A 288,358-nucleotide genomic window follows, 5' to 3' on the forward strand; every position below is an offset into this window, starting at 1 on the left:
GGACGTTTGACCATAAGCAAGAATACACGTATGGACTTTTTTCAGTGGTGGTTAAACTGGTAATTAATTTGGAAAAAGGTTTTTCGCACCATAATCAGGCAGGACGCGTGTAAAGGGGAATCTGATTAACACGCTTCTGTGGAAGACAATTGTCTTGCTCTGTCAGGTAAGGTAACTTATGTTCAACATCATACATTGGCATTACATAAAACATAATAAAAAAATCCCAAATCGTGCTTCGCGCGAGACGTGCCTGTCCCCCTCCCCCCCCCCGTCGCGGAGTATTCAATGGCGTTTGGCGCGTGCATCGCGTGTACTCTTCAAGTCCACCGCTTGTGTCTTTTCTGCGCATGCGCACACGCGCCTCCACATCCCGAGAGCCTTCAGTCCGGGGTTTGTGTGTTGTGCAAAAGTAAATAAGTAAATACCGCCTTCAACACCAACGTAACGGAAATATGGCTTTTCATCGAAATGGGACATGAAATACGGCTTACAGGGGAGATAGGGATTCGTGAGACAAACGCCCGACCGCTTATTTCTTGGTCTTTGTGTGGTGGTGGTGGTAGATGGTATCCAGTGAGCGATATCTGGCAGAGGAAGACGACGACTCGGCGAGTAATATGAAGGAGATGATCGGCGGCTGCTGTGTCTGCTCCGATGAGAGAGGCTGGGCCGAAAACCCTCTAGTCTACTGCGACGGTCATGGCTGTAACGTAGCCGTCCACCAAGGTAAATATGTAAATTGCAGCCAATGTTGATAAGTGACAGTTTTGTCATGCAGGGAGGGTATTTGATGCGGATGTTTTGATATGTTTCCTGCTGTTGAGGTGAGAGGATTATCTTAGCATAGCCTAGCTTAGCTAAACTGACCCGTCCGTTTAAAAAGTTTAACGTGTCGCCCAACCGCTGGTGCTTATTTGTGTCATTGAGATTTTCTGTAGACATTTTGGTCGTTTGAGCCGACAGTTCGCGGTATTTTGGAAGTGTACCGTTCTTGTTTAACAACTGTTTCATGGAGGCCCGTCTAAGTGCTAATGCTATGTGTTTAGCTCGAGCGCTACACGGCTAACAGCATGTCGCTCATGGCTGTTTATTATCTTCAACGTTTCAGTCAAAGAAACAGAGGTGAGTCAGATGCTCAGACAAACTCTCTAGGTCATTACTGTTAAACACTTTTCTGATATTTATGACCAGTCAGCAAAGCTGTCAACCATTGGCATTAAGCTGACTCTTGTCAGGTTCATGCTCATTTTTTTAATTTTTTTTACCACGTGCAGTCACCTGACTTTTATGTGGTATGTGATTTTATGTGATTTTAGTTTGTATAATGCGACCAATGACACAGTTAATTAAATATCTTGGTTTCAGAAAATCGGACAAGAAGGAAGCCTTTTTGTTCTTCATGGGGACAGTCATTTGTGGAAGAGCAAAAGTGAGCAAACAAGTGTAAAGTCGAGTTTTACCTCTGTGGATATGAAGTAGAGAAGTGATCTTTTAACAAAGTTACCACCCCTGGTGGTATTAAAAGCAATTGTGTAACTGTTTTTTGTACAGGTGCTCAAATTTGTTCTGCGTCTATGAGACTGACATTGAAGATTTTGTTTTGACATTAAGGCGTTTAAAGCATGAATTCCTAAAAAATCCTATATCACGGTTATTCCAATTGTAAAAAAATGTGATGTTTGGAAGGAGCAAACTGGGCTCTTCTTGCTTTGGATTGCAAATGTTGAATAGGGTGATCGTTTCTGTATTGGATTCACACAAAAATATCCAGATCCTCTTTCTGAAATATTTTTGAAGGGCCAGATTGCCTAAAAAAAAACAAAAAAAAAACGAAACACTAACTTAATTACAGTTTGGTATGTATTACTAAATTATATTGTTGCATTACCCATCCCCCATGACATGATCCTTGAAAATATCACTTGCATGGTCCTCTACAGTACTGACAGGTCAAGTTGTCAGACTGAGTATATGGAAGCAATCTCTTCAACTCGTCTTTCTTACATTCCTGTTGTTTCAGCCTGCTATGGAATTGTCCAGGTCCCCACTGGCCCCTGGTTCTGCAGGAAATGTGAATCACAGGAACGAGCTGCCAGGGTGGTGAGTTTCCTCATCTTCATAGTAATCTTGCAGGCTATCTGTTTTGCTGAAGTCCAGACCTCCTATCTCTTTTTGTATATTTTGGGTTTGTTTGCAGTTTTCATTTAATAGATTATATTCACTATTTATATGTTGAACTGGTAATTATAACCTGTCTTGCAGTTAAGTCACTAAAGCATCCTAAAAGCTTTGGTAGCTGGAGTGAGGGACATAATAAACATTGTTGATGGACAGGCATAGGATGTTTAGCTGTTGAGTGTAATCCTCTGAGCAGACAGTTTTATTAAATCAGGTTAGAATACACAGTATTTAAAGGGATTGTTCACCCACAAATGAAAATTCTTATCATTTACTCACCCTCATGCCATCCCAGATGTGTATGACATTCTTTCTTCTGTAGAACACAAATGAAGATTTGATTATTTCAGCTCTGTAGGTCCATATAATGCAAGTGAATTGTTACCAGAAATCTGAAGGTCCAAAAAGCACATTAAGGCAGCATAAAAGTAATCCATACGACTCCAGTGATTTAACCCATGTCTGTAGAAACAGATCATTATTTAAGTCTTCTTTTACTATAAATCTCCACTTTGTCTTCCACATTTGTTTTTTGGCAGTTCACATACTTTGTGCATAATGCCACCTACTAGTTGAGGCTGGAAAAAGGTGTAGATTTATAGTTTAAAAAAAGGACTTAAATATTGATCTGTTTTTCACCCACACCTATTATATTGCTTCTGAGGATATGGATTAAACCACTTAAATGATAAGAGAATTTTCAGTTTTGGGTTAACCATCATTTTAATGTCCATTCGGGGGATTTTCCTGCATTGAAAATTTGCAGAAGCAAATTTTATTATATTCATCTTGCATTTGCCGCTTTATAAGCACCAAATATGCTTCTCATGTGGAACGCGAATGCATGCGGGGTGATTGAAGACTGGTTTCACGTGCCTGTTTGTGCGATTCCCAGAGAATCACTTGATATGTGAGCTCCAGTGACAGGATAGTGCGAAGCGGATCACACGCTTGATTAAACTGGGCTTCCCTCGATATCGTGACGCAGACAACAAAACTTATGCGACCCATTTTAATTTTACTTGAGAATTCTCCATTTTAAAGCGCTATGGAGCAATTCAACCATGATCAAAGACATGCAATAGCATCAATTACAAAACTGCATCTACACATCAGCACTAACATCACCGTAAATTGTAACTGAACTTTTCGTACAACTGTTCTGTGGCAGTTGTACTAGAAAAAATAAGTTTTTAAATGTGTTTAGGTTATTATTTTACATAAACTGTTTATTTTTAAGAGACTACCTAACCACTGTAATGTGTGATTATGACATTCAGATGCAACTGTTAAACAATGAAAGAACAATGGTAAACATAAGGGCAAGTACAATGTAGAATAAAAGTCTGGACCTTTATACATTTTGAAGTCATGTGTAATATTGTAAAATTTTTCCTGATGATGTTTGAGATTGGGAAACAAACTGCCCGTTTCTTTTATTTTAGTGCTGTTAGTGGTACACTAATGCTTCAGTCAGATGGAATTTTATTGACAGAAAATTCTTTACTATTTGCAATTGCTGTTAAATGACAAACTATTTATTATCTTGCAGTTTTGTGCAAGTGAATATTTTCAATGTTGTGTGTTGTTGGCTGTTGTGGAGAAACCCAGTAAAAAGACAAGAAATGGGCAAGAACGTTGTGGAGAAGGCCAGTAAAAAGACAAGAAACAGAGTTGTCAATCTTAATTGAAAAATAAATAATCTGTGAAAAGTTCTAAAAATTATATCTGAGTCTGTATGCAGTTTTATGCTAGTTATCAGATTTTTTTTTTTAGGACAGAGCAAGTGAACTGGCCAATCCAGTACAGGAATCAGGCATGTCAGTCTTCACTATGCTAAAAAGGCACAGTTGCATACTGGGATAGTGCTGAATGTGTTATTTGTTTACTCAAGAGGACTTGTTACATGCTGGCTCATATTTTACAGTTCAGCACTCGCAGAGCAAATGTCTGGTCTGCCTATTTTTTTATGTTTTAATTTTTAGTATTTAGTGTCTCCACCGTGTATTTCGCCCTGGTATTTCTCATCTACTATTTTATAAATACTGAGGATTCGGACATTCTACCTACTACTGTTGTCAAAAGTACCAGTACCAAGTCGATACTAAAAAAAGATGTAACAATACCAGTGTTTCTGCACAACCGGTAGTACCGAGCACTGACTCCAGCTTGCAGTATGACTGACACACGACTGCTTTAATATGCTCACAGGCTTATTTTGAACATGTGCTCTGTTACTCCTTTTACACTGAAATGGACAATTAATCAGATAAAATCGTGACATGTCCTAGTGTGATTTATTAAACCGCTAAATGCTGCAATCTTACTGTGGATGAGCTGCGTACTTTAAGTAAATTTAACTCCACAGACATTGAGAATCATTCACGTTGTATCAGATGACAGAGCAGTCTGAAAGTACAGCTCCTATCTACTTGAATGGGGAAAGACCGAAATCTCCAAAACTGTTGGCCAAGATTACAATCAAATAACATTTTAAATCAGTAGTTAAATCTGACAACGATGGTATTAAAATCCATATTCAGATCGGGGTAATCTTTTTTGCAATTCCGTATGGTTTCGCTAATGGTGCTATGGTGGTATATTATTATTATTAGTGGTGCACCGATCAGGAATTTTGAGGCTGATAACGATCTCTGATTTTTTTTAACACTAAGATCGGCCGAGACAGATTTTTTCTTAAAGTGCATTTTGCCACACTAATGTTATATGTTTATGCACCACACAGTAAAATTACGGGAACCCTTTACAAAAAGGTTCCATTTGTTAACAATATTTAACAACATTACTGTAGTTAACATGAATTAACGAACTTAATGTTAGTTACAACATACAGTTGAAGTCAGAAGTTTACATACACTTAGGTTGAAGTCATTAAAACTCATTTTTTAACCACTCCGCAGATTCAGTATTAGCAAACTATAGTTTTGGCAAGTCGTTTAGGACAGCTACTTTGTGCATGACACGAGTGATTTTTCCAACAATTCTTTACAGACAGGTTGTTTAACTTTTAATTGACTATGTCACAAATCCAGTGGGTCAGAAGTTAAGTTAACTGTGCCTTTTAAGCAGCTTGAAAAATTCCAGAAAACGATGTCAAGCCTTTAGACAGTTAGCCAATTAGCTTCTGATAGGAGGTGTACTGAATTGGATGTGTACCTGTGGATGTATTTTAAGGCCTACCTTCAAACTCAGTGCGTCTTTGATTGACATCATGGGAAAATCAAAAGAAATCAGCCAAGACCTCAAAAACAAAACAAAAAACAGTTGTGGACCTCAACAAGTCTGGTTCATCATTGGGAGCAATTTCCAAATGCCTGAAGGTACCACGTTTATCTGTACAAACAAGAGTATGCAAGTATAAACCCCATGGGACCACACAGCCATCATACCGCTCAGGAAGGAGACGCATTCTGTCTCCTAGAGATGAATGTAGTTTGGTGCGAAAAGTACAAATCAATCCCAGAACAACAGCAAAGGACCTTGTGAAGATGCTGGAGGAAACAGGTAGACAAGTATCTATATCCACAGTAAAACGAGTCCTATATTGACATAACCTTAAAGGCTGCTCAGCAAGGAAGAAGCCACTGCTCCAAAACCACCATAAAAAAGCCAGACTACAGTTTGCATGTGCACATGGGGACAAATATCTTACTTTTTGGAGAAATATCCTCTGGTGTGATGAAAAAAAATTGAACTGTTTGGCCATAATGACCATCGTTACGTTTGGAGGAAAAAGGGTGAGGCTTGCAAGCTGAAGAACACCATCCCAACCGTTAAGCATGGGGGTGGCAGCATCATGTTGTGGGGGTGCTTTGCTGCAGGAGGTACTGGTGCACTTCACAAAATAGATGGCATTATGAGGAAGGAAAATTATGTGGATATATTGAAGCAACATCAAGACATCAGCCAGGAAGGTAAAGCTTGGTCTCAAATGGGTCTTCCAAATGGACAATGACCCCAAGCATTCCTCCAAAATTGTGGCAAAATGGCTTAAGGACAACAAAGTCAAGGTATTGGAGTGGCCATCTTAAAGCCCTGACCCCAATCTGATAGAAAATGTGTGGGCAGAACTGAAAAAGCGTGTGCGAGCAAGGAGGCCTACAAACCTGACTCCATTACACCAGTTCTGTCTGGAGGAATGGGCCAAAATTCCAGCAACTTATTGTGAGAAGCTTGTGGAAGGCTACCCAAAACGTTTGACCCAAATTCAACAATTTAAAGGCAATGCTACCAAATACTAACAAAGTGTATGTAAAATTCTGACCCACTGGGAATGTGATGAAAGAAATAAAAGCTGAAATAATTCATTCTCACTACCATTATTCTGACATTTCACTTTCTTAAAATAAAGTAGTGATCCTAACTGACCTAAGACAGGGAATGTTTTCTATGATTAAATGTCAGGAATTGTGAAAAACTGAGTTTAAATGTTTTTGGCTAAGATGTATGTAAACCTCTGACTTCAGCTGTATATGTTTATGCCCCGTTAACACGTTAACGTTAACACTTTACAAAAAAGTTCCATTTGTTAACATTATTTAACATTACTGTAGTTAACATGAACTAATGAAGTTAATGTTGTTACAACATATACTATTACATTTTTAAAATTTTAATTTTATTAACTAACATTATAATTAATAAATGTTGTAAAAATGAGTGCCCGGCCGATATATCTGTCCACCGATATTATTGGCCGATATTAGCCTTTCACCGATATATCGGTATCTGCGTATATTTTTACAGATATGTGCATATATGAAAACATATTTTCAGAACATATAATGCAGAAAACAATGCTTTAGAAGTGGTGTCATTACGTAGTTTGTCCAGCAGAGCGTGCTCCGACTCCATTGTTTACAGAGCTGACTCTGAGTTGACGGTGGCTCTGCAGACAGGGCGGAGTTGAGCGGTGTCTTCGCAGTAAGTTGCAAAGTAGTTTGTGAAATACATACTGGAAAGTTAATAAACAATAACCCCATCATTTCCCCTTTTCATTATAACTAATATAATGTTAACCTTGTCCCTGACAACCATGTCACTCATGTCTGTTTGCTGTTAGCCAGCTATAGTTTGTCAGTGCAGTCAGTAAAGTAGCAGATTGAAAGGTAAACATCAGAGCATCTTTTTGCAGCTCAGCAAACAACTATGCGGTGGTGGATTGTGTCTGTTGAGTGTTGATTTCATGCTACGCTGTTACCTAGTTGGTGAAACGCAATGCTGGAAAGTAAATAAAGTCCATCTTTTACTCTCCGTGACAACGAGCTTATAGCTAACTATCTAACCACGTAGCTACTTTCATTGCTTGTTAGCTGAGTGGAAGCTAATGTGAAAACATGTATTCACCAAACTGTTTTATTCAGGATTCACAGTTTGGTACCCCCTTCAACTGAACAATTCCAGTTGTTGCATTTATAAAATGTAATATTTAAAAGTCTGGTTTTCCACCGTTGAAAGTTTCCCCTGAACTTGTGTAGCAGAATACGGTGTAACACCGCTGCCGCTGTTTATGTCTTGACTCGGCAGATGTAAATGCTTTTTGTTTTGCATCCTGCCAGTAATTGATTGGCAGTATTAAAATAGTTAGAATTTGACTGATACTAAACAGTACTATTGATGTTTATTTAGCTATTTATATAATTTTTATTTATTCTTTATTTTAATGGTCAGCATTTGACTGATACTAAACATACAGTACTGATGATTTTTAAGCTATTTATTTTATTTTTATTTATTCTTTATTTTCTCAGTGTTCATTTCTAGAATTTGTTGATAATGTATAATAATAATGTCAAATGTTCTTTGATAAAAAATATTTAAGAAAGCAGCCTTCTGAGTACCTTTACATAGTCATATCGGTGCAAAATTGGTGCACAATCCACATGGAAAAGGTCTGTTTTCATTCCAGCTCAAAAATGAACTATATCGGTAATCGGTGAATTTTCCCCCTCTAAAATCGGCATCGGTCTCAAAAATCCCATATCGGTCGGGCTCTAGTAAAAATATATTGTTCATTGTTTGTTTGTTTTTTGTTTTTTTTGTTAGTTACCAAAATTACATTAAGTGTGAATTGCTAACGTTTATTTGTTTTGAAACTGTTATAAGTAGTTCTGTTGTCAATATCAAAAGATCATTGTGACATACTGGTAAGCAGTAAAAACCATGAGAGCATCACACACAACAGAGATACATTCAAAAATAAGAAAAATATATCCATTACAATCTCTAAAACTGCTCCAGTGAGAAATCATTAATATCTATGATTTGTTTACTGTCTTTGGCATTTTGCTGTAACACAAATCACATAAGCAAATGTGTGAAGACGGTGCCGTTATTGTTAAAATGTAATTGCTGCTATTAGTGGTAATATGACCAACATTAATCTGATTTAAATTGGGATCCTCACAGAATAGCACTGAGATGATTGACTGGTGAGATATTGAGAGCACCTGGGGCCAGTTGCACCAGCTATACGTACGTTACAACTTAGCCTAGTTGTGGCGTAAATGGGCACTAAGTCACAATTTACGCACTACTAAATATTTGAGCGCTGCACCATTAAATTTAGGTAGAATGTAACCCTACATATGAACTAAATATTTACGGAAGCCTCCGACCAGGAGTAATGTATGGAATAAAAAATCAGACTGATATTTTATGACATCAATGAGCTCATGATTTGGTTGACAGGCTTCAGTCCTTTTGACATATATGATGGTGTTGGCATTTACACTCGTTTACATTTACGGGAGAAAACATTGTTAAAAACTTCTTCAGCATGATTCAACCAATCTAACGGTGCACTATCCTGTGTACTCCGCCCAGTGTCAAGTTTCTACATATACGAAATATATAAAATATTAAAATGAATAAATGTCTATTTTTCCAGCCCATTGTATTAGTATTTATTTATTGTCCCTTATTCATTTTAGATAGTTATTGAATATTGTTATTTACATAAGCTAAATAGCCTATATCATTAATGAAATTTTATTACGTATCATATTTTAATGGGGATATAATTTATTACAGCTGACAGTTACGTGAGCAAACAAGGTTTGAACATCAACCGTATCGAGATCAAACTAAAATTCATGGCTTTTTAACACTTCTGTCCACATATTTCAAGGCTGCTTATTGGATAAATACAGGTAAACGTCATATTATGCGACTACGCATTACTTTATGGAGAGCTTATGACCTACTAGTTAAGTCTTGCCTTAAGAACAGGTGGTGCAACCGAATTAAGCACTGACTTAGTTACAAACTAACTAGTAGTTACTAAGCCCTTAGTGTGAAATTTACATCCCAACTTACGTGAGACCTTACGCACAGCTGATGCAACCCTACCCTGGAGAGCGCACTTGTTTGATTGACATCGCAAGTTAGCATTTTGAAGGGAGAGAAGCTGAAAGTGCTCATGATCGCTTAAACCGTTTCTATTGCTCAACACAATGTCTGATTGTCATGACTCACATTACATCATGTTTACTCAGATTTGTATAAGCATGTTTATTTATTATTTGTGTTCAAAAGTTTGCATACCCTGGCAGAAATTGCGAAATTTTGGCATTTATTTTGAAAATATGACTGATCATGCTAAAAAACATGATTTGTTTTTTTAAGTCTTTTATTTAAGGATAGTGATCATATGAAGCCATTTATTATCACATAGTTGTCTGGCTCCTTTTTAAATCATAATGATAACAGAAATCAGCCAAATGGTCCTGATCAAAAGTTTACATACCCTTGAATGTTTGGCCTTGTTACAGACACACAAGGTGACACACACACAGGTTTAAATTGCAATTAAAGTTTAATTTCCCACACCTGTGGCTTTTTAAATTGCAATTACTGTCTGTGTATAAATAGCCAATGAGTTTGTTAGCTCTCACGTGAATGCACTGAGCAGGCTAGATACTGAGCCATGAGGAGCAGAAAAGAACTGTCAAAAGACCTGTGTAACAAGGTAATGGGACTTTATAAAGATGGAAAAGGATATAAAAAGTTATCCAAAGCCTTGAAAATGCCAGTCAGTACTGTTCAATCACTTATTAAGAAGTGGAAAATTCGGGGGATCTCTTGATACCAAGCCAAGGTCAGGTAGACCAAGAAAGATTTCAGCCACAACTGCCAGAAGAAATTGTTCAGGATACAAAGAAAAACCCACAGGTAACCTCAGGAGAAGTACAGGCTGCTCTGGAAAAAGATGGTGCGGTTGTTTCAAGGAGCACAATACGATGATACTTGAACAAAAATGAGCTGTATGGTCGAATTGCCAGAAAGAAGCCTTTACTGCACCAATGCCACAAAAAAGCCCGGTTACAATATGCCCGACAACACCTTGACACGCCTCACAACTTCTGGCACACTGTAATTTGGAGTGACGAGACCAAATAGAGCTTTATGGTCACAGCCATAAGCGCTATGTTTGGAGAGGGGTCAACAAGGCCTATAGTGAAAAGAATACTATCCCCACTGTGAAGCATGGTGGTGGCTCACTGACAATGACCCTAAGCACAAGGCCAGGTTGACCCTCCAGTGGTTACAGGTTCTGGAGTGGCCATCACAGTCTCCTGACCTTAATATCATCTAGCCACTCTGGGGAGCTCCAAATGTGCGGTTCATGCAAGACGACCAATGACTTTGCATGACCTGGAGGCATTTTGCCAAAAAAATGGGCAGCTATACCACCTGCAAGAATTTGGGGCCTCAAAGACAACTATTACAAAAGACTGCACGCTGTCATTGATGCTAAAGGGGGCAATACACAGTATTAAGAACTAAAGGTATGCAGACTTTTGAACAGGGGTCATTTCATTTTTTTCTTTGTTGCCATGTTTTGTTTTATGATTGTGCCATTCTGTTAGACCAACAGTTGAATATGAATCCCATAAGAAATAAAATAAATGTGTTTTGCCTGCTCACTCATGTTTTCTTTAAAAATGGTACATATATTACCAATTCTCCAAGGGTATGCAAACTTTTGAGCACAACTGATATATATATATATATATATATATATATATATATATATATATATATATATATATATATATAAGCAGACATGGTTTTATCATTTAAAACTACAAGTCATAGGCTTAAACAAATAAAATAAAACTGCCCTTTTATATACTATTACATTGAGAGCCGGTCTAAAGGGTTAACAGCAATACCCATATACAGAGTGTTCCCAGATGTAAACAAATGCACACGACAGCACGTGTAGTCGGTAAATTCAGAATTTTCCTCAGTCTTGTTTTGAAAGACACTTGTATTAAAGTGCTCTATTGCAAATATTTATAAGGATGAATTAACAAAGGAAAAAATGTGTGATGCTGTACCTGGCTGTTGGTGAAGATGGTGAGTTAACATATTGGAAGTGCGTCCTTTTTGTGAAGAAAATATTTAACACTTATACGTTTTGGCTGGTGTTTGAACAAAGAGATATTGCTATTCAATGGTTGTGCATAATTACTTTTTTCTGACTATATTATTAAGTGTGATCGAGCCAAACTGTGTGGTCAAACCGTCCTGTTGTGCAAAACAACATTCAGGCTCATCGTCCTCCCCCTCCACTAAATAATGATATTTAAAAATGGCTGTCACTACATTAAATAATTCTACAAGACTGCATTAGATTACACCGGCATCATGTAAATAAGATTTCATGATGATCAGTCTTGTAACACTTATCAATAGCTCACTCCTGAAAACCATTTTATAACTTTATTTTCTGTATAGAGCGCAACAGTTTCTGCAACAGGAACGCTGCTGGTGTAAAAGCACATGTGATGTTTGCTGTGAAATTGAAATGACGCACTGCTTCAATTCGGCTCATGCGCTGCTTCGGCTTGCGATATAAAACAGGCATTAGAATTGCCAACAATTCAACCTCCAGACTGTCATGCATCAAAGGCTGAGAAAGCGCTCATTCATTAGAGTAGCAGTGTATGTGTGATTCCCTGCATGCTGCAAAAAAGATCGGCCCTGATTCTAGGCACGATCGGCCGATCACAGACTTAAGACGAAGATCGGCCGATCGATCGGTGCACCCCTAGACATCACCAGTTTCATTTATATTACTGAATCAGAGTTACAATTAAATGTTTCCTAGCATATTTGTTTGTGTTTTGCAAATTGCTTTTACATTAATGACCTGTATCAAGACATATCTTAAAACATGTTTAAAATAAATGCCATTCAGGTATCTCTTAAAAGAACATTGTGGTTGAGGTAAAGGGAACACGAATGGTTAGGGTAGGCACTGTTATGTTGGCAGTTAAAGCCATTTCCTTTTAGAGCTCAGTGGCCATCAGACCAATGCTGTGCATGTGACTTTTGTGAGCTGTCAGGTGAGCATGAAACGAAAGTGGCAGTTTAGACCAGAAGAATAATGGGTCACACAAAGTGGAAACCTGTTACGCAACCCATTTTGTGTGTATTTTTTTTTTTTTTTTTGTTGAAAGATCTGGATTTATGCCAAAACATGGCATCCCGCATCACCCCTTTTAGAGGTTAGAGATGGGATTCAATGCCACCTGCTCTTGTTCTATAAGGAAACAGGTTTTTCTCCCCTACTTTGTATCCACAGGTGTGTCTCAGTAATATTTTTGTTGCCTTTTTTCCACATATAACCAATTTGTGAAAATCATACCTTGCACTATCAGAAAGGTCTCTTACTGGAGCATTTTTCAATATATACTTATAGATTTTGAAACTGGTTAAGGCTGAAGGCTGTTTTTGTTATTGCCTAAGCAATCATAAATATTAAATCAAATTTCTGCATTTGTCCACATTCCTCCACTCACTAAAAATAAGCCCATTTCTCCCACTTGTGCCCTGCTTTGCCACTTTATTCCCCAAGATTAAAGGGTGGAGGGGGAGAAAGCCGAGCTGGCAGACCCCTGAAGGAGGAGGACTGTCCACCACCTGTAACAAAGAGGAGGAGAACAGCAGACTGAGCAGAAGTTTAAAAACTTTGACCGTAGTGGTATGTGGCACATAATGGCATGGTTCCAAGCATAATGTTTGCCCCAATATCTAACCCTGTTCAAGGCTTTATCAGATATTTATCTTTATTAGGTATCTATTTAGCAGAGTAGATGAGTGAAATGTCACAGTGTTTTTGCATGATATGCTGTGATTTAGGCCACATGTCAGTGCCCGTTTCTTTAGGACTCTTTCCACAATTTCTTTTGTTTTTGTTGTTTTGCCTTCAGCGGGTGTAGTAGCTGTCTTTATTCAATTATTCTGGAGGATCATTCAACAGCTTATTTTAAAGGGTTTCATCTTCTTGTTCTGTTATTTGTCTCAGAAAATGTTAGCAGAACAGGTCTAATTTTATTTTTGTACATGGAAGCAGCTCTTCTGGGTTGCAGCAGTGGATGTTTTCCATCTCCAGTCAGCTATCAAAGGCTCTATCGTTTCATTGATCAGTTTTGCTGGGATACTCTGTTCTCTAGTTTACAGGATGAAAATTATGTCTAACCCTCAAACTTTGCTTTAGCTTGATGCCCATGTCAGAGGTAGAGTTCCTGAAAGCCCCCAGAGCTGTGTCTGGCCTGCAGGTGGTTGAATGGAGTGGGGATTCATGTTATGTCTCTTCTCCTTTCAGAGGTGTGAGCTGTGTCCCCACAAAGACGGAGCCCTGAAGCGAACAGACAATGGAGGTAACACACCTAACTTCACTAGCTTTTACAAATGCGGACTGTTTTTTAGTTTTATACTATGCATTTGCTGAATAAAAAACATCACCAGCATTACTTGAAAGTTTGGTGGCAAATAGACTGCACTAGCTTGTTCAATAGCACAGAGTATGCCTGAAAAAGGAGCCATTGGTAGTATTTATGGCATTTTGCTCTATATTTTGCACTGTTTTTGATTGTGAAATGCATCTGGCAGACAAATCTTTGCAGAAATAAGACAGTTGTTGGATTAGGCTAACAATTAAGATGGATTTTGATCTCCAAAAGAGCATTTTTGTCTTTTAATATGTGAAGAGTCTTTGTGTGTTTTTAAAAAAAAAATTATATATATACACATGGGACGAATCAGCACTGTTTAAGAGGTGTTAAAAATTATGGAAGCTCTTGAGAGGAACATATGCTGTGCTGAAAATAACACTGTTCTAATTATACACCTCTAATGAAAGTCAATGTAAAAAAAAAAAAAACATGCAATGATTTGATTTTCTCTACTCAAGAGTTTTTCAGCTACCCGCTGGCATTTTAATGATTACAGAAATGCTGCTCTCAGATGGGTTGATGTTTAATACAGTATCAAAGAGCGGTCTTGGAAAACCTGGAATTTTGCAATGCAGTTTTCCAGTCATGGAAAATCATAGAAAATTAGAAATACTTAAATGTCCTGGAAAATATAATGAAACAGTTTGTTTTGCTAGCAAGGTTTGCATTACATATACAAAAACATGGTAACGATCGGGACTCAGAATAGGAGTCAAATACACAAAGTTTTGTTTTGTCGCTGCCGGCGACTGCGACTACTCAGTGGTTAAGGGCGCTTACACCTCCATAATTGATTAAAGCAGCGGGCAATCGTGTGCTTGGCAATCGCAGTCCAACCGAGGCAGATTGCTTGATTGGTTACAGCTAATGCCAATCGTGTGCTTGGCTACAGCAGCACGTGCACAGTGAGAAGCGGCACTCGTGAAACTTCTCATTCATAAACAAACTGAATGAACTGGTACATGTACTGACTGACTGAATGAGAGGTGCATGTTTTTTATTTACTTCAGCATCGGCATGTGAGTCTACCTTGTTCATCACAGAGAGATAAGGGCAGAAGAGCTATTAATGCATAAATTGACTGATGTTAATACACATTAAGGGGCTTTCACATGACTCGCGTCAGTGCTGCCGAATACATTGAAGTCTATGAAGTGAAACTTAAGTGCAACCTTGGCTCCAACTTCACACCAAAATGTTTTTCACACACATTTTTGCCTCACAAATAATGTTTTTCAGAGTACAAAGCTACAATCAATATTTTAAAACTGTCCAAATTTATGAAGAGATATTGAATGTCTCATAATTTATTTTAATTAATTATTACCTTATAATTTCAGAGTATCCGGAGACCCCAGTTATTGAACTACAGTAATACATTCGCCTAAAAAGAAATTAAGAAATAAAAACAAACAAACGCTAAGACCTAAATATAAACGAGTCCTCTATTTTCTACATTCCATTTTTTTCTCTTCCAAATATATTTTCAATGTTTATTGTGCACACCTCCCGCTTTCTTGCATGGCAAGCTCGTAAATCCGCCTCTCCGTGACGCTTTTTGCAAAGCTTGTCATGTAGAGGGCAATGTGCTGCTTGACGCTAGCGTTGACTTCTCGACTCAACTCATGTGGAATGCACTTTACAATGATAAAAGGACATTATTGAAACTCAAAATTATTACTATTAGGCCAATGAGAGAGTTCAATAACAGCCTGAAAAGTGGCAAAAGCCGGTGTCCTGAAAATGTGTGCTACCTATTAGGATGAGCTACCAACGCTATAATCTGGTAGTTTTAGGGTTAGGCTTTGTTCTTATAATGGTTATACTATAAAGTCTCTTGGCATATTTAGGTTGTGGAAATCTCAAAATGATTCAGTGACTCACTTATTGCACATAAGATGCTCGTTTGTCACCACCTAGTGGCATCTCCAGAAGTGGTCACTAAACAAGTCAATTAATGAACCTGAACAAATTTGTGATACAGAAGCAAGCCACAACAAAGTAGCCTTCATTTTTGCAGCGAATTCTGCACAATTGTGCTGATAATTTGCTATACTTGAGTCATTAAAATAGCTGTATAAGTTGGTGCTTTTAGCTTATTAAAAAAAAAAATAACCCCAGAAAACATGTTCATTGATCAGTAATTGTCTCACCTTTTTTGTCCCTAATGAGTTTGTATCCCTGTGAGTTATGAACTTCAGACAAGGATGACAGTTGGACCACCGATTTTATTTTATTTATTTATTTTATTTTTTGTATTTTTTTTTTTTTTTTGAAAAATGAATTCATGCTGGGTTTGTAGTGTGGTGATTCGGCCTTAATACCTCAGGATGTGAATTAGTTTTCAATAATTAAATGATCGGTGTCGGCTTATACCGCAGTTACCACATGTATTATGCGGAAAACACGGAATCTAGTCAGAAAAATGGCATTAGCAATAAAACACAATGTCATATTTGGACAAAAATGAATGTTTGAATGTACAATTAATCAAATTAAAATTGTGATATGTCCTAGTGTGATAATTAAACTAAAAAATTCTCTAATTTAATAAAATTATAAATAAATAATCTGCAAGTGATGCGTGCTTCAAAATGAATGTGTAGAGATGGCCGCTCATATACTGAAAACACCTCATCATGATTTTCACACGCACTCTTGTGTGTGTGTGAGATGACAGAGCACTCTGAAGTGCGCAGCACATACAGACTATGTATTTAATTAAATCATAGTTTACGGGGATTAATAATCACACTTGGCCATGTAGCAAACTGCTTATCTGGAGGTGAGAAACTGCCATCAAAAACACACAGAAATGCCAAAATAAAAGCTAAAATAGACACGTTTTTGCTTAAATATTGCCCTTGTTTGGCGCATAAAGTGTCCTGGAAATATCCTGGGAAATTGTGCCTTGAAAAGAATGGTAACCCTGAAGAGGATGTTGCATAAGGCATCATCAATAAGCTGTTGATCAGTCAAAAATCTAAGGCATCTCAAATGATTTTCAATCAATCAGGCGTTTTTGACCTGGTCTTGTTTTATCTCAACATTTCTAAATAATTGAGAAAAGGGGTTAGGAAGTGTGTGTGTTTATCTCTCACCTTGTTTTTATGAGTTGCCGGTGTCAGTAGGGTCATTGTGGGGCTGAGAGGGGACTCCTCTTCTTCATGCTCTGGGTTCACGACAAGGGCAGCTCACAGAGTGTAAACATGGCATGGGACACAGCTGCAGGACCATGCCCCGTCTTTAGGGGCAGTGAACGGTTTAACAGCCATGAGGTTACCCCTGGCTTATGGTTTAGCTATTTCAGACCATGTAATGTCTTTTTGCCTTAATTTACATTTATGCATTTGGCAGCCGCTTTTATCCAAAGCGACTTACAGTGCACTTATTACTGGAGTTAAGTGCCTTGCTCAAGGGCACAATGGTGGTGGCTGTGGGGATTGAACCAGCAATCTTCTGATTATCAGTTATGTGCTTTAGTCCACCACTCCTCAATTTGTAAAGCCATTTGAAATTCTTGGAGAAAAACATTCCACATTTTGAAGTTATTTATGAGTAGGAATAGTAATGATTGACATAAATCATTCATTACAAATCATTAGTTTAGTTCATTTTTAAAAGTGCTTGTTTGAACTAGCAATTGTGACACAAGTGACTTTTTCTGAAGATGGAGGTATGCACAGTTTGCTTTCAAACAATCTGTACAATTCAGCCAACTGAAGATGAGACTCTGTTACTGTACCACACCAGCAGTGACCCCTGTCCTCCCCAGGCCAGCACAAGGGGAGGTTTTTACAGGTGCTGCTGCTGTTAAGTTATGCACAAGTATAATCCCATATAAAACCACTGGAGCAATAACCTGGCCTAATAACATGTACTGAAACATATGCAAGGAAATAGAAAGACCGCTTTTCCCTCTCTGTTCATAGACAAGTTGCCTCGCTGCTAGACCCTTTGTTTTTGTTGTTGCATCAGTTGCAAACATTGTTGGAGTACTTGTAAACTCTGCTAAATGATTTGGCAAATAATTCTTTTTAAAAGTTCCACTCTTCAATGGAGGGGGATGGAAGTTCTTTGGGGTGTGCTTGGTTTTTTTATTGCCTGGTTTTATAGGCTTCTGCTGGATTCTTGGAGGGACTTCAAAACAACAAAACTCACCTCCCTGTCCCTTTAGGCTGGGGTCAAAGACAGTTCATAGGTTCATTTTTAAGTTTAGGCCTGTTATTGTGCCCTTTCACTGAATAAACAGAAAGCTAGTCATTTGCGTATTTCTTGATTAATTGAAACTTAAATTCAGGTCGCATCCACTCTCCTTGCACTCGCTTGAGCATTGCAGAATATAGTCTAGGGGTGCTTCGATACCAACATTTTGGCTTTGGTACGATACCAGCACTGGTACCTCGGTGGCGACACCAACTCAATACTTAGGAAACAAATAAAAAAAACTCAGATTTTTGATGAAATGACACAGATAATTACTTGTCTAAAAGAACTGCATAAAGTCTTATAGATACAAATTATGCCTTAACTGTTTTCTGGATTTCATGTTAAATGTTTTAATGAAATGTTATGATCAAATTGTGTTTAATCAAATACATATTGTACAGCTTTAATCAAATGAAAATATAATACTTTTCAACTATATATATATATATATATATATATATATATATATATATATATATATATATATGATGCACAATAGAGCTTTAAAGTATTAATGAAAACATTAAATTATGAAAACAATCTGATTACCTGAGGCAAAAGGCTGCTAAAAAAATGGCTAAATCACAACATGCTGATATTCAGTACACTTGCTTATGTGATATTGCTTACAGATAATAATCTAATATTATGTTATTGTTACTATGAGTATTATTTTAACTGCTTTGAATATTACACTTTTATACAGTAGTAATATTTTTCTGTCGTAATGTCTTCAATTTCACGCAATCAGTTGAACAGAGTTCTCATTTCAGCTGGACTTTTATTTTGAAAGATCTTTAAAGTTCTTCCTGTTTGTGAAGAGTTTGTTATATCAAGCTTCCCGTGACTCGCAAGCTGAAATCTCTGAACTGCAATGGAGAAAGAGTTCATTTGAGAGTTCATAGCCGGTTATACACTCAACACACTGATCTGTGACTCTGCAGATGGATACTATTGGACACACTGCATGATCATAATCAATTATTAGTAGTGTGTGTGTGTGTGTGTGTGTGTGTGTGTGTGTGTGTGTGTGTGTGAAGATGAGAGGGCAGAGAGGCGCCTCTTATTCATACGGTGGCGCGCAGTGCACGTGACCATATTATTGCATTAAATGACATCCATCTGCAGTTTAAAGGTGCTATATGTAAGATTGACAAGTGTTTGAAATGGGTACTGCAGTCCAAATTCAAAATATTGGAGAGTTGTCTGCCCCACCTCAGACTCAACTTATGTGGGTTGCCAGAATGTTGACACACAAATTAGCCAAATCAGCATCCGTTTTAAAGGATTTCTGGGCTTTAAGCTGTCTCCATCTTCCAAAGGCATCTCCAGTATTTATCCTTGTTTTACTACGCCTCTGGTCATGGTGGTTTTTAGACGGATGGTGAGGCTTTTTAGGTCGGGTGGAATCTGTTACCTCTGATCCAGTTCGTTTGCTGGCTTCCATGGCTGCAGCACGCAGTGTTGTTTGCCTGTAAACTTGTTCAAATCTGGCAACCCGGTGGTGTTGAAATACTATTGGTGAGTGGGCAGTGGGTGGGATCACACAGGCCAAAACATAAACAGAAGGAAACTTCAAAGTAGAATATTCTGGCTGTAGCACTGTTATCTGAGAAGCCAGTATTTCAACTTAGCATGTTTCCTAATTCTCTAATGACATATTATGGTCATTTTATGATTTAGTACAGTAAAAATATTACATATAGCACCTTTAATAATCACACTTGGCCATATAGAGGCTTTTTTATTATTATTTTCAAATAGGGCTGCAACTAACAATTATTTTGATAATCGATTAATCTAACGATTATTGGACTATTTTGTGATTGTTGCAACGATTAATCATTAGCTCTTAACCGATTATTCAGCTTGTGCCCCGACTTATAAGGTTGTATTAAACGTGCTTACTAATGAGGACAAAATCATCTTTTAAAAGTACTTCTAAATGACATTCACTGAATTAAAGGAAAAAATACTTTTAATTCAGTAAAGAATCCAAAAATCTAATTATCAAGTGTTTGTGTCTTGTTTTCCATTTTAAAATGGTCTAAAAATCCTTAAAACAAGATACATTTACTTAAGAAGCAACTTATAATATATTTTTTGTATTAAATACACATATTTTTCACATGGTTATACTTCTGCAATTGCAGACAAAATATACTTATTTCAAGATCTCTTCTCTAAAAGCAAGTCTAAATATCTTATGCTGCTTCCCAGGTGAATGCATCTTTTTAAAGGATTTTTAGATATTTTAAAATATTTGTATTTTATAATATTATATTCAACATTCTCAGATAACAATTTTTTCTTTCTGCAATATAGCTGCTAAAGAAAATGTGTGTTGTTTTATAGGAGTTTTAGATATTTATATTGGAAAACAAACAAATCAGTTTTATTTTGTTGCAGTGTATAATGGGGTGAAGACTACCCTCTCTCACCTTTCTGTTCACTTCAATCCATTTTTAACTCACAAAAAACAAACTCTCTCTTATTAATAAAGCTGCGTATTGCCAGTTTTCCTCACGATAAGAAATGCACAGTGACACATACACTACCGGTCAAAAGTTTTGAAACACTTGACCGAAATGTTTCTCATGATCTTAAAAATCTTTTGATCTGAAGGCGTGTGCTTAAATGTTTGAAATTAGTTTTGTAGACAAAAATATAATTGTGCCATCATATTAATTTATTTCATTATGAAACTCAAATGTAATTTAAAAAAAAGTTTCTGAAATTGATGACGGACCAAATAATAAAGAAAAGCAGCCAATAAGTTCCTAACATAGATGGGAACTCCTTCAATACTGTTTAAAAAGCATCCCAGGGTGATACCTCAAGAAGTTGGTTGAGAAAATGTCAAGAGTACATGTCTGCAAATTCTAGGCAAAGGGTGACTACTTTAAAGATTCTAAAATATAACACAGTTATGATTTATTTTGGATTTTGTTTAGTCACAACATAATTCCCATAGTTCCATTTATGTTATTCCATAGTTTTGATGACTTTACTATTATTCTAAAATGTGAAAAAAACAAAATTATAATAAAATATAATACTTATAAAGAATAAGTGTTTCAAAACTTTTGACCGGTAGTGTATATTATGATTCCGTAAGTCAGCCATCACGTTATAATCTAGCTGCATTAAGCGTGCACGCTCGAGGGATGAGCGTCCCTGCGACAGAGTATGTCTCAGCCGGGTGGAGTTTCAATCTATTCCCCCTTCGATCGGGACATTTGTGCAACTCATAGAAGAGGTGCTGACCGCACAGAGAAATGCCACTTTCAGAGTTTGTAGTTATTTACATGATCTGCTTCCTTATTATTTGAACTTTAATAAAGCTATAACGCATTAAATATAACTGCTATAAAGATGTAACGCCGGGGTGTTTCCTTTAAAGAGCTCCGGCTCCGCTTATTCCACAATGAGAGTGCTTCAGTATTTACTTATTTTGTATTTTTGCAGCTGCAGTGCTACTCTCACTCGTCATCATTAGAGTTTAATGTGATTTCATGTTACGTTAAATGGGATCAAATGACCATTCAACAATGAAAATGTTATTTGTTAACAATCGACTAATTGTTTCAGCCCTATTTCCAAATGGTCTTTGATTTCATCTCAAAACTCTCACATTACATTATATTTTGCTAATGGCAGCATACTTTAATATAGTACTGAAATTAACAACAAGATATCATACCGTTTTACATTTTTTGGTATCACGATATTTTGTTAGTACTGGTATACCGCGCAACCCTAATATAGTCATTAAATCTAAGTCATCTCAGTCTAGTGGTTTTGTGGTTAAAAGACAGCTAATATGGGGGAAAGCTATGATGGTTCTAGCCTGTAATTAGGATATAATATTTATGTAGTATGCTTGTGGTTGACACCCTATGGTTCCACGGTAGGCAGGAGAGAATATGCCTTCTGCCGCTTTCAGTGCTGGGTTTTCCATCTTTATGTGGTCACACTCAGACCAAATGCTTTAATAAGTGTTTTTCACACTGTAGAGGAAGCCAGGCGTGCCCCATAGGTGTGACTGAAAGCAAACAAATGACCATGGTCTCTAATAAATTGACTTATTTTGTAAGACGGAAAGAAAGGAAAGGCTCATGTTACAATCAGCAGACACATGTCACATATTCAATAAAATTGCCTCATTTATGACATCATCCATATGGCCTTCTTTTTATCCATCTTAATTTTAGTAAAATAATTTCTAAATCGTTTCCAATGGTAATATTGATTTGAAGAATGTAACCTAATATGGTCTATTATCCCTCGTTGTTGGTACTATATTGGTCGTTTTAAACTGCCTCTAAGCTTACTTTGGATTAAAACAATAATTCATTTTTTTTTTAATCATACCAGTCTGATTTTTGCAAATTTCTTACTATAAGACCTAAATAAGGCAGTTGTTGCTCGACTTTGTCCAGCAAGTACACATGCAAATCAGACCACAATTGGCCTAGGAGTTGTGTGCATGCTTCAAAAGACAGATGTGATGTGTGTGTGTTCAAACATTCGATTCTGCATTGTGTCATGCATACTTGGACACACAGTTGAAGACTAGCTCGACAATGCAAAAACATACTGTAGCTCGATTATAACTGTGCATGTAAAATGTACTTCAAGACTAGTGTTGTCAAAAGTACCGGTACTTCGGTACCAAGTCGATACTAAAAAAAGATGTACCTATACCAGTGTTTCTGCAGTACCGGTAGTACCGAGCACCAACTCTTATCCGGTACCAGCGCGCAGTATGACTGACACACAACAGCTTTAAAATGCTAATTTTGAGCGCGTGCTCTGTTACTTCTTACAGTGAAATGGACAATTAATCATTAAAATCATGACATGTCCTAGTGTGATTTATTAAACTGCTAAAGGCTGAAATCTTATTGTGGAAGAGCTGCATACTTTGAATGTATAAATCCGACCGCTCATACATATTGAGAATCATTCACGACATGTTGTATCAGATGACAGAGCAGAGCACTAATCTACTGTGAACCCTGCAGCACATGTAAACTATATATTTATATAATTTAATTACAGCATTTGTGCTTTAATCTCAACTCAACTTTACTGATTCACAGTAATACAATTTAAAACATAACATTTATTACCACATACACAAACACCAGTAGTCTAAAATACAAACACTCCAAAACTGTGTCCTACGTTTCATTTGTCAGACTCAAAGGCCAATGTACAGAGATGAGATTTCAGACGTGACTCAAAAGTCTCCATGTCACAAACTGTTCATCCGGAAAGTGAAGATTCAGGCAAAAAATACACGTCAAAATAAAAGCATGTTTCAAAATATAAGCTAGAGCCCTGAAATTGAAGAAATTGTAAAATGTAATATTCACTGTAATAATAATAATGAAGCAATATATCACAAGCAAGACTGCTGTTGAATAAATGTTTGGCAAAAAAAAAAAAAAATGCAATGACGACATGTTGAAAAGTTATATTTTCACATGTTAAAATATTTAAGAATGAAATTTGATGATGAAATTAAATTAAACTAAAACATATAGTTCTGGAAAATAATAATAACAAAAAGGAAAACATGATTTGGTAAAGAATAAAACAGATTTCAGTAGGGTGCTACTTAAAAACAATTAAGCAATGCATCCTTGATTGAGAAACACTTGAAGGAAACATGGATTTCTTTTAATTTATTATTTACATTGAAAAGTAACTTAAAATAGGCTAAAATGTGTGTTCAATAGCACATTGTCATTTTAGCATATTTATGCTGTGGTACCAAAATTAGTATCAAGAACCGTGAAATTCCACTGGTATCGGTACCGATTACTGAAATGTTGGTACTGTGACAACACTATTCAAGACAGGGATGCTTTTCCAACAGTCCTGAAGGAGTTGCTGTTTTCCCTTTACTGTCCAATTTGAGATTTAGATATTTCTACATTTTGTGTAGAAATTCATATGTAGGCACAATTTATATTCTAATTTCACGCATATAAGCTAATAATCTAAATGAGACCTCCATTGAAAAGCTGATCATATATTGTGTTTCTTGTTTAGGTTGGGCCCATGTGGTTTGTGCACTTTACATCCCAGAGGTAGAGTTCGCCAATGTATCCACCATGGAGCCCATCGTGCTTCAGTCTGTCCCCCATGAACGTTATAACAAGGTAACTTTTGTATCATCAGAATGACCACTTTACAAGACAGGCACAAGCCCAATTGTTGTACATGTGTTGCTATTGCACTAAGGTGTTGATGGCTTGGATATCAATTGGAAAGTGAAGACTTAACATAAGGGCCTAAAATCAGTTCAACAATGTAAACACTATGTAAGTAATGTGTTTAGGTCTTTGCTGTGAGCATGTGGTCTTAAGGTAACAAGTGCTACATTTATCAATCTTGCATAAACAGAATGTTGCCATTAATTCTGATCCAAGGCTGAATTAACTGAATTTGTGGTCTATGTTACAGCAAACTTGCCATAGTTATGATTGAATCTCTTTATATAATATACATATACCATAGTAATATGATAACAGCACAAATGTATAATTGTATGTCTGCTGATTTCTGGCCTGGATCTGGGATCTTTGCAAGTGTTGGATTACTGCTCATTGGATTCTTGTGCATCATTGTAACTTAAGAATGGTAAAGTCCAAATGTTTAAATATTGGCTAAATCTTTTTCACTCAACCGCAAGGATAAGGAAAACAATGTTTGCTTGAACTAATAGGATATGCTATCATGACACTGTTCTTTCATATTTCATTTAATAACATAATTATGTTGTGTTTTCTGTGGATGCCCTTCAATGCATTAGAAAACTAAAATATAATCAGTTAGTGTTATATGATTTGGATTCAATACTGTGTCTGATGATTTGCAGGACTAAGGAGCCTAGTTTAATCTCATGCTTGAAATAGTAGGTGTAAAATCTGTGATAAAATAGATTCAGCTCTGTTGGCAATTGAGTCTTCACTGTGTGCCAATTTAAAATGGTATGGTTATCACTTGCCTAATAATTGAGGCGCTTGGAAGGGTGGCTTCTGAGTTAAATCGGTAGAGCCTTCACGCTAAACAAGCTGTGGGTCATGCTGCAATACATTATATACCATAATGACTGCTTTCAAGAACTGGAGATTTCTGTATATGAGGAATCACTTTAGTGACTTTTTTTTATTCTTGTAGACGTGCTACATCTGTGAGGAACAAGGCCGTGAGAGTAAAGCTGCTACTGGAGCCTGCATGACATGCAACAAACATGGCTGCCGACAGGCGTTCCACGTCACATGGTGAGTCATAGAACCCTGATCTTCCATCATTGCGCTAGATGGATGCCTTTGACCTTTATGGCGCATCTCACTATTTTTCTTTTTTTTTTTGGCATCTCACGCAGGAGCACTGTGTTTTTTAGACACTGTGTCAGATGAAAAAAGCATCCGTTTTTAAAACTGCTTGCTTTTAAGAGCATCTCGAGACACCTGCATTCTATTGTATTTGTTGCGCTGCTTTGAGCTTTTCTTTTTTTTTTTTTTTTTTTTTAGCTCAAGAGCACGTTGTGTCTGGACATACCTTTTAAAGGAATATTCCTGGTTCAATACAAGTTAAGCTCAATCGACAGCATTTGTGGCATAATGTTGATTACCACAAAAATGTATTTTGACTCGTCCCTCCTTTTCTTAAAAAAAAAGCACAAATTTAGGTTTCAGTGAGGCACTTACAATGAAAGTGAATGTGGCCAATTTTTGGAGGGCAAAGAATTGTGAAACTAATAATTTTATAAAAGCACTTGCATTAATTCTTCTGTAAAAACTCATGTATTATTTGAGCTGTAAATTTGTTTAAATCGTTGTTTTTACAGTCTTTTTGGGGTTGTAGGGTTTGTAAAATTGTAAAATTGGCAATAACTTTACTCGGAAAAGGTTAGTAAGCAATTTTATCATACTAAAAACATGTTAACAAACTTACTGTTTATGTCTTGTGACTATCATTTTGAAACGGAGTATTTAAACGTTCAGAAATTGGCCCCCATTCACTTCCATTGTGAGTGCCTCACTGGAACCCAGATTTTTGCTGGTTTTTTTTTTTTTTTTTTTTTTTGTGGTAATTAATATTGTGCCACAAATGTTGTCAGTTGAGCTTAATTTGTGTTGAACCCGGAATACTCCTTTAAGGCCAAAGTATACTTTTTTCCGCTGCAAGTTTCATCATCAGCACAGTATGCACGTTCTGTCCACAGCAGCCTGGTTTTTCTAGATACTTGGACATTCGGCATCTTTTGCTCACCTTCGGTGCATGCGTCTGCCATTTGACTGTGCTAGAAGAGTAACAAAGCAGTTACGGAACTACAAGCCCATATGGAATACGTGGTCAAAAGAGTATACTTTGAAAGGCTGAGTGCTCGACCGTGCGTGAGATGGAACAGCACGGAAAAACTATGTGTACCTAAGCCTTTAGGCATGCTAACATCCTTAATCATTCCATGTGTGAAAATATTTGGAATGACCATTTTAAATTCCAAAATATATGCCTCTGTGATCAGTTGAAATCCCTTTAATTGGGTAAAAAATATATAATAATCATAAATATATCTCTATTAATATATAATAATAATTATGGTCGGCATGAGTACTCTAGTCCTCAGACGTGACTGCAGTGATTGATCATGAAAACGATGATCGATAATGATCATGTGAGACATGACTTTTCACTAAATTTGAAATTGAGTGACCACAATACACAGACGTGTCAAAGAGGGGCCTAATTTTTAATTTTGAGATTGATTACATTGTGATTTTCAGCGTTACCTTGATTATCAACAGAGATGTCTCATAGCAACCAAATGGATAAACAATGCTGCATTGCTTTTGTTCAACAGATTTAAGATATTCAAAAGGGAGAATAATTTACCATGTTTTGAACACCTGTCTCTGCAAACGCTTCCCAAAGAATTTATATTATTTTGTAATTTGTGAATATGAAACATGAATATTTTTAATTGACTGTAAATCTCTCTGGGTGCCGTCATTTTTGCGTGATGTTGAAAATCAGAGTTACAGATTTCCGCACGAGTTTCCATGTTAAAAGTCCCTTTTTTTTTTATTTAGTGCTCAGTTTGCTGGGTTGCTGTGCGAAGAACAGGGTTCAGATGCTGATAATGTGAAATACTGTGGATACTGCAAGTACCATTACAGCAAACTGGTAAGATTCTGTTTTTTTCTCTAACTATATAACACATCCTGGCATAAAGCACAGCTGCTGGTGCTCCCACAGAATTTATGCTGTTCATCACTGACAGCACAAAAATTGTAACTTGATTTTAAAGAGATTTGATTGTGAGATTGGCTTTCGTTCTTGTCCAGGCCGAGGATAAATAGCACCAACAGAGTACCAGAAATGTACAATAAAGATTGTTCAGTTGCAAGTAGATATGATTTTACCCACAAATTACTTGTTTTACTTGTTAATTAGTATGTGTGATTATCATGTTTTATGTTTCTCTCAGCAGTGCTCCATATAGGTTTACTTGATGGCTCTTTTTCATCTTGGAGCACTCAAGCTTTTGAGTTTTCCCGAGTTATACATTCAGCTATACGCGAATTATTTTGAGCATAGAGTGACTGTGTCGATATTATTTAAGTTGTTATTGCGCATCCGGAATAGCATGTGAATGCACCATGCTTTTGAAAGACACTCCCTCATCTGGAAAAGCTCTCATTTCTTGAATGTCTAGCACTCCTGGTCCAATTACAGCTGCTGAAAGCAGCTTCCACCCCCAGTGGCCCCTGCCACCTCCACGATCTCCCTCAAACCCTTTAACCCCTTAATCTCATTGACAATCAACAGCAACTCACTGGACCTTTGTCTGTGGCTCTCCTTTCCTCTCCTTCCCATCACCCATAGGGCTAGGGTTTCAGAGAGATACAAGGACAGCCCAGTGGCAGCTCTCAGTGACAGCAAAACGGCCTGTGGTTTTCCGTCTAGCTCTGCGCATGCCTTAGTGTGCACATGGGCTTGTGTGTGTGTGTGTGTGTGTGTGTGTGTGTGTGGCGCGAGGGGTTTTACTCACTCCAACCCTAGAGCTACACTGAGCTTTAGAGCCGCAGCCCCCTGCTGCTTCTCAGATTTGTGCTGTGTGTTTGTGTCTCCAATCCAACAAAGGCTTCTCACATACAGCTAGTCCTCTACAGGTCTTCTGAGCGAGGTGCTAGAGGCGGAGCCAGTGCTTTGTGATGTTCTCGTTTGGGGAATGTAATGAGAGAGGAGGGATAGTGATGTTTGTTTATTTATGTGCGTGTCATTTTATTTCATTCAAGTACTAATACAGGGTTCCCGCGGATCCTTAAGAAGTCTTAAAATGTCTTAAATTCAGTTTTCTGAAGTTTAAGGTCATAAAAAGTCTTAAATTTGGGAGCAGAAAGACAGGAATCGTGATATGACCTAATGTGATTATCAAACTTCAAAAGAATACGATTTAATTAAATAAATGCCTGCGCTGCATCCTTCAGAGTGAAAACGTGGCACTGTTGTATTTTCTCCAAACACGTGGGGGCTTGTGAGTGTTTTCAGCTGTTGCAGAGCAGTTCACAATCATTAGGCTATATCGGAAATGTATGACTAGCTATCACTAATGATCAACTGTTGATGATGTAGTGTTGATGAAATATGACAATGCTTGCTTTTAACTGTTTATATTATAATACTTTGTAGATTATTGTATGAGTGCACATTTTATTTCCCTTATTTGTTTGAATGAGCAGCTGGAAGAAGTGAAGCACAAACATTTCAAAATAAGAGTCCCTGGTGTATTTTAGCCTTTAAAGTTTAAAGTTCTGTGCTGTGAGTCCTTTTTTCCTTTTTTTCTTTTTTCTGGTTAAAAATTGCATCTGGATTTTAATTCAGTTTGGACTCTTGTATCCTCTGTCTGGCCCTCAATATCACAGGAAGACTAAGAACATTTAATATAGACTACCACTTTCAACACATTGTCATATCATCAAAATCCAATATTAGTTGACCTCTAATTTGTATTTATATATTGGTACATAAACCAATTTTAATGTGATATATGTGGAAAACATGTCTTGCATACAGTAGACCCTATTCTGTTTTACTGATACGCAATGTTAAGACCATGTTGAATGTATGCTCCTGCCTGTTTAAGTAAGAGTTAAGTAAGTGTGATCCATGATTTATTTTGAGATTGTTTTGGTATGGGGATATGGTATTAATTTTATTTGTTCGGGTCTTGAAAAAGGTCTTAAAAAGTCTTAAATTTGATTTTAAAAACACTGCAGCAACCCTGTAAAAAAACGTTTTTATTTTTATGGCAAATAGAAGCCAAACTTTTTTATTTTTTTTTTTATTTTTTTTTTTATAAAGATGTGGTTGTGATATTTTTTTATTGTAAGCTATTCATTCACATTTTACAGTTTATTGGTTTTGGTTGAGAATTTTAGCATATCAGTGGTGGCCTGAATTGTTTTTAAATTATTTATTTTTTTTAATTTATTTTTTTAAATTCCTCATTGTCATTTTTGTCAGATTAAAGTGACAAGCTGTTGCTTGATTTGTTTATTGTCATCCTTTGTGGTTTTATCACTATTGTATATCAAGGCGTGATATTTCTGCAGGATGTACCATGTCTCCCTGTCGCAATGTTAATGGATTGATGGCATCAGCACAGTCTTTTGGATTAATAGTTCAATAGCTGGCTACTAACCTCTGACTTTTCCATGTAGGCCTTTGTTTCAGTTGGCTGCTGGTAAATAAAGGCCATTTTGTGTGACCAGCATTTTTTTTTTATGTGGCAGTTGTTAACAACAGCAGCTTTAGAGACTGTTGACTTAAATAGAGAAATAGCAGATTTGATTAATATTTTTGAAAATAAATGCTCTGAAATTGGAGTAAAAATTTACTATTTTAAATTGTGAGTTGTGAGAAAATAAGCATTTGTCAGTTTGGACGTCAAGTTCATGTATTATGTCACTTTTCCGTAAATATAAAATTAGCTGCTGTTGTTGGTACAAAGAGTTGATATGCAATGGTTTCATAGAGGAAACAAATATAGTTAGCACTCTTAAAGTAAAGTTTTGCCTTTCCTGGATACTTTCCCCTTAAGTTGACTTGTTCAGCTCATGCAAGTTACATTTGATAGAGTAGTGTCTCAAAAAATAAAAAGTGATTTGTCATGACAATGTGTCTAATTTTTCTGTAATTGTCCTCTATTTTGTGTCCTTTGTCTCAGTAAGGGCTTTTTTCTTTGTTACGAAAAGATAGAGAAGTAGGTGAAAAAAGGTAAATGGACAGACTAAAAATGGTAACTCGAAATTCCTCTTTCACCTTTTAGAGGAGGAGCAAAGGCTGTGGTAGTAGGGCTCAAAGCTTAAGTGATTCTTCCACTCACTCTTTTGATAAGCACCATGACAAGCAAAAGAAGGTAAGGCAGCCTCTAGATCTACCTCACTTCCTGCCATGTGTGATTGATGCCTCCTCCTCACAGCTTCAGACTATGAGGTAAACATAAAACCAAAACTCTTGTTTGTTGGAAATACACTTCGCTGTGATTAGTTTTGCTTAAATAACATGAGCCTCTGTCACCTTGAGCTACCACCCCAACACACACACTTTTCATATCCCACAAAGCTTTTAGAGCCACGGGAGAGAGAAGAGTGCCTTTTATCGCTCAAAGTGATTAGTATTTTGGTGCTGCCACAAATTATCAACAAAAAGAGTACTGTATTCATAGAAAAGCATCCGTCATGGCCATTAGTTCCACTGAGTATGTTTAATCAGTATTGATAGGTAGTGTAGTAATTTGTTCCACAAATTTTCTACAAGATTTGCAATACGCATCCATACCGAATGAAACATGTAGCATTATTAGCCCTGCTTGCCTGCCCATCTAATTTAATGAAGTATAGGCTCTGTAACATGGCCTCATATCAATAAATGTGTATGCAACAGCAGAATATGATCCGTAGTGCATGCAAAATCAAATCGAAGCCTTACTTTGTGTCTCTGTCTGTATCTTTCTCTACTTACTGTAATAGTGGTGGAAAATATACTAATCCAGCACTAGTGCCAGACCTCATAGTGTGAAATGTGTGGAGGAGTGCATCACATCTATCCATCGTCATTGGCAATTTTCTGCCTGTCCCTAGCAGCTCCCACCAGCCACATATTTCAAACACTCAGCCTTTGTGCAGCCATCTTAATCAGTGATAGCTTGCCTGATTTGTCCTGTTTACACCAGGTCATTAAAATGGCTTTTATTGTTGATTTAATATTTATTTGTTTTTTAATTGTATTTTTCAGTCTATTTGTTGTAAGGATTTGTTGGTACATTTGATTTTTTTTAGTCCTTTTTTATAGTCTGTATTGAAAGTTTTTGTGTTTTAAATACTTGGTTATGTGTAATAATTGTTTTTCAGTCTTTGGTTATATTTATTCTAAATAAATGTAAATTTTTGTAGGTGTCTCAAATTTTTTATTTTACATTTTTAGAGGTCGACCGATATATTGGTTTTACCAGTTAATCGTGCCGATAGTTGCTTTTTGGAACTGTCGGTTATCGGCAAAAATAAGCTGATAGTTGCAGAGTTTTTTAAAATTATTATTATTATTATTATTTATTTTTATTCCTCCGTGTTCCATTGTGACTGGCGCTGGAGGATTCAACAGTATAACAGCGGCCTCTAGAAGTTAAATAAAAACAATCTCATGGGGATTTGCTTTATCTAAATCTTTCATCATTGACAATATTCATCCATATTTTTATCCTCACTTCATTGCATCTTTTGTTATTTTGATTAGATTAGAAGTGTTTAAGTTGAAGGGAGGACATGCAAAGAACAATTAAACTTTACAGAAACATGCTCTGTCAGCACATACATTCTGTCTACAACTTCATATGTTGTGAGTAAAAATAAACCTTATTCCTAGCTTAATCTGGAGAAATATATATACATACGCAAAACCATTCATCTGGTGGATATATATATATATATATATATATTAGGCTTTAAAAAGCTTAATTTTGGTAAATAATTATAAAGCATTGTAATGGAGCCAAGTCTCTGTCATTTCAAAATAAGATTCCCTTGTGTCTTTTGTCCTTGTTTATAGTTAAAAATCCTACACTATGCACCAAATCTTACATTTTTCATTCTGGACTGTTGCTGCCTTTGTTTGTGCCCATCATAGTAAGAAAAGACTAAGAAAATCTTTTAAAATTCAATAAATCGATTAAAAAAACCAATCTGCCCATTAATCAGTTATCGGCCTTTTCCATCACCTTAGTTATCATTACCGGCAAAATCCACTATCGGTCAACCTCTATAAATTTAGTCATAATCCTAAATTCATTAAAATTCTACTGAAAAGAGAGAATTAAACAGATCTATTTATTTATTACATTTTTGCCATTTTGAGAGTGACCACGTATTTTAGTCACATTTTAATTGTAAATGAACGCAAAAACAAATGCAATTCCTCTTTAATTTTTAATTTTTTTGATATTACATTTTGTCAAACGTCATTCAGTCTGGAAACAATTCCATTCATTGTTCTGATCATTCTATATAATTTGACAAATAATGTAAAGAAAGTGTTAGGCTACAATTAAGGAGTTGTATTCCATTAATGCATTTGAAGGAATATGCATTCAAAGTTACAAATATGGATGCAGACAATCATCGGATCTGCACATACAGCAGGGAGTGGAGGTCAGACATTGAGGCTGTTGGTTATTTTACACAAATTCACTAATTATTTGAATTGGTTTGAATGAGTTTGCATTGGAAATGCATACCAAAATGGACTGGATGGTGCTCTGTTAAGCCACTTCAAATACAGGCTGTAATCTAGGTCAATGAAAGATTGAATTTGAGATGCCATTTAAAGTAGTTTTTGCTAGAATTATTCAGATATTTACTACTTTGACTTATTCTACATTTGAGACGGGTTGACATGAACAATGATTCGGGTTGGAGCCGTTTTCTTGATGATCTTGTTGTGAAGTGCTTTGTGCTCTGCCATGGGTATTGTTACAACGCTTGATTTGCATTAGCAAAGGGGGCCCATCCCCCCTACTCCACATTCCCAGGTCAAAGGTCAGGGGGCTCAGATGTATACCTAGCTAATTCCAAACCCCAGGGCCAAACAACAATAGAGACAAAAAGCTTCTCAATTTGCAGCTAGTTCAAATGTGCTCTGAAAGGCTGTGGAGAGTGGCATTTGGGAATAAAATGATGTTTTCAATATCTCTGCTTCGCATCTTAAATTCTGACCTGTTTGGGCTTTTTGCTTTATTTCCTGGGCAATTTGTTTGAGTTATTTTTTTAAATTATTGTTATTGTAATTGTAACTTTTTTTTTCTTTTTCTTTTTTTTTTCTTTTAAGAGTTACTGTATTTTGTTGATTTCATAGTTGAATTTTAATATTTAGCCTGAAGCCTCTGGAGTAATTTCTTTGTTCGTCCTGAAAGAGAATCGCTACATCTGCTAAATGCATTGAATTATGATAAATGCCTTGGCTTTTTGTGCTCTTTCCTTTGCAGTCCATTCTGCCTTAACTTTCCTTCTTTGGATAATTAAGATAGCTGTTGGCCTATGTCAAATACTTGCCAGGTGTTTATGTCAGAATATTAATTAATAAATAAATATAATTTTTCATAGCTGCTTTTTTGCCATTTATAGTTTAAATACCCCTTTTAAATAGGTTTAAATTCAATGAATTGCTAGAATTAATCTTAATTACAGCAATTCATTGAATTTACACATTTAAACGGGATTGAAAGATACATAGCTACTTTTTATTTTATTTATTTTTTATAAACAAAGCCAAGTGACGACATGATTCTCACAGTATCGCCTGCCTTGTCAACACCTTTAGGCACAACATTAAGACAGAGTCTTCTCTTTGTTTCCTTTTAAAATTGGCAGTTTCCTTGAAGAGCAAAGGTGTGTTTAACTTTGCAAGCTTTGGAAATGTTGGAAATGTTATATTTTATGTTGTTGTTAATACATTAATATATTTATATATTAGATTTCATTTTGTAGTTTTAGGTAAAAAATTGTCCGTTTAACTGGATTTAAACTTGATTTGTTTTATGATCTGTATTATATGAAAATAATTTTTAAATGTAATAGGAAAAAAGTCACTCTCTAGATATGTAGGATGCAGATGAAAACCAATAGTATTAAGTTTTCAATACAAATAACATCCTTTTCATGCTTTTCTTTTTTTAATTTACAGAATTCCCAGGGTGCTTATTCAAAACCTTCATTTCAAATGCGTATGATTTTCCTATTCAAAGAAAATGACATTTAAAATTGTATATGCACGTAAATGGCATAGAGGAAGTGGAAGCTCATTTTAATTTTCATTGAAAAACTTAAGCCTGAGGGCCTCTGGAATTGTCACCGCCACTTGCACAGGAAAGTAGCATGAACCATTATGTTCAGAATCATTGTTCAGAGACAATGGCTGGAAGATGACAGAAAGGGGCAAAAAAAAAAAAAAAAAAAAATAGACACATTTTTGTATCACTCCAGTGGGAAATGTGTAAATATTCTGTCAGAATGGTTCAGGATCACTGAATGATTTTATAGCCATGCTCTTAAGAACAGAAACGAAGAGGCTGGAGGTGTTCGATTGGAGTGTGAATTGTAAATTTGTTCACGCTCCCGTTTCGGAGCCGCAAATAGACCTGTGTGGCGCGCCGCACTAGATCGGGGTGTAAATTAAGCTGCAGTAGACTACGGTCGGGCCTGCAATGTGAAACCTTTCACATTCAGAGGAAAACACTTTCTTTTGAATCTTTATTGAAAGATGTTCATGGGGAGCACTAGTGGCCATCTTTCGTCAGGAATAAATGTATGCAAAATCTTGACGTGTTCAAAATGTGTCCTTCATTAGCCTAGTTTTCATCCACTTTTCGCGCTATTTTGTTATCAACAAAGTGAAAATGGGTAAAAAAAATTTTTTTGCGAAATTTGCCGTCTTCTGCCTGTTTCCATTCAAATGACCTTTTATCGATAAAAATGGTGTGCGTGATGACGTCATGCCTAAAAAAAACACTTTGTCGCATAAGTTTTGGTTTATCGCATAAGAAATCTGCCCTTAAGCCGTTTCCATACAAAAATGTGTGTTTATCGCTAATTCGCCTCCCAGATGTCCCTAATTTTTTTCCTCCGAAGTTTTGGTAAAATGGGGAGAGTATTGAGACAATTCATTGAAATTAGCCAGCTTACTGTCATTTCAATTTCACAAATAAAAGCAATCAGAAGAGGAGGAATTGCAATCAAAAGGGAGCAGTTGCCCTTCTGATAGGACTGTAATATTGGTCCTGATGTTGCGCCTATCGCAGATTGCCACCGGTCCCGACCCGAAAGCGAATCATCATGGCCCTGTTCAAGCTGGCAACCTGCACTAAGTAGTGGGGAAACTTTCAGTCTTAGTATAAGGACCATCTATCAATGTGTATATGCTGTGTGCTCAGCTATTAAAGAAAAACTGATGCAGTGTAATATCAGGGTTTACATATGAGACATTCCTGATATTCAATAGGCTATTTTGAACAATCATTTAATCTAAAGCATTGCCATCACAACTGCATTATGTCCCGCATATTTGTCCAGCAACTTTTAATGACCAACTGAACTTAATTGTCATCTCAAATTAATTTAATGTCATAATGCAATTTACATTTCCTGAAGAAGCTCAGCAAATGCAAATCGAGGTAAAGAGGATTAGATTTAAAATATTTAAATGTTCAAAAGCTGGTTTTCTGAAAGGGAACTCATTGGACAAATAGTTCTGATAGTTTATAGTCTTGAAAAAAGTGCAGAATATTCTGAGAATGTCATTCAGCCAACTTTTTTCGCCTACAGAACAGGGTAAGGCTAATTTAAGTTTGCGTAAAGAAAGGGCATTTATAGGTATAAAAATATTATTATTTTAATTTGGTAATTATTTTATTTAATACTTTATTCATTTGGTAGGCTAATTTATTTACTTTAATACAGGGAATTTTGCCGGCATTTTTTCAAAAGTATAAACAATAATTTTATAGAATTGGGCTATATGTTAGTGTTCCAAAAAGCACACCACTGATGCTTTTCTCCTAGTATTGTGTATTTATTTTTAATTTAAAACATATTTGTGCACAGAAATGAATTTTTTTTATTTATTTTTTTTTATATTTTTTTTGTATTATAGGCTAATTCCATGACTGCCATCTGTTATTTTGAATGGTGTGGAAAAGCAACTTTAAATAAACGGATGGCCACTGCAATTAAATTAATCGCAAACAGTGGCCATTCATTTGTTCTCTGTGTACTTGTCGATGTGCATGATACGAGATGTTTGTGTTGGCACTCCTGGAAGTGTCATGTTTGCAGCATCGGATCTGTGCTATGCCGTTAAGATCAATCCATAATCACTTACAATAAATTGGCTTTCAAGGCTGTATACCTTGTCGTCATGATTAACACAGGCTAACGATGGGGGTAAATTCTGTCACGTGACACTACATCGTAGTTTTAAGTCTTGACATAGAGTTTATGCGCTAGAGTTAAAAGGAAAAATATTATGTCGACACTTGTGAAATTTTAGCGATAATTTGCATTTCCATCAGCTTTATTTTGATGCACTAAAACTTTTTTAGCAAAAAATCCTTGGATGGAAACGTAGTTACTGTCTCTGCTTTTGATTTTCCCATCTTTCTGTTTCTTTCTTTGTTTCTGGAAATGGCATTGTAGGCTAAGTCCTCCTTGAGGTGTACTCGAAACCTTTAACCATACCCTCTTCATTAACTTTTTTTTTTTTCATCACAGAAACATAAAGAAAGAGATCGGCATAAGCCAAAGCACAAAAAGCCTTTGGAACTCTCGCCCTCCCTGGTACCAGCTCTAATGGTGACCTCTGAGAAGGTGAGTCCACATTAGACCATGTTAGACCCTCTAGAGATTAATTCTGATATAATTTACACTTGTTTTGGCTTTATGACATGTCATTTATAAAGGCATGTTTGAGTCAATAATGATACAGGAAATAGTTTTGTCACTCAATGCTGACCTGCAAATACAGGGAGGAAGGGAAGATGTCAGTCACACTTGAAAATTCTTTGGAAGTGCTCCAAGATTTCTCAGCAGCCTCTTATGAATGTTATGCTGTAGTAATAACTCAAGTGCATTCCAAGTCTTTTAATCCCATGTCTGTGTTTTCCGCTGTTCCACAGAGCTACAACAGCAGCAGTGGAGGAAGTGTCTCCTCCATCTCCTCTTCTCAGAAGCGGCTGGACGACAGCGGAGGCCGCTTTACCAATGCTAATTTCCAGGAAGTTCCGTCTCACTCCAGTTCTAGTTCCAAGGATGGTGGCTCCTCAGATGGCAAGAGCTCTGAGGGCAAGAGCAAGAAGCCCAGCAGTCACAGCACTGGCTCAAGCTCGAGGTCAAGGGGCCGCAAGTCCATGCTGGGCAAACCCCACGGCCCTGTGGTTACAACGGCGACTTCATCCACGGCCCCCTCCTCATTCAGTCCATTTCAGCAAGGTAGGGCCCTTAAATATGCCCACTTAATTTTACACTAGATCGTCAAAGAACTGAATTGGTAAACACCCTCTCTACCTTCTCCATGTTTCTAAATTGAAACAAACAGCGAGATTCAAGTCTAATGTTGACTTCCTGTGTGTGGCATTAGAGAGAGTGTGTTGTGACAGGGCTGGATGGAAGCCAGAAGCCAGAAGCAGTAAGTATGGCGTGTGTGTACGATAAGGCTGTCGTCTGGCTGGCTGCCGTTGGCGCTGTAATATGGAGCGATGAGTCTCTCTGAGCCGGCTGTTCTGTGGGTGGCGTCTCCTGTGTGTATGTGTGTAAGAGTTTTTGTGTGTGGTTGTGTGAGGGAGGCTTGGGAGTCAGAGGAGAGGCATGTTCACTTCCCTTGTTCTATCAAGCAATGATGGAGGGATTGAAGCAGAGGTCACGTCTGGAAAATTCAGACTAATCATTAATGTGTCAAAGTGCGGTGGGGGCCTCCTTGCTTGAGTTACATGAAAACATCGAGGAACTCCCAAAAGAAGAAACAACACAACGTGTTTTCTTAGAGTGCAAAGAGATCAAAAGATGTAGGACTTTAACTGTGGAATCTAATCTGCTGGATGGAAGTATGTCATATCGCCCGAGGTTTGACAACACCTAACTCAGACCCAGTTGTGAGAAGAATATGAGAAATTTGTTATTAAATTGAGCCCTCTGTGTTTGACAATAAGAGTCGTGGTAATATGTAATATTTTCATTGTGCCGTATATGTGAATTTTCTTGTTGTTGTTGATACAACAACCATGGTTAACCCTTTATAGTTCAGGGTTAAACCTGTAATAGCTGTGTCCACTCTGTCCCTCAGGTGGGTCTGCCAGTTAAGAGGTTAAGGAGGCATGTCAGTAAACAGATAGCAGTGCCCTAATCTTGGCCCTTGAGCCATTTTTAAACTTCTGTCATTCACTGATATGATATAGGAGGAGCCTTCTGTAAGTGTGTTAGAAACAAACAAAAAAAACCCCAACTAATTCCCTTTTTGTCAGGGCAGCGATTTTTGCTACATTCCTTTATCGTTGAGACAAGAAATAGTTCACCTAAAAATGAAAATTAATTTACTCGCCTTCATGTCATTCCAAACCCATAAGAATTTTCTTTCTTCCATGGAACACATGAGTTATTTTGCTATATTAAAATAATTATGTAAGGAATAATTGACGACGGCTCGTTGAATTATTGAAAAATAATGCACACCCCGAGGTGGTAATGCGGAAACGACGCGCAGCGGGTGTGCATTATTTTTCAATAATTCAACGGGCCGGAGTCAATTATTCAGCTTATACCACAGTTTCCACACCTTAAGACATCGTTTGGGGTTTTATCTCAAGACATTTTCCGGTTTTCATCCCTAAAACGCTTTTATTAGTGGAACTACTTTCTTCCGCCACAGATTCAGCGTGTTGTTTTGATACTGCCCAAGGCTTCGTTGCTAGTTATTAGTGATGATAATCTTCACCTACGCCATAGTTTTCAAATCTCATTTACATTTGTGTGTATTCAAACACTGTGTATCGGAGCAAAATGTTCACAGTAAAATTGGAAAGTAAATCTTCAGCCACTTTGCCGCAGCTGTAAAAGCATGCATGTAGGAGCTGTTACTTTGGTAAAAGGACGAGTCCTTGCCTGCGGGGAGGGCCTGAATGAACACCTAGATCTGGGTCACCCTTCTTGGCTGCCTACATACCTGATTTTTTGGCTGCCTGCAAAGCTGACTGTCCCACCTAGGAGTTGGAGAAGGAAGAGATGCATTGCGTTTCCTGATATCAGGTCAAGTAAAAAAAAAAAAAAATATATACAACTCTGAACCTCCAAGTTCAGAGTTCTTCATTGCCATCTAAATCATTTTTGCCAGCCTGTTTCTTTTCACAGGGATTAATTCATACCTATTCCACAATTTAGAGAGGATTTTTGGTAATCCTTTGTGGCTAAATCATAAATTTGTACACTAGCATAGGAACACAATCGCTAAGGATATACAGTACTTGAAACTGGTGTATATATATATATATATATAACATGGCAAAAGTTGCTGAACAAACCTGCACAGCCTTGATAATTTGTTTGAGCTAAAACGCTACAGATCTGGCTCTTTGGTTCAATAAAGATGGTACATAGCTGTTGAGTCTGGGCTATGGTCTAATTTGGTGCTACAGCTATGCTGTGTTTCTGTGTATTAAAAAAGTGTGCCTCCAAAACAGTCCTTAGGTATTATAACCAATTGCCACCTCCCTAAGGTCTTATCTGTCTCCCTTAACAAGGTTGTGATTCTACTGGACTTCATCTTTATCTCTCTCTCTGTTTCAGGTCTTTTATTAGGTAGCAGCAGCAGTAAATCAGCCACTAGTGGATCTGTGGTCCAGCCCACCTCCGAATTACTCAGCTTTTCAGACTCCAGTCTTAGGGCTGGTGACTCGTACACACCTCCTTCCTTTGGTCGCTGTCACGTGAAGGATGGTGCAGAGGGTGGAGCCTCTGAAGGCATGGTGTCCCTCAACACCTTCAGCATGATGTCCCTCCCGCAAAGCTCCAGCTCCAGCAAGCATTACGAAAACTGTCACCCTGCAGGAGAGCTTGGCAGCCTGGCCTCAGCCGCCTACAAACGCCCCCAGCCCTCCTCATCCTCTTCCTCCGCAACATCATCTTCCTCCACTGGTGAAGATGGAGTGAAGAAAAAGAAGCGGGGGAACTGGAGGAATCGGTATGGACCATGCTTCACCTCCCAGGATAGTAAGAACTTGGAGGTGGGAGACCACGGAGCCACACTGCCCTCTTCCGCCTCCCCCTCACAGTCCTCCATGAGCACTATAGCCTGCCGTGGGAACGCCGTCAGTAGTGCTGGAGGTGTGGGAGCAGTGGGAGCTGGTAGCACCAGTATGGGCATTCAAAAGTCCCCGTCTCTCCTCAGGAATGGAAGCTTACAGAATATGACTGTCAGCTCCCCACCTGCTGGACCAGGTGAGCAGAGAGATTTATGCTCAGCAATCAACAATAGATCTTAGTCTGAGTGAATGTTATACTGTATATAATTGGTCGAGAATGAAGAAGCCATGAGGGATAGTGTCCAAATGTAGTGTACTGTCTTTGTTAACATGACATGAAATTTTACCCTATTTACTTTCTTTATAGATGTATCTGGACTTATTGTGAACAATTTATCGGTGCACCTTATTCCATAGGAATTTTTTTGGGAGAATTTTTCATTAAAATGTATCAACTTGCTCTATGGATGAAATGACTTCCCTTTTTGCCAGATGTCACCAAGTTCTTATTTTTAGTCCCTCCCCTCCAACTACGTTATATAGAGACCCCTTTTTATAATCCAATCAATTTCCAGTGAACAAAATCAAATCCTGTTTATAAATTTAGATTGTGTGTGTGTGTGTGTGTGTGTGTGTGTGTGTGTGTGTGAAATATCCTGTTTCGCTTGGAAAGTGTCACAGTATGAAAAAACAATGGGATGCAAACAGCATTTGATGTTGGTCTCGTCTAATTTCCCCAGCCCATGCTTAGTGGAAATTTGTCCTCTCTCAGCCTCATTTTTGTTTGTATCAAATGAAATATAGTGTCCACTTCGATTAAGGTCTATTATGTTTTACTGTTTTTCATACTGTTTCACTATTGTAAATGCTCAGGCACTTCCGATCTCCCAGTTTCTTCCCTCTCTTTCTACAGTAAATCTCACTTTTTTCCTTATTCACTTACACATACACACACACACACACACACACACACTTTTTCATTGACTCTTGCACATAAATACATCTGCATTGTTGCATTAAAAAATTAGTACTAGTATGTTTTGGTAGATCTGAGGCTACTTCTACATTAATCAGGATATATTTAAAAACGTTTTTTTTTTTTTTTTTTTCATTTTGAAATGCTCTGTCCACACTGCCGTTTTCAAGCGTTTTCCAAAGTTGCTCGTCCACACTGAAACTTATGAAAATGTGTATGGTCTGAAACACAATTGTCCTCATGTTCCATGCCGGACACCAATTCCAAGTAAACTTCCCATTGCCTTTGAAGGAATGCAATGTGAACATTGTACAAAGTAACATTTATCTTTAACAAAGCTATCAAAGTGAATATCAGGCACAACAGCGCCGCTATAGCACAGGCCGCCATCTTGATTGTTTTGGTTGAATAGATCACATGATTGCGTCACATGACAACAAATATGTCATCATTTTTAGATATATCTGTTATCCCATTCCACACTATATTGTGAAGATGGCATTTTCTAATTTATCCACTTCAGAGAGCGTTTTTCAAAAAGCTTAGTTTTTGCTGACAAAAATGCCATCTCAGTGTGGAGGGAAGGCTAAAATGTAGAGAAAAAGTGGACATGACCCAAGAACATTTATTTTCATAAGAATCAGTCACTCGAGATTAGCCAAAGGTCACAATTCTTAAATCACTGAAAAACTTAATTTTCAGTATCCCATTCAGTTCAGTTTCAGAGATTTCAAATCACAGGCTAACTCATCTTAATCCTTCCCTGAATAGCAGTTTTTTTTTTTTTTCACATTTCTGTTTATTACCAAAAAAAAGAAAAGAAAAAAGCATTTGAGGTCCCCTTTTCTCAAAGAGAGGCCTGGGACCCAGTGGGATGTTGTTTTGGTCTATACTAAAGCTCAATAGGCTAAAAGTGGATGGAGGTTCTCTCTAAAGTGCTTCCTTATTCCTACCTGATTGAGAGCTCGGAGTGGCCCGCTGAATCTCCATAGAGATGCACATTAACCTGTTGAGCCTGAGGGAGCTGGAGGAGGGAAGGAGGCTGTAACAGGCAATTAGTTAATTTTATTTGTTCCTTCCTGTCGCTCTCTTCGCTCTGGATCCGGATTGAGCCATGATCACTAGCATCTTAAGATAGTGTGTAGAAATGCCCTGACCCCTACTGGCCTTCCCAGTCACTGAGTTGGAGCCAGGGCGACTACAGTTGCGTGCACAGTGCTGGTTATGTCTCTCGCATACGCACTCACGTATAGGTCACATCGTTTTGTCTCACTCATTTGCAGGCACTATCTCACCTGCTACAACTCTCCATTGACATAAGTGCTCCACAAACGCAGGCTAGCTTTAAGGGCCTGATTGGTGGTACTGCCCTGTTGCTTGGCAACCATTGGACCACTTTGGAGTTTCCGTTTTGATTAGAACTAAGAAACTCCAGTGTGTCTTTTGGTCTATGTCACTCCATAGTAGTATGTTTTCTCTATCACACTATCACCCTGTCCCCTCCCTCAAGGCCGTCTGGGCTTTTTTGTTTGTTTGGGGCTCAGTATCCCACCCCTCCCTGCCCTCACCTGGTCCTGGCCTTTGGCAGGACTGTAAATATTTAGCCACGGTTAATGCAGGGCTAGAACGGAGTGCTCCGCCTCATCTATCTGTCTTACCCTCCCTGAACAACTCCCAGCCTTTTTTTTTTTTTTTTTTTTTTTTTTTTTGATGAATGACTGGTTTATAAGGGGGAGCAGTGGGGGCCATTATTAAATGCAAACATCCATCCCGGGCCCAGCCGGGAGTAGGCTTTATGGGGTGCCATTTGGGGAGGGTGGGAAAAGATTCTTGTTAGTAAAACAGTGTTTGTCTGAAATGAGAAGAGGGAAAAGCTGGGCAAGACAGATAGCACAATGTACATTATACAGTTACGATATACACTCGCACAATCACGAGGCTGGATTTATTACACAGTGATTAAACTATGTAGCCATCCTGTCTATTCAAGTAAACAATCGTGAGCAATGCATGCATTTGCTGCATTAACTATAGCCATACGCTGTAACTTATCCACGCTTTCAGTCAGCACACATTTGAAACATCAAGCCAACTCTGCCAAAGTGTGTTTGCATGTGATAGAACATTTAGCATATCTTAAAGCTAGCAGCCCAACTAAAAACATTTCATGACATTGATCACTGCTCACGATACCACATTTAAATTGAAAACATCTGCCACGTCAAAGGCCTAAATCTGTTCTACAGGCCTGCAACAATGCTTTGAATCAGTCCCTCCTTTCTTCATCTGGAGCCTTCCGTAAGGAAAGTGCCGAGGATCCTTATCAGGTCCTGAGCCTTGTCATTAACCTCCTTCTGAACTCGCATGGATTTTCTGCTGAGAGAGGAGACTGGTTTGACTTGAAATTCTGGCTAATCTAATTTGAAGTATCCCCTCTCTCCCCTGATTTGATAAGGGGGGTTTCAGGAGGAGATGTTAAGTCCTGATCGATTGGCCTGTTCGATCACCACCAGATAACAGGATCTTTGTCCTTGCTTTGTTTGGCTGCTCATGTCTTGTAGCCTCTAATCAAATGCTCTGTTGGTTGACCTTTTCTGAAATGTTAATTATTAACCAGATTACTAGATTAACATGATTATTTAAAGATAAATTTAATCATTAATGCATTGAGTAAGCTATTGGTATTCAGCGATCTCCCAAAGGTAAGATGTTGAATTAAAATAGAATTCCATGACACAGACCTTGGACATGATGTCTAAGATTTAACAATCTGGCTTGCTTTCTCTGTTGGATGTGTCCTATGTGTGGAGTTTGGTACTGTACACGGTTCACGTGGTACCTCTCTGCCCAACAATGTTTCCTTGTTTCGACAGTGAATGTGGACTGCCGCAAGCCATTCATTCCTTTGTGTGGCAAGGGGGCCCCTCTTGTTCTTGCAAGGGTCAGCCTGGGCCATCAGCTGGGTTTATTTGAGATGGTGGCTGGGGATGAGGGAGAGAGAAGTGGGGGGAAAAAATCAATAAAACAACAGCAACGGCAACAAACAGCATGCATGTCATGAACCGGCACATAAATATGAATGGGATGTAGTAATCCCCAGCTGCCTAGCCCCACCTGAAAGCCCTCAGTCATTTTTACAGAAGAAATGGTGAGTCGTCAGATTCGAAGAAACCATTTTCTGGGTCATAGGGAGCCCGGTGAAGAGTGCATGTTGAGAGGACTTAGAAATGCTTTGTGCTCTTTCTCGATGTCTGCTGTGATGAAGGTCTGGTCAGACAGGCAATTCAAAGTCCACAAAGTTCATCTCTGGGGCAGAGAGAAAGAGACAAGTGAGATAGATGGATAACCAGTGAAGGGATATTGGAGGAAAGAGGTTGCCCTTTACAACTATTAATACTTTGCCTTTACCACTGGATTACAGGTCATATGCTGCATTGATTTGTTTCAGATTCCCTGGTTGCTGTGCCAGATCTCCTACTGATAAACAAGACAATGAGTGTGCTAATATTATTTATGACATTCTATCCAGTGGAAATCAAAAGATATCCTTGGGCTTGGGAGCGGATTTGTCATGGAACCATTGAAAATTTACTGTTTAACCTAAATGATTTACTCTAAATCCTGTCTTTTTCCTCTCCTGTTCATGCAGGGTCGTACACCAGCAGTAGTGATGTAGCCTGCCCATTGCCAGGTGCGGTCCTTGGAGGGTCTCTATCCGGAACCAACCCAGAGTTACCCACTCATCAGTCTGTGGTTACTTCCATGCCCAACCTTACCTCACTGCCCCCAACTGCCCCTTTCACCAGCACCTCATCCACACATGTGAGTAATTGAACATGGTGTATTACGCAGTCATACACTGTATGTGTTTAATAGATGTTTCAATAGGAGGCCTGGGTAGCTCAACGGGTATTGACGCTGACTACCACCCCTGGAGTCGTGAGTTCGAATCCAGGGTGTGCTGAGTGACTCAAGCCAGGTCTCCTAAGTAATCAAATTGGCCCGGTTGCTAGGGAGGGTAGAGTCACATGGGGTAACCTCTTCGTGGTCACGTGGTAAGTTGTGCGTGGATCGCAGAGAATAGCATGAGCCTCCACATGCGGAGTCTCCACGGTGTCATGCACAGCGAGCCACATGATAAGATGCGCGGATTGACTGTATCAGAAGCGGAGGCAACTGAGACTTGTCCTCCACCACCTGGATTGAGGTGAGTAACCGCGCCACCATGAGGACTTACTAAGTAGTGGGAATTGGGTATTCCAAATTGGGAGAAAAGGGGATAAAAAAAAAAACAAGTTTCAATACAACTTTTTTGGTTGATTTAGTTCTTACATGTGGGTGGAGTAAATGTAAGAAAGAAGGAATTTAGATGAGCATAAAAATGTGACTGCATCACCAGAATAAATTTTTAAGGTATTTTTTTGTTTTGTTTAAAATGTAAGTTTTCATTAAGAGATTGGTGCTATTGTTTGACAGGGTGTAATTAGACTGATTTGTAAATGGGAAGCTGTGAATCCTTTTAAGTAGGGAAACTAATAGCGATTTAGTGACCAACGCATCTGGAAAAATTCCACGAATGTACATTATTTAAAATTGACAATATAAGCCTCAAACAAAAAGAGTATGTCTGCAAAGTGAAGAAGTAGCCTAATGCTGCTAATCGCGCTGAGCTTTCAGCTCACACATATCCTTAATGCTTCATGTCTTACAAAATTAACCAATTAAATCAAATTATACTCATTGTCTTTGTATCGTGTGGTAATTTGTTTCAGTTTTATCAAGATAAATGCTGTTTGTGCACGATTAAGGCACAAATAGTAATTAACTCCTAAAAGGCATGGATGTAAACGTTGGGTGCAGCTATTTATGTATTAATTAACTCACATTCTTGCTGACATGAAAACATTTTTTTTCTTCTGCAGAATAAATGAATTTGGTTGGCAAGAGTCCAGGTTTGTGCTGTGCATTATTTATCTAATAGTAGCTATATATTAACAGTATGAGGGAAGCTGGCTTAGGTGTTCTTTGCTACATAACATGTCAGTGTGAGAACTACATTTTGTGTCATTTCAGACCTAATTTTTCAGCTTATGGAGACAGTGTTTTGAGTCATTTAGGGTACTTATGACTAGGCTGCTTATGTATATGGTCTTTGCGGATGAACGTCTGTGTATATGTGACTGTTTGCATTAGCTTGTCAGAGCAGTACAGCAGACTGAATGTGTAGTCAGATAAACAGAGTGACATTCGTGAGAAAATCGCTATAGTTGGCTCTACTAAATTAATGAAAAATTAACTGAATTCTAGTCTGTTGTCAGAGATCAACAGTAAAAAAACAAAATGGTCCCATCACAAAAAAAATGAAGCATTATTTATATTTTCATGGTTTACTTTAAGTCTTTATTGTGCAATATAACTGGAAATTGTACAGCTATTATGTAACTCCAAGACAGCTAATTCATAAATGCTTTTTTGCCAGACAAAGACAGGGAAAAACATGGTTCCCACGCATCCTGGAAAACCTGGAATTTTGCAATGTAGTTTTCCAGTCATGGAAAGTTAGAAAAATACCTAAATGTCCTGGAAAATAATGATTTATCCTGGAAAATATTTTAGTATAATATAGAACTGTTTGACCATGTTGCTAAAAAGGTTTTTGTTACATGTACGGAAACATGGTACAGAAAGTGGTAAAGATCAGTACTTGGAATAGCCGCCGGCTGCACATTGTGGAACAACATCAACAGTTAATTGTCATGAACGATTCACTGTCACATACTTTCTCTGCTCATCTGCTGTGATCTTTGCTTTGCTCTAACGAAATAGTTTAAGTATTGGTATAGTACAAAATAAAAAATTTCATTCCAACATTGCTGTTATGCTAACCACAAAAACATTTGAGTCATAAACTTTAGAAAGCGATGGCGGTCGAATCACTGATTTAAAAAAAAAAAGAATTCACACCCCGAGTTTGTGATTCGGCCTTCACACCTCAGGATGTGAATTAATTTTCATTAATTCAACGATCAGAGTCCACATATATCGTGGTTACCACATGTAGTATGCAGAATGCATGGACTGAATCATAGAATCTAGTCATAAAAATGACATTAGCTATAAAACGCACAATGGAATATGACATGAACAGCTTTACTGGGAGTAATAATCATACTGGGCAATGTAGTGAACTGCTTATCTGGAGGTGAGAAACTACTGTCAAAAACACACAGAAACGCCAAAATAAAAGCTCGATTTAAATGAACGAATGTATTTTTGCTTGTATTATACTTGCTAGGAACGTAAAATGTCCTGAAAATGTCCTGGAAAATTGTGCCTCAAAGAGAGGGAACCCTGAAAAAAAAATTACTTATTGGTTTGTTATTTTAACTAATTCTTTTTCTTGTCGCCAGTTTTTCCTGCACCTTTTTCAGCAGTGGCACTCTGCTGCTACTGAATCTTTAGCACCACAGCAAAAGAGTGATACCCAGTGATCCCCAAGTTGTAAGCTTTCATTCTGAATTGAATGTGATGAGATAAAAAGAGCACGTGCCCTGAAATAACGCAAAAACAACACTTGCATTGTGTTGGGCTAAACAATCCATCGAAATAAAATCTAAATCAAGATAAGACCTTATACATAGATTAAATTTATCTGGTGATGTATAGATTAAACCGCAGAAGGCTGTGATTTAATCAAACAGTCTGCACGTTCTACACACGACTCATGTACAGCTCTGTTTTGAGTGCACATGAGGTGTTTCTGAGCTCACTTCACGAATTTCATCTCGTGCACAGAATAACATAAGTGTTGCATTCTATTCTGTTTGGTAACGTGTGCTGAGCGTTTTATATTTACAGCTCTCTAAATTCACTTTAAATGGCCACTACAAGTAAATATACAAATCAAAAACAACCCCATGACACCAGGTTTTTGTGGACAGAAGCTGAGATGAGAGCATTTCACTATATTTGGAAATATTCAAAGGCTATCGTTAACACGACTTCAAACAGAAATTTCCTGCAATTTTTAACCACATCCCATAGCAATGCCACGTACAAGTTAAGAAATGATTAGAGAAATATTACTTGTATAATAGTAATAATAATATGTAACTAGTATAATTAGTTGAGAGAAATTGATAATGAGAGAAAAGTGGGACCCATCACATAGTGCACAGTCAAGATGAATCCTTGAGTTAATTAACTCACTGAATCAGTGTTGTTCAAGATTCATATGACAACGTGTAGCTAGCTATAGAAACTTTTTTGCAACACACTGTTTATAAATAAATTAAGAAATTAAAATGTTACTCTTGCAGTATATAATACAACTATAAAAATAATAAACTATATAAAACTATTTAAATAATATAATATGGGAAGGTGGGTGGGGGTGCTGGGGTGTTGTATAGGTATACTTATTCAAAGGCTTTTTTATTATTGTGTACGAGGCAAATTTGTATCTTTGCACTTGCTTTTATTTCCCAAGTTTTTATTTGTATGTCTTTGTATAAGTATTTTAGTTGTCATGGTATGTATTGTGTTTGATGTTGAAATGGGAATCTCTGTACAGCACTTTGGTCCATTCTTGTGGTTTTGAAAGTACTCTATAAATAAAAGTTGAGTATATATTTAGTAGGTATATATTTCTGTCGCAGTTTCCTAAATCTTCCCTTCAAGCTTTTTATTTTGAATCAAACTTTGATTTTGACGTAAAGGCTTTTCTGGTTCTGTGTTTTGGTTTTAGTTTCACACCTCTGGTTAAAACATTAATTAAATGCCCTGTGTGGTAATCAAAGCAGAAAATGCTGCAATTTTATTATATAAATATTTAGTCTGCAGGCGCTGCACACTTTACAGTAAATGTGCGCTCTCTTGTGTCTATTAAAATAAGCACAGCGCGTGATGCTCATAAAATGTGTTTTGATCAGTCTGTTATAGTACCAATTTTTATTAAATTTTAAGATTGATTTGCCACTGAAGTACCAGTACTTTTGACATCACTATCCAGGACGATGACAAGTCATTTGCAATTTCAACAAAACCTTATCTGTGTTAGCCAGCTACATCATGTTAACTTAAAAAGTTTAAATCAGCTGAATTTGCAACAGTGTCCAATACATCACAGAAAACCAAATGTTTACATTTTCTAAGCATAAGTAACATGAGCGATTTAGAATTTAACAAATGTATTGTAGTGACAACACAGCACTGACCCAATAGGGCAAGTGACCATTACTTCAGCTTGCCTGAAACTCTTTTATCCTTGTTGTTGAGCCCTGAATGTATAGATCAGATTTTAGTTTTGACTTCATAAAAAAGAAACTCAAATTTTTCCTCCCCATGGTTGGACTACACCATATGTTCACATCACAATAATAAAGAAAAAACATTCTTTTGGGACCCCAGCACTGTTCCTAATGTGCCCTTTGGAAGCACACTAAAGACTGAGCACAGTCTCTGCTGCTCTCCTGAGCATCTTGTCTTGACTTGCGCTGCTGTAGCAACCGGTCGTCTCCAGGCAACAGGGCTTTGTTTGTGCAGAGCTGCCCTCTCTACAGGCAGGGTGGCCTTACATTAGGAGATGAAGTAGACCCACTGATGGCTTTAATGCTGCAGGGCTGTCTTTGGTTCAGCCCCTCCTTACACATGCTTGCAAATATCCCCCATTAGTCCTAAGCTTTATGGCATAGGAGCCTTAATACGATGGAGTTTTTTTCAAGGTAGGGACTCACTGATCAGTAAACAGGTGATGTTTTTGAAGGTATGTCTAGGGTCATGAAAATAATTAATTCAAATCAGTATTTACATGTAATTATTTAATACATGTATCCAAAGCACAAATGAGGAACATCACAAGCAATTTGTCATACAAAAGCCAAAAATATATCCTGCATTGCACTGCCAAGTTTCTAGAGTAGGCTAGAATAGGACTGAAAGGTATACTATAGAGAATAGTATAGAAGCAATACATTCTGTGCAAACAATCATCCTTTATTCCATAAACATGATGTTTGCAATTTTGTTATTCTCTCTCCTTCCTCTCTATTCCTATATCTCCCTTTGTTGATTGAAGAATGAAGGGGAAAAATAAATTCTGTGGTTGCAAGCAGTGAAGTGTTGAACTTCGACCCTAGCATACACCCCCTAGGCCCACCTCTGTCCCACTCTTCGTTAACCTCCACAATAGTGCTCAGAGCCCTAAGCCTCAAACAATCTGGCTGTCCCTCTTTTCCCTGTGCTGGTGCATTGAGCCCTGCTCGCTGATGGGATGGGAGATGACAGGCTGGACATAGAGCTGTGTAGAGGGATGAGGATTTTTCTTCATACTGGTCATACTCCCTCCTCTCTTCACACGACCTGAAAGAGGAGTCTGAGGAGTGGGGAGGGCCAGCAGGGAAGTGAGGGGCCTGGAGAATACAGGATATTACTTATTATTATTATTATATATATATATATATATATATATATATATATATATATATATATATATATATATATATATATATATTATTATTATTATTTTATTTTTATTTTTTTTATTTTTTTTTTAAAGGTATGGAAAAGACTTCAGACAGAAATGTGAGAGCCATGATTGTCAGCAATAAAAAAAAAATTTATTTATATATATATATAATATTATACATACACACACACGTGTGTATATACAGTGTATGTATATGTAAATGTATACTTATATGTAAATGTATATTTTGATGTAAATGCTTTGAAGGTGTTGGTTCAAATTCTAAGTTAGGTTTATTGTCATACACACTGCAGAGAAATGGAGAGCACATACAATATGCAAAGGCTGTATACAGTATAGCACAATACATTTCACATAATACAGTAAGAATTGACTAAATGGAGTAAACTGAGGGGGGAAAAACTTAATTTTTGTAATGTTGTAATTTTAGAATCTGAAAAAAGGCCACTAAAGGGCATTGCAGGCAGGTAGCTGATTTTAGTTAGGGTTAGAGAATTTGATAGACTTGGCTCCATAAGTTAGGACTGTGATGCTTCGTTTTTTACTACATCCTACAGTTGTTAGTAGAAGATCCATAATAGAAGCCTGTGTTCAAGGTTTGTTTAAATCATGGTGTTTTATAGGATTATTCATGAGCAGTTTATAATGTTTGCAGAATGTGTTTTGGTGAAAGAAATACATTATCCTACAACACAGCAATACAACAAGGAATCCCACGTAATTCCAGCTAGCTTTATTTCCTATCTGTTTAGAGTATTAAATATGTAGATAAAGGGAAGTCAGGAAATGTTGGTTGTATGAAAATATGTTGTGAGAATAAGGACAGAATTAATAGGATGCATTGTCAGAGAGGATTGCAACCATTGATAATAGGCAACATTATTAAAATGATGCACTTCCTACAAAGTATATAGGCTAGTAATTGTCTGTAAATTGTAATTAATATATTAGCAGTCATAAAACTATTCTGCACATTGTTGTATAACAAGAATATAATACTAAATACAAAATGATTAGTTAAAGATGTGTGTGGTTTCTACAGTGAAGTCAAAGTTTGTTCTGGTGCACATATGCTGCTACCTTAGCGGCACCGCAACCAATCCCCCTATTAGGGAAATGGCTTAATTGGATTAAATAATTAGCTGCAGGAACACATGGTCTGTGTATTGTTCAGGGCTGTGGATTTGCTCTTGTGTGCTCCGACAATTCTCCTGGCTCACAGGAAAGACATACTGACTGACATGGTGTTTTGTCATCCAGGTCTTTGGCCAACATTTGCACATACACTTGCATACATGCAGGGACATGCACCCACAATATTAGGAGCATGACATTTTTACCACCTTAATTCTAATGTGTGCCTTTTATGTGTGTTTCGTCCTTAGTCAAACTCACTACCGGGAACCTTTAACCTAGTGCCATCCCATATGTTTGGAAACCGGCTGAACCCGAACTCGGCCATGGCTGCCTTGATCGCCCAGTCTGAAAGCTCCCCAGCAGGTGAGAGACGCACACACATGTTTTGCAACAGAGAGGGAAGCACACTAATCTTTAGCTGGTACCTCCCACCAGCACAGGATTCCCTTCGCAAATCCCTTCCTCCTGCGCTCTTCTCTGCAGTTACTTCTCATCCTACCCTTCTTTCCTCGCTCGCCTGTGCATGTGGAATGTGTGGTCAGCTGTATCCCCCCTTGCCATCTTCAGGTCGCAAGGAGAGGGAGACATGAAGAACAAAACTCCCCGGGACAGAGAGTTGAAAGTGTGCATACCTGTTAAATGAAGCATGCCTCCACTCAAAACATTTCATTAATCTGCACAATGACCACAGTGATGACACTGAGGGGATTGCCCAGGGTTTAAGAGGCAGGCATACCTTACGCACAGCCTCTCCTTCTCACCATCCTGGTCCACTCAACACTTTCCCTGGATCCTGCCTAAGCCCTGGGGTCCCGGTGCTGAGCGAATGGGCTTGCAGGACCCTGTCATGGGGGTAAAAGGGGGGGAGCTGGGACCGGTTGAAAGAGAGAGGGAAAGAGGAGGGCAGGAAAGGAAAAAGAGTAACACAGCCTTTGAGGAATAATGGATCAGTCATGCCCTCCTCCTCATACAAAGGTCAGGGGGTCATTTGACTAACAATGGGAGAAAGAACACCCTTCCTTAAAGAGACCACAACTCGACTGGAACGCTTGTGTGCTCTTAGCACATGCCCAGCTCTTGCCTGCTGCTTATTCTCAACGCAGCACATCCAAAGCTTTAGCGTGGCATCCGTGAAGGTGTGACACTGCTTATTTACTTTGGCAAGGTTCTTGTGCTTTCCTCTCAATGCTTATCGCCTGTTGATTGCAGTTTTCCACCAAGTTCCAATGCTTTTTTTCTTTAGTTCTTTCTGTTTCTCTCTCTCTCTCTCTTCTTTCTTTTTTTTCTTTCTTTTGCAATTTAAAATTTGTAAAGTGATACCCAATGATTTTGGGTCCAGTCTGCCCTGCAGCCCCGAGGCTGATCCAGGGTCAGGCAAGGAGTCGGTGCCATTACAAGTCAGACCAGACCTTGGGCCGATGGGCCCACACCCCCACTGGAGTCAGCCTGCCGCAGCCTGTGCTCGAGGTGGTAGTGGGCTGGAAAGTGTTAAAAAGAGGGGGGAAAGGAAGGGGGTGGCGGGGAAGGAATCGGAGAGGAAGAGAAAAATGGGATTGGTTGACTGTGACTGGAGGGGGGTGGCAAGAATGGAGGGAGGAGGGGGTTGTGCCTGGTGAGGCGCATATGTGATTCATTACTTTCACTGCAGAAAATGAAAAGCAGTGTCTGGCATGGGGCCTGCAGGCAGGGCGATGGGAGCCTCCACAGGGAAGGAAGAACTGGGGTGAGGGAAAGAAAGGAGAGCTAACGAGGGGGGGGTGTATGAGAGAGAGAGAGAGCGAGGTGACTCAGTGACACACTCAGTAGTGTCAGTGTGCAAGCTGAGCTGCCAGAGAGACAACTCTTCAGCCCATAGATGGATTTCTGTGAGGGAGAACTGGCAGCTGCCAGGCTCCGTGTGGATCGAGCCTCCAGTCCCTGCATTTCCCAGGCTCCTCTAGAGCCCACATCTGCACACTGGCTCCTTATCGGCTGCTTTCTTTTTACCTTTCAGATCATGAGCTGGGAGACGGAGCTCTCAGCTTCTCCAGAAGAGGAAACTCACCAAAGGCAAACCTCTCCCCTCGGTAAGTCCTATTTACATTCCTGAGCTAGAGTTCCCCTCCTCCAGGCTCAGATATTTCACTCTTCCTCCCTCCCCCCACCCCATTCGCCAGCCTGCACTCATTCACTCAGTCCGTTCCTCCCTTTTGCACTTACCTTCTGAACAGCAGGCATTTTTTAACACAGCTGTTACCCATGTTGCATTTTCAGATTCTTATGTAGAAGGGATCTCCAAAAAAAAAAAACATTGTGTTCCTTATCTGTAACCTGAAAAATAGATTTTTGGCTTGCTAGCCCCATGACTGAAGATATAAGATGGATTTATAATGACACAAATGCTCCGTGTGATTTGCATACTGTTTATCAAAATGCCTCCGGGATGTAATATTTTAAATTGAAGAGGTATGTTGTTATTCTGCACTATACTTTTGATTGCATCAGTGACTTAAGAATTGTTTGATATTTTTCACTCATTGCTGCTTCAGCATATTTAATAGATGGGATGGTTAGTTTTATCTGTTGTAATTGAATGAATCCGATCCGATTTACGTCAATGCAGTAGAATGCATGTGCAGATCAAGTTGCAATATGTGTTTATGAAGTGCATTTAGCTCCATCACTTTGATCACATTTGATTTTTGATTAGCTTGTCAATTTGTGCATTGGGCAATTTGTGCTGTGGCATTTATGGTACCTGCACAGAAAGTACAAAAGTGTGCGTGTGCATGTACAAAAATCTCATTCTGGTTATGTTGGAATGACAGGAATTTAGAAGTGTTCTGCAGCATGTTCAGATGAACCATGAATATCTTTGTGCTATTTCTGTGATCCACACCGGTGCAGCTATGCAGGGTGTTATGGCTTCTTAGGGCAATACTGGTGGTTGTGGAGATTTATTGCCTTGTGGCGCTGATCTCAGCCCAGCCATAATTACCCCAGAGATAGATTCACGTTCGCATGGCTGCCGCTGATGTAGAGCCCAGAGCTGGATGCATTCATAATAACACAGATCGCTGTCTGTCCAAACAAGAGCGCCCTGAGATTTGTGGTGTCAGAGATACGCACTAGCCCATTTCACAAGAGCTGTGAACTCTGTTTGGCTTTACTGAGCAGCATGTCTGCCTCTGAGGGCATAACACCAGAGCAGGAGTTAAAAAAAATACTGTTGTTGTTGTTGTTAGTACAGCAGTCTAGCGAATGTTTGTTGGCGAACACAGACTATTTACAACTTTCAAAAAACTCTAGCACTATGTGATGCTCGACTAAACAGCTGTGAAATGCATTTTCTTTTAAAGGTGTTATTTCTGCAGCACTAGCGTCATTGAATGGAATCACAAAAATAACTACATAGGCAAAGTTTGTCAAGACATAGCCTTGTCTGAAAGTTTAAAACTGAAAGTTTGATGGTGTACAGACATTACAGTAAGATGGATGTCTGTTTGTTTACATTTGAGTTTTTGGACAGTTTTCCCATTTGAATATTCCATCAATATAGTCTATGGGATTTTTCTGCAATTTGTTCATCCGCTGTGCAAAAACTGTAATTCCAACTCGTTAGAAAATGTACCCTTCCCTAAGCTCTGCCCCCTTGGTTACAGTTGCTTGCTCTAACAAGCTCTGCAGAACTCCTCATTGGAATGAATGGGGGATTGCCGTGAACTACGTGGTTTTTGGCTAAATATTCTCATAAACGGAATGGATAATATTATTACTTGGGCTGGTATGAAGAGTGACATTGTAATGCAGATTTATCTGAAGTTTTTTGTCAAATAAATTGTTAAATTTCACAGTAATTTGTTTAAAAACTGTGGAGACTGTAATAATCATTTGCCTTGATTCTGATTCACAGTCACTTGAAAAGAGGAAAAACTACACATCTAATAACATTAGCATAAGTGAACAGAGCTGTTTGTAACATCTCATAACACTAATTTTGATGCTGTGAACTGATGCTTTTACTGTGACTTGAATCAACACATAAATGAATTAATGTTCAATTATTAGCTTTACCTTTGAGCAAATGTAGGTGTCATTGCAGATGTTATATTTTCATTTGGGAATGAGGGCTAACACAGCATATTCCATAACGAGCTCTTCTCCAGATTTATTTAAAGATTATTTTTTTAAAAGAAAGAAAAAAATCTGCGGGTATCCTCTCTGGGAAACTCTTGTCACTTTTTACAAATGACCCAGCAACAATGTGTTTTAAATTTTTAATGTTAAGATCCAAAAAAATTGCACACATCTCCTTTAAATTTATGAGGTGACAAACTTTTTCTTCAGTGTCTTTCATAAAAAGTTATCAAGTACTCTGTGCAAATATCGGTCTTGTCTCACTTGTTGTCTGTTAATGACCTTAGGTCTCCGTTAAGTGGACTGCACATCCGGTATGACTCGTCAGGACCGTTGCTTCCAGGGCTGGGCTCTGGTACAGATACGCTGCCCCCTGTGGCCACCAGCATTGACCAGCTGCTGGAAAGACAATGGAACGAAGGGCAGCAGTTCCTCCTTCAACAGGGCTCACAGGGAGATGGTGAGAAGAGTTTCTCTTTTACACATACGTGATGTATATTGCCTCTATATGCAATATTATTCCTCAACACTCACAAACAAAGGCATTTGGCCCTCTTTGGTTGTCATTATATCTGTCTTGCTATGGTTGTTGTTGAGCCATGGGGTGGGTCAGTGCTATTGAACTCTAATAGGGCAGCTTACATTTTTTATGATGGCTAATGCTACTGTGTTTCTGAACAAAAGGTTTTTGTGTTGTCATTGTGATAAAATGTCTTTTTTGTCACCATATAATGGGTTGTAGTGGTTGTGCTACTACTGGTGTTTGCTAAAGCAAAAAGTATACTTCGGTCAGACGCGAATGCTGAGCATCCGTGTACAGAACGCATGACGCAAATCTCGTCATCAGCAGAGTGCACTGAACGCGCGCAGCCCGATTTTCGAACTGCATGTCTTGGAACACGCAAACTAAGCATGCGCCTGGAATTATTTACACTAATTAGTAGTCTCACAAGGTGGCAACACTCACATTTGAGCCGTTTCTGTCACGAAGAAGCGCTAGAGGTAATCGCCGGTAAACAACAGGAGGCGAAGGTAGAAACAACAACAGTAGATGTGCACATCAAGAACACGTGTGAGGAAGTCAGGAGATACTTGCTTTTGTATAACTTGAGTCTGAAGGAATATAAAGACATCTTTATGGGTCTAAACTCCTGAAGAGAAATACGGTGTCTCATAGTAGTCGTAGTGCGCATGCGCCAAATGCCTGTGTATGCGCGCACAGTCATATGGAGTATACTTTGACAGGCTTGCGTTCGATTGTACGCAGATGCTGAGCGTTTGTGTCAAAATCGAAGTATACTTTGGGCTTAACACTAGCCATAACACCTTGGCAAAGTGATGTTGCAAAACTTGGCAAGCACCACTTTCTTTTTCTTTTGAAAATGTAATCTTGTATTATATTATTGTATCGTGTAACTGAGCATGTTAATCCACTGGAAACAGTTAAATGCTAAAAGGTTTGATCCACTATGGTCATTTCATTGAAAGTTGGCTCATGTTTGGTCTCCTCAGGGGCCACGAGGACAACCATGGATCCATCGCTTCCTTTCAAAATATTTTATCTAAAGAAAGAATAATTACAAAGTCATAAAATTAAACAATTAAACTGAATATCAATCAAATAGCATGCCCGTTTGAAGTCTGTAATTAATTTATTGGTTAATTGCATTTACCTCAGTAATTATGAGCTTCATTGCCTGTCTGTTTTGTCTCTGTATAGCTCTTGTGTAAAATCTGAACAGCTTCTTCATGATCAACTGTAAGTAATGTTAGCGGGGAGGTAGTAGTGAATTTTGCAGTAGCAGCAGGTTGATTCGTAGTGTCAGGATTGTGTGAATGAGAAGCAGCTGTTTCTGTTATGATAGAAGCTCTTTCAGCAGCGGGGGGAAGTCAGACAAATGCGTGGAGAGGCCTGAACAGGAAGTGGTAGGGCAGTTGTGTTCTGCTGGTGTGGAAAGAGGTTTCTGTTTGTCACTGATAGGAGACCAGTTTTGCGGTTTTGCTGACAGTGCATCTGGTTTGCATTTCAGTAGGGGTTGCTGGCCGCCGATCAGTGCTTAAAGAGTGCTACAAAACTGGCACGGCCCTGTGATCCTCAGACAGGACACGGGAAAGATTGGAAGTCTGTTGTTGTATTTCCTTCTGGAGGTCTTGATCTGCCTGAGTGCACATGTAGATGTAATTTTGCTGTTGTGAGATTGGGTTCACTGTGGCTAAAAGTGCATTTAGTCAAACTTCATTTAAGTTTTTTTTTATTTTTTTTATTTATTTTTTTTTACCAGTTTTATATTAATACCAGATCTTAGAAATATCTGAGAATTTTACATTTGAGAATTCCAGGCATGGACATTTCTATCATTGCAATACATTTGTTTTCTAGTTTTGCTGTGCTCTAAAATATTACATTGGTTAGAGAGTGCTTATGTAGAGTAAAACTTACTCAAAAGCCAGCGTTATGATCAGTCCGTTATATCTGTCCATCAGACATTTTCCCATAGCATATGGAAGATGCTAATAAGTGTCAATCTTTTTAAATCTATTAATGCAAAAGATTGCAATCCAACATACAAAAAGAAATCCGCCTGGCAATATCTGTAAGAGGATAAATCTCATGAAACCTTTCAAGAAAATGTTCTGGTCATATTTAACCCCAAATCAATACAAAACAAATGTAACATTTATATTTTAAAAGTAAAAAAGTAAATAAAAAAAATGAAGCCTACATTTCGGACCATGAAAGGGATAGTTCATCCAAAAACGAACATTCTCTCATCATTTACTTACCCTCATGCCATCCCAGATGTGTATGACTTTCTTTCATCTGCTGAACTCAAATGAAGATTTTTAGAAGAATTTCTCAGCTCTTTCTCAGCCAAATTTTGAAGCTAAAAAAAAAAATCGCATAAGTCAGCATAAAAGTTATCCATAAGACTCCAGTAATTAAATCCATGTCTTCAGAAGTGACATGATAGGAATGGGTGAGAAACAGATAAATATTTAAGTCCTTTTTTACTATAAATTCTCCTCCCTTCTCAGTCAGGCAGCACTTTAACTCTCACTTTCCCATTCTTCTGATTAACATTCATCGTGCATATCGCCACCTACTGGACAGGGAGAAGAATTTCTAGCAAAAAAGGACTAAAATATTGATCTGTTTCTCACCCACACCTATCATATCACTTCTGAAAATATGGATTAAAAGACTGGAGTCGTATGAACTACTTTTATGCTTCCTTAATGTGCTTTTTGGAGGGTCAACATTTTGGCACCCATTCACTTGCATTGTGAGGACCTACAGATCTGAAATATTCTTCTAAAAATCATAATTTGTGTTCAGCAGAAGAACGAAAGTCATACACATCTGGGATGACATGAGGGTGAGTAAATGATGATTTTTGGGTGAACTATCCCTTTTTAAGTTTTTTGAATTGTGAAGTTTTTTTCGTGAAAATTAAGCACATTTTACCCCTCAATTCTCATTACCGTAACAGGCATGGACGTTTGACTTTTTCTTTTGCCATTGTTTACAATGATTTCTTTTTAATAAAAACTGGCTAAAATGAAAGGGAGTACTTCTATCATTTTTGAATACTTTACATTTAAAATGATAAATAATTTTTTCATGTTGTGTAAATGAGTATCATAATGACTACCTTTTTTTCGCAGTACGGTAATGAGAATTGGGAGGTAAAATGTAACTCTCATGAAAATAATGACACTTAATGGCTCTAAAAATGGGCTGCTTCATCTATTTGCAAAATATAATTTCTTGTTTCTTTTGATTTTGGAGTAAAATAAAACACTTTCTTAATAGGTTTTGTGAGAACCACCCAATATGATTTCAAGTAAATCCTTTCTGTAATCATGAACAACTGGAAAGGCAATGGAAACGTCATGGAAATTCATTGGCCAAAAAGTGTGGGAACCTGGTATATATTTGTATGTTGTCTGTTTATGTGTCCAGTGCTGGGAATGCTGAAATCCCTGCACCAGCTTCAAGTGGAGAACCGGCGTCTGGAAGAGCAGATACGAACTCTCACCATGAAAAAGGAACGTCTGCAACTCTTGAGCGCTCAGCTCTCTGTGCCTTTCACCCCTGCAAGCACCACCGCCACCACTGCCTCTTCTCCTATGTACCCCGGCAACACTCACACAGGTTAGACACACATTTGCCTCTGCTGCCTTCTGTCTTTTGTATATCCATACAGTTTTGACACACACAGAGCTCAGTAATGCCCACACACCCTCACCATCTCCATCTGGACCGTCACTGTCTAATCCCAACCCTAAACACCCCTAATCAACATATTCAAACATACACACGCCTCACCAATGAGCCCACCTCTCGCCTCACTCCTTAACACACACACACACACACACACACACACACCCGTCCAACCCCCTCCTCCCCTCTGTTCTGCTCACAGAGCCTCCTCTCCCAGCTCAACTCTAGCTAATTTGGTCTCCAGATTCATGTCAAGTTGCAAAATCTCTCTCTCCTCCAGACATGCTGCACAGCAAGAGCAATCAGCTAGGCATCAGTGTTTTAACAGAGTCCTCTCAACCCTTGCCCACTCAGGTAACTTCCTCTACCCCTGCTCTGCAGATGACATCTGCTGGGACTGAGCACCTCTTTAGTTGAGTCAAGTGCTATATTATGTATATCTGTACATAGTCGAGTGTTCAATGAATGTGTTTTAGTGATGTGTTATCATGTAGTGCGTAGTCATAGTGTTATAATGACATAGATACATGGGATAATTGGTGGCTGTGTAATGTTAAGTGATATGCTGTCTCCTGTAATGGACTAATATAAAATCTTACTTGTGTGATGTAATATTTGCTTTGGTTGGACAGGTAAAGGAGGCTTCACTCTCACGTGATCTCTCTTTTTTTTTTTTTTTTTTTCTATTTTTCTCTTTCTGTCTCTCTGTCTTTCTGTCTCTGTCTTTCTTTCTGTCTCTCTCATGTTCTTGTGCTTTCTCTCTTCTTGTCTCTCTTTCTTGCAGGATCCCCTGTCTGGTGGCCATAGTAGTGGAAGTAGCACCTCGTCTCTCTCCACCCCTCCTTCAGCAGCCCACAGTCCCCCCCAGCAGCAGGTGAATGGAGTCGGCATGGCCGGAGTGGCCATCCAACCTGGCACTGCCAACTCGTCCCTGCCTGGCATATCTGGGGTGACAGGTCTGATGGGCGCTCTGCAGGGGAACCACCTGGCCATGAGTGGTATTGTGGGTGCCCTGAATGGAGTGATCCAGACCTCCCCCAGCCTGGTCCAGAACAGCAGCCCCCTGCCCCATCCCTCCTCAGCTGCCAGCAGTTCTCTGCCCATGTCCAACAGCCTCAATAGCAGGTACAACCACACACACATCTTAGACTTTGCACTTAAATGTTTCAGTCCTTTTTTTTTCCATGTTTGAGGATCATAATTCCATAGTCTGGATTTTTGTTGAACTGCCAGTTAATGGTGATGCAGATATGGATTTGCAGATGAATCTCACAAAACCTTTTTTTTTTTTTTTCACAATTTCTTTTGATTTTGGGGGAAATATAACCTGTACATTATTGCATGAGATTCACCTATGCAGTACTTGGTAATGTGTGATGCTTGCCTATTTCCTTCATTTCTTCTCATCTTCTCTGCTTCCTAATCTCTCTGTCGCTTATGCGTTTCGGAATGCTGCAGTGTGTCCACTGCAAAAACCAGGTGAGGATTTGTGTCTCACTCTGCTCATTTTGTTCCAGTGTTACCTGTGTGCTTGTCTGCTTCTCTATGTCTGTCTCTGAAACACAACTTTTGTAGTCTTAAATAAATGGGTGAAGTTTTTGATGAGTTTCTCCTGCAAGTTGATCTTGAAACACCTTAATTAGGAGCGTTACCATGATTCTGTAGTTTCATTACTGTATCCTTCTGTTTTTCTTTCATTTAAAATGGACAGTTTTTTTGTCTCTTTTCTTTGACTTGGGTCAAAAGGAAAATGCTTTTTCCATTAGTAATGACATGTGGAATTCTTTGCATGTGGTTCACTCATTTGTGTTTGAGCAATGACAGGACATTCACTTCTTATTAATGCAATTTGGTGTACCGGTGCTACTTGATGTGTTTGTTAGGCCATTGGAAATGGTGCTTCTGCGTGAGATGTTTTTGAAATGATGTTTTAAATGTATTTTGCTTATGGGGGCTTATGTTTATGTTTTTGCAGTGCGGCAAGGCTTCTCACTGAACAACACAGGCAGATCCTCCTCCATCAGCATCAACTGCAGCATCTTTTCAACTCCCAGCAGCCCACAACGGTAAGAGGAGCACTTACCACACTTTCCATTACATCCACAGTTTTGAGGCAGTGTGAGCAGTGACTTGGAGTCTTGCAGCAAAGTTCAGTATAACTGTTCTGCAGTCGTGTTTGACATCTCATAGTCTTGCAAAGCCACACCATCAACAGTCTTGTTGATACGGCAGCTTATTCTTGCCAAGAACTGCCTTGCTTTGAAGAGGCCATCTCACCGAAATGTAATGTGGCCACATAATTCTTTTTGCATGGCTTTTAGGAGCAGATAAATCTGAAATCAAAGAGATATTAACAGGCGTGCTCAAGGATACCTCATTTACTTGCTACTTAATGTATCAAACAAAACTCTTGAATGTCTTTAAAAGATTTAATGCCTTGAACCTCACAAGCTTCACAATTAGTTCTTCCTGAGTTGAAACAGCCAAGCAATCTCCAATTTGGAGCTTGCAAATTTGTGAAAACGCTTGCCATTTTTGTGTGCAATATGCATCAGACGGTTTGTGGACAGTCTGTGGGCGTGCCGTCTGAGGCTGAGTCTAGACATCTCATCACACTGTTTGTCTGTCTGTCTGTGTGCAGGAGCAGCAGCAAGTTCTACTCTATCAGTTAATGCAGCACCAACAACAACAACAGCAGCAGCAGAATGACATACAGCTGCAACAGCTGCCAATCAACAGCCTCTTGCCCAGCAACCAACCAGCCATCACCACTAACCCCTTCCTCGCCATGCACAATGACAACAGCACTCCCAAAACTGGAGTTAGTACTGTACATATCACACCAATTCCTAGAGAAAATAAAAATTATTTCATAATTTACTGACTGTCATGTTCCAAACCCATACACATTTCTTTCTTCCATGGAACACAAAAGGAGATCTTTGGCAGAATATAAGCCTCAGTCACCATTCACATTGTATCTTTTTATTTTTTTTTCACACATTGAAAGTGAATGGTGATTTAGACTATTAGTACTTAACATTCTGCCTAACGTCTTTGTGTTTCACAGAAGAAAGAAATGTTCGGAACAACATGAGCATGAGTAAATTGAGTTTTTTTTGTTTGTTTTTTGCTCTTGTTATCCCTTCAACAAAATGTTGAAATGTTTTGTATTTTTGATTTGATCAATTTTAAATAAACACTTTGACCGTATTGTTGTTCAGAATGTGTTTTTAATGAAAGTGTGTGTCTGTGATTATTCAGAGGCTTGGGGAGAAGGCTGTGTCTGTCACAGGACAGGAGAAGACTTGATGCAGAAAACAAGATTTTGGAGGAGGAGTTCTGCCTTATGGAGTTTCTCAAATCTGCCCGTCCCAAGAGGCTGACTATCAGAGCATCGAAACCAGAATATTCCCCCACTGCAAGAAACCCTCACCAGCGCTAGCCTTGATTTGTACACACACACTTGCCAGTTTGATGCCCATCTGGCAAAAAACATGTTGTACTGATTTTGAGTAAATCACTTGCTGTAAACTTCAGGGTCCCAGGGGGGCCAAAAGACAGGCTTACACTCACATGTGCACACACGTTCTCTCTCACCCTGCCAGTGTGCTGAAAATGACACATTGGTGTGAGTCGCTGTGAGAGAAAGGTGTAGACTGAGGTCTTGGATGGGGACTGAAGCTTCTCAAGCTTCTGCAACAGTGTCTGCTCACCACTGTTACCTCTCTGTACCCCTTTAATAGAAACGTGTAACTATAATCTCAATAAACCCTGTCATATTTGTTTGTCTGTGTGTATATAAAGGCGTCAAATGTTTCAAAGCTTAAGTGATCAGACATTTGTGCACCATGAAGGCCTTCTTTGCATCCTGATCTTGAGCTTCCCTGGCGAGGAGGTGTTCCATAGGTCCACAGACTGTCTCATTGACCCTGCTGCACTCTTCGAAGAGAAACTACCTCTCAAGCCAGGACACATAGACCAGGCCCTGAACCCAAGTGCCCGGCTCCATTCTCCAAGCTCTCCGCTGGGGCCACGCGCTATTCCAATCTCTCCTTTCTTTTCTCTCTAGTTAATCAGCTTTTGTGAAATGAATTAATACCTATCAGCGTTGCTCAGGCAGTACCTAGTTCAGAGTAACAGAGAACTCTGCCTGTACAGTGACTACACTGAAATCTGATTTCTGATTTCAAATGTTTGTGCTGCATTGATCATTTTTGAAGCCAACTTTATATTGTTCCTTTTTATTTATTTGCATTCATTGCATGTTGGGCACAAGGTAATATATTTTAACGCCCAACTCGAGAAATGATTTTATACTACTGTCCAAAATTCTCAGCTCTTTTGAGTCTTGTAAACATTTTGATGATCATGTCTGGTGTTTTGAAGTTATAAAAAAGAAGAAAAAAAAAAGCCTACTTGACAAAGAAATTTTGTGGTCTTGTAAATACGCCTGTTTTTTCCTTCGTTTTGTTATGTAAAACAGATGCATATTGGATTAAGAATAAGCTGTCTGAATAAATAAGATTTAGTTAGCACAGTTTTACCCCTTTTCTCTTGTAAATAAATATTTGTGATTCACTTAGTGGTGTGAAGAACTGTTTTAAAGCAATGTTGGGGTGTTTGGATCTTTTCCAACAGACTTTCCACGAGACTGGTGACTGGATAAAGTGTATTAATTTATTTTTGTATGTGCAGGGACTTTTTTTTCCACCCTTTTATTTTTATGGTTTTATACTCCATTAAAGATGTGGTACATCCACATTTCATGTATCTGTTCTGTCAGAAATTATGCAAAATGTCTAAAGTTCGTATTTAAAACATAAATAAAAGAGAATCCACACAAGTCCTGCTTCTGAACACAGATTGTAGTGTTGTGCTTTTTCAGTGATAAATTAAAATTGGTTTATAACAAAGTTTGCAGTGTCTGTAATTTTTACTTAGAAGATTTGTAAGTAGCAAAACTATATTTTTTCGGCACATTAGTTGCATTCTAATATGCTTTAAATTATTTGCAAAAGAAGTCCCAACATGTGATGGGGGCTCTCTTTGACAAGTATTTCAATTATGGAACAATCCAATTTCATCTGCTGAAATTTAAATAAGAAAGCAGTATTAGTCTTCAGTGCAGATTAAGCAGTTTTAGATTCTAATTAAACTAATTAGCGTTATATAATTTAACCCTTGGCCTTCACATCAGTACATTGAACTACATCACACAGTCCTGATGTAGTTGCTGAACTAAAACGGCATAAAATACATCTGAAGACTACAAATTAGATGAATGTAGATGGTCATTCACTCCATAGCTTTCTGAATTTAAAAACTTGTCTTTTCAAAACTATATTTAGTCCACACACACCTTTAACTACACATTTCAATGTAAATGTGTAGACTATTAAGAAAATTTTTATTGTTAAATAGTCTACTGGATGTAGTAGCAAAATTAGCAGTAATTCCAATCTTTAGTAGAAAAGAAGCCAGTTTTCTTTGCACATTTTTTTCAACTTGTATCTGAACTTTAAAGGATTCAGATCTCTTTTTGTTCACTTCAGTTGTAAGATAAAATACTTTTTATTCAGTTATTTTTTGGAACCCAGTCAACTTTTGTTGTAATTTGTTAATAAATAAAAATGATCATGAAAAATAATTATTATTGATATTATTATTATTATTATAGAATTTTATAATACAATAGTAATATATTTCAATCGTGTACCTTTAACTTTAAAATCCTCTGGCTTTTATTTTGACAGTCGGGACACTCCAGGAAGTCCTGTAAGTGTCTGTATGTGGGCTAGTTCACAGTAGTTTAATTCGATTCTTATTCAAAATCTGGTGAAATTCTTCTCCGGTTCCTTCTAAATGCATGTTATAAGTGAACCGAACTAATGAGCTTCTACATCTGAGATTTTGTTGGTGTAGCGCTCACATATTGCGCGCATGCTCTGTATGTGTCATTCTGCGCATGCATACTACTGTATATTTACATATTTAACACAGACTTTTCCGATTCTCAAAGCTATCGCATGTCTTCAAGTCTTCAAGTGGGTTTGAATAAAATGCACAAGTCATGTGGACTACTTATATGGTGTTTTTATGGTTATTTTATATCATTTTTGGAGCTAGACAGTAACAAACATGACTAACGTATCGGATTTGGGTCGGGCTGGTCGGACCGATACCCGATCCATCTAAAAACGTCAGTATAGGATCGGTGCATCCCTCTGATTATTCTCAAATGAATATCACGTAATGCAACACTGAATGCCCTTATTTCCCTCTGTATTTTAGAACCCCTGTATTTCTGCAGTCTGTCCTCATGTTTGCTGTTTGGTGAGTGGAACCCATTCCTCAGCATGACCCCTGGGGACCTGCCCACCGTCCCTGCCCAGCTCAGAGTGCTCCTGCTGTGGGAACAGCAGGCCCCTCTCTCCCCTCAGCTTCATCAAGCTGTCCACACTAGTGACCACCCACTGACCTCTGACCCCCCACCCCAGCCTGATACACTCAGAGCGGCACCCACACAATGGGGCCAGTGACAGCATTCACACATCTGAAAAATCTTTGCTTTATTTTAATCTGATGAAAGCACTGCTAAATTTGTAAATGTCACATTCTGTGGGACACCACTTTGCTTTTTACCATGATTAAAAAATGATACCTTTTTTTTTAAAGTTAACACAGCACATATAACTCACTTAGATCTTTAATAAACCTCTTAGATCATTTTTACACTAGGATGATAAATCAAATATTTTGTTATTTGTTGTCACGTGATGCCTTAATGTCAATGCCCGCTCAGTGTTTTGCACAGAAAGCAGATGGGGTAATAGGAGGCCAGGGACAGAGAGTTGCTAAAGCCCCTGTGTCTCTCTCTCCCTCCCTCTCCACCAGGTGCACTGGAGGGGGTTGATCCAGAAAAAAAAAAAAAACACTTTAGATCCTTAGGGACGATTCATTTTCACCCCTGCTGCCTGTAAGGAATGGATTCAGCTTACAGGTAGGTAACAAAAGCTGCAAACTGATGGAGCTGGAGGGGAGGTGGCTGATTTATGGTCACTCTCTTTCTCTTTCTCACTGGAACTGTAAACCCGAATGGCCACATCAAATTGAAATTTAGGAAGATTATTAGAACACAATGAAAATGTGTTAAATCGTTGGAGCTGCAGCCTGCAAATTGTGTTGAGCCACTGAAAGTGCCATGTCTTTGGGATGTAGGGAAAGCAGAGACACTTACTGATGGCTGAGATTTGATTTAATTCACTGATAATTGCTTGGAGGTGCATTACTTATGCAAACACAAATCTTCCTTTTTATTATTCTAGTAATCCTCTTCCTGTGCTCATCTGTCAACTTCAGTATACAAGCTCATCCTCTCTTCCTCTCCTCCACATTCTCTGTCAAAATAGTTATCATTTGAAGAGGGGTTTAAAGAACAATCAAATATCTTCAATCTTTCAGAGTGGTCTGAACCACTGAATGCAAGGAGTGTCCACTTCTCTTTCTTTCTTTCTTTCTTTCTTTCTCCCCACCCATCTTTGTTTCTCCTCCTCTTTCGCTCATGCTGATGATTTCCAGCTGCTCAGGCACCATTCTGTTACATCTGCTTCTGCTTTAGTAATTAATAGCTCACTTTCCTCTCTCAGTCAGACAGAGAGACTGATCCCCCTTTCCACCCTCTCACATACACTCCTCTCTCCTTTCTTATCAGACCTGTCAATCATGTCCTGGCTGTTTAAACATGCCACTGTCACCCCCCTCTTGCTTTCTCACTTCTCTCTATTTTTCTCTACTGCTTGCTTTCTCTCTAACTCTCGCTCTCTCTCTTTTGTTTCTATGTCTTTCGCTCTTGCTTGTTCTATCCTCTATCTTTCTCCAATTCTAGCTGCACCCCTCCTCCTCTGGACTTATTCATTCACATCTTGGGAGTTTGGACACACCCCCTCTTCAGTCCCATCCCCCTTGTTTCCAGCTGAACTCCTGTCCAACATCAACGGTTTCAATCAGTCTGCCAGAGGCCTATGGGGACACCACTCTTGGCTCTCCTGGGTAGCCAGTAAAGGACCACTGCTGTCCGTTTACGTGCCTGAACATTTTTTTTTTTTTTTAAACTATTATTTAATTAGCTTTTTAAATAATAATGACTGATGTAAGAGTATTATAGTATCACAAAAAAAGATTACTTGTTGACAAATGTGTCATGTCCAGTGGATAATCAAATAAAATATGCATCATGAAATAATTTAGTTGGATTATTAGTGGAAGATACTGTTTGCTTAGCATATTTATTTATCTATATATTTGTTTATTAGTTTGTTGTTTATTATTGGGTGGAGCTCAGTGCTCTATACTCTTTCTTAAACCTCAAAAAGAAAAAGATGAAAATAGAAAGAATGATAGAACAAACAAAAAAATATATATAAAATTGTAATTATAGTTTACAGTAATATTTTGAATTTACAGTACACAGTATGAGTCACCAAATCTTTACAAAAAATATATTAATCAAATATTTGATTTGTAAATTATAATAATTGATCGCTAATTCTCGCAAATCATTTCTTGTAAATCGCTTTATAAATACTGTACTGCACTAATGACAGTCATTGTTGTCTGTCAACCTATCTGCAATGTTTATGACAGTTAACAGTTAAATGTATGATAATGAAAAATAATGAAAAGTGTGAAAGAAAAATAAAACTAACATTTAATAACCTTTAAAATGATGCAAATGTATGTAGCTAATGAGAATCCCTGAAATTATCACATTTATTATGAGACAATTCTTTGTCATTTGCAGTATTTTTTTCAAGGTGATTAAATCAAAAGTGTTTCAATAACTGTCCAATAAGTGGCAGTATAGTATTTGGGGTAAAAGCCCCAACTTTTTCAATCTACTAACGCGATGCCGCAGCACCGTTGAGTGAAGTGAAGTGTGTGTGTGTGTGTGTGTGTGTGTGTGTGTGTGTGTGTGTGTGTGTGTGTGTGTGTATACAGTGATTCTCTCTAAACGCGCGTGGAGCTGCGGGAGCGCAACTGATGGCACGGACAAGACAGACAGTACGACTAAACTGATCCACCAATCAGAACGTTCATTTCAGACGCGATTGGATATTTGTTAACCAATCATATTTTCCGTTTCAGTAAGGGGCTGGACATTTCCAGCGTCTTATGCACAAGCATCCCTGGAGTAACCATAATTTGCATTGTAAATGTATTTCCCTTCTAAACGTTAATATATATATATATATGTTTATTATTATTGAACTGTGAAAATACTGCATGTTATATCATCCCTGCTATTTTTAAAAAAAAAAAAAAAAATTATTTGCCTTTTACTGCTGTTGGTGGTGCCTTTTTCTCGAGATATCAAATCATTTAAATTTATATTTCTAAGAAGAAAAACTATTTCACAAGACACAGAAAAGCACATAACAGTACACAAATAAAACAAATAACCATTCATTTTTATGTAGGCTATACTGTAGGCTATATGGTAATACAAGATAACGTGTTGTGAACATTACTACACTCATATTAGCTACAATGCGTAACAGTTTATTGCGTATTATGAATTAGTTTATTAGTTAGAGTAATAATAAAGTATTGACAATTTTCATAGTAGCTTAATGAAAGGAACATTAATGACACCTTTTAATTGAAATACATAATTAACATTGTTACCATACCATGGTTCTTAGTGTACTGTACACCATGCCAGCAAGAAACTTACCCTGATATACATTTTGTAAGTTTATGTGACTTTTTTTTTTTTTTTTTCATAAATTCACAGTATGCCCACCACTTAAAACACTACACCACTGCGTCTATCCCTCACAGCCTCGTTTTCATTCCCGTCAAAAATTAAATATGGCGCTTCTCTGAATAAGCACTACAGTTGCCCAGGGCTCTGCTCAGATACCGAATTCCTCCTGTACAGTCGTGTTTCGCCTTGATCCTGTGAGTTTAGAGCTGTTCCGTCGACCCGAGGGGCCCCATCTCCACCTCCTCTCTGTCTTTACAGTATGTGTCCTCCCCCGCCATTGAATGAGATTAGCGGGGCTGGGTACAGGGGCTACAGTCCTGAGCCTCCCCCAAACTCATCACTACCTCCCTCCCACGGATCCGGCGATGGACCCCCACAGGTTTCACTCCTGTTGGATAATGGTCCCAGTGTAGCCTGGTGGGACTCAGACACATCTTTCTTCATACTAAGACAAGCTTATTCTTCTCCTAAAGTAACGCCATCCCCACTCCTAAACCCCGTAAAAATGACGGGACCAAAAAATATACATAGGCCTACGCTATTAAGTTTAGTGCAACTGTTTGCTGAGAATCAATAAAGTTAAAAATAGCAAAAAGTTACAGGGAAAGTCATAGATGAAGCATTTTATCCATGCTGTAATATTGCACACGCTTTCACGGGACCATTTGAAGCTCCCCAATGGTTTAGTTCCAGGCGGTTGGACGCACAGTGAGAGCGGATGGAGCTGACCTCTGCATGGGAGAGAGAGGGGCAACTGAGCCCCTGCGTGACATTAATCTGCCCTGTCACCCTGTCTCTGGGCTCCCTGCCTATGACAATCGCTCGCCAGCACAGGAGAATACGTCCTCACTGGAGAAGTAAATCGCTCTGATCAATACTGTCACATGTTTTGGGATTTTAGTGTACACTGAGAAAAAAAAGAAAAAAAAAAAAAAAAAAGAAAAAAAAATCTACATAAACATGTGCACTTCATGTGGTAACATCTCAAAAATATTATTTAACCTCACTGAATCAACTTGAAAACATTTTAAGGGTTAGGTCAGGTAGAAATAGAATTATAAATATTTTAAATATTGAGCAATTGCACGTTACCACTTTTGACTGTATAGGCTACAAATGACCAGTTCACCGGTCTTTCTCGGTGCGTAAATAAAAATAGGACTTACTTTCACCAAGCGCTGAATTTTTATTTTATTTATTTTTTTCGAAATTGTATTGTTGCGCAGCGGTTTTACTTACACTTTCTTCGTGGCGTGCACACCCTCTCTCTTCGTGCACACACACACACATACACACTTTCTCTCTGCACCGTCCCTGCTCTACAATAACAGTGGGCCTCTCAGCGGTGTGTGCTGATTTTCCCTGCCGCTGCCTGAACAGAGCTGAACAGCAGCGAGGAACAGGAGCTCAGCAACAGCTCTGCAAACCCTCCAACCGCATACTGTCAATGTGAAAATAATCTATAAATGCTGAATATAATTACAAGCTAAACTCTAAGATGATAAGGTATGCGATGTATAATAAACGTGCTTTTTACTGTGCACGTTGTGTATGGTAAATGCGACTTAAATCAATTGCATGTTTGTATTTTTTTTATAGCATTATAAAAAATAAAAATAATTTGTAGGCACATTTTTTTGCATTAGAGAATAAAATAGGTTCGACTATTATATCTTAATTTTTTGCTTTGAAATAAATATATGCCTATTTTAGTTATGCCTATAGCCTTTTGTAGTCTATAAGATTTTGTGAAATTCGAATTTGAAATGGTGTAGCTCGCTTAATTTAAGGGACCATCCTCCTTAGCACTGATAAATTATAATTTCAGCAAACATGATAAATGTGACAGGATATAGCTTTGAAATATCATATGTAATAATCGGGTAAAAATAGATATCAGTTAATTATCTGAGCAGTCCTCATAATAATTAATAAAATAGTCAGGCGGGACTTTAAATGATTCTTATTCTCTATAATGTCCCAGAGAAGGAGTAAATTGCACATAATTTCTTGATACAAGAAGAGCTATTCATTTTGTTCTGGGTCAGGAGAGACATGCTGTGATAGGCTCACCTGCAGCAAGCTTGTTAATTATGGAAATGTGAGTTCGAATCAGCTGTCACCATTATGCAGTGGAGCCTCTCTCATGAGGGGTGCGTGTGTGTTTGGTAAGCAGGCCCTTTCATTTTAAGCCGTGCAGTGAACATGCATGTCATGGACATGGGCTGCTTTGGACCACTGCACATCTCGGGAGACTTCATTAATTATTCAACCCTTTTACTCACAGACAGAAATACCCGCTCGCTGTGTGTGTCCGATAACCCCCGCTAAAGCCCATTGGAACCCGAATATGCAGTCTGGAGATGATGCGTTGCAACGAAACCACCGACACGAAGATTCGAAGCAGGACTGGCGCGAATTTAGGCTGGAATGCTGAGAGAAGTGTAGGCTATAGTCTAAATGGGTTACCAGAGGGCCAGCGAGGGGTGCAGTTTAGCTGATCGGTAAAAGATAAGGCCAAAAATAGGCCTTATCGAAGATAGGCCTAATGAAGAAAAAAAAAAGAAAAAAAAAAAAAGCCCAAAATAAATTAAAACGGACCACACTGTACTATTTAGAAATTAGTATAATCAGAAAAATAGACCCTGAAAAACTAGTTAGAGGCCACTCTCTCTCTATTTGTGTGTGTGTGTGTGTGTAAGAGTTGTTTTTTGTGGTTTATGAGGACATTTTTTTAGGTTACAAACTAGTAATTACAAGGGTATTATGCTATAAATGTGGTTTATGAGGACACCCATAGTGTCCCTGTAATTCAAACGTCTTAAAAAAACATACTAAACTATGTTTTTTTATTTTATTTTTTTGAAAATGTACAAATGCCGGAAGTTTTCTGTGGTTTAGGGGATTTAATATTTGTACAGTATAAAAATAATTGTCTATGGAAAGTCCTCGTAATGATAGGAGTACCAACGTGTGTGTGTGTGTGTGTGTGTGTGTGTGTGAGAGAGAGAGAGAGAGAGAGAGAGAGAGAGAAAGAAAGAAAGAGAGAGAGAGAATATGGGACAAACAAACACCTTCAATGTGTTCCGCTTGTGAATTTCTAATGCCTTTAAACAATAGCCGTGTATTTTGAGAATGTAGGCTACTTTTGAGAATGTAATTTTACCATCACTTTTACGAGAAACACGTGTGATAAATAAACTACAGCATATTATATTAACACACAAGTTCAGTTTTATAAGGTCTGGAGAACTTTCTAATATTGCATTAGACTACTGCTGTATATAGGCTAATTATTTGAACCTGAATTAAAGACAAAAAGAAAAAAGAAAAAAAAAACATAAGAAACCTGTTTGAAGTATTAAAGAAAGTGAAGAAAATGGAAGATTTATTTACCCTGCCATCATCTTATTTGAATCAGTGAGAGTTGCCACACATTTGCCATGCCAAATATACAGTGATGGGTAGATTACATGTAATTTGAAATCTGTACCGGATTACATGACTCAATTTATAATCAGTAACGTATTTTTTTAGATTACTTATTGCATGTTTTAGTGAAAATCTAAATTTCATCAAAGTGACATTAACATTCTTTTCATTAAACATTAGTAAATATAAAATCACATGGCAATTTGCTATTTGTTAGTCACTGAGTAAAACAAAGATGCCTAGAGGGTCATAAAAACCTAACACTATGTTACCATAACCAAGAAGATGATAACATGCATGTATTTTCCATTTTAAGAGAATGTAAGGCAAAAATTGCATTGCTCTGTTATTTTTTTCCTGTGTCTCGTTAAAAGTCAAGTTATTTCTGGATGTGGTTATAATCATGTAATCATGTCATCCATAAAAATGTAACTATAATCTGATTAGATACATAAAAAGATGTAATCTAATAAAAGTACTTGATTTTTGTAATATGATTACATAATCTAGATTACATGTATTCCATTACTACCAAATACTGCAAATATAAACATTTGAGAAAGGCACTGTTTACAGTGTAGAGAAAAATAAGAGTGTACAAAATCTCAGTACTCATATATATCTTTGGAAAAGAAAATGTGCTTGTATGACAACACTCTGTTATCCCTGTAAATTCCACAGCATTTTCCATTTTAAACTTGGTCAACCTAAGGTTGACATAGAAAGGATGAGGTCATCCAATGCTAAATGTGCATTTATCAATGTAATCTATGAGTGCAGAGACCTCCCACAAACTCTGTAACAGTATAGCCACTTTGAAGAAGCATAGAAATCAAGTTCATATACAGCCTAACCAGAGCACTACTACAGTACAACATAAATAAAAATAAAAACATGGACCCTTGGACCTCTGGAGTCCACTATGTCTTTTCTCAATCGCTGCCTTATCTAGTGAAATGTGTTTCCTTTTAATTCTTTGGCAAAAGACATATGTTAAGTCACATGGCCAGTATTTTGCGAAGTAGAGGACACTTGTTTTGAAGGATCAGCTGACTAAGGTCTCTGGGTCTTCCCTGGCTCACCATGTTTCATTGATATTGGTTTTGGACATTATAAGAAATTTGTAACTACAGGTGTTAGACACATGACAGACATAGAGCAAATCAAGTCCATGTTGCCCAAGATAACAAAATGTGATTTTGTGTGTGTGTTTACCTTCTAAAGAGTATCAATGCTTTTGATGCTGATGTCTGCTTGCAGAGAAACTGTGCTCTTCCCGGGTTAAGAGAGAGGGGCTGTACGACCACTGGCAACCGCACAACACCCACAATTAGTGGTGTTTGCTGTGCTTTGTCTGCACCAAGCTGCAGCACAGGACACATAATGGCCACCGTCAGGACGGGAGAGGGATTGAGAGAAAGAAATACCGCTTTTCAGCTCAGAAACAATGAGGCCCAGGCTGAAATGGGCTTACCCCACAATATTTGAAAGACCTATCTAGGATGTGATTGCATAACTTGTTATAGAAAATGACATGAAGAAATACATGGGCCAAATTTTTGTCTTTAATGGACAAGGTTCAGTGAGTCTGTTTTTAAAATACTGCAATTAACTGGTTACAGTCATGTGAGGACAGTTCATTTACTTCTAAAATTTTTACATGGATTAGACTGCATTATTACTGAAGTTCATTTGAAATAACTGCTTTAAAATTACACTCATCTTGGAGATGGTAATGAGCTCTAATAAAATGGCTGTTTTGATTGGATCATTTCCAAAGCTCTACATCTCAAACTAAACAATAAATAATAAACTGGTGTATTACTTATACCATTAGGCCATTTCTCAAGACTTAAAAAAAAATAAATAAAAAAATAAAAAAAACATTTTCCAAAATGAAAATTGAGTGTGCATCCAATAAAAACACAATAACAGTAGTTTGGGGAATATTGCTGGTGATGGTTTTTTCAAACTAACCCTAACTTTTGTGAGTTCTCAGTTTAAATGTTAAGATGATCAGAAAACAAAACAAGCTAAGAGAATACTAAATTTACCAGACAGCAGAGTGAAAGCTCTAATATAGTCACTGATTAAATAAATGATTAAACTAATTTCATGAAGTTGCCAATAATTCATACTTTTGCGCATCAATTTTTTTATCATTATTATTTTCTCCAAATTAACAGTTTGTGGGGCATTTGGAGTTAGTGAAGAATCAAGATTCACCCTGTACTCTGGCAGTCTTTGTGGTCACTGAAGAGGGAGAGCCCTCTTTGTTCTGTTAAGGACTTATCACAATCAGAATGTACAGTGTGTCAGGCACACACAGGCATATATCAACTTCAATCTCTTTTTAATGAGAAATTCTGCCCTCTTTAATATGTGCAAATTAACCTTCCCCCTCCTCTCCTGGAACCTCTGTATACACACACCCTCTTTCTTTCTATCTGTCTCTCTCTTTTTCCCTCTCCACCTCCCTCCCTGCCTTTCCCCCTAGGGGCAGAACCCTACGATGGACATAGTGCTAGATTAACCATTAGGCTGAACAGAGCAAGAGAAGCTTTGGCTATGAAGCCAGCACTATTCAAACCCATTCTAGCTGCCTGACTGGCCCTTACATTATAACTATCATTATTCCTACTATTATCCATTTTATATTCAAGCCATGTTGATTATAATTTTTGAATTACAGCTAATAAGGAATTTTTAAAAACAGAGAGTGGCTCCAAGCCTGGCACTGCGGTGTGCCATAATTTAATAGATTTCCTGGTAAGGAATCCATTTCCCTACAGAGTGCCCAGTGTGAGGTCCAGGAAGCTGCCAGTCTCCTACTACATTTTTTTTCTCATTGTAACTCTACTTAGTAGAAGGGAAATGTTGTTTCACTGTCTTTGAATTAGAGCAAAGTCTCTAAAAAGAAAAGAAAAATCCTGCAAAGGCACTTGGTTTGGTGTTATGTCAAACAATTGTGTGAAAGCTTCAAGGTGAAAAGAGGTTCAAAATGGAATGTAAGGTGATAAATGTTTTTTTTTTTTTTTTAATTTATTTATTAATTTTTTTAGATATCAGCTTTCAAGGAAACTCATCAAGTAAGTGAATATTTTGCTTCTATAATATTGGGTAGCACTTTAAAATAAGGTTGTATTTATTAACATTAGTTAACTACATTAACATGAACTAACAATGAACAGTACTTTTTCAGCCCTTATCAATCTTGGTTAAGGTTAATTTCAATATATACTAATACATTTTTAAAATTAAAAGTGGTTTATGTTAACATTAGTTAATGCATGATCTTTATAAATTAACATGAATAAATAAATAAAAACATATTGTTCATTGTTAGTACATGATATCTAATGCATTCACTAATGTTAACAAACAGAATCTTGTTGTACAGTATTATGAATGATTGAATCCAGTATTGATAAATATCAATAATAACATTTGGTCAGTCTTGTTGAAATCTGTTCTGAGCATCTCCAAATAAGATCTTATCCTAGTTTCATCAAATATGGACAAGAGTATATTTTTACAGAATCTGTTTTATATCTATATATATATATATATATATATATATCTGTCCTGTCCTTTCTGCAATGCTCAATTTTAATTCCTGTTAATTCTAAAACCCAGTTTTTGGCAAAGAACCTTTCCTTACATCAAATAATTTCTTTATTTCTTTTATGCTTGTGGAAAATGTACAAGCAAATTGAAGCCATCAACAGCCAGTGACAAAGTGAGAGTACATATTGTAAACAGTGTGTGCCGTTGCTATGGTATCCATTTTCACTTCAGATGTGGGGAGGGAGAGAGCATGCAGCAGGGAGAATGTCGATGCGTCGATGCATAGTGATCAAGTTGCCATGCAATCCTGCTATTCTCCACAGCAACTTCTGCGTCCTCAATTGCACAAAGAAACTTTCATACATGAATATATCTTTATATATACACTGGTGGCCAAAAGTTTGGAATAATGTACAGATTTAGCTGTTTCGGAAGGAAATTGGTACTTTAATTCACCAAAGTGGCATTCATCTCATCACAAAGTATAGTCAGGATATTACTGATGTAAATAACAGCACCATCACTATTTGAAAAAAGTAATTTTTGATCAAATCTAGACAGGCCCCATTTCCAGCAGCCATCACTCCAACACCTTATCCTTGAATAATCATGCTAAATTGCTAATTTGGTACTAGAAAATAACTTGCCATTATATCAAACACTGCTGAAAGCTATTTGGTTCGTTAAATCAAGTTTAACATTTTCTTTGTGTTTGTTTTTGAGTTGCCACAGTATGCAATAGACTGACATGTCTTACGGTCAATATTAGGTCAAAAATGGCAAAAAAAGAAACAGCTTTCTCTAGAAACTCTTCAGTCAATCATTATTTTGAGAAATAGACACCTCACATGTCCTTCCTTGCTTCATTGAATTCTACCCGCTCAACAACAGTAAAGAGAAGACTCAGGAAAAGAGTGTTAAGGTTCTTAACCCCATTGAGCTTTAATGGGATCAGCTAGACTGTAAGGTGTGTGAGAAATGCCCGAAAAGACCGCCACATCTATGGCAAGTGCTACAGGAAGTGTGGGGTGAAATGTCACCTGAGTATCTGGACAAACTGACAGCTGGAATGCCAAGGATCTGCAAAGCTGTCATAGCTGCACGTAGAGGATTTTTTGATGAGAACTCTTTGAAGTAGTTTAAGAGTTCTGAACATTGTTTTTCAAATTGGACTAGTAATTTTTCATGTTATTGATGTCCTGACTATACATTGTGATCAGTTGAATGCCACTTTGGTGAATAAAAGTACCAATTTCTTTCCATAAGATCAAAATCTGTACATTAGTCCAAACTTTTGGCCACCAGTATATATATATATATATATATATATATATATATATATATATATATATATATATATATATATATATACAGTATATATTCACAAATTAGCAATAAATACATATTTTTTTATTTTATTTTTTTTTTGTGATGCATACTTCTTCAAAACCCAATGCAGTAATAAAACAGAATGAACGATTATATTCCACCAATTAAGTAAATGGTCTGTTGACCCATAGTGTAAGGACTGACCTGAATGTTCAGGGAAAAGGCAATTAAGAGAAAAATTGAAACTTCTCCAGATCATCATTAGGCGATTCAGTCTCAGAGGAAATTGATTTTTTTTTTCGACCCTTCCTCCTTTCAAATTCCATTGAAAGCCTCTCCCCATTCTAATCTATAGGGCCTCTGAGCACACTGCCACCAGGACTGAATTTTCTGGGACAGAGAGAGACCCATAGCCATCTGAACAAGTCTCCTTTTCTCTTTTGTTCCCTTTTAGCCCCTCTCTCCTTCTTTTGCCAGTTTTGTTTTCACTTGCTCACTGGATTCACTTGTCACTGTATTCCTGATAACTCTTATGCCCCCTATTCTTTTTTATTCACTCTTTCTTTCAATCCCATTTCTCTCTCTCTCTCTCTCTCTCTCTCTCTCTCTCTCTCTCTCTCTCTCTCTGCACACTGAGCTGAGGATCAATGCTACAGTGATTTACCTATCAATGGACATTATCATAGATCAGGCATCTGCTAGCACTGGCCTCAATCCACGTGCCGCCTGTTGCTACGGGGACAGAGAGATTTCATCACTCCTTGTATTTTGACAGACAGACAGAGGGGGAGACAGAAAATGAGAGATGGCTAAAAAGCAAGGGATGGCAGGAAAATGAATGCACACACGCAGGGTAGAGGATCAATACCTGAAGTGCAGAGGATATAGAGTCAGGAGGGCTGTTGGATTTGACTGTAAGAGCAAAAATGTGTGGCTTTTGTCAATGAGAAAGAGAACAGAGAGCAGGCTTCTGCTAAGCAAAAAATAATGCAACTAAATACACTAACACCCTATTAGAGTTATTGCAAATAGACTAATACACACAGCCTCTACACACAAATACTGAATACCAGTATTGGCTATCAGAGAGTCCAGAAGATTGAAGCTGTGGATCGGTCCTCTAAGATGACTGCTGACAGTAAACACAGACTCAAGGGAAAGAATGCAAAATGCAAGTGATTCAGCCCATATTGGCAAAACATGGAATGCTTTCCAGCAAGCCAGTTTGAAATCAACGTTTTGAAGCAAAAATGGTTAGAGAAGATAATTGCCTCATATGTGTGTATGTGAATGTTTGATTTCCTCTGTCCCCAGTGCAAGCTGTGAAACCTGAGGCCTAATGACTGTTTCAGACTCTCAGCCGCTTAAACATGACATCCACTTTCCTCTCTCTCACACCCCCCGGAGCTTGGATTTGAGCAATATGACTCATACAAGTACAAGTACAAGTGACACCTTACGGATTGTGTGGACAGAGTTCAACCAAACAGAAAGAAGCCCTGGTACCTGAGGCAGGTAACCCCATGGAGGGGATTAGTCCAAGCACATTCAGAAGGGGTAGGGTTATTTATACATAAACACACAATTCATCGAGGCTAATGCATGCTTAAGAGTTTGCTACACATACCTGCACAAACACAAATTTGTGGCATTTAATACATTTAATTTTAGGCTAAATGTATCAACAAAGCAGCCTGACCTATGTGTACCATATGCTCAGATCATCTGATGTAGAGAACATTGAAAAATAATTATGTTGGATATTTGCCTAGTTTTACATCATCTGATGTTGTATTCATCCTCTCTCTTTCTCTTTTCTAGTCTCTAGCTTGAAATTCATTAACCCTTAATCTCGGCTGTTCATTATTAAAAGACACCAGATATAACAATAATCACAAGGTTTTACAATATTTTTTAGAAGAAAAATAGCATTCTCGTATAAGTGCAGAGGTGTATAGCTGAGTATGAACAAAGTATGAACATTGTTATCGTACTCAAGTAAAAAAAAAAATTATGAATCTTTTGAGTTGAATATTTTGAGTAACATTTGTTCAAGTATACCTCCTTTCCTGCAGAACTGTTCATGTGTGTAATATTAAGCAGTTCGTAAGTGAATAAAATGAAAAAAGCTGTGCCATTATTTATGCCATTTAATTGTATACTTATAAGTACATTTAATACAATTTACTTAAATACTATTGTTCTCATGACCTACTTTTACTTTTGTTGATTTCTAAACATTTTCTTACATTTTACATACACATTATGACAACTGGGTACTTTATAACACTGTATTCCATAAGTGTGAGTGTAATATTAATATTTTAATAGAAAAACCTACTATACTAAACATAATTATAGAATTGGACATTTTTTTTTTAAACAATCTTCTTTTCACTAGACATTTTTAGTACAACCTTTTTTTTTTTTTTTTTTTTTAAATCATATCAGGGCAAATTAGATCCATAAACAGCATGCATACAGTCTCACTAATTCAATCTAAAATTAACCTTAAAATAATCATTTTATAATTTTTTTTTTACCCTTTTTGGCTTAGCCTTTAAAGTTTAGCATTTTCATATATTTGAAACAAGTACAACCATAACAAAAAAGAGAAACAAACGCTGGGGTATTATGTGTTATAAGTAGCTTGTTCATTCTTGTTTGGTATAACAGGAGGTTGTCAGGTCAGGGGTATGCATGCAGTGGGTCATCTCTCTGTTTGCAGCAGAGTGCTTCTAAAGATGGGGAGAAACACAAAGCATGGCCTGTCAATCAGAGCACACCAGTCCCCTGCTGTAGCATCGGTGAGGCCTACTGAGAGAAGGGGAAAAAGTGCAGCAACACCACTTTCTCTTTGGTAAAATTGAGGTTCAATGTCTGAGTTGTAAAAAGAAATCATGACCAACATATAGATAGTGGCTGTGATTTCTCTTTAAAATGTAAACCAGCTGGGGTAAATTAATGTATATGTGCATGTTAATTTTGTAACACCATGAGCATAGATTATACAAGTCAGCTGCATTCAACATCAACAGCAACAACAAATAAAAAAATAATGTATAACAATAATGTGTTTACGTAATGTTAGCATATATATATATATATATATATATATATATATATATATATATATATATATATATATATATATATATATATATATACACACACACACACACACTCACACACAAACACACACACGCACACACACACACACACACATATATATAAAATTCTAAATATACACACGCACACATACAGTATGCTTATCTGTGTATATACAAGTGTGTAAATGTAAACAGAATTACACACACACACACACACACACACACACAAACACACACACACATGTGCGTGCCCGTATAGAGTGTATGCATTTCCCGCACAGGTTCACGCACGGATATTTGTTTCAAGCTGAACTGCAAAGCAATAAAATAAAAAGTCGAGAGGAGAGGAGAACAAAGAGAACGCTTTGCGTTAAAGCGCATACATGAAAGCCGATCCCTCTCAGGCAGAGAAGTTCGGACCTCCTGCTCTGGGAATTTGAGAGCTCGCGGTCCGCGTGAGCTTGATTGTAAAATACTTTCATTTGCGCCCCATTAGCAGTCAAGAGGGGAATAACACAACAACCGCCATCAGAGCACCAACTGAAAACTTTGTTCTTTTCAGGCAGATACACAGCATAACCAATTTTGTTGTTTTTAATTTGTAGGAAAAATGTAGCCTGTCCAACGTGCTCATTTACAGCAGTAAACGGTAAAACCCCTGTATTTGGGGAAAGGCCGTTAAAGGCACAAAGAAAGGAATTCATAATTTAACAATCTAGTTAAGTTGAATAACTATCATGATCCCCCAGTAGGCTACATGTTACACAATCATTTTCAATAAGAATATGCTGTAGGCTAGTCCTGCCCTGTTTTAGTGCAGTATACCCCAAAGATGCCTGGACTTGAAATAGTGTCCTAAATGTAATCCCATAGCCCATGTTTTCTTCCTTTTAAGAAAGGAGTATGGGATTCAATTATTTACTTATTTGAAACTTGCCCTCCTACACCAGGGAGCCATTACAATACCATAAATGCTATAGCCTATATTGTTCCGACCTCTTCATTGAAGAATTGGAAAATGGGACACACTATTCTCCAATGTGTTGAGGAGGCTGAGGTGTCTCCTCAAGCAATCCATGCTATAGGGCCTAACAGCCTGTCATTTATTAAGCAAACCATGTTATAAGACTATAACTGTGTCTGTAAAAGAATGTTGTTTTGCAGAGATTCAAGACATTTAAATGTGCATTATATGTAGGCTATAGCCTATATTTGCATAGAATCATTTTATACAAATTTAGATTAGTCCTACTGATATCCGCTAAATTGATCACTAACGATGTGTGGTCATATTATTTTCTTTTTGTGAAATTCTTTATGTTATGCTTATTATCAGCCCTTGCATGCACCTTTATGTGCAGATGTAATTCAAATTAAATTTACCTCAAAGAGAGTTAAACAAAATGACTTCTGCTGATGAAACGCATTGGCCACTTGTACCTGCCTAAAACACTTTAAAAACTAAACAGACTTTGGTGCAATGTAGCCTGCATTGTGTTACAGCGATTACAACGGTTAGTTGCTCAAGATTTAGGTGAGGGCAACATTACACGAGGGAATAACACTGGCCGTAAAGGAAACACACGCAAATGAACGTCGAGCATGTTAAAATGTCAGTTTCTGAATGAATGAAATGAGAAAAGGGCAGGAACAAATCCAAATGAGTCAAAATGGGAACAAATGGCTCGTGAATCTTCCGTTCCGCTGCATGAACGGAACAGCGGATCGTCTGCAGGCTGCTAGAGCGGCTGCTTTTCCCACTTGCACTCGCAGGAAAATCACTGCAGCGACCTTGTGGAAACGAGCATGGAAGATATGCAATAGGATCAGATTGGGGAGCTTTTGTTGCAGCCGTGAAGGTTCTACATATTTTAGGAATATATAACAGAATTAGGCGGATGGATCAGGCTTATGTTTTTTCATATGCTGCCCTTATGAAGTAGGCCAAGGCTGCACACAAAAATAATAGCCTACATGACACACAAGTGCAGGTTTTATTGTAGGCTACATTCTTATATTCATACCGACTTGATAAGTAAAGAAGCGCAAAAATGACATATATTTATACAAATATTATTAACATTGTAAATATTTATATTTTGGGTCTCTTAATTGAATTTATTTAATTTAATGCAAAGCTGTGTTAGGTCCATATGAGAATATTCAAAAAGATAGATATATTTAATATAATTAATGTATCAGCCGGCAAAGTACAAAGAAGTATGAAGCAGCTTAAGGTGTAATGTAGCATATATATATACGCTGCACTCGGTGCCGGTCAATGTATCGGTAATAAACTGAATTAGTGACTAGTTAGTGAATTTACTGATCGACGTTTTAAATGTATAGCCTAACAATAGAAAACGGGTAATGTTAGTGTGCAGATAGATTGTGCTATCCACTGGCTGTGAATTTCAGCTATGCGCTGCCGTATCTTTTGTTCCTCACAACTGACTGACTATAGGTATGGCCATGCGGTCAAATAAACCGAGGTCTTTTCTGACTCAACGCTCACACTTGTACCCCACCACTGCCATCAAGCGGCCACCGGTGCGCCCCCGCCCATTCTCTCATGTTGTTTACGTGTGTGCCTATTGTCTGTGTGGCCCACGTATGTCAATTTATAAACAAGTGGACATACTGTCATTTTCGGCTTGCTTTGTTCTTGTTATGCAAAATTTTCATCCCCTTAAACGGGCAATATGGAAAGATGATGGTGAATAACTTACGTTTCCTGATAATAGGCATTTATTTTTCTTCTAGGCTACTTTAATAAGGTGTGTGTCACTTCTTAATGTGATGTTAGAGCTTTTCAATGGGATGTATAAAAAAAAGTCTGCGATGTTGCCAAATATTTCATGTCAAAATTGGCGACAGTGTTTGAATTTTAATTAGTTTTATTTTTTCTTTCATTTTATATCATTTATTATAAATCCAAAGACATTTAAGACACTTAATTTTGTTCTGGAACTCCAACAAAAAGTCAAGCTCAATGTTTCCGCGAAAGTGTCAGTTGTGTTAAATAGATGCATGAGTTTAATTTAAATGTACAGTTTACTTAAAATTTCAGGACACAAAGTTGCCGACAAGATCTAAATACCTGGTCATAGCTCCTTTTTACTCACTAGTGAGGACATTTGTGTTTCCAGCATCAGTGCCTGGTCAAATGATTCATTTCAGCTTTGCACATCTTTTAATGATATTAACCCTTCAAAAGTTTGTACACATAAAATCAATCAATCAATCAAACAATCAATCAATCAATCGATTAATCGATTAATCGATCAATCGATGAATAATTAAATCAATAAGTAAATAAATAAATACATTTTAATAATAATAAATAAATGTTACATTTAGTTAAGTGTTCCACCTAACAAACACAACTAGTGATAACTGCAGATCTCCATATTATGATCCACACTGTGTGCAATAAAAAATGTCTCCTGGCATTTTAGATGCACATTCATTGATCTACCCTTTAGTGGAACATTAGCATTTCTGCAATTCTAGCTGGGTTTCCCGAAGCACTACGTTAGTCGCACTTAAGTAATACTTAATCTCTACGCCCGTTTCCCCAAATAGCACGTGAAAACTGTTGTAAATCCATTACATGCGGTGCAACTTAAACGTATGGCACCTTTCACAGTATATAAGAGACAAAGGGACATTTAATACAATGTATTAATATATTTTGATCATTGGAACGCAATTGTACACTATTCCCGAGGATAAAATTATGATTTTGAAAAATAAATAAATAAATTAATTAAATATGCAGTCTCCGCAGTCTATGCGACGTGATAGTCCTAAAACTTACATGACAAATGATCCGGTATAACGTTATGTTGGCCTTCTTTGATCAGCATAACTAAAATGGTAATAGAGAGATTAAATGCTCTTTTTAATCATAAAGATTTCACAAGAAGGGTTAGGTAAAATGTTACCATGCAGTTTAAAACTGAAATATAATATTATTAATAATTTAAAAAAAAATAAAAATGGTTAAAGGAGATTAGAGTGAGAGTGAAATTCCCTCTCTCACTTGCTCTTCCTCATCCTCCTCTTCTTCCTTCCTCAAATAGGACCCTATAGTCACAGATTGCATGTTGCATAATGACAATAAGGCCACAAATGTACAGTGCCTCTAACCAGATGATCTATGAATGTACCAAGTGTCTCTATATTGACATAGGTGTATGAGTAGTGCAGCAGGCCAATGATACAATTTTATTGATGCTGATTTTATTTGAATCCTGTTCTGTGAGCCCCTTAATGACTCACGTCGCGTGCAATCACATTATAGGCTTATGCATTTTCAAGGGTCACTTTCAGTAAGTTCTGTGACGTTGTGCATCAGTACATCTGAAACTCGTCTTACCAAAGCCATCATTAATTATTTTCTTAAATTCAGTAGGCTAATATTTAATTAGCCTACTTTCGGTCCCTAGAACACATACTAGTTTGTTTGCAGTATTTCCGAAACTCCAGGACATATTGGCGAAAATTTCGATCTTTGTTCAGCACTTTTGGACCGGACAGCTCCCGTAACGACGCTTTTTAGTTCGACTTGATAACGAGATACTTGCTGGTTTGGGAAACGGGCGTAAAACAAACGTACGACGAAAGTTAAGATGATTTTAAGAGCGTCTACTGCGATGTTATGAGGAAACACGGCCTACTTAATCATTTTTGTCACTGCAGTTTTTCCAATTATTTTAATGATTTAAAAAATGATAATGTAGGCTATTTATTAACAAGAAGTTTATAAATCCCATAGTCTTTAACTCCCGCGACACTGGTGAAAGTTGTAGCAGCCTGATTTGAATTTGGCGCAAAACATAAAGAGGGAGTCTGAGTTCCTATAGGGGGCAGAGTCACTATGTAAAGAAACCAAATCCAGATATACAAATACAACCAAACAGAGCGAAGCTGTTTCAACATTTCGAACTGTTTTTTTTTTTTTTTTCGGCATCCTGGTTATTGCTTCATGCATGGCCTCTCGAACAATCAAAAGGCAACTTCTTGGGGTTAAAGTACATTTGAGGAATCCCAAGAGGCCACCCCTCATATAAAGTTATGTAATCTTTTTTATAATGAGGTTTTAAAAAGCAACATTGACCTGTGGAATTGGGGCTCTGTATTCGGCAACTGACCACTGACTAAATACTGAGCTATAAAGCATCAAGTCTCACACAGCTCGTGACATGTTTACTCGTTAACAAATAATCTGCAGGACTAGAAGAGAGGGGGTGGAGACTCAAGGCACTAACTTTTGGCACTGTTCCCTCCCTGAATGAGATCGAGCAAGACGAAAAACCATTAGGATTTCCCAAACGTATTAAACTGCCCACAGTTTACAGGATGAAGCAATGCAGCGGCTTGTTAAATGGGGGGCAAAGTCATTAATATCAGTGGGAAGTGAGCAAACGTGTATTTGATTAGGCTATACGTTCAGTCACTTTGCAACCAGTGAATGAACGAATAGTGCTAACGAGACACGAGGAAAGATGTAGGCTTGGCCAAATGCAGACAGGATTATCGTGAGTTAAGCGAAATTTCAAAGTTGCGGTAAAATATGTATCTTATGTCTTCGCAGATTTACAGTCGTAAAACGTCCGAGCGGATTATGAAATGTTATTACAATTCTGTTTTTCGACCACAAGATCATACCCCAACACACAAGTTAATAAAACGACAAAATTAAAAAGCCGTCTGTGGTGCGCAAATTAAATGATTATGTCGCCCGCAAGTAAAACTTTAGCTTCCCACTCGCGCTGACAAGAGAAACGGCTTGAAAATACCATTATTTATATAATCACTACACAATTACAAAAACAGAACGTTGAAACTGTTTTTAACACATGTAGGAAAGCATAGATGATAAAAACCCTGTATTAAGCACGTAAGATTGTATCGAAATTAGCGTTCAGAAATAACAATAAAAGTTCCTTCACATGCAGTTTCCTGTATATGTAGCCTACTTCATTTAAGCCTATATCCAACTCAGTCTGCCAACATGCCACTGAATAATTCGACAGGCTACCTTCAAGATCATATATATATATATACATATATATATATATATATATATATATATATATATATATATATATATATATATATATATATATATATATATATATATATATATATGTATAAAGAGACTTCCATCTGGTATGTCTAAAATGAGGCTTACACTGAATTTTTTTCACCCTAAAATATGTGATTTAAATGTGGTAACATATCCTACATTTACTGTTGTTTTTTCAGGTCAAACTTATTATTTAACATCACTGTTTCAACATGAATATATTTGGTTTCACCAACAAAACTAGGTTTAAGGGTTAGATCAGGTAGAAATAGCTCTTTAGGGTAACAGTAGCACATTCTCAGAAAACATAAGTTCCAAACTGTACCTTTTTTGTAGCTGGGGTGGTACCCTATAGGGAACTGTTTTGTTCATTTAGTTAGTTTTTAACTGGTTGAGTACATACTGTAATTGTACCTATAAGGAATTATTGTGTACCTTGAAAGTACTATTGTGTATCTTTAAGGTACATTTGTATATTGTGTTCCTCTGGGAACAAAACTGTGCCTTAAAGATACACAATTGTTCCGGTACAATTATGTACTCAAAACGAGATGAAAACTTTAATTAGAGGTACAAAAATGTCCCCTTATTGAGGCTACCACCCCAGCGACAGAAAGGTACAGTTTGGAACCTTTTTTGTCTGAGAGTGTAGGTTTACTGAACCAAGAGCCCCCCACATCACCAGCAGCCACCTTCTTTTCACTGATGATGTGCAATCCTCTTGCTTTTGCTGCTCGAGTAGTTCGATTTTTTTGGCCTCACCAGAGATGTCCGAATTTAAACAATTAAACACAACAGCTATCTTTAAGATTAAATTAAAATTAAACAACATCCCACAAATCAAATGCTTCACGTCTTAAAAGTGCAGCTTATAGGTCGGGAAAAAAATTTTCTTTTATTTTTTTCAAGATTTGTTAGAAACTGTAAAATGGTGTAATATGCATTAATAAATCTTTAATACATATTAATATAATTCTTTTAAGTTCTTTTTTTCTTTCTAACGACTAGTTAAAATATTAATTGTTTTCTCTTCAAGTGTTCTCTTCCTAGTTCTCTTTTTTCTTGTTCTAATTTCACCTTTTTCTTCCGACTCTCTTTATTCTATCACTTCATTTTCTTATTTAATTTTTTATTATAAAATAAAAATACATCTGTGTTGAACTTATCAGGTTTAATTCATGCACAATAACAAATGATTAATAAAACTGACGTGTTAATATCGGATGAAGTTCAAACAGAAACGTAAAAAGTTTACAGAAATCTATAGTATGCCGTCCAAGCAGTTGCTGTGTGCATATATGTGGCACTACACTTTTTTTTCACCATTTGACTTCTTTGTGGCGTTTCCCTATTAACTGATTAGCTTTATATATTGTAAAATATGATTTAGTCATCTGTGCCGGTATACAATTTATTTTTCAGTGAAAGCTTTTACCCTGTTAGTGCTCCTTAAATTAATAACAGAATGAAGACAACGCACTGAATGTACATATTTATGTATCGAGCCTTCTTCTGAATGAACCTAATGGTAAAAAATAATATAAATAAAATCGGGTTAATTATAAATGGATGAATGGATAGATACACGCCTGATCTCGATGTCGCAGGTTTTGTGGTACAAAACTCAAAATTAGAAAATGCAAATTAAATAAATAAATAAATAACACAATTTGTTGTTTATTGTCACCATTATAACATCTCAAATGTTGTTCTATTTCAGATAGGGAACCAGTGCAAATTACCTTAAACAATTTAATAAAGTGAATGAATCAAAACAGATTTGAATATTTGGTGTAGCCTATAGACCATAGAAAGAAAGAAAGAAAGAAAGAAAGAAGGATGGATGGATGGATAGATAGATAGACAGACAGACAGACTAGCAGAGTACCAAGCTAGACTTTCGTATATTTTTTACATTGAGAATAACCATTCACAATTTTCTCTTAATGACTTAAAATCTTAGACTATATTTTTGTCCGCAGAGCTGCTGCTTGTGAAGATAATTACGTAATTAGTTACGTAATTAGTAATTACATTGTTATCTAACTAAATAGCCCCATGACAACACGCTAGTGGCTATAAAATCTCCTCCCCCTAATAAAAAAAGCTCAAGTGGCGCAAAAGGATCATTTCAATCTGGTTTTCTCCTATTAGCACAAACTTTTTGTTTAACATTTGCTGCTGGACCACGCAGATCCTATTTAGTTTCCAAGCAAAGTTTAACAAAGTTTCAATGAAACACTTAATATCACATCCATTTTGTTAAATCCTCTTGTCTGGGGCATTGCCCAAGATGGCCGCTGTTCTGTTTGAGGGTCCAACAGAAATATGCACTCTCAGTCTACAGTATATCATGACTTAGATTAGTTTTATTGAATTTACTCTAACAACGCTTCCTAGGTCTTTTGTTGTCATTGCTGTCTTCTCTTAAAAAACGACTGTAAGCATGTAATTGCTGGCGCAGTGTGGTTTTGAGTAAACTTTTTCTCTGAAATGTCAAGGTCGACAGATACAGGCGATGATCTGATTACAGCAGACGTCAGGTAAAGTAAAAGTTTGGGCTACTCTTTTACACTACGTTCATAAAAGCTCCAATTTCTCAATTATATATCAAAGTAGGGAGGTTCTTTCTCTTCCGCACATTTGGTGTACTAACTTAAACAAACTAGTAAATATGGGTTACCATGCATATTCTATAGCCTACCATTTGACTTGTGATAACACAAATAACCAACTGACCAACTCGTATTTGCGCATTAGCCTATATCATAAAATTGAGGTGAATGATTTAATTGTTTTGAAAAGTGTTTATGTAAATAAAGTAACTTTGCAAAAGAAAGCTTTTCAATTGAAATGTTTAACTACTGTAAATAGGCCTACATGTGAATATCTGCATGCAGCAATGTATAAAAGCTACATAACTTATATAAGATAAGTGTATCAAAGTGTATAAAGTCCACGCCCATGTTAATTTTAAAAAAGGATTACCCTCAGGAATATATATATATATATATATAGAGAGAGAGAGAGAGAGAGAGAGAGAGAGAGAGAGAGAGAGAGAGAGAGTCCGTTGCTGAGCAGATTCCTTTTTATTATTTGTGTTAATGTTACCCGTAACACTGCCGTTTATTGCCATAACCTATTAACATCGCATGCTAAGTCTGGGGAAATGATTGACCCAACATATAATGACAATTTAAACAGCATGCGATTTTATTTTTCTTTTATTTTTCTTGTCTTTTATATATATATATATATATGTGTGTATGTGTGTGTGTGTGTGTGTGTGTGTGTGTGTGCAGGCTAACATTAATAATTAGGTGATATTGTGAACAGATGTAGCACTTCAATACCAGTAAGGATCAAATTAATGAATTAATCAACGCATAAACAAATTACAATTTATGCAATTTATTTGCGAATACACAAATTAAAATATTTTAGCTGCAGAGGTAGCCTACTGTCTTTTGAGGAGCTCACAAACTTTCTTGTTATTATGCAATAAATAAATAAATGAATAAATAAATTGACGAATTAATTATTAATTAAATAATACTCGCAATGACCTCCTGACACTGAAAGGTGAGCGACAGCAAACTCTGACAGCTGTCTGATAATCAACATTACACTGAAAACCAAGACACACTAGTCTCTTTTTTGTAGGCTCACGCGTTTGCATTTCACGGATTAGCCATACTTTCTGCAAAACATTTCTGTACATTTTAGTCTAAACTGAAAAATTGCAGGGAATAATTATGATTGATTTAGAAACGGCTTTCTGTCCTCCCATTGCATTCAGAGCGCAAGGGTGCTTTTATTCTTGATATTAAAATAGGACCAGACAGTTTTAAAACCCTACAACCATAAACACATTTATATAGATCTTTGACCACCAGGATAATACATAAAATAATTGTTTGCTTGTTTGTTTGTTTGTTTGTTTAGAAAATTATTTAATGCGTCGTGTAAAGGGAGATCAATACATAATCTCACAGTAACATTATTTTGTACTCATCTCTTTTATAATTTACACCCTACCCAAAGCAGGCTATATAAAGTTCAACTTTACAACGCAATGGAAGGCTAACTGAAGTAGCTGAAGAAGCTGTTCATTTAAATTGGTATGATGAAGCCTTTGCCTGCTCAGTGATGATATTCCCTTTAGCATAAAGCAAAATCACACCTTTGTAATAATCCGATCTGTAGTAAACCAGCAACTCATACTGGCCTACTAGTAGGCCTATGCCAGTTGTCAACCTAAAAGAATTTGGAAACCTGAAGTCCACGCCTGACTTTTTTTTTTTTAACCTCAAGACAAAATGTCGATTTAAAGGGTTAGATTTTTTAAGCATGAATGTTTTGCATGACAGCAATTCTAAGAGCATCTGAAAGTGTGGGCTATTTTATTTATTTATTTATTTATTATTATTATTATTATTATTATTATTATTATTATTATTATTATTATTATTTTTACATTTCGTCTTTAGGAAATTATAGGTGAAAGTGGATTTTTATATATAATATTTACCTTGATAATTAAAAACAAATAGGTGTAACATATTAGTAATAAAAGAGCCGTTTATGTGCAGCGACTTGACAGCAATGTGATTTCGACTACAAACTAAGGTAAATGAACTATAAAGTCGTTTAGCAGAAAATAAGATAAAGCCCACATATCAGTAAAATAATAATAATAATAATAATAATAATAATAATAATAATAATAAAAGTAGGCCTATCCGTGGTAGACTATGTGAAGTGACTTGGGCGTCGGTATACAAGCCTATTGGGATGATCCTACCTCAGTTACATTGTTAAATTTTTCATTTGAAAACGTAGTAACAGGTTATGCATAAGTGGTAACACTGAGTTGTTAAGTTAACATATCGGTGTTCAGCTCAGCTCAGCTGTACACAGACTCCCTGTTTGCGACCATTCAAGCTCTGAGATCAGCTGACGCGCTCATGTGACTGACTACAAGCGTCTGCTCAAAATGGAGTTGTCGGAGACTGTGATGAAAGGGCTTCAACCCCTGGCCAATCCAGATCTATTCGACCTGAAATCATTTACGATATTCACCGAGGTCTCATTCGACAGTCTCGTCTCCTCTGGAAGCGAGACAGTTCTAGGTAAGAAGGTTGATGATTTTTCTTTGTGCTGCATTACTTCCGGTTGTCCATATACAAGAAAGAAGTCGCACAGGCTGCCTGCTGTCCGTTGTTGCAATTTTCATCTAAAATTAGGCAGATTATGTCGCCTAGCCTTAAAATTATGCATGGGCTGACTGATACTGGCATCTTTGTTTAGTGACGTGCCTAATGACGAACACATTAGTGCACGTCAGTGGACCTTCTGCTTAGCCATTTTGGCTAAGCTATGATGCGATAACATAGACAAACACTGCAGCCTTTTCTCTAAGAACTGAATGAATTATAATGAACAATGAGTATTAACTTGATTAAAGTATTCCAGTTATTGTTTGTTATTCATCTTTATTGATAAGCAAAGAAGCTCGCTCTTTAGGAAGCTCACCTGCTAGTTAGTCCGCTAAGCATCCTCTCTCTCTCTCTCTCTCTCTCTCTCTCTCTCTCTCTCTCTCTCTCTCTCTCTCTCTCTCTCTCTCTCTCTCTCCCCCACACACGCACACAAATACATATTCATCTATCGCAGGTCACCCAGAATTGAAGCACATCGACCAGACTGTCCTGAAACACTGTCATACCGCTGCGACGACCTTCATTCTGGAAGGAGTTAAACAAAATGCAGATAAATCAATAATTAGGTAACATGGTCAAAGATGATCTTATCCAGAAGATAGTTCTTGACCTTAATTCCAAATCTATTACTGTTCAGCACTTTGGTTATACATGCTTAAAATCTCGTTTGTTCTTGTAGCTCGTGTCTTGAGGACGTCAGGTTCCCTAGTGAAAGAGTGGACACATTTTATATCTCATACCAGGTAATGTGTTATGCTCAGTGCTCATTAACATATGAGTGCCATTAAAGTTTAGTTTCAGTTTCTCTCTCTCTCTCTCTCTCTCTCTCTCTCTCTCTCTCTAGAAAAACAAAATAAATCTGCAGTCTTTGTTGTCAAGGTGAGGCATTTTATTATGTATATCAATTTAATGAAGAAAAAAAAAATCGCATCGGTTACCAATTATAGGCCTACTATACTAATTTATGTTTATCACATAAATGTGTATAATTTGCATTCAAGAGCAGGCATTATGTCTTGCTAGTACATCTTTTATTCATATTATATTAATGGATCAATGAAACAGGTGGTGTTAATTTAATAAATGTTTAAATTATCTTTGTTGTCCCTCAGCATTGACACATGTTCTCCTCATACAACTGATGCTTCATGGCGCCTTGAGTATTGTATGAAGGTACTCAATTGTGTCTTGTTCCTTAAATGTTAGTCAGCGTTACTAATGCTTTATTAATATGGTTTCAGTGGTCTCATAACTATTGTTTCTCTCGCCAGAATAGTCATGTACATAAAGTCAGTCAACCATCTTACCTGATTTCCTTGAACACTGAGGTATGCCATGCTTCCAGTGGATTTGCTCAGTAATTGTAGTTCTCGTAATTTTTCGCTTTGACTAAACCCTGTTTACTTTTGCAGAGGAATGACGCTTCTTCAGAAATTAATTTTAGCTGCACCATGGAGCAACTTCAGGTATTTATTTTAAAGGACGTGATGATTGCACGATCTTTACTTTGCTTCATCCACAGTTAAGTGATGAATTATAAAATGGATGTTAAAAGATTAACAAAAAGATGCAGGACATGATTTACCTCGGCATTATTCCTTTGAACATTTTGGAAAGGTTTTGCATGTTTTTGTATCATCTCATAAACAGTATGATGAGAGCATTTGAATCTTGCTTAGAAGCTACTTTATCGGGCTACAGTGTACCATTTCTTAAGCCTTCCTAATTTTACAAAAGTATCGAAACAAATCCCGATCTATACAAAAATTGTGAAAGCAAAATTTGGATACGCTATACTAAACGTTAAATTCTTACAATGTAAAAAAATCCTTTTACACTTAATTAATAAAGCTAACCTACCTTTCTACTTGTTCTATATTGTTGGGTTTCTGTCTCTGGAAAAGCGTACTCAGCTATTTTATTATCTTAGTCATTACACAGATGCCTGTGTTTGTCGTAGGGGTGACACAAAGGTGAATTTGTCCGAAAGCTGAAGTCATAAAATTCACGTGCACTTAATCATCGTCACATCCCTTAAAAAAAAAAGATCTTAAGTTTAGCATACTATTTTTTATTGTATTTTTTATTGTATTTATTTTTTTATAATAATGAAATAAATAAACCTGCATCATAGCAGTCATTCATTTTAAAGGGACCCACGCTAATTTCAGACATAGTTTCGCGATTAGGTTATTAAATGGGTTGGAATCATTGCCAAAAAATTGTCAAGAAAGAAAGAGAGAGAAAAGAAATTAAGGTCAGTCATACCACCAACCCATGAAATTTTCATTTGTGACCACTTTGCAGTCATTTCGTTTTCATTAATTGTCAGTGACGTGTTTAAGGGTCAGAACTTGTCTATTTTTTTCGTTTGAGAGTATAAATCCACTCCCTTTAAACGCATTAACTGTATTTTTCAGGGAATTTTGTAGGTTTATCGTTAGCCTTGTTAGGTTGAACAGTATTTTTGGCACCTTTAAAGGACAGTAGCATAATTTGGATATTACTTTTTAAACTGTGTTGCAGAACACATTTATGTTTAGCCCGGACTTAAATTTGAAATCGTTAAATACACTGGGAAAAGTTGGGAACATGTCTTTGATTATGGATATACTGGATTGTTTGAACTGTATTCAGGATTTGGTTGGGAAGATGAAGGACGCAGCAAAATGTCTCGAGAGGGCAACTCAATCTTGATTCCTGCATCTGAGGCTCTAACGAGGAAAACGTGCCATTACTACTTCAGTCCACCGGAAACAGTGCCCACCAATTTTCTTTGTTTTGTTATTTTTGCATGTTGACTTATGTGCTGTCACTTTTCCCACTTAAGATTCACAATAAAAAAATCTTCTTTTGATAAAAAACCAACCTGCCTTTTGTATAATGATGACGTTTCAGAGCTGTCTTTGTTGCAAATGCATTGTTTTGTGCTTACTAAGAAATCAATTTGTACTTACCAGCATCAGTCAGCTAATGTCTGACCACTGACCTTGTTACTCGATTCAAACAACACATTGTGTACAGACTGTTTTTCAAAGGTTAATAAAACGTTTGGCTCAGGACAGTTTTAATAATACAAGTTCATTCTTTTAATGAGGAACGATGCTGCATATGGTAGCCTATTATTATTGAGTCGTATGTTAGCTATAGAAAGAAACGGCACTGCATATTAGAAGGGGACACCCATGAGAGGATCGTGCGCAGACTATTATTTTGTGCTGCCTATCGGCATTACACTCACCATCCACCACCCAGTATGAATAAATTCAGAAGCGTATCTGGCATTCCATGTCTGAGCATGTAATTGGTTGACACATTAATTTTTTCTTTAACATCTACGTGATATTTAGGTTAATAGCTTATACCTCGTGTCTATAGAAGATTCACACGGTTCAAAGCTGACTTACTGTAAACAGTAGGAACTGGACCACGGTCAAACAGACTTTGAAACGTAATTCTTTGTTATTTGTAGAACGTGAGCAGATCTGAATACACCGACACATATTCCCAGGCCACCCTTAAGGAATTAGATCACGTGATGCACGGGGCGGTCGAACTACAAGCCATTTTGGGGACGGTGTCAGTTTCCACTGAACCATCAGCGCAGCATTTTTCAAAGACACGACTGAAGGAGCTAGCCGAGAGAAAACGCACATCAGCCTGTTCGTTTCACTAACGGGAGGTCCAAATACAACATCTCCCACATATCTGCAACCGAGCACAGCACGCACACCGAGAATCGGACGTTTTTCTTTTTTATTATTGAAATGCGCCCTTCTCCGCCGTTCTCTTATTGCAATTGACAGCGTCTGCAGCCCTTTTCAAGATGGCCGCTTGGCACGTATTCATTTTCTACTGATCCACTTCCAACTTTCATTGTCTGACCACCTCCAGGCTCGCCTATTCACTCCAGCGCTGTAAGGTATGTGTTCTTCGATATCGTCTAATTTCAAACCCAGCGCTGTGAACGTGTCCGTGTTTTTGTGAGCTTAAAACGGAGACGTGTTCGGGTGGATGCGGGAGCTGACAGGCTCGCGCACGTAACATTGTCTCCGTCTCCCCGCGTGCTTGCAGATTTTAGTTATTTTTTCTAAGACTATTTCGTAGAGCTGCACGAATGCTTCTTGTTTAGTTGTAGGATATTCGATTATTGACATCAGCATGTTTGCTTGTTGATACTGGTTTAATAAAACGGGTTAGTTATTGATGAATCCTGATGTGCACGCAAAATCGCAGACGAGACGGGACGACTGTTCATGTGAGGCTGCTTTCAAAAGGATTTTCTAGTCGTTTAACTGTTGAGCAGTTATCTAATTTTATAGATATGCGTTCCGTACGATGTTTACGATCCGTTGAAGTCATTGTTGAACAAAATGGTACCTATTTGTGTGTTTTCTTAACTTAAATTTACATGGTAGCATTGTCTTCCTGTCGGAGGCACGGCAATGCTTTCAGTGCATGCAGCAGACATTCAATACGGACGATGTGCGCTTGATAAAACAACAGAAATGTATAAACTCGGGTACATATTTAAAATGTATTTTGAGTGATTTCTGTCTTCTATCAGACTGACCTAAAGAAATGCTCATAGAGTCTAGAGAAAAAAAAAAAAAAAAAAAAAAAACTTGCATAAGGTTTGAATGATCCTTATGGCATTTTGTTGGACTTTGACAAACAGCCTCATTGCTAAATGTTCTCTACCGTTGAGTTAAAAATATATTTTAAGCTCAAGGATTAGTTATCACGTATTTAGATGTCACATGCGAACACCTGGTTGTTCCTTGTGTTGTTACATGACAAGTAGAAATATCTTTTAATATTCGACTTATTATGGGGGTTGTTTTCTTAATTGTTTCATAAGTAAAATGATTGGCTCACGCCTCAGTGTCTTGATTTAGAAATTGCAGTCTTTCCATTTGGGTCTGGTGAGTAGTAATTTTGCCTCTTTTGGTGTAATTTCCCCGACTTGTATTGAAGGTGTATGTCAGAGTGAAAAATGTGACTTAAGTGACTTGTTATGGAATGGTGATAATTTTGACTCTGTCATCATTGCAGAGATCTGTTTAGCCTGATGGAATTTCAATATGTTACCTGATTGAATAGAACTATTCAGTATGAAAAAGAAGGTCAGGCAGACCATATTGCAAATGCTGTACTTGCTCACGTGGCTTTGTTATTGCTTATTAATTGTTCAGTTCCTGTACAGTGGCTCTTTCCCCTTTTTTACAAATGTATTTTATATATGTGTAGCTTGCTCATTTATATAGCCTAACCAGAATGTAGAGTTCAAAACGTGATTTGGTTTTATAACTGAAAAGAAACGCAGTTTGCAATGGTACAATCTCAGAAAAAAAAAAGAGTTCCAAACTGTACCTTTTTTGTAGCTGGGGTGGTACTCTATAGGGAACTGTTTTGTTCATTTAGTTAGTTTTTAACTGGTTGGGTACATACTGTAATTGTACCTATAAGGAACTATTGTGTACCTTGAAAGTACTATTGTGTATCTTTAAGGTACATTTGTATATTGTGTTCCTCTGGAAACAAAACTGTGCCTTAAAGATACACAATTGTTCCGGTACAATTATGTACTCAAAACGAGATGAAAAGTCCAATTAGAGGTACAAAAATGTCCCCTTATTGAGGTACCACCCCAGCGACAGAAAGGTACAGTTTGGAACCTTTTTTTTTCTGAGAGTGTAGGAACAAACAGTGATGGATCACATTTTGTCAATGTTATGCTCTTCATTCATACACTGTTAGACAACATGTTCATCGTAGGCAAAGTGATACGTCATGACTCTGGTTTCCTTTTGACTGGTTGACACCATTAGGCTACTAATTGGGGTAAATACAGGTAAAGTGGGACACTAAAGCTTGATCGTCATTATGTGTATGTTCTTCAATAACTAAAAATGAGCTTTAAGTAAATCCAAAACTTGTATGGGATGACATTGATGTAGACATTTGAATGATATTTTAGAAACAACGCCAATGCACATATTTTCAGAAAGTGTCCCACTTTACCTGTATTCTCCCTAATTACTGTGTAGTGCTCAGAAATCGTAGTCATATAGACGCATGCACGTCTTATCACCTATTTTTAGCTGTGAAGGGAGAGCACAAGCTGGCGTTTTTTTCCCCTCCGAGACTGATGTTGACTTGGCTGTTCGTGGATGGATCTGTTGTGCGCACATCATTCGATACTCGCAGTGGATCGCGTGCAGTAACCAGAACAAGGTGCCAGGCTCTTACATTTTCTCACCCGTTCTTAAAAACCGGCTTCATTTCTAACTACAATGCCTATATGGTAGCACCCTTAAAGCGTGGTTATCTGAGACAGCAAAACAACATTTTAAAAACCAATTTCATACTTAAGTACGAATAGTAACATACTTTTGGTACGTTTCTGCAAGCACTATTTGTGTACTGTGGGCGAGCCCTTAAATTTTTTTTTAATTAATTAATTTATTTATGTATTTAGTTTTTGGGCTTACACTCGGCCTAGTCGTTTTCGCAATTGTGAGGTCTATTAGCACTTCATAGCACTTGCCTTCGGCTCTCCGTGAATGTCCCGACATAATAGGTTGTTGGAAAATGGAAATTTGAGAACAAAATAAACGTTAGCCTATTTATAGAAACGCATGATGATAGCCAGTGCTAGGAGCGTTCATGGGCAATGGACTATTGCAACATTACCGGCCCAGGAGGGAAAGACCGTTAGAGCAAAGCAAACATCAGCATCACCGACATGGCTGTTCCTTCCGCCGTCTGTACTTCTGAAAGAATGTTTTAAATCAGAATGTGTTCACTGCATTAATAATACGTGGAGTCTTCATTTTCAGTGATTGGCTCGTTGCCATGTTATGCAGCTTGAGTTGCTATAGAAACCGTGAAACGTGTTAGTCACGTAAAGCCAGTCTAGGTACTTAGACTCTCCTTATAACTGAATTATGCATTCGATTGCATTATGCAATGTTGTGCCTTGCTGGCGAATCTAATGCCTTGCCCTTTTAAATGATCGCTTAATAAAGCAGTTGTGCGATCGCACAACACCTAAGCCCTGCGTTCAAGAGGTCTCCTAAAATTCTGTTGTCGTTGTCTTTTAATTAAATTGGACGAAGCTGTTATCATTCGCATATACGCAACACCCCCATAATAACAAAACATATAGAGCCCATCAGATTCTTCACTTGTTGAGGGCTCATGTTGAGCCAAAAAGTTATTATTGTTTCCTTCTGGTAGTTGCTTTTAGTTGCAAGTACACTTGTTCACATTTTGTTGATACTCCTGCAGGGTCTTTTCTATCCCATGACGATGCATCGTACAACAAGGATCAAGATTACAGAGCTCAATCCTCACTTGATGTGTGTCTTATGTGGTGGATATTTCATAGATGCAACCACAATCATAGAATGCTTGCACTCATGTGAGTATACTAAGGTTGGCTGCACACTTTGTTATTATGGCTAAAATTTGAATGTCATGTAACATCAAGGTAATGTGATTTATTTTGTGATATTTCTCTGATCCTCAGTTTGTAAAATGTGTATTGTCCGCTACCTGGAAACCAGTAAATACTGTCCCATATGTGATGTGCAGGTCCACAAAACAAAGCCACTTCTCAATATTCGGTAACCTTTTAAAATCCTTTTTTTTTTTTCACTTGTTACAAAAAGCTATGCTATACTGTAATAATTGACAGTGATTCTCAAGCATACATCTGCCATTTTGCTTCTTCTTTCCAGATTATCTTTTGTGAAAGTATTTTGAAAAAAATTTTTTTCTCATTTTGCATGCAATTTTATATGTAATTAAGGTGGAAAAAAAAAAAAGTTGATTGCAACAGGATAGTCAAAATTGCATAGTTATTGCAAAAATTGTTTACCTGACAGTCATCCAAAAATGTGCTTCTTCCACCCCAGGTCTGACAAAACTCTACAAGACATTGTATACAAGTTGGTCCCTGGCCTTTTCAAAAGTATGTCAATCACTGAAACAGAAATGCATATCATTTTGTTAGTAATTATGCAAATTGAAGTATGCCCTGATATGGAAATATCTTTTTCTGTGCAGATGAGATGAAGCGTAGGAGAGATTTTTATGCTGAACACCCATCAGTTGATGGTAAGTGTTTTTTGTGAACAATATTTGTTGAATTGTTAAGATAATTGTTTGAACAAACTGTTGCACAACAGCTTGGTCTGATATGTTTAAATTAAGGCCAAATTCATCATTTTGTGTGATTGTTTTTGTTTTGTTTTTCAAAGTTGCAAATGGATCCAATGAAGATCGAGGGGAAGTCGCTGATGAAGACAAGAGAATTATCACAGATGATGAGATTATCAGTCTGTCAATTGAGTTTTTTGATCACAGGTATGTGTTTGCATATCTGTTTAAGTGATTGCTGTTATCAGTGTATTCTTATGTGCAGTTGAACTTTTGCCTCCTCTTATAGCAAAACTCTTCTGGAACAAATTTACATTTGAAGTGGCATATTCTGCTATGTGTAGTGTAAAATAAATGATACAGATATTGTATTTAAAAACAAAATGTTATGGATGTAGTTATGCTTATTTTACAAACTTATTGTTCAGGGCCCATCTGCAAGGCAGCACAGATGAGAGGCAAAAAGAAGAGGTAATTGAGATCTTAAATTTTGATTTGTTTACTGTTGCTCAGAGTATTTTTTTCTTTTTGATAAAGGGAAATAATTTGAAAATCTAAATAATGTATTTTTGTACAAATCATTGTGCAGCCCAGTTCCATCATTTAAGTTGCATTATTGCTAACTGTGTACGTCTTTGCTGTGCTCTTTAAAAAACAAAAAATTTTGTCCGCACAGGTTAATAATAAAAGATACTTGCAGTGCCCTGCTGCCATGACTGTAATGCATTTGAGGAAATTTCTAAGAAGCAAAATGGATATACCTCCTACTTTCCAGGTAATTTGTATGTAGTTTAAATGCAGATGCCGCGTTTTCTTTTTTTAAACCAGTAGTTGTTTCAGCCATTACAGTAATATATCAGATATGTTTCATCAAATGTATATTTTTCCCCCCAGGAACATGATTTATTTATTTTTATACTGATCTTGCAAAACAGCATGACATTAATTGGGTGCTTGTTTTAACATTTTTGTTAATTGTTCTAATAGATTGAAGTTATGTATGAGGATGAGCCTTTGAAGGATTATTACACATTAATGGATATTGCCTACATCTACACATGGAGAAGAGTAAGTCCTCAAATGATGTCACTTCTTGAAGTTTTATGTTGTTAAATGCAGTATTAAATGTCACTTTAAAAAATTAATCTAAAACATTAATGCTAAAGAAATGTGTTATCCAAGCAGGTAGACTGCACCTTTCTGACTTGCTTTGGAATTTCAAATCATCATTTTGATAAGGGCTGATGTTTGATTATTAGTTAATTTTTGGATTGAGAATTTTGTTTAGGTGCCCTCTGTCATTCTCTCACAATACATAGAATGGACCACTGCCTCTAAAATATCGCGTGCGGCCCAGCTGTAAAAAGATGAAGATTACTCACCCGCAGGAGGGCTTGAACACAAACCGCTCTGAAAGCGACTCAGCCAGCGATAAGGCCGGCAGTCCAGCTGGAGTTCCATCCACCTCCTCACCACTACCGAGTCCAAGCACACCGGTTCAGCCTTCACAACCTCATTTCACCCACATTTCCAATCCTATTAATGGCACCACAATGACAAGTCCAAATCGACAGTTCAGCTTTGGCAACAAAGTGCGAAAGACAACGCTGAATGGATCTTCCACATCATCTGGATGAAAAGGGACTACACGTTAAAGCCAACGCCAGATATATTCCAGCTATTTACATGCCAATGTAGTGTCATTTAGAGCCCCTTCTTTTTGTCATTATTATCATCACTATATTAAACATGTAACTTTAATGTAGTGGAAGTGACTCATTTCATTTGATGTATTGCTGGAATTTCTACTTTGTGTGAGAACGACATGATTGATTGCAAAGTGGAACACAGAGCATTTTAGAAGGTTGAGGCATTTGCGAACAGCCACAATACGGTTTGCAGAAATGACTGAATTATACCTTTTTATATATATTTTTACTTTTGGAAACACATTCAGACATTATGTGTTGCTTGTATTTTACGTGTGTATTATAATGTTCTTTAAATTCATGATCAAAAAATGATACTTTGATTTTAGTTTGGATTTCTGGGGTAGTTACTAAACATTCCTGTTATATTCAGCTGGCTTTTGAGAATGTCTCAATGAAAAAAAAAATATATAGTTCAAATTTAAAGGACAAAAAGTATATTAGGCCTGTGTGTTCAAAGGAAGAAAAAAACTAATGTTAAGCTCTAGCCAGTGTAGGGTAATGATCTGTATTATTTGAAGTTCTTGGAAAATGAACTTTATTTTGTGCAGTTAATTTACTATTTGCTCCACTGTGTCAGTTCGGGTGGGTCTCGAGGTCATGCTTCAGGCCTGCACAGCATGCAAATACCCTTAAGATTGCATACACAAATTTGTCCAAAGACGTCAAACAGCTATTGTTAATACACTCAATTTCTCATTTCTCATTCTGGACAACAGTTTGATGTCTTCAGTGTTCATTTGTCATTTTGGTCGATTGTAGACTTATTGACAGCTATTATATTGTGACAGTTGCACAGTATAAAACATCTAAATAAAACATTTTACACTTTCAAATCACCTTTTGCGTTTTAAACTGCCTCAAACCAGAAAAGGGGTATTTGAAACATCTAGACAGAAACATTTCCTGAATTGCTATAATTCTTTTTCTTTCTTTTTTCTTTTTTCTTTTATATATTAATAATGTTATTCTTTTGGCTCATATGTTTAACTTAAAGTTTACATACTACGTTGCTGTGCAAAGAGTTTAGTGGGGCGATTTTTCTTTTCAGTAGGCCTAATAGGCAATAAAGAAATCTTTATACACTCGCATATATATGATGATGGAGTTTTTATTCAGAGGTACATGGCAGCACAGAACACGGCCGTTTTTTAAGACAACACCACGAGAAACAGAGATAGCCTATCCCTTAACTTTAAGACGTTAACTATCCGGTTAACCTGTGGCAAAGTTCTTTTGACCTCTCACCGGATATCGTCAGGTTGTTGGAAGACATTTTGACGCAGCTGCTACAAATATACGAATTGTGACTTGTTTATCATCTTTATTTACCATCATTTTCATTCTCTATATTCTGAAAGTGACCTGTCCTGTCACTGGAGTTGTGAATACTTTGTATGAGTCCGCTAAAACGATGATGGGCAAGTGGGCAACATTGGTAGGCCTATATAGAGGGCGAATATCTGTAGGCTAATGGAAAAAAAGGCCTATATAGTTTGTGCAAAATACCTCGTTGGGCTTTTGGAACGGGAACAGTTCTACATGAATATCTGTGAATGAGAAAAGCACAAATTAGCAGTCCCTTCATTTGACTCCGTAAAATGTTGCCTTTGGCGGCATTGATTGCGTAGGCTCCATAAACGGTTACACTGAGGTAATGACAGCAATTCATTGTAACTATGTAACAATCCTGTTATGGACATAGGTGTATAGTTTAATTGTCAGTCTCATTAATTGAATCCTGTCGATTTGGTCTTAAAAGACTAGAACCTTTAAATATCACACATTTGTCATCTAAATTTTAAATGAATCTAGCCAAAACGGGCTTATTTAATAAACCTCAGTCGGCACAGGTTTTGTCATTGGGGACATAGTCTAAATAATTCTTTGTTCAATATGGTTGGACATATAGCTAGAGTCTGTCTTCATTTGGCTCCCTGCAACCGAAAGACAATATTCACTTCGGCCTAACAAAACTGTATAATTTGTTATTTGAAAGTTAGGGTAAACAGATCTTAAGAAAAATAGCTAGCCTACCAGTGATGACGACTGCAATTATTAGTTAAGAGTGAATAGAGTAAACTCTTACAATACACGAAAACGTTTTCAGTGCCAAAAGGTGCAGGGTATTTCTAGAGGTTTAATTGTAGTATCGTCAAAGAGGACAGAGAATGCGTGAACAGCAAGGCATCCTAGACATTACGCATTGATAACTAACTTGGAACCATCTAAAATTTCGAATAATTAAAGTCGGAAAATAATTTTAAAAAATAGGCTAGTAGATAAGGTTATAAAAAATATTATGCTACACACTAGTCCTCGTTTCTTTACTGTTCTCAACCTTCTTTAATGATGATCTGCACATGTTAAGAATATTAAATACTAAATCCCACTATTTCTCTTACTGCATTTGTCTCTGCTGTAACTATCTAGAAACCACTGAAGGGACAGCTGTTCGCCCTCGCAGCTGCTTTTACACAAAATGCTATGTTCAATCGACCGTTGTTGCTTCACTTTTATGGGATATGGGAATATTCAGCCTGTGATGATCCGTCTGAATATGAACGAGGAGCGGCACTGACACCCCGTTGAACAGAAATGATCGTTTCAGGAGAAACAATGACAGCAAGCTCACTGAACACGGTGCCTATCTCTTCCGGTTTGTTGCCAAGACAACCGTTGCACGCCTCCTCTAAACTCAAGCCACAACAAATGCTGTTTCCTAATGGGAGTTTAAACTGTACACTTTTTGTCTTTTTTGTTCCGATTGGGGATACTGATGACTATGAGTCAGCGGCAGGTTTTGCAGGGTGAGAAAGTCAGTTCCATATTGGGATGTTATATGACATTAATAAAAACGTTAGTAACATGTAATTACAAATTCGCACTAGTAGTTACTGTTGCAGTCAGTTGACTAGTTTGTAAGATATAACTGGTAGATTCGTTTAAGTTGTGCAAAGTAGCTATATCCTGGGCCATGTTTTAACTTGGGCTATTATTCGTAGGCTTTAGTAGGATGCCCTACCAGACAACCCTAAATCTGTATAAATGCGAATATTATTTCTTTGCAGTGTTTGAGACATATCAAAAAGCAAGAACGCAATTTGTTCAAATGGTAGCAGAGCTTGCAACAAGACCACAAAATATTGAAACACTTCAAAATGCTGGTAAGTATATCTAATTTGAGAGGAAAATCAAATAGTGGTACTTCCTGGTGAAGTATGGTGTTTCAGTGTATAATAGCAACACTTTTAGAATGTTTTTCTACAGAATAGGAAAGCTACTATCCATTTGTTGTAGATAATGTAATAACATAAGCACTGGATTCCAGTGCATGTATAATTATGTAACAGTCCATAGTAATTTAAGGTACAGATTTAAGGTGATTGTATAATATGGACTGCCAAAGTACTATATAATAATAATAATAGTCACAAAGATTTTTTCTTCACAATTATATTTTTGTCCAAACCTACTTTAAAGAGGATAAGTATAGCCTAGTATTATAAACCCCCTTAGACTACACACTAAATATATTCACCTATGTTTTGCAAGGTGAATATTTCAAACAGAATTCTATGATATGATTTGAAAGATCTGAATCAAGTAAATCATCCTCTCATTTACTTTCAAGTGTCTTTCCACTCCCGTTTTCTCCCCTGCACTAATGTGCTCACTTGCTTTGGCTTAGGTGTAATGTCCCTTTTGAGGCCTCTCCTTTTGGATGCAGTCCCAACTATTCAGCAGACAGCAGCCCTGGCTCTCGGAAGGCTTGCCAACTATAACGATGACCTGGCTGAGGCTGTAGTGAAGGGAGACATTCTTCCTCAGCTTGTGTACTCCCTGGCTGAGCAAAACGTAAGAGTCTCTTCAGCTTAACCTTCCAGCTTTCATTTAAATGAAGTGGGTTTTCCTTAAGGAGTTGAACTATCATCAACTGCATTTTCAAAGCTTTCTTTTAACACAGTTAGCTCAACAAACTTTGCTATTTTTTTTAAAAATTATTATTTATATATATATATATATATATATATATATATATATATATATAAATTAAAGAGTTTTATTAATGAGGTCTGTTTGACTACATTAATATAATTTAGATGGCAAATGTGTGATATTGAAATCTGTTGGCTACTTTTGGATACATACATTTAATTTTAAACAAAAGCAGGACTTATGTTATGAGTATGTTATGCATCACTGTTTGACTCCTAGCAACATGTCTGTGCACTGTCCTGAATTAATTTAACCTAGCAGAACAAATACCATTCCAGAGAGTTATTCCTTATCAAAGGCTTTGCCTTAAAACACATTGTTCAGAGAGGCCTCATCAGAAATGTTGAACACTTTCCAATAAAGGTCTTTTTCTGTAATTGAATTATACTAAATGTAGTAACAGGGTTCAGTGTTCATTAAAGGGATTTTTGCTCCATTTCTTTTGGTTCTTGTTTTTCTCTTCTAAAATCTGGCAAATGAAAAACATAGCGATTCTATAAGAAAGCTGCTGCATTTGTTCTTCGGGCTGTTGCTAAACACTCCCCTGAGTTGGCCCAGGCTGTAGTGGATTGTGGTGCACTGGATGCTCTTGTTATCTCCCTGGAGGAGTTTGACCCTGGGGTCAAAGAGGCTGCTGCATGGGCACTGGGCAACATTGCCAGACATAATGGGAGTAAGTTCACATCGAAAAAGTTTCTCATTCTTTCAAGTACTTTTTTCCAATTTGTCCAATAAATAATTACTTTTTTATCAAAAAACATTTTGTCCTTGTGTTATTCTTCCTCTCCCCACATGATGTACAGAGCTGTCTCAAGCAGTTGTAGATGCAGGAGTCGTGCCTCTACTCGTGTTATGTATTCAGGAGCCTGAGATTGCCCTAAAGAGGGTTGCTGCATCTGCTCTGAGTGACATAGCCAAGCACTCCCCAGAGCTGGCTCAAACAGTGGTGGACACCGGGGCTATTGCCCACCTAGCACAGGTGATCCTAAACCCGGATGCCAAATTGAAGGTTGGTGACACACAGATATTTTAATCGAGTTTGACCCTACAAATAAATTGTACACCCCCCAAACCTGTACTCTGCACTTAACAGAGGCAGGTTTTTTCAGCTCTCAGCCAAATCGCCAAGCACACCGTGGATGTAGCAGAGATGGTGGTGGAGGCTGAGATATTCCCTGCCGCGCTGGCTTGCCTAAAGGACCCAGATGAATATGTTCGGAAGAATGTCACCACTCTTATTCGGGAAATCACAAAACATACCCCCGAGGTATACCTACCACATACACAACATACGCACTAAACGATTTCAAGATGCTGGCGTAACATTGGAATCTCCACTTTGTCAGCTCTTTGACACCCTCTGTTTAAATAACATGGTGTGCGGCAGCTAGTCTGTAAACCATGGAGAATGTGGGTCTGTTATTTATCACCAGTGCAGCACAGGAAACAGACAACTGGAAACCACATAGTCATTGCATCACTCAGTTTTTTTTTTCATTTGCTTTTCTGGTCTGCCTTCCTAAACTCTCTGACTAATTATTTGACATTATGTCACACTACTATGTGTCTTTGCTTGTGTGTTTCCTACTCAGCTGTCCCAGATAATAGTGAATGTGGGGGGTGTTGCAGCTGTGGTTGACTACCTCGGGGACTCCAAGGGGAATGTACGCCTGCCGGGGATCATGATGCTGGGCTACGTGGCTGCACACTCCGAGAACCTTGCTATGGCTGTGATTGTGTCTAAAGTTTGTTCACACATATGTAAAACTGAAATCTGACTCTATATTTATCGTTTTAATTTACAATATTGACAGTCATGTGTGCCTGCAGGATTTCATCGGAGGGTACGCACAGAAATCGGACTAATATACACTTATAGCTTGGGGGGTCAGGGGGCATTTTTTTTTTTTTTTTAAACACTAAAACATTCAGTTCTGGTGACTTTAAGAGAAGCATTTTTTTCCTTCTCGAGAGTATGTGTAACATTCATGTAACTATTGGCTAGCAGTGGTTCCCAACCCTGTTCCTGGAGGCCTCGCAACACTACACATTTTTGATATATCCCTTATCAAACACACTGATTCAACTCATCAGCTCGTTAGTGGAGACTCCAAGACCTGAATTGGGTGTGTCAGAAAAGGGAGATGGGAGGGGCCTTCAGGAACAGGTTGGGAACCACTGGGCTAAAGCATTTCTTCCAGTAACCGTTCACAACAAATGCATTCTTGCACAAAAAAGCAAGACACCAAAACGAATAGAGCAGAACGCAGGTGTCTCGAAACATGTACATTAGAAGTTATTTTTAACTTTTTAACATGGCATCTAAAAATGCTGCGCTTCTGTGAGAGATGCTAAAAACACAGTGAAACGTGACACAGTTGTCAAAAGACAAACATCTACAAATTTTTATATGGTAAATTATTAAAAAAGCATGAGCGGACACAAAAACACATTTGGCTTGAACAGCCCCTTATTCACATGACACTGAACTAGCTGTATCTCAAAAAGGCAGTCTTTTGTTTCAGTTGATTGTAGGTATATATTAACTTTATCCAGCACTGTTCTCTCTGTCCTTAAATATCACGATGCTGTTTTAATGAGTGAGAAACTGCTCCAAATTATTCCATTAGAGAGCTGTCTGAATGAACTAATTGGATAAATCACGAATCGATTCAGACCGTTTTGCAAGCCCGTTTAGCCAATTCACTGAAAAAAACCAACTCAAAAGAATGATTTATTCGCAAATCAGGCATCGCTGGTTCTTTTAAACAGACAACATTAGTACGGGACGCATGTCATTTTTGCTGAAATATTCTCGGAGAAAATTTTACTTCAGGTCAGTCGGAGCTCTGTTGACAGTAGATCTTCTTTCCTTCACTGTCATCTCCTCCACCCTACTCAACTGTTCATACTTGATTCTCCACTCCTGTAGGGAGTGCCACAGTTGGCTATCTGCCTAGAGGAAGAGCAAGAAGATCACATCAAGGCAGCTACAGCTTGGGCATTTGGACAAATCGGTCGACATACTCCTGAGCATGCACGAGCTGTTGCTGTGGTCAACGTGTTCCCCAAACTTCTCAATCTCTATTTGGACACTAAAAGCTCTGAAGACCTGCAGGTCAAGGTGAGCAGCTTCACTATGTGTAAAGTGACAACCAAAAAAGTTACTGTTTTTCAGTCTGAATCTTTGGTGCATTTTTATAACTGTAACTGTAGTCTCATCTTTGCTTTGTATACAAACTCAAAACAGGCAAAAAAGGCCTTGAAGAGCATCCTTCAGAAGTGCACATATCTACCAGCATTAGAGCCTCTTCTCTATGAAGCTCCCAGCAACATTCTTAAACATGTCATCTGCCAGTTCAGTAAGGTAGTGGGGCCTTGAATTTATCAACACATTTAATGAGTGCTGCACTTATTAATCACAATGAAAACATAATAAGGGGCTCTGCTTTTTATGTTTTCTCCCCCTCTTTCCTGACTAAAGGTTCTTCCTCATGATAGTAAGGCACGGCGCTTGTTTGTTACCAGTGGGGGTCTGAAGAAAGTACAAGAAATCAAGGCAGAACCTGGTTCTGCAATTCAGGAATATATCAATGCAATCAACAGCTGCTACCCTGAGGAGATTGTCAGGTTCATGCACATATACTTAACTTACAAATACTTACAGAAACAGCACCATACCAAAATATTATTAAAGGAATATTCAGGGTTCAATACAAGTTAAGCTCAATCAACTGCATAATGTTGATTACCACAAACATTTTTTACTTGCCTCTTGTTGATATATACATAAAAAAATTTGTACAAAAAATTACAGTAAGGCACTTACAATGCAAGTGAATGAGGCCAGTCTGTAAATGCTAAAATACAAATTTTTCGAAAGTTTCAAAAGTATAGCGCAAGACGTTAACATTATACATGTTAACATTCAGTGTGATAAAATGTACTAATCTTATCTGTGTAAAGTTATTCCCAAAACCAAGATGACAACATAGTTGTAATATTGCAAATAACTTTACACAGACAAGGTTAGTCAGGGATTTTATCACACTAAAATCATAATATGTACTTTTTGTGGCTTTCCTTTTGAAACTGCATATATTTTAATGTTTATGGACTGACCTTATTCACTTCCATTGTAAGTGCCATACTGTAACCGTGAAGGGGGACTTTTTTTGTGTGGAAATCAACATTATGTCACAAATGCTGTTAATTGAGCTCAACTTGTGTTGGACCCGGAATATTCCTTTAAAGACAGACAAGATACATGCTTTAAACTTAGATTTAGGTTTTCAATCAATGGTTTATACTTTTTGTTGTTCAACAGTTCCAGTGAGAGGTTCTTTTTTAACAGGTACTATTCCCCTGGTTACTCTGAGGCCTTGCTGGAAAGGATTGAAAACTATCAGCCAATTTGATCCAGTGCAACACTGCTTTTACGGAAATATATCCCTTTGCTTAATGAGAACTTTGGTGAAAGCAATTATCCAATCTGCAAGAGCTGATTTAGCTAAATCTACTCCATTAAAAACGCTTGTATAGGGGTCTGGTACAGTTCAGTGGTGGTAAAGCATCATTGTCAATTCTGATATCTTATGTTTTAGCTCAGACCTAAGTCAGCTGAGCCTTCATATTTTTCGAAAGACCTGCTCTTAAATACACTTTCTTGCTGTATAAAATAACCTTTGTGTATCCGGTTTCCTGTTTTTTAGCTGTGATAAAAACATACATTGACTTATATATATATATATATATATTATGAATTTGCTATGTATTTCATTGTGTATTTCTATTGCTTTAATATAAAATGTAGCCTACACATTTGAGTTTCGCAGACTATTAAGGCAATTAATGTAAAACTTAGTACCAGGCATTCTGTAAAAGGTCAAAGTTCTTGTCCACTTGAGATACGTTTGATTTCATTTTTAATTACGCATCCACTCTTTATCGCCCCCTGTTGGATGATGTTTGCATGAATGTTCAGACCATAGAACAGCTGTTAAACATATGGCAGCCCGTTCTTTGTTTATTGTTTCCTCTTCTGGTGTCAATCTGGTGTCAATCAGATTTCTTTATCAATTGACACTGTTTTGTTAAGCATTGTCTCAATCCCGCAGCTTTATCCAAATGACAACCTCGATTATCAACCCAGAAGGCCGGATCACTTCGAGAATTTTTAATTGTGAATGATTTGTAAAAGTTTTCTTTCATTTCTATTTTATCGGAAGCCGGTTTTCAAAAACATTTAAAACATAATTGATGATAGGTATTAGTATATTCGTATTCTATAAGGTGGTGGTTGGTTTATCACAGTCATTTTCTCTTAGCTATATCATGTCAGACTCGCCTTCATGACCGCAAGCACAAAAGTATATCAGTTGTGGCATCGCGCCTTCAACATTACCATGCACAAAAAATGGAAGAAGACTTGAAATAATTCAGCCATACGTGTGAGGCTTTTAAAAGAGAATTCTACTCTAACCACACTGCAAGTTTTATTCACAGTTTCAGTGACTCATCTGACAGTTTCAACTTCCATTTGTTTTCGAGACTTTTATTTATTTATTTATTTATTTATTTTCTAAAATAGGCCTATTGTGTTGATCACTAAATCATTAGAATTGCAGCAAATAAGCTCTAAATCTCTAAACTTAGATTAGGCCCTCTTGGGCCTCACGAGCAGCTAAACGATCGCAGCGAATATTTACATCCGATTAAGTTAATAAAAGACTTTCTGAATTCTGTTGAAAATTGTTTCAGAGATGTGATCTGTATAATCGTCCTGATAACGCAACTGTTAAATCTTTTCAACTAACTGTTGTTTCCATATAATTGAAATAAATATAAAAAATGTACATCCTTCAACACCAGCTCTTTCATAATTTTTTTTTTTTTTTTTTTTTTTGGGTGATTGTAATTGTTATTGTTGTCCTTTCCCAATATTATTTTGTTTACGCATTTATTTACCTTCTTTTATATATAGTCATTTGCATATCATACAGAGCAACATGCAAAAATGTGTTGCCAAATTGGTGAAAATATCCTGAATATTTGGGCTGTTTCTGTAAAATGAGAGAGCAGTGTCCACTTTTCAATAATTTACGAACAGAAAGGCAAAAATAAACGTAAAAACTGGAGTTATTGCTAAATAATCTATAGAATCTGTTGCCACATTAACCCTTAAATGCTTGGGTATTTCACCAAGCATTGGCTATGACATACTTGGGTCTACCCAGCACCTATATCTATCAAAAATGGACCTACAATGCCCAGATAGTTTTACGTTTTCAAAGCATTTTCTATACATTTAGAAAATAATATAAGAATGTATTCTGATATATTTTGATGTTTTATTTATCATATAACAAAGAGATGATGCAACAAATCTAGAACAGGTTTCATTACTTTTCACACTGAAATTTCATGAGATGCAACTGGCTGTCAAACACATATTGAGCTACACATATCATACACATAAGTTACACATAAGTATTTTCTCAGGCACTTATTGAGTCTAGATAGATGCACAACTTACATAAATTCAGAAGCACACCCAAATGACAAAAGTCATATCATACTGTTCATGTGTTGTACTTGCTATAGTTTACTTCCATGTTGTTTCTTCATCCAACAGCAGTGTCAATTGTAAATCAAGTCAATCACTGAAGCAACAGCGCCACCTTGAGTAACAAATATCATGTATTTTATATACACGCATAGGATACTGATAATTCACCATTATTGCACTATAAATCAACATGATATAGTAGTCATTTGTATGCATATAGTAGGGCCTACTCATTTGTCTTGTAATAAACAAAGAAATTGATATCCTGTTATAGTAAACTTATTTAGATTTGAAATAATCATAAAAATATGATTTATGGAAGCGCAAAACAGTGACACTATTACATAGCCTATACCTTGGGTCCCTAATGACCCTGTACACTTTTGGAATAAGCTATTACGAATATATAAAATTATAATTATCATCTGATCAAATAATATTATAAATAGATATATTTTTTGCCATGTTTACTTTTTTTATAGACTATTTAAAAGGGAAAGGGATACTAATGAGGTGTGGGCACAACTCCAAAAAAAATAAATGGATGAGGTACATGGGGTGGAATGAGGTCCCGAGGTTTAAGGGTTAAGCAAATATTCAGTTTGGATTGTGGAATTGTGGCTGTTACTTGGCTACCTCAAAAACAAACACACACACAACGAAACAAATCAATCAAGTAATTGACGTCCAAAAGTCCGGTAATTAAGCAGACACGGGAGGTCGCGGTCACGTATACAACATCGTGGACGCGCATTGTCTGGCACTCCACCAGATTCAAAACAAACCCAAAAAATGACTCTCCATTTTCCACCAGTTCCATGTCGCGCTATCGAAGAAGTGAGTGGGATTCTTCTTTCCATCTTGTGAATTTTCTCAATGAGAGCTATTTGCAGTTCCGTTTTCCCATCTTGTTTTCCATTTCGCCCTTGGGCGTCTATGACCCTGGCCGTCAATAGTCCACTTCAGCTCTCATTCATCACTGTTAAAAATGGATACCGCCCCCCATACACACACCACCAGCTCTACACAATACGCTGATGTTTGAAGTGTCTGGTTCTGCTTTCTCAGGGGAATGTTGTCATTGGATGGGCCAGCACTTGTCATCTTGGTGTGGGTCACCAACAATGTGTTCATGCCTCACCTTATAAATGTCTATATCTCACTAATCTTGACACAGTCCATCTCTGACGAGCCTTTGAAGCCAGCAGAGGCTCCTGAGACAAAAACAGCACTTGGGCTTTTGTTTTTTGTTTTTCATTTTGATTGGTTTCCTGTATTGAACATGTACTCTGTTATTAATCCTATGTGAATTCTAGAACCACCGTTCTTCTGCAGAACCTCTTAAAGGACCCGATTAGCAATCTGAAGGTGTAGGGACAGTGATACACCTTTCACCTGTCTTCTTGGGCTTTTAGAAGCATTTGCTTAAAAATTGGACCGAAATGGTCAGCTGCCACATGCTCGTGATTTCTTTTTTCACTCTATTAAAATTATTCAATTTAATGGAGCTGTACAGAATTATTGCACTTTTAACTTTTGCATATAAATGTCTAATTCTCCCTTATTTTGTTCTGATCAGGATGTGTTTAGAACTACCTGTGTTAGAATTTCAGAATATCTGATGCAGTGCAATAAACACAGTGCAAGAGCAACCACAAAGTGCAATACTGTAATAAAAAAGAATGCAGTCGCCTCCCTAACGTGTAAATGCAATTGTCTGTCAACAACTGTCACGCCTCTTTTTCACCCGTTCTCAGCGACATCAGTAGCACGCAAAGAAAAAGTTCGCACTAACGACGAGAGAAGATGATATTGTTACGATGTTGCTGTTGACCCGACGGACTGAATTATGTTTAATGTTGATTCTCATATTTGGTCTCAGGCATGTCTAGGTAAATCTGGGATATTAACTTATATTGTACGAACTTGTTTTGGTGTTTTGGGCGTTTCGGTACACCCTGCGATTTGTTAATAATATCAAATTAACTAATGCTATTTACAGCTTTTCAGTTGTATAGTTCGTTGGATTCATCCTAGTGTCAAGAAACTGACCCTCCACTTTGTTCCAAGCTGTATTTGAACGAAGTGTAGGAGCACTATATACTGTATATATGTGTGTGTGTGTGTGTGTGTATATATATATATATATATATATATATATATATATATAGATAGATAGATAGATAGATAGATAGATAGATAGATATAAAGATATATTTTACATTTATCTACAGCATCTGGAGATCAAATAACTTCGTTTATTTGATATTTATTACATTTTATATAAAATGTATTTTTTTTATTTTTATTTTTATTTTTTTTTAGTGATGACTCATGAAAAAGTGAATTAGAAGGTTGCTTAATTTTAGATTTAGTTCATTCTAGCATGGAAATGTGTAAATTTTTATCGATTTTCAAAATGTTTCAAAGCTGAAAAATACCTGTGTCCAGTGTAGCCATACGTTTTTACTGTCATCATCTCTTTAGGGCAACACCAGGGCACTCCATAATGACAAAAATGGGTGTGTAGTCAATTTATTTACACAGCAATGTACTTCATAAAATTCAATCAATATCATAAAATTATTGCAAAAATGCAAACATTAACATATGACAAAACTGATATAACTGATATATATATATATATATATATATATATATATATATATATATATATATATATATATATATATATATATATGGTAATGTATAATAATCCTACTAAACAATTACCAATAACTGTGCCTTAAAATATAAAAACATTATTAATTCATTTTAAAGATAACATTGGATTTTGTGTGCAATGGAAATTCACTTTAGTCAATGTCAGTGTTTCAGCCTCATTGCACTGAGTGATTGCACTTTGCATATATATCAAGTAAACTGACATATCCTCCAGCTGATTTTCTTTTCTTTTATTCATTGTGAAGATACCTGCTTGCAGCATTATTTAATGCAACCTGGTCTCATACAGCTGGCTAAAGAACGTTCAAACAACAATGAAACAATGAATGGGAAATCAAAAACAACTGTACTTACAATTGAGAGATCTGTGTAATGCTTTATTCTTTTAATGTGAACTCTACCGTATCTCATATTGTTTATTGTATAATGTATTATTGCAAAAAAATGTTTCAGAAAATGTAACTTTCACAGTTTCTTATTGGGTTCAGACTATCCAAGGAAGAATGATGTACTCTGCAGTGGACATCAGCATCGGTGTATACCAAAGATTTGAAAGAAAATTCATTTTGATTGTTTCACTCCTCATTATTAGCCTACTATAGCTGCATATAAGTATACTGCATTTATTATTATTATTATTATTAATTATGTTTTTGTATTGAGAAGAATGAGAAGAAGTCACAGAGCAAGAGCATCCTACAGATCCTACAGATGCTCTTGCTCTGTGTATGTCCCTTATGGGAATGAGACAGGCAGGCTGGCAGTGTACAGCAGAGGGCCTTCTGTTCATGAAAGCACAGTAGCTGCTTTGACTGACAGGGTGCAGATTGGAAAGCCCCTCTTCCTGGAAGTCTCAGGTTATTCAGCTGCCTTGCCATGGCAACCCACTGGTAGATGGCTAATTTAACTGGCTTGTAATTAAATTGTGTTTTCAGTTTAATTTAATTTATTTGATTGCAGACAGCTGTAATAAAGATACAATATTATTTCTATTAACACTGCAGTGTAATCCCCACATATTTTCTTCTTCCAGGCATACCAAATCTGAGCAAAGAAAACCGTTCTATGCTTTTCATCAAATTTAGTGGGAACTCTGGTCCTCAGTGTCTGCATAAAATATCTCTTATGGACACTGGATACTTTACCTTCTTAATAGAGGCAGTATAACTTGCTTCTGTATTGTATCGTTTAGGTATGTTCTCTGCTGTACCAGTTACAAATATATATTATCAATATATGGGCAGAACAAACAAATTACCTGTTGTGATCACCTTATATATTTATAATTTTAGATGTGAACGTGACCAACCATATTTCCACTCAATCTACCAGCTGGCATATCAGAGCATGTCCCTCTGGGGCTAAGTACTTGAATCTCATGTTGTCCAAGAGAGATCAAGATATCCTTTCCTGTGCCCCTCTATCCACAGAAACAGAGGACAGGCAGCAGGCAAAAACTTTCACCAAATCCACCCACATTCACAAGCAAGGTGTGAAACCCCACCCACTCATAAAACAAAGCGACTTGATTTTATATTTAAAAAAAATATATATCTCACACAGATTAAATATAAAATGTTATTGAATAAATACTTTACATTCTTTACATGTATTTACTCCATTTGTAATGATTCTTTTTTCTTTTTTTGCAGGTACAATATCACTGTCCGTGTGTCAACTGGTCTAACTTATGTCAGCTGAGATATTTATCCTGTCTTGATTCAGAGAGCAGTTCAGCCAACAGACTTCTGTACAGTCCATCAGTGTTATCAAACAGCTCTGTGAGCTTCATCTGCAGGATCAGCTCAGGAACTGATATCTCCTCTGGAAGTTTGGAGATGGCACAGAGCGAGATGGATCAAGCACTGAGCATCATGTCTTTAACAGGTAAAAACAAATGTCATGTGTTTTTCATCTCACTCACGGGACCTGATATATGGATATATGGATATCACTTATCCGGTGATTGTACAAGCTGTAAAGAGAACTGTGGTGATTTTATATTATTATTATTTTTATCATAGTTGTGACCATTACTATTTAGAATAAAAACATATCCACAGTTGTTGGCCAGTTATCCCACTAATTTTTATTTTATTTTATTTTATTATAGAACTGGAGTGTACATAGAGCTAGAGGTAGAGGTAATTATATTTAACCTGGTGAGCTCCACCTCCATGACAGGGCAAATCTTTGTCGTTGAAGAAACACCTCCAGTGCAAAATATGGGCCCCCCCAAAAAATAAAAATAAAATAAATAAATAAATAAATAAATAAATAAATAAATAATAATACAGGAAAGAGCTCTTTATGCCAAAGTACTTACAAGTCAAGCAGAGCATAAAAAACAGCACATGTGCTTAAAAACTCCTTTTCACTACATAAGTGTCCTGTCAGATCAAAGTACATCATCTTGTATAGATAAAAGGGACATAAACATGAAAAAGAGTGCCATGGCATGGTTTTTGGTCACTATATTCTTTGAAGTACTTTGAAGTGCATGTAAAAACATGGTGTAAATTTGCTAATCTTTCAATATTGTTTACAGTATATCAAAGTACCATAGTATTACCATCTGATACTACCACTGTACCACTGTGGTGCCACAGCACTTTTTTGTTTAGCATATATTCCTAAAAAAAAAAAAAAAAAAAAAATATATATATATATATATATATATATATATATAGTTTTTACTTGCATACTTAACAGGTGTGGCATTATCAGAGTGTGAGTCTTGCTGGGACCTTTGAGGCACAAATTCAATGCTATGCCTCCAGGGGTCTCCTGTATAAATGGACTGTATATGACAGGAGTGGACGGCAATTGCTCCTTCCACACAGAAAGGCAATATATTGAACTGCCAAAGTATTTCCTTCATTGTGGAACATATAAAGCTATAGCAAAGGTAATGTCCTTTTGTTCCGTTTTCTTTTTGTTTGGGTCAGATATACTGTAGTTCAAATTCTAACAGCAATGCATTTAAAGGATATATACACTTTGTATATTAAATACTGTATATATATATATATATATATATATATATATATATATATATACAGGTGCATCTCAATAAATTAGAATGTCGTGGAAAAGTTCATTTATTTCAGTAATTCAACTCAAATTGTGAAACTCATGTATTAAATAAATTCAATGCACACAGACTGAAGTAGTTTAAGTCTTTGGTTCTTTTAATTGTGATGATTTTGGCTCACATTTAACAAAAACCCACCAATTCACTATCTCAAAAAATTTGAATACATCATAAGACCAATAAAAAAAAACATTTTTAGTGAATTGTTGGCCTTCTGGAAAGTATGTTCATTTACTGTATATGTACTCAATACTTGGTAGGGGCTCCTTTTGCTTTAATTACTGCCTCAATTTGGCGTGGCATGGAGGTGATCAGTTTGTGGCACTGCTGAGGTGGTATGGAAGCCCAGGTTTCTTTGACAGTGGCCTTCAGCTCATCTGCATTTTTTGGTCTCTTGTTTCTCATTTTCCTCTTGACAATACCCCATAGATTCTCTATGGGGTTCAGGTCTGGTGAGTTTGCTGGCCAGTCAAGCACACCAACACCATGGTCATTTAACCAACTTTTGGTGCTTTTGGCAGTGTGGGCAGGTGCCAAATCCTGCTGGAAAATGAAGTCAGCATCTTTAAAAAGCTGGTCAGCAGAAGGAAGCATGACTTTGGTTTTCAAAAAACACAATGGACCAACACCAGCAGATGACATTGCACCCCAAATCATCACAGACTGTGGAAACTGAACACTGGACTTCAAGAAAATTGGGCTATGAGCTTCTCCTCCCTTCCTCCAGACTCTAGGACCTTGGTTTCCAAATGAAATACAAAACTTGCTCTCATCTGAAAAGAGGACTTTGGACCACAGGGTAACAGTCCAGTTCTTCTTCTCCTAAGCCCAGGTAAGACACCTCTGAAGTTGTCTGTGGTTCAGGAGTGGCTTAACAAGAGGAATACGACAACTGTAGCCAAATTCCTTGACACGTCTGTGTGTGGTGGCTCTTGATGCCTTGACCCCAGCCTCAGTCCATTCCTTGTGAAGTTCACCCAAATTCTTGAATCGATTTTGCTTGACAATCCTCATAAGGCTGCGGTTCTCTCGGTTGGTTGTGCATCTTTTTCTTCCACACTTTTTCCATCCACTCAACTTTCTGTTAACATGCTTGGATACAGCACTCTGTGAACAGCCAGCTTCTTTGGCAATGAATGTTTGTGGCTTACCCTCCTTGTGAAGGGTGCCAGTGATTGTCTTCTGGACAACTGTCAGATCAGCAGTCTTCCCCATGATAGTGTAGCCTAGTGAACCAAACTGAGAGACCATTTTGAAGGCTCAGGAAACCTTTGCAGGTGTTTTGAGTTGATTAGCTGATTGGCATGTCACCATATTCTAATTTGTTGAGATAGTGAATTGGTGGGTTTTTGTTAAATGTGAGCCAAAATCATCACAATTAAAAGAACCAAAGACTTAAACTACTTCAGTCTGTGTGCATTAAATTTCACAATTTGAGTTGAATTACTGAAATAAATGAACTTTTCCACGACATTCTAATTTATTGAGATGCACCTGTATATACAGTATACACAGTACACACATGAGGAAATACTAACAAGAACTGTTGTCACTGCAAAGGTTCAGGTGGCCGGTAATGTTGAGTACAGTAACTACAGCATTATAATTAATAAGGTAATCCTCAGCCATCCTGTGTCATCAGTGAAGCCACAAATATTTTCATCAATCATCAGAGTGACGCCATTGTTACTCTGGATGGATGGAAATCATTTGACCCAGGTTACCCCAATAATACTATAAGATAAGTATACTTGAGAATCTAAATGTATTTCCATGAATAGATTCATATGATTAATGATTTCCCAGACAGTGTTTGTTATTTAACAGCATTAATACATCATACAAAATTTTACCTGAAGCACAATTGAGATTTTTGTTTCTGTTTTAGTTACAGTTGGTCATGCAAGCCAGTAAACAGAGAAGAGAGCAACTGCTTCAACAGGAACATTCTGACAACTTCAGCAGTATTTACATTTCCTGCTCATGTCTTAAAGCCTGACTTTGACCTGTTTAAGTCACTCTGACTGTGTACAGTGGGCATCGATCCTCCTCATCTGAGATGTTTATCACTGTAACATCAAAAACATCCCAGTATACTGTAAACCATTTCAACCCACTTAAATTTAAAACTTAAGTTTAACTACTGCCTTTAAATTTGAGGTAAAATCAAAGTGTATAGGTTAGAACTTATGGTGAACAAGTTCACTGAACTTTTTTAACCACTTTGAATTTATTTATTGCTGTAGAAAATCAAGGGAACTCATAAAGAAATTCATAACATTTGAAAGAAATGGCAGAAATTATTGCAACAATTTAAATGGATGAAAGCAAATATGTTGTATTAACAAATAAATTGGGGGAAAAAAATACAGTGCAGACAGGATTTCCGAATACATAATTGTAAAAAAAATTGTTTAGCAAACAGTGCTATAGAATGAGGTAAAAATTCAGATTTTTTATTAGTACTGTAGTATAATAGTAATTATATAGTTTATTATGAAGTCCTTTCATTATATTAATCACACTTATTTAAAGAATCTTAGTTGTGTCTTCTCCAGGAACATTCATATGTCTTGTAAACGGTGTCAAGAAAATTCATCCCACTGGAATGAGCAGTTTTCTGTCTCTGCTCTCTGTGAAGATTGTGGTTTTGATCCTGATAATGTCACCTATTACTGGAAACTTTACCTGGTCAACGCCTCAAGCAAAGTTGTTACAGAAGGTGAGAAATGTAATCATCTAATATCTGCCAAGAAAATGTTTTTTTTTTTTTTTTTTGGTGCTTTGTAATAAATATCCAGTTGGTCGCTCTTTATGTCTCTTTCAATCTTTCCCAGTCCCATTCTGCAGCACTATGGATCTAGGTTTCCCTAAATGGAGGATAGCTTTTATCCATCCCAAAAGCCTGTTGTGACACCTTACACTCCAGCCCATCTTACTGAGCTCTCTGTTCCAGTGTCTCTGGCACTATCTAATGCTATTGACCCTACTGCTTCGATTACACAAGATGCATTGACTCCAGTGATACATACAAGACCTCATAATATAAATGTACACATTCTAACTGAAAGTCCCAACACAGGCACATTCAAATGTGCAACATTTCCGATCACCACACCTTCACACCCTCTGTTCTTCCCTGGAGAGTCTTCTGGGGGTCAGTGGGAGTACCAGGGGACTCTACAACCCACAGATAGTGTGTCATCAACTGATGTGATCTCAGGTATGGTATTGCCACAGAAATTGTGGTGCTAATGACAGTAAAATTAAACTATCTAACTGTGTAAAAAGCAGAATACATAACTGTTAAATATGTTTCAAGAGAAGATTAAGGCTTTTGTCTTTACATCTAAAAAAAAAAAAAAAACTGCTGTTAAATGATATTTGATATGTGTTTCCAATCCTGGTCCTGGAGTACCCCCAACACTGCACATATTTAACACACCTGATTCAACTCATTAGCTTGTTAGTAGAGGCTCCATGAGCAGAATTGGGTGTGTTAAATAAATGTGACATCTAAAATGTGCAGTGTTGGGGGTACTCCAGGACCAGGATTGGGAAACACCATTGCCCCCTGGTGGTAGATTTCTCCTGAAAAAGCTCTAAAAGTTTTTACAATCATTCAAATCAAAATTATGTCTTGCTTTGCTAAAGTAAAAAAATAAAAATAATAAATAAATAAATAAATAAACTGGTTCCCTCTTTGCTAGAATTAATTAAAACCATAATCCATAGTACCGTTCACAGAAATACAACTACTGTGTAAACTGTATGGCAGATTTTCATACAGTGGAGAATACCAGTTGTATTGTTTACAATACTTTATCTAAATTAAAAGTACCTAATATGGTTAGAATAATGCTCATTTCAGATTTGTTGTTTTCTAGACTATGATTACTATAATTTTGGAATTGAAGAGGCTGATCCTGGTGTCCCAATCGGCAGACCAACAGGTACACAGTGTTTCTCTTATGCATAAAACTTAGTAATACAAATCTGATTGCTGGTATTTATATGCTATAGACACTCCATAAAGTGTTTGAATTTGTATGTCAGGGGTTGATTCAATGGGTTTTAGTTGAATGAAGATTAATTCCCTCACTCTCCTGACCATGAGGGTGATAACCTGGTGGAACATAGCCTGCTTGACCATGCAGTATATTAGAGGACCCTGTTAGATCTGCACAGACAGCCAATCCATCTGGCTGTGTTTGAGTCTTACACTCTCACAGGTACGTAGACTTCCTCAAACAGACTTTTGCCATTCTATTGCTTTAAAAAAAAAAAAAATGTGATTGAGATGTGGACAGAATATAATTATGTTTTATTCTTCTTTAAATTGATGGACATTGTGTGTGAACTTTTTCTCATGTTGTACGATTCAGTTATTTATTTTTACATTGTAAACTTAGAGACTTACTTGGGTTGCCTTTCTCTGATGTCCTATTACTTCTAGGGTTATCCTCCTGGGTTGTGACAATTAAACCTTTTTTGCTGAAACCAAAGAATCTATATATGCTCTATATATGCTTGAGGTGTTTGCAAGTGAGTTTTAGTTAAGTTCGTAGGCTGATTGCACATGTTTGAATTCGTTTTTGGCTTTATTTTGGACAAATGCTATTTGCATTTTTTTTTTTTTTTAATTTCAGGTTCTGGGAAGCGGCTGTGGGGGAAAAGCCAGCTGTTCTTCCACACACAAGCTGTTCCTGAGGGAATGAGCTGCCAAGTGCAGCCCAACACAGGCTTTGAAATCCACACTCATTTCAGCATCTTCTGCTCCTCAGGAAAAGAGGTCTACATTTTCTCTTACATTCCTCAGAATTTCATCACTTTCTTGTATTTCATTTGACTGATTCTTTTTCATTAATTTATCGGATAATTTATGTTTTTCCGCTGATTTGTTCTGTTCTTGATGTAGTTGTGTTTCTGTGATCAGGGTCTCTTGTATGAGTACAGTTTCAGAGTGGGAAACAGTCAGAGGAGTGTTCTTTATGAAGGTCGAGATTTCCAACACTACTTTAGTCTGCCTAGTGGAGATCCTGAGGATGATCACAAAGGTAAACATATTCATTTGAGGTGGAAAAAAATGTAAAAATAATGTTATAAGTTAGAAGTTCTCATATTGTCTATAACTTTTACTTATTCTCAGTGCATTTATTCAATAAAATATGCATACTCATATATTTTTTTCATTCTCAAATATAATCTATTTTCCTACAGTTACAATCTATATTGAAATAAAGAATAGATTTGGAGCAGCCACCATACCATGCCCTGTGACTGTTACTGTCCTGCCAAGCTTTCAGAGAAACTCATCCTCTCAGCTCAACCTTGATCAAGAACTGTAGAGAAATGTAGTTGAGGGTGTCTCTGTTGCTCCTGATTATACTTAGACTGGTTAAGTTAACTATTCCATAAATATACCTGGGAGAAAGAATAAATGTTTAAAAGTCATTTGAATCCCAATGCATTAAACAAAAATGAGGGAATTCATTTGAATTCAAATGTGAGTGTTTGTGTGCGTGCGTGCGTGCGTGTGTTTCTCTTCTGAGCACTGTGCTGAACCGCCTGAGTTTGGACCAAGAGTCCTCTGTTGAGCTTCTGACGCTCACATGCACCACCCTCATTTCTGCCATCTATCAGCTGACCATCACTGACCAGGTTATTGTCTTTACTGGATTTTGTTAACAGGATAAATGCTCTCTCATTCAACCTTGTGGAAGAGTCACATTCCGTTTGTTAATGAGTGCTGATGTGAAATGACAAAGTCATTTTGTTCCAAATTCCCTAACCAAGATTTTTAAATAAAACAATATATCATGTGACTTCCAGTAATTCTATTTTCTTGTTTTCTTGGGAAGTTTTATTTGAAATCATTTCCATGCTAACTGATTTGATACAAATATCAAGTCAAGTAAGTAACCCCTGATCTTAAAGATTTTTTGTTTTGTTTTGTTTTTTTGTTTTGTTTTGTTTTTTGCGGAGAATTTCACTAGGTAATAAAAAAAAAATCTTTTTCATCTGTCTTATATCTGATTAAGGTAACTTTGGACAGTGCAGTACAAGTAAAACCCAGCATGTTCAAAGCATCACATCCCTATTTCATGAGTCCAAACTTCCGGCAGGCCATATACTGGACATTGGGTTGGTAAATGCCCTGGCATTTTCCTGACTGGTGTCTTGGAGGCTCCAGTGCTCTCATCCAGACCAGGACCCCAACTGATCCACAATGTTTTGAACACCATCACTGACTTAGTGCTGGTAAGAAAAGCCCCAGTGATTCATAGTGGCAGAATATGGAATAAATATATGCCTTTGGAGCCTGTGTAATATTAACTCTTGCATTCTTTGGATTGCAGAGGAGTATGCTGTCCAGCAATCTCACACAGTACAATATGAACACCAGTTTTATGGAACTGTTCGCCTGGAAGGATGACCGCTCTCATACTATGGTGAAAACATGTGGCATCACCACGTTCCACCTCACAAATTTTCTGGAGATGCAATTTCAGCAATGGAGCAGCAATGGCCAACACAAGCCTTGCATTATTACTCTGCTCACAGTGTACAAACAGAGTCCATACCGCTGGATGAGAGCCTCCATGCAGGTACACTCCTAATGCATGGCTGAACTTGAGAATATTTGTGCTTTGCCCTCTGAAACAAATTACATTCTAAAAATAATGTGATGTCAAAGCTCAGCTGAGACACGGCAGACATTCGGCTCTACGACTGCACCACTAGGAAGGAAATCAAAGAGCGACACCTGTCCACACCAATCACCATTGAATTTCAGAGGAAAGAGAAGACAGATGTAGATATTTTCCACTGCTTGATCACAATTTAGGGCAAATCATTTTCTTCTCCTCTTTGGTCATTCTGATTTGTGTTTAACTTTTCCCCAGCAGAGTTGACATACAGAGTTCACTCTTCTACGTAGTCAGGTGAACACTCATCAGTTCAATGTTACACCAAAGATCCTTCAGAATGCCCTTCAGATCACTGTGCGATTTATCAGGCCAGCTGAACGCTCTTTCCCCATCCCACTACTGCTCAGGTGGGAGGACAGCTGTATTTCAGTCATATATTTATACACAAGGCTCCCTAGGTCATGGAAAACATGGGAATATAAGGGAATTTTACAACTGTGTTTTACAGGCCTGGAAAAGTCAAGGAAATGGATAAAATCTTAAAAGTGATGAAAATATCTATAGTGAATATACATTTGATTTTTGTAATTATATGTGTATTGTATTAATGAATACATACAGTATATTGCTGTATTGCTATTTCAAGTAGAGCTATTTCTACTTGACCCAACCCATAAAAAATACATTTGTTGGTGTAACCTAATTTATCATCTTGATTTAGTCAGATTAAATAAAAATTTTCAGTTGATTTAGATAGATTGTTTTGGGTAACAATTTGTGAGTGAACCGTTCTTTTGAATTTTGGTTCACAAACTGGTCTAAATCAAAATGATTTACAGAAAATCATTATCCAGCAATCACAAATTACTTTTAGGTTTGTGGAAAAGTCATGGAAATTAATTGGCCAAAAGTATGGGAACCCCCTATATTCAGTCATGGTTTGCTGTAAACATGACTTTTGTTCACAGGATGTATAATCAGCCAACACCTAATCTGTACAACGAACAGAAAGTATATTACTGGAAAGGACAGACTGCGTACATCTTCCTCTATTCATCTTCTTTGCATGGTTTGATATTTGCACTTGCACTTTGCATTATACTGATCACAATTTCAGTAAACATTTTTAATTTGACACAAAATAGGTTATCAACATATATTTTTAAAATGTGAATTAAATCTAAATACTGAAAATGATTTTTAATTGGCAGCTGCTGGCACTGTCTACCTTATGCTGCTCAGTGCAAACTTTAAGAAAAGCCCAAGTAACAAGTACATTGCCAGTGCAGTGAACTACACACTTAGCATTGTGTCTGTGGAGTGTTTGTCCTGGGACAGTGTGAAAGAGTGGAAACCAACTGGATGTTTTCCTCATGGTGGGGTTTCTCCAAAGAGGATCCTCTGCAGGTAAAAAGCATTATTAAAGTCTATTACTGCTCCACCTAGTGGTTGATATATTTTTCATTTTAGTCATGTAAAGTTATAAAAACTATTTCACAGTTATACCTCCAAAGGTCTTACAAATATGTCTAAAAATGTATTCTTAATATAGTAGTCCTGAACCTTAATTGTTGTAGTTAGCAATGTAAACCAATGCTGACTGGAAGCCTGCACTCATAACTCAAATTAACTGCAAATGGTTTGTGACAGACTTTTTTTTTATTATTATTTATTTATTTTTTTAGCTGCAATCACCTGAGATCATTTGCTTATCACATCAAAGAATCATTAACAGCTACAAGTCTGCAGATGTTTCACAGTTTATCCAGTACACCTGCATCTTCCCTTTCTTGATTGAACCTACAGTATTCTAAATAGTACTGTTGTTTTTATAACTTACAGTTATTCCCATCCTGTTTTACATCTCCAAAACCAACTACACACTGATCATTGTGTCAGCATTATTCCTGGCTCTCTTTGTGGTGGTGCTGGTTATCTGTAGAAATGCTGACGCTTCAATACCAAACACTACAGGCTCATTTGTGTTACCAAAAAACAATCCAACAGACCAGTTCCTCTGTGCTGTCACCATAGATACTGGGTTTAGATCCAGGGCCTAGATAACAGAAAAGAAAGTCTTCCAAGTAGCGAGAATGAATTAGAAATCTTGATCAGATAAGATCAGCATATTTTGCATAAACGTATAAACTTCTTTTGTTTTTTTTTTTTACTGGACAATGTTTTCAGGTTCACATTGTTCTATATGGAGAAGACAGTGTCTCTGACTCCAAACTCTTTACCTGCAACTCCAGGAACACTTTTATTCTTAGGTACTCACCTCATGCATTTTCAAAGAAAATACAGCACAATAACCATTGACTAAACTCAGCTTTACCAGTTGGGAGATAATTTGACAGAGGATATCTATAATTTTTTAATTATAATCTTCTAATTCAACAGACTCCTTGATCATAACTAAACTCAGCAAAATTATCTAATTAATTAATTAATTAATTAATTAAATATTTTCAGCAAACTTAACTTGTGTAAATATTTGTATGAACATTTAAAGATTCAACAACTAAGACGTAAATGTGACTAACAGAAATGGAATAATGTGTCCCTGAACAAAGGGGGGGTCAAAATCAAAAGTAACAGTCAGTATCTGGTGTGGCCACCAGCTGCATTAAGTACTGCAGTGCATCTCCTCCTCATGGACTGCACCAGATTTGCCAGTTCTTGAGATGTTACCCCACTCTTCCACCAAGGCACTTGCAAGTACGGACATTTCTTGGGGGAATGGCCCTAGCCCTCACCCTCCGATCCAACAGGTCCCAGACATGCTCAATGGGATTGAGATTCGGGCTCTTCGCTGACCACGGCAGAACACTGACATTCCTGTCTTGCAGGAAATCACGCACAGAACCAGCAGTATTCCTGGTGGCATTGTCATGCTGGAGGGTCATGTCAGGATGAGCCTGCAGGAAGGGTACTACATGAGGGAGGAGGATGTCTTCTCTGTAATGCACAGCGTTAAGATTGCCTGCAATGACAACAAGCTCAGTCCGATGATGCTGTGACACACCGCCCCAGACCATGATGGACCCTCCACCTCCAAATCGATCCCGCTCCAGAGTACAGGCCTCGGTGTAACAATAAATGTGAGTCTGACCATCATCTCTGGTGAGATAAAACCGTAACTCGTCAGTGAAGAGCACTTTTTGCCAGTCCTGTCTGGTCCAGCGAAGGTGGGTTTGTGCCCATAGGTGACGTTGTTGCCGGTGATGTCTGGTAAGGACCTGCCTTACAACAGGCCTACAAGACCTCAGTCCAGCCTCTCTCAGCCTATTGCGGACAGTCTGAGCACTGATGGAGGGATTGTGCATTCCTGGTGTAACTCGGGCAGTTGTTGTTGCCATCCTGTACCTGTCCCGCAGGTGTGATATTCGGATGTACCGATCCTGTGCAGGTGTTGTTACACGTGGTCTGCCACTGTGACGATTAGCCATCCTTCCTGTCTCCCTGTAGCGCTGTCTTAGTCGTCTCACAGTACGGACATTGCAATTTATTGCCCTGGCCACATTTGCAGTCCTCATGCCTCCATGCAGCATGCTTAAGGCATGTTCACGCAGATGAGCAGGGACACTGGGCATCTTTCTTTGGTGTTTTTCAGAGTCAGTAGAAAGGTCTCTTTAGTGTCCTAAGTTTTTATAACTGTGACCTTAATTGCCTACTGTCTGTAAGCTGTTAGTGTCTTAACGACCGTTCCACAGGTGCATGTTCATTAATTGTTTATGGTTCATTGAACAAGCATGGAAAACATTGTTTAAATCCTTTACAATAAAGATCTGTAAAGTTATTTGGATTTTTAACAAATTATCTTTTAAATACAGTGTCCTGAAAAAGGAACGTTTAATTTTTTGCTGAGTTTATGTTCTCTGAAATCCCTTTACCTTTATTCGCTATTTCTCACACACCACGGATCAGCACTCCGGAGAGTCTGGGTCGAGTTTGGAAGGTGCACCTTTGGCATGATAATGGAGGTTCTTCTCCCAGCTGGTACCTGATTCATGTGGTTGTAAGAGACCTGGTGAAGGGTTCTTGCTGGTTCTTTCTGGGCCAGTGTTGACTGGCAGTTGATGTGGGAGATGGAAAGGTCAAGAGAAGTCTCACTGGATCTGAATGCGGCCTGACATTGAAACAGGTGAGCCCTCATGTGGTTAGTGATATAGTTAAATATGGATGTTAATTACATTTGCTTGCAACTATATACACTCTATTTTCATAAATTATTCCAGGCAAAAGTAATATTTAAACAAATGTTAAAAATTTAATTAGATTAAATGAGTTTGATTTAGATGTGCTTAACTTCGCTATTAAATAAAAAAATTCAAATGTAGTTGCTTTGCCATTTACCAAACTGTATTGTTTAAAATACTTTGTTTACTACATTTTTACTGTTCAGTATCCTCATTTATTTTAATTAAATGCTTCATGTTTATTTTGAGTTCATAATATGTACACCATTTATAAATTACTCAATTTAGCTAAACAGAAATTTGTCATACAATTGAAATGCATTGATCTTTACAACTAATATCTTTTTGAGTGACAAGGCCTATTTGTGTGTTAATAGTGCGCTATTTTTTTTTTAGTATATTCTGGTCAAATTACTTTGATAGCAGCATCCAAGTTTAATTGGCCATGGTACATTTGAAAGATTGTAAACATTATTGCATTCCAAACTGGCCAACACAAATCAAACCCATAAAGATTAATGAATGATGTAACGTCTCTTATCTAATTAAAATATCTGTGTTGGTCTTTTTTAAAATTTCTTGTGTTATTTATTCTAATATGTGAATCTTGTGTGTTTTCACTTACATATTTCTATGTATTTGGAGAAGTTTCTATATTTGAAACTCCATGGCTGTCTGTCTACAGTTGCCCATTTTACAGCACATATACACACTCTCAGCATTCAAGCGTGTGTATGCTGCTTCTGCAGGGCTACATGTTTGTCAGCGCAGTGCTCATATATCTTTGGGAGGAACAGGTGTTTAACACAGAAATTCAGTACAATTCTTCTATGTCAAGATGTGCGTGATTGTGCTCATTTTTTTTTAATTTCCCCATATTATGTTTTCTATTGTGCACAAATTGGTAGCACCTGTGCTTAGATGCCATGGTCGCCTGTGCAGGTCCGCTGATGCTCTGTTCCTTGCCACAGTCATCAGGTCTTCTCATGCACAAGTAATCAAAGGCCTGTATGCATGACAAGCAGATCCAAAGGTGTGTCAGGAGAGCAATATAAAGTCAAAGTGTCAGATGTCTACCCTGTAGAAGGTATGTTTTTAAGTACTTTGCTTCTATGTATCATTTTTCAGTCTACCATTATTTAAATTAATTTTATGCAAAACACTCTGTATTTGTTTGTTTGTTTCATAGATCACCATGATGCACTACTGATTAGTCTGTGCATTTGAGTCTTATCTGTCCAGAATTACAGTCTCCCATGGGACTCAGGGCTTATGGAGAAAGGAAAATAAGATATAATGTAGCTCTCAAGAGCAATCAGTTTAATATGCTGATGTTAAGCTTTATTAGCTCAGTTCAGATGTTTGAAACAAATAATTTTAGTGTAGCTACATTATTAAACATATTAGAAATGGTGTTTCATGCAGTGTCATACTCAGGATCACAAGACATCTGATTCAGTGTCTGCATCAAAACTGCAAGGGGACTCTGACTCGATCTTTGAGATCTTTTGATGCCTGATGTCAACAACAGATCACATGACATAAGCAAATGGAATCAGTTTGATCTCAGACCATGCAGCTCTGCAGGTTTTTACGCTCGTGAAATATCAGAAATTACTTCAATAACATTATGTTAAATTATGATAATCTAATTTATGATAATCTCTTCTGTTTTATTCTTCTATTATATTCTACTCTCTTTTCATGTCTTTTTTATTGTTTTTTGTTTTATTTTTATTTTTTGTGCGCACCCACCTTCCAGAAAACCAGCAAGTTTGTGGTGGCAGAATCAATAATCTTCAATCCTGGTGTTATGTGGGCTGGACCCTTTGCCTGTCCATCTCTCTTGCATGCATCATCCTCACTGGGACTCTTGGAATAAAGTGGGTGAACCTATAGTGCAATATTCTGTTAAATACTACTTTGAAAAGTGTGTTTGTGCACAAAATTTGTTTTCCAAACATATGAAAATTAGGATGTAAATTTGTTACCCTACAGGTTCAGCAAGACAAAGAGTCTTATGTGGGTTCATTCTGTCTTCTTCTCTTTTGTCTGCTTTGGCTTTGTAGTGCATCCAGCAATGGTAAATCATCTTTCCCTCCACGTGTTGTGCTGAGCAACTGTGGTGTATATGGTTTCAATTTAATTCAGTGAATTCAGTTCTGTTCACTGGAGCTTAAATAAAAGTAACTGTGAATCAATATAAATTAAAACCTGAAATAAGCCATTTTTATTTTCTGATACAGATACTCATAATAGCTATCGCAGTGTCTTCACTGCATCAAAAGATCGCAGACTGGTTCCAGAGTCTGAGTGTTAGAGAGCCCGTCACGGAGTTATTAAGGCACGGGTGCCAAAAAATGGATACGGTCTTGTTCAGCCCATACCAACATCCCCAGGGAAGGATAACACATTTAGAAAAGGTAAAATCAGCACTAAGATGAACTATGCACAAACATGTTCCTATTTAAAGGGAAATTACAAGATTTAATAATGACACCTGATTAATAATTGAAAGCATATATGCAACTATACTGCATAATGTTGATGGACAGGTGCTTGCCGCTATCAAAACTCACTTAAAGCAAATGCCAGAGGTTTCAAGTTATCTACCTTAGTAAGATTAGTGCATGACAAGTTACATAAAGTGATAATGATTAACAATATTATTGTTTCAGTAACACTTTATAATAAGGGATCATGAACAAACAATGAACAACAGTGTTAATGTAAGTTAATAAAAATACAATCATGTACTGTTAGTTCATGTTAGTTTATAGTTGCACTAATATTAACTAATACATCTTTTGATTTAAAAAATGTATTAGTATACACTGGTGGCCAAAAACTTGGAATAAGGTACAGATTTTGCTCTTATAGAAAGAAACTGGTACTTTTATTCACCAAAGTGGCATTCAACTGATCACATATATAGTCAGGACATTAATAACATGAAAAATTACTATTACAATTTGAAAGAAATGTTCAGAACTTCTTAAACTACTTCAAAGTGTTCTCATCAAAAAATCCTTCATGTGCGGCAATGACAGCTTTGCAGATCCTTGGCATTCCAGCTGTCAGTTTGTCCAGATACTGAGGTGACATTTCACCCCACACTTCCTGTAGCACTTGCCATAGATGTGGCGGTCTTGTCGGGCACTTCTCATGCACCTTACAGTCTAGCTGATCCCACAAATGCTCAATGAAGTTAAGATTAAAAACACACTTTTCCAATTATCTGTTGTCCAATGTCTGTGTTTCTTTGCCCACTCTAAATTTTTCTTTTTGTTTTTCTGTTTCAAAACTTTTCTTTGCAATTCTTCCCATAAGGCCTGCACCCCTGAGTCTTCTCTTTACTGTTGTACATGAAACTGGTGTTGAACGGTAGAATTCAATGAAGCTGTCAGCTGAGGACATGTGAGGCGTCTGTTTCTCAAACTAGAGACTCTGATGTACTTATCCTCTTGTTTAGTTGTACATCTGGGCTTCCACATCTCTTTCTGTCCTTGTTAGAGCCAGTTGTCCTTTGTCTTTGAAGACTGTAGGGTACACCTTTGTATGAAATCTTTGTTTTAGTTTTTTTTTTTGTTGTTTTTTTGGCAATTTTAAGCATTGTATAGCCTTCAATCCTCAAAACAATGACTGACTGACAAGTTTCTAGAGAAAGCCATTTTTGACCTAATATTGACCTTAAGACATGCTAGTCGTACTGTGGCAACTCAAAAACAAACACAAAGGCAATGTTAAGATTCATTTAACAAACCAAATAGCTTTCAACTGTGTTTAATATAATGGCAAGTGATTTTCTAGTACCAAATTAGCAATTTAGCATGATTACTCAAGGATAAGGTGTAGGAGTGATAGCTGCTGGAAATGGGGCTTGTCTAGATTTGATAAAAATGTACTTATTTTAAATAGTGATGATGCTGTTTTTTACATCAGTAATGTCCTGAGTATACTTTGTGATCAGTTGAATGCCACTTTGTTGAATTAAAGTACCAATTTCCCTCCGAAACATCAAAATACGTACATTATTGCAAACTTTTGGCCGCCAGTGTATGTTAAAATTAACATTCACCAAGATAAATGAATGCTGTAAAAGTATTGTTCATTGTTAGTACATGAACATTTTCTAATCATTTACTCACCCTCATGCCAGATGTGTGACTTTCATTCTTCTGCAGAACACAAATTAAGATTTTTAGAAGAATATATCAACTCATACAATGCAAGTGAATGGTGACCAAAACTTTGAAGTTCCAAAAATCACATAAAGACAGCATAAAATTAATTCATACGACTTCAGTGGTTAAATCCATATCTTCTGAAGCGATGCGATAGATGTGGGTGAGAAACAGATCAATACTTAAGTCCTTTTTTACTATAAATCTCCACCTTTGACCAACCCCAACCAGTAGGTGGCGATATGCGTGAAGAATGTGAATCGACAAGAAAATGAGATTTATAGAAAAAAGGACTTAAATATTGATTTGTTTTTCACCCACACCTATAATATAGCTTCTGAAGATATAGATTTAACCACTGGAGTCTTGTGGATTGCTTTTATTCTGCCTTTATGTGCTTTTTGGAGCTTCAAAGTTGGTCATCATTCAGTTGCATTCTATGGACCAACAGAGCTGAGATATTCTTCTAAAAAATCTTCATTTGTGTTCTGCAGAAGAAAGAAAGTCATACACATCTGGGATGGCATGAGGGTGAATAAATGATTAGAGAATTTTCATTTTTGGGTGAACTATCCCTTTAACAAATGGAACCTTATTGTAAAGTGTTACCTTCATGTCAATAGGAGTCAGCAAAATTAATTTAATTCCATCCAAAAACATGAAAATAGGTGGAACTGGACAGCAACCACATTAATGGAGAGAATGTACCACAAAGGCAACTGCACTAAAGGGGTAGATAATAATGTACTTTTTATGATGATTAGTTTGATATTTGTATTTTATTTGTATCAGGAATTTCAGTTGTAATTTATCCTGTATGTTTTTACAAAATAATATTCAATACTTCCTATTGTTTTAACGCTTACAGACAGGAGCTCTGAGAGGTGCTTACTCTCTTATTGGGAGTCCAATCATTAGAAAGATTGAGAGCTCATATAAATCATCATGCCAGGTAAACCACCAATGATTACTATTCAGGACTAGTGCTAAAAAACTGAATTACTGTGACTTCTGAGCACAGTTAAAAGACTCTTGTAAAGGCCCATTTCTTTTTTCATGCTTAAAAAAAAAACTACATTTGACAAAGCTGTGATGAAGAGGTTAACGCATGTGCTCAAGATATGATAGGACTGGGATACAGGTTTGAACCTGGTCTGCGTCCTGTCCCGATCCTATTCCCTGCACTCTATGTCACTTATTCTATACTGTCCTGTCTATTTAATGCAAAAAATGATTCAACAGGTTACTCTTTCTTTACTCTATACACAGATTTAAAATGTAATGGACAAGAACAACAGTAAATGCTCTATAGTACAATCTGTGGGTGCAGATTTGAACTCAAAACCAATCTGTCATAGAGGGAGACTTCCTTTCTGGGAAAGTTCAGTGTTATGAGGGGAAAAGTATGAGTGTCAGCCTGGGAAAGATGATGTCAAAGACACTATTGATTATTTAATAATCCTATCACTGATGAGTACTTTTATATGAAGTTTATGTGTTTCTTGAAATAGAATTATTTAATCTGTCATTGTGTTTGTAAATCTTGTTAAAATATGTCCAAAGTGATCAAGTTCACTCACCTCTTTAGCATGAGCTGCTTCAGTGAAATTTGTCACCAAACCCAAGTTCCACTGACACTTTACTTTGGAGCTTTATTTTGCACTATGATTCCATGGAAAGCCATGGTATGTAGAGGAATTCCATTACACAAATGATGATGCGCTGTGTGTTTGAGTCATATTGTTTCAATTATACCTCATTTTTATGTTGCTCTACAATTTTTAGGTAATTGGCACAGTTACAATGTTTGCGAAACAAACAAAGAGAACTAAAAAGTAAAAGCATCAAACCACTACCTTTGAGTTGATCTCTTGTGTCAGAGATATGGCTTTACTCCTCATTGGCAAAGGAAATCACAAGCCAGCAGACCATCCTGTCCACACAAATGTAAGCACTCCATCCACACATTATAACAATTTCATGTTATTTTTGGTGATTCTTTTTCTTAAACTCCACATAGTCCTTTAAGCCCATATTTTTAATAAAAGTGACAGAGTGAATAGTCTGAATCTGCTTTTCTTTGCACAGAGCTTATATTTGGCAGAGTTCGAGGATCTCGTGGATGAGCTGTTGTTTCATCTCAGTGCCATGTCAGACAGTCTCAACAACACCCACCAAGTCAAAGAATGTACATTTGAAACCCAGAGCAATTTCTCTTTCCCAATTTCTCAGCATGATCATAGCTCAGACTATGAGGTGATTATGTTAGTTCAAGACAGCACTCAACTCCTTCATACTGTAACCTATTTAAGTGGATATACAGTAAGTAATATTATATTAAATGGCCTAATTGGTGTAATTGTTGTAGAGTGCGGCTTTTGATGTGAACTGTATGAGCAGCCAGATGAAGAAACAACTGATACATAGACATGAGTTGTGTCTCATTATTATCATATGTGGAAAACACCTTAAGGTAGTATTGTTGTTCATTAAATAAAATACAGAGGAGATACAACATGCATGGATGTCAAAGTGAACACAAAAATTTTTCTCTCAATTCAAGGCTATCACTTGAATGCAGAATGCCTTAGTACTTACGAAAAATGCAGGAGGGAAGCCTTTCAAGAGAGACAAAGAATTTCAGAAACCATATCAAAGAACACCTCAGAGAGTCTGAAAAATCAGAGACTGAAAAATCAGTTCTTTTTTCAAGCAAGCAGACCCATAGTGCCCCAGTTAAGTGGGAGAGCACTGTGTCTACTATTTTTTATTTTTTTTACTCCCCTTTTCTCCCCAATTTGGAATGCCCAATTCCCAATGTGCTCTAAGTCCTTGTGGTGGTGTAGTGACTTGCCTCAATCCGGGTGGTGGAGGACAAATCTCAGTTGCCTCTGAGTCTGAGACTGTCAGTCCACGCATCTTATCACATGGCTTGTTGAGCCCGTTACTGCGGAGACATAGTATGTGTGGAGGCTTCACGCTATTCTCTGCGGCATACACACACAACTCACCACACGCCCCACCAAGAGCGAGAAACACATTATGGCGACCACGAGGAGGTTACCCCATGTGACTCTACTCTCCCTAGCAACCGGGCTGAAGTCACTTAGCATGCCCTGGATTTGAACTTACAAAAATATAAATAATTTGGGATTTTTTTTATTTATATATTTATTTATTTATTTTTTACAATGAATGAAATTGTCCTTTACCAACTTTAAAAATAACAATTTTAGTAAATAAAACTTTTACATATCTTAATCTATTTTTGTCTCCTAATCTATCTCCAAGGCTGGTATAGTTTATGTGCACATGTGAATTTTAGGAAATGCATGATTTCTTAGCAACGTTTTCTTAACCACTGACTGTTTAACATTGCTCCAGCCCCCAGTTAGTGCAGAAAAAGTGCATAATCCCTACAAGTATGGAAACTTCCTGTCCCTTTCAATAACCATCCAATCAGCTTGCAGTCCATTGAAGACCACCCAATCGCGGTTTTGAACGTGCATGAGCTACGGTCTTGAGTGGCGATCAATGATTGGCGAAGTCCTCCCTGCGCCATCCAATCAGAGCGTGGCAAGTCAGACAAGTTCAAGTACAGGAGTGAGGACGCGAAGTCAGAAAAATACATTTAGAGGGAAAGCATGACCTACAATCACCTGTGCCAAGTCAATTAATGAAAACGTTATCATAAATATCACTGTATTTATATAACTTTGACTGCCAGTAGCAGTGCTTGCATCTGATTTAATTTACTAATCTAACGAAAGGAGGCGTGAAAATCAGATATAATGAGGAAGATAACACTTCTTTTGATTCTGCTGCTCGGAGTGACACACTTCATATTGCCCAGCCGATGTGAAGAGTTTGCCGAGGGTGGTAAGATTTCCCTTTGCGTGTTGCTGACGTTTTATTAGTGTTTTGGTACATTCAAACCCCGTGACGGTAGTATGCAGCTGCTAGCTAGCTTGATGCAGTGTTTGCACTGATGCATGCTAGAATATATTGTTTTTCTGAAACGTGTGTGTGTATATATATTATAATTTGCAAACTAATTATAAAATATAAATTTAATAATAATGTATAATATGCCATTATGTATAGTAATTGTAAAACATACTTATTTAGCTAGGTCCTATTTGTGATATTGCATTGTGAAAAACAACATTTCAGATTCAACAGATCACAGCAAAGAAGATGACAATGATGAAGATGATGCAGATGACACTGATGTAGAAGAGGAGAATGGGGTGCTCGTACTGACAGATGAAAACTTTGACACCTTCATGGAAGGTAAAGACACTGTGCTGGTGGAGTTCTATGCACCATGGTAAGTTTCCTTCCTTCCACATCAATGGAAGACACGTCACAGCCAACTGTCAACGATCTTAATAATGCAAAGGTAACTTTTCAGGTGTGGCCACTGCAAGCAGTTTGCTCCTGAGTATGAGAAAATTGCTCAGACGCTCAAAGAGAATGACCCACCGATTCCTGTGGCAAAGGTTGATGCCACGAAGGCCAGTGCTCTTGGCAGTAGGTTTGAAGTGTCTGGATATCCCACCATCAAAATTCTTAAAAAGGGAGAGCCAGTGGACTATGATGGAGACCGAAGTGAGAGGGGTGAGTGCATTTAAGCCTATATGTAAAATAAGTTTAAGATTTATTTGAATTACTGTTTTTTTTTTTTTTTTACTTTGAAAGTCTTTCCTTTTCAAGTTCAAGTCTTTCAGTTTGCTTTGAATTGGAAAGTATGTGCTTATTAGTATCAAATGATATAATCAGTGTAGTTATGACTTTCATTTTGCAGCCATTGTGGAACGAGTTAAAGAAATTTCCCACCCAGACTGGAAACCTCCCCCAGAGGCTACCCTAGTACTGACTAAGGATAACTTTGATGATGTGGTGAACAATGCAGACATAATTTTGGTGGAGTTCTACGCACCCTGGTTTGTATCCTTTTAGATTTAATTTTTTTTAATGAATAGGTCCCCTTAAAATAAAAATTCTCTCCTCAATCACTCACCCTCATGCCATCCCAGATGTTTAAAACTTTCATTTTCCTGGAGAACAAAAAACTAAGATTTTTAGAAGAATCTCTCTAGGTCCATACAATGCAAGTGAATGGTGGCCAGAACTTTGAAGCTCAAAAAGCACAAAGGCACACAGAAGTGGTGTGGTTGAGAAATGGATCAATATTTAAGTCATTTTTTTTTTTTTACTATAAATCTCCACTTTCACTTTCTTCTTTTTGGTGTTTCGCATTCTTCATGCATATCGCCACCTACTGTGCAGGGAGGAGAATTTATTGTAAAAAAGCACTTAAATATTGATCTTTTCTCACCCAAACCTATCATATCGCTTCTAAAGACATTGATTAAACTACTGGAGTGGGATTACTTTTATGATGCCTTAATGTGCTTTTTGGAGCTTCAGATTTTGTCTACCGTTCACTTGCATTGTATGGACGTACAGAGCTGAGATGTTCTTAAAATCTTTATCTTTTTCTTCAGCAGAAGAAAAAGTCACACCTTGAGGGTGAGTAAATGATGAGAATTTTCATTTTTGGGTGAACTATTCTTTTAAGGTGGTGTGATTGTGTGTTTGTGCTAATAGTTTATGTAATATCTTTGCACAAAACTCTTTCATAGGAGCTTTCATAGTAGCACTAAGAATGCAGTGTGTTTTAAATTCTAACAGGTGTGGCCACTGTAAAAGACTTGCACCTGAGTATGAGAAGGCAGCTAAGGAGCTTCGCAATCGCACACCTCCTATTCCACTGGCTAAAATTGATGCCATTGCGGAGACTGAATTAGCTTCCAGGTTTGAAGTTTCTGGCTACCCAACACTTAAAATCTTCAGAAAGGGAAAGGCTTTTGACTACAATGGACCCCGGGAGAAGTTTGGTAAGTCAGTCGGCAGCGATTCTAGGTCATCATATGTATTTGGTGCTGTTGGGAACCAGAAAATTACAGTCTGTTCATCCTTTTGGTTTAGGTATTGTTGATTACATGACAGACCAGGCGGGTTCTCCATCAAAGCAAGTACAGACACTGAAACAAGTTCAGGAGCTCCTTAGAGATGGAGATGATGCTGTGATTGTTGGAGTTTTCTCCAGTGAAGAAGATTCTGCATACGAGTTCTATCAAGAAGCATGTGAGTAGTATAATCATGTCTTTATAAAGTCCTCTTCCTCTATGGCTTTAACAATGCACACAATTGTTTTTCAAATACATTCTTTAGGACTGACCACGCTGTCATTTAGCAAGGAAGGAAATCGGATCCGTTTGTTCAGATGATGTAATCAATATACGTGTATATACAGTCCTGTGCAAAAGTTTTATGCGCTTGTGAAAAATGTTGCAAATTGTCTTCAAAAATAATGAATAAATAGTTTTCATTTGTCAATTAACATCATACAAAGACTAGTAAACATATATAAAAAAAGCTAAATCAATATTTGGTGTGTCAACCTTTGCCTTAAAAACCAATTCTCCTGGTACTGTACATTTGGACACATTTTTATCTTAGTTGTTGGCAGATAGGATGTTCTAAGCTTCTTGGAGAATTCACCACAGTTCTTCTATCTATTTAGGCTGTCTCAATTACTTCTGTCTCTTCATGTAATCCCAGACTGACTCGATGTTGGGATCTGGGTTCTGTGAGGGTTGTATCATCTGTTATAGGGCTTCTTGTTTTTCTGTTCAATTCTGTTTGCAAAGGGAATGTTAAAATCTAAAATGATAATTCCTACTGATACACTAAAAGCAGAATGTATAAAATAACCGAGCAAAAGTTTTTGTGAAAAATATAGTGTGTGTGTGTGTGTGTGTGTGTGTGTGTTTAGAATTTGTATGCATCGGTTGCCATAGTAATGACTTAAGTGTCAGCACCATGCAAAGAGGTGGTTTTATTCTACAACAACAGAGTAATTATCGGTGTGGAAAGAGAGAACATAAAACTGGAAACTGCACCTCTGTTCGTGTTGATTATATCTTTGTTCTAAAGTCATGAGGTAATAAGCGACGGAAGCAATAGCTGTATTTTACACATTCATACACAGTATACCATGACTGAAACTACTCATTTGTTTACTCTTTCAATATTTACTATGTTTAATTCACCATATGGTGTAAGAGTGGGCAAAATATGTAAATTCTAAAAAAATATATAGTTAATCTTAAGATTTTATCAAGTTGCCAACTGACAAACTTTTTGCCAACTATCTGTTCACTCTCTCATTCTCTCTGTAGGTAACTCCCTGCGAGAAGACTACAAATTTATGCATACATTCAATAATGAAGTTGCAAAATTCCTCAAAGCTTCTTCTGGGCAAGTTGTCATGCTTCAGCCTGAGAAGTTTAGGTCAAAATATGAACCAGCATCTCATACACTAACAATTAAGGTATGTTTTTAAATCTTTAACTGAGATCCTTGTAGAACAAGAAGCACAACATTGTTTGTAAGTTAACGTAAACATTTTCCTCTTCATTTTTCCTAAAGGATTCCACACTTGCTTCAGAAGTGCAAGATTTCTTGAAGAAACACATACTGCCATTGGTTGGACACAGAAAACAGAGCAATGATGCAAAGAGATACACCAAGCGACCTCTTGTGGTTGTGTATTATGGAGTAGACTTCAGTTTTGACTACAGAGTTGGTACGTATCAAATCATTGGCTGTACTTTGAACTTTGTAAAAAGAATATGTGTAATATTTGTAGCTGACTATGCAAATTGATTTTGTTTGCATTTGTGCATCACTGATGCCAAAATGTTTACCATGCAGCCACACAGTTTTGGAGGAGCAAAGTTCTTGAAGTTGCAAAGGACTTCCCTGAGTACACCTTTGCCATTGCGGATGAGGAAGACTATGCTGATGAACTCAAGAACCTTGGACTGAGTGAAAGTGGAGAGGAGGTGAATGTTGGCATCCTTGGTGAGGGTGGAAAGAAATATGCCATGGAGCCAGAGGAGTTTGACACGGATGTGCTCCGGAGCTTTATCGTGGCCTTCAAAAAAGGTATACCTATTCTGTGTGAAAATGAACATTTATCATATTTCCATAAATATATTTATTTCAGGTATTGCATCAGATTCAGAACATGCAGAAGCACTAGTTATAGCTGCACATCTTAAAGCCTCATATATTGCATCAGAAATTGTTTTCTTAAATATTTTAGAAAATCCATTAGCATAGACAAATCTTTAGCTTATTTTAAGCCTGTACGGTGTATCACTTGAAGATTTTAGAAATGCTGTGCTAAAAATGTAAGTGTTGAGTACCGGCCTTGCATTGTTATGAAGAGTGCATTGCTTTTTGTCACTACAAAGTAAAATTCAATGACTACACATCTTTTCTTCTTTGATAGGAAAGCTGAAACCTGTTGTAAAGTCTCAGCCTATTCCTAAAAGCAACAAAGGACCAGTGAAGGTTGTGGTGGGCAAAACTTTTGACGACATTGTCATGGATACAAAGAAAGACGTCCTTATTGAGTTCTATGCACCATGGTGTGGCCACTGTAAAAAACTGGAGCCCGATTACAACGCCCTCGGAAAGAAATACAAGAATGAGAAGAATCTTGTCATTGCCAAAATGGATGCCACTGCTAATGATGTGCCTCATGACAGTTATAAAGTAGAGGGTTTCCCTACAATCTACTTTGCTCCCAGCAACAAGAAGCAGAGCCCAGTCAAATTTGCTGGAGATAAAAGGGATGTCGAGGAACTGAGCAAATTTGTGGAACAACATGCCACAAAATTATCACACAAAAAAGATGAGCTCTAAGAGATTTAGAGAAACAATGAACTATATACAAATGCAGTTTCCCAAGAATGGAAGTGTTCTGGAGGGGTCAGTGACCTTCAGAAGAAAAAGGATGTTTTGATTTATTTTTGGCTTTTGTACTATCTTTTGTTTCTGGGATCAAAACATTCAGTATTTTCATTCCAAACCAAGCACTGTTTATGTGGTTTCTTTCCAAAGTCTTTTAAATAAAAAAATGTAAAAATGAAAATGGAGTGGTTGTTTAATCATTGACTTAATCACACTGGACTGCGTTACCCAAAAGCATCGTAAGCCTAAATAGATCATAGAATCCACTGGCGCTAATGGTCTCTACAATCAACTTAAGCTTACAATGCTTTTGGGAAATAAAGCTCTGGTTTTTCTGAGTGCTGAGAGCATAAAAAAACAACTAGATTTTATATTGCAGATGTAACTTTTTTTTCTTTTTATTACGTGAACTTGAATTGTGAAGTCAACCTTTATAAATTTACATTTTTAAGAGCATGCAACAGAAACTACAATTGAGACACTTACGTACATAGTGTTAAGCTTTTGGTCTGATTTCAGACATAAAACAGACATCATGTTAAATAATGACCTTTTCTTGGGCCATTGAGTGGGTTAAAGGGATAGGTCACCCAAAAATGAAAATTCTCTCATTTCAACTTTCAAGACTTTCTTCTGCAGAATACAAACAAAGACTTTTAGAAGAATATCTCCGCTCTGTAGGTCCATACAATGCAAGTGAATGGTGACCAAAACTTTGAGGCACATAAAGTCTCAAAGCAATGAAATCTATTTTGGGTGAGAACGGATCAAAATATAACTCCTGTTTCACTTTAAATCTTTACATAAGAAGTTTCCTTGGTGATCAGCTGGATAAGGCATTGAGGTCTGAATCCTCCTTGAGATAAAAGATAGCCTATGTTGTGTTCTGTCTAATGATGTCATTGGTAGGATTGTTTGTAATTTTGAGAATCATGTGACTAGAGGAACTGGACACCAGTTTATCTCGAGAAGACTCACCTCTGACCCATTTCTGCTTACCAACTTGACTTTGTGTTTTAAAAATATAATCTTTTGAATGATTGCGTTCACGTAGTTAAACAGAACATGTTTCTAGAATAATCTGTACTGTTCACCTATCCGATCTCTGTACTCATAAGAGATGGCGTCAATTCATTTGCATATGCCTATACAGTAATTACTGTTGTTTCTGTAATCTAAGTTAGTTTGAGGTTAGATCCTCAACTCATTTTCTATTTCTGTCTTTTGCCTTTGGAAATGTGGAGAACTTTGTCTTCAGTAAACTCTCTCAGTTGATTGAAACTTCAACTTTCATTGTTCATACTGGTCTCTTTTCTGGGTATAACTGTATTTCCCTGCAGTATGGACAGAGCCAGTATATTCTGAGATAAGATATTCGTTTAAAAATCTGTTCATTTGGTGTTCAGTGTGAGTAAATGATCAGAATTTTCATTTTTGGGTGAACTATCCCTTTAACTAATACCCCATGTTTCAATTTTTTTTTAAGGATTGATGCAGTATCCGGCTAATTGTTTTTGTTTTTTTTGGCAGGAGTAAGGAATTGTGTGCTGATGTCATCGCCCTCGTTGAGAGATTCTATTGGAGTGGGCGGTACTTAACGAACCGGTTGACCCAAGTCCAAATAGTCCACAGGAAGTGGCACAGTTCAGTGCTAAAATAGATTGACATGTTTACTGTGTCGACCTACTGGTCATATGGAACTGTTTACTTCCAGTATTAGCAACAACGCTGAGCATGCTTTTTGTTCTAATTTACTAAAAGAAATAAATCGAAACCTAAATATTCGCACCATACTGTATAAAAAACCCGAAAACACTTTAATAATGGGCTGACATGATTCGTGACAGTTATAAAAATCCGAGGATTGACTATCAAATAGCGCGCCGATTTATCAGTTTAAAAAATTGTATTCGCTAAAAATCAAGAACAAAGAGAACTTCTTCACATGGCCCCCGCTCCCGGTCCCCCACTGCAGTCACGCATCCGATTGGCCGAGTCCCTGAAAATACCTAACCAATCGGACCAGTTTACATTGAACGTTTCGAATACAGCTAGTTGTGATTGGTTCATCTGTTTGGCGCTCGTTGGTTCTGCAGTGCGCGATGTGGGCGGTGAATTCTGAGTGTAAACGACAGACTGAGCGGGTTTGAATGTTTGAAGAAACGGAAATATTGAATATTTATATGCATTTCGAATTTATTTCAAATTCGGTTACAGTCTGCCGCCCACAAGAGGGAAAGACGCCTGACAAAACTAATACTTGAAGATACAGAGGCGAAAGAATCGATTGTCTTTTGTTTATCGAGGCTCGCCGGTATTGGTAACGCGGACGTGCGGGGGTGAAAGGACCTTTTCCCGCGAGCTAGCTGAGTTAGCTAGCTTAGTTAACCGATCATCTTTAACTGGTGACGGCACTGACGAAAAAAGTCACTTGATTTAATGTGGACTAGTCTCTTGCAGGTAGGCACCAGAGGAAGACTGTTGAATCAGTGATATTTTCGAAAACCACATTGAGACAACCTAGCTAACTAGTCAACTTCAAATTCAAACATTGGCAAGACATCAATCATGTTAAGTTAGATTATAAACCGTTTAGAAATCATGTGATACATGTAGTTTTCTGCTGACAGGTCATGATGAAGTTAATATACTGTTATGAAATCACACAATAAGTGTTGTATGTAGTTATTTCACTCAAACACCATGCACTTAACGAGGACTTCTTTACAGTCTTGTTGTCCTTCAGTGGTTCGGTTAAGATTTTCGCGAAATCTGCAGTAACTGAAGGAATGCGGGACAGACTGACGCAGAACTTTACGCATTCTATGATCAGTAAACATTCCAGTTTAGAACGTCAGTCTGTTACAATTCAGTGTCGCAGCAAATCGGATTGACAAGTGGGAATATATTTTGCATTCGCGGTTTCTTTTCAAAGTTTGTTGTAACATCACATTCTTTAAGTTTGTATGTAAACGATACTGCAATACCCATATACATGTAAAGTGGCGTACAATTCCAAGCATGTAGATTCATTCAATGTGTGTGCATCTGATCCCCTGTGCGTTTATAATCTTTTATTAGTTTATTGTCATTACTGCTTGACCTTCTGTTCTTATGTTAATTTGAATAATTAGTATTTGATCATTTTTTAAGGTTTTGTTTCAGTGTGAAGTTGCTGCAGTGTTGCATTACACCAGTAGGGGCGCCAATGAGTTCATACACCTGTCACTACAACACCCGTAAAAACATGTAGAGTCCAGCTTTGATGATACAGATTTAGCAAATGTAATGGCCAAGCTTTTCATTTGGATCACAGAAAGTGTATTCATGGATAAAGAAGGACATTCGTGTGCCTTGATTTGAAATCAGAATTTGTTACTACTTGCAGAGTAACTACATGGTTTGGAAATGATGCTGAGCAGACATTGGGGAAAAATTGCTGTCGGAGGGGGAAACCTGTGAACTTACAAGTCACACTTTGTCACTGTCTAGCATGTCACCTCCTGACTCAGCTGCTCGGTTACATATTCAGCCCACATATCCACAGAATGTTAGATAATCGTGACAACAGCAGAGTTGCCTTTTACACTCTATTATAGATTCATTCATTTAAATTGTTATTCCCTTTTATTACTTTAAACCATATGGTGAGAGAGTAGATCTGCCATATGCATCTATAAACAGCTGCCTTTTCCTGTGTGTCTGTGTGATTTACATGTATGCATTTGCTGTATTTTACTATTATTCCAGGACAAGACAGTGTTTATCCTCTGGACCTTTCTGTACAGTATAACCAAGTTGTATGTTTCTATATATGTATACCATGAAATGTAAAACCATACTGTAAATGTCTATAGGGAAACCATGGGATTGACTGGGAGGAAATCGGAGAAGGGTCCGGTTTGCTGGAGGAGACGTGTGAAGTCTGAGTACATGCGACTGCGGCAGCTCAAACGTTTTAGGAGGGCAGATGAGGTCAAGGTGATCCAAGGGCTAATACAGCAGAGATAAAGCTGCCCATACACAGTTGTTAGAATTTGACTTTGTTATATTGTTTATCCCCCATTGGAGGACACTAAGGGCCTTTGAGAACTTGGAAAACAACCCTGTTGCCTACCTGACTCTAGGACGATTTCACATTAAAATGTATTTTCTTGTTGTACAGAGCATGTTCAGCTCCAACAGACAGAAGATCTTGGAACGCACAGACATATTGAACCAAGAATGGAAACTGAGACGGATACAACCTGTTCACATTATGACACCTGTAAGCTCCTTGCGTGGGACCAGAGAGGTTTGAACACATCTAATTGAGATTCTCCCAGAATGCATTAGTATGCATTTTTAATGTCATCAGAGCTTTTGTCAGTTTATTTAATGTCATATTTTTATCCCCTTTTTTCCATACTTAATGAGAATGCCTTTTTGTGTTTATTATTTTACATGCAAGTTCTCAAATCCTATGTGTTTCCTTGTGCCCAGCCTCATGGGCTATATAAGTATATGGGTCATTATTCTCCATGGTATATGTTACTCTTGATTTAGTAATGTTACCTCTCAAAAAAGATTGTGGTACATCATATGACTCATTTTCTATCTGTGTTATGGGATGTCATCTCTCATTGAAATGTAACACATCTCGATCATTTTGCAGTGCACTGTTGACAGTGGCTTCTCAGAGTTTTCCAGACAAGTCATTCCTCTAAAAACACTGAATGCTGTGGCGTCTGTGCCTGTTATGTACTCATGGTCGCCACTCCAGCAAAACTTTATGGTAAAACCAAATTCTATTTATGCATGTGTTGGAGAAATACAAGTATTAAAAGCAAAGCATTCTTTAAATGTTGTATTCTGTTTTAGGTTGAAGATGAAACAGTATTGCACAACATCCCTTACATGGGTGATGAAATCCTTGATCAAGATGGCACCTTCATTGAAGAGCTTATTAAAAACTATGATGGAAAAGTCCATGGAGATAGAGGTCAGGGGTTAGAATTTAAATAGATTCTTCCTTCATAAACTCTAAAAGCAAAATTATAAACTTTGAAAGCAATTATCCCTTTAAGCAGAACTAACGTTTCCTCAGTTACTTTGAGTGCATGTTCTCTTGAAATGGGACATTGATTTCCAATTTTCTGTTCTGTGTGCAGAGTGTGGCTTTATAAATGATGAGATCTTTGTGGAACTAGTGAATGCGCTCAATCAGTACAGTGACAACGAGGAAGATGATGAAGATGAGGATCAGCACGATTGCAAATTGGAGAAGATGGAACTCTGTGATGGAAAAGATGACACTGAAGACTCTCACAAGGACCAGCTTAATTCTGAGAGTAAAGAGAGATTAAATTAAGCCTGAGCAGAGACTTTGTGTTAATGTACTAATTACCTTAAATAGTTTGGAGATGTATTTTATTTGTAATAAATAAGTGTGCATTCATTGTTTTGATACAGAGATATACTGAATCAAATTCAAAATGTATTAAGCTCACAAAATACACACTTTGTTTATAAAGCTTCAAAAGATTTCCAGTGGCTTGCTCAACATTATGGAATATGTTTGCAAGTAGCAGTTACAATTTTTTATGTAAAGTTCAATCTATGTAGATTTACAAACAAATCTGTCTCATGTCCTTTAGTGCTGACTATAAACAGGCATTTTATTACATACAACTGGATGTATTATATGCAATGACTTGTTTTATTACGTAATCCGTCCTTTGATCACAAACTCTGTTTTGCCTTGTTTTTCTGTCCAACAGGTTGCAACACTGACGGATCTAAAAAGTTCCCCTCTGAAAAAATCTTTGAAGCCATTTCTTCCATGTTTCCTGATAAAGGTTCACCTGAAGAACTCAAAGAAAAGTATGTCAGATGTGTCTGTAAAAACACTACCCTGAGCAGCAGATATTCCCCATCAATACAAATTTTTGTTTTTGTTTTGATTGTGATAAATTGATGCCCCTCTCTGCTCAGGTACAAAGAGCTCACTGAGCAGCAGCTCCCAGGAGCTCTTCCACCTGAATGCACCCCCAACATTGATGGGCCAAATGCTAAATCAGTACAGAGAGAGCAGAGTCTGCACTCCTTCCACACACTCTTCTGCAGGCGTTGCTTCAAATACGACTGTTTCCTCCACCGTAAGCAATGATTGCACAAACTCCTTGACACTTAAATTCAGCTTCACTTTAATGAACCTTTTTATTTTATTTTTTTTTATTTTTTTTTATTAAACATTGAACTTTTTTTTAATAGGTAAAATGCTTTTTTATTTTAATTTGCAGCTTTCCATGCAACTCCAAACACATACAAGCGCAAGAACATGGAGAATTTGGTGGACAGCAAACCATGTGGCATTTATTGCTATATGTATATGGTTCAGGCAAGTGCATTTCTTCACCCAATCAGAATTGAAAGATACTATCAATCCTGATGATACAAATCAAACTTGATTAAGCAGTAAAACTTTACAATAAGGTTGTATAGATTAACATTATTTAACACAATCTAACAGTGAACAGTACTTAGACAGAGTTTATTGTTCTTGGTTAATGCTCATTTCAATAGTGTAATAGTATAATAGTACGTTTGTAAATTATCCATGATTTTCCTAAGACAAGGACTGTCCAAGGACATTGTCTGTTAATCAGCAAATCTGTCTCAAGTGTTTCATATATCTGGTTCTGGTCTTGTTTATTTTATACTGAGCTTACACATCTGTCTCTCTTCAGGATGGCATGGTTAGGGAGTACCCAGCTGGTGTGGTTGCAGAGCGTGCCAAGACCCCTTCCAAGCGCACAGTCGGCAGACGCAGAGGGAGACTCCCAAACAGCAATAGCAGACCCAGCACCCCAACGTTAAACACTGAGCCTAAAGACACTGACAGTGACCGAGAGGGAGGGGCAGATGGGAATGACTGTAATGATAAAGACGAAGATGACAAAAAGGATGAGACCACCAGCTCCTCAGGTATAGATTGAGAGGATGTGACATATTACACTGGTGTGCTCATTTATATTTATTTTATTAGTAACATCTCAGATGCTCAGTCCTTACTGAATGCACAGTTTTTAAATCATCCCTGGACACTAAAATAAATAGATGTAGTCAAGAAGGTCTTAGGCCATTTTAGAAAATTTGCACTAGTAATAGATTAATGAAATATGGATGGAGTATATTTCTAACTATTGATCTGTTAAGCGTTGTATCATGTAAAGATGTTTGACTGTGTTACTAATGAAAGTCTTAGCTAAAATTGTTGGTTGGTAGTTGTGTAATATGTGATTTTTGTGTGTTGTACAGAGGCAAACTCTCGCTGTCAGACTCCAGTGAAGCTGAAATTGAGCTCAGAGCCTCCTGAGAACGTGGACTGGAGTGGAGCTGAGGCATCTCTGTTCCGAGTGCTCATCGGCACTTATTATGACAACTTCTGCGCAATTGCAAGACTCATTGGCACAAAGACCTGCAGACAGGTACACACATTTGAAAGAAGGTTTATGATTAAAGATAATTTTATATTAGCATTTCCTGTTACTTTTATGTAAAAAACTGCATATACTTGCTCTATTTTAAAGAGCTGATAGAAATTACTTGCAAGTACAAATATTAAATATAGTTTCATGTCACAGGCCTCAAGGACTAAAAACGAAATGTTTTTCGTTTCAGTTCGTTCTGAGCAAAAACTATATTTTTTTGTTCTGGTTCTGAAGTTCCGCAGCCTCCTTTCCAAATGTTAACCGGTTAGATCAAGATAAAAGAACGGTTAATAATGTTCTTTTCAATATGACAGTACTCTGCGCTAAGGGGTGGATGAAATACCAATTGCGGTGTTGCCAGATCTCGCTATTAATTATATTAGCTATAATTTTTTTTTTTTGTGTGTGGTAGATTTATTAGCATAGAAATCATAAGCAAATAGTTCATTAACAGTTAAGTATCATTTTAATTACAGATCTGCTTCTCAGTCAAAACCCGGCAGCATCAAATCTGTATTAATGCATCATATCTATCATTAGTTCAGTGAAGACTTGGAAACAACTGAGAAATATACTTTTTTACCTCTAATAATTTTTTCCTTGTATCTGCATTAGCCGTGCATGTATATGTAGTAATTATACATAGTTGTTAAAAAGGTCTTCATTCACAGATTGCGACATCCACAATGGGCAGTTAGGCAAAGAAATGTGTGATTCAGCAGTTTCCTTCAGGATCAAAGCACGTTGAATTTTTTCAGGCAACATGAATTGGTGTAGTTCCAAAAATTGACTGTGATAAACTGTTACGATTAGTCCCAGTCTAGGTTGGGAAAACCGTAACAAGGTTGTGGTTCCCTTCTTCTGTTCCAGCACTCACAAATAGTCAAGTTTTTAGAATGCAAAATAAGGTATTTATTTTACATTATATAAGAAAGGAGGCAAAAAGGCTTCAAGAGGGGGCAATGGCCAAAATGGCAAACAAAAGTTCATTAATTCCTAAAGGGGGAGTCAACTAACTTTTCTAGAAAAGAAAATGGAAATAAACAACATAAACATACTCTAACTCCCTTTCTACCTGAAAACAGATATTAAACAAAATGGCACGCACCTCCCTACAAATGCTCCCAAAGTAATCAGTCCAAGGCACACTTGACAATAACTTTTAACACCTTTTAACAACAGTTCACTCAATAGGCACAAATGCAATCTCAAGTGATATACAACAAATTGTCAAGAGAGTATAACAACATGTCTGAGGATGGGAATGAAACTTTCCAGCAGCTTTTATCCTTCAGCAGCTCACAGACCAATCAGGAGAACTCCTTGTTAGTGCTCACCTGGTAGTGATTAGAGTAAAAGGGAGAAGGAAAGAGAGAGAGGAGGAAAGCAAGGGGAAAAACAGACATGCCACACTAGACATTCTCACCCCAAAATACATAACCAAAACAGATAAAATGTTACACCACATTGAATACGTCTTAAAACATAACACCTCCCCAATGAAAAGATACAAACAAAATGTTTGTAGCTACTACAAAAGATCACTCATTACAACAAGCACTTGTCAGTCTTCAGCACTGTGGGCTTTGGACAGCGCATCTGTAACAATGTTTTTAGCACCCCTTCTATAGCGAATATCCAGGTTGAACTCTTGAATTATGAGAGACCAATGCATTAAGCATTGATTCGAGTTACACATATGGGAGAGAAAGACAAGCGGGTTATGGTCAGTGTACACAACAATTGGAAATTAACTACCACCCAAGTAGATTTCAAAGTGTTGGAGTGGCAAGAGCTTCCTTTTTAATGGTACTATACTTGTGCTGGCACTGGGAGAATTTCCTTGAAAAGTAACAAATTGGGTGATCAACACTGGTGTTGCTCCCTTGTAAAAGGACTGCTCCGGCAACAGTAGTGCTTGCATCAACCTCTAACTTAAACGGATGAGCTAAGTCAGGCGCAGCCAGTACTAGGGCATTACACAGGAGTTCCTTGGCCATGGTAAAGGCATGCTCACACGCAGGTGTCTCATTTAAATACCTGGCAAGTACTGAGGAGATCAGTTAAGTTTACAGGAAGATCCTTTGCAACAAATTCATCGTCTTCTAGGGAGGGAGACAGTAGCACAGCAACAGTAACAGGCTTAGCAGGGGAGGAATGGTCACATCTCTTAGTGATAAGCCTTTGGCATATTAACATGACAGATACGTGATTTCTTCCTATGATCAGGGGTGCGAATTACATAATTTGTGTCACTCAGTTTCTTTTCAACAACATACGGTCCTGTAAATTTAGACTGAAGAGCAGAACCAGGCATTGAGAGCAGATCTAACTCAGAATCACCAGGTTGAAAGGAGTGTTCAACAGTTTTGCGGTCAAACTGGGTTTTAGATTTAAAAACCGCTACCTCACAAACATGATGCAGACATTCGTGGAATGAGTTCACGTACTCTAACAGGAGTGAGTGTTGAGTCTACAGTAAGAAACTGTTCACTTAATAGTTTCAGCAGGCCCCTAACAGTATGACCAAAGACTAGTTCGGCAGGGCTGAAACCCAAGGACTCCTGAACAGTTTCTTTGATCGCAAATAGGAGCAAAGGAAGGCTATTGGCCCAATCTTTACTGGTTTCAACACAATAAGTATGCAGCTGGGGCTGGTTGAATGACTTGATTCGGTTTACCTGCAATTTGACATGCATGGGATGAACGACAGTACTTTGAGACAGCTGTTCTTAGCCAGGTCAATAGAAATACTTAGCTACACTCTGGAAAGTTTTGTTAATGCCTAAATGACCGGGAAGAATGTGGTCATGGGCGAGTTTGAGAACTGGCAGACAGTAACCAATAGGTAGTACAATTTGATAAGTTGGGCTCAACTCAGCCTTTTTTTTTTTTTTTTTCTCCCAATTTGGAATGCCCAATTCCCAATGTGCTTTTTTATTTATTTATTTTTTTTTTTTTTAAGTTCTCATGGTCACGTAGTGATTCGCCTCAGTCCAGGTGGCGGAGGACGAATCCCAGTTGCTTCTACGTCTGAGACCGTCAACCCGCGCATCTTATCATGTGGCTTGTTGAGCGCATTGCCACGGAGACATAGCGCGTGTGGAGGCTTCACGCCATCCACCGCGGCAACCACGCTCAATTCACCATGCGCCCCACCGAGAACGAACCACATTATAGCGACCACGAGGCGGTTACCCCATGTGACTCTACCCTCCCTACTAACCGGGCCAATTTGGTTGCTTAGGAGACCTGGCTGGAGTCACTCAGCACGCCCTGGGATTCAAACTAGTGAACTCCAGGAGTGGTAGCCAGCGTATTTTACTACTGAGCTACCCAGGCCCCGATAACTCAGCCTCTTTAAGGGCTTGAGACATCCACTTACAGATCAGAACACATATATCCCAAAAATAGCAAACATTTACATTATCAACGCCATCCACAGTCTCCACAGCAGCCTCAACACAGCGAACTAAGGAGGGATCAGACTTTTGCGCAGCACCAAGCTGCTCTCTGCCTGCCAACTTTCAGAGATGGGTCTCCTTTAACGGTAGAACCAAGGTCAGCTTCCACAACACTGCTGTCTACAGATAGACAGAGCTCAACAGTGGGATCTGAGGAAGTGAGAAAAGAATCAGATAGTTCAATCACATCTTCACACTTGTGCGCCTTGAAGCGCTTAACTGCGCACACTGGAAACGCAGAGGGGAAACACCTGGGCATGTCTGCCTCGCATACAGGAGATTCAGTAACAATTGGGTAAGGAAATACTCTGCCACCTGCTAGATCATTTCCAAGGATGAGGCTCACTCCCTCCACCGGCAGTTGAGCGCACACCCACCTTCACTGGCCCAGAGACCAGGTCAGAGTTTAAGAACACTGTATGGATTGGAACCTTAACACAGCCCAGTTCAATGCCACAAATTAATACATCAGTTCCTTTGTGTCTTACTTGAAAGGAGCATGGTATTCTCAAGAAGAAATGATTGCGCTATGCCTCTTAGAATTGAGAGGTTTTACAGCGGATTTAGGGGAAATGGAAACACTACCCTTCAATTGAAAGGGACCAAACACAGAGGAATCAGACAAATCATGATCCTCCACACTAGGCACAGGACTGAAAAACAGCATTCGCAATGCTTTTAGTTTTAGAGGCTGCATTTTTTTTTTTTCCATGCCTTGCAGTCAGAAATTAAGTGACTGGGATCAAGGCAGTAAAAACAAACGCATTTAGACTCATCCTTGCATTGAGTCGGATGGTGCTCACGTTTAGGCAAACGATTAAACACAAGGTTTTTCGCCTCGTGGAAAAACATCAACACGCTCACTCTGACGCGCAGCAGGAGAGAACACAATCCTATGCCTAAGGACATATTCATCTGCTAACACAGCAGCAGCAAAAATTGAGGCTACTTTTTGTTCATTCAAATGCATCACCAGACATCAGGCAGGCAGGTTTTGAAATCTTCTAACAGGACCAGTTCTAGGAGTTGTTTGAATATTGCGGTTTTGGAAGCAGCACACCACTTTTCTAATAAAGCTCTCATCACGAGCGAACAACAAATGTCTGTTTGGCTGTTTTGCTGTAACCATGAAATTCTTGTCTATAGGCCTCAGGAACCAGCTCATAGACTCTGAGAACCGCAGCTTTAACAAGGTCATAATCAAGGGAATCTTCGAGAGGAAGGGCAGAACACACCTCCTGCACTTTGCCAACTAGGCTGCTCTGTAACATTAACACCCACATATCTTTTGGCCAATTCAGTTTTGCAGCAATTCGCTCAAATGCAACAAAATAAGCATCGACTTCAGACTCTCTGAATGGAGGGACAAGTTTAATATACCTGCTAGGATCAAAGGGAACAGAAGCACCGTCAGGTGCATGGTCTATGCCAGGCTGGGCAGAAGTAGAGACACCGGCATGGGTAGGAGCGGAGGGAGGCGGAACTGCGGTACGCGCTACACGTTCTCTTTCCTGCTCCCTATGAATTGGCTCCAATTTGTGCAAATGCAACAAACGTGTATCATGCTCTTGCCGTTTGATTTGCAACTCTATCTCTTTCAATTTCAGTGCCAAATTGGTATCGGATTCAGGCATTGGAGGACTGGCAGCCGGACCCTTTTCTTTAGATGTGCCACCCTCCAAAGCCTCACCTTTGTCAGCCTCACTAACTGCGGCTCTTCTGAAAATATTTTGAACTCCACCAATTTGGTGAACAGTTTAGATTTAATTATTTGTTTCACAGCCAAAGATTGAACAGGAATTCTCAAGATTTCAGCAATTTGCAGTAAATCATCTTTGCAGAATTTATCAAATTGTTCTGTGGTCGGATTGAGGAAGGATTCAATATCAGATTCCATGGTCTACACTCAACACTTACTCCACCAAACACAAAATAAACAAGCCAAACAAGAAATGTAAATACCAGGGTTCCTGTGGATCCTTAAGACTTAAAATGTCTTAAATTGAGTTTTCCAAAATGTAAGGTCATAAAAAGTCTTAAATATCTTAAATGATACAACAAAAGTCTTAATTTTTATTTAAAGAGGTCTTACATTTTGGGGAGGAAAACAGGAATCGTGATATGAACTAATGTGATTATCAAACTTCAAAAGAATATGATTTATTTAAATAAATGCCTGCGCTGCATCCTTCAGAGTGAAAACGTGGCACTGTTGTATTTTCTCCAAACACGCAGGGGCTTGTGAGTGTTTTCAGCTGTTGCAGAGCAGTTCACAATCATTAGGCTATATCGGAAATTTATGACAAACTATCACTAAAGATCAACTGTTGATGATGATGTAGTGTTGATGAAATATGACAATGTTTACTTTTAATTGGTAATAATGAGTGCAGGTTTTATATCCCTTATTTGTTTGAACGAGCAGCTGGAAGCAGTGAAGCGCAAGCATTTCAAAATAAGAGTCCCCTGTGTATTTCAAAGTTAAAGTGCCTTTAAAGTTAAAAGTTACACACTATGAATCAAATCTGCAAACCTCTGGGTATGGCCAAATGTGATAATTAAACAGCAGAAGGATGTAATTTAGTTAAATAATATACAATCACATGCGTTGCACACTACAGAATGAACAAGAGGTGTCATCTGCTTCACACACACGCATTAATGTTAATATTTTCATTAATACTGTGAAGCTCTGTTGTGCAGCATTTTATTTTACCAAAACAAAAAAATATTATATTTTTATTTGATTACAGCTGTATGTTTCAATTTGATTAAACACCATTTGAACATAACATTTCATTAAAACATTTAACATGTAATCCAGAAAAATAAAAACGGAAAACTAATAATCTGTATCTGTGAGACTTCATGCAGTTCTTTTAATCAAGTCATTTTCTGTGTAATTTCCTAAAAAATCTGAGGCTTTTTATTTGTTGATTATAGTATCGATTTCGTATCGATACCGAGGTACCAGGGCTGGTATCGTACCGAAGCCAAAATTTTGGTTTCAGCAACCCTAGACTGTTTGAATCCTCTCCTTCAATGAGGGGAAATTAGCCTTTTCCTGTCCTGCTCATATTGTGATTTTGCACACAAGAGCCAGATACTTGTGCAGATAATCATTAGGAATGGTGAACAAACTGATATGATGTTCAGGAATGTGAACGCTGACACACAGGATATATGCATAGGCAAGTTCAGTGACACTTCACATAATCTTTCTATGAGCACTAAAGAAAAAAATGGAGAATAAAAAGCTAACTGGAACTGGACCATGGAACACTTGATGACCACCACTGCTGCACACGTTGAGTGTTGCTAAACTCACTGCTGAGTTTTGCGCAGAGAGCGCTCTGATATTTACCTCAGTTTCATCAAAATCATTTGGATGGCCAGATAAAAGTGACTGGCAGGCCTCATCGTATCACTGATTTACATTAAATAAAAACATTACATCGTACTGGGAGACCCTGAGAAGTGGTGGTATGCAAGAAAAACTGCCAGTATTCTGTTGACTGAATTAAAGAAGTGCAGGTACTGCGTACCGGTGAGTACACAGTACCTGCACTTCAAACACAGATACAAATTAGAGGTTGACCGATATTGGATTGTGCTCAATTTATTTAATGGTACATAAATCAGTTTTAATGTGATATATATGTGGAAAACATGCCTCGAGTACTTTAAACTTGCATTAAGCCTTCCCTGTTTTACTGATAAGCAATGTTAAGACCATTTTGAATGTGTGTTTGCTAATTCCTAAAGTGGGAGTCAACAAACTTTCCTAGAAAAGAAAATGGAAATAACAAACGTACTCTAACTCCCTTTCTTGGCTATTATGAAAGGCATAAATAAGAACTTGTATCTAGTTGATATCAGTGAATTCAGGTTTTAAGAGGGTTGTTCTGTTTTGGGATCTGTTAGGTTTATGAATTCAGGGTAAAAGAATCCAGCATCATCGCACGTGCACCTGCAGTGGATGAAAACACTCCTCAAAGGAAGAAAAAGAGGAAACACCGGTATGTCAAAAAGGAGGCCACTTTTGTTTCACTTTCAACAAATGCAGTATAAATGGCGTTAGTCATGTCTAACCTGTTTGCCTTCTTGGGCTCTTGTTCTAGGTTGTGGGCCACTCATTGTCGAAAAATTCAACTAAAGAAAGGTTTGTATCTTATGAAAGTTTGCAGAATGATAAAGTCTTGAGCTCTAACTGTAATCTTGGCTTAAATGAAATAAGCTCTCAATTGTGAAGGTTAGGTAAGAATGCAAAAGTGTGCATTACTCGCATTAACTTTCTGCTCACAGATGGCTCCTCCAATCATGTGTACAACTACCAGCCATGTGACCACCCACGCCAACCATGTGACAGTTCTTGCCCCTGTGTCACTGCCCAAAACTTCTGTGAGAAGTTCTGCCAGTGCAGCTCAGAATGTAAGTACATCAGCCAAGCATGCAACCTTAATGTGACACCCAGCTTAAAGAAAAACACTGAATTAATACATGGCTTGGGTTTGGAAAGAGAAAACAAAAAAAATTAATGCTTCTTACTCCATAAACATGGAGAGCGTTGAGATGGTGAGCTGAAAGCATCTAATTTTGCCTTGCATTTAAAAAATTTTTTTTATTTTTTTATATAGAAGATATTTTGCACACAATGCTCCAGGATTTAAATGATTGGTACTTGTTTAGTGTGTGATTATAGACTTCTGTGAGCTACAATGACAACTTAACATGAAAATGTTGTAAGCCCTCATGAATGTTGTAAAGTTAATATATAACTTTAGTTAATTAACAGGAAACACCATGCATAACAGCGGTGTTTCATTTAAAAACGGTCATGCATGTGCAGGTCAGAACCGGTTTCCAGGTTGCCGCTGTAAGGCTCAATGTAACACCAAGCAGTGCCCCTGTTACCTGGCCGTACGGGAGTGTGACCCTGACCTGTGCCTTACCTGTGGGGCAGCAGATCACTGGGACAGTAAAAATGTCTCCTGCAAGAACTGCAGCATCCAGAGAGGAGCCAAGAAGGTACATTTATTATGTCATGTCTCAGCATCAAGATGCATGTGGAGGTTTTGTGAAAATTAGCAACAGGAATTTGAAAAATGAAAAATCCACATTGTTACCAATTAGCAAAACATGCACAGACTGTGCGAACACGTTGTTATTACTGGTAAGTGTCTATTAACATATTGCATTTGTATTTCTAAAATGTTATTTGTTGTGAATTATTCAAGGCTCCCTCTGTCTTGGAAATATCAGTGATTTTTATTTGTATATCTGTTTTATTTTTTATGAATAATTAAATCAGCTTTTTCAATCGAGAGTAGAGTTTTTCTCATCTTAATCGGCTAAGTAACGCTCTTGTGTAGAGTAAAACCATAGTTATTTAGTATGATTTGTGAGTGAATTTTCTTTTGAGTCAGATCTTTTCAGTAAATCGAGGCATATTCAGTCTGTATGATCCATTAGAAAATCAATGTGATTTTGAATGGTTTTTAAAAATCTCTCTCTAGTAATAACAAAAGAATTCTTAAGGAAAATTATTGAAATTCAAGGGACCAATGTGAGAACTCTGATGATTAATTGTAATACCCCCTCCTTTTTTATGTATGCCATTTTACACTTTTCTTTTAGCACTTGCTACTGGCTCCATCTGATGTGGCTGGGTGGGGCATCTTCATCAAAGAGCCTGTTCAGAAAAATGAGTTCATTTCTGAGTACTGTGGGGAGGTGAGAAGATTTATTGTTTATTACAGTCAGAGTTCAGATTTGCTTTCCTTCTAATATGATGCATTTCTGTTTTTTTACCTGATAGATCATCTCCCAGGATGAGGCAGACCGCAGAGGCAAGGTCTATGACAAATACATGTGCAGCTTCCTGTTCAACCTAAATAATGGTGACTCAATTATTTCTCAAACTCGTTTTACTGCACTGAACACATGCTCTCTCACTGGCTGACAACCTCTCACCTTTCACCCACAGACTTTGTTGTTGATGCAACTAGGAAAGGAAACAAGATTAGGTTTGCCAACCACTCCGTGAACCCCAATTGCTATGCAAAAGGTAAATAATTTCGAATGCTGTGCAGGAAATGGTCTAAAAGGGGTAGTTCACTCAAAAATGAAAATATCTTTTTATTCCCTCACACTCATGTTCCAAACCTGTATGACTTTCTTCTGTGGAACATAAAATATGTTTGGCAGAATGTTAACTTAAGTCATCATTCATTTTCAGAGCATCTTTTTTCCATACAAGTAAATGGTGACTGAAGCTGAAGAGAGAGTGTGTGTAAAATTTAAACTCATGATCTGTTCTTCTCTGCCCCCACAGTCATGATGGTTAATGGAGATCACAGAATTGGCATATTTGCCAAGAGAGCCATACAGACTGGAGAGGAACTGTTCTTTGACTACAGGTAGAAAATGCTATAATCTCTTTGACCTATTACTTCAAACGGAATTGTGGCAAAAATGGTTAAATGGCTTTAATTCATTTAATTGGGTGTGTAAGGCTGGTTTGCCTTAGTTTATTAAAGGTGATGTTGCTTAAAAACCTAAATATAATTTCATATCCCTTTCAGATACAGTCAAGCCGATGCTCTAAAATATGTGGGCATTGAACGTGAAATGGAAATTCCATGAAGCCATCTACCTCCTTGAACAATTGCCTTACATTCTTCAGGAATTCTCTCTCCACATACATCTCCAAAACAGCTTAGAAACCGGGTTTTATAGGACAAGGGCATCTATTTGAAATTTTTTTTTTTTTTTTTTACAGTGATATTTTCAAGACTTTTTTTTTTACTTGACCAACAGGCTTACTCTGGGATTACTTTTTGATAGTAACTTGAACATTGTCATGTTTACAGTTGAAACAATCCATTTAATAATGGACCGTTGTTTTGTACTCTGGATCATAGTACCACCCCCTCCCCCCCATTTGCTTTAAGTTATTTTGACAATTTATTCTTTATACTTTTGGACCAATTTTATTTACAGGCTGTATGTTTCTAACACGTTATCACACAAACTCCAGCTACTTTTGAAGGTTTTGTTCGTTGTGGAAAACCAAAGCCACTTTCACTGTTTTGCATGTCATCTCAAGAAACTTAGTGCAGAGGTATTTAATGCATTTTCTTGAGTGCCGATGCACAATTGCTGTAAACACAATGGTGAATTATGAGAGGGTGCAGACTCAGTATCATACTATTGTGGTGCCTTGAAATGTAAAAAAACTGAATAGTTTCTTGAATTAGATTTCCTATAAAATTGTTGAACAGTGTACTCAGTGTATGCATGAACAGAGTTTTAAATGGAATCGGGTAGCTCTTCATTCTTCAATATTATCCTGAATTGTTTCACAAAGTCTATTGAGACCATTGCAGCTCTGAACTAGACATCACTAAAGGTAGCGAGATTGGTTTAAGGTGCTCTTCATGTTAAGTGAAAAAAAATTAATTCATTCTGACTGTGGGATGTTATAAGAATCAAAGCAATAATACCATGCTTGACTTAAGCTGTTCTCTTAAGGTCCCTATTTATTTTATCAGTGTAAACCAGTTTTATTAATTTATTGATAATATCTTTGCTGTGATTTGAATAGGGAATATTTAGGAGTTAGTTAATGCTTTTTGTCATTTTTCTCCACTGAACCTATCGATCAATCTTGTTTATGCTTTATTTTCTGTGGGTTTTTGACCACTCCATCTCCATGTTTCTGATTATAAGGTGCTGTTTAATTGTTTACAGGAATTTAAAATAAACATTGAAATCAATTGTCTGCTGTAATATTGCCAGAAGAGTGCCAGAAAATTTAGCTGAGTGGTGTGAACAAAGATAACTATAATGAGCAAAACTAATTACTGAGAAGGCTTAAAGAAAAATTAAGTTTATTCATGACATTTATAAAATGAACTGCACTATACAAATGGCGTTCTCGTGGCAGGTAACAATGCAAGTAACAACTCTAAACAGCCAGTCAGACACGATTATATGCTGTTGAAAAGTATCCTCTTATTTTAATCTCTGGTATTTTCATCTGCAACCAACAGCCTTTTTAAAAAACCTGTCAGTTTTCCAAAAGTCACTTTAATTTATAGTTAAATTAATCAGCGTTTTGTCTTTTTTTTCATGATAGGCAATACCATGCAGCCCTGACTCTGGGTCCCACTGAGTATAGTTCGATGTCCAATATTTACACATTAAAAAGGCTTGAGCAGCTGAAAGGCTTAGAAACAAAGACTGGCTGCTTTTTCAGTCTGGGTTTAAAGGGAAAAGTCCAGTGTCACATCATCCAACTTGCCAGAAAATGTTCTGTTTTTCTGCATCCACATTGTGTAGGTATTCCTTGAAACATTAGCCAAATGTCTAAGGAATGATCTTTAGAAGCCAAACTTTAGAGAAGGTTTTTAAGCCAAGTAGCTGTAGGTGTCTTTTTCCCCATCCACACGTTCCAGATATTCCTTCTCTATCAAAATGTCAATGCATTTCTGAAAGAAATAAACATTCAAAAACATAAATGCCTGATCTGAATAGATTAAAAGCTAAATTTAGAATTGCCTGGTGCTGCTGTCCTGTTACCTTGATGACAGGGACACGAGGTTTGAAACGTGATGAAAGTTGGTTCAGCACTTCAGCCAAAAGCTGTTGGTGCTTTAAAACTTTCCTCATCTTCATGATTCTCACAATAGCAGCCTGCACACAAGAATGAACACATACATTCAAATGAATTTCTGTATTTAAACACAAAAACAAACTTGGTTTTAACTTAATGAAATAGTTCAACAGATCATTTACTGATCCCCATGTTGTTCCAACCTGTATGACTTTTATTGTCCCATTGAACAAAAATATGCAAGAAATTAGCCTCAGTCAAATTTCACTTTCAATGCCTCTGTCTAACATCTCCGTTTGTGTTACACAGATGAAAGTCATTCGAGGTAGAAAATTACAGAATTTCCAGTTTTGGGTCAACTATCCCTTTAAGGAATTGATACTGTTTATTTGTTTTTAAATACCTGGATGAGGAGTTTCCTGTCTTCCTCAATGTTCTTATGTGTTGTCTCTTGCTCTTGTTTTTGCTCTGTCTTCATTGGCACATTGATATTGACCCGCAACTTCTTGCTGCAGGACACACAACAGCACAGATGGACATGGGACAGTTTTAAAAGTCACTGAATTAACATCAGTGTATGCTGTGCAGATAAAATATTAATCTGAAGACAAGAACTTACTTCTTATAGCCCAAGAAAATTTTTATTAATGTATCAGGCTTGAAATCCATTTCATCTATGTTTGCATTCTCATCCTCCAAGACCTGAAAAAGTAAAAAAAAAAAAAAAGTATCATCTTTTTTTCTCATCTTGGCTAATTTAAACACGAGTATGAATGGTTTCTACACAGTTTTTTTTTAATAAACATTCTGTAAGCAAAACCACACCACAGATAAGGGTTAAAAATGCTATACTCAAAAGGGACAGCACTAAGGCCATGTTCCCACCTGGTATTAAAATGTGTTTTTGGTGAATTGATAAAGTTTTCAGCCGACACATCACTGTTTCCACCTGGTATGACCATGCTTCTCAAGTGCTTCTCCTGTTACCATTTGCCTTTGGATTTTGAGGGGAGGGAGTCTGATTTATGTATATTATCATGTCAGTGTGTTAATTCATTATAATAAACAGCAAAACAAAAATCATAAAAACAAAAACAAAAAAAACAGCACACTTGTTTCTCCCAGATGCAGCTGAAATTTTATCCAAGCACAAACCCAACATTTTGAGCAGAATTGTCCATTATTTTAGTAGAGTACCAGTATTAACCTGAATTTCAGATGTGTGTGTTTCTCATGCATGCTGATATCAGACAAACTGAAGATCATCCATGAAGTTCTCTTATGTCTACGCTTTTTCAAATTTTCCGATCTGATGATTATTTCCTTTTAAAGCCACACAAAACCAGCAAAGTTTGCACTCTTGTTTTAGTGCAGTGGCTGATTGACAGGTGAGGGGTGGCGCTTCGCTGCTGTCCATGACAGCACATTCAGAAAAGACTGCGTTTAACACATCAAATGCGATTTGGTCACATGCGTTCTAGACTACCTTTGTATGTGGTTTCAGTGATCATCTCACAAATGTTTTGTACCCTTTCTAGACCTGTATTTAGCGCTGACCATGTTATTCGATCACCTGAAATGCATCTTAATACCAGGTGCAAACGGGGTCTATGATAAAAAGTGACATATGCTGATTACAGAGTCCTATAAACAACCAGTCCTCAATACTTACCAGCAACTTTGATTTCAACAGTATTTGCAAAACCTGAACCAAAATATCCTGTGAAATGAAGGGAGAGAGAGAGAAAAAAAAAAGAATGACGTAGAAGACAAAAACGTAAAAAAAAAAAAAAAAAAAGTTAAATTTTTTTTTTAAAAAAAGCCAGTAAAATTCAGACTGACTTATTTTAGATTTAATAAATCCCTTAAAAGAATATTCTGGGTTCAATACAAGTGAAGCTCAATCAACAGAATTTGTGGCATAATGTTGATCAGAACAAAAAATAATTTCGACTAAAGCAAAAACCTGGGTTACAGTCAGGTACTTATATGAGAAGTAAATATGGCCAATTTTTGGAGGGTTTAAAAAGGCAGAAATGTGAAGCTTACAATTTTATAAAAGCACTTACATTAAATTATTAACATTATTTCTTCTGTTAAAACTGGTGTATTATTTGTTGTATTATAAGTTGTTTAAATGGTAATTTTTTTGCCACACTGTAACACCATGCCACAAATGCTGTAGATTGAGCTTAATTTGTATTAAACACAAAATATTCCAAAATAATATTTCAAAAGTGATTTTAATCTGATGCAACTCACATCTAAATCAGTTTTATAAATATGATACAAATTCACATAAATCTAACATCACTCTCATTATATTATTTTTACACTACTGCATTTTCATAGGCAGTTTAAATGTGAATTTAATTTGAGATCACCGTTTATTTAATATTTCAAAGTTTTGTAGAGTCAGAAATCATACAAGTGAGAGATAGCTGTTTTTCAATGGGGATTTTAACCAATGGCACTTGCACTCACTGTTTTGATCTGTGTGCTATCAGCCAGTTGCTGGACGGTGTAGCTGTTCTCTGTGTTGAACTGGAGCAGAATGGCCATCTGGAAGGTGGAGGCCTACGGGAGATAACCATAAACACATTCTGACACTTGTGCCAGCTGAGTCCTACAACATTCTTAATGAGTCCTGAAGGTCCCATTATATGCTTTGAAATACAGTTGGCATACACATTAACACAAACCTGCAGAGTATATCTGTTTTTGAAGCAGTTGGTGACTAACTCCCCTTTGGATAGGTGGTAAAGCCATGTCAACTTGCGTCCACTGTGTCTACTTCCATAGAAAGCTGTAAATCTTTGGTAACTCCGCTCCAACTGTGAAAACAACGCCATTCAAAAACTATCATCAACTGCAACTATGAGGATGTGTAATCACACATTATTCTCAGGTTTTCCGAGGGTGTGAAAGGCTTTGAAATTACAGGGTTAAGCGTCTGAGCGTCTCACCTCAGATGGTAAAGCAAATGTGCAAGACTGCTGGAATGGCCATGAGCCAGAGCTCAGAACCTGGATACTGAAATCCACTGTGTGACAGATGGAGCCAGTGAGAGACCAAAGATTTTTTTCTAAAGAGTTAGTTCACCCATATATGAAAATTCTGTCACTGTTTACTTACCCTCATGTCAAAAGGGAAGTAAGGCAGAATGACAGCCACAGTCTATTCTCTTTCAATGTATTGAAAAAGATGCAATGAAAATAAATGGTGACTGAGGGAAACATTCTGCCTCACATCTCCTTTTGCATTTCATAGAAGTAAGAAAATCATACAGGTCAACACGAGGGTGAGTAAAATATGACAGAATGGGTGATCTATCCCTTTAATCAGTTACAACCACATGCATATTAAAATATAAACAGAAACAAACAGGAATCAATGTAAAGCGTTGAGAACGTACAGTCCAATGGCTCTGAGTTGGAAAGGTGCTTTTTGAATTGCTCATTCAAGTCTTTGCTGACACCAATGTCTTGGAACATGCGCTGTAGTTTGGAGGTATATTCAAACCCACACGCTTGCTGATGGTGGACAGAACATAACAAAACAGCATTAGAAACAAACAAGGAACAACATTGATTCAATAAGCAAACCTCACTAAAAAGTGCACAGACCTTCAGTTTGGAGATCATACTGGCCTCTGCGTCATCGCTGGCACTGTTCTGATGCACCAGTCTTTTGGCCAGCATCTTGGCATAGAACTTCTGGAACACATCTTTGTCTTCAATATACTTGAAAACCACCATCTGAAAAAAGAATGTTTGAGTATTGGTCACACACATTAACAAGACAAAGATTTGCTTTCAATTATTTGTACATTGGCAATGTTTGGAATGGCTTACTGCCATATTGTATGATAATCTCTCACAGTATGCAGTATATATACACACTGTGATGCATAGTATGTACATTTTCTTTTTGCACAGACTATACATCCCACAATTCAATGTGCTTACCATGACCTTCCATTTCTAGTGTGACAAATAAAACAATATGAACTGTGATATTGAAGACCTTATGAAGTCAATGTTTGTGGCTTTTAGTCCATTTAGTTTTGAAGCCATCTAAACACTAGTGAGTTCCTAAAAGTTGACAAATTAAGCCTGAGAAGAAATACACATTTTAAATGTACAGTCTTACTCTTCCAGAAAAAAGAAAAAAAAAAATATATATATATTCATGACATATCTTGCACTATACAAATTTGTCCAATCAAATGCCCTCCAAAGTGAGAATAACTCTATGAGTGTTAAGAGATCCCATACATACACACTGGCGGCCAAAAGTTTGGAATAATGTACAGATTTTGCTCTTATGGAAAGAAATTGGTACTTTTATTTACCAAAGCGGCATTCAGCTGATCACAATGTATAGTCAGGACATTACTAACATGAAAAATTACTATTACAATTTGAATTTTCTTTTTTTTTTAAAAACTACTTCAAAGTGTTCTCATAAAAAAAATCCTCCACATGCAGCAATGACAGCTTTGCAGATCCTTGGCATTCCAGCTGTCAGTTTGCCCAGATACTCAGGTGACATTTCACCCCACGCTTCCTGTAGCACTTGCCATAGATGTGGCGGTCTTGTCGGGCACTTCTCATGCACCTTACAGTCTAGCTGATCCCACAAAAGCTCAATGGGGTTAAGAACCATAACACTCTTTTCCAATTATCTGTTGTCCAATGTCTGTGTTTCTTTGCCCACTCTAACCTTTTCTTTTTGTTTTTCTGTTTCAAAACTTTTCTTTGCAATTCTTCCCATAAGGCCTGCACCCCTGAGTCTTCTCTTTACTGTTGTACATGAAACTGGTGTTGAGCGGGTAGAATTCAATGAAGCTGTCATCTGAGGACATGTGAGGCATCTATTTCTCAAACTAGAGACTCTGATGTACTCATCCTCTTGTTTAGTTGTACATCTGGGCCTTCCACATCTCTTTCTGTCCTTGTTAGAGCCAGTTGTCCTTTGTCTTTGAAGACTGTAGGGTACACCTTTGTATGAAATCTTTTTGGCAATTTCAAGCATTGTATAGCCTTCATTCCTCAAAACAATGATTGACGAGTTTCTAGAGAAAGACATTTCTTTTTTGCCATTTTTGACCTAATATTGACCTTAAGACATGCCAGTCTATTGCTGTGGCAACTCGAAAACAAACACAAAGACAATGTTAAGCTTCATTTAAAGAACCAAATAGCTTTCAACTGTGCTTGATACAAAGGGAAGTGATTTTCTAGTACCATTATTATGATTTATTAGCAATTTAGCACGATTACTCAAGGATAAGGTGTTGGAATGATGGCTGCTGGAAATGGGGTCTGTCTAGATTTGATCAAAAATGACTTTTCAAATACTGTGTTTCACATCAGTAATGTCCTGACTATACTTTGTGATGAGTTGAATGCCACTTTGGTGAATTAAAGTACCAATTTCCTTTCGAAACGGCAAAATCTGTACATTATTCCAAACTTTTCGCCGCCAGTGTATTACAGTAATGTTAAAAATATTAGAGCTTTAAATTTATTAAAATAATTATTTTTTATGAATTAATCTTATGATTTCATTGGTTTCTTTTTAAGAAAATAAAATATGTACAGTGCATCTGGAAAGTATTCACAGCGCTTCACTTTTTCCACATTTTGTTATATTACAGCCTTATTCCAAAATTGATTAAATTCATTCTTTTCTTCAAAATTCTACAAACAATACCCCATAATGACAACGTGAAAGAAGTTTGTTTGAAATCTTTGCAAATGTATAAAAAAAAAATATATTAATAATAAATAAATAAAAATCACCTGTACATAAGTATTCACAGCCTTTGCTCAATACTTTGTTGAAGCACCTTTGGCACCAATTACAGCCTCAAGTCTTTTTGAGTATGATGCTACAAGCTTGGCACACCTATTTATGGGCAGTTTCTCCCATTCTTCTTTGCAGGACCTCTCTCCAGAGATGTTCAATCGGGTTCAAGTCTGGGCTCTGGCTGGGCCACTCAAGGACATTCACAGAGTTGTCCCGTAGCCACTCCTTTGTTATCTTGGCTGTGTGCTTAGGGTCGTTGTCCTGTTGGAAGATGAACCTTCGCCACAGTCTGAAGTCCAGAGTGCTCTGGAGCAGTTTTTCCATTAAGGATGTCTCTGTACATTGCTGCATTCATTTTTCCCTCGATCCTGACAGGTCTCCCAGTTCCTGCCGCTGAAAAACTGGAAGGTTCTCCTCTCTCCACAGAGAAATGCTGGAGCTCTGTCAGAGTGACCATCGGGTTCTTGGTCACCTCCCTGACTAAGGCCCTTCTCCCCCGATCGCTCAGTTTGGCCAGGCAGCCAGTTCCAAACTTCTTCCATTTACGGATGATGGAGGCCACTGTGCTCATTGGGACCTTCAATGCTGCAGAAATTTTTCTGTACCCTTCCCCAGATCTGTGCCTCGATACAATCCTGTCTTGGAGGTCTACAGACAATTCCTTGGACTTCATGGCTTGGTTTGTGCTCTGACATGCACTGTTAACTGTGGGACCTTATATAGACAGGTGTGTGCCTTTCCAAATCATGTCCAATCAACTGAATTTACCACAGGTGGACTCCAATCAAGTTGTAGAAACATCAAGGATGATCAGTGGAAACAGGATGCACCTGAGCTCAATTTTGAGTGTTATGGCAACGGCTGTGAATACTTATGTACATGTGATTTTTTCATTTTTTATTTTTAATAAATTTGCAAAGATTTCAAACAAACTTCTTTCACGTTGTCATTATGGGGTATTACTTGTAGAATTTTGAGGAAAATAATGAATTTAATCCATTTTGGAATAAGGCTGTAACATAACAAAATGTGGAAAAAGTGAAGCGCTGTGAATACTTTCCGGATGCACTGTATGCAAATAGCAAAGTTTTATACATTATATACAATCCATTCATGTGAGACTTACTACTTGGTTGAGAGTATCTTCCAACTCAGCCTCCTCAGGATTCTTTGAACTAAATAAAAGACACCCAATTAAAAGATCAGTGGGATGTACACAGTATTCATGTACAAGTACTGAATCCTAGCAACAACAAACCTGTGGTCCTGGACAGTTTTAATCTATTAATTCCACAATGACAGGCAATATAGCTCTTAACTGTGTTTTAGATTCAAGTATAAAATATACTAAAATACACTAATGTCAACAAAATAATGGCAGCAAAACAGAACAACACTGAATTTAACTGTGAATATATGAATTGCTTGCCACAAATAACCGAACTTCCAGAAAGCAAAATACATTAACGGAAAGGATCAGAAATTTCCATCACATTTTACCAGATCTATACACACAAGGACATGACTACACAAGTATCAGCTTTATACGTTCACATTTAATCTGATATGCTCTGGTCTATGTTCAATGCTTGCAGTGTGGATGGGACTTCAGATGAGAGAATTCACCTCTTCTTCAGTAAAGAGTCACAGTATCTGGCCAGAAGCTCAGGGGATTTGCTGGAGGACTGCGCCATCCTTGTAACCGCATTATTGTTAATGAATCTTCCACAGGCCTGAAGAGAAGCACAGATCATAGAGCGCAAGTTACACCACAGCTATAAATAAGCAAGCACTATAGCTCAAAACTGAACTTTAATATAGACCACAAACCTTATCAAGTGCCGCCACGAACCCAGCATCGTTATTGAACGCAGACATGACGAGAGCGTTGTATTTCTTGTGCACATCCAAGATTGTTTGTACATACACTTTGGGGTCCTGGAAAATAAGTAGTGCTTGTTCAAACAGTGTCATTAAGATTATTACTGGAAATGAAATAAAAAAAAAGTTACCAGGGAAAGAAAAACAAACACACACACACACACACACACATATCAACAGTTTACAATTTATCCTACAGAAGATCACTCATTGGAACAATGCAAACATTTTAAAATAAGTAAAAAAATTAGCATATCTATATGGTTATGGGTCCATGGTTTGCCACAGCATAAAGTAAGAACTTTTGAAAGAGGCTGGCTTTCATGATCAAAAGCAGGCACAGCTCCATTCCATTCCATCATTTACAAAATAGAAAGGGTCTGTCAATCTCAAGTGGTCCAATAACTGTAAAGTTGGTTGCTTGACCATTTTTATTTTCCTTATTTATTTTGAGCAATTACCTCAAAACAGGTAATTGTATTTGTACTTCAAAACCACCAGTATTTAAATTTACTTGGTTTTACTTGGCCATCTTTGCGTCATGGCAAATTTTGGTTATACAGCTGTTTACGGAAACCTCAATTTCTCAGCTCAGGATGGTTCTACAACCCCAATTCCGAAAAAGTTGGGACAATATGAAAAATGCTAATAAAAACAAAAAGAAGTGATTTGTAAATTATATTCACCCTTTGCTATATTGAAAGCAATTGAACATTTTTGTTAAGTTTAAAATGTGGAATATTCATCCATTATGTAGGTCTTTAGCTGCACAATTGTACGGGGTCTTCGTTGCCGTATTGTGCGCTCCATAATGCACCACACATTCTCAATTGGAGATTTTCAGGACTGCAGGGAGGCCAATCTAGCACCCACATTCTCTGCTTATTCTGCCAGTATATGGTTTGAAGTTGTCCAGTTGAAAATGCCGGGACACCCTGGAAAAGATGGTTCTGGATGGCAGTATATGCTGCTCCAAAATTTGTACATATTTGTCTGCATTAATGGTGCCCTCACAGATGCGTGAGTTACCCATGCCATGGGCACTGACACACCCCTGGCCCATATAGACACTGGCTTTTGGACCTGACCCTGATAACAGCTTGGATGGTCCTTTTCCTCTTTAGCCCAGAGAACACGATGGCTGTGTTTTTCAAAAACTATTTGAAATGTGGACTCATCGGACCAAAAAACACGGTTCCACTGTTCTACTTTCCATCTAAGATGAGGAGGAGCCAGAAGTCGGCAACACTTCTGGACAGTGTTGATGTAGGGCTTCTGCTTTGCATAGTAAAGTCTTAACTTGCATCTGTGGATGCATCGGCAAATGGTGTTGATTAACAAAAGGTTTACTAAAGTAATCCAAAGCCCGTGTTCATGATATCCATAACAGATGAATGATGTTTTTTAAGACAGTGATGTCTGAGGGATCAGAGATCACGTTCATTCAGAAGTGGTTTTCATCTTGCCCTTTACGCACTTTACGAGATTTGAACAGATTCCTTGAATCTTTTAACTATATTGTTCACTGTAGAGGATGAAATGCCCAAAATCATTCCTATTTGTCTTTGGGGAACATTGTTCCCAAAGTGCTGGATTATTTGCTGAAGCATCTGTTGGCAAATTGACAAGTCTCAAATTATCCTTGCTCTTGATGGACTAGGCTGTTTTTGGAGGCTCTTTATATACTATGACACGACTGTCTCACATGTTTAACATCTCCCGTTTCACATTGCCTTATTTTAACTTATCAAATTGTTATTAGTCTTAAATTGTTGAAATTCCACATTTTAAACAAACTTGTGTCTTCAGTGCCTAAATGCTTAAGTATTTTTAGAAGAAATGTTGATGTTTCACAGTGGTAAACACTCAACCGTCCTATTTTTTTGGAGTGTGTTGCAATCATCTGATTTGAAATTACTGTACATAAAAAATAAAAAAATGAAATTCACAAGGTAAAACATCATATAATGTTTAGTTGTAGTGCTTTCAATATAGCAAAGGTGTAAATATAATTTACAAATCACTCCTTTTTGTTTTTATTGGCATTTTTCATACTGTACCAACTTTTTCGGAATTGGGGTTGTAGCTCCTTGGAACATAAACTGATCTCTAGAGCACATTACAAGGTACATGAACATATATAAACATTTTGCACATTCTTGTTTCTTAGACTTTGAAAATTTGCTGATAATTTACTCACCCTCAGGCCATCCAAGATGTATCAGAGTTTCTTTCTTCATCAAAACTAAAGGATTTCATTTCAGGCCTCCTCCTTTAAACAATGCAAGTGAATGTACTCCATTTTTTGATGGTTCAAAATGCATATTTAGAGTGCATCAAAATAATTTACACGACTCCAGTCGACAAATAAAGTTTTTCTGAACCCAAACGATTGATTATTTTTAGAAACAAAACAATACTTATATACTTTTTAACTACAAATGTTCGCTTCTGTACATCTCGTGACTCATGAGAGGGATGATGTAAGCTCGTTGGTAAGGTCATGCGTCACGTGGAGGAGGAGGTAGGAAGCGCTTCATTGTTTACAAGAGAAACTTGCACAGACCACAGACCAAGTGCCATTCACAAACCAAAACAGTCCAAAACAATATTAAATCCAAATAATAATAATAAATAATAACAATAATAATAAAAAAAAACATTACTGCAGTAAATAACCATCCTTTATTTTGAAGCAATGCCGTTGCATTATCTACTTGTGCTTTTTCTTTAGCAGAAATATATAGGTTATATTACTGTCAGGAATTCAAGCCACACAAGTTGTAGTTAGTGAAACCAAGTGTGAGAGCATTTACTGAGATTCACAGGATTTACACAGTGAGATCAATGGTACAGGTGATATCACAGAAGAGAAGCTTCACAAACTGAAGAAGAGGTAATAGGCGAAACAACAGGGTAAGCACGAAGATAAAGAGCAAATACAGACAGGTAAATAAACACTGCGAGTCCTTTGTGTGAGACTTGACAGTGAAGTGGCGCGAAGGTGAGTTATTTATGCAGGCAGTGATGAGCGAGTGAATTGAGTGCAGGTGCGGTGAATTAGAAATCGGGTGATGAGGAGCAGAGCGCTGAGGGAGGTGCAGAGCCCGAGGGAGGCATGACAATGACAACGTTTTCACAAATACCTGAGTTCGCTGGAAAAACAGCACGGGCACAGCTGATGAATTCAGATATCGACCCTTTGTTTCTTTCGATGGTCTGAAATCCTCAGGGGTAAAATGTTCACTGCACACCTTCCAATATTTGAGAGAATGTAGGGGTATACTGATATCCAGGTTCAGCATGATAAGCCAGAGCTTCAATTGCTCATGATCATGTATAGGCAATCGATGAAAAGTTTATATTTTTCCCGGCGTGCATTTTCTTTGGGGTTTCTGAAGGTTGAAGCATCCAGGATACACATGCCAAACGACCATTTTGAACAATACACTGACACAAATACAAATCTACAGCAAAGACGATTAAACTGTTGTACAGCGCAGCTCCTCTTGATGCGTGACCTTACCAATGAGCTTACGTCATCCCTCTCATGAGCGCGCATCACAGAGATGTACGGAAGCGAACATTTGTAGTTAAAAATTATATAGGTATTGTTTTGTTTCTAAAAATAATCAATTGTTTGGGTTCAGAAGAACTTTATTTGTCAACTGGAGTCATGTGGATTATTTTGACACACCCTAAATATGCATTTTGAACTGTCAAAAAATGGAGGACATTCACTTGCATTGTTTAAAGGAGGCGGCATGAAATGAAATCCTAAAAGTCTTAAATTCTGTTTTGATGAAGAAAGGAACTCAGATACATCTTGGATGGCCTGAGGGTGAGTAAATGATCAGCAAATTTTCATTTTTGGGTGAACTACTCCTTTAAGTCCTAATATAATGCTCAAGATTGCTCAAAGTTCCAATTTTAGGGGCAATTTATAATGGGAAGGGTTTGAGTCTGTCTTAATTGTTTTAAGGGGGTACCTAAGTAAGTAGTGTTTTGTTTTTATTTTTTTTATGGGGGCGAGTGTGCAATTTTTCATAATTCCCCTCACTTTCAGGTTGAATATCTCTGGTGTGGGACCAGATAGGAACCTGAAATTTTCACAGAACAAAGTCATCTATAATAGCATTCTGCTGTAAAAATATTGACTTTGAGCTTCCACTGTTTACAGAGCCAGGGCTAGTAGAAATCTGGGGAAAAGCCTAATTTATTCATGCATTTTGAGAAATGAACAGATGCAATATAAGCATAACAAAAATGAACAGTATTTTACGTTTACATGTACATGTTTTATTAAAAGCTGTGAGATTTCTTCACTCAGCCACTCTGAAATGTTGTGGGAGCGTCCGGTGACAGTAGTCAATTCGGTAGGTGTCAGTTTTCTGAGAACATTGTTCATGGGAACCCACACTTTGTCCTCAGTAGACATCTTGAATGATGTTCTTGGTCCAGGTGGGTGGAAGAATTGTACAAAAACACCACAGTATTCAACGCTGATGTCAGTGGTGTGTCATTAACGCATTGAGTTTCTCAGCCAATGAAACAGAAAATTCATCTCTAGGGAGAATGACAGTGATCATATCTGCTGTGTCAGTGATAACCCACTGCTTAAAGGTGATGTTATCAGGAAGTGTGTCATCTTTGTCCGACTCTTCAAGCATCTGCAGTAAGGCCTCTAGACACTTGTCACACTTGAGCATGCAGTCATAACTGTTTATGTCACAGACTTGAAGTTCCAGCAGGTCCTTGTAGTCCACTTTTAGCTTTGCTGACTCAACCATCAGCTTTACGTTCTGATGTTGTGTGCAGACACAGTGCGAGTTCCAGATGCTCCTGCCAGCATACACCATTTTGGCCTAAGTTCATAAAACTTTGATCTTCCTATCTTTAACTCTGGGTGCTGATTTTTAAACTCCACATACAGTTCATTAAGGTTACTTAAAACTAAATGTTTTTGTTTATGAACTTTTTGAAGAACCTGTGATAGATCATGCTTCACTGTTGCCAATATCAAAAGTAGTAAAATTTTAGACCTCATTGACAAGCATAAGCTATTGTATGTCAATCATAAACATAATTACTGTAAAATACTGTTCATTTTTATTATTATGCTTTTATTACATCTGTTCATTTCTCAAAAAGCATGAATAAAGTAGGCTTTTCCCTTAGATTTCTACTAGCCCTAGCTCTGTAACCAGTGGAATCTCAAACTAAATTTTTACAGCAGACTACTACTATAGAGGACTTATTTCTGTAAAAATGTCAGGTTCCTATCTGGTCCCCCACCAGAGATAAAAGAACCTGAAAGTGAGGGGAATTTTAAAAAATTTCACTTTCTCACCCCCATAAAAAAAAAAAAGAGAGAAAAAAAAGAGAAGTCTCAAACCTGAAATGTTCTGCATGCACACTATACTTACCTAGGTACCCCATAAAAAAAACTTAAGACAGACTCAAACACTTCCCAATATAAATTGACCCTAAAAGAGGAACTTTGAGCAATCTTGAGCATTACATTTGGAATTAAGATCTAAGTCTCAGGAACAAGAATGTGAAAAATGTTTATAAATGTACATGTATCCTTGTAATGTGTTCCAGAGATCAGATTTTGTTCCAAGGAACTAGGACCATCCTGAGCAGAGATATTGAGGTTTCCATAAAGAACTGTATAACCAAAATCTGTCGTGTGCCATGACACAAAGATGGCCATCGTGGTTAAAGTAAAATAAAATAAAAATGGTCAAGCAACCTGTATTGGACCACTTGAGATAGACTGACACAAAAGTAAAATGTAAAACTCTCTTCAGCGGGGCTTGAACATTTGTGAAAGAGAACAATGTCAGCTCCCTCTTCTCAACATGTTGAATTCACTGAAAGCTAAAATATTAGACAAATCTAGAATGTAAAACTGTATAATTCAGACTGTAAAACAACTATTGATTAAAATGTACAACACTGTAAATACCTATTAATTAAATACTAGGCTATTGCTGAAAAAATAAAAACAAATGTTAATATAAATATCTATCAATATAGTTAGGACTCCCAACACAAATAAACACTTGACTATGATTTTGCCTGAATATCTTAGATGTCTTATTTTCTAATTAAGCTGCTGTAGGAAATTGCCTTGTGAGCAAATAAATGAAGCACAAACATCTGTTTCTGAGTAAGGTGAACACAAGGCACCACCTGCCTCAGCATGATTAACAAAATGCAACCACAACAATCCCAGGACAGAATTAATGTCCCTCTAGAAACCATTTGTCTACAGTTTGCTCTTCTCAAGTAAAGGTTACACACAAGCATAAATTGATAATCTAGAGGTGAACCTCTGATTCCTCTGGAGTTTGTGATCAAGCAAATATATTCTGTATTGTTTTTATATACAGTGCTGTAAAAAAGTATTTTCTTCTATTTTTGTGTATTTTTCATACTAAATTGTTTTAGATTTTCAAACGAGATATAACATAAAATAAAGGCAACCTGAGTAAACACAAAATACAGTTTTCAAATATATATTTTTTTTTATTGAAGCAAAAAAAAAAGAAAGAAAAAAATAGTTATCCAACACCTATTTCACCCATGTGAAATCTAACTGCCCCCTTAAACTTAATAGATGGAGATCAGTTTTTCACAATGCTGTGGTGGAATTACGGCCCACTCTTCTTTGCAGAACTGCTTTAGTAAAGCCACATTGGAGGGTTTGAGCATGAACTGCCGTTTAAGGTCCTGACACAGAATCTCAATCGGGTTCAAACCAGGACTTTGACTAGGCCACTCCAAAACTTTAATTTGGCTTCTTTTGAGCCATTCAGAGGTGGACGTAGTGGATTTCTTGGTAGAGAGCAGAATTCATGTTTCTCTCAATTATTGCAAGTCACACTGACCCTGAAGCAGCAAAGCATCCCTACACCATCACACTACCACCACCAAGCTTGACTGTAGGCATGATGTTCTTTTTGTGGAATTCGGTATTTGATTTGCTCCAGATGTAATGGGAACCCTGCCTTCCAAACAGTTCCACTTTTGACTCATCAGTCCACAGAAAATTCTCCCAAAAGGTTTGAGGATCATCAAGGTGTGTTTTGGCAAAATTCAGGTGAGCCTTATTGTTCTTCTGGGTTAGCAATGGTTTTTGCCTCGCCACTCTTCCGTAGATGGCATTTTTGCCCAGTGTCTTTCTGATAGGGGAGTCATGAACAGTGACCTTTATTGATGCAAGAGAGGCCTGCAGTTCCTTGGATGCTGTCCTTGGCTTTTTTGTGACTTCCTGGATGAGTCGTCGCTGTGCTCTTGGAGAAATTTTGGAAGGTCGTCACTTCTGGGAAGATTCACTACTGTGCCAAGTTTTCTCCATTTGGAGATAGTGACTCTCACTGTGTTTCTTTGGAGTCCCAGAGCGTTTGAAACAGCTTTGTAACCCTTCCCAAACTGATGCATTTAAATCACCTTTTCCTCATCATTTCTGGAATTTCTTTCGACCTTGGCATAGTCTGCTACTGGGTGAGACCTTTTACCCAACTTCATGCTGCTGAAAAAGTTCTATTTAGGTGCTGATTTGATTGAACAGGGCTGGCAGTAATCAGGCCTGTGTGTGTCTAGTCCAGCTGAACCCCATTATGAATGCAGTTTCATAGATTTGGGGATTTAGTAACTAAGGGGGCAAATACTTTTTCCACACAGGCCCAGTTGGTATTGGATAACTTTTTTCCTTCAATAAATAACATTATCATTTAAAAACTGTATTTTGTGTTTACTTAGACTGCCTTTGCTTTATGTTAGATTTTGCAGGTGGAGTGAGGTCACAAGTTTAGGAAATTCAGGTTCAGCCATGGTAAAATTATCTTCTGTCTAACCTGATTCCTCCAACGGGTTCGGCACAATTTCAGACACTGTCAAATCAATAAAATTCTGAATTCTTATTCATAGATTCAGCTAAATTCCTGAGGTATTGTGTACACACTGTCACAATGGCTTCATGCTTTAAGATCAGGACTTACGTTGAGTGCTGAATCTCCACATTTCTCAATGGCAGCCAGCCCTTGATTATGAATGTGCGATTCCAAGAGTTTCTTGAGCTCTCCTAATCCGTCTGTGATACGGGAAACCAGGTTGTACATCCGGCCCAGATCTGCAGTGATGAAAGGAAATAAAATTCACTAACATAGTGAAAAAGAAAAAGACATCTTGGTTTATTTGTTGCCTCTGAATTAACATGACATTGCTGCACCTTCATTCTTATCAGCGTCTAGAAGGTTCTGGAACTCCGTGTGGAAGATCTCCAGGTGTTTCTCAATGAGGACCTGCTCACACTTGCGAGCCAGCTCGTCTTGTGTGCTCTCATGAAGATAAACTTGCACTCGCCGCTGTTCCTCCAGTAACCGCGCCTCTGCCTGCACACACAAACCCCATTAAGAATGCTCAAATACCTTCAAATACCAAACAAGAATTGTGTTCCTTTTAACTTGTACTATGCTAAATATAATTTAGGATTATCATTAATATTATAAAAAAATATGATGTGTGAAAAACAAACTCAAACAAACGTATATTCTGCTATGCATGTCATTCACAAAAATGTTTAAAACTTGGCAATTTGCATACACATTACATTTCCTTAAAAAGCAACTGAAGAAATGATAAGATTTTAATCTACAGTATTTAAAGGCCATATATTTATAAGTTGTTATATCTGTATTATAGGTTTAAAAAAAAAAAAAAAGAAAAAAAAATATATATATAGAAATACCCCCTGGAACCTGCTTAAGTTGCCCCTGGGGTATGCATACTCCTGTATGTAAGTGATCCACAGCCAGTAGTTTAGAGCCATTACTATCAGTTTTATAATGTCAGATTCATTATCTAAATTTAAACTGAAAAAAATATATAATTTAGATGCTGTGTTGTTAAATCTAAATTCAGTCACATGTGATAATCCAGTTTACCTTTTTCATGTATTCAGTAACAGGGTTTTGCTGGAGGAACTCTGTGCTTTCCCTTGTATAAAAGCGCTCAGTGTCTGCCAGAAACTGTGTCTCAAAGTACTCCTTGTACACTGATAATGTCGGCCCCTTCACAAACGCATCATCCTCATTCAAGCCCAACTCAACTGGAAAAGATGAACCAAAGCACAACATGATGCTTCCAAGTTTCAGAGAGCACTGTGTTTATTCCACCAAGCTGACTTGCTTAAGATTCAAGAAAATCTGTAAGGAATCACATCTGGCTCATATGGCACTGAAAACATTCAGCGAGAGGACAGCAACAGGAAAGAAGGCTGTCATGCAGCCATACTCACCATAGGACTGAACCACTCCACTGATGAGTCTGGTGTTAATAGTCTCTCCGTTTCTCTCCTTCTCAATGAGTTTTAACACAGCATTTGTCACCTATACAAAGAAAACAATCGAAATATAAAAGGAAGTCTAAACTCTGGGTTAAAACTTCAGGGAATATTTAAGAAACTGAAATGCATACATTTTCAATTACATTATTATAAATTGCCAATAAATTATGGAAAAAATAAGATGACCGACCTGCTTGTTTAGTGGTCTAAATAAACACTCTCTCCACGTGACCAAAGCAAGCTGTGAAGGAAGCACCTTAATAGATTACGGTTCCCAACATATTCCAAAAAAATTTATTTTTATATAACAGCAATGAAAAAACAATGTTCAACAAATAATTTATTTACCAATAATATACTACAATAACATTCTTCCAAAAAGTCATAATTCATTATAGTTTAATGGTTCGTAGCAATATGCATTAACATATAATTCAACAGATGTGCTGTCACAGGTGTGCATGTATCACCTATTTTACAACAGCTATGAATGTGGCTCTCATTGAATCTGATTATTTTGAAAATTAGCATCAAGTATATCTTAACTAAACAATTTAGAAAAGTCATCCATCCTTATGAACATAAAATGGCAAAATGCAGAAGAGGAACCCATGACTCAGGCAGGGATGAATGCGGTTTCTCTTACCGAGTAGATTTCATAAATTCCTTTTCGTCCCTCATCACACTCTCGGCGCACCCAATGTCTGTTGAGGTAAGCACAGATACCATTTAACACTTTACTTGAGAAGCGATAGTCCTCCCACTGCTGCGTGTAGAACTTCAGGACACTCTCATCCATCAGGTCCTCTCCATCCTGCCAGACACAGACAGATGGAGGAGAGAAAGAGACGTAGTGAGGGAGATGTCTGGAGAGGTGACAAAACCTCAAGACTGCTGATCATTCTAGTATGGCAAAAACTACTCAAAATCAAGCCACCTCACAAACAACAACTGTGTACAACTCAAATTTGTGATATTTAATACAAGTCAATGAATTAACACAAGACATTCAATACAAGCCATACAACAATTATTTTTATGTTATAAATATAAACTGCCGGCATAAATCTATTGTACATGCTTAAAGTGAAATCAGCCATCAAAACTTTATAAATACAGCCAGCGGGAACCATGCATATAGTACGGTGTGGTCATCATATTGTGCATTCTTAGAGCACACTCATTGAAGGCCATTACCTTGAGAAGGTTCGTCAGGTAGTTCCTCAGAAATTCTTTCAGTCTTTTGTAGAGTTCTAGTCCAACAAACTGAGCACCCCCAGCTGTGGCAGTTTTCTTGGAGGGTTTGGAGGGGGGGATGCCAGCACCCCTGGCCTGGTTAGACTGGTGCACACTGGTACAGTAGTTATAAACATGTCTGAACAGTAGGTTAAAGTTGTAACATATGGAAAGACATGAGGAAACCATGAAAGACATTTCACAGAGCTTGGTTACCCACAATTTCTACATTGATGAGACACCATGCATCTTTTGAAGTGTTCAATAATGACGACGATTACAATTTCAGATGCCAATCTGCTTTGTCTTTGATTCTGTATCTAAATACAGATCTGAACAAATACACTGTGGATTAACAGAGTCAGATAGGCATGTGGGAGGATTCACTTCTATTAGTGTTTCTTGAACACATCAGAATTAGAGGTAGACCGATATATCGGTTTTATCGATTAACTGGTGCTGATAGTTGCTTTTTGGAACTATGGGTTACCTGCAAAAATCTGTGCCGATAGTTTTTTGTGTTGGTTGGTTGTCATCATTGACAATATTCATCCAAATTCTTATCCTCACTTCAATGCATAATTTGTTATTTTGATAAGATAAATCAAATGTTAAAAATTTAAGCAAGGGCATGCAAAGAAATATGTGACGACGGAAACGTGTCCTGTCAGCATATACATTGTGTCTCCAACTACATATCTTGTGAATAATCATACTAAATCTCATCTGGTGAATCTACACTGATCAGCCACAACTTTAAAACCACCTGCCTAATATTGTGTAGGTTCCCCTATGCCGCCAAATAACGCCAAGCCACATCTCAGAATAGCATTCTGAGATGATATTCTTCTTACCACAAATGTACAGAGCAGTTATCTGAGTTACTGTAGACTTTGTCAGTTCAAACCAGTCTGGCCATTCTCTGTTGACCTCTCTCATCAACAAGGCATTTCTGTCCGCAGAACTGCCGCACACTGGATGTTTTTTGGCACCATTCAGAGTAAATTCTAGAGACTGTTGTGCGTGAAAATCCCAGGAGATCAGCAGTTACAGAAATACTCAAACCAGCCCGTCTGACACCAACAATCATCCATGCGATTATCTAATCAGCCAATCGTGTGGCAGTAGTGCAGTGCATAAAATCATGCATATATGGGGCAGGAGCTTCAGTTAATGTTCACATCAACCATCAGAATGGGGGAAAAAATTTGATCTCAGTGATTTGGACCGTGGCATGATTGTTGGTGTCAGACGGGCTGATCTCCAGGGATTTACATGCACAACAGTCTCTAGAATTTACTCCGAATGTTGCCAAAAACAAAAAAACATCCAGTGAGCAGCAGTTCTGTGGACGGAAATACCTTGTTAATGAGAGAGGTCAACAGAGAATGGCATGACTGGTTTGAACTGACAAAGTCTACGGTAACTCAGATAACCGTTCTGCACAATTGTGGTGAGGAGAATATAATCTCAGAATTGTATTCCGAGATGCGGGTTGGCGCTGTTTTGGCGGCACGAGAGGGACCTACACAATATTAGGCAAGTGGTTTTAATGTTGTGGCTGATCGGTGTATAGGCTTTAGTAAGCTTAAGTTGGTAAATACTCAAATGTAAAACGTTTATCAAAGCCAAGTCTCTGTCATTTCAAAATAAGAGTCCTGAAATAAGCATGTTTATAGTATTTCTTGTTTATAGTTAAAAGTCCCACTTTATGCACCAGAACATATTTTTTTTTCTGGTTATTATTGGGATTTTTGTTGACAATTAACTGAATCTGGAATTGTATTCATTTTGGCTTTGTTTCCTTAGTCTTTCCTTACTATAACAGACACAAACACTAAGTTTTTTTTTTTTTTTTTACATTCTATACATTGATTTTAAAAACAATCGGTCCATTAATTGGTTATCAACCTTTTCCTCCACCTCAGTTATCGGTAAAATCCACAATCGGTCGACCTGATGTCAGAATCTAATCCAAAAAGCATGAGTGTTAATGTGGAACTTTGAAAAGAATAACAGTTTGCTTTGGGTGAATGCAAATCAGACACAGAAGAGCTCCCTTGGAAAAATCTATTTTTCACCAGTGAAAAACATGTCAGTCAAAACATGTTTCTCAGTGCACAGGCCTATCAGAAAACTTCTGCTTTGACAGATTTAACAACACTGACATGTAAGAAGCCAAGATACATAAATCTGAGAGCACAATATTGTGAATTTGCTGTGTGGTTAGAATTAAGTGATCTTCAAGGCTAAAAGTCTACTAGATGGGTGTGAATTCTGCATTACGTTTCAGTGCAGTATATCTTTTTGTGGATTTCTTTCAGAGCGCCAGTTATCACACCTAGTACAAAGCATAACACTACCATGAGCTCCACTGTGTTGCAATGACAGCACTCTAAGACTATAAACTACATGCTGAGACTTTCAGTTTTCTCAACAGCACTAAAAGAACCTGCAGTAACATCAAGTTTTATGGTTGTATACAGGGCCATGCACAGAAAAATAAAACCCATTACTGGGGATGTAAAGCAGAATGACAGCTGTGGGTGGCAGATGAAACTCAGTGCAATTAAGGTACTCTGTCTGTTGTGGCACTAGTGGGTGAAATGCAAAACTGCGATTTTATGGACAAAGGCCCTTGTAAGTTTTCATTTCCTTGACAAAACGCTTTGATGAGCTTTAGAGTGGAATTCTCATCCACTAGGATATTCCAGGGGCAACTGAAATTACACAAAAATACACTTTGATTTTGTGATTCCATTTAGAGCACACTTTTCTTGACAACCACGATTTCATAATATCTAAACTGAATTTAATGGTAATTTTAACAAAAGTAATTAGAGCCAGCTAATATATTCTACAAACAAAAAGCTATTTAAAATAGCTACAAAGCTAATTTGGAAGAGTGTATGCAACACTTAATGATCTCATGTTCACTAATATCAAGTTTAATCAGAACAAAGCATAAAGATGACAAATCAAATCCCTTAGCTTACTGACCTGTCATCTGGTAGTGTAAACTCAGATAAATCTCTTACCCAATGATTGAGAAAAGTTCATGTACTTTGGCATTGCAGATCACACACTGATTCAGAGCAATTTGTACAAAAACACATCAACACTGTACAACAAGCAGTCTAGGAAGCACTACAAGAAATACGTCTCCAGTGGCGACCAAATATTTCAAAGGGTTTGTCTTAAGCTTAGGTATTTTTCTTGATACCAAAAATTCAGACAAATGGTAACACGCCTAACAAGACTTTCACTGTGCTGCCCACAGCTGCCTCCCCCATTAATCTCCATTCATCCTGCCGTGCCTGGTAAGATACGTGTAGAGTTCCATGTAACGTGACTTGGCCATGCTCTGGCGCGTATAGACCTGCTGTATTCCTGCTCTCAGGTCATCCCAGATCTGGTCCAGCCCAATCTGTTTGAGCCCATGGGTGTTTTGGCCCCTGTTGGATGACATTGTCTCTGTGCTAGTCTGCTTGTGTCAGATAAATCCTCTCTTCTCCCTGTTCGGCTCCAGAACACTGCTGCTTCACATGTAGTCCACCATGCTGGCCGGCATTCAGAGAGGATCAGTTAAGGGATGAGTACCGCTCCACTGCACAGATGGTGCTGCAGGCTGATCTAGGGTTACTGCAGTGTCCAACCACTTGTGAAAGAGCAAACAGAAGTTTTAAATAAAATAACCATACATAAACCAATTGTTTTTTTTTTTTTTTAAAGAATAGCATTAAACAGCCAGGAACTGCAAATAATGAAATAGGGAATATTGTTTTAATTGCAATTGGTAAAATAACAGCAGGCTATGTTAGGACTGAGTGATGTGCCATGACATACAGTGTTAAAAACAGAATTTATAGGTGGGAAATAACAGGTGAAAACTAGTGATTAGCCTGTAGGAACAACCATAGCAAGAGCTAGGAACAGATTAATCCAGGTCTAATTAATAGGACCTTTCAAGTATTATCGAGTCACAATTAAGAGAAGAGGAGGAATTAAGGAAACCAGTGACAAGTATTCGGTCAGGGTTATATTTAGTGCAGCAAGTTGTGGTGCAGAGGATATGATTTTGACGGTCATTGTTTACATGTTGTGACGTTGGAGAGTCCACATGTCAGATGCAAGAGTGACCGAGGTCTGGGGCATGTGACCAGCGGGATTGGGTTCAGATGGACTATTAATAGCATTCCCACATTGGTCTTTTTAGGGCTTCTTGTTTATAGATAGCTGGCTCTAACCACAATAAAAGGGAATAACCAGCTCTGGTGAATAAGCGTTTGTGAACAGTACAGATCCTGCATGAGACCACACTACCACTAAGTTTACTAAAACAACTCTGAGTGGTGGAAATTCCAATTGAATGTTTAACGGAGTAAACAGGCACACCATATAGCACATTATAAAGTCAAAATCACAAGAAGGCTATCTGCTAGCCCTATATCAAAGGTTGAGATATATCACTAAATTTCTCTGTATAATTCCTGCAAATCAAGACACGCAGGAAAGATCAAAGTCTCATAGCTGGTAACAGCCCAACTTTGCTAAATCACTAAGAGCTCAAAGCACGAGACATTTTACAGCAGTGGAAATAAACAAGATGGTGTGGCGTCACATCGTCAGGATCAGTCCAGCTTATAGTGACACATATAAAAGATGCCGTCTACCGAAAAGGACACCGACTTGCAATGCTCACGCATTTAACCCTCTATACACAAACAAACACAGCAGTGATCTATGCCACTATACCCTTCTGTAGTAAAAGAGTAAGCATCAGCTTAATAGCAATAATGGTCATCCATTACCCGTAATCTCTTAGTAGTTTTAAGATATTCAATAGTACATTAAACGTAAGTGCCTTGTTTGATCATCGTGGGAAAACAGATTGTGAATGTCAAACTGCTTAAGCCTGATCACATTTAATCTTATTAGCTCAGCTAAAGCATGGCCAGACTCTCTGGCCCACTAGCCCACTTTCATTAGTTTGATATTATTAAATGAACCATGTGGATGTGTAGTCACAATTCCATAACAATTAGAGTCAGAATGCAGCTGTTTGCATCACTACTGGGTAACATAAGAAGAGGGAGAACACAATAACAGCATGCAGGTGCTAACTCCAAGAGCAATCTAAAGCAAATATGATTTTGTCTTGTCACAATGTCACTACAAACAGCAGCATAATTTCTCAGAGTTTTAAATGGCACTTATATCATGTTTGGTTTGGTAAAGCTTTGGATTCTAGCTCCAATGTCTTGCTGAGTCTGTCACCTCATTTTGCTGACTGTTTGCATTATGTTTCCAATATGGCCTAGACGAAGAAAGAGGTCTCTTAAAGTAAAAGTGAATCACATTTCTCTACTTTTGCATTAAATGGGACATAACTATGGCTTGGATCAAACAAGTACAAAGACTAATTCATAACAAATACTATCTGAATCATGTTGCCTCAAAAGGATGCCAATCAATCACTGAAAGGCACAATTAACATTAGTTTTAGCTGTCTGATGAATAAACTTAAAACTGATTTGACAATAAATGCTTGTGTAAAAAAAAAAAAAAAAAAAAAAAAAAAAACACCTTTTGTGGAGCAATATAGGCAAATGATGTAGTGAACAGGCATCAGTTTTAACAGGACAATGACAAGATAAATTGAGCAAAAAGGAAAAAAAAAAATAATAATAATAATATATGCCAATTATAGCGTGATTCATTTACCATCCTCTAGGACAAACTTTTGTGAAGTTATGATTTCAGAAGGAAACTTACCACATGTGTATTACGAAGAAAATTAGCATGTGAGGAAACTTCTCAAAACCAAATCTGAGTCACTTTTGTCTGTGGCTCCAAAACTAACAGACTGCCTACATAGACAGTATGTGTAGGCATAATATATGTCTAGGTAAGCTGCGAACTAGGTTTTGAGACACAGCTGAATGTTGATGTATGTGAAGGATTGTCTGTAAATGCAAGATGAGCCCACTTCATCTCCAGCCTCGGCATTTATCTACAGCATTGCTTCTCCTTTAGGTCACTATAAGACACTATACCATGAATAGCATGATAACACCTTTAAAAACCGGATCATATACAGTGCGTGTTACTTTCAAGGGTAATTCTGTGAGCATATATATCTAAACTGGATCAATCCATTAGCAATGCTAGCTAGCAACTGGCTAGCTTCAGGTGCCTTGATAAACTGACGCTTAAGATCAGTATTAAGACACACTATTGCAAAATAAACGACTGACATTAAACTAAAGAATTGGGCAAATGACATTATTTACTCAATGGTCTATGTGGCGGAAGCTTATGAGGTGTTTGTGTAAAATGGCCACCTTTTCATCAAGTCGTTTGTACTAGCACAAAAACGTTCGTCTTCCTTTCGCTAAATGGAGAAATATTTCCATCTAGGTGCATGCCCTGAGAAATCAGACGTTTATAAATGTGTTTATTCTTACCTGTGTCGGTTTTTAACGTCGAGCTGTAAGTGGTTGTAGACCTGTGCTGTCTCGTTGCTGACTGTACTGGAGAGGAAACTGGGAATTCCGTATTAGAGCGACTGAAGCGTCATAAGCCACAACTCAAGAGATCCAGTGACCTCTAGTGTTCACAGAAGCACACTGTATCAACCAAGACTAGTCTTGGCTCAAAGACCGGCGCACACTATAATAATTATGTAAATAATTACTATTTCTTCTTATCGAGTTTATTACCTCTTATCCGTTTTTAAATAATTGTTTATTTTCTACATTGTTCCAATGTTTCATTTACATACCAACACAACCTCTCTACAGTAATATCTACAAATTACATGAGTTTCCTTCAGAACATAGAAAGGGCTAAGTGCTTTTTTTTTACAACCGCATGATACATTGTGTAATTCTTAGATAAATATATTTCTCAGAAACACTGGGCTTCTTGTATGCTGTTGCAACTATTTACCACAAAGTGGCAATATTGAATTCTAAATGTAATTTTTGAACAATCTCAGCATTGCACTGTTTTGCTTGCAGTAAACAGTCTGTATTTTACATCATACCCCATAAAATCAATCTCAGAAAGCGATCTCCAGCAATCAGAGAGCAGGAACCTAGTGGAGGATTATGTCTTGTGCATGAAGAAAAACCTGCAGTTGAACACCAGCAAGCCAGAAAAGATGGTGATGAATCCTATGCACTCATGGAATAAGCAGCAGAATTAGCTAATGTATACCTTTACATGCATTATATTTTCAATTATGTAATGTCTCAGACACTTCAACTTGCAAATGGCTCAAATTCAAAAACAATAAAAAGCACATTCATGCAATTTATGCATTTACACTTTTTTCCAGAGAAGCTAATATTTCAGGTTCTGAAATAAACTACAAACAAACATGTGATACACAGGTTTTGTTTTGCCGCCAGGTAAAACAGTATTGTTTTGTTCATGCTTGATGCAACAAAATGCATTTAAGAAAAAAAAAAAAAAAAAAAGGCCACCAGAGGTAAATAAAAGCATGAAATACAGAAGGCAAATATATAAATATTAAAAAAAAAGCCATTCAAGAGTTAGAGGCAGGGTTGGGAGGGTTACTTTTGAAATGTAGTCCACTACAGATTACAGAATACATGCTGTAAAATGTCATTTGTAACGTATTTAGATTACTCAAGGTCAGTAACGCATTCTAAATACTTTGGATTAATTCTTCAGCACTGGTAGATTTTTTCACTTGTTTTGACTATAAAAACTCTGCCAGTACAGCAAGACAAAATACACGTTAAAAATACATTCTCTGAAAAACCTAAATAACACTGCATAAGATGTTTCTAAAACAAGATAAATCAAATTGATCTTGTTTTAAGGATTTTTAGATATTTTTACAGGAAAAGAATACAAAAATTATTATCAAGAATACGATTTTTGCCCTAATATCAAAGGTCTTACTAGAAAAAAGAAATTATGATCCAACGTGAATTTTCTTGATAATAAAATAGGATCGTGCCTGGTAACATGTGCATGTAAAATGGCTAGAAATAGCATTTTAGCTTAGTGTAAAGCTGACAATTTACACAAGGTTTATTTCTGTTTCTTCTGCTCCAAACTTACTTCAAACTTACTCCTCTGTCTGCTCGTATGAATGTAACACATCATAAGCAAGTGTTTCACCGCTGTTCAAATGCACTTTGAATCGCATCATTTATATGGATAAATGCTTTCCATCTGAAAGGACTAAATATTAAATGAAACAAATGACAATAAAATGCAAATAATCTCTTCAGTAATCAAAATACTTTTTGAATGTAACTGTATTCTAATTACCAATGATTTAAATTGTAACTGTAGTGGAATACAGTTACTTATATTTTGTATTTTAAATACGTATTCCCGTTACATGTATTCTGTTACTCCCCAACCCTGGTTAGAGTAATCACATGTTTGAGTCTTGGCAAGACATTTTCAGTTTCAAATGTATGGTTTGTATTTTTTTATTTTTTTTTACACCTGCTTAAAGGAATAGTTCACCCTAAAATGAAAATTTGCTGTTAATTTACTCACCCTCAGGCCATCCAAGATGTATCCGAGTTTCTTTCTTCATCAAAACAGAATTTAAGACTTCTAGGATTTCATTTCAGGCCTCCTCCTTTAAACAATGCAAGTGAATGTCCTCCATTTTTTGATGGTTCAAAATGCATATTTAGGATGCATCAAAATAATCCACACGACTCCAGTCGACAAATAAAGTTCTTCTGAACCCAAATGATTGATTATTTTTAAGAAACAAACCAATACTTATATACTTTTTAACTAAAAATGTTTGATTCCGTACATCTCTGTATATGAAGTATATAAGTATTGTATTGTTTCTAAAAATAATCAATCGTTTGGGTTCAGAAGAACTTTATTTGTCGACTGGAGTCGTGTGGATTATTTTGATGCACCCTAAATATGCATTTTGAACTGTCACAAAATGGAGTACATTCACTTGCACTGTTTAGAGGAGGAGGCCTGAAATGAAATCCTAGAAGTCTTAAATTCTGTTTTGATGAAGAGAGAAACTCGGATACATCTTGGATGGCCTGAGGGTAAATTATCATTTTTCAAATCAGCAAATTTTAATTTTTGAGTGAACTATTCCTTTAATAGGACCAATGGCATTCACAAAAACTCCACTTTTGACTCTTCTGTCTTTATAACATCATCCTGATGGGAATCATCCTGTGGCTTATTCTCAAACAAGAGACGAGCATTTATTTTCTTTTTCTGTCGTGGTTTTCGCCTAGGTTCTTTCCCACAACGCCTAATTTTGTTCAGTCTCTTCCTGATTGTGGATTCATGAACATTGACCTCAACTGAGGCAAGAAAAGCCTTAAGTTCTTTAGATGTTATTTCAGGTTTCTTTTTTACTTCCTGGATGATTTTACGTTCCAATCGTGGGGAAATTTTAGATGGTCGACCACTCCTGGGAAGTGTCATCACTGTTCCAAGCGTTTTCCATTTGGAGATTATAGATCCAACTGTGGATTTGTGAAGTCCCATTATCTTCGAAATGGCTTTGTAACCTCTACCAGACTGATGGTAAAAAATAACTCTTTCTTTGATATCTTCTGGAATTTCATATGACCGTGGCATTATGCGTTTGCTGAATTGTTGTGCTGCTGACTGTAACTGTTAGGATCAAAGTCAGGATTATTCTAAGCAGTGCTTGCTGTCTCCACAGATGGCATTGTAGGTTAATCTAGGGTTTCTGAATTCCCCAGCCACTTTAGCAGGGTATCTGCGAGAGAGCAAACAACAGAAGGTTTAAACCTGCAATTGCCTACATGTCCCCATTTTAAACGGTATACCATAAAATGGTCAAGCACTCTAAGGAAAAAGGGACCACAGTTTTCATTATGTGTACAAAAACAAGGCTATGCATGGACTGAATTAGAGGTGGGCGATATACTGGTTAAAACAATATAGAAATGTGTCTGTCTATCTATAAAAGGTACAAACCGGTCTGTTGCTTGTTCATGGGCGCTATGAGAGAAGTTTGTTCACAGTTGGCTCACGTGTTCATGCAAGAACTTACGTTGTTTAGCGAGCCATATTATACAGATACATTAACATTATAAAGATTATTATATAGATTGATTTTTATTTTGCCACTACCTCATCTTAATGCAAGTCATTTCTTCACCAACCAGTTCACTGAGGTTACATTATTATTATTAACTCAGAAGACTGTACAGAGTGAAAATGATAGTATGGTGGACTTTTCAAACTGAACATGTTCAGTGTTATTGATAACTTTAGAACTGTTATATGGCCAGATGAGTGCGCTATGTGCCCATGCTCGTCTCTTCTTTGCGCTACGAAATGAATTTCAAGATACCAAAACATAATACATAAATTCAACACCCTTGTTCAAATTGGTTTATTCTTGTTGGCAGTTTTTTTAAATGATTATTTAAATTAGTATGAACATATATATTAAAGAAGGCAAACAGAATAAAGATTAGTTTTATCAGCACTTGTATCTTGCTGATATAGTGCACTCAATGCCATTCATTATATAGGGAATATATAGATTGCGATTTCGGATGCAGCACAGGTTTAGAACGACATCAGGGCAAGTACATTAAGACCGAATTTTCATTTAGGGGTGAACCATTTCTTTAATGCTGTCAAGCAGTGAATATCTTTGTGTAGGCTACATTGCTGCAGGCATACACTGTGACTGTGTAACATTTCATTTTTGTTTACAATGTGATCAGTTGTCACCTGCCACTAATGGTTAACTTAAATCTCAAATGATGTACTGTATGTGATATAAAATACAAAGAGAGCCCATTATTTTCCCCAAAATTGAGTGTCCCTTACTTTCCTCTGCTGAAATATATATATATATATATATATATATATATATATATATATATATATATATTTGTCTGTGTTCTGCAGAAGAAAGTCATAGGAGTTTTAGGTGGCATAAGGGTGAGTAACTGATGAAAGAATTATTATTTTTGGGTGAATTTTTCCTTTCCTAGGGATGACCTTCTGAAAACCTGCACTATAAAAGCACTATACAAATAAGAATGACTGGACTTGATACTGTTCTCCCATTCTGTCTAGGAGAAGATTGCAATTTAACACCTTTCTGTTTCATTGTTCTGATTGGCTGTTGACAAAGTGTAGGTCTCCCTTCTTTCACTGAGTGGAACTTGTAAGCATAGCCTAAAGTTCACAGTTAGAATAGTGTCTTTAAGGTTTTACTTATGCATTGTTCACTTTCCAAACCACTTCCAAAATGCTCATGGAAATGTGCTGAATGCATGTAGTCCAAACATAATGCTGAAAAACATAGAACTGTCACCCATGCATCCATTTATAGCTTAACAGCTCAATTTCTGTGAACTATTGCAAAAAAAAGATAAGTATTTCAGAATACTTTGTAATACAAAAACATCTGAAATGTTACAACAAACTCACCAAAATCACGGGGGAGTTACTCTTCTCAATTACTGTATAGGTCAGATGGAATCAGGGTCAGAAATAAACTTTTCCATTAAGGGGCAATATTCACCCCCTGGAATTGATTTCCAGGGGCATTTTTTACCTTTTAAGTTAGAAAAAATAAACTTGTAAAGGATCAGAGTTATTTTATAATGTCAAATACTTTAATTTAGGGTATGTTTACATGACAACGATGTACTAAAAACTGAAAAGTTTTTCCTTTGCGTTTTTGAAAGTTTTGTGTACAGACGACAATGTTGTCAAAACGATTCCCGTTCACATGGATTCGCGAAAACGGAACCCGCAGATTTGCGTTCACAAAGCGTAAGCACGAAATGCTCTGTGGAAATAAAGCGAACTAAACTTACAGCACCTCATGAGATGATTGGAGATCATCTACAGAATTCTCATAGATGACATTCTTGTAAATGGTTCAGATGAATGAATGAGAGAGTGAGAACTTTACATGTGGGTGTTTCATGAGTCACGCTCCTGCTGCAGACCTAAAAAGAGCGAATCAGACACAGGCATTGACAGCTTTTCTTTAGTCTGTTCTTAAATGTAATTGGGTCAGTCCATCTTAAGTGGTCCAATACAGGTTGCTTGATCACTTAATTTTCTTAATTTGATGATTGATGAATTTGAATTTTTTTTGGAGCAATTACCTCCATGTATTGGGATCGCAAAACCACCAGTTTTTTTGTTTTACTTGGTTTAACCACGAAGGCCATCTTTGTGTCATGGTACACGACAAATTTTGGTTATACATATGTTTACGGAAACCTCAATATCTCAGCTCAGGATGGTCTTAGCTCCTTGGAACAAAAACTGATCTCCAGAGCACATTACAAGGTATATGTACATATATAAACATTTTGCACATTCTTGTTCCTTAGACTTAGAACTTAATTCCAAATGTAATGCTCAAGATTGCTCCAAGTTCCACTTTTTGGGTCAATTTATAATAGGAAGGGTTTGAGTCAGTCTTAATTCTTTTAGGGGGTACCTAGCTAAGTATAGTGTGCATGCAGAACATTTCAGGTTTGAGACTTCTCTTTTTTTAAGGGGGCGAGAAAGTGCAATTTTTATTCCCTTCACTTTTGGGTTGATTATCTTTGGTGGGGGACAAGATAGGAACCTGATATTGTCACAGAAATAAGACCTCTATAGTAACATTCTGCTGCAAACTATTGAGTTTGAGATGGTTACAGAGTTAGGGCTAGTAGAAATCTGGGGAAAAGCCACTTTTTTCATGCATTTTGAGAAATGAACAGATGTAATAAGCATAACAAATAATACAAATGAACAGTATTTTACAGTAATTATGTTTATGATTGACATACAATAGCTTATGCTTGTCAATGAGGTCTAAAATTGTACTACTTTTGATATTGGCAATAGTGAAGCATGATCTATCACAGGGTTCTTCAAAAAGTTCATAAACAAAAGCATTTAGTTTTAAGTAACCTTAATGAACTGTATGTGGAGTTTAGAAATCAGCACCCAGAGTTAAAGATAGGAAATTTTGTGAACTGAGGCTAAAATGGTGTGATGGCAGGAGCATCTGGAATTCACACTGTCTGTGTCTGCACTCAACATCAGAACGTCAAGCTGATGGTTGAGCCAGCAAAGCTAAATGTGGACTACAAGGACCTGCTGGAACTTCTAGTCTGTGACAAACAGTTATAACTGCATGCTCAACAAGTGTGACCAGTGTCCAGGTATAGAGGCCTTACTGCAGATGCTTGAAGATTCAGACAAAGATGACACATCAGTTGACCACTAGTTATCAGAATTTTTTTTTTTTAATGGCCGATGCCGATATTCAGAGAGCAAGGTGGCCAATAGGCCAATACAGTGCATCCGGAAAGTATTCACAGCGCTTCACTTTTTCCACATTTTGTTATGGAGCCTTATTCCAAAATGGATTCAATTCATTATTTTCCTCAAAATTCTACAAACAATACCCCATAATGACAATGTGAAAGAAGTTTGTTTGAAATCTTTGCAAATTTATTAAAAATAAAAAACAAAAACAAATCACATGTACATAAGTATTCACAGCCTTTGCCATGACACTCAAAATTGAACTCAGGTGAATCCTGTTTCCACTGATCATCCTTGAGATGTTTCTACAACTTTATTGGAGTCCACCTGTAATAAATTTAGTTGATTAGACATGATCTGGAAAGGCACACACCTGTCTATATAAGGTCCCACAGTTAACAGTGCATGTCAGAGCACAAATTAAGCCATGAAGTCCGAGGAATTGTCTGTAGACCTCCGAGACAGGATTGTATCGAGGCACAGATCTGGGGAAGGGTACAGAAAAATTTCTGCAGCATTGAAGGTCCCAATGAGCACAGTGGCCTCCATCATCCGTAAATGGAAGAAGTTTGGAACCACCAGGCCTTTTCCTAGAGCTGGCTGCCCGGCCAAACTGAGCGATCGGGGGAGAAGGGCCTTAGTCAGGGAGGTGACCAAGAACCTGATGGTCACTCTGACAGAGCTCCAGCGTTTCTCTGTGGAGAGAGGAGAACCTTCCAGAAGAATCTCTGCAGCACTCCACCAATCAGGCCTGTATGGTAGAGTGGCCAGACGGAAGCCACTCCTCAGTAAAAGGCACATGACAGCCCGCCTGGAGTTTGCCAAAAGGCACCTGAAGGACTCTCAGACCATGAGAAACAAAGATTGAACTCTTTGGCCTGAATGGCAAGCGTCATGTCTGGAGGAAACCAGGCACCGCTCATCACCTGGCCAATACCATCCCTACAGTGAAGCATGGTGGTGGCAGCATCATGCTGTGGGGATGTTTTTCAGCAGCAGGAACTGGGAGACTAGTCAGGATCAAGGGAAAGATGAATGCAGCAATGTACAGAGACATCCTTGATGAAAACCTGCTCCAGAGCGCTCTGGACCTCAGACGGGGCAAAGGTTCATCTTCCAACAGGACAACGACCCAAAGCACACAGCCAAGATAACAAAGGAGTGGCTCCGGGACAACTCTGTGAATGTCCTGTCCATCTAGAGATGCAATGGTGCGCCTTATGCAATTCAAGATTTCACATCAATTCTATTGGACCCCCTCTAGATTATATAGGCTTGGTCTTAAAGACACACCCACCTGATGGCGGTGCCAATCAGAAGATGGAGATACAACCCATGTCTTTTGGTGGTGTGTTAAGATCCAAGAATTTTGATTTAAGGTTCAGAGTTGTGTGTGTGTGTGACGTATTGGGCACTAATTTTGCCCCAGACTCTGTATTTTAGGCGATGGGGCGGTCATCAATATAGGGAATAAACACATAAATTGGGTTCTAACCAGTGTTATGATCGCCAGACAAGTTGTTTTAAGGGGATGGAAGTCGGCTGGAGTGCCCCCATTTCAGGAATGGTACACGGAGATGGGGAGGGTGGCAGCTTTTCAGGAATCATCATCTAGAAGACTGGAGAACTTGGTTACATCTGTTGGGAAATGGGGCAACTATTTGAGGGCTCTCGTGGAGGGGCAGTGGAGAGAGAGTTATAGTTCTAAGTGTGTGACTATTATATATTTTTGTTTTGTTTTATTGTGTGTATATACCTGTGTGACCACAGGAATGTTTGTTGGGGGTCAGGGTGGGGTCGGGGATTGGGAGGGGTAGTGGTGGGGCATTAAATGTTGAGTCTGTGTATATATGTTTTGCTTTTCTTTGTTTATTGTATGAATCAAATTTTAATCACAAAAAATTATGCTTTATTTAACATCAAGTCAATTTAACACATCCAGATATAATTTTTCTTAATATTATTAATAACTACATTGTAGCATTTGATAATTCTAGCACGGGAAAATGACACCGAACCAATGCGGAGCATGAGAAGTGGAGTTCCTGACTGTGTTGGAGTGCCCGTCTGTGCACGTTTATGGCACGAGCATCTACCACTGACTCGGCAACATGGACAGCACGAAAAAATAATGTTCAGTGAAAATTCAAATGAAGATCGCGATGTACGGATTTGGAACTATATCAGATTGCAGGGGAATTTTTTTTTGTTTTTGTCCACAGCCCCGTCAATTTCTGACCCTGGATGGAACTCTACACTGTGTAAACCCTAAAGTTGTCATTACTGGAAATATCAAGTTGTCTTAAGTATTACTTATTGGGCTCATAACTCATATATAAGTTAATTGAACTTATCTTTAAAATCCATAGACTTAATCTTAAGTATTAAAAAACTGAGGCTATAAAGTACCCACAATGCCTTTACTATCAAATGTGCTGCATTATGACTAATGAAGGAGCACCAAGATATGAAAAGCGGCAAAACTATAGATTGCTCCAACATCACGCTTGCAATGTTAACAGCTTTGTTGATAATAAACGGGAACGAGATAGTTTTATTGCATCGCTAACTTACGGAGACGTGGCATAACGGCATTTGCATGTCAAATTTACAAGTTTAGAAAGGTTTATACATCTGTAACATTAAGTTCAGTAACTATGTGACAAAGCGGTTCCTCACTGCACGTGCTTACACTATATTCAACAAGCGCTCAATGCGCTGTTGACAGCTGCACGAGAGAGAGGGCGAGATAGAGCAGATTTACTCGCACAGTTGCTGGAATTACAGTTTGCTACAAAATCAAGTTTGATTCAATCATCTGTATCTATTGGTTTACTAATTCGCAGCTGCACTGTGAAGTAAATAAGTGTGCAGGAATTTCCTGCATCAGTGTGGAACTTGCGGGAATTATTAAAATTGTGCACAAGACTCGCAATCCCGTGCTGAATTTCATTCTTTTAAAACGGTCAAAAAGATTCATAAACTATGTTTAAGAGCCATTACTGAGAGCCTTAATAGAAAAAGATGTACTATAATGCAATTAAATTATTGCTATTTTAATGTTTCTTGGGGGGGGGTCAGAAAACATGAAACATGCTTTTCAGGATGTAGTTCCAGCATCTACCAGCAGGTGCTTGCAGGGACTTGCTAACAAGCCAATCCCATACACCACTATAAAGACTTTTTAAAGTTAAATAGGGGCTTTATTCCTATTGTTTAGTTTCTTATTTTGCACCAGATGGCCACAGTAGATTTCAAAATAAATGATCTAACCCGATAAACAGAACATGACCGGATACATTACAAGTACAAACACTTAAATGTGAGATGTGGATTTCCATTTTAAATTCCAATCTTGTACACATTTTGGGTTAAACGTGTAGCTGACATGAAATTTTAAACAGTGACATGTGTATCATTATAATATTACCGCATATTTGCCATTTCATGACATCATATTAATTGCTAGAATGCAGAATTTGTACATTTTTAAAAAGCTAAAATGTCTTTTATTGGCCCAACCACCTCAGGGGTTAATAATTTTATTTTTGAGGTGAGGGAACCTTCAATTTTCCCGATTTTTGTCAAACTCACACACAAGACTTTTAACATGCACTTTAAGCAAATATGATTTTGTCTTGTCACAATGTCACTACTTCAAACAGCAGCATAATTTCTCAGAGTTTTAAATGGCACTTATATCATGTTTGGTAAAGCTTTGGATTCTAGCTCCAATGTCTTGCTGAGTCTGTCACCTCATTTTGCTGACTGTTTGCAAAGACCTTCCTATCAAATCATTAAGCAAAGCCTTTGTTTCCAACATGGCCTAGACAAAGAAAGAGGTCACTTAAGGTAAGTGAATCACATTTCTCTACTTTTGCATTAAATGGGACATAACTATGGGCTGGATCAAACAAGTACAAAGACTAATTCATAAATACTATCTGAATCATGTTGCCTCAAAAGGATGCCAATCAATCACTGAAAGGCACAATTAACATTAGTTTTAGCTGTCTGATGAATAAACTTAAAACTGATTTGACAATAAATGCTTAAGTATAAAAAAATCACCTTTTGTGGAGCAATATAGGCAAATGATGTAGTGAAAAGGCATCAGTTTTAACAGGACAATGACAAGATAAATTGAGCAAAAAGGAAAAAATAAAACATGCCAATTATAGCGTGATTCATTTACCATCCTCTAGGACAAACTTTTGTGAAGTTATGATTTCAGAAGGAAACTTACCACATGTGTATTACGAAGGAATGTGCATGTGAGGAAACTTCTCAATAAAACCAAATCTGAGTCACTTTTGTCTGTGGCTCCAAAACTAACAGACTGCCTACATAGACAGTATGTGTAGGCATAATATATGTCTAGGTAAGCTGCGAACTAGGTTTTGAGACACAGCTGAATGTTGATGTATGTGAAGGATTGTCTGTAAATGCAAGATGAGCCCACTTCATCTCCAGCCTCGGCATTTATCTACAGCATTGCTTCTCCTTTAGGTCACTATAAGACACTATACCATGAATAGCATGATAACACCTTTAAAAACCGGATCATATATAGTGCGTGTTACTTTCAAGGGTAATTCTGTGAGAATATATATCTAAACTGGATCAATCCATTAGCAATGCTAGCTAGCAACTGGCTAGCTTCAGGTGCCTTGATAAACTGACGCTTAAGATCAGTATTAAGACACATTATTGCAAAATAAACGACTGACATTAAACTAAAGAATTGGGCAAATGACATTATTCACTCAATGGTCTATGTGGCGGAAGCTTATGACGTGTTTGTGTAAAATGGCCACCTTTTCATCAAGTCGTTTGTACTAGCACAAAAACGTTCGTCTTCCTTTCGCTAAATGGAGAAATATTTCCGTCTAAGTGCATGCCCTGAGAACCCAGACGTTTATAAATGTGTTTATTCTTACCTGTGTCGGTTTTTAACGTCAAGCTGTAAGTGGTTGTAGACCTGTGCTGTCTCGTTGCTGACTGTAGGGATGGGCGGATCGATCGTAAAGTATCGATAATTCCGATACTGATGTTGTATCAAAAAAAATATCGATTCTTAACATTCTATTACTTAGGGGTCATTGACAAAGTACATGCAAAATTAAAATCAGAAACTAGTTTAAAACACTTGTCATATTCAGTGATGTGGTAAAAAAAAAAAAAAAAAAAAAAAAAGTGGGTAAACTATGAATTTCTCCGGATAATTTTGATACCACAAATCATTCATTAATATAATCGAAAACGTATTAAATTTTTAAACAATATCAATTAATTGCATTTGATGCAAGTCTAAGGCCTAGTGTAGGTAATTAATCAGGTCTAAAAAAAAATAAAAAAAAAATAAAATCATCTGGACTGAACACACATTCCACAAAACATGTGATTTGCAAATGTTAATATTAAAATATATGTATTCACAATAATTAACTGATGAGCTACACTACAAATACAGTAAGTATTTTGAAGCGCTAAAGAGCACTAGTGTGTTATGTACAATACATAACTGTTACACATGAAACTGGTGACAACTAATCTTTGCAGTTTATCACATTTGCTTGCAGACCTCATTGTCTGAACACTTGCCGGAAAACCAAATAAAACGAATAATTGACTAATTAAAGTCAGTATGTTGGCCACATTCAAAATTCTTGTCTGCATGTGTGTGGGTTTTTAAATCACAGATTTCAATGCCAATGACAAGAACAACTATTAGTTCCTCTTTAGGACAACAATGCCCAGAGTGCTTCTTTGTCTACACCCAGAGGTGTTGGCTTACATGTGCATGGCCATGTATCAGAGGCTCCCCTGTGTTTTAACAACCAAGACCTGACATACTCTTTTGGGTTCCATTTTTGCAATGGAGGGCCATTCAGGTTGATAAACATTAGGGTAGAAACATTCTTCAGCAGGAGATTGCTCCGTAGAGGGCTGATGATAGTATTCATTAGACTGAATCCTCGTTCACATTCGGCACTGCTCACAGGTATTAGGTTTATGATATTGGTTAGTGGGGCCAATCCATCTGGTATGACTCTGGTATCCTCTTTATAATCTCGAAACCCCTCGAGAACACTTCTTGTGTCAAGTGTAAACTGATGTGCGAGCTGTTTGATGCAAATCTCTCCATAATGTTTATACAAGGGCTCAGGGCAGTTTGCCAATTCTAAAACTTTAAACTTTTCAAGCAAGTCCACATACATAATCAAGGTATTTTCAGCTGATACACTTGAATTTTTGCTTGATGCAGTTGTAAATAACCTCTCCTCCTTGTTTTTGATGAGGGATTCAAGGAAATGGGTTGAATCAGTCTGCTTCATTCTCACATTAGCTTTTAAGGAGATGCCATGAAACTTTATTCTCTGAAGCATCCAGGGCTTCCTGCCTTTTTTCACCTGAAACCACTATCATGGAGGAGAGTTGCCGAGTAGTCCTTCTCATAAGCTTGTCTGCTTTTGGCAGTGTCATCCCTCTTTGTTGCAAATTCAGGGATGAGTGTGCTATTTCCTCTAATGTGTCATACATTAACCCTAAATCACATCAGAACTCCTGTGATTCCATCCTGGTCATCAAGCCTTTGTATATGGCCTTTTCTTTTTCATCCCTTTTGGCATCTTCTGCTGCAGCACTAAAGTGGCAATGGAGGGCTTTGTATGACCTCCACACAACTTTAACTGTTCTGAAGCTACTGGCAGTCAAACGAACATCAAGCACCCTTCCAATCTTCTGCAGATGAACATCCACTTCTTGTGCCCGCTCAGCCAGTTCACGACAGTTCATTGGTGACTTGTGGTAGAGGGTGTAAAGTCAGTCCATAAAATTGGTAAAATTGTTCATGTTAGTTACTTCTTTAACTGCGTCTCCCACTGCCAGTTCTAACCTATGATTAAGGCAATGCCAAACTTCGAGTTGACGTTATTTCTGCTGTAGGCGGGTAACTACCCCAGATTTTCTACCCAACATTGTAGTATTTTATATTTGACTATACTTGTCTTATTTATCAACTTCAAAATATCTAGGCCATTATTATCAACATAATTTATTAAATACATATAACATCATTTATTAAATACATTGGTAAGGCACTCACCAATGTCCCTTGCTTCCTCTCTCTCTCTCTGTCTCCTCCTGCTTTGCAACCTCTCTTACCACCATGGTCTGCTTCTTTGTGTATCTCACTAAAGGTTTGAAAGAAGGCTATAGGTTTTTTTTTTACTCCACTTAATTTTCCCACTTCAATGGATTAGATAAAATATTTAGGCCTTTATTATCAACAAAACATATTAACACTAGTAAGCAACTTACCTCTCTCCTCTCTTTCTGCACCATTGTGCTCTCTCTTCCCCGACTGTTACTTTACTCTCTGTGAAGCAATGTTTTAAATGATAATTTATTGGCATGATAATTATATTTACTAAATAAACAGACAAGTATATTAGTTGATATTGGGGATTTACAAAAACGTCTCATTTTCAGTCGCTCACATGTAGCTAGCCAGTTTACTAGCTAGCTAATTAGCTAGTACAATACCTACTTAGAGCTACTGCATTTAGCTAACTACTATACTAACTATAACTGAAATATCAGAAACTACAGTATTTTATTTACCATTTGATACCTCCTTATCCAAGAGCCTGGGTTTTTTTCAGGGGAGGTGAAGACAAGGAAGTCGCAGGAGTTAATGGACGTTTAAAATAAGTTTTGTACGGGGGCCTGGGTAGCTGGCTACCACCCCTGGAGTTTGCTATTTCGAACCCCAGGGCATGCTGAGTGACTCCAGCCAGGTCTCCTAAGCAACCAAATTGGCCCGGTTGCTAGGGAGGGTAGAGTCACATGGGGTAACCTCCTCACGATCGCTATAATGTGGTTCGTTCCGAGGTTGGGTAGTTTTACATTAACAATTGAGTCAGTGTGGGGTCACGTGACGTCATGCAAGGAGCAGACGTGTGAGCGACGAGCTCTGCGCACTTTGCTGAATTTTCAATTATTTTCATGTTTTAATCTGGTGAATTTTGAAATACCCAGTTACACATATGTCCTTTGTTGCAAAACATGGCAAAGAAGTCAAAATCCTTGGGCTCTGGAGACATTAAAAGATACTTACGTGTTCAGGATGAAAGCCCCAACAGGCCTACAGACCAGGGACTCGATTTAGATGGCACAGCGGGAGAGGAGATCCAGCGTCAGTTGTCCAACATGTCGGTGATGTTGACGAAGATTCTTGCTGACTTGGAGGATCTCGCTGTAATACGTCGATCGATTACGGCAATGGAAATAAAATTCTCTGAGTTAGGTACAAGAGTGACTGATGTTGAAAAATGAATCGATTTTCTGGAATCTTCGGAGAGGGAATTAACCGCTAATCCACCCGCGACCAAAGTTGATTTGGAACATCTTCTTGAAAAGCTCGAAGATCTTGAGAATAGAAGCCGCAGGAATAACGTTCGAATTGTTGGCATGAGGAGGGCAGAGATATGGTGAAATTCCTAGATGAGTTTTTCCCGAGTTTGCTCGACATAACAGGCCACAAGCTGGAAATCGAGCAAGCTCACAGAGCCCCAGCTCACAGATCTGCTGAGGGAGATAGGCCCCGATCGATTCTGGCCAGATTTCTGACATCATCCGATAAAGATCTTGTGTTGCGCCAGGCGAGGAGCAAAGGGAAGCTTTCTTGGAAGATCCATAATATTTTCGAGTTCGACAAGAGAGAAACGCGATCGGTTCAAGGAATGCAAGAAACTCTTACATCACAAAAAGATTTCGTTTGCTCTGATGTTTCCTGCCAAACTGAGAATAGAAACGAAGGTCGGTCGCAAAGTATTTACATGTCCAAAACAGGCAATATCTTTTATAGAATCAATGTCTGAGTAAACCATTGGATGTTTCTCATGTGAGTGGCCCTGACTCGCTGTACTTACTCTTGAGGAAACTGGGCGACATTTGGGGTTTTTTGTGTTGGCTCCACCGAGCGGCTGGAGCTTGTTTTGTGAATAACACTTCTCCTTAAAGAAACTTTTGCATTGATGAAAGATTACTTTTGCATTGAAGTTCCCAGACAGATTGAGAGTGGACATTACGGATGACCGCAAAATATCTACATGCTCTCACAAAGGATGTCTTTTATAAAGTTGACGGATTGTGTAAGTCATGGTATATATGTTTATACGGCCTCCGAGTGAATTGATTCGATCATCCGGGGAACCGGGATGCCGTTTTTTTTGTTTTCTTTTTGTATTGGTTCCGCCTTGCGGCTGGAGCTTGTTCTATTGAATAACACTCCTTTGGAACAGCTGTGGATTACTCTGTTCGTTCTTCATGCTTATTCCTCCTGCTGGCTGTAGTTTGCTTTGTTGAGTTTTTTTACAAGACATTGGAATGATTATGTCATCCGCTGAACTCATAACAGCCGGCTCACTGAAGATTCGTTTGTCTGTCTGAGGAATCTGAACGGTTTTATATCAGCTGGAATTTGTTTTGTGGAAGATCACACCATTGAGACAGTTCTGTGAATTAATCTACACATTCTTTGTGTTCATTCTTCCTATTTGCTGGGTTTATTTTACAAAGTATTTTCTGTTATGTAATTTGTGAGGCAAAATTGAGCAATTCGATGGCCAAGTTGTCGTGGAGGCTCATGGGCGTTCATGGACCTTTTGAGTTTAGAGGGATTGTCGCCGGTTGGCGCTGTCGTGCGCGGGGTTAATGTGCACGTTTTTTTTTTTCTGTTTGTTTTGTTCGGGGGGATGTTCGGGGGTTGATTTTTTCACTAATGGGGAATGTGGTCTGTATAATTTTGTTTTTCACACACAATTTTTTTTTTTTATTATATCAATATGACAGTTGTTAATATAAGTGTACTATCTCTCTCCACATGGAATGTAAATGGGTTGGGGCACCCCATAAAAAGGAGGAAGGTTATTTCTTTTTTTAAACGTAAGAAATATGATATAGTGTTTCTTCAAGAAACACATCTCTCCCCGCAGGAAGCTTAAAAATTTGGGAAGATATGGGGTGGACATGTTTTTTTTAGTGCTGGCTCAAGTAAGAGCAAGGGAGTCATTATATTGATTAATAAACACCTACAATTCAAATGTCTCAAACAGATTAAAGATAAATTAGGAAGAGTCACTATTGTGTTAGTTGAAATTCAAGGGCAAACGTTGATTTTGGCTAATATTTACGCACCTAACGCTGATGATCAAGGCTTTTTTATAGGTCTTGAAGGGATGTTGCAAGCCGCTGGCACCCCTCATGATATAATATTGGGAGGAGACTCAGTCCTTGATCATAGTGAAGCAAAAGTGTGTTACTTAGAGCAACATTGCAAAATCTTGGTTTTACGGATATTTGGAGACTTCTGAACCCATCTGGTAGGGACTATACATATTTTTCATCAGTCCATAAGATTTATTCTAGAATAGATTTTTTTTTTTATATCCAAATCCCTCATTTCATCTGTTGTTGATTGCTCAATTGGAAACATTTTAGTCTCAGATCACACCCTGGTGAGTTTAGAGGTGATGCCACATATAGAGAAAAAGAAATCATATAGTTGGTGCCTTAATGTGTCCCTTTTGCAAAATCCTGATTTCCAACAAATGTTAAAGACTGAAATCAATGTTTATATGGAGACCAACTGGTCCTCAGTATCCTCTGTGGGCGTGGCTTGGGAGGCACTTAAGGCAGTTCTTAGGGGTCGGATCATACAGTATGCATCATTCACCAAATAATCCAAAGCACAAGAACTCGTGGAGTTGGAAGAGAACATTAAAAGTGCTGAGGCAAAGCTGAAGCGCCATATGTCAGCTGATGTCCTCAGAGAATTGACCCAATTGAAATACAGATATAATACTATTTTGTCATGGAAAGTGGAGTTTTGGTTATTCAGGGCAAGACAGTTATACTTTGAGTCGGATGACAAAGCAGGGAAGCTTTTGGCTAGATATATAAAGCAGAGAGAGTCTCTTTCTATCATTCCCTCAGTGAAATCTGCTGGTTGTGAAATTTTTACTTCAGCCATTGATATTAATAATGCCTTTAAAGAGTTCTATATTGATTTTATAGTTCCACGCCTTCGTCTACTGATGAAGATATTAGAAACTTTGTGGAACCATTAGAACTTCCTAAACTGATGATTGAGCAAAAAAACTCTTGATTCTGAGATAACCTTGGAGGAGCTTGATACCTACTGGCAAGGCTCCGGGGCTTTCCAAGAATGGAAAGCTTCCGCCAACCATGACACAAGCCCGGATCAGTCTGATTCTTAAAAAAGACAAAGATCCAAGTGAGTGTAAAAGTTACCGTCCAATCTCCCTGATCCAACTAGATGTAAAAATATTGTCAAAAATTCTGGCTAATCGATTAAGTAAAGTTATGACATCTCTTATACATATAGATCAGTTGGGGTTTATTCGAGGCCGTAGCTCTTCTGATAACATCAGGCGTCTCATCAATATCATGTGGTCAGTGGCGAATGATCAGTCTCCGGTCGCTGCCATCTCACTTGACGCCGAAAAGGCATTTGATATGGTAGAATGGGATTATCTTAAGGTTTTGGAAATGTATGGGTTCGGGAATACTTTTATTGGTTGGATTAAGCTACTTTATAGACACCCTGTAGCAGCGGTACAAACAAATGGATTAATTTCAGATTATTTTACTTTGGATAGAGGAACCTGGCAGGGCTGCCCTCTTTCCCCTTTATTGTTCTAGCTTGCCCTGGAACCATTAGCAGCTGCGATAAGAAAGGAGGATGATTTTCCAGGGGTGGTGGTGGGAGGTGTGGCGCATAAACTTCTGCTTTACGCAAATTATATATTATTATTTGTCTCTGAACCTACTAGCTCTATGCCTTGCCTCCACAGAATTATTAATTCCTTTTCCAAGTTCTCAGGATACAAAGTTAATTGGTCTAAATCCGAAGCTTTGGCTCTGACAGCGTACTGTCTAGAAACGGCTTTCCAGCCGGGCGCCTTCCAATGGCCCAAACAGGGCATTAAGTAATTTGTCTGATTTAGTTAGTGTCAATGTTGACCCTTTAATAAAAAGATTTTTGAGCGATGTGGGCAGGTGGGATTCATTACATTTTTCTATGATTAGGAAGGTTAATGTTATTAAAATGAATTATTACAAAATTTAACTACCTGCTACAGTCCCTACCTATAGATGTCCCCCTCTCTTATTTCAAGCAATTCGATAGCATAATGAAGTCCTTCATTTGGAATGGTAAACGTCCCAGATTGCATTTTAATAAGTTACATAGGCTGATTGACAAAGGTGGGCTAGGCCTACCCAAGTTTTTTTTTTTATTACTATGTGTTCAGTCTCAGACATTTGGCTCATTGGTCACTTCCTCCTGAGAGAGCCCCTCCCTGGTTTGTTATTGAACAGGCAGTTCTTGCCCCTATTTCGCCGTTACAAAGCATCTCTATCAAACTAATTGGAAAAGTTAAGTTACACCCCGTTATTTCGCATTTACACTCGGTATGGACTAAAGTGTCCAGATTATTTAAATTGGACACTTAGTGTTGCCTCGAGCATATGGCAGAACCCAAGATTGTGTATTGGCAAGTCCCCTTTCTGCTGGCCAGAGTGGATTGTGAAGGGGGTTGCTACACTCGGTGTCCTATATGAAAGTGGTGTATTGAGATCGTTTGAAAACTTGGTCCAACATTTTGGGATCCCCAGACCTCAGTTTTATAGGTATTTACAATTGCGCCACCTGCTTTGTACTATTTTTGGGAGTAGCACACACCCCCCTGAGGAGGCAGATGCTTTGGGAGAGGTGATTGCGGCTTTTGGAAAAGGTCATGAGGCATCAGTGTACTACTCCCTGTTAATTCAGAGAATGGGGGATGGAGCTTTAACTTCTATTAAGAAATTATGGGAGAAAGATTTGAATTTGGTATTGGAGGATGGAGTGTGGACTAAGATTCTGAAAAATGTCAAGTCTGCATCTAGACATGCAAGGGTTCGCCTTATGCAATTTAAGATTTTACAAAGATTTTATTGGACCCCCTCTAGATTATACAGGCTTGATCTTAAAGACACACCCACATGCTGGTGATGCCAATCAGAAGTTGGAGACATAGCCCATGTTTTTTGGGGATGCGTTAAGATCCAAGATTTTTGATTAAAGATTCAGAATTATTTGCGTGACATTCTGGACACTCAAATTTGACTTTGCCCCAGACTTTGCATTTTGGGCGATGGGGAAGTTATAAATTCGGGTGACAAATATATAAAAAATTGGGTTCTGACTAGTGTGATGATCGGTAGACAAATTATTTTAAGGGGATGGAAGTCAGATGGAGCGCCACCATTTCCAGAGTGGTGTGCGGAGATGGGGAGGGTGGCGGCTTATGAGAGGATGATAGATGGAAGGCTGGGGCGGGTGGACTTATTTTTCAGGAAGTGGGGTAGGTATTTGGCAGTTTTGGAGGACTCTAGGGGAAGGGATGAGGAGGGAGATGTTTAGTTTAATTATGTATATTTATTATATATATATTTTTTTATTTTTTTATTTTATTGTTTGTGTGTGTGTGTATTATTTTATGTGACCACAGGGGTGTTCTTTGGGGTAGGGTGGGGTTGGTGTTTGGGGAGGGATGTTAATGAGTGTCAAAGTTTAAATGTTGATTTGGTGTGTATATGTTGTGTTATTCTCTGTTGTGCTTTCTTTTTGAATCAATAAAAAATGTTAATTACAAAAAACAATTGAGTCAGTGTATAGCATGCATGCAGATGAGCAGAGTTTTCTGTTGGATAGATGAATCAGTGCACGCTTGCAAGGCAAATCGAGCATGCGCAGGCGAACATAACGTGCATACTTCGCCTGCCTGAGCAATGCTGGGAACGCGGTAATAAGTAGGTAAACGATAATTGATTAAATGAAAATGTGAGTAAACGCTATTTCACAAACAAAAAGGTGCATAAACTGTGTTTACCCTACAACCCTGGTCGTATTCTCAAATGTAATCTTTGTCCAATTTGGTTTCATAAATTTTTGAAAAACCTTTATAGCATTTAAAAAAAAAAAAAAAAAAAGAAAAAAAAAGAATCATTGGTTTTACAAAGGGGATGCATTTTGGTATTTCTTGCAACAAGGGGGATGGCATCCCCTCGCATCCCCCTCAACGGGCTGCGTGAGGTTCAATAAGGGTTCAGAGAAAATTCGGCAGCTGGCAGGAGTCAATGGCAGCCGGAGGTACCTGCCAAAATAACCATAAGTGGGAGGGGCTGTCGTTGGCAGCAACCAATCACTCGCATGCTTGAGAGGAAGAAGTTTCTTCCTCCATAATAAAAGCTCCAATGTTATATTTGCTGAAAGCGCTAGCAAAAATGTAAAACTGAACATGTTTTAAAATAAAACCAAGCTTCTGGAATGTCGTCTATGGTTTACTTCAGTTATTTCCTTTCATAAAATCAATGGGGATTGTCATATGACTGAGTTTATGCTACCAATTCAAAATGCAGCTCATGGAAAGTGTTGACATTTAGAAATGTCTTTTGAGTGAATGGTTATACTTTGCCCATCACCTTGTTGACAGTTCTTATACTGCAATTAAACTTATAAATTCATTGTTTCATTGCAAATAGGTAGTTTATTACGCAGATCTTGGCGGGAGTTAAACGTCATGTACACCATTATCAGCCTAAATTTGGTGAATAATTACCAAAGTTGTTTAAGTTGCTGTAGTGTACAGTAAAATGTGGTGTAATTTAAGGTTAGATGAAACGACAGAAAGCTGGGTGCCATTTTTGTTTCTGTGTTGGTTCCGCCTTGCGGCTGGAGTTTGTTTTATGGAATAACACTTCTCCTTCAAGAAACTTTTGCATTGACAGAGGATCACTTTTCAAATCAAATCACTTATTGTCACACAACCATTTGCACAAGTGCAACAATGGGTGAAAGTCTTGGGTGCAGTTCTCAGCAACATGGCAGTCATGACAGTGATGAGACATACCAATTTTTTTTGAGATTTACACAACACAATTTACATATCTAATATACACAATTACGCAACACAATAATAATATACAATGTACAGTATACAATACACACAATATAGAATACACATACAATAAAAATAGTATATAAAGTATATATAAAATATACAGTAGGTTGTATTGTACTGTATTGACATTCAGGCTGTCTATTGATAGTCAGTTGCCAGTGTGTTGTTAAGAGAGAATATAATTTATGACAGTCCGGTGTGAGATAATAAGATTAATAAAATGCAGTGCTGATGTATATTGATCGTGAGAGATCAAGAGTTCAAAAGTTTGATAGCTTGGGGGAAGAAGCTGTCATGGAGTTGGCTGGTGCGGGTCCTGATGCTGTGATACCGCCTGCCTGATGGTAGCACTGAGAGCAGCCCATGGCTCGGGTGGCTGGAGTCTCTGATGATCCTCCGAGCTTTTTTCAAACACTGCCTGGTATATGTCCTGGAAGGAGGGAAGCTCACCTCCGATGATGTGTCTGGCAGTTTACACTACCCTTTGCGGGGCTTTGCGGTTGTGGGCGGTGCTATTGCCGTATCAGGCATTAATGCAACCAGTCAGGATGCTCTCTACAGTGCTGGTGTAGAACCGTGTGAAGATGTGGTGGTTCATTCCAAACTTCCTCAGCTGTCTCAGGAAGAAGAGGCGCTGATGAGCCTTCTTCACAACGGCCTCGGTGTGGACGGGCCATGCGAGTTCCTCTGTGACGTGGACACCGAGGAACTTTAAGCTGCTGACTCTCTCCACCAGTGCTCCATTGATGGTGATGGGGCTGTGTTCTCTGTCTTTTCTCCTGAAGTCCACCACAAGCTCCTTGTTCTTGCTAATGTTGAGGGAAAGGTTGTGCTCCTGACACCAGTGTGTCAGAGTGTGCACCTCCTCTCTGTAGGCGGTTTCATCATTGTCATTGACCAGACCTACCACCGTCGTATCATTAGCAAACTTAATGATGGCATTGGAGCTGTGTGTTGCACACTGTCATGTGTGTACAAGGTATACAAGAGTGGGCTGAGAACACAGCCCTGCGAGGCTCCAGTGTTGAGTGTCAGTGATGAGATGTTGCTGCCCATTCTAACCACCTAGTGTCTGCTTGACAGGAAGTCCAGGATCCAGCTGCACAACGAGCTGTTTAAGCCCAGAGCCCGGAGTTTCACAAAGCTTGGAGGGCACTATGGTGTTGGAGCTGTAGTCTACAAACAGCATTCTCACATAAGTGTTCCTTTTTTCCAGGTGGGAGAGAGCAGTGTGTAGTGTAGATGCAATGGTATCATCAGTGAAGAGGTTGTTGCGGTAAGCAAACTGCAATGGGTCCAGTGAGGCAGGCAGCACAGAGCAGATGTAATCTGATTAGCCTCTCAAAGCATTTGCTGATGATGGGGGTCAGAGCAACAGGTTGCCAGTCATTTAAGCAAGTGATTTTGGATTGCTTGGTGGACAATGGTGGACGTTTTGAAGCATGTGGGGACTACAGACAAGGAGAGGGAAAGGTTGAAAATGTCTGTAAAACACCAGCCAGTTGGTTCGCGCACGCTCTGATGTGGCCCAGAATGCCATCTGGACCCATGGTGAATATCCGTAAAGCCTATTCACCCATCGGAAGGATCAGGTTACATCCGCTACAGAAACGGAGTTTGAACTAACCTCTGTAGCTTCGGCCGCGAGAGCTCTCTCCATGAGGGCGCTGTTATTTCCCTCGAAACGAGCATAAAAATATTTAGATCATCTGGGAGAGAGGCAGCGGTGTTCACGGCGGAGTTTTTATTCCCTTTGTAGTCCGTGATATTAATTCCCTGCCACATGCTTCTAGAGTCGGTGGTGTTGAACTGTCCTTCAATCTTGTCCCTGTACTGGCATTTGCTGCTCTGATAGTTTTGCGGAGGGCATAACTGGCTTGTTTATGCTCCTCTGCATTCCCGGAATTAAAAGCGGAGGTCCGCGCATTAAGTGCCGCACGAACATCGCTATTAATCCATGGTTTCTGGTTGGGGTAGATCTGTATTGTTTTGGTCGGAACAACGTCCTCTACACACTTTCTGATGAAACATGTTACGCTATCAGCATAAACCTCGATGTCAGAGGCGGACCAGAACATCTCCCAGACCGCGTGATCAAAACAGTCTTGTAGCACTGAATCTGATTGGTCCGACCAGCACTGGATCATTCTGAGGGTGGGTGCTTCCTGTTTCAGGTTTCTGCCTGTAAGTGGGCAGAAGGAGAACGGAAGAGTGGTCTGATTTGCCATATGGTGGGCGGGGGAGGGATTTGTAGCCATCCTGGAAGTGAGAGTAGCAATGGTCCAAAACCTGGACCCCTCATGTGTTGAAACTGATATGTTGGTGGTATTTTGGTGCGATTGATTTGAGATTGGCTTTGTTAAAGTCCCCGGTCATAATGAACGTGGCCTCAAGGTGCGCGGTTTCCTGCTCACTTATACTCCCATACAGTTCCTCGAGTGCCTGGTCTGTGTCGGCTTGTGGCGGGATGTACACAGCAGTGATAATGACTGCTGTGAATTCCCTCGGGTAGCCAGAATGGTTGACACAGAAGCATGAGAAATTCCAGATCAAGAGAGCAGAAAGACTTGATAGAATGTACGTTCCTCTGATCACACCAGGATTTTTTGATCATAAAACATACACCACCTCTGCTTTTACCCGAGAGGTCTTTCACTCTGTCCGCTCAGTGCACGGAGAACCCCGCGGGTTCGATGGCTGAATCTGGAATCTCAGCAGACATCCAAGTTTCTGTAAGGCAGATAATGCAGCAGTCCCTCGTCTCTCGTTGGAAAGAGATCCACGCTCTCAGAGCTTGTTGTCCAGAGACTGAACATTTGCCAGTAGAATACCGGGTAGCGGGGGTCAATTTGCACGACATCTTACTCTGATGAGAACGGCGGCTCTATTTCCCCTTTTTCTTCTGTGTTTCCGTGGTCAGGCAGCCCAGACAAAGGGCTCCACTGGCATGTTTGTAAACAGCATTGAGGAACTGGAAGTCCGGTTTTCAATGTGCAATTGCAGAACCAATGTCCAAAAGTGTTTGTCTATCATATACAATAAGGCAGACAATATCCAAGACAAAAAAAGTAAACAAAAACAAAACTGGGGTTTTGCACTGGGGTTCCCGGCCAGATTGAGAGTGGATGCTGGGGATGGCCGCAAAATATCTACATGCCCACACAATGGATATCTTTTATAAAGTTGACAGACTGAGTAAGTCATGGTGTATTTTTTCATGTGGCCTCCAAGTGAATTTGACTCTTGACCATCCGAGGAACCGGGACACCTGTTTTGTTTCTTTTTGTGCTGGTTCTGCCTAGCAGCTGGAGTTTGTTTTGTGCAATAACACTGCTTCGGGACAGTTGTGGATGAATCTGTTCGTTCCTTGTGCTTATGCTTCCTGTTGGCAGGAGTTTTTGTGGAGTATTCTTGCAGGGCATTGGAATGATTAAGTCATCTGCTGCACTCACAAACAGCCGGCTCACTGAACACTTGTTTATCTGTCCGAGGAAACTGAACAGCTTCATATCGGTTGGAATTTTTTTTGTGGAGGACCAAACCTTCGAGACTGTTCTGTGAATGAATCTACACATTCTGTGTGTTTATTCTGCCTGTCAGCTGGGGTTTGTTTTATGAAGTATTTTCTGTTATGTAATTTTGCCTCACAAAATTTGTGCAGAAGCACTGGACTTGAGCAATCCAGCGGCAAAGATGTCGCCGGGGCTCACATAGGTGTACATGGACCTTTGGAGTTTAGAGGGATTGACGCTGGTTGGCGCTGTAGTGCGCAGGGTTAATGCGCACGTTTATCTTTGTTTGTTTGGTTTGGGAGGGAGTTCGGGGTTTGATTGTTGCACTAATGTTGGAATGTGGTCTGTATAATCTTGTTTTTGACAAAATTTTCTCCATTATATAAAAATGTCAAATGTTATGAGTGGGTTATCTTTCTCCATGTGGAATATGTATGGGTTGGGGTACCCCATAAAAAGGAGGGTTATTTCTTTTCTTAAGTGTAAGAAATCTGATCTTCAAGAAACAAATCTTTCCTTGCAGGAAGCTAAAAAATTTGGGAAGATATGAGGTGGGCATGTTTTCTTTAGTGCTGGCTCAAGTAAGAGCAGGGGAGTCATTACACTGATAAGTAAACATCTACAATTCAAATCTCTCAAACAGATTAAAGAAATTAGGGAGAATCATTATTGTTTTAGCAGAAATTCAGTGGCAAAGTTTGGTTTCGGCTAATATTTATGTGTCTAACGTTGATGATCAAGGCTTTTTTATTGATCTGGAAGGGATGTTGCAAGCCACTGGCACCCCTCATGATATAATATTGGGAGGAGACTTTAATCTTTTGATGGCCTCAGTCCTTGATCATAGTGAAACAAAAGTGTGTAAGTCCCCTAGAGCAACATTGATGCTTCACAGGATGTGTAAAAATCTTGGTCTTGCAGATATTTGGCAACTTTTGAACCCATCTGGTAGGGACTATAAATTTTTTACATAGGCAATTTAAAAAATTTTCATAGATTTTACTGGACCCCTCTAGATTAGTAATAGAGGGGGTTAAGTATGGATTCTTTTTGTAAATGTTCTTGCTTTTATTTGTTAATATATGAATCGATAAAATGTTAATCTGAAAACAGTAATACTAGACCAACAACAGAATAAAAATGAACATTAAACATACCAATAATTTACCAGATTGCCCTACAAAGCCAAATGATGCACCAACACTGAAGTATTTACACTGGATTATAAAAACAGTCTTCGTTTTCCCAGTGTACTGTTGACTCGAGAACGGCTGTCCTCTGATCAGTGTACTGTTGACTCGAGAGCTGTAGACTGGATCATCTTCATACGTTGAAGAAACAATAATACAAATCAAGTCATAAAAATATTTCCAGTATGTTTTAATTGTTACACTCTCTGTTGTTCAGCAAAATACACCTGAAACATACATTTCACCCCTTAATCACACACATGCTCAATGTCAGCAGCTCATCGGTTCGCAGTATATAGCGGATACCTCAGAAAGGTGCTTCTCAGTTCAGTGTACTGGTGACTCAAGAACCATTGTGACCCGAGTGTTCAGTCCGATTAGTGAACTAGTTGGATCAGTTTATTGCAAAAAAGCAGATATCACCAGTTCTAGGATCATATTACTCCCGGTTATCGGCTCATTTCGATTCGGAGTGTCAGGCACATCCAAGAGACAGGTCAAGATAGAGTAACTTGTGGATCAATGTTGACTCGAGACGCGAACTGTTTAAAACTATTCAGTCCGATTTGGTGAGCTAGTTGAACTCGTTCACTAAAAAGAACCAGTTCAAAAGAACGATTCGTTCACGAACTGGACATCACTACCATTATTTTGATAATAACTTAAAATTGACAAAACTACTGCTTTTTGCCTTTTGGGGGCAGTAACATTTAGCATAAGTATACAGTGAACTAAACCTAAATCAAAAGCATCGTTTTTAATGATCAAAAACATTTTCTTGACATTTGCCTTTCATAACATTGCATGTCTTTCTCAGACCATAACATACATTAATATTGGGCAGAAATTCTTTGTAATTCTTATGTCTTTTATTTCATACAATAGGAAGAGCCTACTATACATGATTTCTAAATGAAGGACGACTGCATTTGGTTGTCAATAGACCTTTATTTAACCTTAGAAAATGTTATTTCTAAATGCAAACATTTCAAGTTCAGTTCCACATTGTGTAGTGCATTTTAATTTTGAATTATCTTATTCAGAATACAAGACTTGTAATAAAAATGACAATGCTAACAATGTTTAGTTGAATCTTTATACATACGATTAAAGAAATATGTTTTAATTATTTTATAAAATGAACTCAACCGCTAACACTAACAGATAGTCTAGTCATTACTCTGGAAGTTTAGCGATTGGCTGCTGTCACTGTTTGGATGCTAATGATTGGTGGCTGCCAGCAGCAGGTTCCTCCTCCTTCGACAGACTTGGCAGGCACTTCCTGCTGTCAGCTGCCATTTTTCACTGAACCCCCTCTCGGTTCCGAACGTCTCTGGATGCGACATTTTTTGGATCCGATTTGAGCCTCAGCTGCGTTAAAATATTTCAACTCGTGCTACTAGACGGTATGAGACACATTTTTTCACCACCCCGTTTTCTGGCAGGTCCCGCCTCCTGCATTCGGATTGGCTACTAAGAGCTACTTAAGCTTTCTGCAATTGGGCAGTTGAGAAGTCGCTCATATAGCCTTAGTAACCTTATTCAGCCCCACCCCTTTTCCGCGCTCCACTCTTCCGGATTTTGTCATCTAACTTCCTGTTTGTATTAAAGCCAATCTACATGGATTACATGTGGGAGCACAGAAAGTATTTTTCCCCAAGAGTTGGTGTGAGTATACAGCACCCCTTTACTATGTGAAAATGCTGGTGAGGTGTTTGTCACACTAAATGTTCTTTTTTCTGACACCCTACATTTTACCAAAATGTTACATAATACCAAATTGGCCCAGTTGCTAGGGAGGGTAGATTCACATGGGGTAACCTCCTCATGGTCGCGATTAGGGGTTCTCGCTCTCAATGGGGAGAGTAGTATGAGCCTCCCGTGCTGCGAGTCTCTGCGGTGTCATGCACAGCGAGCCACGTGATAAGATGCACGGATTGACTGTCTCAGAAGCAGAGGCAACTGAGACTTGTCCTCCGCCACCCGGATTGAGGTAACCGCGCCACCACACAGACCTACTAAGTAGTGGGAATTGGGCATTCCAAATTGGTAAAAAAAAAATATATAGTTGTAAACAGAATATAAAATAAAACATACACTTTCACATGTGTGTGTGTGTGTGTGTGTGCGCGTGTGTGTAAAAATTTAACACTCTGCTTACCTTAACTATGATACAATGGGTGAATGACACGAGAAGATGGTCAGGTGCTGTACGAGATATTTTAAATGACTTTGTGTTGTCTCTTGGAGTTTCATGAGTACAGAGGCACATCAGTAGGTCCACAGCTTGAAGGTAGGATCTTGTGTATTTATGAATGAAATACTCTGGTTTTAAAATCTCCCCGCTCTGCTTCCAGTTCTTAATGACATCCCTTGAACACTTTAAAAAACTCATGATAGCTTTTGACAACTCTATAACTAGTAAATCCAATTACACTTTGACGTCAAGACCATATATATCGTCTCGGTTACGTATGTAACCTCGGTTCCCTGATATGAAGGGAACAAGACATATGCGTTAACGCAATGGGGAGTGCCTTCTTACATGACCTAGTTGAAACCTCTACAATAACGCCAATATTCTAATATTGGCTATGGTGTTTGAGCCCTGCCTGTTTAGCATGAAACTGTCTGCTATAAAAACAGGTGAATTAACACCATTTCCTCAGAAATTCTGACTGAGAACAAGGAGCGCATCGCTCGTGCCTCAAGAACTCTGAGCTTTGTTGTGCAGCTAGCATTCGCAATGTCTCGTTCACTTCGTCTCAGGGAACCGAGGTTACGTACATAAGACGTTCCCTTACGACTCAGTACACTTGACATTGCGTTTAGTAACCTATATGGGGAACAGAATCCCATCACACTGCACTACACGACATAACCTCCCAGAAAGCAAGCATGATGCCGCAGTCTCGTGGGATGGTGACCGACATGAGTATGCTGCAGTGAGTGACCCTCATGTTGGGCAAGGAGGAGAGCACTCAATGAATATATAGTCATATAGTCATGAATGAATGAATGAACGAATGAACTTCACGAACTCAGTCGGGAAGGGAGTTTATTTATAATGTAAGTGCTTGTGACGTACGGTAAAATTACAACGGTCTGAATGCAGGTGGTTGTGTAAAAAGATGGGGAGCTCGTCCTTAAAAAGGAGGAGCATAAGTATATATATTTGGCCAGTGAATAGCAAGTGCTCTAAACAGAGAGGACTTGTGAAGAGACGTTATGTCTAGATTGTAAAACCTTGCGAATGTGTTTTAAGACCATCCTGCTGCAAAACATATGTCTTTTAAGGACACACAATTTGTCCATGCCCATGAGGAGGCCATGCCTCTAGTTGAGTGTGCTTTAACACCATTTGGGCAAGTCTTACCCTGCGACTCATAAGCCAGGGCAATTGCATCGACAATCCAGTGAGAAAGTCTTTGTTTGGAGATGGACATTCCTTTTCGTGTGTCCTCCATTGCATATAAAGAGCTGATTACAGTCTGAACTGGCGTGTACGCTCAACGTATGTGTGTAGCGCCCGCACAGGGCATAAGTGCAATGATTGCTCCTCATCCAAATTAAACGGAGGGAAGGCCTGAAGGTGAACAACCTGCGCTCTGAAGGGTATGGTTAGGACCTTAGGCACATAGCCTTTTCTGGGTTTGACAGTGGATTTTGAAAGACCAGGGCCAAACTCAAGACATGAATTGTCGATTGATAGTGCATGCAGGTCACAGACCCGTTTTACTGAGGGCAGAGCCAGCAGTAGTGCAGTCTTAACGGAGAGCATGCGCAAATCAAGAGTCCAAAGGCTTGAAGGGGGGCCCTGCGAGAGCTTTTAGGACTAAAGTCCCAAGTCGGGACGGTAGCTGGCCGAGGTGGATTTAATCGTCTTGTTCATTTAAGGAACTTCGATTAAATCATACTTGCCTATAGTGGAGCTGGCTTCATGTGCATGATACACAGATATAGTATCATACACTTTGAGTGTTGATGGGAGTGAGTCCTGCATCTAATCGCTCGAAGAAATGAGAATTTCATGTATGGGGCAGTTTACTGGGTCTTTGACAAGTGAGACACTAATCAGTGAACACATTCCATTTTAGCGCACAGAGGCATCTCAAGGATGGCGCTCTGGCCTGTAAAATGGTGTTCATGACTGAATGTGTCAGTTCTGGCGCATTTAGCATGCTCCGTTCAGGGTCTACACATGCATGTTCCACAGCTTGGGCTGGGGATGCCAGATTGTGCCTTGCGCCTGATAGAGGAGATCCCTCATCAGCAGTATTTCCTATGGCGAGCTGTACAGCATCTCTATCATTTCCACAAACCATGGTTGGTTGGGCCATTTCGGCACAACCAATAATCGTTTCCTTGTCCTCTCGGACTTTGCATATGATGGAGTGAATCTGGCACACCGAGGGAAACGCATGTGTTTCGCCGGCCATTTGTGGGCCATTGCGTCCACTCCCAGTGGGGCTTGGGACTTCGAGTACCAGAGGGTACAGTGGGTATTCCCCACTGAGGCAAATAGATTGATTTCTGCTTTGCCAAATATTTCCCAAATCCTCAATACAGTTTGAGGATGAAGTGTCCATTCCTTTGCAAGACAATAGGTCCACACTGTAATTCAGGCAGCCTGGAACATATGTCGCTCTCAGGGAGAGGAGATGCTCGCTCCATAAGAGGAGGTGATGCGTCAGTCTCAGTGGCGGTGAATGAATTCCGCCATGGTGGTTTATATATGCCACAACAGTCACATTGTCTGAGCGAACCAGGACATGACAGTTCGCTATTTCTGACTGAAAAGCCTTTAAGGCTAGAAATACTGCCGATAGCTCTAGGCGGTTGATGTGCCACGCTTCGCACCGGTCCAGGTGCCGAAAGTCGGGTGTCCATTGCACACCGCCCATCCGTAGTCACCACTTTCCACCTGACAACCTGCCCCAGCACGACACATCGCTGGTAAAAGGCAGGAGCTGTCCAGGGTGCTAAAATAGCTATACAGCGGTGGGATATAGTGATGCGCATGCGCCCTTGGCGCCAAGCATGCCGTGGCACATGGTGTTTGAGCCAGCACTGAAGGTTTCATGTGTAAGAGACCGAATGGAATGACGGATGCCGCCGCCATAAATCCCAGTGCTTTTTGAAACCGCTTCAGTGGAAGTGTTCTCCACAGTTTGAACAGACACTGTAGAATGGCCTGAATGCGCTCGCTCGTGAGGTGCGCGCGCCTGCCCGCTCATGGAGTTGAGGCGGACTCCCAAAATGGAGATCTGTTGGCTGGGGGAAGAGCATGCTCCAGTTCACATTGAGGCCCAAGCTGTTTAGATGTTGAAGCTGTAAGTCTCTGTGCTGGCATAACAGAGCCTCTGACTGTGCCAGTAACAGCCAATCATGGAGGTAGTTCAAGATGCGCACGCCGCTCAGTTTCAGAGGGGCGAGAACCACATCAATGCACTTTGTGAATGTGCACGGAGCCAGAGACAGTCTGAAGGGCAGGCATTTGAATTGATATGCTGTTCCCTCGAACGCAAAACTCAAAAACATCCTGTGATGTCATACAATTTGGATATGAAAGTATGCATCCTTCAGATCTATTGACGCAAACCAATCGTGTGGGCTTACATGTGATGAGATCAGTTTCCAAGTAATCACTTTGAATGGGCGCTTTGTGAGTGCATGATTCAAGTGTCTCAGATCCAGGATCGGCCAAAGCCCGCCATCTTACTTAAAGGGAACAAAAAAATAATGGCAGTTAAACCCTTTTTAGGCTTGACAGTTTGGCACAACCTCCATCGCGCTTTGAGGATATTGTGTATTTCGGCTTGTAACACTGGCGCATCTTCGGACGAAACCATGAAAGACCGAATACTGTTGAAATGGGGTGGCCGCCGTGCAAACTGGATCGTATAACCATGTTTGATCGTTTTTGCACCCATTCTGAAATACCCATCAGGCCTTGCCACACGTCTGCGTAACGGGACAGAGGGCAATTTGGTTTGCTCACCATATGATATAATGTGTCGCTCACCATAGGGAAGTGGTTGTGCATAATGTGTGTGCTTTGAAGAGGAAACAGGGCTCTTTGAGAATGTGTAAGCATCTTGTGCATTTGCAACGAGTGCTGTATTCTTTTTTGCATTCATTGCATTTTTTATTGCATTTGAGTGCAAGACAAACAACATTGAACAATATTGTGAACAACAATATTCCTTTCCCAACAAACAGCAGTGGGGAGATGGGAAGTGTTTTGAGTCTCCAACTGAGCCGCCTTTGGTGCAGACCCAGAGGGAACTGCTGGGTTTGTTCCGCTGGTGCGCTCCAGGACTTACTTCATTTTGAACTTCAGGGAAGAATGGGGCAGATTTGCAGACAAGGCTGCGTGCTCTTTCAGAGGGCCGGAGCTCGTCTCGCACATAGTGTATCGGAAAACATGCACTTCGTGGAGATTGAGGGGCTTGTGGGGCGTGTGCCGGCACGAGGACCACCTCAAATTCATCCTGCTCGACCTCCCAGCCCCGCCATGCCTCCTTGTGTGAATCCTCGGGTATCAAAGAAGAGGCGGGTTGGAGGGCGCATGAGGCTGAATAGTCCCTCAGAACGTGGGCGATTCAAGAGCGAAGCATCTTGAGACTTATGCCCTCGCAGTGAGGACAGTCAGTTTGCATGAGAGCTGACTCTGTGTGGGCAGACAGTAAACGCAGCTCTCATGCTGATCTGACAGTGGGATGTGCCTCTCGCACAAGGAAAACTTACGGAACGACATCTTTAAAAAGACGCGAACACGTAAGTGACTCTTTTAGATGTATAAATAAATATGTATTTATATTTATATACACAATATACAATACACAATATACAGTTGCTTTGTAAGGATACACAACTCCTGCCGAAGCGCTGCGGGTAATCAGGATGCTGAGGCCCGTTCACCAGCGAAGCGTCAAGCTGCGAGGCGGAGTGATGTTTGCCAGAGCACTGCAGGGGAGCGGAGAGTCTTGTCGTTGCCGTGAAGATTCCGCTTGCTGACGGGCTTCTAGACAAGAGATGATCGCTGTCTTGAAGAAATTCTGAGGAAATGGTGTTTGTGCACCTGTTTTTATAGCAGACAGTTTCGCGCCAAATCAGGCGGGGCTCAAACACCATAGCCAATATTAGAATATTGGCGTTATTAGAATATTGCCGTTATTGTAGAGAGTTTTCAACTAGGTCGTGTAAGAAGGCACTCCCCATATGCATTAATAAACGCAATGTGAAGTGTACCGAGTCATAAGGGAACTATAGAGAACCACTAGAATGAAAGTTCTGAGACAAAATTTTCAAGATGGCTGCGCTCTAGTTTCTCTGGTGCATAAGGTGATTAAGTTGCAGAAAAAACAAACAACCACTAAGTTCTAAGTTCAGTGTTAATTTTAAATAGTTAACATTAGACAAGACAAAACTAATCACATGCATTTAAATCAACTGTTTACTATTTGTCGATTAATATTATAATGGGGGTGATATAATACCGCAGCTTCCAGTGTATGAACATTTGTTTTTAATCTCTTCTGTCCTATACAACTGATAGACATATTCACTATACAGTATATTCCATACAGCTAAATATACGATATGTAACAATTTGTCACATCTTTTCATTTTCAAGTTATCATTAATTCTGCAATGTTTTTTTTTATTAAAAAAAATTAAATACAAATTTCAAATTAACAATTAGAACAATGGGATAGTTCACCCAAAAATGAAAATTCTCTCATTTACTCACCCTCATGCCATCCCAGATGTGTATGACGTTCTTCTGCAGAACACAAATGAAGATTTTTAGAAGAATATTTCAGCTCTGTAGGTCCATATAATGATGATTTGATTTACAATGACTTTTTTCAGTAAAAATATAATTCCATACACTTAGTCTTCTTGTACTCCCATCAAAAACTGAATTTCTTCACATTTTATCTCTACGTAATAATGCATTTCTTTTCCACAGCATTCTCAGAAAATTCTGAAATAGTTAATTACGAAAAATACATTCTCATGGGAAGTGAGTTACCTTGATATTTTATATTCTTATATTTAACATACAGTGAAACCATACTGTAGATGTGGGAGCCAGGCAAAATCGGGTTGCCCCCCCCAAGATCCTGCCCATTTTGCCCATGCCTAAATCCGCCACTTTATTAACTATAAAAAAAAAATTAGGATAAATAATACTATTAATAATAAATACAGAGTGAATATTAATCCTGAATTTTACTGAATTCATCTGTTCAACAAAATCACACACAGGAGTAATGCCATCCTGGGGTAAACCTCTGGTAGCGTTTCCTTCAATGAACAAAATCCATTTCGAGCAAAATGACAATTCATCACGACTGCCACTAGGGGGAGAAATACGACAGTCGTACGCGAATGTCGGAGACAGTGAAAAGGCAGCTAAACGGAATTGGGAATTCTTGCTAATTAATAATAATAAAAAAAATATTCAAAAATGTAAATGGGCATAAAAAAATAAAATAAGACATTTCAAAATTAGGCCAATATTTTGATACATTAACATTTGAAAAAACAACAAAGCCAGAAAGAGTGTGGATTTCTGTAAAGCCTTGAATCTTTTTGAATCTTATTATATACCTTTTATATGTTATAATTTATTGCCTTCTGTACCTACTTTGTACACTTAAAACAGTCAAGTTACCGTTTTTTTGGATTTTCTTATTTTTTTCTTCTTCTTCTAATAATAATAATAATAATATGTTATTGTTCTAGATCTGACTGTTCTGATGTTATGTTATGCCGTTTTAGAGCGCAATGGGAGAAAGGTGCCATAAACAATGGGCGTTTTAGAGCGACTGAAGCTTCATACACCACAACTCAGATACAGCGACCTCTAGTGTTTACAGAAGCACACTGTATGATAATTACATAACACAAACTCTCTACAGTAATATTTACAAACTACGAGTTTCCTTAATTACTTGAGACAGAACAAGCCAAGTGCTTTTTATTTTTTATAACTGCATGATACATTGTGTAATTCTTAATAAATATGTTACACTGTATTTATACACACACACACACACACACACACACTTAATAATGTCACTTCAGTGAATTAGTCAAAGACTGTCTTTGTTGGGGATTGCCCCACTGGATTGGTATTTTTAATTAATCAACTGCTTCAGGGCTCAGATAAGAGAGCACCGAGTCATCAACGTCAAATATTCTTAACCTGCAAGTAACACCCAGTTATCTTGAAAATATGGTTAATTTTGTGTATAATTTGGTGTTTGTTTGTGTGGCGTTTATTGCCATATCAGCTACAATTTCATAGCAAATACAGGTGGCAATCAAACAATTAATAAATACAAAACACCTTGCAAAAACAATACATAGAATAAAGGGAGACTATTCAATCCAGTACAGTAAATCAATTCTATAAAAGATCCTGTTGCACTTTTGATAATTCCAAGAGCTTACCTGGGCACATCTTCCAAAACAAGTCTCTCAAGGTTTTTCCAGATAAAAAGCATTGTTGACATTAAAAATAGGGCAGATCAGGAGCACATGCTTCACAGTCAAAGGAGTGTTACAATATTGGCATTTTGTATAATTAAATAAATGTATAATTACTACATGTACATGCATGATTAATACAGATACAAGGAAAACAGAGGAAAAAGTATATTTCTCAGTTGTTTCCAAGTCTTCACTGAATTATTGTTAGATATGATGCATTAATACAGATTTAATGCTGCCGGGTTTTGACTGAAAAGCAGATCTGTTAATTAAAATGATACTTTATTCAAATGTATTCACTGTATGCTTATGGTTTCAATGCTGATAAATCCATCACACAGGAAAAATCATTGCTTTTTTCCCCACTTATGTTGGAGAGGCAAGTGGCTTATTTTGGACTTGTTTTTCCAAACAATGTTGCTTGTTTCTCTTGCAAAACTGCAATTGGTATTTCATCCACCCCATAGCACAGAGTACTGCCATTTTAAAAAGAATGTTATGAACCGTTCTTTTATTTTGCTCTAACCGGTTACCATTTGGAAATGAGGCTGCGATCTTCAGAACCAGGACACATGTTTTTTGTTGCTGCTCAGAACGAACTGAAATGAAACTTTAAATTTTTAGTCCCTGATTGTCATTGACTGCAAACTAGAGGTATGCAACTGGACCCGGGCCCGACAGAACCAGAGAACCCGACGGGTTTTGGACTGGGTTTGGATCAGTTTTTCAAGTAGGACTTCGGGTTCGGGTCGGGTTTGTAATTAAGGAAAAAATAAACAGGCTTAACGAACTTGTTTCGCACACGTGCTCTCACTCACAGACACGTGAACGGATGAGTTAGGGGCCGTTAACACCGAACATGTTTTTGCGGGAGTCTGTTCTGTTTTCCTATTGTTTAAACACATGCTGGACGAATGTCTTTGACATTTTGCACCATGTCTCGCTTTTTCTTCAGCGTCTCACACAGGACCGGCATATTTTAAACACCATGTCAAGTTAAAAAGAACTTAAAAAATGCATGTTGAGATACCTGCACTCCGTTTCATTATTTGCGCTGCGTCTAGATTGTTTTTAGCACAGCTGTCACAAAGATTCAACATTCTAAACAAGTTCAGTTTGCACAGAGGGGACTGTTGCATTGTTTCATATTATTCCAGATTGTTGTGCACCAAGTGAAGTTTCAGCAAATAAAGATTAGGCATTGCTTTTTTCCCCTTCTACTCTAGTGTACTGAGGGGCTGCCATGCCTTGTTAAAACTGTATGTTTACTGTTTCAGTACTGTTATGAATGTTGCCTATATGCTTACATAAAATACAGCCCATAACAACAGTACTTGCTATGAGAAGAAATTAGATAGTAAGCGATTTCGGGTCGGGTTCAGACTTAAAATCTGACTGTTTTGTTCGGGCCGGGTAGGGCCACACAGTCTCGGGTATGGGTCGGGTTTCATTTGAACCTTTTCATGAGGGTCTAAATTCCTCTGCAGTGCCCCCTGGAATTAGTTATTTTTGCATGTGTCACTGCACAGCCAGTAGAGGGGGGCAGAGTGTAGACGTTATTATTTTAGTTTAGTTTTTGATTTCTTGTCATAAAAACTACTGTATATAATATAGTAAACATGCAAACAAATGGGTTATGTCTGCTGTACTGTTTGTTTTATTCAATTCATTTTTATAACTGTCATTTTTTTTTTTGACATTTCAGACATTGTGTGTGAGTATACGTGTGTGTGACAAGCGCTAATGTAAACAGACCTGGCTGCATGCATGGATAATCATGCTCGATCAGCATGTTTTCACTGTGAGCATACTATGAGTATAGTTTTAAATGTTATTGTGGTGCTTTTGTGATAGTTTGGCTGTCTATTTCAGAAAACAAACATATTATATGCCTGAAAAGGCTGTTTGAGTTGCTGTTTGTGTTAATAAAAACTGCAGCTGCACCTAATCAGCAGACGTGGCTGCATGCATGGGAAGATTGCATTTATATGATGGCTGTGCATATACACGCTGTGGACTATTATCATGGTACTTTGACAATTTGGCTGTTTGTTACATAAAATAAACATTATGTGCTTGAAGACTGAGTAGCCGTTTGTTTGACGACTGACAATTGCTACTTATTTAAACAAATGGCAGCACGCATCGGAGGAAGATCGCGTTTGATGTATTGACTGTGTGTATAAGAGCTGTAAACTTTTTATCATGGTACTTTGGTGACGAGTTGGATGTATGTATATAAATAAACTTATTCTGTGGTTTAAAAGACTGTATGATTAACTGTTTGAGCAAATATAAATAACAGACGCTTGACCAGCGCAGCCCGTGTCGGCATGAAAGCCGATTTGAATCTGGCAGCTTGTAATGTAACTGGCTGGTGCAAAAACACATGTGATGCTACTCTGCGGGACCCAGTTATTAATGGTATGTATGAAAGGGTTAAGGCCTGTGCAGACCTCTACTGCAAACTGCCTTCTGTTTGCATTCTGACTTGCTTTAAGAAAAAAAATCCAACTGTGTCCAACTCCACATCTAATTTAGAGAAACATCAAGGTAGTGCCAAGTTAATAAAATTTGCTGACAAATAGCTGTTTAGATTCACTTAGATGTTAAAGGGATAATTCACCCAAAAATGAAAATTCTCTCATTTACTCATCCTCATGCCATCCCATACAGTATGTGTATGACTTTGTGTAGGTCCTTACAATGCAAGTGAATGGTGATCAGCACTTTAAAGCTGTAAAAAGCACAGACAATCATAGTAAAAATAATCCATTCGACTCCAGTTGTTAAATGAATTCCTTCTAAAGAGATACAATCGCTTTGGGTGAAAAAGATCAATATTTATGTCCTTTTCACTATAACTGTTTACTTCGCTCTCCAATGCACGTACATGAGGGAAATCAGTTCACGCTGTCTCTCGTGTGATGTAAGCACAGTGGAATTTTCAAATAAAAGCAAAACCAATGAAGCTTGTGAACAGCGTACTGTTATAAACAAATCGAGCTGCACTTCCAGTTGTATTGTGTCAGTTCTAGCGTGAAATGCCAATGCACTTGTCACACAAGAGGCAGCATGAACCAGAACCCTTCAACATAAGGGAGCCTACAAGCTTAGCATAAAATAACATAACGCGGCACTCCCATAGACATTCTATGGGCGGTACACTGGCGAGACAAGAGGCCGTTTTTTTAAATGGATGTCTATGGAGGAGATGCTTCAGTATGCTGAATAAACAGCTTTTGTGATGAAACAACTCATCACTTAATGAACTGACTGACTGCCTGTCCACTAATCAACACGTTTCACATTAAATCCTTTTGGAATAAACTATGTTTGCAGTTTACTACAGTAAAATTGGTGTTTTATGAGAAAAGACTGACAATTTTGCGACAAGGTGTCAGCTTACGGCTCTCCCCATTCATATGTATGGTATCAGCAAGCAGTGACTTACTGTGGTAACATACTAGTTGACCGTTACACTCTGTCCTATGATAGAGCCGAGGAGGTGGTTATCTCAGTAAATAAAATAAACTCTGCCGTGAATGGATTCCCCTCATGGATGCACATTGGAGAGTGACTGGAACTTGTTCAACAATGGTCATGTTCATTTTAAAATCGAGTGCTATAACATCAACACAGAGTCAGGTAATGTTTGCACGACATATAAAGTCAACAAGTTTCTGCTTAACTTTCAAAATATCCACAAATTTCTCTAACGTTTACTAAGTATATAACATAAATACTAGTGTGGAATTTACTGCATTAGTTCAGTCATGCCAACCTTTGGAAAGATTTATCATGTGAATGTTTGACATATTGATAGAATATTGGTCTTGGTGGACTTGATCTGCTAACACTGCTGCTGCAGAGCAAGTACAGAGACTTGCTAATGCTAGAAAAAAACATACATACTGAGTTAGCATGTGGACATGCTGCTGCTTCTGCACAATGAGACAAAATGCAAGACACGCTGCATCGAGGATGTGTTACATGCAGCTGCTCAAACAGATATTTGAAACAATCCCCCAACAAAGCAGGGAAGCTGCATAAATGCAAACAGAAAACAACCCCCCAACAAAGCAGATCTAGGCCAATACTAATGTACTGCTGCTGCTCTGAAGAGCCATGTGCAGTGAGTGTATGACAACTAGGTGTGCCTAGACCACAGGCCAAATGGAGCAATGCTAATGAACTAAATTTCTGTGTGCCTTGGCCTGCTTAGCTGATTAGCTTAGTAACCCAACTCATAATGTGTACCTGAGCCAGGAAAGCCCAGAGATTATGTAATTAGTGACTTAGCCCAACTACAGTATTTGTGAATTTTTTTAATCTAATGACCTAAGATATCGATGTGTGCCAGCCATATTTGTCTAAGGCTTACCTTATTAAGACACACTTCTTTGTGTCATGGCCAAAGCAGACCTTATCATGCAAGCTGATAGAAAGAAACCCCTATCAAACCACCTGAGCAAATAGCATTTTCAAAGAGAAAACTCTTGCAGCACACTGGAGAAGAAACCAGCTTAATGGCAAAACTGAACCATATAAATGATGGACAAGAGAGAGACGCAAGTTGATTGGCTCCCCGATAACAACTCAGAGGACCAATCAGTTTACGCCAGGTTAGCTGGTTGGATTAATATGTCACATGTGAGCAAGCCGATTGGCTAACAGATTATAAATCAAAGAACCTATCAGCTTGTGCCACAGAGTTGCATGGCTGAACTTTGGTTATTTCATTATCTTTTGGAAAGGGGAATGAATGACTACAGATTAGAACTTTGGCTATGATTGAAATAATGATCTGAAATACTTCTCTCAAAAAAAAAAAAAAAAAAAAAAAAAAAACCCTAAACATTTTTTCCAGAGCTCAGAACATTAAATCGTTAAGAATAATTAAAAATAAGGAGATTAGTTTGTGTATTGCATCATTGGCAATAAATAATCTGTACTTTACCTTCCATGTTTAACCATCAACTTAAAATAATATCTCAAATTATAATATGACACTGTATATGCAAGTGTAGTGCTGTAATAAAACATTTGAGGTCCAATCTAAGTTTGATGTCATGACGGTATTGAAGTTGACTTCAAATAATATACATGACAAACATTTGATAGGTACTTCTTTTTATTCCCTTCCCATAAGAATAGCCACATCAATGAGGAATTCTCTTGCTTTCCAATCAGGCCTCACACAATAATGAGATGGATGAAAAGAGGTCAGTACAAATATCATACGTTAAACAGCCAGTAGAGAACTGAGTTGTTCTAAATATAAAAGGTATTGTACTATTCATTCCTGACTTGTCGACATCATAACAAAAGGTAAAAAATATGTTCCCAGGAGTAAATATAATTGTGATATTGTACAATAGTTTAAAGTACAATATTTACAATTCAACATACAGTGGTCATGCTGCCATTGAAACAATAAGTTTAATACACAAGTAGAATGCAATTATATTATGAGATACTGATGAGTAAATGTGTTATATTGTTTACACTTTCACTCTAATATTTACTCTTAAATAAGAAAAAAACTGCCTTGAATTGTTGTGATAAAAAACGTCTATATTTACATTTAATAAAAGGCCTATACATGTGCCAAATGAGAAAGAGACAGCAGGGCTGATCTGTTTAAAAAACCAAAAAATAAATAAATTAATAAATAACATTAATTAAACACACTTCTAGCCATGAAAAGAAAGCAAAGAAAGAAAACATCACTTCACCTCCAAAAAACAAAAACTAAGCATTTGAAAGAATAATATTGAAAAATGTATGAAAAGGGGCATTATTATGACAATTATCAAAGCTTTCTCTGTCTCCACTACAAGGAACATTCAAGTACAACTTTCTTTTTTACACATCCTTAGAATTTTAAGAAAAATCCAGGCCTCCCCTAATACACAAAGATGAGAAACAATGAAAGGCTAGGTCATCTACAAAATATCATCATAAAAATATATTCATATTTTTTCATTTATTGTGAATGTTATTGTAACCTTACAATTATACAAACCAAAGTTTAAATTATTGATGTAAGTGAGGGATGTAGAATTTGTTATTAGAATATAAAAAGTGTTTAAGGTCCAACCATTAAAACATCAGGACTCTTTTACATTCTCATGAATCTCCAAAAACGGTTTGTGATGTGATCATGAACACTAGAGACCCTTCCAATCTTATATCATTACACATAAAACCTTAATTCCAAAGAATAAAACTGCAACTGGACAGTAAGAAGATGCATATCCACCTGCTGCAAATAAGTATAAGTGCTGATGGGTGCGAGACAACATTCAAAGCTTGTGTTGCTTGACATCTCTATGAGAGAATTATACTGATTATACTGTGTCAGAGACAAAAGCACTCAGAATTACTCCAATACGTGGCAGATGTGTCATGACAGAGAAAGTTGAGATATCAAAGATATTAGATATTTATCACATTAAACTTATCACATTTAAATCTGACGGTGAGCAATGTGAGTTAGCTAAAATTGATCTGTAAACCAGTGTCTGAGAAAATGGGTAATCTATGGAAATTAACTTTTATTAGACATTTTATTTTAAAAAGTTTAAATAATACTATATAAAAACACAATGAAAATGATTTTGACGACATATTTAATGTAAAAACAAGTAGAAAACAAGTGAACACTTGCAATAAATTATTTAAATATTGTAGCATTTTCCAGTAAGGACATTACAATAATGCTGCTGTTTCAAAAACTCCAAAACTCATGAACTTTGAGTCTACTTTCTGCTCAGACAAATAAACCAAATAAACAATAGCCATTTAGTTTGTTGGGATTTCCTCTTTACCTATATAACTGGATAAAGTTACTACATAAACAGAAAGCCAACTGGTTGAATCCTAAAGGCACCTTGAATTAAGTCTTTTAACTGGGTGTCAGTAGTCCTGCCCTCTTCACTTGCCATGACAGACATTAATGGTACTTGTTTGGGTATTGATCTGCCAGATATCACAATGCCAGTACTTTTACCAGAGCCTGTTTAAATGAATCAATCAGACAAAAAATTATCTCTCAACATTACATCTTTATGCCATGATATAAGCATTCAGCAAAACAAATGCTTAAGACTGAGGTGTTTGGCAAGGAACAATAAACTGAAGACTTTCACAAGAAATAAATCAGCATAGCTGTGCAGAATGCTATAAACAGACAGCATTTATTTGACAAAATTCTTGGTGCATGCCTCAATTTTCTCCCTTCACTGAAATATAAATGATATACAATCTAATGTCAATTTTGCAATAAAAATATGTATATAGAACATTTAGCATTTACCATCAATCTTTTCCACACAATGACTGCATGTAAGATTAATCAAAAGAACACAAGAAAGAAAAGATAATATAGTGTGAAATAAAACTTTCCATAAATGTAAGGATTTTGGCCAATAATTATGTTTCTTTACAAAAGAACACATGGTGAAACACTTTTAAAGACTTTTGCCAAAACACAATAGAAAGAGACAAGCCAGTTACTATGTATAGAACAGTTTCTCAAACTGGTGATGAGTTTGATCCCAAAACGTTAGCTCTGATAACTAAAAAAAGAATCTGAAAGAGTTTATACACCCCCACCCCTCTGCTCTGGTCAGAGCTTGTGCATTAGATGAACCATTCCTTCTTGCTTTCATCGATGGTCTCTGTGAAATTGGTGTCAGTGCCGATAATGACCGTATCAGCCGATTCAGATGATTCACCCCCCTTGGTCTCGTTGGTATGGTAGGTGCCTTTATGGCGGAACATGTACCGGATCAGGAACACCAGAGTGCACAGAATAGTGAAGATCACCACTGCGATGATGCCTGTGAGATAAAGGAGAACACATTCACCACAGTTCATACCTACTGTATGTATGCTATTGTTTTGACTTAAACCACTGGCCAAAAGAGGAAAGATACTGTAAATAATTAAAAATGGATACGAATATATAAAGTATACATTCTTTTTGAAAGAAAAGTAAATGCTAAGCTGTGTCTCAAAGCACCTTACCTCCAATTATAGCTGAGTTCCTATTAACTCCATCTGGTATGACTCTTTCCTCATTAAAGGGGAAATCAGCACCTACATGAAATATAGTCATCAAGTAATTGCATTATACATCCTAGCCACTTGTAACTGATTGTAACTGTGATTGTAACTAAACTAAAACTGTGATAAATAAATTATCGCAGGTTTGCAGAACAAGCACTGCACAGACCTCCGTATTAGAGCCTGGATTGGTGTTAACAAATGTCACATTGTCAGAGCACAGAATTGTCAATGAATTCAAAAGATCAAATGCGCTAAATATATGCAGAACAGGCTAATTTTTGCAATTCCGAGTGGTGATTGAAAGACCTATGAGATAAAAATTTGAGTTTTGTGGCTTTTAGTATATCTCTGTTAGCTCTGAAGCAATATACAGTATATATGCTGGTGGACTCTTAAAAAACTATTTTTTTTTTTTAGCAGATAAACACATTTAAAATGTAAAGTTTCTCTCTAATGAAAAGAAAAGGACCCAAAATACTGATAAAGTATCCAAATTTTTGTCCAATACTTTTACAGCTAAGTGAAGCATAGCCTTTACAGAAACCATTTTTGTTGACAACTGGCCCTTGACCATTTTATAGAATGGTAGTGTCACAATGATGTGCATTCTGTACCACATGAAGGAAAGCGGGAGATCACTTTACTTAGCCATGGTTGTGGTGACTGCTCTAAATGTAATGCACCAGTAAAATGTAAAAAAGTGCTGTACTACTCGTTCATTGAGAATTAGTGTAGCATGTTTCAATCAAGCAGTCCAATAACTGTGACAGTTCAGAGGCACATTTTCATGGTTTTCTGTAAAGACATTTACAGGGGACAAATCTCTATGGTCAGGTCAATGCTTTACCGTCGAGTTAAAAAAAGGGGTGATCAATAAGCTAGTATTGTAAATGAATCTATGCCGTTTTACTGCTCTCTTGAGAAATACTGCAGGGCTGAGACATTTCTATACAGGGCTCTGAAAAATTCAGCTGCAATAGCAACAATACATAGAGCACCCATGTGCTCAATACAGCACAGAAACATGCTTGAGAGGGTGATTTTTCCTGATATCAGGGTACTCAAACAAATATTTTAATGAATTCTTTAAAGCCACCTATACAGTACGTTGATCTTAAAAGGAATAATTCACCCCAAAATGACAATTCTGTCATACTTACTCACCCTATTCTTATTCTAAACCCATATGACTTTCTTTCTTTTGTTGAAAACAAAAGTTGAATTTCTGAAGAATATCCTCTTCTTTTTTTATCTCTTTTCCATATAATAAAAGTGTATGAGGACTGGGAGTGTCAAGGTCCAAAGTGGCAAAAAAGCACAATAAAAGTACAGTATCTTGAAGCCATATAAAATCTTTTGAAGCCATACAATAGGCTTATGTGTGGAACAGAATGAACACCCTCTTTGGTCATTTTGGTGCTTGACAGGGCTTGTCCTCATTCACTTTCAATGAGGACAAGCCCTGTCAAGCACCAAATGGACAATTCTTGTCTATGGACAAGAATAGCCAAAACATTCTTCAAAAATACATGTTTTGTGCTATATGGAAAAAAAAGAAAGTCATAAAGGTTTGGAACAACACGAAGATGAGTAAATGATGACATAATTTTCAATATGGGTGATTCCTTTAACTGACCATCATCTGTTAAGGTTCCTTGTTTATTATGGTGGTTTAACCTCGTGTGACCCCACGTCCACATGTGTGGACATTGTATTTTGGCTTTGCTATATGCAACGCATAATCTAAATGAACTAAAACCGAATGAATACCATTCACAAGACTCTACACTGTCATTTAAAGGTTAAACTTCTGGTGCACCGCGTCACATGACAAAACAACATGACGCTGATTACCAGGAAGTGCTCCTACGGGCACAGCGCCAACAAAAGTGCCTCTGATAAGAAACCTCTTTAGGTTTTTTAATTGAAACCTGTCTGGTTGTAAAGAGTAGCAACTCTAGATATATATATTTATTTGCTTGTTTATTAGCTGCTACTTGTTACAAAAAGTGAAATGGAAAAAGCACACAGCAGTCATGAGGGGGTCTCAGGAGGTTAAAGATGCTCACCTGCATCTAGGTGCCATGGGTCAGTTGCAGCAGACATGGGTGGGATTGTGAGGGGTGATGCGCCGCAGTTGGATTCCACCAGTTTACCCTGGTGTGAGACAGTTACAGAACCACGGGACCTGAGTGCGGCTTTCAGAGGAGCGACGTTGTTGAACTGGACTCTCGACAAACAGCCCACAAACCCGGGGGTGTTGTACTTCTCTATAAGTACTGGGTCGATGTGACCAGTTTCTGCAGGAAGAATAGAGACATGCACCGAAAGTTAGATTCAGTTCAAGGCAATAATCTGTATCCAAATGTTTGAAATGCAATACAGCCCAAAATAGAAGAAAACTGATCCAAGCCTTGTTCTCGGAAAAATTCTTCCATTTCATTGCACTAAGAGGACAAGATCAATGCATGTTCATGTATAATGTAAATACAAAAGAGATCTGCATTTCGATGGTGTCCCCAAAAAAAAGTGTTTAAGCAAAGAATGTATAATTCCCACTTGCATTACAAACATGATGATAATCAAGCCTTCTCTTAATGTAAGTCATTCCCTGGTGCACTTAAGGATATTTTACAAATTCATTGCTGTATTTTAAATGCAAATACAGATATTTGTTTACAGATATCTTTACTGAATAGAAAAGTGTTGATTGGTGCTCAACAGTCCACACTGATCATAATGCTCCATGATATTTAAAAACAAACAGCAGAGCAATCAAAGAAATAAGCCTGAAACCCAGTCTTCAAGTATTTTCATAAAGTACTCTATATATTTCAGCTATTCTTATATTTCTCTCCAGAGTCCAGACACAGCGTGATATCGTGATACCTTGAAAGTGCAGCAGACGTTTTCCTGCTGTACGCTCTCTGTTGAACACAGACAAAAGTGTCAGTTTGACTGCTGCTCAGCTTCTTGAAACCTGTGTTATATATAAAGCCTCTTCAAAGAAGCTGCAGTGTGCTCTATGCATGCAGCTAACGGCGGCTTTCTCTCCACAGCCAGGGGTAAAGCACACACTTTTGTCTCTACAGTGAAACATTCTCTTAAGATACTGCACATGGAAAACACACAACAAGAACAGTAGATAAAAAAACAAAGCAAGCTGTCTGTGGTGTACATCAAGTACATCTCATAGGAATGTTGATTTTTTTGAGTTCTCAGATCCAAAATCTTTTGCTACCAAGTAACGTTTTCAGAGAATTGAGAATGATCTTACAGTATGTAATAGATGAAAGAATATCTCTGGGTAGTGCAAAATCATGGCAAACCTCACATATCAACATTCCCTTTTCTCCAATCAATTTATTTCAGACCTTAAAATGTGCATGAAGTGACACATTTGCACTCAATGGGACAATTCTGCATCATATCTCAAATACAATGAGGATGTTTTAGCCTTGAAAAGCATGAGAATAAACTGATTCATGATCAGGGTTGGATGATATATTAAATATTCAAGATATATATGCAGTAATTCTGCTACCGTTAAGCAACATCATGAATATTAGCAATGATGTTATGTACTTTTTATTGTGGAATTAAGTTTCCTAAACTCAGCATCATTAAAGGGGTCATGACATGAGGAATTAAATTTTGACATGTAAGAGTTCATTGTACTATAAAAACATACTGTAAGTTTCAGAACACAAAACGTCCTCACTGCAAAAAGAGCATTTGTTGAAATCAAGCTGCCAAAACAACTCGTTCCCTATACTTCCTCCACATTGTGATGTCACACTGTGGTAGACATTTGCGTCTGACCTTCTGCACAACAACACATCAATCCCTACTTTACCTTATCACTTCCATAGCCCCGCCCAGCAGCGGTGAGCAGTAAGATTACAAGGTGAAAGCAGGTCAGTGAAGAGCAGAGAGCCAATCAGAACAGTGGACGTTTACTGTCAAGTCTTATAGGAGAAGCAACACCAAAACTGAGAGTCTCTGACAGAGGATTAGAATGAGGGTGGAAAATGATCATGTTTCACAAATATATGACTTTATTTTAACTATATGACGTTTTTTGTTCAAACACTTTACTAATATTATAAGTGAACCTCAAGGAACATTAAAATTATTAAATAAAAAGGCATGTCATGACCCCTGTAAAAATAATACTTAAGGATATTAATGAAGTGTAATTTCTGAAGTACATTACACTCCTGCAAAAAGGAATGGCCTTAGTAGAAAGTGAAAAAATGTGATAACATCCTCATGAATACTAGTCTCCATCTCTGGTTGTCACAGGCACACTGCCAGACAGAACACTTGTTCATTCTCTGGAAGACGCCAATGAATACCAATACATAAAATCTGATCTGCCTTGTGGGTTGCAGCAACCTGTTTTTCATTGTGAAGCAACTGGAGTAATAAGAAGCAACAGAGCTGTGGAGATGTTACATCTCTGAAGTTAATTATCTTTAATTATTAATTATTCGAGTAGTGCCTTTCTTTTGAGTTATTAGAATATGAAATTAGAAATTCTTTTGAGTGCACCAGGTTTTTGATCACTTGTATGAAAAAAATGACATCAAGCCAAGGCAAATTAAATATTTTTTATTCTTGATTCAGATCTAAAACATTTTTTTTATTTATTTTTTTTTGCAGAGCACCTGATTGGCAAAGCACAAACATGTCACGTGTATTGTATGGAATATGACACATTCTGCTGTATATTCCAGTTCCACACAACCATGATACGTGGCTGGAATATTTCTGAGAATTGACTGAATGTTGCTGCTACAAATTCAGGTGGAAAGCTCTTGAGATTTCTCCCCTCGCTCTTCATGATGCATTGATTACCAGCAGCAAGATGTGCACTACATTAACTGTTGTTTTGAGAAAATGGCACTTTCCATACAAGGTTTTACCCCCTTGATGATAATTTTATATTAAAGGCAGCTGGATCAAATCAGCCAGTGTTGCAGTTATACAGCTGCCCATGCAGACGACATTAGTGGGGAGGAGGGAGCACTGCAGATTTCTTTGTTTCCGCAAACTGATGAATTTACCCTGAGTCATAGTTACTAGAATAAACAAACATCGATTTTTCCAATTTGGACTTACAGTTTATCATTGCCTAATTGCTGTTTGTCTTCTTGTGACTAATCAGATCAGCAAGCAATCTAAGAAAGCATCTAAATCACTGCTTTGTTTAGAGCCTGGTATGGTAGCGATAATAAATACAAACGATAATATCTGTCTGTCTATGTCCTGTTGAGCTCAAAGGGCACATGGTGCTTTTGAGTGTGGTACAGGGCAATGAGATTCAGTGTAATTAGATTCAAGGTCAATATCTGCCTGATATTAAGAAAGGGTCTGACCTACTAGTGGTGGTCCATATGTCTCCCCCTACCTAGCTCTTTACTCAAGCACCACCAGACTATTTTAAGTGCATGTGTGTGTGTGAGTGTGAAAGGTAAGATAAGCCTGTAAAGAAAACAAAGGCATCCACACATACGACAAAGCAGTTTAGACAAGGTGCAGATTTACCGCATTACATTTTTCCATGATTGCAAGGATATAATTTATATTTTTTATTTTTATTTTGCATTCTGGTGTTGAAAAGTTGCCGTCATCTGAGCATGCAAAGTTTTCTATCAAAAATTTTAAAAAGTAACAAAATATGATGTATTGCATCAAATTCTATATTTTGACTCCCTTATACTGAGTCTCTTTTAACAAGACCAGCTTAATGCTGCACTACACCCACACCTGCAGCTACCCACTGTAAATGCTCGCTCCTAATTTATAACCTGGTTAGGTGTAGAAAACCAGACAATTTCATAAATAAGGTTTATTTATAAACCAGTTTTATAAAAAAGGCCTAATGAATTTAAACTTCAAATCTAGAAAAACTTAATCAAATACTGGACTGTACTGTAAAGCTCAGTTAAAATAAATCTTTACTTTATGCCTGTATTCACATGGCAGGCTCCTTGTGCTTTTCAGTAACATGGAAAAATTTAATATATTTCATAGTATAACTTGAGTGATATGTAGAATTATGCTGCACCAGTAAAACTGCTATTTGAATAGCTATAAAAAATTATTTAACAGCTCTTTTGTCTATGAGCTGCTGAAAAACGTGATGAATTATTCAGTGGCATTAAGGTAAACACTGCTATCCTCATGGAGGCCATTATTGCGGGGGAGAAAAAGTGATGAGACAAGGAAAGGGGGCAAATGAGGGATTGAAGACTGTCCTTAGATGGATGCGTTGGGAGGTGGAGGGAAGGGTTGGAATGAAAAGGGTTTCCATGGTAACAAATGGAAGCTGATGTAGCAGGAGTGTGAAAGAGAGGGAGGTGGGAGATATTGGACCAGAAGAAAAAGTGATCAATGTGAATTACAATGAAGCTGCCATAAACACATGGAGGAGGTTGTCTGCAGTAGCAAATCTCTTTCTCTCTTAGGAAGGCTGTATTTACTTTATTCCTGCTGTATGTTTTGCAGAATGGGTGAGATAAAGAGGAGGGACCCATCTTCAGATCTCTGCTGCATGATACCCAGTGTACAAACAGATTTAGACAGAGCAACACCTGTCGGCCAGCACATGACAACAAGATCTGAGCGCAACCCCTGAAATGCCTGCAAAGGCACATGCTCCAACCATACCTCAGAATTAGATATGGATAGAAAAATCAGTGGAAGGGAAAGTTGAGAGAGTACAGAACAATACGGTATGTACACTAAAAAGGCAAAATGCATTAACTGCACCAACAATGAAACTGAGAAAACTGGCTTCAAAGTTTTGGGGTTTTAGTGTGGATTTTGTAGTCACTACAGTTTTTACATTCCATTTTCTAATAATCTGAGCATAGTTCAGACAAACTCGTCTGTAAGAGGACAGATCACAGTCTAAAAGACCTGATTTCAGTCATAACATTTTGACAAAATGTCTAGTTACAGCATTTAGCTTTGGTTTGCCCTCTCTCTGTGTTTCTAATTGTCTTTCCATTAGACAGCCTTTGAACGGGCAAACACTACCATCACTACCTGCAACACACACACACACACGTTGGTGCAGCTATCATTATGAGGACTCTCCATAGACATAATGATTTTTATACTGTACGAACTATAGATTCTATCCTCTAACCCTACCCCTAAACCTAACCCTCACAAAAAACGTTCTGCATTTGTACATTTTCAATAAAACATCTTTTAGTATGTTTTTTAAGTGATTTGAATTATGGAGACACTAGAAATGTCCTCATAAACCACATTTATAGCATAATACCCTTGTAATTACCAATTTGTAACCTAAAAAAAGTCCTCGTAAACCACTTAAACACACACACATACACACAGTTTCAGCAATGCAGAGAGAATCTGGCCAACAATCATAGGCGAGTCAATCACGAACCCATGACACTAATATTTACAATAATATATACAGAAATGCATTAAGGACTACAGTGTGACTGAGGCGATTATCAGAACATATAAAAACACATAACACAAACATATGTATAGCGCCCTTCAGCCTTGAAACACTGACACGAATATCATACAACCTCTTTCAGTGCCCTCAAAGCTCAGTATGCAAACAAAAATTACCAGCAATGTCTGCTCTCTGGTATATCTCACTTCCTCCAAAATGCTTGCCCTCTTCTCTCACAATTTATGCTCCTCGTCCACGCTGCAGATGCTCCTGCGTTCTGCCTGTGCGTGTATGTGTGTGTGTGTGTGTGTGTGTGTGTGTATACGTCTGCAGCTGGGGTTGGGTGCTCGCAGACTGCAGCCCCTCTCTTGTTCCGCACTCATTCATATCCTGCTTACAGAACACCTGGAAACTGGATCTCACTGTTACCTGGATCTGGATTGCTGTGCTGGCGATGATACTGGTGATGTCAGTTACATTAACCACAATCCAGCCACACTGGACTGGACGATGTCTGCGCCAAGAGCTGTGTCATGTTCACAGAATAGCCAATGACATCATCCATCTGTCAAACCAGGCTTTGATGGAGTCCTGGCATCAAGATGTCATACAGAGCAGCTAAGCATGTCTGTTTCTTGTAATGCAATATGATTTTGTTTTCATTGCCACTACTTAGTACCATTAGCTCATGTTATGTCCAACACGAAAAAACCCAAATGACTATTCTGCCATTCAGGTGTGCTTTGTGTGACTTTCAAGTGGTGGGACGTGTCTATCAAAAAATTATTGAGTCATGTACAACAGGTAAAGAAACAGTGCTAAATGCAAATAATAAAACACCTAAACATATAATTGTGCAAAATAAACAGGCTTATTAACTTTTCAATAAGGAGAAAAAAATACTTCCCTGATCTTTTGCTGTTGATGTCAAAGGTTGTGCGCCCATTTAAGATCTACAGTATTTTGGAAAATGTTCCTGTCACTGTAATATTGCTTATACTAAAATAGTATTTAGCCCAGTGTTGGTGCCATGTGTTAGCCAGGTAAATCACACTTCTGCTGTTGTTTATGCATTTACTAAGTTGTCTGTTTTTGTAATTCATTATAATGTTAATACATTTCAATTCTTAATTTTGTACAATAAACACTTTTGGTATTGTATTGGATTGCCACTTGATGTCCTTTTTAAAAATCTAAGTCCTGAAGCAATCCATTTAAAAACCACTGACTTAACGCAACCAATAAGGTTCCATTCATTAACATTAGTTAATGCATTAGGTATCATGAACAAACAATTAACAATATTTTTTTTTTTTGCAGCATTAATTAATCTTTGTTAATGTTAGTTAATAAGAATACAATTGTTCATTATTAGTTCATGTCAGTTCATAGTGCATTAATATTCATTCCATGTCTGTCAAACTTTACTTTTCCTTATAGTTTTAAAGTATACACTAGAATGTAAATCTAATATTACTGCTACAATGAACAAATGATTCCCTTGAGCCTATTTTGACAAAAAGTCATTAAGATCCATTTATGAGAATCCCCCACAAACAGTGAAGATTAAAGGCGGGATAATATATAGATTTACAGCCAACTATGCCGTCGAGGGACTGATTTGCATTAGAAAGGCACAGTAATGAATTCACTCTGATGAGTGATAGTCTCATAATCTTCCCTGAGGATTAAACACTATTCATTCAGTCTCTTTCATGTGTTTACTGTATTTTCATCACATACAGCGTTTATTCATGGCACTACCTGCAAAGCTTCCATTATATATTTACTGTAAACTCATTTACTTTTCATCTACTCATGTGATAACTGACAGCATGCCATAGATATTGTGCTTAGACAATACGCTACATCTACGCTACATCTATTGCAGTAATTTAATTGTTTGAAATTTTTTGGTTCCTGTTTCCTCTACAGATGACAGGTGACAATCTGCTTTAATGATTTTAAACTACTGAACAAACAGCAAAAGCAGGAGAAAAATAGCTGAAAACTTGACAAAGAAATTCCATGTATAAATGTTTTCTGCGCATGGATAAAACCATCTAAGCAAACAGTGTTCTAAAACAATAGTGTAAATAAACTGACAGAGATCAGATGAAATGTTTTGAAAGTATTTGGATCCCTGTGTGGTGCCAATATCTGCGATTTGCTAAAATCTACAAAAAGTGCTGGAAAACCGCCACAAGAAAAATAACAGTAATTGATTATGTCGTATTATCGAGACAGCTAAGGATGAAAGCATAACCTTCAGTGCTGGTTGACAAAAGGATTTCCGAGATGTCTGGTTTCTATGAGAAAGGGGAGTCTAACTCCCGCCTGCAATATTCGGTTTGAAAACAACCAGCAAAAACCTTTAACTCTGAATCATTGCAAACTCATTGTGCTTTCATAATTCAGATACCATTTGGTTTCAGTGATTACTTAAAGATTTTACCAGTACAATTTCACTGATCCATATTCAATATAATGCTTAATCAGCTATGAGCAAAACCATGGAGTGTCAAGCCAAATTCTAGGTAATATATTTCATTGCTGGGGTGCCAATGGGCTGTGTGAGGTGCGTGATGAAAACTTGTCAAATGAAATTTATCATATTTGAGTCAATGGCTCCCTGTGGAGTTTTCTTCGCCTCCTTCAACTCAATGTGGTTCATTATACTGCAGTGGGAGCCTGTCAAAACTGTGAAATAAAGTTCAAAGGCGTCCTACATTCCCTCTAAAAATGGTGTTCTTTGTTTTCCTCTGAATCTATCTTTGTTGAATCAAAATTTGGTGAGCCACTTTGATACAATTCTCGTCCTATGTACTATAACAGCACTAGGATGTTTTACTGTTTGTATGACTCCACTTGTCTGTGTCCACAGCATTCCAGACAGGCAAAAGTTTTGACAATTGATTTTTGGGCCTCAGGAGAACAGCATGAGGAGTTCTATAGGAAAGACCACTGTGCGAGTATGGCTTATGTGAGTTTGTATGAACTATGAAATTTCACGCCTGTTTTGTTCCCATCTCATGGATGAACAATGCACATTGCACGTCACTTTGAGAAACATCTGCATCAGAAACATCTGAGCAATATTCAGACATTAATTCCCCCAATGAATAACTGGAGGATTTTAATCAGCACTGCAGCAGTACCACCCAGTGAGCATCTACATTAGCCCTTTAGCCCTTTGGATAAAGTGCAGATGAAAAGCCTCTCCACCCATCCAGGACAAAGCAGCTTGCATGATTACATTGGGATAGCGAGGAGTGGAGCAGACTGTGAATATTTCTCTCTCTGTTCTAGAATTAAATTTGCACTGAAGTACCTTGACGAGTGCTGTTTGATTCGCTGTTTTGACGTATTTCCTACTGAAACAGGAATTGGGGGCAGGACATTTCGAACGACTCATCCCATTTTTAAAAATAGCCTATAGGTAAGGAATATAGTATACTGTAAAACTGTAAGTAGAGTTGGCACACAAAGAACTCTTACATAGTACTCTGCCTTGTCAAATGCCCATTAGTTCTTGGAGAAATACAGTACATGCTACAGCAGAACAACTACAGTTGTACATTTTTACAAATTATCAGTACAGAGGTCAAGAACACGTGATGCAGTACATTACATAGCCTGTACATAGTGCTGGGCAGATTACTTCTGAATTTTAATCAGGTACTGATTACAAATTACATGACAAAAATTGCAATCATTAAAGTAATCTAATTCCATATAATGAATAATTTACTGCCATTGCCTTATTAACATATAATCATGTCATCCACAAGAAAGTAACTGTAATCTGATTATGAGTACTTAATGTAATTTTAAAATTGTCTTGAACAATTTGACAAATTTCTCAAAACTCACAATACTGCTCTCAATACAATTAATACAGCCATATGAACACTTTCTAATTGTCCTAAACAAATTGTACATTTTTCTTGTTTTCATCGTTTTCTCGAAAGACTACACACAAATTTCTCTGATAAAAGAGTCATGCTTTCAAAACAGTTAACACATACAACTAAATAAGTCATATTCTCAAATGCACATGCCAGGATGTCAAATTCCTTTATATGGATATCTAAGTAATTGTTAGTAAGTGTTAGTAATTGTTGTTTTTGTACACTTACACAAACAATAAGAAAAACAACCAGATCGGAGTTAACTCTAAACACGTCTTGCACTGTTTATTGGCATGAGTCCAATCCAGCATATGGGTGCCCAGGTACAGAATTTATAAAGCTATTGGCTCAAAACATAACAATTCCTCCCCTCCAGCCTCGATGTACGCCATCATCAATCTACACAAACTAGAAATTGCAATACGTAACAAGTTAGTCAATTACGTAAACAACTGTTATTACTATTTTCACGTTACCTTTTCTCTTATATGTCTTTTTGTAAATGTGTGAGTGAAAATATGTGTATATGTGTATCACTACAAGTCCAGTCCAGTGGTTTGCGAACACTCTCAGGATAATGTTTCACCCGAGACTCAGCATCCTGAGTAAGAGGTTGTGAGCTGGACTGTTCAGCAGTTTCTGGTTGATTCACATCAGTGGCTTCTGGTGGAGCATCCAAAAGCTGATCAATGTGTCTGTGCAACACAGTGTTAGGACCAACTTGTACAGAATAAGTTAGGGGTCCAGTCTTGTCCAGTATTGTACCCAATTGCCACTTTTGGTGTGATTGTCTATAGTCTCTGGCAAGCACATACTGACCAACTTGAAAGGTTCTGAGTGGTGACTATTTTGGTCTTAGGCCACACTGTTTAGTTTGCACCTGTTGGGGCAGGTCAGGTTTTAGCAAGTCTAAATGTGAACAAAGACTTCTTCCCATGAATAGTGTGGATGGAGACTGACCAGTGGTTGAGTGAGCAGAGTTTCTATAGGCCAAGAGGAAGTTTGCAATTTTTTCTTGCAGTGGTACTCTCTCTCCTCCCATGGCTTTCAGAGACTGTTTTAGAGACTGTATGAAGCGTTCAGTCAAGCCATTCATTGCAAGGTGGTAAGGAGCAGATGTTATGTGCTTAATGCCATTTCCTTTAACAAATTACTGTAATTCCTTTGAGGTAAATTGTGTACCATTATCAATGACCAACTGCTCTGGGTGCTTCCCTTTTGGCCCTGCCTGCCGGCAGGCTTTTCCCCACCTCTCTAGGGCTGGGGAGGGGGATGAGGGGAGGGGGGAAAAAAAGAGGAGAGGGAAAGGGCAAAGCGGAGCGACAGCAAAAGAGAGAGAGCGGAGAGAGAGGAAATACCTGGTTCGCCGGTGCCCAGATACACTGTCGTCCGGCCCTCAGCCACTCCCCAAAACTCTAGCGGATGACAGCTCGCTCCTGCCCTGGTGGACGGTAGTGGGTTCTCTGGCCCCGGGCATACGGTCACGCTCCCCCCCCCCCCCCCCCTTTTCTTTTTTTTCTCTATTCTTTTTTCTATGGGGAGGAAATGGCAGCGTGCCTCAGATCCTCGGCGGCTTGCAGTGACGTCTCCGTCCCCAGGCAGATAGCCATGGCTGCTCCTGGGTTGGCTGGTAGTGGCAAGGACTCCACGACAGCGCATCCCTCCCCTTCCCAGCTTTCGGCACCAATGTAACAAGGTTCAATGGAAAGGAGGAGGGGAGAAGCAGGTGAACCATCATAATGATGTTTAATGAAACAAAAACACACAAACATAAACACACACACACACACACGGCAGCTGCGTACGGCTCTCTCTCTCTCGAACTGCCGCATCTCGCCACACTTATCCCTCTCCTCAGCTGATTAGCCTGATTGGGGGCCGGGCGTACATAGTCATGGCCGGCCCCACCCTCCTTCTCGTCACAAGTACTTTGTCTTGGAGCTTAGGCAACACGACCACCCGTGTACCCCACATAATACATCCTTGTGTCACAGAAAGCTTTTCACGACGGTTTGAGTAGTCTGGGAGTTGTGGATCTTCTGAAACTGGCCATACTTTCATTGTCAGGTCAAACAATTTAGGCAGTGTTGGATCACGGCTTGTCTCTCTCTTTGAATTTGAGTGCTTGTGACAGGTAAAGGCTCCATTTGAGTCATGTGAAACATATCGGTGTGGTCTTTTGCATCCTTTGTGGTCTCACAGGGCAGACACAACAGTCCATCTGCATTTCCGTGAAACTTTGTAGCCTTAAACTCAATGGTATAATCATGATCACCAAGGAATAATGCCCAACGCTGTATTCGTGCTGCTGCCATAGCTGTAACACCTTTGCTGGGGCAGAAAATCGCTACTAGGGGTTGGTGATCTGTAATTAATGTGAAATGTTTTCCGTACAAATACTAATTAAACTTCTTCACTCCCCACACCAAGCTGAGCCCTTCTCAATCAATCTGGGAGTATTTGCATTCCGCACCAGTCAAGGACCTAGATGCAAACGCAATTGGCCTCTCAGACCCATCAGTCATCCTGTGAGACAATATGGCACCGATTCCATATGGCTAAGCATCTCAAGCTAGGCGTAATGGCAGACAAGGTTCGTAGTGTGTTAATACGGTCTTAGAAGTGATCAGTTCTTTAGCTGCTTTAAAAGCTTTGTCGCATTCTCTAGACCACATCCATTTGCTTTTCAGTTGCAGCAATGCATTCAATGGGTGTAATACTGTAGAAAAATTGGGTAAGAATTTGTGATAATAACTGACAAGTCCCAGAAATGAATGAAGCTGGTTTACATTTTCTAGCTTCAGTGCTTTAAGGGCAGCATTGATCTTATCTGAAGATTTGTGAAGACCATCCTTGTCAATAATGTGTCCACAGTATTCAATTGAGTCTTTGAAAAACTCACATCTGCTTTTGTTTGCTCTCAATCTATAGTCTGCCAGTCTTGCTAAAACAGCATCCAAGTTTGCCAGGTGAGTATCGTCGTCATGGCCAATGACTATGATATCATCCAAATAGCATTGCGTGCCTGGAATACCTAGCAAAACTTGATCCATGGCCCTTTGCCACACCACTGGGGCCGACGACACCCCAAAGACAAGTCTACTGTAACGAAAGAAAGCCTTTTGAGTTTAGCCTCCACTTTAGGGCGTACTGCATATGGTGCCGGGTGTGCCTTGTGAAATTTTAGTTGCACATCACTCTCAATGGCAAACTCTACTTTGATTTGTTTCAGTGTTCCAATGTCATCTTGGAAAACTTAGGCAGACTGCGCTAACACACCCTCTAATTTGTCCTGTACAGAGAGTTTGCCTTGGGGGTAACTTGCATGAGTTTTATGCACTGCCAGTTTAGCCGAATGCTCCTAAGCCATTCGCGTCCAAATAAGGGAACTCCACCCTTTTGCAGCACATACAGGTCCAATATGCACCTTTTATTTTCACATTTAACTCTGACCTTGAGTTTTCCCACTGGCACAGTTTTCTCCCCTGTGTATGTCTTTAACATTACAGCTGTGCATTTCAGTTTCATGTTGGGGAAATATTCCTTGTAATCCTTGTGCGATTTGATTGACAGTGCTGATCTTATGTCTAATTCCATCTACAATTTTACCCCTTCAATAACAGGAGTCACCCAGATGATTTTCCGATCTGTCTCTCATGACAAGCCTGCCATATTGGAATCTTCAGAATCTGGCTCATTCAGTTCATTTACCTTTCTATTTCATTTTGCAAATGTTCTTATCTTTTTGTTAATTTGTTTTGTTGCACAAATTTTCTGTATGTGTCCTTTCCTGTGGCACTGTCTGTACTCTTTCTCTTTAAACCAGCATTCAGCGGGACCATGTGACTTTTTACCACATCTGAAACAAGCTGAGATTTTGTCACTCTGTTTTGTTGCAAATTTGTTTATGTGAAGTTCAGCTGTCACCTTTCTGGTCTGTGTGGGTGCCTCATGTCGCCCCCCCCGCAAGATGCCGCCCTGGGCAACTGCCCATGTCACCCATGCCTAAATCCATCACTGACGCTTATGGTCTTGGCTATGATCAAGGGCTTTGGATTCAAATTAATTTTCAACACTTCCAGTGCCACAATGTCTTTAATGCAGTTAAGCTGTGCAAGAGGTTGTATGTTTTTGCACCCATTACACTTATTTGCGATATTATTGGCTAAACAATTCTGCTCAACTCTCTCTACATACAGTATGTTGCCCAGTCTTCAACTGTACAGTCAAAAGCATCCATTTGTCCAACACATCCAGACATTTTGCCTTTATTTGTGTCAGTCCATTTTAATAACTCCTTTATTTACACAGTTTCTGTTGCACTTTACTCAATTTATGTTACATGTCCACTCCATCTGCAGCAAGCTAGATGGCATAACTTTTGGGGTAGGCCAGACACGAGTCCCTTTTGCTCTGTTTTTATTCATCGTTTCTGTTGCACAACAGGGTAATGTATAACTCTTAAATATTATATAACTATAAATATTGGCATCAGTCCAGTTCAGCATAGGGTTGCGCAGGCACAGACCTCATAATTCTACTGGTTCAAAACATAACAGTAATGCACACAGCAAAGAAAATACAATTTACTAAATTTTTCACACAATTATCATGACTTTGCAATCTATAAAAGGAGTCAAATATGAAAATTCAGATCAAACAAACAATGTGGAAAAAGAAGAAGAGGAAAAACAAGACAAAGAACAGATGCAACTGAGAAGAGGCAGAGCGGGTGAAGGAAGAGGAAATAGCAAGTGATGAGAAAAAGGGAAGGTTTTCTCAACTCTTCCAGGGGTAAGCATTGAAAGAGTTGAGGAAAGACCAAATGGAGATGGTGTAATGATGGTGAGCAGAGAGAAAAGAACAGCAGGGTGGAAGAGTAGAGTAAAGAAGCCACAGAAGAGGCTCAAATGATTTGAGAGTCCCTCTAATTGATCATGTTATGAATCATGATCACACAAAGAATGAGACACACAAAGATTTTGGCCAAATGTGAGCAGATCTACAGTGACTTCAATCAAATAAGAGGGAAAAATGGCTTTGGTCTGCATGCCACAATCAATGTCCACAATCACTGTACCATCTGTGCTAACAGTGCTGTCTGCCTGCACAGTACAAAGCCTCTAATCTGCATGTATAGAAGCCTGACTGTAGGTAACATTACTTGTCTAAAGCAAATTGCTGTCACTGTAGTTAGGCTACCAGTTTTCTTATGTGAAGGTTTGAATGAGAGATATAACCGTAAAATGACTCAGATTCAGCTGGACTTGTTGCCCAGAATTGTTACAGTATACCATGTAAAAGAACATAATTTTTTCCCCCAAAGCTAATAATCACCTTTTGGCCTATTCATTTATCCTGAGATTATGACTGGTGTGTGAAAAAATGTGCTACTTAGTGTTCACACATGGAGAAATGTGTGATAACTTAGTTCAGGCTTTGATGGCTTTTGTGAATTATTTTGATTGGTTGTGTTTTTTGAATGAGAACATGATTAAACTTGTGCAAAATGAGGTTTTCATTTCATTTGTGTGTAGAGATTTCATAAAATCTTAAACTAATTGGAACATGTATGAAAACAGGTGAATTGTGTTTATAGTTTTAAGAAACGTGTCTTTGTTTCGAGAGTTGAAGGAATGGTTGGAGGAATTGGGCCAAAATTCTCAGTTACTGTATGTGTGTTAGCAACCGAGAAAAACTGTAATGAGCTAAAAACGTTACTAAAAAGGTTCTTCATATGGAAACATCTAAATTGACTACATACGGTCATTTCATTAGCTTTGTCTCCTCGGCAATTACTGCAAGTTGGTTGTTTAGAGTATGCTGAACAATGAGTGGCTGCCACTGCCCATTGTATTTATGGTTGTTTATTGTGCTAATTGAGACTTAGTCAATGCCTAATTGCTGTCATTCACAGTGTGCATTGTTCACTAGCATGAATACTACACAAGTTGCATGGTTCTCTGAAACATATACTGTATGTATACGTATATATTTGTGGCTGAACCCCCTCCCTCTTGGTATCGTCGCCCTGCCTCTGAGGGCCATTCTTCAGCCAGGCTCACAATGTGAGTGTGCAGGAGTGAGAAAAGATGCAATTTAATAAGCCTCTTTTGGGCAGACAATGATGAGGCACACCTGGGGTCAGTTGCATAAAACTGTTTTAGACTAGTTTTAAATTTTGGTATTAACTTTTTCAGTCAGTTACATAAAAACTAAGATTGGTCTAATTGAAGACAAAAATGTAAGAACGAGACTTAATGATGCAATTGAGACCATGTCAGTGAGTCACATGGTCTGAAGCCTGTATACAATCATGGCAAATTATTGTCTGATGTCGCTTAAGCGATGCCCATAGGGAGCTGCGTCACGGACACAACCTATGCAGCAACTAGAGTGTATGGCCAGCTATGTCTCATTTCCTTTCAGGGAACCAAGGTTACGTTCGTAACCGAGACGTTCCCTTTCAAGGAAACATCAATGTTGTGTAATGATGCAATTGGGATGAGATACCATCACGCCATGTGAACAGTAGCTGCCAACTCTCTAAGCCTGTGTGGCAAGCTTACAGCAGCACACAATCTAGCTAAAGAAATAAAAATCTTAAAAATGTACTCCCATCCAACAGAGAGAACTTGCGAAGCAGGAGACAAACTCTCATCCAAATTATAAAAATCTAACAAAAGTATGTTGAGAGGACCATCCTGCCACCATACAAATGTCTTCCAAGGACACACCTCTAACCAAGGCCCATAAGGATGCCATGCTCCTTGTAGAATGGGCTCATATACCCAGAAGCAAAGGCAAACCATGATCCAATGAGACAGTCTCTGCTTGGACTGTCTGTTGCAGCCACCAAAGCACACAAACAACTGCTCTGACTTATGCCATTGGCTAGTACGTTCAACATAAACCCACAGAGCCTGCACAGGGCATAACATATGTAGCCTTTTATGCTCTTCCAACTCAAATGGCAGAGGAGAAAAGAACTGCAAATTAACAATCTGCGAGCTAAAAGACATAGAGGTGACTGGCTGGTGTTTTTACGGACATTTTCAACCTTTCCCTCTCTTTGTCTGTAGTCCCCACATGCTTTAAAACATCCACCATTGTGCCTGTTCCAAAACAATCAAAATAACTTGTTTAAATGACTGGCATCCTGTTGCTCTGACCCCCATCATCAGCAAATGCTTTGAGAGGCTAATCAGAGATTATATCTGCTCTGTGCTGCCTCTCTCTCTAGACCCACTGCAGTTTGCTTACCGCAACAACCGCTCCACTGATGATGCCATTGCATCTACAATACACACTGCTCTCTCCCACCTGGAAAAAAAGAACACTTATGTGAGAATGCTGTTTGTAGACTACAGCTCAGCATTCAACACCATAGTGCCCTCCAAGCTAGATGAGAAACTTCGGGCTCTGGGCTTAAACAGCTTGCTGTGCAGCTGGATCCTGGACTTCCTGTCAAGCAGACGCCAGGTGGTTAGAATAGGCAGCAACATCTCCTCATCACTGACCCTCAACACTGGAGCCCCGCAGGGCTGTGTTCTCAGCCCACTCTTGTATTCCCTGTACACACATGACTGTGTGGCAACACATAGCTCCAATGCCATCATTAAGTTTGCTGATGACACGATGGTGGTAGGTCTGATCACTGACAATGATGAAACAGCCTACAGAGAGGAGGTGCACACTCTGACACACTGGTGTCAGGAGCACAACCTCTCCCTCAACGTCAGTAAGACAAAGGAGCTTGTGGTGGACTTCAGGAGAAAAGACAGAGAACACAGTCCCATCACCATCAATGGAGCACCAGTGGAGAGAGTCAGCAGCTTCAAGTTCCTGGGTGTCCACATCACTGAGGAACTCACATGGTCCATCCACGCTGAAGTCGTTGTGAAGAAGGCTCATCAGCGCCTCTTCTTCCTGAGACGGCTGAGGAAGTTTGGAATGAACTGCCACATCCTCACACGGTTCTACACCTGCACTGTAGAGAGAATCCTGACTGGCTGCATCTACGGCAATAGTACCGCCCACAACCGCAAGGCACTGCAAAGGGTGGTGCAAACTGCCAGACACATCATCGGAGGTGAGCTTCCCTCCCTCCAGGAAATATATACGAGGCGGTGTGTGAAAAAAGCTCGGAGGATCATCAGAGACTCCAGCCACCCGAGCCATGGGCTGTTCTCACTGCTACCATCAGGTAGGCGGTATCGCAGCATCAGGACCCGCACCAGCCGACTTCATGATAGCTTCTTCCCCCAAGCAATCAGACTTCTGAACTCTTGATCTCCCACGATCAATACATCAGCACTGCACTTTATTACTCTTACATCTCACACCGGACTGTCATAAATTATATTATTATTATATTATATTCTCTCTTAACAACTGACTATCAACCGACAGCTGAATGTCAATACAGTACAATACTATACATTCTATATATACTATATATACTTTTTTATATATTTTTATTTTTTATTTTTATTGAATAATGTGTATCTATATAGTGCGTATTGTATACTGTACAGTGTATGTTATTATTTGTATATTGTTGAGTGTAATTATGTGTATAACAGATGTTTAATTGTGCTGTGTTAATTTGATGTTATTGAAAACTGGTACTGTCTCATCACTGTCACGACTGCTATGTTGATTGGAACTGCACCCAAGAATTTCACACACCATTGCACTTGTGTATATGGCTGTGTGACAATAAAGTGATTTGATTTTGATTTGATTTTAGGCAAATAGCCCAAAAGAGGTCTCAGTACGACCTTAGATAACCCTGGTGCAAATTCCATATGCAAAGGATTGATCGACAGGGCATGCAAATCACCAACCCTCTTAAACGATGCCAATGCTAATAACAGGGCCATTTTAAGAGTCAGAAATTTATCAGATACTGATGTTAAAGGTTCGAACTGAGCAGCCGAGAGCAACTTTAACACCACAGATAAATCCCATAAAGGGATGCGGATGGGACGAAAAGGTTTAAGCCTATGTGTTCAGCGCATAAAACGAGAGACAAGAGAATGTCTTTTAACATAAACTCCATTCACCAGCGCATGTTCAGCCGCTATAGTGGCCACGTACACGTTAAGCGCTGCTGGGGTAACCCCAGCCTCAAAACGCTCTTGCAAAAAAATCCAGCACTGACCAGTGGACTGGATCCTCACTCCGCACTGTGCACCAAGAGGCGAAAATATGCCATTTACACATATATAACCTTCTTGTTGATGGAGCTCTAGCATTTAAGATGGTATCAACCACTGCAGGGATAAACCATCATTCAAAAGGGGGCACCGTTGAGGGGCCAAACCCACAATTTCCATAACTCGGGCCGAGGGTGCCAAATGCTACCCCACGTCTGAGACAGCATGTCCATTCTCACTGGAATCTCCCAAGGGATTCTCTTCAGGAGAGAGACCAGAGTCGAAAATCATACTTGAAATGGCTAATATCATGCCACTAACAGAAGCTGAACACGATCCTCCAGAACCCTCTGCAAAACCGAGTGCAGCAGGTTGATCGGTGGAAATGCGTAAAGACACGCAGTTGGCCACTGATGCGCCAGCGCATCGATACCCAGCTGTGTTGGGGGCGAAAGGGAAAACCAGAGAGGACAGTGTGAAGTTTCGCTTGATGCAAACAGGTCCACTTCCACTCTGCTGAACCTCATCCAGATTTGTTCCATAATCTGCGGGTGTAATGTCCATTCTCCAGGCATCAGAACCTGTCTGGACAGGAGATACGCCCCTAAATTCAACCAGCCCAGAACATGTACTGCTCGTAGAGACAGCACATTGTTCCGTGTGTAGGAAATTAGAGACTTTGTGGCAGGGTATATTTACAACTGCCAGCATTCATCACCAATAATATGTAAGAACTGTATAATGGAATTAGTTTTGGAATCTTGGCCGCATTCGACCACCATTATATGAAGGATAAATGACAAATGATCAGATTAGAAATCTGGATAAAAATTCTCCACCATTAAATATGTAATACAACAGGCTCGTTGTATCTGCTCACAATTTATATGTAATATTGTTCGAGCATGGAGTGCAGATCCAACTGATTTAAGAATCAGTTGATGAGATTATCAAAATATACCACAGTCAAGTTTTCTTTGAATACAGAGAAGACTTTATTTCTAATCTACAACATAAAAACTAAACTAACACACATAGACAAATGTAAAACAGGTTGGTGAGTGAGCTATAACAGAAGGTGAATGAAACTTTTACTTTATTGGGTCTACAGACCATGCCCTGGTCCACCGATACTTCATTTAGTATACCTCGATTTGCAATCGGGTTACCAGAAGTATATAAATAAAACACCAGCACTTCCTAGCAAAATTCTGGATGTATACTTGCATTTCGTTGCATTGCTTTGGTACTTTGGCTGGTTCGGTAGAAAGTTCTGGTTGTTCCGACCTCTGTTAAGATCATGGACGCCGGGTAGTTTGGTGCTGGAATGATCAGGCGGGGCTTTGAATCGAGGCCTCCCTCAAGGGAGACTCGCGACACCCCATCACATGTGTGAGTCATAGCGCTGAGAAGAGAACTATTTTTGGAACTTTGCAGTCCGAGCTTTGTTGAACTCTACATTGTGCAGAACCTGGTCAAAGGGGCGCTGAAGTGAAGCCAGCCAAAGAAGGGCTAAAAGCCAAGAGGGAAGAGAAGAGAGGAAGACAGCAGAAGAAGAAGCGTTCGTCCTAGGCGGGGAGGTTTTGTTGAGTTGAGGTTGGCCGCACTCCAAAGGTGTCTTGAGCCAATCAGAAGTGTCTTTTGCTAGGTCACATTGTCATTTCTGTCCTCCCCTCAAGATAATTATTATGGCCTTTGTCTTAAAGTTTGTCAGTTTTCCCACTCAAAAAGTGAACATTTTAATCATGAATTTCATAAGAAAATATATAACTGCAAATAACCCGAATGTACTTAACAGCATCATTCTGGAATTTAAGAGACAATCAATTACATACCAAACACTTGTACTTTCTTATTAAACTACAGTTATAATTCAGTTATAATGCATGATAAAACTTCCTACTAATTAGTTTGTTAGATTTAAAGATGAATAATACATTCCACATTAGGAAAAACATAATTGTCAGAGTTATTATCAGGTTAAACCTTGAATGAGATTTCTAGGCCTTTGGCAGATTATGTGCAGGATAAAATTACAGTAAAGTACGTTTTGCGATTGTGTCAGTGTTCCTGGATTAAGATGAGATGTCCTGATATGTGTATACATTTATCACTGTGTATACATGAAAAGTTCATTTTGTACTTTTGAAGTTATGAGCAGATGCAGATGCAGGTCAGCTCAGACTCCTAGGCGCCAGTCCGAATTCCTGGCTTCTTAATGCTTAGAGGATTTTCCCGGAATTATAGGCCATCTTGGTGTAATCTTGGTCTTAATTCTTCTTAATTTCCTTCTGCCTGGTTACTCAGATCCTACACGTGCCCACTGAAGAATGCGACGTGCCAGCATGAGCATGGCACAAGAGCACACCCCTCCCTGATGGTTGATGTAAGCCAACACCGTCCTGTTGTCAGACCAGATGAGGACATGACTGCCCCGAATTTAAGGAAGGAAAAACCTCAAGCCAACGCACCGCTAGCATTTCCAGACAGTTTATTTGACAACTGAGCCGCTGACCCATCCATACTCTTTGAGCAGGACGGTTCTCATACACAGTGCCCCAACCCATAGAGGAGGTGTCTGTCGTTATCATCTTGCAGTGGTACACCTGTCCGAATGCCACGCCCATCCACAGAAAGCAGTTCCATTTCCATGGTAACAGAGCTTGGTAGCACCCACGCGTTACTCTGATGGGATGAAACGCATGCATCAGTGGTTGAAGTCCCTTTACAGAGTTCATCCAACACTGAAAAGGTTTCACATGATAGCGGATGCCATGATCATAAGCCCCAAAAGCCTGTGAAACTTTCTTGCAGGGAGAACGTGTCCCACTCTAAACATCACCAGACACTGGTGGAATGACAGAATGCAAGCTGGAGACAGGCGCGCCTGCATTGTCCATGAGTCTAGCTCCACCCCTAGAAACAGCATCTGTTGCCTCGGCAACAAAATGATCTTGTCTACGTTGACTCATAGCCCTACATTTTTCAAGTGACTGAGAAAAAATCTCTGTGCTGGGCAGCCAAACTCTTTGAGTGAGCTAACACCAACCAATTGTCAAGATAATTAAAAATGCAGATGTCCTGAAGCCTCAAGTATGTCAGCGCTGCATCCATGCATTTTGTGAACGTACGAGGTGCTAACGCAAGTCCGAAGGCAGGACAGAAAATTTCTCCCAAAAGCAAACCTGAGAAAATGCCTGTGTTTTGGTGCAATTTGAATGTGGAAATAAGCGTTCTTCAAATCTATTGTAACAAACCAGTCCCCCAGCGGCACCTGTGACATTATTTGCTTGAGCGTTAGCATTCTGAACTTGCATTTCATCAGAGTGAAATTCAAATGTCTCAGGTCCAGAATGGGACACAAGCCATCATCTTTTTTCGGGACAAGGAAATAATGGCTGTAAAAATTGCATTGTCTTTGCAAAAGGGGAACCTTTTCTATTGCCCCCTTAACAAGAGGGAAAGAATCTCCCAAATCAAAAATGGTGCTTCCCGAATAGAAACCTATGTTGGAAGAACTCCGCTAAACATTACCCGAATTACCCAATTCGAAAAGTCTTGTAACTGCTGACAAGCTGCTAGACGGGCAGACAGAGGAATTAATGCATGATTCTCTATTGCAGTGCAACAAGTAACCACCAGATGACATTATTGACTTATTTTTGGCGGCTGCCCTGCAATTGACTGCACAACAGAAGGGAGCATTTGCGCCTCTAACATTGCCGCCAGCACAGTTTGCACAGAGCATACTGTTATAGTATGTAATAATAATTTTTCACATGATGTCTATCAAAGCCATAGAACAGTATAGTACAATACATTATACAAGTATACAGTATGGTGCAATATATAATGTATGTGCATGCAAAAAAAAACTAAAAACATAATTCATACAATTCAGCAAAAAAGAAACGTCCTCTCACTTTCAACTGCTTTTATTTTCAACAAACTTAACATGTGTAAATATTTGTATGAACATACAGGTGCATCTCAATAAATTAGAATGTCGTGGAAAAGTTCATTTATTTCAGTAATTCAACTCAAATTGTGAAACTCGTGTATTAAATAAATTCAGTGCACACAGACTGAAGTAGTTTAAGTCTTTGGTTCTTTTAATTGTGATAATTTTGGCTCACATTTAACAAAAACCCACCAATTCACTATCTCAAAAAATTAGAATATGGTGACATGCCAATCAGCTAATCAACTCGAAACACCTGCAAAGGTTTCTTGAGCCTTCAAAATGGTCTCTCAGTTTGGTTCACTAGGCTACACAATCATGGGGAAGACTGCTGATCTGACAGTTGTCCAGAAGACAATCACTGACACCCTTCACAAGGAGGGTAAGCCACAAACATTCATTGCCAAAGAAGCAGGCTGTTCACAGAGTGCTGTATCCAAGCATGTTAACAGAAAGTTGAGTGGAAGGAAAAAGTGTAGAAGAAAAAGATGCACAACCAACCGAGAGAACCGCAGCCTTATGAGGATTGTCAAGCAAAATCGATTCAAGAATTTGGGTGAACTTCACAAGGAATGGACTGAGGCTGGGGTCAAGGGATCAAGAGCCACCACACACAGACGTGTCAAGGAATTTGGCTACAGTTGTCGTATTCCTCTGGTTAAGCCACTCCTGAACCACAGACAACGTCAGAGGCGTCTTACCTGGGCTAAGGAGAAGAAGAACTGGACTATTACCCAGTGGTCCAAAGTCCTCTTTTCAGATGAGAGCAAGTTTTGTATTTCATTTGGAAACCAAGGTCCTAGAGTCTGGAGGAAGGGTGGAGAAGCTCATAGCCCAAGTTGCTTGAAGTCCAGTGTTAAGTTTCCACAGTCTGTGACGATTTGGGGTGCAATGTCATCTGCTGGTGTTGGTCCATTGTGTTTTTTGAAAACCAAAGTCACTGCACCCGTTTACCAAGAAATTTTGGAGCACTTCATGCTTCCTTCTGCTGACCAGCTTTTTAAAGATGCTGATTTCATTTTCCAGCAGGATTTGGCACCTGCCCACACTGCCAAAAGCACCAAAAGTTGGTTAAATGACCATGGTCTTGGTGTGCTTGACTGGCCAGCAAACTCACCAGACCTGAACCCCATAGAGAATCTGTGGGGTATTGTCAAGAGGAAAATAAGAAACAAGAGCCAAAAAATGCAGATGAGCTGAAGGCCACTGTCAAAGAAACCTGGGCTTCCATACCACCTCAGCAGTGCCACAAACTGATCACCTCCATGCCACGCTGAATTGAGGCAGTAATTAAAGCAAAAGGAGCCCCTACCAAGTATTGAGTACATATACAGTAAATGAACATACTTTCCAGAAGGCCAACAATTCACTAAAAATGTTTTTTTTTATTGGTCTTATGATGTATTCTAATTTTTTGAGATAGTGAATTGGTGGGTTTTGTTAAATGTGAGCCAAAATCATCACAATTAAAAGAACCAAAGACTTAAACTACTTCAGTCTGTGTGCATTGAATTTATTTAATACACGATTTTCACAATTTGAGTTGAATTACTGAAATAAATGAACTTTTCCACGACATTCTAATTTATTGAGATGCACCTGTATAAAGATTCAACAACTAGGACATAAACTGAACATGTTTCACAGACATGTGACTAACAGAAATGGAATAATGTGTCCCTGAACAAAGGGGGGTGTCAAAATCAAAAGTAACAGTCAGTATCTGGTGTGGCCACCAGCTGCATTAAGTACTACAGTACATCTCCTCCTGATGGACTGCACCAGATTTGCCAGTTCTTGCTGTGAGATGTTACCCCACTCTTCCACCAAGGCACAAGTTCTCTGACATTTCTTGGGGGGGAATGACCCTAGCCCTCATCCTCCGATCCAACAGGTCCCAGACGTGCTCAATGGGACTGAGATCTGGGCTCTTCGTTGGCCATGGCAGAACACTGACATACCTGTCTTGCAGGAAATCATGCACAGAACAAGCAGTATGGCTGGTGGCATTGTCACGCTGGAGGGTCATGTCAGGATGAGCCTGCAGAAAAGGTACCACATGAGTGAGGTGGATGTCTTCCCTGTAACATACAGCGTTGAGATTGCCTGCAATGACAACAAGCTCAGTCCGATGAAGCTGTGACACACTGCCCCAGACCATGACAGACCCTCCACCTCCAAATCGATCCCGCTCCCGCTCCAGAGTACAGGCCTCGGTGTAACGCTCATTCCTTCAACAATAAACGCAAGTCCGACCATCACCCCTGGTGAGACAAAACCGCGACTCATCAGTGAAGAGCACTTTTTGCCAGTCCCGTCTGGTCCAGCGAAGGTGGGTTTGTGCCCATAGGCAACGTTGTTGCCAGTGTTGTCTGGTAAGGACCTGCCTTACAACAGGCCTACAAGCCCTCAGTCCAGCCTCTCTCAGCCTATTGTGGACAGTCTGAGCACTGATGGAGGGATTATGCATTCCTGGTGTAACTCGGGCAGTTGTTGTTGCCATCCTGTACCTGTCCCGCAGGTGTGATATTCGGATGTACCGATCCTGTGCAGGTGTTTTTACATGTGGTCTGCCACTGCGAGGATGATCAGCTGTCCTTCCTGTCTCCCTGTAGTGCTGTCTTAGGCGTCTCACAGTACGGACATTGCAATTTATTGCTCTGGCCACATCTGCAGTCCTCATGCCTCCATGCAGCATGCCTAATGCACGTTCACGCAGATGAGCAGGGACCCTGGGCATCTTTTTCGAGTTTATTTATACATATTACCTATGCAACCCATGTGTTTAATATGAAAAATCACAATTTTATTTTTCACATTTATACTATTACCTGTAAGAATTGTATAATAGAACGCTAAATGTAATGGGCAGATTTAAACATGCCCACATTTATCCACCATTAATATGTAGGAAATTTTGGTAGTATAAATGCACACGATCAGATTAGAAATCTGAATAAAAATTCTCCACCATTTAATATGTAATACAACAGGCTTGTTGTATCCGCTCACAATTTATATGTAATGAATTAGCTTAATAAGGAAATTATGATTAATTCACTTATTGAAAGAATTAAGGTGTACGTCTGATCACTCGGCTACGCTGAGTTGATATGACGCATCTGTAAATTCTTTAGAGTAATACTATTCTCACAGCCATTGAAAATAATATCACAAATATGTTGAAATATTTTTTGAGCTCGGAGTGCAGACCTTTTAAAAATCAATTGACGAGATTATTTATCAAAATATACCACAGTCAAGTGCTCTTTGAATACAAACAAGAAAAACAGGTTGGTGAGTGAACTGTAACTGAGTAAACTGAACTTTATGGAATCAATAGACAATGCCTTGAGAACCATCAATCCTTCATTTAGTATACCTCGATTTGCCATCGGGTTACTCAAAATATTTTAAAAAACACCAGAACTTTCTAGCAAAAGTCTGGAGATGTACTTGCATTTCGTTGCGTTTCCTTGCATTGCTTTGGTTCTTTGGCTGTGTCAGTAGAAAGTTCTGGTTGTTCCGTCGATGTTTTGTACCTCTGTTAAGATCGTGGACGTCGGGTATTTCATTGCTGGAATGATGAGGCAGGCTTTGAAGGCCTCCCGCAAGAGAGACTCACGACTCCCTGTCAAGTGTGTGAGTCGTAACGCAGAGAAGAGAACTCTTTTCGGAACTTTGCGTTCCCAGTTTTTCTGAACTCTACATTGTGCAGAACTTGGACAGAGGGGTGCCAAAGTGAAGAGGAAGAGTGCAGAGAAAGAACAAACAAGAGGATGAACAGGAGTGCTCATCCTAGGTGGGGAGGTTCTGTTGAGTTGAGGTTGGCCACACCCCAAAGTTGTCTTGAGCCAGTCAGAAGTGTCTTTTCAGATACCATGTGATCATCTCTCTGTCCCACCTTCTGAAGGTGATTAATGATCCTTTGTGTTAAGGCCTCTTAAAATTCCCATTTGAAAAAGTACATGTTTTAATCATGACCTTTTATATCTTGTATACAACTGAATATATCAAAAATGTATTAACATAACAATTCCTGAAATAATATGACATGAATAAGACAAGATTAAAGATTATAATCATCAATTTGATGGTTAGAAAAGTGATTACAGGTCATAACAACATCATTTTCAGAATTATCTAGCAAGGCTAGGTATTGTGTACATGTTGGTACAAAAAGGTAAATTCTGTGCATTTTAGAGGGTTAAATAAGCAAAGTACTGTGACTTTGTGTGAAATGTTCATGGATCAGAGGAGCAGAGCATTAGTTTTGTGTCATCCTTAGAAGAGTTCAACGGTTCAGATCCAGTGCGTATCTGTTCAATCTCCCTCTCTTGAACAATGAGGATAGTCATTCAGTATATAATTAAGTGTTTGTGTTGTTCTGACTGAATGAACGGAACAAAGGAGCTTCTTTTGGATTTCTGGAGATCATGGACGGTCAGGTGTTCCACAGGAAATGTCTCATGCTCCCTTATTAGTCTAATTTAAGTGTAGCAAATTGTTTATATTAAAGGACAAATGGAGTGTCTTAGATTTCCATGGCAACCATGGAGGTTTCTTCAGAAGATGGATTTTAAGATGGATTTTAAGTCATGTGATGATGACTTTGTTGGTGGGGTTTTGTGTTGCTTCAACAGATCTACCTTTGTTTTCAAGGCAGTTAACATTAGCCAGATGCGGGTTTTAGCTCATTTATGGCTTTGAGGAATTTCCAGGGACTGCGGGCCTCTGTGTCTTAGTTTTAATAACTTGGAAAGAAAATATCAGTTTACATCCTGGATTCAAGTCATTCAGCATAGCAATTGTTAATTATTCTGCCCATAAGATCCTACATACCTCTACAAACCCATTTAAACATAATTCCTTCACTCAATCCTGTATAACAACTCTGTGTACATATAGCCTACTATTCATCTTATCCTGTAATTCTGTGTCTAGCTGTTGCTCTGTATGAACTGAAAGCTTCTGATAAGAGGCCGAATTCCTTGTGTGTGTGAGCACATCTGTGTCACAATGTGATATCTGATGGTGTCAGATGGTAATGATGTACTTTGAAAATACAGTATGTATGTACCATTCTGTATTTACAATGTTATTCAAAGTACTTTAAAGAATACCATGGTACTACCATGGTAATTTGATATAAGTTTACCTTATTCATATAGGCTACTACTGTATTTACATGGTGCTTCAATGTAATTCAAAGAATACAATGGTACTACCATGGTATTTTGATAAATGTTTACCATATTCACATACAATTGAATGTACATGGTGCTTCAAGGTAATTCAAAGAATACCATGGTACTACCACGGGTATTTCATATATGATTACTTTATTCATATAACATTGTATTAGCACAGTGCTCCCAGGTGATGGTGACGTGCAAAGCACAAGGTAATGCCATGGTAATTTCTTGATGTGTTTTTGTTTAGGCTGCTAAGTGTTTTGATATTCTTTCGGTGGTAAAATGTCTTTACCTGCAATAGTCGTTCACAAGTTGCTCATGTGTTGAACTTAATAAAGACCTTCTTCATCACTGGCAAATGATAGGATGCATTTGCAGGTTCAGTTTCCATTAATTGTGGATCCACTGCAACCAGCATTATCTTTATTTTCCATGTTTTAAAGAATTCCGTAAGAGTGTTGGCAAGTGAGAGCATGTACCTAATGATTCAGCACCGCGTGCATGAGCTTTCTGAGTCATTCAGATTGAATTGCGAACCGATTCAGACTGCTTTGCTTTCACGTGTGACCAATTCATTGTAAAGAACCGACTTAAATTAGCGATTCATCTGTGAATCGTACACCTTTCATTCTGATTCAAAACTGGCAATAGTTAACACTGATGTGATGTAAGATGTAGTGGTGTAGCTTTTGTCAAATTTACACCACTACCTAATCAAAAATATAGCTTCGCTACTGAAAAGCTACTTGATTGTAAAAACTAGCGAAGCTACTGCCCATCAATGCTAATAGTTAGAGGCTAAGCTGTCTTAAGCTAATGGCTATGTTTATGCAACCAGCCCCTGATATTAATATAGCCTCATCACCATTGCCATTAAAACTTAAAGTGCGCCTCTCCTTGGGGAGCCAGCTTCTATCTCTTTGTGTGCACACACGTGTGTCCTCACAGGTTTAGGAGCAGAGCAGGGAGAGTACCGGTCAACCTAGGTGCAATCGCCGGGGGTGACAGCATGCATTGCTCCCCCTAGGAGGGGAGCGAGGGGCAGCCATCGGACCCCGCCCATGTCTGGGACCATCTCTTGGACACTCCCCCTTCCTACACAGAGCCGATTCACTGCAAGGGTGCCAAATACCCCTATATTTTGGACACTTTTCCCCTTTAACTCCCCTATTTGGACATTTGATGTTGATTATTATTTTATTAAATAAACACCTCTCCGAGGCCTGGAGCCACAACCACTCTGTCTGTTTCTTGCTCACCCTGCCACAGTAATATTTAAAAATAATACATAATATTGGATCTAAAAATTCTAACTACAGTACAATCTATTGAATTATTTACCTGATCAGAATGATTTGGTCCATTTGCAGAGAACCATGACATAGCAAGCATACGCTTCAGCATTGATCAGATCATTCTCTTTGCCATTGATTAGACAGACTAATAGGCTGGCTCCAGAAGAAAGGAGGGATGAGAGACAGAGACAGCATGCGATTTCTTGAATGCTCGAAGTGCAGAATCATCAGTCTTTTTTGCCAACAGCTAATATCAAATGATCAAAGTACTGCATACTGCCAACTTTCTCTGATACACTGCCTTGACTGCATTTGCATTATTTAAACTATATCAGATGAGAAACAAGTGCTGCTGTACTCAATTCAGCTGCAGGAATGATTGCAAATGTGATGTTTCTTTTATACAACAGTTCTATAACAAGAAGCTAATACAGAGTAACATAACTTTTTACACAATATGGTCAGTTATTTAGTTTATTTTTGCTCTGCTAAAGAAAACAGTTCCAAACGAGGCCAAAGCTTCCTAGTGAAGTGAGTTTTTATGTTACATGTCAGCATTCTTGTAACACCACTTGTCCAATCATATTAGAGGAATGAAAATAACTTGTATAATGCAAAAGTATAATACAAGTATGCTCACAAATACTATCCACCTGACATAGATGCTTTGTTCCACTTTCAACACCTTTTCTTGTAAAGGAGAGACAATTGTTCCCATCTTTCTCTCCACAGAAGTTTAATATTACAGAATGAGCACATATACTAAAATATCTCAAACCGAGAGCTCCAAGGTAGCACATCTCATCAGCACAAGTCTTTATGTTGCTCTGATATCCTAAAATGCAATTGCGGCCCTCAAACACTGAAAGCAGACTCAGCTCAATGTCTTATTAGCCTGATTTATGAATACTGCACATGCTCTGAGAGGAGCTTACATTTGGATGCCAAACAAGCCTCTGCGTCACTCACAAATCCCTGCAGTGGTACCCTACATCAGTCAACAGAGAAAACAATCACCCAAACAACTGAGGATGTCAGCAGCCAATGTTTCCTGTCACAGCGTTCATGAGTTCATTCACTAACTTTTCTTTTTTCTAGGTTTCCTTGTCATTTTAAAGCTCTTGTTTTGTGTAATAAGCTGTCTTGGTTAATTTTGAGTGTGTAAGCTTGACATATTGAGGTTGCCAGATCTTACACATTCTCATCACCCAGTAACACCCAAATGCACTATATACCGTAGGATGAATATTTAGTTCTTAGTGTTTTGAATAATCTAAATTAATCTTGTGACTGATCTGCAGTCATAGCAAAATCATTTTCAGATCTCCATGAAAAGCACCTGTACAGTGTCTGATGGATTGTCAGAGAAAGAAAGAGAGACAGAGAGAGAGATGACAGTGTAGGCACAAGAGGCTGGAGTGTGATCAGAACATCTGCTGTACAGCTGATTCTGATCCACACAATAACAGATAGACTGATATGTGACTGAAGTGGGAATTAATATCATATTTTGAAAGTGTATATAATGTGTATGAATGTGTTAGCATCATTGCAAGACTACTACATACTTACCAAAGAAATAATTAAATGGACATGAATTATAAAGTTTTCGCTAAAAGATAATATTTGCATCAAATTATTTAGCAATTGTAAAACACCATTTAGATACCACATGCCAACTTGCATTGCTTTATGTGTAGTTAAATAAATAATAAAAAGGTTTATTTGCTGCTTTGGATTCATTATAACCTTATAAGTTGTTTAAATCGTAGTTTTTATAGTCGTTTTAGGGTTTACAGTGTTACATCTTCATGGCAGCTTTACACAGGAAAGGTTAGTAAGCAATTTTATAACACTAAAATCCTATTTAACACACAAATTGTTAACTTGTGGCAATACTTTTGAAACAGGGAGTATTTTAACGTTTATGGTTTGGCCCCCATTCACTTCCATTGTAAGTACCTCACTGTAACATTGATTTTTATTTATTTATTTTTTTAAACCCTTGTGCACTGTTCGTTTGTGAGTCACACTTGTGATGTTTGCGTGTCAAAAATGACCTGAACATACATGTGTAATATTTTCCCTTTTTTCCCCCTCTTTTTTTTTTTTTTTTTTTTAAGATATGTAATAACACTAATTTTACTAAAGTAAAAACACTAAAGTTGTGCATTTTTGGAGGGGACTGTATGATATTTAGACCTTATTTAACTCTAAATTACTAAATTACACCATTAAATTTCATATCAAATAAACACATTTTATGTTATCTTTACTTCAATAAAAAACCTTCATTTCAGTAAATTGAAAGTGTCAAAACATCACAATTTGTCACGCATTGGGGGTCTCTGGTGACATCTGCTGGAATAATAATAATAATAAAAAAAACAAAAAACAATTACATGAAATAACAACTATGGCCAATAGATGGCTTCAGTGCTCCATGCATTGGCTCATCTCGTAAGCTCATGTTCTAACAAACTTAATTTCTAGATATTATCACAAGTTATGCATTAAATATATATTTAGACATTATTAAAAAAAAAAACTATTATTTGTCAAACTGTTGCATTTTTTTTCTAAACCGCTTGAGTTGAAGTGTCAGATTTTGCAATGATGCTCCAGTATGCTGTCAAACATGATAATGTGCCACAGTCAAATCTGATTGTGTAACAAATAAAAGAGGTATTATTTTGTTACCTGTCATTAATTTCCAAAATCAAACATCAAAATTCTAGCATAAACTTTGTCATGCAGGGGTCAGACACAGACTTTGATCTGTGTGGTACGTTTAGTATATATACACATTTCACCTGTCAGGGTGTCTTCACCAGCAAAAAAAAAAAAAAAAACTCCTAAATTGGTCAGATGATGTTGATCTTCAAATCTAGTTATGTGCACATATTTGTGTAATGGTTAGGGTTAGGTTTAGGGGTAGAGTTTGGAAACAGAAAATATTGTTAGCTTGATATGAAATCAATGGATGTCAATGAGAGATCACTAATATAGTCAAACTTACCTGTGTGTGGGTGTGTTTTCTGCATTGTGGATGTTTAATAATCTTACCCCTTCATTTATGTGTGGTGGTGTTCAGCATTGAGACTGGTTTATAGGTTTTTATTTGACAAAAACAACAACAACAACAACAACAAAAAATCTCCATATTTTAGTATTAGCCATTCATTTAAAAAATGACCCGGAACATCACAAGTGTTGCTTTGTTTTTTTAACGACCCCTTAGACTTATCGAATTAAGTCCAGATCTTTTTTTTTGTGTGTGTTCTGATAGCTAGTGGAGGAAGGAGGGGAAAGTCTAAATTAATATTTGTGGTAATCAACATTATGCCACAAATGCTGTCGATTGAGCATAACTTGTATTGAACCTGAAATATTCCTTTAAGAGTGAGTGACTGAGTTGTCATGAAAACAAGCTACATGACAAGTTTGTGTACAATGTTAAGATCGACCAGTGAACTTTAACATGTAATTTCATACACATACACTTAAAAAAAATAAAAAATAAAAAAAATAGCAAAGATGGTACCTTCAGAGGTACAACTGCTTGTCACTGGGGCAGTACCCTCAAAGGTACACCCACTGTACCTTCTTTATACCTTAAGGTACTAATATGTACCTTTTAGGAACAGATGAGATACTTAAGAGTACTAATATGCACCCTTTCGGGACAGTTAATGTACAAATACGTTCCGATTAACATATAAAGGGTACAGTGGGTGTACCTTTGAGAGTACTGCCCTAGTGACAAGCTGTTGTACCCCTAAAGGTAAAATATTTGCAAATTTTTTATAAAAGTGTATATATTTGCCCGATGAACAAGTGTGGGGGACAGCTGGACATGTCTATCTTACGTCCACACTGAAACGAATTTTCTCTCTAAATTTACTAATTGTCTTCTCTGTCTCTTTCTATCTCTCACAGACACACATGTATGGCTAGAAATAAAAGTCAGTTAAATTACATTTGCAGCAGGACCCCCGGCACCCTTTGCACCCCTGTTGTGTGGCTCTGACTACAACACCTGAATTAACATGATACTATCACTGATAGAAGCCTTTTTATAATGCCCGATGATGCAGGACAGAACTACAGGTAGACATGTCACTGGCATGATGGGAAAAGGCCATACCTCCCGCATGAAATTTGGTAAATATTCCATGACAAATAGCTAACGTGTGCAGGTCAACCGTGGACAGAGCTTTAGCAAGTGCATGCTGAAAGAGTCTGGGTTATTCATGTGTCAGTGGTCTCCAGCCATAAATCATTGATGAGGAAGGTAGGGTAGTGTGCAGGCACAGTGTTCAGCATTCAGTGTGCTCTCTTGGACATGACTGATAGGGTCTGGAGATTATATGTCTGCAGTCAGAAAGAAGTTCTAATGTTCTCTGTTAGACCAGTCCACCAGATTCAGCTCTCAGAGCGAATGCACTAACAATGAACTGCGCCCACTGATAGTGCCTTTTATTTGCATGTACATTCTGTGTTGGTTAGCCCCCGATTCACTAAAGGAATTATGCAAATTAGGTAATGGTGCAAACATACCCAAAAATCTGTGTTGAAAATAATTGGCTAGGCATAAAACCCCATCTTGCATTAGGTCAGTTCTGAGTGCAAGGTTGTGGAGGATGCAGCAGCAGACTACCACAATCGACCATATTTACCTGGGACTGTAGGGCAACAGTTCACAGCCGGGATTCAGGTGCCTGCATCTACTCTTTAAAATGCAGAAAGTGCTCATTTACATCATGCAGCTTGACATATGGGTGGGTTAAAACTCTCTTCTCTATCACTTGATCAACATTTGATAAATTACTGCTGTCAAGATCAATAGAAAATGTACACAACTCTATTTTAAAATATATATATATATATATAAAAATTAAGGCTCTATAACATAGGTTGGACATTGTTCTTTATAAAACAGAATAGTAGGATGTCTTCTTCATTGTCCAAGTATCATACTCACCATTGCTTAGAGTGTGAATTAAATGCTCAGGCGAACTTCTATTATTTCTATTATTTTGAATAAAAAAGGCTGAAAACATTTTCCCCATTACATAGTATGAAGAATATGCAGTACTGCCTGGTGGACAGTACTGCCAGGCTTTGGGAATAATGTGAATGAATGCAGGTGCTTGTTTGACAGGTGTTATTAACAGACTGAGCTGTCTCTTGCTATTGGGAACAACAGCAGGTCACTTTGCTGTTTTGGCATGTCAGCACGCAGAGGGGAATTGAGTTTAATGGGGTCTGGGTGCTCCCTCATTGGCATTCATTGAAGAAAGTGCATGTTTGTTCCATGCCTCTGGATAAAAGACTCTTTAGCGTCTCAAAGCCACTGACATCTTTAAAGGACATTCAAGGACTCTAAGACACTGAGAGGAAATGTTGACTACAAAGGAAATTATTGCCTAGTCCTGGCTTTCCGTGCCCTTGGGTGCCTACATCCTAACTTTGACTGTAAACCTGCACTTAATTATTTATTTATTTTTTAATAAAATGGAAATAAATTAATATTTTTTAGAATTCTCTTAAATAATTTACTGGTGGAATAACGGTTTAATATTTATGTGCATTATGTGCACTCTTTTTCTGACTGTCATTGGCCATGACGGTTTGTAACTGATTTTGATTGGCTGCTCCATATTTTAAATGCGCATGTGATACACTCTTTATTTTCAAATACCTGACGAAGGTTGCATGACCGAAACGTTTAATTAATTAAATGGTTTATTAGCAAGCAGCAGCAGTGTGTGGTATTTTGTTTCTTGTTTATTTACTTCAGTTATTTTTCCTACGCACCTGCAGATAATTTATCAGGTGTGCGGTGGTTTGTTTCTTCTTTTATGAACTGTTAATTAAACTTAAAAATAAAAGACAACAATAGAGAGAGAAAGAGAGGGAGAGAGAGAGAGAGAGAGAGAGAGAGAGAGAGAGAGAGAGAGAGAGAGAGAGAGAGAGAGAGAGAGAGAGAGAGAGAGAGAGAGAGAGAGTATTCAATGGATAACTAAAAACTACAACCTAGGTTCCATGGTGTATACAAGCTGAATCTCCAAAAAGAATGTCACTTGTTAAAATATTATTTATAAATTTAAACAAAACAGCTTTGCTGCCATTAAACCATCCTGCTCATCCAAAATTTTAAGTTCAGGGTTAATCCAAGCCTGGGGAAAGTTTGCAAAGGAGCAGAGAGCACTTACCAAACACTTTACCCAAGAAGAGTGACTTGACCAGGTTGAACTGTGTGTCTGATGCTTCAGGCAGGGTGTAGCTGACTGGAGGATAATGATCCAACTGCAAGAAAAACACAATAAATTATTTTAAACAATAAAATACTATCATATGTAAATGTCTCTCTCTTGTGGTCATGGTGTAAATGTCCATGCGCTTGATATTTCCATATTACGGGCTTTGGCGTCATCTACTGGCCATATATTCAATCAACACATTCGACCGTTCAGTTACCAAAGCACCACACATGTGACTCCATTAGAATAATTGTTACCTCTTTTAAAAAAACAGTTTCGGAAGCAAATGTGGCTAATATATATAAAAAGTAATATAACGAGTTAATATTGATAAAAAATAAAAATAAAAATAATAAAAAAATGTTGAAAAAATACATGTTTAAAAAGTCCTGAATTAATATGGTTCATTATTAGTTCTTGTTAACTAATGTGGTTAACTAATGTTAACGATACAACCTTATTTGTATAATATAATATAATATAATATAATATAATATAATATAATATAATATAATATATATTACTGTTATAAATATATATTGTCAAAATTTGCTTTCATAAGGCTGATGTTTAACTGTTTAAACAACCAAAACTGTCAAATTAGTTGTAGTTATATTAATTTATATGAAGTTGCATATCTATACAAGCAGCTACTTTCATTAAATGCTTCTGTACATTACTGTAACCTACGGATGTCTGTCCAACAATGATTTGATTTTGAGTTTAATTTGATTTTAAAACCAAACAAACATGTTGATATGAAGTAAGGCTGCAACTGTTTACGTAATCACTCACGTAAGAGAATCACTCTCTCTCTCTCTCTCTCTCTCTCTCTCTCCCCCACCCACCCACACACGCACGCACATGCACGCACACGCACGCACGCGCGCGCGCACACACACTTGACAGCTTTAATTACCCTGTTACAGATGATTCACTGGCAGTAGCGGATCCTAGCATAGACGATATAGGCAGGCGCCTAGAGCGACAACGCTCTCTGGTGCGGCACAGAGCTTGCAAGATCGCGATGGGAGAGAGGTGCCCCAAATCATGCCACCTTGACCCCACACAGAGCTCGCAAGATCGCGATATTCCTGACAGGCTACTCAGCCTAAAAGGCTCTAAACGGTTAGGATTATAGATGTTCATAATGCATTCTTACATTCTGAACAAACATAAGATAATCATAATCAGTGGTCTTGAGAAAATAAGTATCAACCATGTGATTGCTGGGCAGATTTGACAAAATCATTAATGATTTTGCATCAATGAAAACTAGGAGGGGAGAGTTCAATTTGAAATGAGGAATTATGTGTAATAGGACAAGCAGAAATCAGTAGATATTCTGTCATTTTCTTTCTTTAGTGACTCTATAATTTAATTGTGCAATTTAAGTTCTGTATATATAATGAACATGTTAATTTGCCAGATATATATATATATAGTTACTTCATTTCTATATTCATTGTCTAGTTATACCCAAAAATGAAAATTCTCTCTTCATTTATTCAGCCTCATGCCATTCCAGAAACATGGCTTTCTTTCTTTTGCAGAATGCAGTTGAAGATTTTGAGAAGAATATTTCAGCTCTGTAGGTCCATACAATTCAAGTGAATGTTGGCCAGAACCTTGAAGCTCCAAAAAGCACATAAAGGCAGCATAAAAAGAATCCATAAGACTCCAGTGGTTAAATCTATGTCTTTAGAAGGAATAAGATATAGAATGATATGAAATAGATCGATAATCCCTTTTTACTCTAAATCTACACTTACACTTTCAGATCTAAAGTGAATCTAAACAGGCATCACATGTGCCTTTAAGATGTGATAGTGGAGATATAGAGTAAAAAATAAAAAAACTTAAATATTTATCTGTTTCTCACCCACACCTATTATGTCACTTCTGAAGATATGGATTAAACCACTGGAGTCTTATGGAGTACTTTTATGCTGCCATTATGTGATTTTTATAGCTTCAAAGTTCTAACCAACATTTACTTGCATTGTATGGACCTACAAAGCTGAGATATTCCTCTAAAAATTTTTTCATTTGTGTTCAGCAGAAGAAAGAAAGTCATACACATCTGGGATGTCATGAGGGTGAATAAATGATGATAGAATTTAAATTTTTGGATGAACTAACCCTTTTATATATTTTGTGTTAAAGCATAGTTCTGTAAAAAAAGTTATTAACATCATAAAATCCATAATTATTTTTGGAGGAGGGGTAGGGTTAGGGGTTGGGATTGGGAAGATAAGGGTGCGCCACGTCGGATTTTGCCTAGGGCACCAAGTAAGCCAGAACCGCCACTGTTCACTGGCACTCCTAATTAGCATGAGGCATCTCAGCCTTGGTGTTAAAATAATAATTTCCAATAAATTACTTTTTTTTGTGCTTGAAGATATGGCTTCTCTCTCAGTCGTCTCTGTGTTCTGAGAGTGGATCCCTCAACACTGAAGATCCCCATGAATACAAATTAGGCCAACAGAAAGAAATGGTGACACCAACACAATATGTTTGTCCGACATGTTTCAGCTCTAATTTGTTCCACTGATGTGACAGACTGATAAATGAAGGTGTGTTTATTCAGATGCCTCCCAGGTGCAATTGGGCTGGGTAAATCGTCCAGAAGAACCCCTCCAGACCTTATCCAATTGCATTTCTAAATCTCACAAGTCCTGGTAAGCTTGTGTGTCTGCTGCTACTAATGGAGGAGGGTGTATTGCCATTTGTCGATGGCATAATGTGACCAAATGAAATTGCTTTCAGCCTGTTTACATTTATCTAGGGAAACTAAAGGAGGCTGGGATTGAGGGATGACTCGGAAGGAGAGACAGGGTGTCCCCTGTGGTGCTGCGCCCCCTGATGCAGCTAGCACTAATGAGCCCTGCTGTGAGCCTGTAATTAATCTCCATCCAACACGTTACCTATTTGACAGGCCACCCTACAGCACTGCAGCCACCCAGAGAGGGACACTCTACCTGGGAGGCAATAGCCAGAGTCCTTGTGGGGCGTCCACTGCTGTGACAGCCCAACCTCAGTTATAGCCGCAACCTCACCGGGAGAATAATTCAAAGAGAGGAAGAGGTAACAACTGCAGAAGATATAAAAGGGAAAGATGAGAGAGTAATAAAAGGAAGACAATGGAGGTGTGGGTGTGTGTGTTTGGGGGCTTCATATAGATCAGGGATGGGCAACTTCGAAGGGGGTGAGGGCTAACATTTTTTCTCCATTCTACCAAGGGGCCGGATTACAAATCCGCACTCTAACAATGTTCACCCCTTTACTCAATTTCCTCATTATTGTGAGTAATCTATGCACAACTAATGTAATGTTCTTTTAAAGATTTTGTTACCTATATTAACATTTGTTTACTAAAACACGGCGTTCACATGTACAAATTCATGTTCAATTGACAAGCAATATACTTCAGATTTACATTTTCAAGAAAATTTATCTCATTTGCATTGTCTACATTTGCAGCAGACAAACACACAAATGAACAGACAACATTTTCAACCCCACCTCATAAAACATCTTATAGGTATTAGTTCAAATCTAAATATTATCATCAGTAACAATACTGGATACAAGAACATAACATTTCAGTGCATTAATACAAAACATTTCACAACATACACGCACGGGCCGAGAACATTCTCTCTATTCGCAAGACTTTTCAACAATCAGTCAGGCATTTCAATCATGCATTTCTTCAAAGTTTCTCCCTCTTATAACAACTTTTTCGTTTTTCACAAGCATAAGCAAAACAGCATTAGATGTCTTTGGTGTTTTCCGCACTATCACGGATTTCATAAAAACTTTGGATGCCTTTAACCCTTGTATTTTATTTACCCTTTACATCTGTGAGGAGAGTAGCTCTGGTGTATGTATCTCTCATACTGTACGCCTCTTTGATCACTTGATCAATGGTGTATTTGCAAATCAAATTGAAATCTTTAATGACAGATTTCGTATCCAGGCAAACAAAAGAGATGGGTTCCACCTGCGTACATTAACAATAGCTCTGACAAGCTGAGGTAAAATGTAGCTCAATTTACCTTATAAATGATGAGCAAGTGTTAAGATGTTGCATGCTAGAATCCTAGAGTGTTCAGCAGGTCTGCTAAGAACAAGCGACCTCTTCTGATCAATAGTTGTAATAACATCATAAACTGAATGCAATCTTTACATAACCCCTTTTTCAAAGAAATAAAATCAATCCTCAGTCTTGTCCGACGGGCTGTATTCAATGACACAGAGTGCCGTATACGGCCCGCGGGCCGCTAGTTGCCCATCCCTGATATAGATACACTAAAATTACACAAAAGCTTTGTTTGTTCAGCCTCTGCAATCCAGGACGAGGTGAGGATACATTTTTTATCTTTCCAGAACCATCATAACTCAAAACAATGCAAACTGATAATAGAGGCAAGGCGAAGATTAAAACATTGGCTATATTCACACGGTCAGTGATTGGGACTGACAGTTATATTTACTAACAGGTGTGACTCTCAAATTGTCCTGTTCATACAACAGCTTATTGAAAATTCACTTCAGTTGTAGATAACGTATGGTTGTCTTTTGTTCATAAACAAAGTTTCTGTAATATATTTGTATTTAGGTACCGTATTCTTCAAGCCTTTCTCCGGTGTCCACCACATTACTTTGATAGCAAGCTGACCTGACTGGATGGAGGAAAACCCCAGAGGCATTCATTAATCTAAATGAATAATGCATCTTTAAATTAAAGAGCGCTCTGCCGTTTGCCTTAGGGTAAGAGCTGACAGCTTTTGAGCCACTCTCACAGCACATAATTGTTCTCTTAGTTATGTTTTGACCTTTCGCCGTCTGATTCAAAGAGGGTGTGGTGTTTCATTCTAAAGAAATATCACAGGCGTGGGTGTTGGTAAAGGTCAGCTGGACTGTTGTTACTGTACTGACTTTTGAAGCAACATATTTTTTCTCCTGGAAAACCCACAGGTGCTAACGACCTTAGCAAGCATCACAAATTAGAAATCTAAAATGCATTGACATGATCAAAATGTGATTAATCTAAATACGGTAGTTGTGTCTCACATACAATGGCTTATTTTCCGAAAAGAACTTTCATGCAGTGACAGCAGTATGCAACAGTGTGATGTGCTATACTTAATCTAAATCAATTTTAAACAATATTCTACTAATTCTTGGATAATCATCCAACATTCAATTTGCATGACCGTAATCACAATAATTGAGAGACTGCATGGAAGATGTAATATTTTTACTTTTAAATTATTTATTAGATTGGTGCAAAGCATTTTTTTTTTTTTTTTGTTGAAATAAATGTGGGTAAAATAGATTTCAACAAAAGTGTTAGTACCTGTACCAAAATTATTATTGATGGTAATGAGATTGAGACAGTCAGCTCCAATAAATATCTTGGCACAGTCATTGACAATAAGATAAAGTGGGTGGAAAATACAAATTCGATTGTGTTAAAGGTACAGAAGCGCTTGTATTTACTTAGGAAACTGTACTTGCATTGTTTTACAGATCTTTTATTGAATCTGTCTAAACATTTGCCATCATCTGTTGGTTTTATGGAATTAAAGTTTTAAGTAGAGCGCAGTTACAGAGATTGTGAATTTGGGATCGGGTATTACTGATGTAGGGCAGCTAAGTCTGTCTGCTCTATGTGAAAAACTGGCTCTCAAGAAGGCTTTGACCATTTTAAATGATTCTACTCAGATCTTTCACTCAGAATTTGTAGTCCTCCCATCAGGTTGGCGATACAGAGCTCCTAAGTTTAGGACTGTAAGAGCTTCAAATATCTTTTTTAGTAAATGCTGTGCCAGTTGTTAATGTTTATCTGAGGTAGGGGATGATAGGTAAGAAAGTTGTTTATATAAGGGTTGAAATATGGTGCTGTACTACTTTGTTAATTTCATTTTTATAGTTGTGATCTGTGTCTGTTTTAGTTGTATTATTCTGTATACTGTGTGTACAGTATGTACGTGTTTGTCATCAGATGCTGCAACAGAAATTACCCTTGGATGGGACAATAAAGATTTTCTAACTATCTAACTAAATGACTGACTGACTGACGGACGGACTGACTAACTAACACACGTGACAATTTTACATGAAATGTAAGATTTAGGCTCAAATTTATGAGTGTATATGGAAAGTGATATCTTAGGTGTTGTAACTGTCCTGTAATAACCCTATAACCCACACACTAACCATAGCCCCCAGACAAAACAATTTTAGATAGACAAAACTAAATAAAACACAAAACAAAAAAGCAAAACAAAAACACTAAAAAATGTTGGTGCGGCTATCCTTATGAGGACTCTCCATAGACATAATGATTTTTATAATGTACGAACAATAGATTATATCCCCTAACCCTACCCTTAAACCTAACCTTCACAATAAACTTTCTGCATTTGTACATTTTCAAAATAACATTGTTTAGTATGTTTTTTAAGTGATTTGAATTAGGGGACACTAGAAATGTCCTCAGAAACCACATTTATAGCATGATACCCTTGTAATTACCAGTTTTTAACCTACAAAAATGTCCTCATAAACCACCAAAACCCACACACACACACACACACACACACACACACACACACACACACACACACACACACACACACACACACACACACACACACTTAAATCCCCATACACATATGTCTGAATGTGAAAGATGGCTCTAGGTTTCAATTTGCTTCTATGTCAGAGGGGTTCCCATGGGCCATAAAGACAAGAGGAAAAGGGCCATGGTCCTCTCTCTTTCCTTTTTAATTTTCCCCATGCCAGACTTCTAGTGATGGTCTGTAGGATCTCAGGCATGGCAGAGCTGTGTCACAAGAAATGAAATAAGGCTGAATAAAATAGAGCTACAGCTCTTCTTTAAGCCTCATGCCCAAAGCTTATCTCTTATCCTGCTCTGCCTCATCCTTCCAGACAGCAGGCTTTTTGATTATTTGATTTAGCAGCACAGAGTGGGGGCCACACAACGACATAGAAAGTCCAGAGGGAGAGAGTGAGCAAAATGATAACAAAGCGTTCACTTTTGCAGACAAGGTCACAGTATATCTGACACAGTATTTGAACCTTCTGGCTGTTCTCTTGCCACATGTTAGGGCGATGGTATAATGAGAGCAGATCCATTGACACAGCAGTCTTGTGTAGTCAGACCTTTGATTAAATGGAAAAAGGTCTGGTCCACATTGCAGTTTATTGTGACAAAAAATCTCCCACAACGAGAGGAAGAGACCATTTGACTGACATAAAGCAACCAACCGAAGTTTGTTTTGTTTTATGAGTTTAGCTGAAATAGATTATGTCGCCATAATAGCCCAGTGTGGAAATAAATATTTAAATAATGGTGTGGAAGTCTCTGCGAATAGTTGTACAGAAAACTATTAATATGGTTTGCACAATCCCTACAACTACTTATTACCACATTTCCTACTCTTCGGCCATCATGTCTTGAGATGGAGGCATGGCAGAGCACATGCTTCCTGTGACCTTAATTACTCCTTTATCGCTCCATCTCTCGGACCTCCCTGCTCATCGATCACACGAGCTGCTGCATGTCTCTCCATTTAGGACATAATAAAAATCTAAAGTGCACACTGAGTCTTAGTTCAGGGATCAATAAGGGCTTTCAATTATCCTACTTCTGTACAGCATTTGGACCTGTGAGACCAGTGTAGTGCATCCTGGGTAAAAGCCACTACACACCTACACAAATAGCTGCATATCATACACATAAACTGTTCCAAAATCTACTGTAGTGAGCTGCCTTGCTGTATACTGCCTACATATTGAAGGGGTAAACTTCTAATCCCTCTTTGCTCTTGAAAGTTTTATCTTATATTTCATATCCTCACTTATTTTTATTATATTAATCAATGTTCTGTTCCTCTTTTCCTAAAAGGTACAAGTAATATGTATGTAATCTGAGGGGTGACCGAGGGTCTGACCCATGTCAGGAGTACAGTAACAGTGTTTACTCATTTAGCCCGGCCTCCGGAGAATGTGCATTTTATGTTGTATTGCATTTATTCAATTTCTATTTCTATTTTTATTACATAATGAATCATATACCCAATTTAACCATTTGATTATATTGAGGATTAATTAATCACAAGTAGTAATGTAAGAGAGAGAGATCGTAGTTATGATTTTTTGTTATTATCTTTGTTTTATGGTTTGTAAAAGTAACCATGACTGGACAACACATTTACCTCATTATGATCTACCTCATGTCATCAATGAATTGAAACATGAATTCACTTCAACTAGATGCAGCAATAGTGTGCTCTCTTGTGCCCTTTTGTTTCTCTCTGTGCTCTGTCCTAATGTTCCACAGATGGTGAGGCCCGGCATTCCAGCAAGGTTGGGGAGAAGGCCTCTATTCCTTACAAGGAGATAACACCTACACATTGCATGTCTAAATAACTCATGTCTCTGAATTATTTATGGTTATTGTGTCCTCTCTAATGTGACTTTGCCATAGTTGAAAACGACTTACAAGGATTTTAATTACTCTCCTTGGTACCCCTTTGATGAAAATGAAATGAGTAGCCATAACTGATAGCTAACCTTTGATATCTGCCCATAAGTGGTTTCAACCAAGAATGGGACCCCGATTCATGTTGTGGCTAACAATTATTGTTGGCACGAAAACAGAAACAGTCCATATTTGTAATATGTTAAAATGTTTGAAGTAGTTCACCTACCAGAATGCTAGAAATTGTAGTAGGATGACACCCTTAATGTAATATGCATATGACTGTAATTGCTTTGGAAAGTTTGTAAAACTTCACTTCGACTTCCTATCTTTCTAACTGTTGTATCTTATCGATTTGTGATGCCTATTGAACCTACAGAGAACAATCAGTAAACTCTCTCTCATTTGATTATTGCAAAACCTGACACTAAGTTTTTATTCTTCAATATCCATATTGAGGACCCAGCTGTTGCCACCTACAATATGCATCTGCCTTCAAAGGCAGCATTACAAGCATCACAGAACCAAAGTAACAGATAGGTAATACATAGGCAGAAACCTGGTGCCTCACACAAATAGCACTTTGTATAGTAACATATTTTAATGTATTTCAATGGCACTGATGGTAGTACAGTACACCATAGATTTGCTGGTCAGCATAGTGAATGTTTCTCACCTGTATCTCTATATCTCTCTCTACTCTGGAGATGTTGACGGTGTGGGGCTGCCCATTGGCCAGTTTCCTAGGGTCAATATCAATGGTGAAGGGTTCTTTGAGACCACCCAAGCTGTACCGCAGCTGCAGGGTACCTGAGTGTAACGGGGTGGGACAGAGAGAATAAGAATGAGCGGGAGAGAGATCAGATTTTTATCCATATCTCGACCCAACCTGCAGTCTTCTGAATAAAGATGGATGTAGAATGCCTGAGTGATTGAGGGACATTGAGAATCAGTGTTCTACATCAGTAATTCTGTCTGCACCCTGACATCACTCACCCCTACTGTACACTACTGCACAATCAAACGCACTTGGGCCCTACAGGCTGCAGGAAAGAACATAACCTTATTTAGGTTAGAGCTCAGGTCAGCAAGATAAATGTGCTCACAGGCAACAGATAAATTCAATGTGGGGTTAGCAGCTTAACTCAAAGAATAAAGTATCACCAGTCTTGTGTGTCCACTTCGGTTTTCATGGAATGGTCTTTAATGAAAACATTGCTCTACGAGTTTAACAATGGTATATTTGAGACACTGTGCTTAATGTGAAATAGTGTCTCTGAAGGGAATAAGGGCTTTCCTTTAAAAACCAGAAGCATTTTACTTTCAATCTCTAAAAAAATGGATCACAGTGTTTTGCACTATGCAAACAAATAGGGATGTAATTGCCTGCACTCTGTCATTTGCCTTATAATGTATTTTAACTGTTGGCATTCACACCTCAAAGAACAACTTAGGCTGCTGCCCAAAGTTGCTATCCAATTATTACAGTGCAGAGTCAAAAATGCTGTGGTACAATCACTCATGCACACACATACACTTGGTGATGAACTTTGATATAAAAAGATTGCATATCAGGTTATTTCCATATCTTACCATTGTGACGGAGCACCACAGCCATGTAGTCCTGGGTCTTTGAGCTGATGTAGACCAAAATACTAGGAGAAGTAGAAGTACTGAAACTGAAGGTCAGATCTTCCCGTGTCAGGTTGGTCTCTATTGGAAGGCTTGGGATTATGCTCTTTTCATCCAGGTTGGAGGCCGCAGCCATCACTTCTGGTATGAGGTTGTACCTCACCAGTGTGCCAACCTCAAAGAACCCTCCAACATCTGGAAAAAGAGAGAGCTTACCATGGTTTTGCTAATTACAACAGATGTCTTAACTGAACATGAAACAATAATACGACAAGCAATACGAGATATCTCTATCTAGGAGTTTTTCCTAACTAACCACGACAAGTGGCAAGTAGAAAGACATTTTGTCCATTGCGGTGGTATCGCACTAGGTAGCCCCACCCACAAAAAAAATCTAATTGGCTGTGATTATGTAACATTGTGCAGCAGTTTCGTGTTCAGTGTGTACAGACAAATTTGCTTGTAACTGGAAACTTTTCACGTCATGCCTGGTTAGGACACAGAATTAAGCCATGCTTTGGTTGTCCGTTCGTCACTATGCCTTGCACACAGCGCATGCGATGTAAATTTTGTCATCAGCAGAGTCCACATGAATTGTGTACACGCAGCACAGTTTTTGAATTATCACGCAACTGTGTGCGATGTTTGTGTGTGTGCCTAAGTTAACTAAAAAAGTTTATCACAAAACAGTCATAGTGTGCATGTTGAAAATGTCTTTACGGGCTCACGGTCAATGGAGTATGGTTTGAGGCTAGAGTACTTCACTGTGTGCCAGACGTTACGGCAGGTGGAAAAAAGAAACACCCTAGGCTTTAGGGTTGGGGTTTGGGTTAGTGTTAAGAATGTTTCTTTGACAAGAAGTTTGTTCTAAGACCAACAAAACATGTTGAACCAGGAACATATCATATCTGCCAAAATTACAGACACCATTCAATAAATATTGCGCTGAGAACGTGGAAGTGATTTCTTGCTTAGCAATCTGCAGTAGAAGGGCAAGAGAACTGACATTACCTACATGTTTTATATTCATATGTGGCTTCTTTAAAAACTATAAAACAAGGAGGACACTTGCTTAGTACCTTTTTCACTTGAGGGCAGAACAAAGGTCCTTACACGGATCGTTTAACATGACTGCTAGGTCGTGTGTGTGTGTATTTGTCTTACAGGAGAAGTATAAACACAACACAAGATTTGTTGAATATGAGGTGGAACAGGGAGAACCATGGGAAATCAAGATGGGTAATGAAATAAATACACACTAGGGAAAAAGAGAAAAGACAGTGAATGAACATGACAGCGTGAAGCTGCACTGAATATTTCAGTACACAGTAGGGTTGCACGGTAGGCCGATGCTATGGTAGTATTGCGATACTTCAAAATACTGGTGGTTTTTTAAACAGTTGTACCATCAATACGGTAGTACTGTAAGTTATGTTGTATGTGCAGTAGTAAATATTATTTTTGCTTAAACCTTAATTTGAATCAGACCTATGTTCAATAACATAAAAAATATAGTCTTTTTGAGTGGCGTCCACTTCACGCAGTGCCCTTTAAGAGCACAAGAATTTGCCCCTTATATGGTTTTGTTTATTTTTCAATGAGTGGTTTTCCCATGCTTCAATCATACACGTCTGAATCCTAGCGTGTTAATTTGGCGGTCGTGTCTCCTAATGGATAATATGGATTTAAGTAAAACTTTGGAGAGTGAGATGCTTTTTACACAACACAATTCACATAGCGAGATTTGGAATTATTTTGGGTTTTGCCTGATGAGACTGGGAGAATCCATCTGCTGTGAATGCCTACAGAGATTTCAAGCCAAAGGGGGAAACACCTTCTGACACATCCCACTGCCTCTGCTGAATACACACAGGTTAGTGCAACTTAATTTAACCTAAATGCTTTATTTTAACATTTACAGTTTCTCTGAAAAATGTACAAATGCATAACTTCCCAAAGTTCACACTTATGATTAAATCACATCCCTGAGTCGTGCAATCAAACCGGTGTGTGTGTGTGTAATCTGCACTCGTGCTGCTGTTTACCAGAAGAGAGGGGCTGAATCGGTTGTATTAATGAAACAGCTGCTCAAAACAGTCTTTTCAATGTTATAATATTTTTATTTTTATGTTACCAACAATCAAATAATTACAGAAATAATGTAATTAAAGTTTAAAGCAGCTGCCATTTGAACTGGCTGTTTTGATGATTGTTTTTTTTTTTTTTTACGTCAAACTAAGAATGCATTAGGTAACAATTTAGTCCAATTGACCCTTCTACTGTTCATCCATCTGATATTTCCAACAAGTGGAATGGGAAGTTTCTAAGAACCACCTTTGCTATGACAAACTGTGTTAAGAATTAACACACTATTGTGTCGTATCGTGATACTTCATCTGGTATAGTATCATAAGAAATGATTATGGTATTGTGACAGCCCAAGTACACAGAGGACAAGTTGGGTTTATCTGCTATTCATGGCATTCTCTTATTCAGCCATGTTACTCACGGGAACAGCAAGCTAAGTACAAATGCGCTTTGTACAAATGCTGTATCAGGATAAAAGAGGAAATCAGTGCAGAGACTATAGACTGGTTTAATTATTGGCTTCAAAGCCCTTGAGGAGGAGAGTTTACTTTTTTACGAGGCTGCTCTGTGGAGTTCGGGGGCAATAGAGACCATGTTCAAGTACCACTGTGGTTTGAGTCCCTTGTCACAGTGGGAGCATGAAAGGTATGGTAAGGATGGTACAGCTTCATATGAGTGTTTTAAGCACTTTTTGTATTGTCTTATCAATGCTTTACTGCCACAATAATGTAATGCACTTTAACTGTATAAATTATTATATGTATCATTTACATTACATTTATATTTATTTAAGTATAAATATCTATAATTATTGAATCATTATATATTGAATTCTTGTTATTAAGGGGCCCTTCTCTGTAAATATTTATATATGTGATTAATTAAGTGTCATGTTTTATAGCATGTAATTAATTTGATTAAAATTCTAATCAATCGACATCCCTGATCTTGTCAGGATCCCGACAATCTCATCTGAGTTGTCTTTACATTTATTGTTGGGATCCAGTCACTTAATTTGGTTTCTGCTGTCCTTTGTTTTGGTAGTGTGTGCTCTCTGTCTAGTTTCTGACTCCACCCCCTCATTTGCCCTGCTATCTGCCAGAGTATTAGTTCATTTCCCTCACCTGCCCACCTTGTTTTCCTTCTTCATTTCTCTCCCTTTAAATTCCCCTTGCATTCTTGTCCTATGTTAGATCATTCCTTGTTGTTTCTTGTCTCTGCCCTGAGTCCGCCTAATTCCACCCCTACCTTAGAGCCACCTCCTTGGTTTCCTCCACCATCCCCCAGGGTTGGTACTACCTGCACCCCCTTGGCCTGATTCCAATATTCATGCAGAACCCTGGTCTGTCCTGCCGGTCCTGCCCTCCTTGTTTCCTTTCTTGATTTCTCTCCATTTATATTCCCCTTGTGTTTCTTGTGTTGGATCATTCCTTGTTGTTTCCTGTCTGATAGTGATTTCTCGTTGGTCTGGTTTGTTCCTGTTTTTCTTCTTCTATTTTGTATATTGCTTTATGCCTGTTTATACAGGTGCATCTCAATAAATTAGAATGTCGTGGAAAAGTTCATTTATTTCAGTAATTCAACTCAAATTGTGAAACTCGTGTATTAAATAAATTCAATGCACACAGACTGAAGTAGTTTAAGTCTCTGGTTCTTTTAATTGTGATGATTTTGGCTCACATTTAACAAAAACCCACCAATTCACTATCTCAAAAAATTAGAATATTTTGACATGCCAATCAGTTAATCAACTCAAAACACCTGCAAAGGTTTCCTGAGCCTTCAAAATGGTCTCTCAGTTTGGTTCACTAGGCTACACAATCATGGGGAAGACTGCTGATCTGACAGTTGTCCAGAAGACAATCATTGACACCCTTCACAAGGAGGGTAAGCCACAAACATTCATTGCCAAAGAAGCTGGCTGTTCACAGAGTGCTGTATCCAAGCATGTTAACAGAAAGTTGAGTGGAAGGAAAAAGTGTTGAAGAAAAAGATGCACAACCAACCGAGAGAACCGCAGCCTTATGATTGTCCAGCAAAATCGATTCAAGAATTTGGGTGAACTTCACAAGGAATGGACTGAGGCTGGGGTCAAGGCATCAAGAGCCACCACACACAGACGTGTCAAGGAATTTGGCTACAGTTGTTGTATTCCTCTTGTTATGCCACTCCTGAACCACAGACAACGTCAGAGGTGTCTTACCTGGGCTAAGGAGAAGAAGAACTGGACTGTTGCCCAGTGGTCCAAAGTCCTCTTTTCAGATGAGAGCAAGTTTTGTATTTCATTTGGAAACCAAGGTCCTAGAGTCTGGAGGAAGGGTGGATAAGCTCATAGCCCAAGTTGCTTGAAGTCCAGTGTTAAGTTTCCACAGTCTGTGATGATTTGGGGTGCAATGTCATCTGCTGGTGTTGGTCCATTGTGTTTTTTTAAAAGCAAAGTCACTGCACCCGTTTACCAAGAAATTTTGGAGCACTTCATGCTTCCTTCTGATGACCAGCTTTTTAAAGATGCTGACTTCATTTTCCAGCAGGATTTGGCACCTGCCCACACTGCCAAAAGCACCAAAAGTTGGTTAAATGACCATGGTGTTGGTGTGCTTGACTGGCCAGCAAACTCACCAGACCTGAACCCCATAGAGAATCTATGGGGTATTGTCAAGAAGGAAAATGAGAAACAAGAGACCAAAAAATGCAGATGAGCTGAAGGCCACTGTCAAAGAAACCTGGGCTTCCATACCACCTCAGCAGTGCCACAAACTGATCACCTCCATGCCACGCCGAATTGAGGCAGTAATTAAAGCAAAAGGAGCCCCTACCAAGTATTGAGTACATATACAGTAAATGAACATACTTTCCAGAAGGCCAACAATTCACTAAAAATGCTTTTTGTTTTATTGGTCTTATGATGTATTCTAATTTTTTGAGATAGTGAATTGGTGGGTTTTTGTTAAATGTGAGCCAAAATCATCACAATTAAAAGAACCAAAGACTTAAACTACTTCAGTCTGTGTGCATTGAATTTATTTAATACACGAGTTTCACAATTTGAGTTGAATTACTGAAATAAATGAACTTTTCCACGACATTCTAATTTATTGAGATGCACCTGTAGATTCCCTCTCATAGGTTGTTTTGTGCCCTGTTTTGCCTGCAACCTGGTATATATATATATCTATATATATATATATATTTTTTTTTTTTAGTTTTTTTTTAGTTTTTCTTGATAAAATACCTTTTTGTGTTTATTACCTTGTCCGATTGGGTTCTTTTGTTTCAGACCCTGACAGTTCAGACAACAACAAATCTAAATGGATTTAAGTCGGATATGCTAAAAATCTGTTCAAACAAAGCCATCAACATGTGTGATGTGTTCCAATGATTCTAACCAAACAACTTGTCAGTTCCTGGAGTCGTTCACTAATCTACTGTACCACTTCTACTAATTTAAGATCTCAAGCTATTCAACACACTGTCCACTGTCCTGACTGATCATAGTGTACAGTGATGTTTTTTTATTTTTATTCTGTGCATTCATATTTTATTCTGTGTTTTGCCCCAGCGTTCCCACTTCTCTTAATCCTCTACATTTAGGCAAATAGAATGGTTTTGCAATACTCGGAAATATATACATAGAATCTAAACACTTCAATTCTGAATCAGTAAAGTGTGAACACAAGATAAACGAAGTGTGACTGAACTAGTGGAAACGTGTTCTCATACCAAACCTTACGAATGGTCCATTCACATTAAGAACGAATATTTGCTGTTAGGTAATGTGACTAGATTGAAACACAATTCCAGCTGTACATCTGCCAGTGGAGGTGACACTCCCAGCACAAGGATCAAATTAAAGCCATAATAGTAACAAGCGAGCAGAGCAAAAATTATTGATATGAAAGCAATTGCTGAGAAAATGGAAATGTGTGAAATATAAAGTATATTTGAGTATGACTACCAAGTACCATTTTATTACAACAGTTCTGCTATTATTTCTAACAGTACACTTCCATTATTTTCTTTATACCGCTATATATTCTTAGATCATGCTATGACTATATCACTGCATTAAAGTGGCTGCAATTTTTATTAACAGATGGCTTGTATTTTGCATTAAAGTGACAATGTTTTTTGGTTTGAAATGTCTGTTTAAGTTTTATTTTGCATTATGATCTCTTGCAAGTGATCTCTGTATTTTCAGATGGGTTGTATTTTGCATTGAAGTGATTGAAATTTGTATCAACAGATGAGTTGTATTTGGCATTAAAGCATAAAGAATGCCCAGAATGCTTTTTCGTTTCGCTCTTGGTGTGGCTAGACCTTTCATCTGTTATTCATCTTGCTTTTTTGTTTCGTTCTTGGTGTGAACAGGCCTTCAGACTTACTTTTACACAGTGTCCAAACCAGACACAACACAATAAAGCAACACATGATAAAAGCTATATCTTTCAAATTAAACCTGAGTTTTTGTCCTAACCAGCTGTGACCATGACAAGCAATGAGCAACAGCTATTCTTTTGGTGTCAGGCTCGGTAGCCCCACCCATTTTTTAAATCTACACTATATGGCCAAAAGTTTGTGGACACCATATGTGCTTGATGAACATTTGATTTCAAAACCTTAGGCATCAATTTCCCCCTTTGCTGTAATAACAGCTTCCACTCTGTTGGAATGGCTTTCCACTATACTGTATGTAGTAACATGGCTGCAGGGATTTGCTCTCATTCAGACACAAGGCTATCAGTGAGGTCAGGAACTGATGTTGGTCGATGGGGCCTGACTTACAGTTGCTATTCCAGTTCACCCCAAAAGTGATCAGTGGGGTTCAGGTCTGGGCTTTGTGCAGGCCAGTCAATTTCTTCCATGCCAGACACAGTAAACCATTTCTTTATGGACCTCACTTTGTTCACAGGGGCATTGTCATGCTGGAACAGAAAAGGGCTATCCCCAAACAGTTGCCACAAATTTGGAAGCATGCAAAGCCCAAGCCATTACATAAAGAAACATTAATATTTTTCTTTACTGGATTTACTGGAGTAACCAGATTCGTTAATTAGAAGTGGGTGTCCACAAACTTTTGGCCATATAGTGTAATTGGTCCAAAATCCCAATCCACTTAACTGTACATAGAACATCAAATATCTTTTGATTGGCCATTTGTTTCATGTCGCTTAGCAGTTTCACATTCAGTGCAGCTACACAAATTGCTTGTTGATGGAAACCTGATTAGGAGACTGGAAAATAAGTCATATAAGTAGTAGAAAATCAGGAAAAAAACAAAATATTGTCAGCACAAAAACTTTATTTTGACAATATTTACCATCCCGATGACTTTACATTTATTGAAAAATAAAAAAAATTACTAAATAACACACAGATAAGAGCAGCAGTGAATCACATCCATGGTGGGGGCACCAAAATAAGGCAGCACTGAGAGAGATTTTCCCTCCTGGAGTGAAGGTGATGTGTACTATTAAGCCACAGATGTAAGGCACAGAATCTGAGAGAATTCGTTATTGACTGCAATACCCAAGACTGCACGTGAGCTAAAACCTCACAATTACGGGGCTGTTCATACATATTTCATGTGGAGGAGATGGTGAAAGCTGAGGGCAAATGATAGAGGTTCTGGCTCAAAGGAAATCGCCACCTTTAAACAGAGGCCTGGCAGCACTTGATGGAGGTCTGACAGAAAGCATGAGCCACGCAAGAGGTCTTTTCATGTCAGTGCTGTCATTACCATATTCAAATGAGGGGGTAGAGAAAAAGTAACTGTCAGAGATCTGTGCCACATCTAGCACACACACATTTTCATCATGACTCTGTAATGTACCAGTCTATAAGTTGCTCAGTGTCATATCACTGCTTAAGGTGAATAGAACCTCACAGAAAACTTTTGTAGAGGTGCCCTCTGTAATCTTTTCGTATTAAAAGGTTTTACCCTTAAAGACATAAATAGTACAAAGCATGATGCTGGATTCATGCCACTAGGTGTCAGTATTAGTCCAAGATGACTACCAAATTGGCCAGCGCAACATAAACTAAGTAAAAAAATTACTGAGTGCAACTTCAAAAGCTTGAGTTCCTAATTTGCATTCTGTACACTGGCTTTTAAAGGTACGCTGCGGTTCAGTGAACCGCATCAAATTTATAATGCTTGAGGCACTGGTTGGATACTGACCTTTAGAACAGAAAGGTCCATCATAAGCTGTGGTAGTGCAGTCACAAGAATAGCCGTTGTATTTCTCCACACACTTGCCCCCATTACGGCAATACATCCCAAAACTGGTGCAGTGACCCGAACAACCGGGCTTCACGCCAGGAGTGACTTTCGCCCTCTCTTCCAAATCAAGGGTCACCCCATTCATCTTCAGTGATCGGATGCATCCGAGAAACCCTCTCTGACCTCCAGCTGCACCTAGATGAGATACAGTAATTGAGACAGTGAGTGATCAATATTTTCTCTGCAGTTGTCATAATAAAAACTTAATTACACACAGTTGTCAGTGTACAAGACACAACAAAATTACTTGATCATTCATTTTTAGTACAGGTCCAACAAGGAAGTTAAATGAGAACCATTAAATCTCAGCCTATAGCTGAACACCTGCTGGTGTTTCTCATTCATTATGGTGTCTACCATTCAATAAAATATACCTTAGAGAAATTAAATGGACAAAGCACCATTTCTTGAGAAAATAATCATTCCACTCAATCATTCAGCTATTCAGTGTTGTGTCCGGACATCTTTATATTACAACAACTTACAATCATTTGCTAGACTAATATTATATTAATAGCGAATGTCCTAGCAGGATGTATTAATTATTTTCTAATGGTAAAAAATAAAACAGACCCACAAAGAGAAACCTTCTACTATTTATCAAACTGTCAAACGAGGAAGATTCTTTCAATTGCTATAGAGAAATTAAATGGATTAAAATATATTTAGTTAAAGACATGCAGTTTGGCTGACTAATATATAAACACTTTGCAGAACAAATAAATAGCAAATTGGGGAAACATATAAAGCTCTACTAACAGTGGACTTAATTGTGTTGGTGCCCTGAATGCATATTTAAGCATAATTACATATACTCCTGGATCCTTTGCTAATAAAGCTGAGCTCTTCTCATCAGCTGTACATATACAGTTGCAATCGAAATTATTCAACCCCCACCAAGACAGTAAAGATTTACAAAGGTAAGCTTTTCTGGTGACCCAGAATTTTTAAACTTTACATCTATATCAGTTGAGTGACACATTAAAAGTCATAGTGTGAATATATAACCTAATATTTCTAAATAGCAGGATTTTTTAAAAATACAGCCATGACATAATATTTCAAC

The 288,358-nt window shown here is 38.1% G+C and overlaps 8 protein-coding genes and 1 long non-coding RNA gene across 23 annotated transcripts in view; 7 read left to right on the top strand and 2 right to left on the bottom strand.

Moving 5' to 3' along the window:
• The first annotated feature begins 347 nt into the window (after positions 1–347).
• Positions 348–65,372, top strand: mllt10 (MLLT10 histone lysine methyltransferase DOT1L cofactor). Of its 4 annotated transcripts, none has more exons than XM_051686922.1 (21): positions 348–729; positions 2,024–2,103; positions 13,070–13,195; positions 13,820–13,874; positions 24,222–24,331; positions 25,353–25,456; positions 27,272–27,365; positions 37,004–37,099; positions 37,408–37,720; positions 40,067–40,717; positions 45,147–45,319; positions 52,370–52,484; positions 54,115–54,187; positions 56,525–56,697; positions 60,202–60,393; positions 60,743–60,816; positions 61,247–61,587; positions 61,921–61,941; positions 62,438–62,528; positions 63,104–63,292; positions 63,727–65,372. In XM_051686922.1, the coding sequence occupies exons 1-21, from the start codon at positions 567–569 to the stop codon at positions 63,772–63,774; spliced, it is 3,282 nt and encodes a 1,093-aa protein (XP_051542882.1). In that variant the 5' UTR covers positions 348–566; the 3' UTR covers positions 63,775–65,372. The 4 variants fall into 4 exon arrangements, with proteins under 4 accessions (XP_051542882.1, XP_051542883.1, XP_051542884.1 ...); XM_051686923.1 differs by having other exon boundaries at positions 349–729; positions 63,104–63,283; XM_051686924.1 differs by lacking the exon at positions 61,921–61,941 and having other exon boundaries at positions 349–729.
• Positions 65,373–92,705: 27,333 nt separating this feature from the next.
• LOC127434411 (polycomb complex protein BMI-1-A) lies at positions 92,706–103,697 on the top strand. 2 transcript variants are annotated; one of them, XM_051687138.1, is made up of 14 exons: positions 92,706–92,895; positions 93,437–93,548; positions 93,662–93,725; positions 93,827–93,855; positions 94,395–94,449; positions 100,279–100,408; positions 100,517–100,613; positions 100,905–100,960; positions 101,056–101,106; positions 101,250–101,355; positions 101,577–101,619; positions 101,825–101,923; positions 102,136–102,216; positions 102,468–103,697. In XM_051687138.1, exons 1-14 carry the CDS (start codon positions 92,760–92,762, stop codon positions 102,783–102,785), a joined length of 1,377 nt encoding a protein of 458 aa, XP_051543098.1. In that variant the 5' UTR covers positions 92,706–92,759; the 3' UTR covers positions 102,786–103,697. The 2 variants fall into 2 exon arrangements, with proteins under 2 accessions (XP_051543098.1, XP_051543097.1); XM_051687137.1 differs by lacking the exons at positions 92,706–92,895; positions 93,437–93,548; positions 93,662–93,725; positions 93,827–93,855; positions 94,395–94,449 and adding an exon at positions 96,544–96,904 and having other exon boundaries at positions 100,276–100,408.
• Positions 103,698–105,611: 1,914 nt separating this feature from the next.
• LOC127434395 (sperm-associated antigen 6-like) lies at positions 105,612–112,713 on the top strand. 3 transcript variants are annotated; one of them, XM_051687101.1, is made up of 11 exons: positions 105,612–105,667; positions 105,929–106,024; positions 106,549–106,715; positions 107,346–107,529; positions 107,660–107,865; positions 107,950–108,123; positions 108,449–108,601; positions 109,789–109,980; positions 110,107–110,223; positions 110,341–110,486; positions 111,184–112,713. In XM_051687101.1, exons 1-11 carry the CDS (start codon positions 105,637–105,639, stop codon positions 111,272–111,274), a joined length of 1,557 nt encoding a protein of 518 aa, XP_051543061.1. In that variant the 5' UTR covers positions 105,612–105,636; the 3' UTR covers positions 111,275–112,713. The 3 variants fall into 3 exon arrangements, with proteins under 3 accessions (XP_051543061.1, XP_051543062.1, XP_051543060.1); XM_051687102.1 differs by having other exon boundaries at positions 111,211–112,713; XM_051687100.1 differs by having other exon boundaries at positions 110,341–112,713.
• Positions 112,714–121,089: 8,376 nt separating this feature from the next.
• On the top strand, positions 121,090–126,607 carry LOC127434189 (uncharacterized). Of its 3 annotated transcripts, XR_007895997.1 has the most exons (10): positions 121,090–121,167; positions 121,762–121,925; positions 122,041–122,426; positions 123,091–123,156; positions 123,260–123,435; positions 123,853–123,995; positions 124,140–124,260; positions 124,424–124,864; positions 125,245–125,464; positions 125,563–126,607. It is a non-coding gene; the product is annotated as an uncharacterized LOC127434189 (long non-coding RNA). The 3 variants fall into 3 exon arrangements; XR_007895996.1 differs by having other exon boundaries at positions 121,097–121,925; XR_007895998.1 differs by lacking the exon at positions 124,424–124,864 and having other exon boundaries at positions 121,097–121,925.
• A 4,460-nt stretch (positions 126,608–131,067) lies between these two features.
• Positions 131,068–137,278, top strand: LOC127434187 (polycystic kidney disease 1 like 1-like). 4 transcript variants are annotated; one of them, XM_051686743.1, is made up of 8 exons: positions 131,068–131,139; positions 131,242–131,639; positions 131,815–131,935; positions 132,051–132,135; positions 132,299–132,475; positions 135,105–135,188; positions 136,022–136,183; positions 136,325–137,278. In XM_051686743.1, the coding sequence occupies exons 2-7, from the start codon at positions 131,564–131,566 to the stop codon at positions 136,073–136,075; spliced, it is 597 nt and encodes a 198-aa protein (XP_051542703.1). In that variant the 5' UTR covers positions 131,068–131,139; positions 131,242–131,563; the 3' UTR covers positions 136,076–136,183; positions 136,325–137,278. The 4 variants fall into 4 exon arrangements, with proteins under 4 accessions (XP_051542703.1, XP_051542705.1, XP_051542704.1 ...); XM_051686745.1 differs by having other exon boundaries at positions 131,074–131,139; positions 131,478–131,639; XM_051686744.1 differs by lacking the exon at positions 131,068–131,139 and having other exon boundaries at positions 131,180–131,639.
• A 540-nt stretch (positions 137,279–137,818) lies between these two features.
• On the top strand, positions 137,819–143,243 carry LOC127434186 (protein disulfide-isomerase A4-like). The gene is made up of 10 exons (XM_051686742.1): positions 137,819–138,115; positions 138,410–138,566; positions 138,651–138,856; positions 139,044–139,182; positions 139,934–140,139; positions 140,231–140,389; positions 141,487–141,638; positions 141,737–141,893; positions 142,022–142,255; positions 142,605–143,243. Exons 1-10 carry the CDS (start codon positions 138,028–138,030, stop codon positions 143,018–143,020), a joined length of 1,914 nt encoding a protein of 637 aa, XP_051542702.1. The 5' UTR covers positions 137,819–138,027; the 3' UTR covers positions 143,021–143,243.
• A 1,942-nt stretch (positions 143,244–145,185) lies between these two features.
• LOC127434185 (histone-lysine N-methyltransferase EZH2) lies at positions 145,186–161,782 on the top strand. Its single transcript, XM_051686741.1, has 20 exons — positions 145,186–145,528; positions 146,926–147,049; positions 147,234–147,362; positions 147,723–147,842; positions 147,929–148,049; positions 148,219–148,398; positions 148,828–148,930; positions 149,042–149,205; positions 149,350–149,447; positions 149,797–150,034; positions 150,368–150,537; positions 157,929–158,023; positions 158,126–158,166; positions 158,310–158,435; positions 158,854–159,032; positions 159,642–159,737; positions 159,823–159,904; positions 159,991–160,071; positions 160,339–160,423; positions 160,589–161,782. The coding sequence occupies exons 2-20, from the start codon at positions 146,933–146,935 to the stop codon at positions 160,647–160,649; spliced, it is 2,286 nt and encodes a 761-aa protein (XP_051542701.1). The 5' UTR covers positions 145,186–145,528; positions 146,926–146,932; the 3' UTR covers positions 160,650–161,782.
• Positions 161,783–161,879: 97 nt separating this feature from the next.
• On the bottom strand, positions 161,880–199,215 carry LOC127434184 (cullin-1-like). Of its 2 annotated transcripts, none has more exons than XM_051686740.1 (22): positions 199,162–199,215; positions 184,237–184,565; positions 180,869–181,046; positions 180,318–180,485; positions 179,862–179,912; positions 179,624–179,714; positions 179,271–179,434; positions 178,556–178,718; positions 178,326–178,456; positions 170,266–170,373; positions 170,062–170,168; positions 169,562–169,610; positions 166,248–166,379; positions 166,037–166,154; positions 165,588–165,664; positions 165,324–165,455; positions 165,106–165,198; positions 164,294–164,341; positions 163,241–163,323; positions 163,025–163,130; positions 162,588–162,701; positions 161,880–162,496 (listed from the first exon to the last, which is right to left on the bottom strand). In XM_051686740.1, exons 2-22 carry the CDS (start codon positions 184,374–184,376, stop codon positions 162,416–162,418), a joined length of 2,334 nt encoding a protein of 777 aa, XP_051542700.1. In that variant the 5' UTR covers positions 184,377–184,565; positions 199,162–199,215; the 3' UTR covers positions 161,880–162,415. The 2 variants fall into 2 exon arrangements, with proteins under 2 accessions (XP_051542700.1, XP_051542699.1); XM_051686739.1 differs by lacking the exon at positions 199,162–199,215 and adding an exon at positions 187,375–187,497.
• A 29,377-nt stretch (positions 199,216–228,592) lies between these two features.
• The window catches only part of LOC127434183 (contactin-associated protein-like 2), a 508,727-nt gene continuing 448,961 nt past the window's right edge, over positions 228,593–288,358 (bottom strand). For all 3 annotated transcript variants that reach the window (XM_051686737.1, XM_051686736.1, XM_051686738.1), the window contains 7 exons: positions 287,191–287,427; positions 278,886–279,119; positions 277,969–278,102; positions 268,727–268,820; positions 233,611–233,841; positions 231,500–231,571; positions 228,593–231,312 (listed from right to left, as the gene is read on the bottom strand). In XM_051686737.1, coding sequence (XP_051542697.1) covers positions 231,113–231,312; positions 231,500–231,571; positions 233,611–233,841; positions 268,727–268,820; positions 277,969–278,102; positions 278,886–279,119; positions 287,191–287,427 — 1,202 coding nt within the window. In that variant the 3' untranslated portion in view covers positions 228,593–231,112. The remainder of the gene's footprint in view (positions 231,313–231,499; positions 231,572–233,610; positions 233,842–268,726; positions 268,821–277,968; positions 278,103–278,885; positions 279,120–287,190; positions 287,428–288,358) is intronic.

The sequence above is a fragment of the Myxocyprinus asiaticus genome, chromosome 44 (genome assembly GCF_019703515.2).
Source record: "Myxocyprinus asiaticus isolate MX2 ecotype Aquarium Trade chromosome 44, UBuf_Myxa_2, whole genome shotgun sequence".
Classification (NCBI taxonomy): Eukaryota; Metazoa; Chordata; class Actinopteri; order Cypriniformes; family Catostomidae; genus Myxocyprinus; species Myxocyprinus asiaticus.

What these genes read in the sequence shown, in the direction of transcription:
- mllt10 (XM_051686922.1), top strand. Translation starts at nt 567, where the DNA reads ATGGTATCCAGTGAGCGATATCTGGCAGAGGAAGACGACGACTCGGCG. An exon ending in GAAGCGAACAGACAATGGAG is followed by an intron (nt 13,875 to 24,221) that starts GTAACACACCTA and finishes TTTCTTGTTTAG; the next exon opens with GTTGGGCCCATGTGGTTTGT. An exon ending in CAGGCGTTCCACGTCACATG is followed by an intron (nt 25,457 to 27,271) that starts GTGAGTCATAGA and finishes TTTTTTATTTAG; the next exon opens with TGCTCAGTTTGCTGGGTTGC.
- LOC127434411 (XM_051687138.1), top strand. Translation starts at nt 92,760, where the DNA reads ATGGAGTTGTCGGAGACTGTGATGAAAGGGCTTCAACCCCTGGCCAAT. An exon ending in ATATACCTCCTACTTTCCAG is followed by an intron (nt 101,924 to 102,135) that starts GTAATTTGTATG and finishes TTGTTCTAATAG; the next exon opens with ATTGAAGTTATGTATGAGGA. An exon ending in ACATCTACACATGGAGAAGA is followed by an intron (nt 102,217 to 102,467) that starts GTAAGTCCTCAA and finishes CACAATACATAG; the next exon opens with AATGGACCACTGCCTCTAAA.
- LOC127434395 (XM_051687100.1), top strand. Translation starts at nt 105,637, where the DNA reads ATGACTATGAGTCAGCGGCAGGTTTTGCAGG. An exon ending in CATTGCCAGACATAATGGGA is followed by an intron (nt 107,530 to 107,659) that starts GTAAGTTCACAT and finishes CATGATGTACAG; the next exon opens with AGCTGTCTCAAGCAGTTGTA. An exon ending in TGGCTGTGATTGTGTCTAAA is followed by an intron (nt 108,602 to 109,788) that starts GTTTGTTCACAC and finishes CCACTCCTGTAG; the next exon opens with GGAGTGCCACAGTTGGCTAT.
- LOC127434187 (XM_051686743.1), top strand. Translation starts at nt 131,564, where the DNA reads ATGCCTGATGTCAACAACAGATCACATGACATAAGCAAATGGAATCAG. An exon ending in CAGACCATGCAGCTCTGCAG is followed by an intron (nt 131,640 to 131,814) that starts GTTTTTACGCTC and finishes CCCACCTTCCAG; the next exon opens with AAAACCAGCAAGTTTGTGGT. An exon ending in TTGTAGTGCATCCAGCAATG is followed by an intron (nt 132,136 to 132,298) that starts GTAAATCATCTT and finishes TTTCTGATACAG; the next exon opens with ATACTCATAATAGCTATCGC.
- LOC127434186 (XM_051686742.1), top strand. Translation starts at nt 138,028, where the DNA reads ATGAGGAAGATAACACTTCTTTTGATTCTGCTGCTCGGAGTGACACAC. An exon ending in GTGGAGTTCTACGCACCCTG is followed by an intron (nt 139,183 to 139,933) that starts GTTTGTATCCTT and finishes AAATTCTAACAG; the next exon opens with GTGTGGCCACTGTAAAAGAC. An exon ending in CAGTTTTGACTACAGAGTTG is followed by an intron (nt 141,894 to 142,021) that starts GTACGTATCAAA and finishes TTTACCATGCAG; the next exon opens with CCACACAGTTTTGGAGGAGC.
- LOC127434185 (XM_051686741.1), top strand. Translation starts at nt 146,933, where the DNA reads ATGGGATTGACTGGGAGGAAATCGGAGAAGGGTCCGGTTTGCTGGAGG. An exon ending in CCTGAAGAACTCAAAGAAAA is followed by an intron (nt 148,931 to 149,041) that starts GTATGTCAGATG and finishes CTCTCTGCTCAG; the next exon opens with GTACAAAGAGCTCACTGAGC. An exon ending in CTGCCAGTGCAGCTCAGAAT is followed by an intron (nt 158,436 to 158,853) that starts GTAAGTACATCA and finishes ATGCATGTGCAG; the next exon opens with GTCAGAACCGGTTTCCAGGT.
- LOC127434184 (XM_051686740.1), bottom strand. Translation starts at nt 184,376, where the DNA reads ATGTCATCCAACAGGGGCCAAAACACCCATGGGCTCAAACAGATTGGG. An exon ending in AAAACAGATATACTCTGCAG is followed by an intron (nt 165,199 to 165,323) that starts GTTTGTGTTAAT and finishes TATCTCCCGTAG; the next exon opens with GCCTCCACCTTCCAGATGGC. An exon ending in CTCGTGTCCCTGTCATCAAG is followed by an intron (nt 162,497 to 162,587) that starts GTAACAGGACAG and finishes TATTTCTTTCAG; the next exon opens with AAATGCATTGACATTTTGAT.